Source organism: Myotis daubentonii, chromosome 16 (genome assembly GCF_963259705.1).
Source record: "Myotis daubentonii chromosome 16, mMyoDau2.1, whole genome shotgun sequence".
Classification (NCBI taxonomy): domain Eukaryota; kingdom Metazoa; phylum Chordata; class Mammalia; order Chiroptera; family Vespertilionidae; genus Myotis; species Myotis daubentonii.
In genome coordinates this window covers 14,802,354-15,059,508 of record NC_081855.1, presented here as the reverse complement: position 1 = coordinate 15,059,508, position 257,155 = coordinate 14,802,354, and the positions used below count along the sequence as shown (strand labels likewise).

General features: G+C 44.4%; 6 protein-coding genes and 2 long non-coding RNA genes across 12 annotated transcripts; 3 read left to right on the top strand and 5 right to left on the bottom strand.

Annotated features, from left to right (window-relative positions):
• Positions 1 to 23,617: 23,617 nt before the first annotated feature.
• On the bottom strand, positions 23,618 to 48,326 carry LOC132218013 (myosin-1). The gene is made up of 40 exons (XM_059668624.1): positions 48,219 to 48,326; positions 47,929 to 47,959; positions 46,123 to 46,366; positions 45,885 to 46,028; positions 45,621 to 45,777; positions 44,518 to 44,545; positions 43,650 to 43,761; positions 43,467 to 43,559; positions 43,272 to 43,335; positions 42,509 to 42,607; positions 42,313 to 42,416; positions 42,025 to 42,163; positions 41,701 to 41,819; positions 41,469 to 41,618; positions 40,645 to 40,815; positions 39,366 to 39,678; positions 39,195 to 39,271; positions 37,863 to 37,950; positions 37,666 to 37,783; positions 36,718 to 36,841; positions 36,495 to 36,631; positions 36,143 to 36,398; positions 35,226 to 35,468; positions 34,959 to 35,135; positions 33,742 to 33,887; positions 33,571 to 33,661; positions 33,098 to 33,487; positions 32,310 to 32,436; positions 30,638 to 30,756; positions 30,318 to 30,514; positions 28,955 to 29,138; positions 28,506 to 28,671; positions 28,294 to 28,418; positions 27,633 to 27,941; positions 27,342 to 27,545; positions 26,880 to 27,005; positions 26,620 to 26,790; positions 26,246 to 26,350; positions 26,025 to 26,120; positions 23,618 to 23,879 (listed from the first exon to the last, which is right to left on the bottom strand). Exons 3-40 carry the CDS (start codon positions 46,324 to 46,326, stop codon positions 23,727 to 23,729), a joined length of 5,826 nt encoding a protein of 1,941 aa, XP_059524607.1. The 5' UTR covers positions 46,327 to 46,366; positions 47,929 to 47,959; positions 48,219 to 48,326; the 3' UTR covers positions 23,618 to 23,726.
• Positions 48,327 to 50,753: 2,427 nt separating this feature from the next.
• On the bottom strand, positions 50,754 to 77,048 carry LOC132218012 (myosin-2). Its single transcript, XM_059668623.1, has 40 exons — positions 76,971 to 77,048; positions 76,710 to 76,752; positions 74,576 to 74,802; positions 74,346 to 74,489; positions 72,893 to 73,049; positions 71,772 to 71,799; positions 71,575 to 71,689; positions 71,388 to 71,480; positions 71,192 to 71,255; positions 70,459 to 70,557; positions 70,263 to 70,366; positions 69,972 to 70,110; positions 69,651 to 69,769; positions 69,417 to 69,566; positions 67,981 to 68,151; positions 67,547 to 67,856; positions 66,851 to 66,924; positions 65,911 to 65,998; positions 65,706 to 65,823; positions 64,470 to 64,593; positions 64,247 to 64,383; positions 62,644 to 62,899; positions 60,472 to 60,714; positions 60,187 to 60,363; positions 59,956 to 60,101; positions 59,782 to 59,872; positions 59,309 to 59,698; positions 58,328 to 58,454; positions 57,557 to 57,675; positions 57,223 to 57,419; positions 56,102 to 56,285; positions 55,859 to 56,024; positions 55,632 to 55,756; positions 55,159 to 55,467; positions 54,868 to 55,071; positions 54,212 to 54,337; positions 53,959 to 54,129; positions 53,775 to 53,879; positions 53,561 to 53,656; positions 50,754 to 51,036 (listed from the first exon to the last, which is right to left on the bottom strand). Exons 3-40 carry the CDS (start codon positions 74,780 to 74,782, stop codon positions 50,884 to 50,886), a joined length of 5,826 nt encoding a protein of 1,941 aa, XP_059524606.1. The 5' UTR covers positions 74,783 to 74,802; positions 76,710 to 76,752; positions 76,971 to 77,048; the 3' UTR covers positions 50,754 to 50,883.
• Positions 77,049 to 117,566: 40,518 nt separating this feature from the next.
• Positions 117,567 to 135,075, top strand: LOC132219395 (uncharacterized). Its single transcript, XR_009449414.1, has 3 exons — positions 117,567 to 117,755; positions 125,263 to 125,366; positions 133,775 to 135,075. It is a non-coding gene; the product is annotated as an uncharacterized LOC132219395 (long non-coding RNA).
• A 14,286-nt stretch (positions 135,076 to 149,361) lies between these two features.
• On the bottom strand, positions 149,362 to 171,542 carry LOC132218004 (myosin-3). 2 transcript variants are annotated; one of them, XM_059668609.1, is made up of 40 exons: positions 171,045 to 171,542; positions 170,296 to 170,507; positions 168,589 to 168,732; positions 167,977 to 168,133; positions 167,234 to 167,261; positions 166,759 to 166,867; positions 166,065 to 166,157; positions 165,269 to 165,332; positions 165,093 to 165,191; positions 164,125 to 164,228; positions 163,905 to 164,043; positions 163,367 to 163,485; positions 163,136 to 163,285; positions 162,238 to 162,408; positions 161,838 to 162,144; positions 161,651 to 161,721; positions 160,960 to 161,047; positions 160,762 to 160,879; positions 160,012 to 160,135; positions 159,788 to 159,924; positions 159,440 to 159,695; positions 159,007 to 159,249; positions 158,745 to 158,921; positions 158,477 to 158,622; positions 158,280 to 158,370; positions 157,495 to 157,884; positions 157,275 to 157,401; positions 156,103 to 156,221; positions 155,746 to 155,942; positions 154,961 to 155,144; positions 154,148 to 154,313; positions 153,524 to 153,648; positions 152,280 to 152,588; positions 151,980 to 152,183; positions 151,778 to 151,903; positions 150,732 to 150,902; positions 150,548 to 150,652; positions 150,305 to 150,400; positions 150,060 to 150,197; positions 149,362 to 149,503 (listed from the first exon to the last, which is right to left on the bottom strand). In XM_059668609.1, the coding sequence occupies exons 2-40, from the start codon at positions 170,497 to 170,499 to the stop codon at positions 149,477 to 149,479; spliced, it is 5,823 nt and encodes a 1,940-aa protein (XP_059524592.1). In that variant the 5' UTR covers positions 170,500 to 170,507; positions 171,045 to 171,542; the 3' UTR covers positions 149,362 to 149,476. The 2 variants fall into 2 exon arrangements, with proteins under 2 accessions (XP_059524592.1, XP_059524591.1); XM_059668608.1 differs by having other exon boundaries at positions 170,296 to 171,542.
• Positions 171,543 to 187,873: 16,331 nt separating this feature from the next.
• On the top strand, positions 187,874 to 188,122 carry LOC132218008 (uncharacterized). Its single transcript, XR_009449076.1, has 2 exons — positions 187,874 to 188,007; positions 188,042 to 188,122. It is a non-coding gene; the product is annotated as an uncharacterized LOC132218008 (long non-coding RNA).
• Positions 188,123 to 188,656: 534 nt separating this feature from the next.
• On the bottom strand, positions 188,657 to 204,838 carry LOC132218006 (protein SCO1 homolog, mitochondrial). The gene is made up of 6 exons (XM_059668612.1): positions 204,554 to 204,838; positions 203,546 to 203,636; positions 200,886 to 201,083; positions 196,776 to 196,868; positions 194,409 to 194,524; positions 188,657 to 189,535 (listed from the first exon to the last, which is right to left on the bottom strand). The coding sequence occupies exons 1-6, from the start codon at positions 204,836 to 204,838 to the stop codon at positions 189,401 to 189,403; spliced, it is 918 nt and encodes a 305-aa protein (XP_059524595.1). The 3' UTR covers positions 188,657 to 189,400.
• A 31-nt stretch (positions 204,839 to 204,869) lies between these two features.
• ADPRM (ADP-ribose/CDP-alcohol diphosphatase, manganese dependent) lies at positions 204,870 to 222,260 on the top strand. Its single transcript, XM_059668611.1, has 4 exons — positions 204,870 to 205,006; positions 212,254 to 212,871; positions 213,713 to 213,829; positions 216,867 to 222,260. Exons 2-4 carry the CDS (start codon positions 212,271 to 212,273, stop codon positions 217,181 to 217,183), a joined length of 1,035 nt encoding a protein of 344 aa, XP_059524594.1. The 5' UTR covers positions 204,870 to 205,006; positions 212,254 to 212,270; the 3' UTR covers positions 217,184 to 222,260.
• Positions 219,669 to 237,577, bottom strand: TMEM220 (transmembrane protein 220). 4 transcript variants are annotated; one of them, XM_059668613.1, is made up of 6 exons: positions 237,431 to 237,577; positions 236,741 to 236,770; positions 233,878 to 233,938; positions 232,022 to 232,145; positions 230,719 to 230,778; positions 219,669 to 220,834 (listed from the first exon to the last, which is right to left on the bottom strand). In XM_059668613.1, the coding sequence occupies exons 1-6, from the start codon at positions 237,536 to 237,538 to the stop codon at positions 220,699 to 220,701; spliced, it is 519 nt and encodes a 172-aa protein (XP_059524596.1). In that variant the 5' UTR covers positions 237,539 to 237,577; the 3' UTR covers positions 219,669 to 220,698. The 4 variants fall into 4 exon arrangements, with proteins under 4 accessions (XP_059524596.1, XP_059524598.1, XP_059524597.1 ...); XM_059668615.1 differs by lacking the exon at positions 230,719 to 230,778; XM_059668614.1 differs by lacking the exon at positions 236,741 to 236,770.
• Positions 237,578 to 257,155: the final 19,578 nt, after the last annotated feature.

Below are 257,155 nucleotides of genomic sequence, written 5' to 3'. Positions count from 1 at the left end.
AGAATGTGCCTGACATGAGGAGTTTAGGACTAATTGATTTGTTAGCACTTAGAGCCATTGAGAAGCTGCGATGAATTTTAGATCCAAGACTTTAATTGGAAGCAATGAGTGATAGATATTAAGGCACAATTCCTCGCCTAGGTCCGGATTTTGGAAACACAGGCGATAGATTTTTTTTAAAGTCTGAAGTCTAAACATGAAAGAGAAAGTGAATTCTTAGATTAGGGTGGTAATGGAACAGTGGGGGAGCAGTAAAGGATTTAGAATAGATATAAACACTTCTGTTCCTTTTCTGGAGTTCTTGCCATGGATATCTCCAACTCATATGTTTGCACTGAGGGGATAGCAGAGTGCCGTGTGATGTTCCATGCATGTTTCCACTGCGTAATGGAAGGAGACACAAATGTGCATTCCTAGTTCACGGGAAAATCCTCATGGCTAGCGGTAGCTTTAATGAGGTGGGTACTACATATTTTTATTTAAGGTGGGAGGGAAGACCTGTTATCCACAATACTCTGTGCAATGAGGTGGGTGGGTTATCACATATGAGTAAGATACTTGTGAATTGGATTTTGGTGGTTTTGCCACGTATACAGCTGTTGCTGAATATGACAGGAAATCTATCTACTCTCAGTGTGTCCCTAAGATCTGGTGTGATACAGCTGTCTTTGGCTAGCTTAAATTACTGATTAATGTGATCACAGTTTTTATACATCCTATTAACTAAAATTTTTCTTTAACACATAACAGCTTGAACCTTTTCTACCTTTTATTTCTTTTGACACATACTGTGGAATAGTTGGTCAGACTCTTTTTTTAAATCTCCATGGAAATTATTTACAGAAGTCTAGTGACTTACCCAAAATGTTAGGGTCTAATCCAGAAAGAAGAAACATCTTCTGGTTTTTATTTAACTTAAGATTTTGATGACTCACTTACTTTTACTTCTTTTGCAAGTTAATATCTAAATTATAGACATAAGTGTTATCAAACATGTACTACTTTTGGAACTGAAAGATAAAATAAACTGTGGATGAGATCAAGACACTTAGGCTGAATTACTCAGCTCTGGCTAATGGGGACTCTGCCCAATCGCAGATAGACTGATCATTCAGATCTTGAACTCTCTAAAACAAGACAGTGATACTGTAGTAGAGATTGGCATGGACCACCAGGAGTCGCTCAGGGAACCCTGCAGAGCTTGGATGAGGGGGAAGACTTTTTCTCACACTTGCTTTTCTGATGACTGCCTACATTGGAAATACAGGAAACTACACTAAGTCTTCTTGTATGTGTGTGGTTCTTTGTGAGTAGGTATGGGTAGGAAGGAGAGTGATTTTGGATGCCATATTTAAGCAGTCTGGATAAAAGCTTCTCTCTAGCATTTCTCCCTCATTATCCTCAAGATTTGGAAATATTATAGTCTTCTGTAATCTTTATCAATTAAATACATAAATCTGGTGAAAACCTAATATTCACCTTATAGAGTTATATGAATTAAATTAGATTACATAAGTAATTTATAGTATATAATACTTATATAAGTAATATATGTATTATAGATTCTTTTACTATATTGTAAATGGAAACTATACCCAATTTATATGTAATCTCATTTAATTTATACACACACACAGATACATGTTAAAAAGTCTTAGCATAGTGTTCACCATGGGCTGCTGAAGCAGACATTTCTTATTAGAGGTAAAGGTCACAATGGCATGCTGATAATTCTCCCAAATATGCCCAGGGAGTCAAAGTGGTAGTAAAGGGCTGAGGATGGATGGTGTTTGGGAAATGTCAGTGAACAAGATTATTTTTGTTGTTGTGATGTTTTTCTTATATAAGTTGTGTTTTAAAAAATACAGTTGGGAACTAGGTTGGAGAAATGCTTATGTCCTAATTTCTGTGGTGTCCAGCATGACAATATGACTTCAGTAGTTTTACTGAGGTGATATTGTCGTGCTGGACACCTTGTTTGTCTTCTTTTAAATTTCTCTGGGACTCCAATGAGTCATCACTACTGAAAAGCAGCTGTATTTTTATTTTTAAGTCAAGTGCTTGCTACACTTTAGAATTCTCATTCTAACATGTGGGTGCAGTCATTCACTCATTTGCTTATTCAATATATATTTGTTCAATGTCCACTACATGTCAGCCCTGCCCTAGCATAGGATGTTGCTATAAAAATTGGCAAATCCCGTGTCCTCAAGGCAATTTCAGTGAATGGAGGCAGACATACACAAACAAATAAGTCAACAAACAATTTAGCAGTAAGTGCTAAAGAGAAAAATAAAGCAGAGTAAAGGGGAAAGGGAGTAATGTACCAAGCAAGCTTCTACAATATGGTGACATTTGGGTAGAAGTTTGAGGGAAGTGAAAAAACAAGCAGTATGGATATCTAGAAAAAGAGTATTTCAGGCAAAGGGATCAGAAAGTGCAAGTCCCTGAGGTGGGAGTACACCTGTTTAAGGAACAGCAAGGAAAATGGGAGCAAAATGGGCAAGGGGGAGAGAGCCGGAAATGAGGTAGGGAGAGTTAGGTAATGTAAGATCTTATGGAGACTTTGGCTTTTATAATCTGACGGAGATAAACCAGGGAAGAAATTTAGGAAGTGGAGCAATGTAGTCTGACTGAAGGTTTATAAGAACCACTCAGATTCCTGTGCTGAATGTAGATTTTAGACAGCAAGGGGGAGGAGGGAGTAAGCAATTGCCATAATGTAGATGGAATATAATGGTGGTTTGGAACATGTTCCAGTTCCAGTAGCTACATAAAAAATTACCCCACACATAAGGCTTAAAACAATCTTTTTATTATGCTCATGAGTTCTCTGGGTAAGGAAGTTGGAATGTGGAAGGAACGCTGCAGTCTCTGTTCTATAGTATGTGGAGACTCTGAGAATCCCAAGTCTGGGGGAGATTCAACAGGTAGGGGCAAATATTATGTCTCATAATAAAGGTGAGAGAAAGGATTGTTAAGAAGGGTGGCTAAATATGAAGTGGTATTTTGAAGTAGACATGGGGCTAGGGGGAGCTTTGTTAAAAGATGGGAGAGACCAAGCATATTTGTGCTGAGGACAAGAATCCTATAGAGTTAGTCAAAATGATGCAAGAGAGGGAAGGGATAATTGTGGGACACAGGCAAAAGAGGCTGGAGTCCAGAGGCCAGGTGGAAAGGTTGGACTCTGGTGGAAGCAGGGGCACCTAATGTATTAGGCAAGAAGATAGAGAGTAAGGGCAGGATGCAGGTTAGTTGGTAGATTTGATGGTGGAAAGATGAAGGAGTTTCTATTTGCTTGCTTTTATTTTTTTAACTAGAGGCCTGGTGCACGCAATTTGTGCAGGGGGTGGGGGATGGTGTCCCTCAGCCTGGCCTGCATCCTCTCCAATCTGGAACGCCTTGAGGGATGGCCAACTGAAATACCCACTTCTGCACATGGGCCACGAAGTTTCAATCGCACCGTACATGTGCGCCCGCACGTGGTATTTTGTGGAAGAGTCACACTCAAGGGGCCAAAGAGCCACATGTGGCTAGTGAGCCGCAGTTTTCTGATCATGGGTATAGATGAAATATGAGGCAAGATCTTTGGCTGAGAGAAGGGCAGTGAAAGAGATGTAGTGGGTATACAGATGTGAAGTTTATTTTTTTATATATTTTTATTTATTTATTTTTATTGCTTAAAGTATTACAAAGGGTATTACATATGTGTCCATTTTTTCCCCCCGCCCTAGACAGTCCCCTAGCCTCCCCTATCCCCCGGTGTCTTATGTCCATTGGTTATGCTTATATGCATGCATACAAGTCCTTTGGTTGATCTCTTACCCCCCTACCTCCTGCACCCCAACCCTCCCCGGCCTTCCCGCTGCAGTTTGACAATCGGTTTGAGGCAGCTCTGCCTCTGTATCTATTATTGTTCAAAAGTTTATAATGGTCTCTATTATCCATGAATGAGTGAGATCATGTGGTATTTTTCCTTCATTGACTGGCTTATTTCACTTAGCATAATGCTCTCCAGTTCCATCCATGCTGTTGCAAATGGTAAGAGTTCCTTCCTTTTTAGAGCAGCATAGTATTCCATTGTGTAGATGTATCAAAGTTTTCTAATCCATTCATCTACTGATGGGCACTTAGGCTGTTTCCAGATCTTAGCTATGGTGAATTGTGCTGCTATGAACATAGGGGTGCATATATCCTTTCTGATTGGTGTTTCTGGTTTCTTGGGATATATTCCTAGAAATGGGATCACAGGGTCAAATGGGAGTTCCGTTTTCAGTTTTTTGAGGAAACTCCATACTGTCTTCCATAGTGGCTGCACCAGTCTGCATTCCCACCAGCAGTGCACAAGTGTTCCTTTTTCTCCACATCCTCTCCAGCACTTGTCGTTTGTTGATTTGTTGATGATAGCCAGTCTGACAGGTGTGAGATGGTACCTCATTGTTGTTTTGATTTGCATCTCTCGGATGATTAGTGACTTTGAGCATGTTTTCATATGTCTCTTGGCTTTCTGAATGTCCTCTTTTGAAAGGTGTCTATTTAGGTCCTTTGCCCATTTTTTGATTGGATTGTTTATCTTCCTTTTGTTAAGTTGTATGAGTTCCCTATAAATTTTGGAGATTAGGCCCTTATCAGATATGTCATTGGCAAATGTGTTTTCCCACACAGTGGGTTTTCTCGTTGTTTTGTTGATGGTTTCTTTTGCTGTGCAGAAGCTTTTTATTTTGATGTAGTCCCATTTGTTCATTTTCTCTTTCATTTCAAGTGCCCTAGGAGTTGTATCAGTGAAGAAATTGCTTCGGCATATGTCTGAGATTTTGTTGCCTTTGGATTCTTCTAGAATTTTTATGGTTTCCTGTCATACATTTAAGTCCTTTATCCATTTTGAGTTTATTTTTGTGTATGGTGTAAGTTGGTGGTCTAGTTTCATTTTCTTGCATATATCTGTCCAATTTTCCCAACACCATTTGTTGAAGAGACTATCTTGGCTCCATTGTATGTTCTTGCCTCCTTTGTCAAATATTAATTGAGCATATTGGTTCGGGCCGATTTCTGGGCTCTCTATTCTATTCCATTGATCTATATGCCTATTCTTGTGCCAGTACCAGGCAGTTTTGAGAAGAGTGGCTTTGTAATACATCTTGATATCTGGTATTGAGATCCCACCTACTTTGTTCTTTTTCAGGATTGCTGCAGCTATTCGGGGTCTTTTTTTATTCCAGATGAATTGTTGGAGAGTTCGTTCTAGATCTCTGAAGTATGCTGTTGGTATTTTGATGGGAAGTGCGTTGAATTTATAGATTGCTTTGGGTAGTATGGACATTTTAATGATGTTGATTCTACCAATCCATGAACACGGTATGTTCTTCCATCTGTTTATGTCTTCCTCTATATCTTTTTTCAACGTCCTGTAGTTTTCTGAGTAGAGGTCTTTTACCTCTTTAGTTAAGTTTATTCCTAGGTAGCTTAATTTTTTTGGTGCGATGGTAAACGGGATTGTTTTTATAATCTTTCTTTCTGAAAGTTCACTATTGGTGTATAGAAATGCCTCAGATTTCTTGGGGTTAATTTTGTATCCTGCTACATTGCCAAATTCATGTATTAAGTCTAGTAGCTTTTTGATGGAGTCTCTAGGGTTTTATATGTATAATATTATGTCGTCTGCAAATAAGGACAGTTTTACTTCCTCTTTTCCAATTTGGATGCCTTTTCTTTCTTCTTCTTGCCTAATTGCAATGGCTAACACTTCCAGTACTATGTTGAACAGGAGTGGTGAGAGGGGGCATCCCTGTCTTGTTCCTGTTCTTAGGGGAAATGGTGTTAGTTTTTGTCCGTTGAGTATGATGCTGGCTGTGGGCCTGTCATATATGGCTTTTATTATGTTGAGGTATGATCCTTCTACTCCCACCTTACTGAGAGTTTTTATCAAAAATGGGTGTTGAATTTTGTCAAATGCTTTCTCTGCATCAATTGATATGACCATGTGGTTTTTTTTCTTTCAATTTGTTTATGTGATGTATCACGTTTATTGATTTGTGGGTATTGTACCATCCTTGCATCCCTGGGATGAATCCTACTTGGTCATGGTGTATGATCTTTCTGATGTACTGCTGGATCCGATTTGCTAAGATTTTGTTGAGGATTTTGGCATCTATGTTCATGAGGGATATTGGCCTGTAATTCTCTTTCATTGTGTTGTCTTTACCTGGTTTTGGTATTAGGGTGATTCTGGCTTCATAGAATGAGCTTGGAAGTGTTCCTTCCTCTTGAATTTTTTGTAGTAGTCTGAGGAGGATAGGTTTTAGTTCTTCCTTGAATGCATGGTAAAACTCCCCTGTGAAGCCGTCTGGTCCTGGGCTTTTGTTTGATGGAAGCTTTTTGATGACTGCTTCAATTTCTTCCATAGTTATTGGCCTGTTGAGATTTTTAGATTCTTCCTGATTGAGTTTTGGAATGTTGTATTTTTCTAGGAATTTGTCCATTTCCTCCAGGTTGTCTAGTTTGTTGGAGTAGAGCTGGCCATAGTATTTTTTAACAATCATTTGTATTTCTGTGGGGTCTGTTGTTATTTCGCCTCTATCGTTTCTGATTTTGTTTATTTGGGTCCTCTCTCTTTGCTTCTTGGTGAGTCTGGCTAGAGGTTTGTCAATCTTCTTTATTCTTTCGAAGAACCAGCTCTTGGTTTCATTGATTTTCTGTATTGTTTTTTTGGTCTCTATGTCATTTATTTCTGCTCTAATCTTTATTATCTCCTTCCTTCTGCTCACTCTGGGGTTTTCTTGTTGCTCTCTTTCTAAATCTTTGAGTTGTAGAGTTAGGTGATTTACTACCATTTTTTCTTGTTTTCTGAGATAGGCCTGTAGCGCTATAAACTTCCCTCTCAGGACTGCTTTCATTGTGTCCCATAGGTTTTGGATTGTTGTGTTTTCATTGTCATTAGTTTCCAGGATGTTTTTAATTTCTTCTTTGATCTCATTGGTAACCCAGTCAATATTTAATAGCATGCTATTCAGCTTCCAGGTGTTTGAGTATTTGGGGTTGTTTTTATTGTAGTTTATTTCTAGTATTATGCCATCGTGGTCTGCGAAGATGCTTTTTATGATTTCAATCTTCTTGAATTTGGGGATACTTTGCTTGTGACCCAATATGTGGTCTATTTTTGAAGATGTCCCATGAGCACCTGAGAAGAACGTATAATCCCTGGCTTTGGGGTGAAGTGTTCTGAAGATATCTATTAAGTCCATCTGATCTAGTGAGTCATTTAGGATTGCTGTATCTTTGCTGATTGTTTATCTAGAGGACTTATCCAGTGCTGTCAATGGTGTATTAAAGTCCCCTACTATGATTGTATTGTTGTCGATCTCTCCTTTGATATCTTCCAGGAGTTTTTTTATGAATTTGGGTGCTCCAACATTGGGTGCATATATGTTTACCAGGGTTATAACTTCTTGTTGTATTGATCCCTTTAGTATTATGAAGTGGCCTTCCTTATCTCTTGTTAAGGCCTTCACTTTGAGGTCTATTTTGTCCGATATAAGTATTGCTACCCCAGCTTTCTTTTCCTTTCCATTTGCCTGAAAGATATTTTTCCATCCTTTCACTTTCAGTCTGTGTGAGTCCCTTCTAATGAGGTGGGTTTCTTGTAGACAGCAGATGTATGGGTCATGTTTTTTTATCCATTCAGCCACTCGATGTCTTTTGGTTGGAGCATTTAGTCCATTTACGTTTAAAGTTATTATTGAAAGGTACTTGTTTGTAGCCATTTTTTTTTTTATGTGTGTGTGGCTGTTTTCTTTCTGAGCTTTTTATTTCTTCTTTTTATACCAGTCCCTTTAGCATTCCTTGCATTGCTGGCTTGGTGGTGATAAACTCCCTTAGCCTTTTTTTGTCTGTGAAGCTTCTTATTTCCCCTTCAAGTTTGAATGATAGCCTTGCTGGATAGAGTATTCTTGGATTCAGTCCTTTGCTTTGCATCACTTTGTAAATTTCTGTCCATTCTTTTCTGGCCTGATGTGTTTCTGTTGAGAAATCATTTGATAATCTAATGGGAGATCCCTTGTATGTGACTTTCCGTCTCTCTCTTGCGGCCTGTAAGATTTTCTCTTTGTCTTGAACATTTGCCATGGTAATTATGATGTGTCTTGGTGTGGGTCTTTTTGGGTTCACCTTGTATGGGACTCTCTGGGCTTGTGTGACTTTTTTCTTCCCCACCTCAGGGAAGTTTTCTGATATTATTTCTTCGAATAGGTTTTCTAGTCCTTGTTCATCTTTCTGTTTTTCTGGTACCCCTATTATTCGTATGTTGTTTCGTTTCATGTTGTCCCAAAGCTCCCTTAGGCTCTCCTCCTGTCTTTTAATTTTTTTCTCCAATTGCAGTACATTTTGGGTGTGTTTTGCTTCCTTGTCTTCTAATTCACTAATTCAGTCCTCCGCTTCTCCTAGCCTACTGTTGATACTTTCAATGGTGTTTTTTATTGCAGCTATATCACTCTTCATTTCTTCTTGGGTCTTACTTAAGTTGTTGATTTTTTCATCTGTTTCTTCTTGCTTCTTGCAGAGGTTGTCGATTTTTCCCTCCATCCGGTTTATGCACTCTAGGACCCTTATTCTGAATTCTTTTTCTGTCATGTTGCATGCCTCTGTATTACTTAGCTGCTTTTCTGGAGAGTCCTCCTTCTCTTTCCTTTGGGGGTTTCTTTGTCTACCCATGTTTGATCTCACTGACATATCTAGACGTTGAGTCATTCAGTGGCTGCTCCCTGGGTGGCAGTGACTCCTTGGTCTTTGGTTGCTCTTCGGGCGGTTGCGGTAGCAGCTGCTCTTCAGTTGGCAGCAGCTCCCTTGGTGGGTGCTGTTCACACCTGTGGTGGCTCTTCTAGCTGGTCGGGGGCGGTTTCACGTACAGCTGCTGTTCCTTAGCAGAGGGTGTGGTGCTCAGTAGGCTGCTATTGCTCGGATTTGCTGCGTTGATTTAAGGGCACAAAAATACAACACAACAAGGCACCACGTACCAGGCACTGAACACAAATATATTCACAATATTAATAACCCCAAATAAAGGTGACCACCCGAATAAAGAGAATTAGGGGATAAGGAAGAAGGAAGAGATAAAGATAAAAGAGAAAAAAGAAAATAAAAGTAGGGATCAAAACAGGGAGTGCGAAAATGAAATTGGGAAAAAGAAGGGGGAAAAATAAAAGCGAGAAAAGAAAAGAAAAAAAAGAGCGAAAAAAGAGAATGAAGTGGAAGAGGGGAAGAGACTTTTTATATGGGGAGAATACTCCTATAGAACCGCCACGAATCCCAGCAAATTCCAGCAACAGCTCCCTGTAGATGGATGCAAACTAGAAACAACCAATAATATAATGATGAAAATAGAATGGAGAACACTAATCCCAAAATAAAATAAAGAGAAAATAAAATGGCAATTTAAAAGATGGTAAAATGGTAGCAGTAATAATGCTGGTTAAAAATAAGAAGGTAGTAATTAAAAGGGTAAAATCAGGAAAAAGAAGAAAAAAAAGAAGAAAAAACAAAGGAGAAAAAAAAAAGAAAAAAGAAAAAAATTGGTTTCTTAGTTAAAAGGTGAAAAAAGAAAAAAAAATTGCAGTAGTGAAGGTCCTTCGGTTCTTCTATTCTTCAGTCTGGCTCGCCTTTAGTTCTGCCAGGTATTCAGGAGAATGTTGAGTTTCCCTGTGATGCACTGTTCCTCTGTGTTGTAAACCACAGTCCTTATTTCAAAGCAGGCCTTATTTGTTTCTCAGACTGCCTTATTTTGTGTTTAGCAAAGAGTCAGTTTGTGGCTCAGCCTCTGGGTGGCAGTGTTCTGGGGTTGGCTTCTGAGGCTATATGGCATTGAAAATCCTTCTATAGGCCAGACCCTGTTAACTCCCAGGGACTGATCAGATTATTTTAATCCTTGATCTTGTTCAGGGTGGAATCTGGGTGTGGCTGTCCTCCTTGCCTGGGGGCTGGGGGGAGGAGTCTCACTCTCCAGAGAGAATGGCTGCCCCAGTCCTGGGCTAAGGGGTGTCTCAGCACTCAACACTCAATTCGCTGCCACCTCTCCTGGCCCCCCTTCTCTCCTCAGTCTCTCCCCAGATTCCACTCCTCCGCACCCTCTCCCTCTCTTCAGCACAGGTGAGTGTCTGTATCTGAAATGTCCCATGAACAGGATTCGGTGAGAACAAACAAACAAACGCCGGCCGCGGAAACGGGGAAGGCTTAGGTTCTGTAAGCTCCTCTCTTACTGGCACTGCATGGTCAGGTCAGCTCTTCAGGCTGCCCCCTTTAGGCTCAGTCCTCCGTGGTCACAGAACCCAGTTCTCAAATCCCCTGGCAGCGCCAGGAATCCCGCAGATCTCCTTTCCCTCGTCAGGGGCTGTGCCTGTCCCAGGGGATGCGGCTGTCTGCCATGCGGTCTCCCTCCAACCCTCTGGGCTCAGAGGTCTGGCAAACTTTCCTGCCCAAATTTTTGGGTTTTTTTACCTTTCCAGGGGAGTTCTGCCCTTCCCGGCTGCAAACCGTCTCACCAGCTGAGCAATTTCACCAATTCGGGGTGGGTGTTACTAGTTTCAGCTGCTCACTCCATTTGCTCCGGGGCACAACCTGGGACGCATCTGCCTATATTGCCGCCATCTTCCGAATCCGATAAAGCTTTAGACCCGGGCTTCTGTAGTTGATCCTGGGCTTTTGCGTGTGGTGGAATCCCCCTCACCTTTTTTCGGTGAGTTTTCCACACCTTTTCGGTGAAAACTTCCTTTTCTCGCTCCAGCGAGACCTGCACTTCCAGATTACCCGTCGGGCGCCAGATGTCGAGTATGACTCCCTCCACGTTCTGTGTGGAGTAGGGTTCGGTATCTGAAAGAGGAGCCGCACAACAAATGAGAGAAAAAGACACGAGATAATTTTGCAATATTGGGGGACCAGGCGGGCAAGTCCCAAAGGACTTCCACTGAAGTATATTTTTAAGGCTTGCCCAGAAATACTGTTATGATGGAGTTAAATGAGATCAGTTCAGGAGATTTGTATGTTTTTCTCCAGCAACTTTAGTTGCTTGGAGGTGACCATAGAAAAGATGAAGAGTGAAATATAGGGCAAGAGGGGCAAAAGAGTTAAGTGAGTGATTATAATACTAGACCATGAAAGTTAAGCTTGGAAAAGGAAGAAAATGAGAATATAAGGGGACATAGAACAATAAAAAAGTGGTATGGGTCAATGGATAGGCAGTTGTGATGATGTCAAAGAATTGCAGGGATGGACTATCTGGAGTAGGTGAGCTGAAAAGAGGAGATATTGGATAGAGATCGAATGAAATAAATCCCTCTTGGTTGTGGTGTGTAATGCTTTTTATATACTGTTGGATACAGTTTTCTAATATTTTGTTGGGGATTTTTGCACCTATGTTCATGATATATATTGGTTTGTAGTTTTTCTGTCTTGTAATGTCTTTATCTTGTTTGTTATTGGACTCACAGAATGAGTTAGAAAATCTGTTTTTATTTTCTTAAAGACATTGTGGCAAATTGGTATTATTTCTCTTAAATGATTGGTAGAATTCACTAATAAAAGCATTTGGGCCTGGTATTTTCTTGGGAAAGCTTATTAATTACTGATTAATTTCTTTAATAGATATATGCCTATTCAGATTATCTATTCCTCCTTATATGCTTTGGTAATTTGTGCAGAGGCTGAATGGGATGCTTGAAATTGGGATTTTTGTGAAGGTACAGCTATTGATAATGATAAAGTCAGTGATGACTATATGACTTATCACTCTAAAATTTGAACTTGCTTTGAGTAACAGGAGAGGTAAGACATGTATTAATTGAAGAGGAGAGATAAGGTAACATGAGTAGGAGACATAAGATAAGATGGAATAACTGAACAGAAGAGATAAGACAGATGCAGTAATTGGAGAGGAGAGATAAGAAAGGATACAATAGAGAGGCCCAGAAGCTGCTGAGAGAGGTGCCGGGTGGGCACTGTGGCAGGTGCTCTAACAGTGCCTTTTTTGTTTGCTTGTTTGTTTTGTTAATCTTCACCCAAGAATATTTTTTCATTGATTTTTTTAGAGAGTTTGGAAGTGGGGTGGGGGGGCGGGGGAAGGGGGTAGAACCAGAGCGAGAAACCTCGATGTGAGACACATCCATTTTTGCCTCCCCCATGCACCCTAACCAGGGCTGGGGATCGAGGCAGTAACCAAACATCCATTCAGATCAAGAAGTTGAACTCTTTCAGCACCCAGGAAGCCCTTTGTTTCTCTTGCAGTCAATGTCTCCCTGCCCCCTAGCTCCTCTGGGGAGTGGGAATAAAATATTAGCCGATCAATATTTTATCCAGGAGAAGGAACTGCTGCCCCATGAGCAGCCGCTGCCTGCAACCACTTGAGGAGCAGCTGCACAACCCACCACCATGTCCACTGTTGCAGCCTCAGGCCCTGTGCAACGCGGCACATAGATCTTTTCGTGAGAGCGAAAATGGGGAGACAATAGAAAACCCCCCAAAGGAAAGAAAAGAAATCGCCAGAAAGGAACTAAGTGAAATGGAGGCATGCAATATGTCAGAAAAGGAACTCAGAATAAGGGTGATACAGTTCATGAACCAGATAGATGAGAAAATCAACAACCTGTAGGAATCAGAAGGAAATAGTGATATAGCTACAATAAAAAACAATATGGAAGCTTTCAACAGTAGACTAGAAGAAGTGGAGGACTGAATTAACGAATTAGAAGACAGGGAAGCAAAACACACACAACCTGAACTGCAATTGGAGAAAAAAATCAGAAGACAGGAAGAGAGCCTGACGGAGCTTTGGTACAACATGAAATGAAGCAACATATATATAATAAGGGTGCCAGAATAACAAGAAGAGGAGCAAGGGTTTGAAAACCTATTTGAAGAAATAATGTCAGAAAACTTCCCCGATTTGGGGAAGAAAAAGTCACACAAGCACAGAGTCCCAAACAAGATGAACCCCAAAAGACCAATACCAAGACACATCATAATTACAATGGAAAACGTTAACGATGAAGAGAGAATCTTAAAGGCTGCAAGAGAGATACAGTTACCTTCAAGGGAGCTCCCATTAGATTATCAAATGATTTCTCAATAGTAACACACCAGGCCAGAAGGGAATGGAATGAAATATACAAAGTGATGCAAAGCAAGGGGCTGAATCCAAGAATACTCTATCCAGCAAGGTTATCATTCAAAATTGAAGGGGAAATCAGGAGCTTCACAGACAAAAAAGGCTAAGGGAGTTTATCACTACCAAGCCAGCAATGCAAGAAATGTTAAAGGGACTGTTGTAAAAAGAAAAAAGGGGGGTGGGGGGAGAAGGAACACAGGCACAAAAAATAAAAATGGCTATAAACAAGTACCTATAAATAATAACTTTAAGTGTAAATGGCCTAAATTCTCCAATCAAAAGACATCGAGTGGCTGAATGGATAACAAAACATGACCCATATATATGCTGTCTATAAGAGACCCACCTCAGAACAAGAGATTCACACAGACTGGAAGTGAAGGGATAGAAAAATATTTTTTAGGCAAATGGAAATGAAGAAAAAAAGCTGGAGTAGCAATACTTATATCTGACAAAATAGACCTCAGAGTGAAGGCCATAACAAAAGATAAGGAACGCCACTTCATAATAGTAAAGGGATCGATACAATATGAGGATATAACTCTGGTAAACATATATACACCCAATGCAGGAGCACCAAAATCCATACAAAAAACTTCTGGAAGATATCAAGGGAGAGTTCAACTGCAATATGATTATAGTAGGGGACTTTAATACCCCACTGACATCACTGAATAAATCCTATAGACCAGTGGTTCTCAACCTGTGGGTTGTGACCCCTTTGGCGGTCAAACGACCCTTTCACAGGGGTCGCCTAAGACCATCCTGCATATCAGATATTTACATTACAATTCTTAACAGTAGCAACATTACAGTTATGAAGTAGCAACGAAAATAATTTTCTGGTTGGGTCACAACATGAGGAACTGTATTTAAAGGACCAGAAGGTTGAGAACCACCACTCTAGACACACAAAAAAATCAGCAAATAGCAATTCTAAATGACTCACTAGATCAGATCGTCTTAATTGACATCTTCAAAACATTTTACCCCAAAGCTACAGAATATACATTCTTCTCAAGTGCACATGGGACATTTTCAAAGGTAGACCACATATTGGGTCACAGGCAAAGTCTCTCCAAATTCAAGGAGATTGAAATCATATCAAGCATCTTCACAGACCACAATGGCATAATATTAGGAATCAACTACAATAAAAACAATAAAAAAAGTTCAAACACTTGGAGGCTAAATAGCATGCTATTAAACAATGATTGGGTTACCAAGAGATTAAAGAAGAAATTAAAAACATCCTGGAAATGAATGATAATGAAAACACAACAATCTAAAACCTGTGGGACACAGTGAAAGCAGTTCTGAGAGGGAAGTTCATAGCATCACAGGCCTACCTCAAAAAACTAAAACAGAAAAACTGGTAATTATCTAACTCTACAACTTAAAGAATTAGAAAGAGAGCAACAAGAAAAGCCCAGCATGAGCAGAAGGAAGGAGATAATAAAGATCAGAGCAGAAATAAATGACACAGACAAAAAAAAATACAAAAGATCAATGAAACCATGAGCTGGTTTTTTGAAAGGATAAACAATATTGATGAACCTCTAGCCAGGCTCACCAAAAAGCAAAGAGAGAGGACCCAAATAAACAAAATCAGAAATGAAAGAGGTGAAATAACAACCGATCCCACAGAAATACAAAGGATTGTAAAATAATACTACTAACAACTCTATTCCAACAAACTAGACAACATAGAGGAAATGGACATATTCCATGGAAAATACAACTTTCCAAAACTCAATCAAGAAGAATCAAAAAATCTCAACAGGCTGATAACTAAGGAGGAAATTGAAGCAGTCATCAAAAAGCTTCCAGCAAATAAAAGCCCAGGGCCAGATGGCTTCACAGGAGAGTTTACCAAACATTCAAAGAAGAACTAAAACCTATTCTTCTCAGACAATTCCAAAAAATTCAAGAGGAAGACACACTTCCAAGCTCTTTCTATGAATCCAGCATTACCCTAATACCAAAACCAGATAAAGACACCACAAAGAAAGAGAATTACAGGCCAATATCCCTGATGAACATAGATGGTAAACTCCTCAACAAAATTCTAGCAAATTGGATCTAGCATTACATTAGAAAGATTATACACCATGACCAAGTGGGATTTATTCCAGGGATGCAAGGCTGGTATAATATCTGCAAATCAATAAATGTGATACCTCACATAAACAAATTGAGAGACAAAAATCCATAATCATATCAATTGATGCAGGAAAGGTATTTAACAAAATCCAACACCCTTTCTTGATAAAAACTCTCAGCAAAGTGGGAATAGAGGGATCGTACATAAACATAATAAAAGCCTATCTGACAAACCTACAGCCAACATACTCAATGGGCAAAAACTAAAACCATTTCCCCTAAGAACAGGAATAAGACAGGGATGCCCACTTTCACCACTCCTGTTTGGCATAGTACTGGAAGTGCTAGCCAAAGCAATCAGACAAGAAGAAGAAATAAAAGGCATCCAAATTGGAACAGAAGAAGTAAAATTGTCATTATTTGCAGATGACATGATATTGTACATAAAAAACCCTAAAGACTCCATCAAAAAAATACTATAACTAATAAATGAATTTGGCAATGTAGCAGGATACAAAATTAACACCCAGAAATCTATGGTTCTTTTACACACCAACTAGAGGCCCAATGCACAAAATTTGAGCAAGGGTAGGTCTTCGCAGCCCCAGCTGCTGGGGCCCTCATAGCCCTGGCTGCCTTGCAACCCCAGCTGCCTCATGGCCCCACCCCTTGCCAGTACCCTCCTTGGCCTGGTGCTGCTTGTGTCCACCGTCACACCCCCCTGGTTCCATGGAGCCCCCCAATTGTTTGCCCCACAGAGGATAGCCTGGGCCTCCCTCTTTGGGGTGATCACGGAGCTCCCCCTCCTCCCACCGACCACCCCCCACCCCCCGGCCGGTGGCCTGGGCCTCCCTCTGCAGGGCGATTGATCACGGAGCCCCCCACCTCCATCGATCACCCCGCAGAGGATGGCCTGGGCCTCCCAATTTAGGGCATTCGTGGAGCCCCCCGATTGATCACCCTGCTGGCCAATGTCCTGGGCCTCCCTCTGCAGGGTGATTGTGGGGCAATGGTGCACCCCCCCAAAGTCACATCACACCCGCCTTGGCTGGCCTGGCACCAGTGCATGTCATAGCGTGATCGTCCAGAAGGTCGTCCAGACAGTCGTTCTGCTGTTCGGTCGTTTGGTCAATTTGCATATTATGCTTTTTTTATTATAGACTAGAGGCCCGGTGCACAAATTTTTGTGCACTCAGGGGGAGGGGGGTGCCTCAGCCCGGCCTGTGCCCTCTCGCAGTCTGGGACCCCTCGGGGGTGACCACTTGCTGGCTTAGGCCTGCTCCCCGGGGGATTGGGCTTAAGATGGCAATCAGACATCCCTCTGGCAGCCCGGCAGCCCTTGGGGGATGTCCACTTGCCAGCGGGGATCAGACCTAAGCTGCAGTCAGACATCCTTAGCGCTGCTGAGAAGGCATGAGAGGCTCCCACCACCACCGCTGTACTGGCAGCCATCAGCCTGGCTTGTGGCTGAGCAGAGCTCCCCCCGTGAGAGTGCGCTGACCACCAGAGGGCAGCTCCTGCATTGAGCGTCTGCCCCCTGGTGGTCAGTGTGTGTAATAGTGACCAGTCATTCCCAGTCTTTCTGCTGTTAGGGTCAGTTTGCATATTACCCTTTTACTATATAGGATAGAGTCCTGGTGCATGGGTAGGGACTGGCTGGTTTGCCCTGAAGGGTGATCCGGATCAGGGTGGGGGTCCCGCTTGGGTGCCTGGCCAGCCTGAATGATGGGCTGATGGCTGTTTGCAGCTGTTCACACCCCCTTCATTGTGGGGGTCCCCACTGGGGTGCCTGGCCAGCCTGGGTGAGGGGCTGAGGGCCATTTTCAGGCTGGCGGGCGGCTGAAGCTCCCAGCCTCTTTTTTTTCTTTTTTTTTTTATTCTGGGATTTATTTACCTTCTATAGCTGTCACTGGAGCTGAGAGCCGGCTCCAGCTCTGAGGCTGTGGCTGGCTGAAAGCAGGTATCTGGGTTTGTTTAGCTTCTGTAATTGAAACTCTGTTGCCATCACTGGCGCTCTAAGCTCTGAGCCCGCGGATGGCTGAAAGCAGGTTTCTGGGTTTGTTTAGCTTCTATAATTGCAACATTGTTGCATCCAGAACTCAGAGCTGAGCTGCGGCAGGCGGGGAACCTTGGCTTCCTCCATCACTGGAGCAAGCAAGCCTCATGTTCGCTTCAGTTGCCTGGCTGCCAGCTGCCATCTTGGTTGGCAGTTAATTTGCATATCTCGCTGATTGGCCAATGGGAAGGGTAGCGAAGTTCTGGTTAATTACCATGTTTCTCTATTATTAGGATAATGAACTCACAGAAAGAGAAACTAAAAAAAAAATTCCAGTTAACATTGTAACAAGAAAATTAAGATACACAGGAATAAATTTAACCAAGGAGGTAAATGATCTGTACTCAAAAAATTACAGGACGCTGAAAAAAGAGATAGAGGAAGACATAAACAAATGGAAGAATACACTGTGTTCATGGATTGGAAGAATCAACATCATTAAAACATCCATACTACCCAAAGCAATCTATAGATTCAATGCAATCCCCATTAAAATACCAATGGCATACTTCAAAGACCTAGGACAAACTCTCCAAAAATTCATCTGGAATAAAAATGACCCCGAATAGCTGCAGCAAGCTTGAGAAAGAAAAACAAAGTTGGAGGGATTACAATACCAGATATTAAGCTATATTACAAAGCCACTGCTCTCAAAACTGCCTAGTATTGGCACAAGAACAGACATATAGACCAATGGAACAGAACAGAGAACCCAGTTATCGACCCAAGCCATTATGCTCACTTAATATTTGACAAAGGAGGCAAAAGCATACTATGAAGTCAAGATAGTCTCTTCAATAAATGGTGCTGGGAAAATTGGACAGATACATGCAAAAAATTAAACTAGACCACCAACTTACACCATACACAAAATTAACTCAAAATGGATAAAGGACTTAAACGTAAGATAGGAAACCATAAAAGTTCTAGAAGAAGCCATAGGCAGCAAAATAGCAGACATTTGTCGTAGCAATATCTTTACTGACAGAGCTCCTAGGGCAATAGAAACTAAGGAGAAAATAAACAAATGGGACTACATCAAAATAAAAAGCTTCTGCACAGCAAAAGAAGCCATTTACAAAACAATGAGAGAGCCACTGCATGGGAGAACATATATTTGCCAATATTATCTTGGATAAGGGTTTAATCTCCAAAATTTATAGAAAACTAATACAACTTAATAAAAAGAAGATATACAATCCAATAAAAAAAAACGGGCAAAGGACCTAAATAGACACTTTTTGAAAGAGGACATACAGAATGCCATGAGACATATGAAAACATGCTCAAAGTCACTAATCATCTGAGAGATGCAAATCAAAATGACCATGATGATAGTCAGAATGGCTATCATCAACAAATCAACAAACAAGTGCTGGAGAGGATGCGGAGAAAAAGGAACCCTCTTTCACTGCTGGTGGGGATGCAGACTGGTGCATCCACTGTGGAAAACGGTATGGCATTTCCTCAAAAAATTAAAAATGGAACTTTCATTTGACCCAATAATCCCACTTCTGGAATATATTCCAAGAAAACAGAAACACCAATCAGAAAGTATATATGCACCCCTATGTTCATAGCAGCACAATTTACCATAGCTAAGATTTTGAAACAGCCTAAGGGCCCATCAGTAGATGAGTGGGTTAGAAAACTGTGGTATATCTACACAATGGAATACTATACTGCTGTAAAAAAGAAGGAATTTTTACCATTTGCAACAGCATAGATAGAACTGGAGAGCATTATGCTAAGTAAAATAAGTCAGTCAGAGAAAGATAAATACCACATGATCTCACTCGTTTGTGGAATATAATGAACAACATAAACTGATGAACAAAAATAGAACCAGAGTCATCGAACAGACTGTCCAACCTATGAGGGAAGGCGGGGGGTGGAGGGGTAAGAGATCAACTAAAGGACTTGTATGCATGCATATAACCAATGGACACTGATGGGGGGGGGCGGTGAGGACATGTGCTGGGGGGTGGGGGCGGCAGGGGAATGGTCAATGGGGGAAAAAGGAGACTTACGTAATACATTAAACAATAAAGAATTTAAATGTAAAACAAGAAAAGAAAAGATGCAATAAATAAGAGGGAGGAGAGAGAGAACAAGATGTAATAACTGAACAGGAGCGATAAGACAGGATGGAATAACAGAAGGAGGAATAAGAAAGGATGTGAGTTCAATCCCTGGATAGGGTGGTTGGGGTGCATATAGGTGGAACTGATCAATGTTTCTTTTTCTCTCTCCCCCTCTCCCTTCCTCTCTCTAAAATCAATAAAAACACAGCCTTGGATAAGGATTTTAAAAAATTAAAAAGAAGAGAGAATGACCAGATGTATAATATGCAATTGGAAGGTTGATTTAATTAAGGATTGAGAAGTATTCATTTGATTTAGCAGCGAAGAAGTCATAGGATCATGTGAAATCCATATAGATAGAGTGGAGGGAGCAGAAGCCAGATTGGAGTCAGTAGAAGAGGAGGGAGGTGAGGAAATGGAGACAGAGTGTATCCACAATTCTTGAGAAATTTTGTAAAGGAAAGTAGGGAAATGAGATAATAACTAGAGAAGATAGGATTAAAGGAGAGCTTACGAAAGGGTCCAGTAGAGTGGGAGAGATTGGAATAAAAATGAAAGAAAAGGATGGTCCATTCTATAAATATTCTAAGACTGAGAAAAGCAGTGAAATTCAGAGCCAGGCATGGGAGCTGGCCCTAAATTGGAGGAGAGACCTCCACTGTGAAAGGAAGAAGATGGCTTGGCAGTAGAAACGTAAGACCATTTTCATCCAATGGCATCTACTTTTTCTTTTAAGCAGGATGTGAGATTATTTTCTAGAATCAAAGGGACAAATGAAAATTTGAAGAGGGTGGGCAAGATTTCAAATAGAGAGAAATACAGTGATTGAGCAGGCTGACAATGTTAACTCCAGCACTGAAGGCCCAGTGGGCTAGTGGTTGGGAATATATAGTGGTACCATTTTCTCTGAAGTTTGGAATAGTAAATTATCAGATTCATTTAGGTGTAGTGTTTTTACACTCAAGTATAATAGAGGGGTAGGAAATGGCAAGGAATTTTACAGTGTTATCAAGAAAGTAGACAAAAATATAGATGATGAATGTTTCCTTAGTTGGGAGAGAAATAAAAGTAAAATAGCGGCTGATGAAAATGAAAAAAAGTAAAAGGCAAGGGTAATGGAAGTGTCGATGGTGTTGAAGACCTGTTATATTGGGAATAGTCCAACAAGCAAGCTAGAAAATCAGGAAGAAGATGTTTGGTTTGGTGACTTCGAAGCTTGGATATTTTCGGGAGTAAGGTTGTGGAAGAGGAAGGTGGAAGAGAAGGCAGTGGAGGGAGGGAGTCAGTGTTTTGTATGAATGATTCATGTGGACATTGAATTCTCCCAGGAATGTGATAAGACTATGAAGAGAGAAGATGTGCCAAAATCTTTGATGAATGAAAAGTGTTATAGTAATTTTTATGGTACTTAATGTTGGGACCTTAGAATGTAAGACTTAAAGCATGTAACCCTGTGTGGACTGTTATAGTAATTATTATAGTGCCTAATGTTAGATATAGGAATACTGTGTGAGACCCAAGAATGCACCCTTGTAACCCCACTAGTACTGGTAAACAACCTATCTGATGGGAATGCCCAAAGCCTGTACACACTCATAGATTAGCAGACCCAGGGTGGATCCACATATGGCAGCCGCTAATGATACACACACCAATGAAGACCACGTCTACAGAGGGGTATATAATCAGATAGTCTGATCGACCCAGCAGTTCATAGCTCTCCTGTCGCCAGAGCATGAGGACCTGTGTGTGCTCATGTCTCGGTTCCCAGCACAAAACTCTGCCCAATTAACTGTTGATCAATGAAGGAGCCAGCAGCCAACGGCGCCGTCTACCCCTTTGTATGTGTCAGCGAGCATCGCCGGGTGGATCCTTCCCAGCATCTGAGACCCGTCAAGAACTGGTAAATAAACCCCCTGTGTGCTTGCATCTAACCATTTTGTCTGTGTGTAATTTCTCCGGCTCGACTCAAATCTTGGTGCTGTCTCTGTGAAAGTGTCTGACCAGAAGGTATTGGCGCAAGCCTCAAGCGGATGGTCCAGGCCACCTGTGCATGTCCCACTATATGGGAACCCCCCGCACCTCGACATAGGTGATGGACCTTAAATATATAAGAAATAGAAGCTTATTTGGGACAAAAAGTCAGTAGATGATAGCGATAGGGATGTGGAATAGCCAAATAGCATGAATCTCAAAGAAGGAAGAGCTTCTAAAACAGTTTAAGCAGCAGTAGAGACCGAGGGTGAGGGGTGATTTTGTGTCTAGCTCAGGGCTAAGGAGTTCTTAAAGCAGCGGTTCTCAACCTGTGGGTCGTGACCCCTTTGGGGGTCGAACAACCCTTTCACAGGGGTTGCCTAAGACCATCAGAAAACACATATATCACTACATATTTTTGTGATTAGTCACTATCCTTTAATTACGTTCAATTTGTAACAATGAAATCGGGGGTTACCACAGCATGAGGAACTGTATTAAAGGGTCTTGGCATTAGGAAGGTTGAGAACCACTCTCTTAAAACATGAGAGGATAATGGTTATCTCTTAAGAGAGCTTCCAGGGAAGCTTTGTTTTCAGGGAGGAGCAGATTTCAATGTAAGCCAAGCAATGAGGGCAATGTTCCAAGGAACGTAAGAAATCCCATGTTTTTCCAGGATGGTCAGTATTAGGTGAGGGTACAACTAAGATTGGCTACTGCTATCAGATTCTACCTTCTTTTCCTGCCTCTTGCTGAACATTTGCCTATTTATTCATTTCCTCATTAAATGAATAACCAAATGAAATGACAGTGTGGAATTGGACTAATAGGTTGTAACTTTTAGCAGATAATTGGATAATATATTAAGGCCAGTTGTTTTATAAATTACTTTAAAGTTAGCTCAAGATGTAGTGTTAAAGCAATCAATCCAATGATCACTACAAAATAAGGGAAGCCGGAGGGAAACTTCCCCAGGATCTGAAGTCCAGAAGTGTTCAGCTGAATAATTTAACCTATTAGATAACAAGATTTGATTCATTTCTCTTAAATAGGTTGTATAGTGTTCTTGTAAGGGCTCTGTTAAGTTTTAATGGACAGGATTCTTGCTTGCTTCCTGTCTGCCAAAAAAATGAGATAAATAGAAGGCCCATGCTACCCTCAGCACGTGTAAATCTGTAGTAGTAATGTCACAGATTATACCTTTTAATTATACATATAATGAAGGTTATACATTATAATCATGAATTGTCATAACACCATAGAAAGGTACAATGTAGCGACCTAAAGACAAAATAATGAGAGTAGGAAACTGACTTTTAAAAAATATTAATTGGCCTTCTTTTGCTATCAGAAGTTCTATGAGGAAGCCTTGTAGAAGATGCAGCAGTTTTCAAAGAAAAGAACAAATACTTAAAATATGTTTATTCTTAATTCCTGTTTACCTTCTAATGTAATACCAAGAGAGGAGGCTCAGTATAATGAACAACTAAACATCTGCAGGTCACAAAAAGGAAAAATCTCATATTTAAGAAGGACCAGTGCCCTGGCTGGTGTTGCTCAGTGGTTGGAGTATTGGCCCATGCACTGAAGGGTCTTGGGTTCAATTTCTGGTCAAGCACACATACCTGGGTTGTGGGTTTGCCCCCTGCCCCCAATTGGGGCTTATGCAGGAGGCAGCCAGTCGATGTGTCTTTCTCACATTGATGTTTCTCTCTCTCTCCTTCCCGCTCTTCCACTATCTCTAAAAAGCAATGGAAAAAATATCCTCATGTGAGGATTAAATAAATAAATAAATAAATAAATAAATAAATTGGACCATAAAATCTAGAACATATTTCCCCCTTAAGGGATTCTAATGCCAACTTAATAGTTCATATCATTATAGGGGAGAGTTTGTATTTTAAAGTGTCTTATTTAAATTTTTTATTTTCTCTTTTATTTTGTGTTGGTACCGTATTTTTACTCAGCTTTGGGATCAAGCCTGTTTACTTCATTAAGAGAAATCTTCCAAGTGAGGTTTAACAGGTACTCTATGTTCTGTATGCCTAAGGTCTGCCTCTAGGGTTCTCCTGCTCCCCACAGGGGCATGTACAGGTTAGAGCACTTACTAATCAGGATTGACCTGGCTGCTATACTCTTATTTTTGGTGACTAAATCCTTCTCCATTAGATGCAAGCAAAATGTTTGTTTCTTTATTTGTTGCCTAAAATGGTAAATTTGATACTGTGGTGGGGCGGGGGGAAGAAACACAAATTCTTTGCAAATAAATTTTTTATTTGCAAAAACTGTAAGTACAAAACAGAGTGACAAAGATTTTCACATTCTGTGCATTTCTTTGGTCACTTTTCAATATTTGGGTGAGTTACTCTTCACTTATGATTTTTGTGTGAACCTCGCGGCTCTTCACCCGCAGCTTGTTGACCTGGGACTCGGCGATGTCAGCCCGCTCCTCGGCCTCTTCCAGCTCGTGCTGGAGCTTGCGGAACTTGGAGAGGTTGACGTTGGATTGTTCCTCCTGAGAATGAATGGAAATGCATTCAGGAGTGAATAGAGTTCAGAATTTCTAGTTTCTTAAGTGAGTGGGTCTTGAATTTTCTTTTTACTTCAAAATGATTCACTCTAGCAAACCTTTTTAAAAACCTAGAGAAATGATCTGGAACATTTTTTTTTTTTTGTATTAACGTCTCTCATGTATCTTGAACTCATGGATAACAAGGAGGGACAGGTGACATTTGTCTCCAAGGTGCTCTAAAAGTTCTCCTTTTAGAACTTCTCACATCTTAGAGCAGCGGTTCTCAACCTGTGGGTCGCGACCCCTTTGGAGGTCAAACGACCCTTTCACAGGGGTCGCCTAAATACATCCTGCATATCAGATATTTACATTATTATTCATAATAGTAGCAAAATTACAGTTATGAAGTAGCAACGAAAATAATTTTATGGTTGGGGGTCACCACAACATGAGGAACTGTATTAAAGGGTCGCGGCATTAAGAAGGTTGAGAACCACTGTCTTAGAGCTACTCCTAAAGTGCCAACTTTCCAGCCTCCTCTCTTCACAATCCTGAGAATGGAACCAGACCTTTAAAAATGTAGACATGGCCCTGGCTGGTTTGGGTCAGTGGACAGAGTGTTGGCCCGAGGACTGAAGGGTCCCAGGTTTGATTCCAGTCAAGGGCAACTACTTCAGTTGTAGGCGTGATCCCTTGCCCTGGTGGGGGCACATGTGGGAGGCAACCAACCGATGTGTCTCTCTCACATCAGTGTTTCTCTCTCTGTGTCTCTCTCCCTCCCTTCCACTTTCTCTAAAAATCAATGGGAAAATATCCTCAGGTGAGGATTAACAACAAAAATGCAGACGTGCAATCTATATTATACCAAACCAATAGCCTTGAGTATAAATTATTGCAATTTAAGGCAGTTTTGGAATTAAACAAGAAGTTGATTATTTCCTAAAATAGAGTGGTCTCTGATTATGTTTAAATATATAGCAATGAATTTGAGAAGCCCAGTCCTGGTTTAGTCTCTAGTAATCATACTTTTTTAAAAGGCTCATTTAGAACCATCCAAAATATGTCATTCAAATTTAGAACATTAATAAAACTTAAATAACTAAATAATAGAGTTTGAAAAAAACCCCTCAGGTCTTCCTCTTATAGATAAAGAAAGTTGGAGCTATTGAAATGTTAACTAAGTCCTCTCTGTCTCTCTCTGACCTTAGAGGTTTAGAGGTCAGGGGGAAAATAAAAATTATAAATGAGCACAAGAACTAATTTATGATATGTAATTCTGTATAGCCATACTTTATACTTAGGAAATTGATGTTACTTGATCATTATTTCCCATGAATCACAGGCTGGGGGAATGCGATAAGGTGGAATGCTAAGAATTCATGGTGTATATAATGATATTTCAAACAATGTTTCCAATATAGAATTCCTGTTTTCTTCTTGCCCTGCAAATCTGTTCTTCCCTTGGCTTTATATTTTAATAATACACCACCCACCTAGTTAATCAAACCATAACTTGACAAATTATCTTTGATTTCCTTTTCTCACCTCCCAAGTGCTACCTATTAGCATATCTTGTAGTTTCTACCTCCAAAATAGCTCCACTTCTGTCTGTATGCACCACTACTATCCTAATCAAAGCCATGGGACCACCTGAAAAGCCTCCTAGAATGTTTTTCTGTACCTACCTATGTTACCCAAAAATCATCCTCCATCTAGTAGCCAAAATACTCTTTAAAAAAATATAAACCAGGGCATGACTGACCTAATGCAAAATCATCCTGTGGCTTCCAGTGTCCCATTATTTAAAAAAAGCCAGACTTCTTATTATGACCTAGAAGACCATGTGATGCTCCTCCTGCCAGCTCTTCAGCTCTATCTCTCCTGCAACCTCCCTCATTATTCTACTTCTTGAACCAGACTCTTTTCCATACAAAAGCTTTGCATTTGCTCTTCTCCATCCCTAGAACGAAAATTTTCCCTGGCTTATCACGTGGTTGGTTTCTTCTCATTCTTTAGACCTTGATTGAACCATTTCCCTTTAATCTTTCCTCATTTTACCCTTTTTTCTTTCATCCCTTTAACCAAATTAGCTTGGACGTATCTGAGAACTGGAGGCTGCCTAATTACCATGAGAGATTCTGAACTCACCGCTTCCTCAGCTTGTCTCTTGTAAGCTTTCACCTTTGCTTGCAGTTTATCCACCAGATCCTGGAGCCTTAGTACATTCTTGCGGTCTTCCTCAGTCTGAAATTATTATATTTGAAAGAGTGAGTTTCTTGAAAGTACAAATACCATCATATTTTGTTGTATATTTGGTTTTAAATCCTCTGTAGACAGGGGTGAAAACCTAGGCAGGCCGTTTTCCTTACTTGGTAAGTGAGTTCCTTTACTCTTCTTTCATGTTTACGTAGACTCTTGACAGTTTCAACATTGCGCTTCTGTTCACCTTCAACTTCTGCTTCAAGTTCACGTACCTGCAAGAAAATGGGAATTTTAAAGACATTTATTACGATGCATTCATTTAATGGATTTCTACTCTTCAGATGGCCTGTAGTACTTCTTTTACTCTGCTTTAATTGTAGTTACTGATACCCTAGTCTAATCTCCCCCTTATGAGCTCTTGGCAGCAAGGAATATCTCTCATTCATCTCTGTATGCCACACATCATCCAGTAGTGTTAGGTATTGAAAAATCATGCATTAGATAGGAATGAGATGCGAAATATGCTGATCAGAAGACCCACCCTGGCCTCCAGTTTCTGGATCTGCTTCTTCCCGCCCTTCAGGGCCAGCTGCTCAGCCTCATCCAGACGGTGCTGCAGGTCCTTCACCGTCTGCTCCATGTTCTTCTTCATCCGCTCCAGGTGGGCACTGGTGTCCTGCTCCTTCTTCAGCTCCTCGGCCATCATGGCTGCCTAATTAGCAGTAAATGAAAACCGTTCAGAAAGCTGAGATAGCACATTAAGATTCAGATTTGACCACCACTGCGTTGCCCTCTGCTCACATCAGTGATGGCCTTCTTGGCCTTCTCTTCTGCGTTGCGAGCTTCCTGGACAATGTCCTCCATCTCTCCCTGGATTTGGGAAATGTCTGTTTCCAGCTTCTTCTTGGTGTTGATCAGGCTGGTGTTCTGGTTAAAACATCACATTTAAAAATATTAAACACCTGAGAGAAAAATTAGGATGCCCGCTGTTCTAATGAAATCACAAACTAGTTAATTAACTAATTGGTGTCCCTCCTTCTTACATAAAGTATCTCAGGTGACAATGTATATTTAAAAGACAGTCAAGACTTGATGTCAAAATTAAGATAAGCAAAATATTGTTAATCCAAAAATATTAAATGTTTTGAATTTTATCCTCCATGAAACATTATGAATAAATTTTTAAATAATACTAAAATGTGAGCAAGAATTTGATTTTCCTTCTTCTGTATTTTTCACTCTTCTCCTATTCTATGTATTCACCTGGGTGTGCAGGAGCTGGACACGCTCACTGGCATCCAGCAGCTCCTGTTCTGCGATTTTCCTGCTCCTCTCCGTCTGCTCCAGAGTGGCCCTCAGCTCCTCAATCTCGGCCTGAAGCAGGTTGGCTCTGCGCTCAACCATGGCCAGCTGCTCCTTCAGGTCCTCCTGGCCCCGGAGAGCGTCATCCAGGTGTAGCTGGGTGTCCTGTGGGATGAAGGATCATTGAGACATCTTGTTCTCAGGGCTTCAGCCACCCCACCTGCTCTGGGGCCATCTCTTGACCCCTTTTACCTTGAGAATGCCTTGTGTGTTCCTGTAGTTCTTCAGGGCCTCAGCAGCCATGCGGTTGGCATGGTTCAGCTGGATTTCCATTTCATTAAGGTCTCCCTCCATCTTCTTCTTGATCCTGATGGCATCGTTCCTGCTCCTGATCTCAGCATCCAGTGAGCTCTGCATGGACTCCACCACTCTAATGTGGTTTCTCTTCATCTGGTCAATCTCCTCATCCTTTTCAGCAATTTTCCTGTCAATTTCAGACTTGACTTGGTTCAACTCCAGCTGGATGCGCAGGATCTTTCCCTCTTCATGTTCAAGAGATGCCTGAATGACAGCAAGGGTGATATTAGTGGGGAATGGAAGTATATAGTATTCTAGAAATAAGAATGAGTTCCTACTTTTTTGCCACCATAACATAACTTTATTCTATTATAGAAATTTCTACAACGTTCTATTGTTGGTTTTATATATGTCTATCTCCCCAGCTAGATAGTGCCCTTGAGGGCAAGGCCCTTAACTTCATCTTTGTTTTCTCAATGTCTAGCACAGTTCCTGACATACAATTATGTTACTTGTATACATGGTCAATTCTCCATCCCCATACTCATATGCAGAGAAATTAGGGTCGGTTGCACACAAGAATTGGTGAATCAAGAGTGTACAATAATATGTCTACCTCTGCCTCCTCTAAAGCAGCCTGAAGTTCAGACTTTTCTTGCTCAATTTGCTTCTTTAATTTTTCCAGTTCATGGATACGTTTCCCTCCTTCTGCAATCTGCTCAGTGAGATCAGAAATCTCCTCTGTTGGTGAACAAAAATAGAGAAAATTGTTCATTGAGGGAAAGCATTATTTAACTATTTGTTAAAGAAAAGGTGAAATGTGCTCACGTTGCAAATTCTTATTTTCCCTCTTTAAGGTTTCAAGATGGTCTAAGGATTCCTCATAAGCATTCTTAATCTTGAATAGCTCTGTGCTGAGGGAGCGGGACTCCTTCTGGGAAGCTTCAAGTTCAGCATGAGTTTCTTCATACTTCTGTTTCCATTCAGCCAGGATCTGAGGGGCAAGGAATGGTCAAGAAATTTAGTGGAGAAAGTTTAATGTAATGAAACCATTTGTTCTAGCATCTCTGAGAGTTGAGATGATCTGGGACTGAAAAATTTTGATGAATGAGAACAGTGGAACCCACAAGAACATATTCCCCCACCCCCCCAACCTACCCATGAAGCAGGAGCTACTGAGAATAGTCCTCGGATGGTTTGAATAAGGCACACTGACGGTAGCAGGCTAGCTTGAATTATATGTTGGATGCTGAGGCAGAAGCTTCTGCAGTAATTACCTTGTCAAAGTTCCTCTGCTTCTTGTCCAGGGCTGCGCAGGCAGCATTAGATCTCTCCACATCAAGCATGAGGTCCTCCACTTCATTCTGGAGCCGCTGCTTGGTCTTCTCAAGGGAGGCACACTTGGCGTTCACGGCTTCTACGTGTTCCTCAGCGTCCTGCAGACGCTGGGCCAGCTTCTTCCTGAAAAGTGAAATAGGGACAATAGAAGTGAATGGTCATCAGCAGAACTCGGTGTTCAAAGTGGGTACAAGAGAGTGATTTCCACAGTCAGACTCTTACTACCATGCTTTTCAAACTTGTTTTGGAGGTCCAGTTCTGTATTAACTCCTTCCCGCTCTCTTACCAACCAAATGCTGAAAATAACCCAAATTTCAATATCTTTGTACTTCATACTAGTAGTCTGACTTTAAGGCAATCCATGATCAGCCCAATGCAACATTTTACCCTTCAAGGTAGCTGATTCATTGCTCCTTTATAGAATCTTAATATCTACCTTGAATTACTGTTATTTATATCTCTTCTCCACTGAATTTTGATCTTTGGAGGGTAAAATCTATATTTTGCTAATCTTTGTGCTAGTATTCTTGTAGGCTGTCATATATTTTAAGTACTGAGATGTTATATTAATTGAATTTAAATAAAATATACTTGATTTTTGTCTAATTGTATCCCCTATTTTCTTAGTTTTTCATAAATCCTTTAATAAAAAGCTTTCCCAAATCAATATAAATTTTGCTTTGAGAGCTCAACTCAGAATCTCTTCCATAGCATCTAACAAAGCATTGTAATTCCAACGATACGGATGTACATTAGCCATAGATTAAATGAATAGATCTCTTCTTAAACTTTCTGTTGAATAAGTAAGTCTATTCTGTCCAGATTCTCCCTCACTTATAGTTCAGTGTTGGACTTTATATTGCATTGTATATTTATGAAACAGTTTTCTTTCTTATTAAAAAATTTTACCTACTTTTTATTTTATTGTCTTTAACAATATACTTATGCCCCCACTTTTTCAATATAGCCATATTTTCACATCTCAAAGGGTGGAGCTATGCTTTAAAGCCTAATTATTTTTCTTTCACAGGCCTATCATCTTGGAGCAATATTTTTGTTAGTTGCTCAGAAAGAGGAGAGGCATAAGAGAGTATAATTAATTGTTATTCTATCTACAACTGTCCCCCCTTTTAAAAACAACCATTCAGTTCCCTCTTCCCTTATGTCCTTTCTAAAAAAAAAAACTACTTTCCCTTCATTTTTTCTTTGTTTTGAGAGCAATGGATATTTGCTCACTTACTAGAGGTAGCAGATGCACTCTGTTAAGAGAGATGCTTCATTTTAACTAAGTCTAGAACATACTTGGCCTCCTCCAGCTCCTCTGTGCGCTGAATGGCATCCGTCTCGTATTTGGTCCTCCACTGGGCAACCTCACTATTGGCCTTGGACATTGCCCTCTGCAGCTCAGCCTTGGCTTCCTGCTCCTCCTCATACTGTTCCCGCAGCAGGTCACAGTCGTGGCGGGAGGACTGCAGGGCGTGGGCCAGAGCACTCTTGGCCTGAAAACATAGAGATTGGCAATTTAATTATATATGTTTAAAGTTATATTTAGTACCTACGTTCCTATAGGTCACCAGAAGAAAACAATGATAATAACCAGAACAATAAAAAGTAAGGCTTACCTTTATCTCCTCTTCAAGTTGCCTTTTTAGCTCCTCAACCTGTTGTGTGAATGCTTGTTTGCCCCTTGAGAGCTGAGAAAGCATTGAGTCTTTTTCATCCAGCTGGCGTGAAAATTCACCTATAAAGACCAAGATCCAGAAAATTCAACTGTACTGTGGAAATTAAAGCTCTACATTAAAACTGGAGCAGGGCAAGGGAGCTGAGTCAAAACATAATGGAAAGCATGCATTACAACAAACCACCAACATCCACTTCAACCCTGACAAGAAAGTTTATGTAAAAATGAGAAGTATGGAAAACCTTGAGGCAGATTACATGCTTATGAACAACACAAAGATTTTCTTGATCTTTTGATCACCATAGAAATTGTTAAGAAACATGTGAAAAGTAAATCAAACCAACAGAACATTCCAGTGCCTTTTGTGAAAGGCAATAGTGTTGTACTAGTTTATCTTCCATTGAATCAAAAAATTATTCTGTAGAAATAGGAGGCTTTGAGTAGTTCCCTTTGTAAGTAGAAGTGATGTTCAAAAGGAAATTATGGAATTATTTTTATATTAAGAAATGGTCAAGTATCCTTCCACTCCCAGAAGGAGTTGATGTATGGGATAACTAATTATATCATAAACAAACTGGCATTTATTTCCAATTCTTTAAGCACCATAATTCAGAAAATACATTATATTAAATATAGAGAAAAATTTTTTAAGACCACTATTGAACTGGTTACCTGGAAGCCTTATCTCTGACATTTAATAAGAATCACAACTTGCATATTTTACATACCACTAAATTACTAGCAGTAAACATGTATTGAGGAAGAGAAACTACAAGGAGCATTTATATTCTTTTAGAATACAGTTATTCTTTTTCATAAGTGTACTTATCATCTGTATAACAATAATAAAAACCCCACTTTGAGCTTTATTCTTGAAAGAACAACATTTGAATGAATATGAAAGTGAAGTGGTTCCAAACACTTGGATCTGCATATTGCTTTAATAGTCCAGATGACCTATAAAACAATTTCCTTCATGTTACCCAGGGGATGGAGAACTGTAGTAGAAAGGTAGATAAGTTGATTGGAGGAATGAATGCAGAAATTCCCCAGTTTGGATAATCAAAGTGCTCTGAACCTCACTGAATGTTCCTAGGCTGGGTTATAGTCCTGAATATTTCCCTACTTCCCCAGGGTTAGCTACTAGCAATTGGAAAGACCAGGAAAAAGACTGCAGTAAGCTTCTTGGACAGGTCATTTCATCACTACCGTAACTTATCATCTTTAAAATTGGGATAACATTCTACGGTAATGAGGATAGTAAAGTAATAACTTGTTGGAGCATCTTGAAAAGTGAAAATAAATATTGTGAGGATACAGTTTTTATTTAATAATTTTCATTAGAGTCAAGCCTGCTTTAAAATGTTAAAAAAACAAAAAGCCTGAATCTCTTTATTATTTAAAAACAAAAAGAAAGAAAGCTGTTCATGCCTGTGGTCGATAATGTGCTCATATGAGTGAGCACCTCTCAGGAAGAGAATATGCGATCTCAAGTAAGTCAGTGCAGAGTTGTTGTTTGTGTTTTTTGTTGTTGTTTTGTTTTGTTTTGTTTTTTAACAAATTGAGCATCTGAGGTAAATTTGTCATTGAAGACCAACTAGTAAGTGGCCCACCTGATTCCGTCTGCAGGCGCGCTCTCTGAGCCGTCAGGTCGTTGATCAGCCGCTGCTGCTCTTCTTCCTTTGTCTTCAGTTCACTCAGTTGATCCTCTAGAGTGCGGCACATCTTTTCAAGGTTTCCCTGTGTTCAAAAAGTGGCAGAAGACATCGCAAGCAAGTATTTGGACCTTAGAAATTGTTATTAATCCCAAGCATTCCATAGGAGCTTCAGTACTCATCTATTTTGAGAATCAACTACTTTTACAAACAAAAAAAAACTTAGGCCTTAGACTCTGATGGAAAGAATAACAAGATACTACTTGGGAATTTGTCTTTACTCAACTGGCTTACTTGTAAGAGAGTAATTATATTTGATTCAGCTCATGAGTTCTTTTTGAGAAGCAAATTATGTATTTGTGCTTAAAAGAAAATCAAAAAGCCTAATCAAGGTGAGATGTTTTAAAAATCTCAAAATGTATAGTTGAATTGTACTTTTTATTTGAAAGAGCTTAAGTTTTCACTATGCACATTCTTTGGATATGTCTCAGCTCCCATAAAGAGTGAGCACTTTGCCCTGTCACACCTGAGTTGCCCCTCCCTCTGACCAGTCTCTTGCCAGTGAAAGGCTCATTCACGTTTCTTGCAGAAATCTCTTACAGATATTATTTCTGCTTTGCCTGTTAGCTCATTTTGTTCAGTAGACCCATGTATGAATGAAATCATATATTTGTCTTTCTCTGATTGGCTTATTTCACTTAGTATAATGCTCTCCAGGTCCATCCATGCTTAAATCATGACTGTACCTTGGCTTTGGAGACACTCTCCATGTTACTAGAGAGGTCATCGATCTCCATCTTCATCTCACTCTTCTCCTTCTCCAGCTTCTGCTTGACCCTCTGCAGGTTGTCTATCTGCTCCCCAAGTTCAGCCACACTGTCCGCGTGCTTCTTCCTCAGGGTGGCCGCCGTGGCTTCATGCTGCAGGGTGGCCTCCTCCAGGTCCCTGCGCATTTTCTGGAACTCAGCCTCCCGCTTCTTGTTCATCTCAATCTGGGCTGAAGTTGCCCCACCAGCTTCCTCCAGCCGCTCGCTGATCTCCTCCAGTTCCCGGGAGAGGTCAGAGCGCTGCTTCTCTGCTTTGGCCCGAGAGGCCCGCTCTGCCTCGATTTCCTCCTCCAGCTCCTCAATGCGGGCCTGGGAGTGATGAAAAACACAAACTTAGCTTGTGTCAGTCATTTTATCAGGTTGAATTTCACTGGTGGAAACCAGGTACTTACCTGTAACTCCTTGATCTTCTTCTGTAGCTGCATCCCAAGGGCCTGTTCATCTTCAATCTTGCTTTGTAGATTGCTCATTTCAAACTCTTTTCTATTAGAAAAGCACTTGTTGTTAGTCACATAAATATTAATATTAATTTCCCCCATTAAACTTTTGTCTTTGCTGCTTACTTTTTAAACTTTTCATCAAGTTGCTGTTTGTCATTTTCAACATCCATTATGGATTCTTGGGCCAATTTTAGGTCTCCCTCCAGTTTCCTCTTTGATCTTTCTAGATCCATCCGGATTTTCTTTTCTTGTTCCAAAGATCCTTCAAGCTAAAAGTTAATAATCCATGAATACAGTTCCTGGCATGTTACCACCTTTTGTCCCAAGTTGAACTTATAACATTTAACTCATATAAACAGCAAATTATTTTGATTTTTCTTTGAATTAGACAAATTTATCCCATCTATTACTTTTTATTGCTATTTATCTAGTCCAAGGATTCATCATTTACAAAGTGAAATGTACCTCATTACAACATTGTTACAGTAAACTACGAGGGAGACCTCTTGTCATCTCTGTCTCCCCACTGGAATTCGTTGTGTTTGATGCTTTACCACATGGGATAAACACCATAGCAATATTTCCAAACCATGACCTTTGTCAAGTCCTCTCCTACTCAGACATTTACAGCGGATTCTCCATTCAATATCAGAACATGTTTGAAGCCAAATTTATCTCCCATGTTCTCCTTTGTCACTGTGAGAGAAAATCTTATGGATCATTATTGCTTCTTTGCTCTTGCTACACTTCTCATTTAGAGAACATTCTCTCTTCCATATCTACTCATAGCCTCTCTTCTTTCAAGCTCAGATAAAGACCCATTTTTTTATACAGTTTTTTCTTCCTTCTTTCCCTCTAATTTATTTTACCCATATTATCTGTTACAACTAACTTTCTTTCTTTCTTTTTTTTTTTTTTTTACTAACATGTCCATATTAGTTCTTATAGCAGGAGTAGAGGCCCGGTGCCCGAATTCATGCATGGGTGGGGTCCCTCAGCCTGGCCGGCAATCAAGGCCAGTGGGGGTGAGGGACTGCAGTAGGTTAGCTGCCTGTGGGAGGTTGGCTGTGGGAGCACACTGACCACCTGGAGGTAGCTCCTGCATTGAGCGTCTTTCCCCTGGTGGTCAGTGCATGTCATAGCGACTGGTCGACCAGTCATTCTGGTTGTTTTAGTCACTTGGTCGTAATGGTCACTTAGGCTTTTATATATATAGATAATGTCCTATACTGTGTATTCATTGAACACTCCTGTAAGTACTCATTACACTGTAAGAATCCAAACTCATGCCCACTTAGTTACAAAATTAAAAAAATAATTTTACATGATGTTAAGCTTACATCATCCACTTGTTGTTCAAGCTTGGTTTTAGCTTTGGTCAGGGTGTTGACTTTGTCCTCTTCTGCCTGCAGGTCATCCAGCGTCTGCTGGTGGGCCTCTTGGAGGGCCTTCTTCTCCTTGGTCAGCTTAGCTATGGTTTCATCCAGGCCTGCCATCTCTTCTGTGAGGTTTTTCACCTAGAAGGTCAAGGAAGAGATTGTTTCTACTATAAAGCAGCTAATTGGATGGTAGAACCTCTATAGAGTATAGCAGAATATGTCTCTTACCTTGTTCTCTGTGGCATGTTTCTCCTTTTCAACCTTGGCCAGTGTCAGCTCAAGGTCATCAATGTCTTTCTTCAGTTCAGAACATTCGTCCTCCAGTTTCCTCTTCTTGGCCGTCAGCTCAGCATTGATCTCTTCCTCATCCTCGGCTCTCTCAGTCACCTCTTTGATTTTGGCTTCAAGTTGGATTTTTGTTTTGATCAGCTGGTCACACCTTTCCTCTGCATCAGCCAAGCTATCTGCTTCCTAAGAAGGAACAATAGACACTTTCCTATTTTAGTTCTCTGCATATTTTTGGATTATATTAATATTTTGAAAGCAAACCATTAAATTGTGTTTTAAAACATTAGGTTAATTTTTATTAGCTTCCCATCATTTAGGAAACATTTATTGGGCACTTACCACACTGATGATAAAATAAAGGAATTTAAGTCATGGTTCCTTGTGAAATTATGACACAGTTTTATTTCCAGTGATGGTGTTCAGGGCACACCACCTCAAAATATGTCCCTTTGGCATACTGAAAATCTTAAGCTGAAGGAATTTGAGAAGGAAGGTCGTTTGACCTCATCCCCTCATCCTTCTTTCCATAAATTTCCCATTTGAGGAGGAAAGGAGACATTTTTATCACCAGAGATGGGGAGTTGGGAGCCAACAAGGCTGTATACATAAGCCTTATTAAACTGACCCTTAACTTGCTAGTTACTTCTTCACCATTAACTACCCTTAGCACAAACCCATGTATCTTGTTGATTCTTTTAGTAATATTGTATATGAAAATTTATAGAACATTCTAAGCATTTGTGAATTAGAAGAGATTGATAGTAAGTCTCTTGGTAAGGTGGAATCTAGAATTTTCCCTAGCAATTGCTTAAAGAAAATTTTAGCATCAGATTACAAAAATGGGTTCTGACACTCACAGATTGAACCTGGAGTTGTAGTTCATTTTTCTCTTGCATCAGAGCAACCATTTTTTCTTCCAGCTCTTTTCTCTTGGCCTCAGCCTTTGCAAGGTTTTCTTTGGTTTTCTCAAACTCTTCCTTCATGTTGGCCATTTCCTTCTCTGTCTCCGCACTCTTGAGGAGGGGCTTGATCTTGAAATACAGCTTCATCCAGGGCCAGTGCTTCACATTCATGAAGGCGCGGACATTGTACTGGATGCAGTAGATGGACTCTCTGTGATAGGAGCAGAAATTTTCAGTCAGGTTATAACAGGAATCAGAATTACAAGGCCTATGCTGATGGAGTTTAGTAAATTACCCCTATTAATACCTTCTTTCCACCATCTTCTGGTACTCCACTCTTGCCAAGAACCCTCTGCACCTGGCCTGGGTTCGGGTAATCAGCTGGGCCAGCTTTTCATCTCGCATCTCCTCTAGGAGCCCCAGAAGACCAGCTTTGAAAAAGACCTGTGCATGAGCAGAGTTGTAGATCAGAAACTACATCAACTTCAAAGCGACAGGAATAACGTCAGGTAGACTGCAGAGACTATTACCTTGGTGTGACCAAATTTATACTGAGTGTGGTCAATGTCAATGGACCCAAGGAGCTTCTCAGAAGCCTTCTTGCTGTCAATGAATTGTCCTTCAGGGATAGCACTTGCATTTAATACCTTGTATCTGTTTAATAAATAATTGATATAGCTGTTGTCATGAATAAGAAGTCTTCCTGCCTTATTATAGAAACATAGCTGTTGAGTAGTATAACAAACATAAACAAGAAATCATATCTCCTTTATTCTCCATATATTCAAAGGGTGTCAAACTTTTGGTATTTCAATACAGAGTCAGTTAAATTTGTTTCATATATCTGTATATTAACATATCTTTATTGTTGAAATTATTACAGATATCCTCTTTTTCCCCATTGACCCCCTCCACCCTACTCCTTCCCACTTCCCAGGCCTTCACAGAACTATTGTCTGTGTCCACTATTGTCTATGCATATAAGTTCTTTGGTTAATCTCTTCCCACCCCCACCTCCTTCCCTCTGAGGTTGGTCAGTGTGTTGCATGCTTCCATGTTTCTGGATCTATTTTGTTTGTCAGTTTCTTTTGTTTATTAGGTTCCACATATAAGTGAGATCATGTGATACTTGTCTTTCTCTGACTGGCTTATTTCGCTTAGCATAATACTCTACAGGTCTTTCCATGCTGTCTCAAAGGGTAATAGATCCTCTTTTTATAGCTGCATAGTATTCCATTATGTAAATGTACACATCTTTTTTATCCATTCACCTACCGACGGGCACTTGGTATGTTTCAGATCTTAGCTATTGTAAATAATGCTTCTATGAACATAGGGGTGCATATATTTTTTCTGATTGGTGTTTTGGGATTCTTAGGAAATATTCCTAGAATCAGGATCACTAATGAGCCTTTCACTGAAAAATTAACGTATATAAGAGAAATCTCTTAAAATAATTCATGGTGAGAAAGTCTGACCTCTGTTTGAAGTCTGCATAAACGATTCTGCTTGGGAATCCCTTCCTACAGATGCGGATGCCTTCCAGCACACCATTACACCTCAGCTGGTGCAGGACAAGTTCATGCTCCATGGCCCCTAAATGAAAGATACACATGCCTCATTTCATGGCCTCTCACAAACACACCAGCTTGTCTGGATATCAGAGCTGTCTTACCGGGAGTTTTGGTTTCATTGGGGATGATGCACCGTACAAAGTGGGGGTGTGTGCTCCTCAGGTTGCTCATCAGCTTATTCAAATTCTCCTGTGAAACCATATGAATATTTGGTTTAAAAAGTACACTATTTTCAGACATTCATATATACAGACATAATCATGCTCCATGGCATTCATTTAATACTTCTTAAATTTTTAATTATTTTTACATTTTATTTTTCAATTATAGTTTATACTCAATATTATTTTGTCTTCTTTTTAGGTGTACAGCATAATGGTTAGACAAGCATATACTTTACAAAGTGTTCCCCCTGATATTTCCAGTACCCATACAGGTTAGAATTTGCAGAGTTAACTCTGAAATTTCCACATTCCTAAAACGGTCTTTTATTGCCTATTTTTGTGCATTATATATAGAGATTTTGTCTCCTAAATGTTGAAGTGGTTGTTCACTGATGTTGAGTGTGATAGAATACGTTGTCAATTTAGTATGACATTCTAAACATATGGAAATACTTCCAGCCACTCTTTTTGCCTAGATATGTGATCTGGTTTTACAAATAAGTCAGTATCTTTCTCCAAATCTCCATTTCTTTCTTTACCTGACTTGCAGTTGTATCTCCTTCCCTATCACATGCTTATTCCTTATCATAGTTAGAGAGCTGTGTCCTCCTTCTGGTTCCACGGTGAGTAGCTTTCTAATGCCTTGTTCTGGGAACTGGCAGAAAACTGACAGCCATGTTACCAAGCGTGAGATGTTTTCCAAGGAAATCCTGGTTTTTTGGGAATAACTAGAGCTTCAGTTTTTGCCAGCTGGATTATCAAAAGAAAAGTAAATTTTCCTTAAAGGGCTATTTTTTAAATCATATCTGGGGGGGTTTTTGTGTGTGTGTGTTTTTTAGATCAGCTTCCAATTCCTACCACTATTCTATCCTCAGATTTTGAAATCTCTTAATTTCAGTCTATGCCAATATTCGCCTAAGCACCTGCATCATTTGGAGGCTCCCAAAGGCTCAAGAAAATGGCATGTTTTGCTTAATCCTACCCCATTAGAAACTTATGAGTGTCAAGTGACCTCATTTCCTGGCCCCAAATTGAATTTTACCATCTGATACTTATTTCTGCAATTCACGCTCATCCCTCCTGAGGCCTGTCTCTCCTGTGTTATACTGAGTATCTCTTCCAAAGTGCCATAAGACTCAGTTCTACCTGCTGACCTCTCTCCTTGAGTCATACCCAGTATTATAATCCTTGCAACATTAATGCCCCTTTCCCACACAGTAAAATTAAGTTTAATTTCCTGAATCTAATTAGAGAAAATGAAGTTTGTACCCTGAAGAGAGCAGACACGGTCTGAAAGGAAGAACCCTTCTTCTTGGCAGCTTTCTTTCCAGCAGCAGCATTAGCCTCTAAGGGGAACCAAGAAAGCACAACAGTCATAGTACAGGCTTCCTCACATGAGGTTTCAGACATTCAGTAAAAAAGAATTCTATCAAAAATTACCTGCTTCAGCGGCTGCTGCTGCCCCAGAGAAGAGGTAGGCTAGAACCTTCAGGGAACACTTCTGGTACAGCCCGAGCACAGTCTCATTCAGGGGGTCCTTGTTCTTGTCAAGCCACCCGGCAATGTTGTAGTCCACGGTGCCCGCGTAGTGCACCAGCGAGAAGTGGGCCTCAACCTTGCCTTTGACAACCTTGGGCTTCTGGAAGTTGTTGGACTTTCCAAGATGCTGCTCATACAGCTTGTTCTTGAAGGAGGTGTCTGTGGCCTTGGGGAACATGCACTCCTCTTCCAGGATGGAGAAGATGCCCATGGGCTAGAAGGAGCATAACAGGCTGTACCTCAGTATTCAATACCAGTCTATTCCAATGACTCCATGGTCTGCAGGAGCCAAAGCCACTTTGGTGCTGCCGCTCTGTTACTAGAACACTGGACTGTAAGTGCTGTGAGAGCAAGGCTCTTGGTCTGTTCGGTGCAATGACAGAGCAGCACCAGACATATGGTAGGTGCTTAATTAATATTTGTTGAACAACAGTACATGGAATGAAATTATATGTTAATCTAACAGCAGTGTGGTGGTTGCCAGAGGGAAGAGGGTTGAGGGAGAAGGGGGTCTTAATATAAGGTGACAGGAGAAAAATGGACTTTGGGTGGTGGGCACAAAGTGCAGTATACAGATCTTGTAACATAGAAACCCACACCTGAAATCGATGTTCATGTTGACCAATGTCATCCCAATAAATTTAATGAAAAAATTTTTTAAATTATGTGTATATAAATGTAGCTCACTTTTAGCAATAGGTTTACCAAAAATTTCATGTGCATAGACATCAAATAATATAAGTAACATTTTAAACAATCATATCTGCATTTCTCAGTAGCCACCCCCTTTCAACATTGGACCAGTGATCAAAACGTCATGGGGAAAAATTTTTAAGTTAATGTTGTTTTCACAGTGACATTGCACCCCACTGCTCCATGGTCCCTCCTCCATGGGTCTTTGGACAAACCAGAAAGGTATGAAATGCCACAGTCCCTGCTGGGCTCCCATGATATTCTTGGGGATAACTGAGCCCTGGGGTCTTAACCACCCAGGCACCTCTCTAGGTGCTTTCCAAACACTTAGCCTTTATGCACAAGGGGGTTCTACTGTCAGAGGGCTTACAGCCTGGGCCAGTGGGCTTAGGGGCAGCAACGTATGAGCAGGAAAGAGTTAGAGCGAAGAGGCGATGGCCCCACGTAAAGAGGAGCTATCCCTGGGGAGTAGCATTTATTTCCTTACCTTCTCGATGAGCTCGATGCAGGCAGCCAGGTCCATCCCGAAGTCAATGAACTCCCACTCGATGCCTTCCTTCTTGTACTCCTCCTGCTCCAGCACGAACATGTGGTGGTTGAAAAACTGTTGCAGTTTCTCGTTGGTGAAGTTGATGCACAGCTGCTCCAGGCTGTTGTACTAAATATAAGTATAAAATACAAATTACCGTTAATTTTATAATAAAAGCTTCTATTGGATAGGGGCTTTCTTAATCGGTAAGCCCAACTGCCCTCAGGATGGTATGGCTTCATCCCGCCTGTCTTTTTTGCTGCTGTGGGTGAGGAAGTATTAGCACCCTCGTTGGAAGTATCTCCTAAGTAGGAATAAACAGGGTCTGAATGATACTCCTTATGCAATAAAACAATTATTTGGTTTTCACAGTATATATTTTTACTTATAGGTTTCATAGGAATTTATCTCTCTGATTATGTCGTATAACTAGCTAAGGTTGATACATCTGAGTCACTATGGTCTGTGTGTTGTTATTAATAATAGAGTGATATGTGATTAATGGAGTGATATGTGATTTACCTATCGGTCCTAGTTGAATTTGTCCTGTGATTGGTCAGATACCATTCCCATCATCCAAGTTTACTTAGGTAGGAATTGACAGAGTTGGAGTTTGAGTCCAGACCTGTCTCATTCCAAGTTCGTGCCCTTTTATGGACTTTCAGTCTTCTTTCACATGCCTATTTAGTTTGTAGTACAGCTATTTCTCATAGAACTTTTTCAGTATTGATTGTAGCAGCATGATTTGTAAACTTCCCTGCTCAAAGTTTCTGACGACTCACATCAAAGATCTCAAAGCCAGCGATGTCCAAGACCCCAATGAAGAACTGCCTGGGCTGCTTGGTGTCCAGCTGCTGGTTGATGCGGGTGACCATCCACAGGAACATCTTCTCGTAGACGGCTTTGGCCAGAGCACCCACTGAATTGATCACCTTCAGAGTAATAACTTGATGTTATTAAAGACATGTTGGGAAGGCTTAGCATATGTATCATTCATTAAGGTCGTGGGCTTACCTGCTGTACAGTTTGGCCTTTGGTGACATACTCGTTGCCGACCTTGACCCTGGGGTAGCAGAGGGCTTTGAGCAGATCAGCAGAGTTCAGACCCTGGAGATAGGCCGCTTTGTCAGCAACTATAGAGACACAATTTAGGAACACAACATGACCTGATGTGCACCCCACTGTTCAGAGTAGAGAGTGCATCACTATAGAAAGTCTGTGCAGGAGTACATTTCTTTATGTCCACCAGAAGCTCAGTTGTAAAGGAGACATGAGTTAGGAACTGGCTTTTTTGCCTAGATTCTCCTGGTAAACCCAGATGTAGCTACATTTTTATACCTTCAGTGCCATCTGGCTCAGCTTGCTCCTCACGCTGCTTTTGCTTGAATTTCATGTTCCCATAGTGCATTACTGCCCCTGTGAGCTTATAAATGGCACCTCTTTCTTCAGAAGTGAAGCCCAGGATGTCAATGGCACTCTACCGGGAGAAATGAGAGGATAAGATTAGGGCAGAAGAGACTAACTTATTTAGGAGAATTTATACTATATTCTTACCACACCTACAGTAGGCTGCTATTGTCATTCCCATGCATAATGTAGTTTTAAAAACCTGCATGTGTAACTTACATCCGTGGCTATCAACTCTTCTTGGTCATCAATGCTGGGGACTGTGATCTCCCCTTGACTGACAAAGGCATAGTCATATGGGTTCGTGGTGATCAGGAGCATTTCTGGACACATAGAATTTAGGAGGTACATTGTACATTACAGGTTGTTAATAAAAAAGATTAACTTTCATCTGTGAATTTAAGATCTTTCTTACCAATCAGTTCTGGCTTCTTGTTAGACATGATCTGATAAAAAATATGGTAACTTCTTTCCGCCTTTAGCTGGAAAGTAACTCTGGACTTCTCCAGAAGATCTGCAGTGGAAAGTAGATATTAGATTGGAGGGAAATTGTAAAGTTCCTGGGGTGACTTGGCATTATGGTCATCAGTTCTATTTTATTGGCCCCTTGCGATTTCAGCTGAATGTTCCCATGAGGAGGTACCACATAGTACATCTCTACAATGGCAGTTGCTCTTAAATCTCTAGAAAGAAACTAAAGCTTGCTAGCCCAAGGCATATTCATTTCTCATACAGAAGATGCCTGATGCATGAAATATAATAGATTCTTTAACTCCTCCTCCCCAGGATCTCTTCTCACTTCATAATAGAGGGAATACTAAAAGTGAAATTTGTCAAGGCTCGGACTTGGAAGCAATCAGACATATTCCACTCAGAGGCAACTCATTTATCCCTAGTGTTAGTTTTGTTTTTTTTCTTAGAAAATTTTGAGGTCAATTCTGAGACTGGAATAATTCAGACAAGCCTAACAGCTCCTCGCAGTTATTACAGAATCATTAGCTCATGACTGACGTGAATAAAGTACACTGTGGACTCTGGTTAAGATTGACATTAACTGTGGGCATGTTTGGCAGCAGAATGGTATTAAACAAGCTCTAGGCTCAGCAGGAGCTGCAAGATGTTCCTCCAAACCATCATTTGTCATTCTTGGATTCTATTTAAGAGGTCCTGTTACTCACATGTTTCAATATCAGCAGAAGCCAGTTTCCCCGTGGTACCAAAGTGGATCCTGATGAATTTACCCTTGCAAGTAAAAAAGATATTATGTGCAAAGCTTGCAGCACACAAGAAAGATGAGATTGAAATGAAAACTCAGACATGCTTTCTCTGGCATTTAAAGGCTGAGAAGACCCCTCTGTGACCAAGATACTTACAAAGCGAGAGGAGTTGTCATTCCTCACGGTCTTGGCATTGCCAAAGGCCTCCAGCAGGGGGTTGGCACTGATGATTTGATCTTCCAGTGTCCCCTGCAAAAGCAAGAGCAGTGCTCACATCTGAGGCTCCCCACTTCCTGAGCGCCCCGACAGTCTTGATTCTGACTCCTGTATTGGACTCACCTTCATTTTGCCAGAACCTTCCTCCTTCTTCTTCTCCCCAGTAACTGCAATTGTTGCAAAGTACTGGATGACACGCTTGGTGTTCACAGTCTTCCCTGCACCAGATTCTCCGCTGTCAAATGGTGACCAAGCGAATATGAGAAGTTAAGCCATGAAACTACTTCCACCATAAGCATTTACTACCTAAGCATCTATTTTATGTCTTTATTAGAGTGTCCTAGATCTTTTTCTGTGCCTGCATAAAGCTCATATTACTTCTGTTGCTTATCGTTGACAAGATATAAATTCATTAATTCATTATTCATGTAACACATATTTCTTTAGTGCTTAAAATATGCCAGGCTCTCTTCTAGGTGCTGAGGCCTGGGCATGCGTGGTCCAAAAAGCAGCCACTCAACAACTAGGTAAGAAATTAAACTATTGGTTTAAAAAACTATGAAAAAATGCAAGTGTTCTTCAGTTTCCTTAGACCAAAGATATGGCTCAAGTTAGGTCTTGGAAGGAAAAGACATTCCTCAAGTAGGCCTTAAAAACCACTGGTAACATTCCCAAAATGCTTAACCTTCAGAAGGCTATACATTGCTCACTGAGCTATACCGGGTTTAGGCCATGTCCAAAGAATGGATTTTGTATCTCCTTCTCCCAGGTAAGTCCTATGGAACTTTCAAGACTGGACTAGAATGATGTAATTTGCGGCATTGTTATTTTACATTCTGATATATTCTAAAATCCTACAATAAAGTGAAAACAATATCTAGTTTTAGGCTGATTATGCTATTGCTTTAGTATGTGGGCTAAATTTCTTCTTTTGGTTTTTATTATCCCAGTGAGAATAAAATACTAATAAGACTCAGATAGGAATACATACGTGATTAGGATAGACTGATTCTCCCGATCTGGAAGAAAAACAGTGGACAATCAGCATATTTACCAGTTACCAAACAAAACTTGGTATAGGGAAACACTTAGGACATTGAGCACAAGTGTCATAGCCAATGAAGTTTTTCAATATATTATTGTAAAGTTATATATATTATTCTTAAGTTGAGGAAGAAAAAAAATATAAAGTGTTGTCATATCTTAAATTCCTTAAGCCCCCACAGGAAGCGTGTCCTTCTGGTTTACAATAAAGAATAGTACTTTGCAAAGGCAGATAGATACATTCCCTAGTTGTCATGTGTGGATTTCAGTGTCATGCTGAGTGCTGATAATGCATGCTACTGGAAAATGCACAATATGCGAAGGGTTTGGGCTGTAGTTTAATTGTTTAAAATAGTAATAAGCTAAGGTTGAGATTTACTTTCTAAATGGATACATTGCACACACACACACACACACACACACACACACACACACACGCGCGCGCCTTTGTGTCATGGCCACAGATTGCAACCCTAACTGCTCAGTCTTCCCAGAAGTATGGCATTGGGTCAAAGAAAGAGCAAGTGAAAGAGGGTGCTTCAATCAGAGTAAAACCTTTTTAAAGGGGAAAAATAACAATTGCTGTTTATATGCCTATAGCCCTTAAACACCCCTTCATTCAAAGAAAGGATATCATATCTGAAGTGAGCTCTGATGATTTAAAGAGATAAAAGTACTTAAGCATCAACAAGAAACTTAGGCACTAAAATGATTGAACACATTTTTTATTTCTATTCAGACAGTTATTACTTCATCTTACTCTTGCTACTGAAATATATAAAATAAATCACATCTTTTCAAGCAGGGAGACTAACTAAGCAGACTGATAGGGATGGGGCAGTTTCCTGCCCTGGTAGGATCATGGAAGTGGAATCAGGAGGACTGAGTTTTAGTCCCCACTTTTACAGTATGTACCTCATTGTGTTTCAGTCTCCTCTTCTGGACAACTAGTGGGTTTGATTAGATTATTTCTAAAGGTCTTTATAGTTTTAACCTTTTCTGACTGTAGGTGGTAAAATAATTCATAGGAGAACCAGCTGAGCTACTCACCAGTCAGCATGAACTGATAGGCATTGTCAGAGATGGAGAAGATGTGGGGCGGGGCCTCCTGGCGCTTTTTGCCTCGGTAGGCGGACACCACCTCTGCATTATACACCGGCAGCCACTTGTAGGGGTTGACAGTGACACAGAACAGGCCCGAGTAGGTCTGCACCAAAAGAAAAAATAATAATTATTTTATGGAGACCTTAATTACTATTTTAAAAAAATATATTAACTACCTGTATGAGCAGAAGGCCATGATAAGGCACTCACGTAGATCATCCAGGCTGCATAGCGCTCTTTGAGGTTGTACAGCACAGCGGGCTCATGCAAGTGGGTCATCATGGCCATGTCCTCGATCTTGTCGTATTTGGGAGGGTTCATGGGGTACACTTGGTCATCTTTCACAGTTACAGTCTGCGAAGTAAGAGAGGCCAGATCAAAAAATCACTGTCAGCTCACCTAAGACAAAATGCAGACCAGTCTAACCATCTCCAGGTGAGTTACTCACAGCTCCTTTTTCAGTCTTGACTGTCACCTTCCCTGATTCCCTGCTCTGCACAAATGCTTTCACAAAGGACTCTTTAGGGTCCACCACAAACACTGATGACTTGGCATCAAAGGGCTTGTTTTGGGCCTCAATTCGCTCCTTTTCAGACTTTCGGAGGAAAGGAGCAGCCTCCCCAAAAATAGCCATCTCCTGATCGGAACTCATGGCTGCGGGTTAGCGATGGCAGCGCCGTTGGAGACTTTGCCTGGCATACGAAGAAAAGATAGTAGAGAAATTCAGAAACTGAGCCATTAGATTCACATTTAAAAAATAAAACATCATCTGATTTTCTAACCACTTGGCTGTATGTCCGAAACTAATACAGAATAATATTCAAAGTAAACTAACTGGAAAAATGCTTTTTTTAATTTAAGAGAAGAAAAAACATTTTTTATTCACTGGCCAGCTGAGCATTGAGTATGACCACCTCCCTGGCTTGGCTAGAGGAGAAATGTCAGTGTCTGTGTTCCATGCCAGTGCTGACAGACACTTAATCATGCATTTGGAAAGAAACTATTGTAACCTGGCTCACTTACTCTTTGATATTGTAGTTGCTTTCTGAGTTCCATTACATATGTATATTGATTTTTATAAGCTGCCTATTATTTATTGGTTTATACAAAACACAAAGCAAGATGATGGCAGGGTGTTCTCCATCTCTTCCACGTACTGTTCTCATCTTCCAATTGGATGATAAGTACCTCGCAGGCAGGGAGCACCTTCCCCTCTGTGGCATCCTTCACACCTCTCAGAACAAAAGGTGGACGCAGCACATAGCTTAAAGCTGGCTTTGTGAGTAAAAAGAACTATAGAAATAGGTTGCAAAAGTTCTAGGAACTATTTTGCCTGTGGTGAAAATCTTTTCATTCTAGATTTAGATTTTCAGAGACTAATAGAGGAAAGCCAAAATGTGAGGGCTTTGTTTTGCATCATTTTGTTAAAATAGATTCTATTCATCAATTGCTCTTGTTCCTGTACCATAATTTTGACAAACTAAGCTCTTTCACCTGTCTTTAGTGTGTATCAAAGACTTAAGATAAAATGTTATTACTTGTATTTTCTTGCTTTGTTACTAATATTATAAAAATTTCACAAACATTTTCAAGATCAGCCTCTTGCCACTTTAACATTCATTAATCCTGTCCATAATGATAATAGGTAATCCATTTTATAATAACAATGATATCTTTCCAGGAAAACTTAAAGCACTTGAGCAGACTTTTCCACATTTCCCAGAGTCCAGTGATTATATTGACACAATTAAAATGCTTTGTCTTGCTGAAATTATTCATCATCATTTTCCATATTTTAAAAATTTTCCATTTTACAGATTATGAAACAACATGCAGATTTAAGCCACTTTCCAAGGCAAGGATTCAATCCATTTAGACAACATCTCTAGTTTTTTATATTAGTTAGTGCTGGGTAAAAGCTGTAATATAGGAAATTTACATTTTCTCTATAAATTAATAACACTGAAATGTATTGCATGTTAGAATTAAACTATTTAAAAGACAACCTGCAGTGTTGCAAATAGAAAAATTATGTATAAAATGCCTAAAGACCTGAGAAAGCATTTTTATATATGACAAAGGACATAAATGCATATGAAATCAGTTTCTAAGTCCCCTTCAGAATTTTTCAAGGGAAGTATGACCATCCATGGAATTGAAATGCTTTTATTTGATAACCCCTGACCACTCTCCAAGCCACTGCAGAAGGTTTCTTGCACCCTTGAGGAATGAGAAAAAAAAATCAGTCTCTTACCTTAGAGCTGCAATCTGGAAGTGGATCAGAACTGCAAGAAAAAAGACAAATTTATTCTGCATTACATTCTAACAATTCCCAATTATAGCATGCATAATTCTTAAGTCGGGACCAGAAAATGACTGGGGCCACTAAAACGTCTAATTAAAATTGCTCCGAAGTACGTTGGTGCCTCACTGGCAGGGCTGCCAGGGGCAGTGGGAGCCAGGATATGTGGCCTGGCATGTGTGAGGGCAGCCAGGCATCCCTTACCGTCCTTCGCACAGAGCCCTGTCCTCCCACACACTTACCTTGAAGCTTTATGAGGAAAGACGAGGCATACTCATTCCAAGGGCACTTTTATAGCTTTATGAGGAAAGACAAGTCATACTCATTCCAAGGATTCTGTTATAGGATCAAATATGGAAAACACGTAGCCTCCTCCTCTTTCTTAAAACATGTTTGGCAAAACATGTTTTTGGCAATGAAGGTCTCCAAACATAATTCCCTTCATATTAAAGATGTTTGGATATAATTAGAAATATTTCCTCTCTCATTGGGTTAAGTATATGAATCAATCTCCTATAAATAATTTGAGTTGTTGGCAACCTGAAAGTGAGGTGCTGTTTCAGAGGCGCTATGTTCTGCAATCCCTGGACTTTTTTGCCTGCTGCTCTTCTGTTTCACTGTGTCAACTGTGGAAAGTCTTGTCAACTGCCTGCACAATTGCAGATACTACACCAGGGAAAGATGATTCTGCTTTTTACCAGAGAATTGTGAAAAGATCCTTAGTTCCTCCCAAGAATGCATGATATTTTTTATTGGTTTTGCCTGGAAATTTAATTTTAAAATTTGCTTCATGAAGAGCAGCCAAAGATAGCTTCATTTGTTTTCCCGGGCCAGTCGTCTCGGATTCATTGTCACATTATACCACTCCCACTTTAAACTTGCTCCAAAACTGGATTATCTCTCTGAGCTGAGATGTCCTGCTTCTCTCGTTTTTGTTTGTTTATTTTGAATGCAAGTTGCTTGTGAAATCCTGTTTCCTCTATGAAACTCAACATAAGAAAAAAAGGGCTTCTCTCTGTCTATAAATCAGCAACTATGACTTCTCTTCCATCAACTACCCATGGTATATATTTCACATTTTGCTTACAAACAATATCTGAACATTGTTTTCTATTCTAATTTTTAATTTAAAAATATTTGTGTTGTTATCTCTGTGACCTGCATCTCTTTTTGTCAGCATTGTCTGTCTGGAACTGACATCAAATTTGCTTAACATTCCCTTTTTTGCTATCATTCCTGTAGTATTATTGTGCTTATATTTCTATCGATTTAGTGGACAGAGGTTGCCTTATGAAAGCAGATGCCTGGAGATACTGGTTGTAATGGTCACATGATAGTATTAGTGTAAGAGACCATCTAATCCATATCACTCATCTTACTAATTATGCAACTGAAATCCAAAGAATAGAAGAGAATTTTCACAAATCCCACAGTAATCTAGATGCTGGTCACCTGATGCAACACAGTGTGATTGCTGTAACACTCTTCTACCTGGGGTGGATTGAAGCCATCGGGGAAAGGGTCTTAAAGGAGACATTCTTCTGAGAGGGGCTTCCCTAACCAACTCTTAACCCACTTTGTTACCACAGGTACATCATTTTATTTTCTTACATGTCCGTTTTCTTTATAGGGCGTCTGGAAAATATGGGTAATGATTCTCAGGAAGATAAAACATTTTAGTAATGCTCTCAATAGGATTTGATGGGAATTTTAAGAGCCTTTTGACCTGCTCTGGATAGATTTTTCAAAAAGTAGAATGTAAGACACCACTTTTGGTCATTGTTGCCAATTATGATGCACATAAACAAGTGAAAGAAGGGCCATTGCAGTGAGAAGGACAATTACACACCCTAAGGCCAGTGCTATCTGTTAAACTGCTCACATCCAATTTGAGTTATTGTCTCACGGTGCCATTTACACCAGTGTACACTTCTTTTCTATTTAGATGGAAAGTTACCTGTTAACTTTTCATTTATGCTGCCAAGGAAGGTTATATGTTTGGCTGTGATCTTAACTGAATCCAGTTTAAAAATCAATCCTCCAGGAAAACTCGGAGAAATTAAGAGTGCCGCCATTATCTGTTTTTTGCACCAAACTCATACTCGTCATTATGTGTGTTGAATATATAAATAATCTATTTTGAGATTTATGTTGTATTTATTACATAGGAGGCCACAAAGTCTGGAAACAGAGGCCAATAAACAGCTTACTGATGTTAAATATTCTCTTTGTATCCAAATTGTATAATCAACCTGTAACTTTCATAGGGAGTCACATCAAACTCTTTCATGTCACACCCATTACCTAGTGCACACACTGTGAATAGACAATATATTGGTATTGATGATGAAAACCTTCACGTGCTAATAATACTTTGTATTTGTATTCTTGATAACAATTATTAAGCAAGGAGAGTTAATGATATATTTTAGCCTGAATCCCCTATGTGAGAATAGAGCTAGTGCCATTCTTTGCATAGACCTGGAAAATTAGGTTCATATTAGGGGAAGCAGGAGCTTTCTAAGACCCTACTATATTCCAGTATTAGGGAAAGGTTAGAAAGAAATACAAAAGAACTTCCGGATTTCTGTTCATCAGAACTGGCTTCCCTAATTAGTGACAACTTTATAGTTTTAAAGTATTACTATAGACCTAAAATAAAAGTAAATGCATAACTACTTCTTAGTGGTATGTTGAAGGGTATTGTTTGATGGCCTTGTGATTATTCAAGCTTTGACATCCATTTAGGAGAGAGAGAAAAGACCAGTCTAAGGACATTGTTTGCAAAGCACCCTATGCTTTTATTTCCATTGCATAGGGTGGAATAGACAGTAATTACAGATAGACATGACCAAAGATTTCACATTTTGTGCTTCTCTTTAGTCACTCCATAACATCAGGGCACATTCACTCTTCATTTATGATTTTTGTGTGAACCTCGCGGCTCTTCACCCGCAGCTTGTTGACCTGGGACTCAGCGATGTCAGCCCGCTCCTCAGCCTCCTCCAGCTCGTGCTGGAGCTTGCGGAATTTAGATAGATTTGTATTGGATTGTTCCTCCTGAGAATAAAAATGGAATTGTAAGGAACCCATACTGTGCATCTTTCTAGACTGTATAAGCCTAAGGGGAGAACAGACTTGGCATCTACAAAGAAATTAAAATACTCAACAAGAGACATGATTGTCTTACCTTCTGGATTCTGCATATCATTGAAATTAACTTTATGACTTATTTGGGATTTGGTATCTCATAAATAATCACATCCATATTTTTGCAACCAAAACGTATTAAAAGATACATACCACAAGTAGAGCAAGAAAAAGTTTAAGAGCAGAGAAGGAGGCAAGAATATTGTCATGCTTGTTAATGCTTGCTATAAGATGACTGTTTGCACGAGTTAGATATTCTTTATCATATTAAGACTGAATTTATTTTTAAAAAAAGATTTTTTTTTAGAGAGAGAAACATCCATGTGAGAGCAGAACATCTAACAGCTGCCTCCTGCATGCCCCCTACTGGGGATTGAGCTCACAACCCACTGAGTGCCTTGACCAAGAATCAAACCGGCAACCTTTTGGTGCATGAAACAATGTCCAGCAAACTGAGTCACACTGACCAGAGAAGGATGAATTTCTCTCTCTACTTTTTATTAACTCTCACCCGAGGATATTTTTCCATTGATTTTTAGAGAGATTGGAAGGGAGGGGAAGAGACAGAGAGAAACATAAATGTGAGAGAGACACATTGGTTGCCTTCTGCACGTGCCCCAACCAGGACCAGGATTGAGCCTACAACCGAGGTACGTGCCCTTAATGGACACTCTATCCACTGAGCTAAACCAGCTAGGGCAAGGATGAATTTCTTAATAGTTTCTTTAACTTGAAAAAATGTTTAATTTCATGTTATATTATTTTGTCACATTTTAATACAATCATTCACTTTTTTTTCTCCTTTTCTGGATGTAATGATTCTATTGAGAGATTTCCCTAATATTAAATATTCCTTGCATTATAAGACTTGAACCTATTTAATCACTAATGGACAATATCCTGAATAAAGTAAGAGTTTTAGCCTTGCTGGCATGGCTCAGTGATTGAGTGTTGACCTATGAACCAGGAGGTCACCTTTGGTGCACATGCCTGGGTTGCGGGCTTGATCCCAGTGGGGGGCATGCAGGAGGCAGCCAATCAGTGATTCTCTCTCATCATTGATGTTTCTATCTCTTTCTCCATCTCCCCTCCTCTCTGAAATCAATAAAAATATATTTTCTAAAAGTAAGGGTTTCCGCAGCTTAGTAATTTATTTTTACTATACAGTGGGGCCTTGACTTATGAGTTTAATTCGTTCCGAGACTGAGCTCGTTAAGGAGCTTGTTAACTCAAATTACTCTATCAACTCAATGCAAAAAATCTGCCGAGAGACAGCTGGTATCTCAAAAAACTCGTTAGTCAGGACACTCGTAAATCAAGGCCCCACTGTAATTATATTCATTAGTAACACTGCCTTTAGTTTTCCCCCTCTTTCTCTCTTGGACAGTTTTTGGTATGAGGGTTATGCGAGCTTCTTAAAATAATTTGGGAATCTTTTCATATTTTCCCATGCCCTGCAATGGCTAACATAGCTTGGGGATTATCTGTTACTTGAAGTTTTGAAAGACTATCTGGAGTTGAGCTCATCTTCAGAAGTAATTCTGAAATAAATTACTTAGCCAACTTACTAATTTATGTTCTTCTATAAAAATCACCAATTTCTTCTGGATTTCAACTTTGTTGACAGGTTTATATTTTACATTTTAAAAATGTAAACCTACTTATATGGTTTGTCTATCTCATTTCTAATGTTGAGAGTTTGTATTTTTTTCTCTTTTTCCTCAATTAAACTAGATATAAGTGTATTTATTTTATTACTGTTATTTTATTAACTCCCTAGAGACTATCAGATAGTACTGAAATTATCAAATTAGAATATAACACACTCTTGTTCATCAATTTCTACCTTTATTTTTATTAGTACTTCTTACTTTTATTATTATTTATAATTTCTTTATTGGACTGCCAGTTTGTTCATTTATTTTTATTTTTATTCATAACAAAAGCATATGAAGCAATGATTTGTCCTCCAAGTACAGCTTTGACTATATTCTATAAGTTTGTGAAAATAGTATCTTCCTTGAAATATTATTTATAATGGACAACTATTCAGTAATTGTGTTTTTGATTTCTGATTTAGCCCAAAATATTTAGGAAAGGTAGCTTCTTAATGTTTAAGCATTTGGGAATTTTTGTTTATATCTCTCATCACTTTACAATTTTACATGCTGTGGCCAGAAAATGTGGCCTGTATTATTTCTGTTTTGAAATTTTTTGAGATTTCTTTGTGGATTGAAAATTGACTTTTTAAATCAAGCTATTAATGTTATCAATAATGAGCAATAAGTATAAAAGGGCACAAAAGTTTTTAAGAAGTACATAGTCTCTATAAAGCAAATAGCTTATTTACTACAAGGAGTAGTAAATCTAATTATTTATTAACTTTTCTTAACCAGGGGACTTGTCTCCTCCCTTCTAGCTTAAGGATACTTACAGCTTCCTCGGCTTGTCTCTTGTAAGATTTCACCTTTGCCTGAAGTTTATCTACCAAGTCCTGAAGCCTGAGAATATTTTTCCTATCTTCTTCCGTCTGAAAGAATAAAAAGCATAGAGTTTTACTTCTAAATAATATGGTTGTTACATCATTGCATGTGAGAACTTCACGTATATATGGAGGGGAGCTTAGCTGGTAAAAATCATTGCTGTACCTGGTAAGTGAGTTCCTTCACCCTCCTCTCATGTTTGCGCAGACCTTTGACAGCTTCAACATTACGCTTTTGCTCACTCTCAACCTCTCCTTCCAGCTCACGCACCTGTGAATAAATAGGCTCATAGGAACTGTGATCCAGTGAGGCACTGGGAGCAAATGGAAATAGATGTTGAGATACCCACTCTGGCCTCCAGCTTCTGGATCTGCTTCTTCCCGCCCTTCAGGGCCATCTGCTCAGCCTCATCCAGACGGTGCTGCAGGTCCTTCACCGTCTGCTCCAGGTTCTTCTTCATCCGCTCCAGGTGGGCGCTGGTGTCCTGCTCCTTCTTCAGCTCCTCGGCCATCATGGCCGCCTAATTAGCAATAAAACATAATCAGCTGAGGGAGCTGAGATAGCACATCAGTCTGACCACCACTGCGTTGCCCTCTGCTCACATCAGTGATGGCCTTCTTGGCCTTATCTTCTGCGTTGCGAGCTTCCTGGACAATGTCCTCCATCTCTGCTTGTATTTGGGTAATGTCTGTCTCAAGCTTCTTCTTGGTGTTGATCAGGCTGGTGTTCTGTTTAAAAATAAGTTATAAATTTTTTATCATGTTACCTAAGAACTTAGTGGTAGCTATTTTTTTTAATTCAGATAAAAATATGTAAGTCAAATGACCTTCAATATGATTTTGTTATGTGGTACAATTATATAAAATAGAAATGTTATAGAATATTCAGCATCTTCAAGTACATAGTTCATAATTAGGGCAAATATCTTTATAATTTTATAACTGCTATTTACCAATGAGACCATTCACAGGCATAAAATGATAACAGATATTCAAATATTCCATTTCTCCACAATAAAACCCTCAATACTGATAACTAGGGCCAATAAAGATGTTAACACAAAATAATATGAGTAGCCTTAGAATATTATAGGAAGAAAAAAATAACTTACGCAAAATAAAAGAGCAAAAGATTTCTCAATAATACAGTGACAATTTGGTAGAAACATAAAACCTGGCTGTCAGATATAAATTTAAGCTTATATTTTCTGGGATATATACACATTTATTAAAGGCGAGTTCTTTGTGCTGAATCTCACCTGGGTGTGCAGGAGCTGGACACGCTCACTGGCATCCAGCAGCTCCTGTTCTGCGACTTTCCTGCTCCTCTCCGTCTGCTCCAGAGTGGCCCTCAGCTCCTCAATCTCGGCCTGCAGCAGGTTGGCTCTGCGCTCAACCATGGCCAGCTGCTCCTTCAGGTCCTCCTGGCCCCGGAGGGCGTCATCCAGGTGTAGCTGGGTGTCCTGTGGGATGAAGGATCATTGAGACATCTTGTTCTCAGGGCTTCAGCCACCCCACCTGCTCTGGGGCCATCTCTTGACCCCTTTTACCTTGAGAATGCCTTGTGTGTTCCTGTAGTTCTTCAGGGCCTCAGCAGACATGCGGTTGGCATGGTTCAGCTGGATTTCCATTTCATTAAGGTCTCCCTCCATCTTCTTCTTGATCCTGATGGCATCATTCCTGCTCCTGATCTCAGCATCCAGCGAGCTCTGCATGGACTCCACCACTCTAATGTGGTTTCTCTTCATCTGGTCAATCTCCTCATCCTTTTCAGCAATTTTCCTGTCAATTTCAGACTTGACTTGGTTCAACTCCAGCTGGATGCGCAGGATCTTTCCCTCTTCGTGTTCAAGAGATGCCTGAATGACAGCAAGGGTGACATTAGCGGGGAATGGAAACATTTGGAAGTGTTTTGCACACCTTTTCTTTCACAAATTTTGTGCTTTTATCTTTCTATTCAATCTGTAGTGGATGGGCCTTATTCTTTTCTGAATTTATTTGTAATGCACACTTTGACCTGTACCTCTGCTTCCTCTAAAGCAGCCTGTAGTTCAGACTTTTCTTGTTCAATTTGCTTCTTTATTTTCTCCAGTTCATGGATACGTTTCCCTCCTTCTGCAATCTGCTCCGTGAGGTCAGAAATCTCCTCTGTTGTTTGGGTAAAAGACAGGTAGAGATTTGGTCAGACAGAGGACATAAGAGAAAGCTTCCTTTAAGGCATGACTATCACTGAGAGTGAAAGGAACTCACGCTGCAAGTTTTTGTTCTCCCGTTTCAACGTTTCTAGCTGGTCCAGGGATTCCTCATAGGCGTTCTTCATCTTGAACAGCTCAGTGCCAAGAGAGCGGGCCTCCTTCTGGGAGGCCTCGAGTTCAGCATGGGTTTCCTCATACTTCTGTTTCCATTCTGCCAGGATCTGAAAAACCGAGAGTGGTTACGCGCTGTAAAGGATGGAGGGAAATAGTGGAGAGCAAAGGCGGCTGCAGAAATTACCTTGTCAAAGTTCCTCTGCTTCTTGTCCAGGGCTGCGCAGGCGGCGTTAGTTCTCTCCACATCAAGCATGAGGTCCTCCACCTCATTCTGTAATCGCTGCTTGGTCTTCTCAAGGGAGGCACACTTGGCGTTCACAGCTTCTACGTGTTCCTCGGCGTCCTGCAGACGCTGGGCCAGCTTCTTCCTTGAGGATTACACATATTTGTAGAGAGAAGTGAACCAAAACAAGAATTGTGAACTATTACCACACTGAAAGGAATTGGGAACTTTATATTAAAAATCTTCATATTAAAAATATCCATTCATTCATTGGACAGATAGTGATGAGCTCCCTTTATGAGCCAGACACTGGGTACACAGCAGTGAACAGGATAGAAAAAGGTCCGTGTCTCATGAAGCTTCCAAACAAGTGAGAGAGAAGCAATAAGTAAGTGAGAAAATGCAGAGTAGCATTTGCTGATATAAGTGCAATGAAGGGGGGAAAAAGAGGAAGTGGTGAGCAACTATTCTAGGTAATCAGGGAAGGCTCCTTAGAGGAGGTAACATTTGAGTCAAAATCTAAAAGAAGCCAAAACCGGTTTGGCTCAGTGGATAGAGCGTCGGCCTGCAGACTGAAAGGTCCAGGTTCTATTCCGGTCAAGGGCATGTACCTGGGTTGCGGGCATATCCCCAATGGGGGATGTGCAGGAGGCAGCTGATCGATGTTTCTCTCTCATCGATGTTTCTGACTCTCTATCTCTCTCCCTTCCTCTCTGTAAAAAATCAATAAAATATATTTAAAAAAAAAATCTAAAAGAAGTCAGAGTGTGAGCTGGAGGGAGGTTGGGGTAGAGTATTCTAGACAGGGACCAGCAAGTGCAGTGCCCTGAAGCAGCAATGAGCTTGTGTGCTTGACCAGCAGCAATAAGTCCTAATTATCTGTCATTCTTTATTTCCTTAACCAGATTTTAGACGAAGAGGGCAGAGATCATGTTTGTTTTATTCATTCTTCACAGAATGCCTGGCAAATACCAGCTAATTAACGACCATTTGTGGGCTAACTCATGGATTCTTCAAAGATTGTAGCTTTCTGATTTAATATGCAAAGTATTTTGTACATTTTCTCATATCAGTGCACATACTTGGCCTCCTCCAGCTCCTCCGTGCGCTGGATGGCGTCCGTCTCGTACTTGGTCCTCCACTGGGCAACCTCAGTGTTGGCCTTGGACAGCGCCCTCTGTAGTTCAGCCTTGGATTCCTGCTCCTCCTCATACTGTTCCCGCAGCAGGTCACAGTCATGGCGGGCTGACTGCAGGGCATGGGCCAGGGCGTTCTTGGCCTGTGGAAATAGTTACATCTTCATTTTACTGGATATTTAAATGTTTATTAAGTTTCAGAATCTTTTAAAAGTTGATGTAATGGACTCCAATTAGAGTCAGATCATGGAGGGAAAAAAATGAGCCTTATAATAGTTACCTTTATCTCCTCTTCAAGTTGCCTCTTTAATTCCTCAATTTGTTGGGTATATGCTTGTTTGCCCCTTGATAACTGAGACACCATCGCTTCTTTTTCATCTAGCTGACGTGAAAATTCACCTGAGAGGCAAAAGAAGTAGCACCATTTTTTAAAGTGAAGAAACATTTTGCAAGTATATATTAGAAATAAATTTTAACTCCCCCCAACTGAGTGCTCAAATGATTGAGATCTTTATTGACATCTTCATGTGTAATGTTAATTTTCTGATGTTTATGGTGAAACATATTAATCTGAATGAATAAATACACCTTAAATATTTTTGTTTTCTCCATAATTTAGTCTTTCAGGGTTGTATGCTCCTGTGTAAAACCTGGTGATAACTTTCAGAGAAGGGCGCTAACGTACCAAATTGTACCTGGTCCCATTTTATAAGACTTGTTAGAGACTGGGTTATCCATTGCCCTACTCGATATAGATAAAAAGAAGCTTGGTCTAAAATAGAAGCTCTGGACCCACATTGGAGTGTTTCCTAACCCCACACCCTCTCAATGTGGCCAAATACTCAAGGCCTCTCTGGAGCAGCACTTAATGCAGTCCTTTGAAGGCTCTATCTCCAACGTTGTCCCCAAGCGACCTTGCAAGTTTGAGAGTCTGAGCTGTTCAGTGAATCACCCGCTCTCAGTTGCTTTTATTAGGTTTTCACATCAACAAATCATTGTTTTTAACCACAGCACCTCCACTGTTGGGCAGCATAGAAGAGGAGGGAGTTACCAGATTCAGTCTGCAAGCGGCCCCTCTGGGCGGTCAGGTCATTGATCAGCCGCTGATGCTCTTCTTCCTTTGATTTCAGCTCACTCACTTGGTCCTCTAGCGTGCGGCACATTTTCTCTAGGTTTCCCTGTGTGAGAAAAGCACAAAGGAAGAAATGAAGACATTTTAACATAATTTAGCTGCAGCTACAATTTCTTCTGAAAAATATTTATTTTTACATATGAAATAAGTCAAACTCTTACATGTAATATGATGTAGACAGTATATTTTATGCTGTCCTAAGTTGAAAATATACATTGGGATTTTTAAAAAGCTAATTGTGAAGCTCTGTTCAATATTATAAAAAAAATTCATGATTATGGTCTAAATGTAAGATTTTGTAAGAATTTTTGGTATATTTTCTAAAAGCATGTTCAATATTTCACTGCCTTTATGTTGCTTATTGGATAATTGAGAGTATTGGAGACCCGTGTTCTTCAATTGGAGACCTAGAGAACACAGATGGTCTATGTTCAAAGTTGATGCTTTTATTCATTATTGGTGTGATGGGGTCAATGTACTTAACTTCTTTGATTTCAGTTTCTTCAGATGTTCAGGAGAAATTATACAAACACTAATGTCTCTCTTACAAAAATCCTAGATTACTGCATAGAACAACTGTCATTATGTGTGTAAAGTAACCCTGTGCCTTTATGGCAGTGGTTCTCAACCTTCCTAACGCCGCGACCCTTAAATACAGTTCCTCATGTTGTGACCCCCAACCATAAAATTATTTTCGTTGCTACTTCATAACTGTAATTTTGCTACTGTTATGAATCGTAATGTAAATATCTGATATGCAGGATGTATTTAGGCGACCCCTGTGAAAGGGTCATTCGATCCCCAAAGGGGTCACGACCCACAGGTTGAGAACCGCTGCTTTATGATGTGTACATAGAGGATTATTGTTGTTAACAACCAATTTTTCAGACTCTGTAGTACCTTGGCTTTAGAGACTATTTCTACGTTACTAGCGAGGTCATCGATCTCCATCTTCATCTCACTCTTCTCCTTCTCCAGCTTCTGCTTGACCCTCTGCAGGTTGTCTATCTGCTCCCCAAGCTCAGCCACACTGTCCGCGTGCTTCTTCCTCAGAGCAGCCGCCGTGGCTTCGTGCTGCAGGGTGGCCTCCTCCAGGTCCCTGCGCATTTTCTGGAACTCAGCCTCCCGCTTCTTGTTCATCTCAATCTGGGCTGAAGTTGCCCCACCAGCTTCCTCCAGCCGCTCGCTGATCTCCTCCAGTTCCCGGGAGAGGTCAGAGCGCTGCTTCTCTGCTTTGGCCCTAGAGGCCCGCTCTGCCTCGATTTCCTCCTCCAGCTCCTCAATGCGGGCCTGGGAGTGATGAAAAACACAAACTTAGCTTGTGTCAGTCATTTTATCAGGTTGAATTTCACTGGTGGAAACCAGGTACTTACCTGTAACTCCTTGATCTTCTTCTGCAGCTGCATCCCAAGGGCCTGTTCATCTTCAATCTTGCTTTGCAGATTGCTCATTTCAAACTCTTTCCTTTTTGAAAAGTAGCAAAAGATAACAATTGAGTCCATATCCACTACTGGAAGCAAGTTCATAAGTAATTCTTTTATACTTACTTTTTTAACTTTTCATCAAGTTGTTGTTTTTCATTTTCAATGTCCATTATGGACTCTTGGGCCAACTTGAGGTCACCTTCAAGTTTCCTCTTAGCCCTTTCTAGGTCCATGCGAAGTTTCTTTTCTTGCTCTAAGGACCCTTCAAGCTAAACATAAATAATGTTGAGTCAAAAGGTTTGCTTAGCCTTTCTTTAAAAAAATAAATTACTTTCTTGGTAATCCTAGACTTACATCATCCACTTGCTGCTCTAGCTTGATTTTAGATTTGGTCAGGGTGTTGACTTTGTCCTCTTCTGCCTGCAGGTCATCCAGCGTCTGCTGGTGGGCCTCTTGGAGGGCCTTCTTCTCCTTGGTCAGCTTAGCTATGGTTTCGTCCAGGCCTGCCATCTCTTCTGTGAGGTTTTTCACCTTAGGAAGTAAAAATACTTTGCATTACATGCTATATTTTGGTGAATTCAGTTTTGTGCTTGTATTCCTTAATAATAAAAACAAGCTTTTCTTGTGTATATTTCATACCTTGTTCTCTGTGGCATGCTTCTCCTTTTCAACCTTGGCCAGTGTCAGCTCAAGGTCATCAATGTCTTTCTTCAGTTCAGAACATTCGTCCTCCAGTTTCCTCTTCTTGGCCGTCAGCTCAGCATTGATCTCTTCCTCATCCTCAGCTCTCTCGGTCACCTCTTTGATTTTGGCTTCAAGCTGGATTTTGGTTTTGATCAGCTGGTCACATCTTTCCTCTGCATCAGCCAAGCTTTCAGCTTCCTTGATTTGGGAACAAAATCAAAATTGGGAAGAATAAATGAAATATTTCCAATGAAACAGTGTAAATTCCTGCTATACTTTGACTTTAAACTTTTGTGAACCATCTGCTGCGTGCAATGCAGGATATTCTACATTGTGGAAAAAGCAAAATGTATCAGTTATTGTCTTGTGCCTTTAGTAGAGGATACACTTGTTCCTTGGTATCCGTGAGGGATTGGTTACAGGACCCCTTCATGGGTACCAAAATCCACAGTTGCTCAAGTCATTTATATAAAATGGCATAGTATTTGCATATAACCTACAAATATCCTCCCATAGACTTCAGATCATCTCCAGATTACTTATAAAACAAATATAAGGTAAATGCTATATAAGTAGTTGATATACTATATTATTTAGGCAATAATGACAAAAAAAAGTCTCTACATGTCAGTAGAAACACAATTATCACAGGCCTGTCTATATAGTACATGTCAGCAATAATATAACATTTTTCCTAATATTTTCAACTTACAGTTGGTTAAATTTGTAGATGAGGAGCCCATGAATGTGAAGGACCAACTGTATTCTACAGTAGGTTAGAAAGCCTATCCCCTAAAAGCTACCATTAATTCAGAAAGCGATTAGTGACATAAGAGTTCAGAGAAGTTATATCAGAGATGGTTCTGTAAATGAAATGGAATTTAAGTTGGGCCTTGACAGATGAGTAGGATTTGGTTTTTAGAAATCAATTTATTGAGGGAAGGAGCAGGAAGAGAGAAGGCATTCCATCAGGAGACATTCGGGATGCAGCTGCTACTAGACTATTTCTCTTTGTGATACTGTAGGATGATCCTGATCATGCTCTAAATTCAAGTTGAGGCATAAAGTAATCAAGAAATTTCTGGCAATCTGCTATGTTAAGAAGGTTGGGGGTATACAGGAAATGTGAGAGGAATTGATAACCACATTTATCAGTGAGCCTCCATATCAGCCTTTGAGTACATAAAACAATAAAATGTGCTCCTTAGAGCCAGGTGGTGGATATAGTGGTGTAGGACAGATTCTAACTAATTCTTAAAGGACGAGAGAAAAATTCAGGAAAGTTTTGAAGAGTGTGGGGGAAGAAAAACACCTCTTTTTCCTTCTGTAATCTAGAAGAAGGATTTGTTACACCCCAAAACTTGACTAAAGAGAACAATCTTAACAGGAAAAATATATGATTTTGTGATGAGTAAATTATGCCAGACCGATTCAATTCAAACCAAGTGAAAGGCAGTCTTAAAAATCACACATTAGGGTTGATGGAAGCATTTCTAAAAGGATTGGTTCAGGAGTGAGCAGCGAGCAGGCTGGATGGAGGAAAAGTGAGTTGGTGGCAGGCAGAGCAACTCGGTGCTGCTGCTGAAATCTGGGTATGACATGGTGGGCACTGACTGTGGAGGTGGACTGGAGAAAGAAAGTCTGAGTTTTGGAGATCAATAACAAGCAATAATTTAATAAAATTCGATGTAGAATATTGCAGTTGTCAGCTATATGTATTGTGATTCATGATCCATGGACATCTAGAAGTTGAAGAAACTTTCAGAGAAAAAATCACTCTCTTCATGCTATCCTGCCCTTAATATTCTATTTGGGATAGTTTTATATGAAAATCACTTTCAAGAACTGTCTTCAAAGGAAAATAAGTCATAAATTCTATAATTTTATGAAACTGCAAAATGGAAGACAACATTCTACCTCTGTTCTACCTCATTGCCCCGGTGCTGGTGTGGGGGTGTTTATTGGGCAATAAAGGAATATTTGGACTTTAGTAGTACAATCAGAATGCTTTCACTTTTTCCCTACAATGTGCCTCTCACGCTGACTACCCAACTTAATGTTGCTCGTGAGCATATTTGTAGCATTTGTGTCCTGATTAGCAGTACCCAGGATAATACCACTACTTACAGACTGAACTTGGAGCTGCAAGTCATTTTTTTCTTGCAGGAGTGACACCATCTTTTCTTCAAGTTCCTTCCTTTTTGCCTCTGACTTGGCCAGCTCTTCCTTGGTCTTCTCGAACTCTTCCTTCATGGTGGCCATCTCCTTCTCGGTCTCCGCACTCTTGAGGAGGGGCTTGATCTTGAAGAAGAGCTTCATCCAGGGCCAGTGCTTGACGTTCATGAAGGAGCGGACGTTGTACTGGATGCAGAAAAGGGCTTCTCTGAAATGACACAGAAATATCAGTGTAGACTGATGCAAATTGGATATTGTATAGATGATAAAATTAGATGAAATCTTGGCAGTGAGAGTTCAGGGTGCTGCCCCAATGTTTTCTCAACTATTTTCAAAAGCACAAATGAAAAACATTGATTTTTTGGTGTTGATCCAGGACTTGCTAATCACTTATTCTCTAATTCAGTGCTTCTCGAACTTGGCTGTACACAAAAATCATCTAAAGGGCTTGTTAAAACATTGGTTCCTGGACTCTATGCCCAGAAATTCAGATTCAGAAGATCTGAAGTGAAACCTAAACATTTGCATTTTTATCAAGTTTGCAAGAGACACTGATGATACCAGTCCAAGGATCACCCTTTGAGGAGTATGGCTCTGCCTCAGCGCTCTCAGAGTTTTCTATGAGAATACCAGTAGGAGCAGGGGAGGGCAACTAGCCTCTCAGGGATATGAGACATGGGATAAACAGACTTATTAAAAACAGAATTTCTTTGAAATTCTCTGGTTTTATATTTTAATATTATGTGAATTTTGCATTCTATTCTATAATATCACATTCATTTTCATCTAAATTATTTTTAAATTAATTATCCTCATATTTAGGCAATTAACTGCCCAAATATATATCTAGAGGGTCATGATACTTATTATTTTTAATTAAATAGAATACAATAAACATATTAGCATAACTAGAGGTGATAGAAATAAAATTTGTTTTATGTAAATTCTTTATGTATTTACACATACATATATGTATGGGTGTATAGATGACAAATAGAAAATGCACTTCTCACTGTGGGTCCTATTCATATGCATCCTGCAGTTTGAGATATCTGGCTCTTTAGTCTTGAAACTGTCCCTGCATCATATTAGATCACTAGAAAGCTATGTACCTGGTGACATTGCCTTAGCTTACTGAAGGGAAAATTTTCACAGATAAATGCCCTTAATATTTTAAATCATGATAGTTTGATAATAGAAATAATCAGATGGTATGTCTATATCTATATCCATATCCATATCCATATCCATATCCATATCCATATCTAATCTATATCTATATCTATATCTATATCTATATCTATATCTATATCTATATCTATATCTATATCTATATCTATATCTATATCTAATCTATCCCCAAAACATTCAGCATGTATTCCATGTGATGATCTCTATCTAAGTCTTCTGGTACATGTATCTCTTCACTTCAGTGCAGGACTCAGATTCATTCCTTATTACTTTGGTCGCCTTATCATATCTGAGTCTTAACTGTAAGCCTCCTCAAATGTGTTTCTGAAGAAGGAAGACATGAATAAACAGTATGTTTACATACCTTCTCTCCACCATCTTCTGGTATTCCACTCTTGCCAAGAACCCTCTGCACCTGGCCTGGGTTCGGGTAATCAGCTGGGCCAGCTTGTCATCTCGCATCTCCTCTAGGAGCCCCAGAAGACCAGCTTTGAAAAAGACCTGTGCATGAGCAGAGTTGTAGATCAGAAACTACATCAACTTCAAAGCGACAGGAATAACGTCAGGTAGACTGCAGAGACTATTACCTTGGTGTGACCAAATCTATACTGAGTGTGGTCAATGTCGATGGATGCAAGGAGCTTCTCAGAAGCCTTCTTGCTGTCAATGAATTGTCCTTCAGGGATAGCACTTGCATTTAATACCTTGTATCTGTTAAAGTACATACAGCTTTTTAAAACTTGGTTTATTGATAACACTAGTAGTAACTAAGCATTAAATGATCCATTAAACAATCAAAGTTTCTGTTTTAAAATTTATTATGCTATTTCGTTCACAGGAAGGACATTGAATATATGGATAGTCAATCTAGCATTGACTATTCTTATTCCATTTTACCTTCCTGCATAGTTGCAACTTTCTGCCTCATCAGACCTTGTTCTCATGTGAAAGGGTTCTATAATCCTATTCCCATTAAGGTATAGCTGTCTCATAAAATATAGCATGTTATCCTTGCTAGATGCATTTGCTTTTTAAGATCCTGAGTCTAAAAAAGCAAGGTTTAATGATGAATCTGGTAGAAAGCTCTAGGTAAAGGGAACTGTTCTAATCACCTAAAATCCAACATAGGAGTGCTTTAGGACTTGGACACTGGAGCTCTCTGTCAGTTCCCCCAGACCCAGACTTAGGAGAGACCAACACCCTATAGCTGTTACTCAGCCTCTTGTCCACTTTGCCCTTTATTTGATTCTCAAGATGGACTTATCTAGGGAGGAGAAAAGGGAGCTGAGGAGCTGTTAGTGTGACATGATTCTGCAAAACTAGGAAATTAGTGTATGAGAGAAATAGGTGAAGATACAAAAGAAGTGACAGAAAATGACTTACTGATAGCTATATATGCGTGAGCAAGTTCCTAACTTAACCACTTAATAGCTATGTGACTTTGGGTAAGTAACTTAATGTCTTTTAGCCTCAGTTTATTTGTCTATAAAATGAGGCCCTGGCAGTACTTCCTCTGCTGAGTTTTTATAAGCACTAAATGAGATAATCCAAATATATTAAGCACTCAAAATTATGGTATTCATAATTATCAAAGTTAATGTATACATCCATGAGCTAACCCAGAAGCGTGGTAAATTCTACGAAAAGCTTGCAGAGTACTTAAATATGTAGTCTGTGTTTATTTTAAAGGTGTTTTGAGGCATATGTTTTTTTACTTTTTGTAGAAAATTAATATAACAAAGGCATATTTTCACTAAACTCTTTTGCCTGCATTAAATATATTTATGCTAAACTTTGAGATGCATCATTTAGGAGAGTCTGACCTCTGTTTGAAGTCTGCGTAAATGATTCTGCTTGGGAATCCCTTCCTGCAGATGCGGATGCCTTCCAGCACACCATTACACCTCAGCTGGTGCAGGACAAGTTCATGCTCCATGGCCCCTGAAAATAGATATTTATTCATTGAAGAGTTTGCTTAAAAGGAGGTATGGCCATCATGCCTTGTGCCTTCGTTCTAGAACTTCTCACCAGGAGTTTTTGTCTCATTGGGGATGATACACCGCACAAAATGGGGGTGGGTACTCCTGAGGTTCGTCATCAGCTTGTTCAAATTCTCCTGTAAAGTCAGGAAAAATCCTGTTATCTCAGACTTTAGACTATGCCTTTTGATGATGTCTATAAAATCAGTGTCGATGGTGGCGTTGAATGGCCTACATGGAGCATTTTCACTTAAGGTAACACCTTGATAGGCTTCTCCTGAGATGCAGTTTCTGCCTCAGTACTTCCTTCTCCACTTGAGTGGCCAAGAGTTACACACATAAAGAATCTAACACATGATGCTTTTTATTGTGGGCAAGTACTGTCTGTCTTTCTACCCCCTGGTCACCCACATACATTCACAAGGCCATTGCCTTCCCATACTAGATGGTCACACTTTCTTCTCCTATACCCCATGGTTTTCCAAATAAGAAAATACAAGCCTGCACCACATTTGGACTTTTTTCTTATAAAAATGGTTCCCCATTTCCAATTATATCAATGTTTAGGGCATAAATTTTTTTTATAAAGGGAACAATTCTACCAGTTATATTTGAGAATTGACCAGATTAAGAACAAGGATACCGTATTACATTGCTTATAGGCTAGCTGTTAGATTTTCATTAGTCTTACTGATTATTTTGTCTCTCTAAGTACATGCCATTGCTTATTTTTGTGACTCAACTAAATTATGAATTAAAGAGTATTAAGTTTTATAAAATTTCCTATAAAATATTGTTTATTATTTGACTTAACATGAAAGATGAGCTAAAAATTTCTGAATAATTTAAAGCTCTTCTCTCCAAAGCTAGATTAACACATGTCACTAGTTAATATCAGCCCTTTTCTAAACACTTGTGAAAAGAAGACCCTTTGATTTGAACAGATTCCTAAAGTGGCTGGGGAATGTCAAGAACAGTTTCTCCCTTACTCTGAAAAGGGCAGACACCGTCTGGAAAGAAGAGCCCTTCTTCTTACCACCTTTCTTGCCACCACCAGCTGCCTCTGGAGAAAGAAAAGAAAAGATGTCATTCAAATACAGTTTTGAATCAACAGGGTTATTTCTTGCCTATTTGCTGATTTTTGTGCTGAAGTGAACATTTCTTGACACCACTAGGCTCTCTGTTGGGCTTGAATGAATTGTTATGCCAACCATGTTTGCATCCACTTTTCTGTAATTTTATTTCATCACTAGGAAATGAAGGGAAGGGCATTGGTCTCACTGGATAGAGGACTCCTCAATATTAGGACACTTAGGGACACTATAACTTTAAAAATCATCAATAGAAGCTAGAATTGAAAGGCAGAAGTTTGCCATTATATTGCCTTAAATATCCCCAGATACTCAATATCCAGCAGATGTGGAGGGAGAAGCAGGAGAGAATCATGGAAGCCAACGTTTTGCTATGGTTGAGATCCTGGCAGTTCCTCTCTGGCCCTTCGCGATAGGCCTCTGTCAGTGCTGGAGGGAGCCACAGGCTGTATTACAATACAGCCTCCTTACTCAAAACTTAGAGACACAATGGGTTTGGCCAGCAATTCTGTGAGGGCTCTGAGATCACCAGCCTCAATCTAGCACCGCATTTTGTAACACCCAGAGAACGTGTTAGATTTTTTTGAGCAGTACCTGCTTCAGCAGTTTGAGCCCCAGAGAAGAGGAAAGCTAAAGTTTTCAGTGAAGACTTCTGGTACAGCCCGACCACGGTCTCATTCAGGGGGTCCTTGTTCTTGTCAAGCCAACCAGTAATGTTGTAGTCCACGGTGCCCGCGTAGTGCACCAGCGAGAAGTGGGCCTCAACCTTGCCTTTGACAACCTTGGGCTTCTGGAAGTTGTTGGACTTTCCAAGATGCTGCTCATACAGCTTGTTCTTGAAGGAGGTGTCTGTGGCCTTGGGGAACATGCACTCCTCTTCCAGGATGGAGAAGATGCCCATAGGCTAGAAGCAGACCACACACAGTTATAATTCTATTTAAACAATTTTCTCTGTGCATAGAATTCAAATAAGATGCAATGAATAATTTAATTGCCAGAAAATATGGTTTCTGAAATGTAAAAAAGACCTTCTCAATGAGCTCAATGCAGGCAGCCAGGTCCATCCCGAAGTCAATGAACTCCCACTCGATGCCTTCCTTCTTGTACTCTTCCTGCTCCAGCACGAACATGTGGTGGTTGAAAAACTGTTGCAGTTTCTCGTTGGTGAAGTTGATGCACAGCTGCTCCAGGCTGTTGAACTAAATAAATAGATGTGTTTACTCTCCCTCTTTCGACATATAGGGCTTTTTAATTTAAAAATATGTGTCAAATAGCCTTTTAAAATCATTGGGGGCCTGAGCAGTCGAATGTCTTCTACCATTTATGCACAATCCTAAATCATTGTTCATACACTTTCCTGCACTGGCATAAGTCTACTCAGGTATTTTTCTGACTTCCTACTTCATCATTCATGTGTGTTCCCATTAACTTTTACATTTTCTGTTGACTCATTTAAAAGATAATGTGTGAGCCATTGGCAGCTGGCAGAGAGGATTTCTGCTGTCTACACATCCTGGTCAGCATTACACTGAGCAGTGATTGCCACCCACACTCTTCTTTAATCTGAAGTGAAATAAAAATCAAGATACCAAATATTATGGACAATGTGTTACCTCACACTTGTATTTTATTAAATGCCAAAACATTAATATTAACTTGATATAAATAGTGGAATGAATGTGGAAACCTTTTCCTAGATCTTCCATATTATCTGCAATGCCCAAGTTTTACTTTAAGAATTTGAAAGAAAAATATGGACTTCTTCAAAACTATAAACCGAAAAGATTTATTTCATATTCACATATGAATCTTTATCCCATGATAGTACATTCATGAGAATTAAAAGTTAATTGCAAGGAGTTTGGGTTTTTAAGATATATATTTTTATTGATTTCAGAGAGGAAAGGAGAGGGAGAGAAAGATAGAAACATCAATGATGAGAGAGAATCATTGATTGGCTGCCTCCTGCCTGTGCCCTTGACCGGAATCAAACCCTGGATCCTTCAGTCCACAGGCCTATGCTCAATCCACTGAGCCAAACTGGCAAGGGCTGCATTGAGTTTATTGATGCTTACTCTAAATTGCTAACCTTTTCTCAGCCCTCATTATCTGCCTAAGTTTTTCTGAATTATTTTTCCACCATATATTCAGGGCATATTAGGTGATGCATAGGTTAAGCTCATTTTGCCTTGTCAGATTTTTAGAGTGCCCCCTGACACTATACCATACTGGTGTCTGACTCCCTTTGGGCCATGGAGCAAGTTAAAGAGCTTTCATAAGGGCATTATTTCTCATAAAGTAAAATCGCCACTACAGTAAATGATGAAGAGCTGCCCAATCACACTCTTTTGAGTCTTAGCATAATTTTTGACAACTTAAGGTTATTATATTCACAGATTTCTTCCTGTTGATATTTCTGTTGCCTTAATATGAAATCCCAATAACCAACCAGCTCTCAACTCACATCAAAGATCTCAAAGCCAGCGATGTCCAAGACCCCAATGAAGTACTGCCTGGGCTGCTTGGTGTCCAGCTGCTGGTTGATGCGGGTGACCATCCACAGGAACATCTTCTCGTAGACGGCTTTGGCCAGAGCACCCACTGCATTGGTCACCTTGGAAGACACAGATATATTGAGTTTATCAGAGGATTATAAAATTCTTGCATCCCTGACAGTGCATTTGAATTGTGCACCTACCTGCTCTACAGTCTGGCCTTTGGTGACGTACTCGTTGCCGACTTTGACCCTAGGGTAGCAAAGGGCTTTGAGCAGGTCAGCAGAGTTCAGACCCTGGAGATAGGCTGCCTTGTCAGCAACTGTAGAGACACAATTCAGGTACCCAACATGACCTACTGTGCACCGTACTGTTCATGGAGTGTGAATCACTATAGAAAGTCTGTGCAGGAGTACATTTCTTTATGTCCACCAGAAGCTCAGTTGTAAAGGAGACATGAGTTTGGAATTGGCTTTTTTTGCCTAAATTCTCCTGTTAAACCCAGATGGAACTACATTTTGTACCTTCAGTGCCATCTGGCTCAGCTTGCTCCTCACGCTGCTTTTGCTTGAATTTCATGTTCCCATAATGCATTACTCCCCCAGTGAGCTTATAGATGGAAACTCTTTCATCAGCAGAGAAGCCCAGGATGTCAATGGCACTCTACCGGGAGAAATGAGAGGATAAGATTAGGGCAGAAGAGACTAAGTTATTTAGGAGAATTTATACTATATTCTTACCACACACCTACAGTAGGCTGCTATTGTCATTCCCATGCATAATGTATTTTTATAAAAACTGCATATGTAACTTACATCCGTGGCCATCAACTCTTCTTGGTCATCAATGCTGGGGACTGTGATCTCCCCTTGACTGACAAAGGCATAGTCATATGGGTTTGTGGTGATCAGGAGCATTTCTGGGCACATAGAATTCAGGAGGTACATTGTACATTACAGGTTGTTAATAAAAAAGATTAACTTTCATCTGTGAATTTAAGATCTTTCTTACCAATCAGTTCTGGCTTCTTGTTAGACATGATCTGATAAAAAATATGGTAACTTCTTTCCGCCTTTAGCTGGAAAGTAACTCTGGACTTCTCCAGAAGATCTGCAGTGGAAAGTAGATATTAGATTGGAGGGAAATTGTAAAGTTCCTGGGGTGACTTGGCATTATGTTCATCAGTTCTATTTTATTGGCCCCTTGCGATTTCAGCTGAATGTTCCCATGAGGTACCACATAGTACATCTCTACAATGGCAGTTGCTCTTAAATCTCTAGAAAGAAACTAAAGCTTGCTGGCCCAAGGCATATTCATTTCTCATACAGAAGATGCCTGATGCATGAAATATAATAGATTCTTTAGCTCCTCCTCCCCAGGATCTCTTCTCACTTCATAATAGAGGGAATACTAAAAAGTGAAATTTATCAAGGCTCAGACTTGGAAGTAATTGCACACACTCAACCCATAGTGTTAATTTCTTTTTCTTAGAAAATTTTGAGGTCAATTCTGAGGCTGAAATAATTTAGACAAGCCTAACAGCTCCTGGCAGTTCCTAAAGAATAAGTAGCTCACGACTGATGTGGATACAGCACACTGTGGACTTTGGGTAAGGATGGCATTAACTGTGGGCCTTTTTGGCAGAAGAAATGGTGTTAAACAGGCTCCAGGTTCGTCAGAAGCTGCATGATATTCCCCCCAAGCCATCATTCTTGGATTCTATTTAGGAGGTCCTGTTACTCACATGTTTCAATATCAGCAGAAGCCAGTTTCCCTGTGGTACTAAAGTGGATCCTGATGAATTTACCCTTGAAAGTAAAAAAGATGTTTATGTGAAAAGCTTGAAGCACACAAGAAAGATGAGATTGAAATGAAAACTCAGACATGCTTTCTCTGGCATTTAAAGGCTGAGAAGACCCCTCTGTGACCAAGACACTTACAAAGCGAGAGGAGTTGTCATTCCTCACGGTCTTGGCATTGCCAAAGGCCTCCAGCAGGGGGTTGGCACTGATGATTTGATCTTCCAGTGTCCCCTGCAAAGGCAAGCGCAGTGCTCACTCACATCTGAGGCTCCCCACTTCCTGAGCGCCCCGACAGTCTTGATTCTGACTCTGGTATTGGACTCACCTGCATTTTGCCAGAAGTAGCTTCCTCCTTCTTCTTCTCCCCAGTAACTGCAATTGTTGCGAAGTACTGGATGACACGCTTGGTGTTCACAGTCTTCCCCGCACCAGATTCTCCACTGTCAAATAGTAACTGAGTCAAAAGAGGACCCAAAGCTGGCAGCTATTGCAGCCAAGAAAAGAAAGCATAAACCTACTTACGTGATCAGGATTGACTGATTCTCTCGGTCTACAAAAGAGAAATTATAGTCATTTAATACGCTTCTCTCACATATTTGTAACTGGCAAGTAAAGTAAAATGGAATGACCTTGGTGTTATTTTCAGCTATCCCTAGGGCTTGATGGGCTTAAGGTCTATTCCCTTTCTCAGTCTCTTCTTTTCTGCTCTGTAGGGCGCCCCTCACTTCCCACCCAATTTGATGTTCATGTAACCATTTAAACAGAGCACTGCTGGGAAGCACCAGCTTTTTAAATACTCTACCACTAAATAAACATCAAAAGTGGCTTGGGTCTTCAGTTGGATTTAGATGACAAGTTATTGACTTATTTACTGTAGGTAGAAGAAGTAATGAAAAATAGGTGTTAAAGATACTTTAGCTTGTGAAAAGGAATAACTATAGTAAACACGGTAACTTTGAAAGTAATCATGGCTTTGGCCATTTTTTTAGGAAAAGGTAAAAGTTAGTTTTCATGTTTTACTCTACCTAAGGAGGAATTCTCTAAGCCCTTTCCCCAAGGTGTATAGTACTAAGGAGTGGTCTAGCTGAGACAATATTCTGGGAAGAAGATATAACTGTTTTTATACCAGAAACACCTTAAAATCTGGAATGTGTTTGCGTTGATTCTAGGAGAAGGGCATTAGCATTTATGCCATCCTTAATGTAAAGAGTCTGTTCATTAGTCCTAATTGTAGGTATGAGGATAAGACCAGAGAGGCAAATTTTACTCTTCTGTTTTTTAACTCTTGGTAATAGAAACACAGTGTTTTGTATGTATGTATGTGTGTGTGTGTGTGTGATTACATATATGTAGATATGTTCATATTTTTGCTCAAGCTCATTTAGTGTCTGAGTCATTCAAAAGTTAATTATCTAACAATTGCCAACATCTTTTGATTTTCAAAAGTTTAACAGATCATTAGCAATTATGAAATAGTAGGGATTGCAAGTCATCTTTTACGCTCTCTCCTTCCTGGACCGTCTCTCTCACAAACACATCAACCTCAACTGAAGGGGACCGTCTCAAAGAGTGTTGAGATGTTAGAGCTTCTTCCTCCTATGGTTCTGCTCTAAAAAGATGCACATGTATAGCATTCAGCTCACCAGTCAGCATGAACTGATAGGCGTTGTCAGAGATGGAGAAGATGTGGGGCGGGGCCTCCTGGCGCTTTTTGCCTCGGTAGGCAGCCACCACCTCGGGGTTATACACCGGCAGCCACTTGTAGGGGTTGACGGTGACGCAGAAGAGGCCCGAGTAGGTCTGTGCAAGGGAATAAGAAAGAATAACTACCCAAAGGCTTTTTCCACTATTTGTACAATTCACTTATTAAATGAATTTTAACTAAAAGGAGCACTTAAGTAAAATGCTGATGCCGTTCTTCTTCAAGAGGTCAGCGCGAAAACTAGTTAGAAGGTTCAACAATAGGATAGCAGACTTTTTGAGGGAAGGGACCACAATTTAAATTTATTCCCGTTGGAATTTATCAGTGATTTTCACATAGCAGAAGCTCCAAGAATATTTTTTATGTGTAATATGAGACATTTTTACTGTACTTTAGGAAAGAAGGATATATCTCTTTTATAATGTTAAGATAGTTCAAATTCATAAAAACATAAATTTGGACACAACCTAAGTACCTAACAATACAGGAATGGTTAGGTGACATAGGCTAAATCTTCTTAAGACAATATATTACAGGCATTTAAAAAGGTAAATAATTAAACCAAACACAAAATGATGTAAATGCATCATGATTACGATAGGATGATTTTCAAATCTTTGACAACTGATCAGGACAGGCAGCACCCTCCCCCCCCCCCCCCCCCCCAGTAAGAATGGATGCTGACTGACCACCAGGTTTGTTTGCATAGTGTGTCCAGCTGAACATCAGCACTGACTAACCTATACCAAATACAGTGTAGCATAACTTCAGCTGGAAATCTGTGCTGAGTGTGTATTATATGTCAGATGTCTGTGAGGCACCAGGAATGAAGCCTAAATAAGATGATGTTCCTTGAAGAACTCTCAGATGGTCAAAAAACATGGTCAGTGTTATTGCAGGGACAGAAACAATAGGACAGAAAATGCAGCTCTGCCTGGGAAGTTGGAAAGTTTTCATTAAGACATTCCACATAGAAGGGTTGAAAAGGCACAGACACATCGCTGTTATTTAGGAGGAGTGAAATTTGGTCTTTAAAGGCATATGTTTAAGTGCTACGACGTAAGTTGATCTTTTCTCTCTGGATGATTTTGCTGCTGGAATAAAGGAGGGTTGAAATGGAGACATGGGGTTGAGATATGAGCAGATGCTCCAAGATTTGTTTAAAGGATCTGCTGCAAACTCAGTGTGTGGACAATGGCCATGCCCAGCTTGGGATGAGAAGATAGGATAAAGTGCCAGCTGTTGGCTTGTGTCTCCCAATAACAATAGCGAACCTTTTAACTAGTTCCACTACTAGTGAAAGCACAATGTGTCACTATCTGTGACCCATTCATACTACAGTGAGAGCAATGGCCTGGGGTCCAGGTGATGACCACTCAGGAGGGGGCACTCACGTAGATCATCCAGGCTGCATAGCGCTCTTTGAGGTTGTACAGCACAGCGGGCTCATGCAAGTGGGTCATCATGGCCATGTCCTCGATCTTGTCGTATTTGGGAGGGTTCATGGGGAAGACTTGGTCATCTTTCACTGTCAGAGTCTGGTGAACAGAAAAGATAACTTTATGTCAACTGAGTGACCAAACAAAAAAATCAATTAAATGTCAGCTCCTGAGACTCAACTCACCGCTCCCGCTTCAGTCTTCACGGTCACTTTCCCGCTCTCTCTGCTCTGGATAGTCCCTTTGACAAAGGACTCCTTGGGCTCCACCACAAAGACAGATGTCTTGGCATCAAAGGGCCTATTCTGGGCCTCAATGCGCTCCTTTTCAGACTTTCGGAGGTAAGGAGCAGCCTCCCCAAAAGCAGCCATCTCCTGGTCGGCGGAACTCATGGCTGCGGGACTCTGGGGCCCTAAAGAGGAGAGGAAACGTCACCCTAGAGATAGATGCTGGCCTGTCATACAGATCAAGAAATCTCTACATTGGTGATATCTCAAGGGCCCCATGAGAAACCCCACCAAGCGTGTCCACTGGACACTGTGCTCTAGTTACTGAAACATAATCACAAAGACTCAAGTGCATCTGGGGTCCCTGTGCACCCAACGCCGAACATGGGGCTTTACATCCATTATCTCCTTTTATTCTTCGAGACTGGCACTCTAATCGGGGAGCTGGTGGTAGGCTCAGCAGCTGCCGAGGAGCTCGTGGCCTTGGCTAGGCACTTGACCTTTCTGAGCCTTGGTGTCTCCATCTGTAGAATAGGGACTATGATATCTTGCCTTTTAAAAACTATATATATATATATTTTTTTCACCTTGACCAGTTTGGCTCAGTGGATAGGGCGTTGGCCTACGGACTCAAGGGTCCCAGGTTCGATTCCGGTCAGGGGCATGTACCTTGGCTGCGGGCACGTCCCCAGTGGGGGGTGTGCCCACAACCAAGGTACATGCCCGTGACCGGAATCGAACCCAGGACCCTTCAGTGCACAGGCCAGTGCTCTATCCACAGAGCCAAACTGGTTATTAGGGCATATCTTGCCTTTCTTAATTCACAGGCCTGAGATGTAGTGAAGACAGTTTTTAAAAAGTTAGAATGCTGACTGAGGAAGCAGTTTGAAACAGTTCAGGCTACCGTGTAGATATAAAGTGGCATCTGGCCAGGTGATGGAGAACTTGATTTCCTCCTTTGAGCACTTCCATCCAGAAGTGCTCACCTTCAGTGGATTTGGGGGGTTGTAATCTTGTTTACCTTTTTCTTTTGTTTTAATTGGGTGTTCAGTAGAATTTCTCTAGCATAATTCTGTGTATTTAATATCCACTTACTCATTTAACCGAGGTAAACTAATTGAGGCTAAAAGCCATAGCAAACGTTATCCTCATTCTTCTCCCTTGAAGGGCTCCCTTTGCTTTCTCAAATTCCCTCCTGAATAGTGCAGGCTCGGCTGCCCCATTCTGTGTTATCTGCAGGTTGCCGGTGGTATCGGTAGAATAAAAGATTTGGCAAAGGATGCTCCTGAGGTCATTACATGATCACATTACTTGAAGCTCCTTTTAACCAGCTCTCTCTCTAGAGCTGCAGTCTGCAGCAGCAGGGCAGGTTAATGCCTCTACTGTATAAGCAACAATTTCATGGTGCTTCCATTTCATACAACACTCAGCACTGGGTAAGGCAGCGATTTCAGCCTTTTTCATCTCATGGCACACGTAAAACTAATTACTAGAATTCTGAGGCACACCAAAAATTATATTTTTTGAAGATCTGACAACTATTGTTGGTTGGCTGTTGTCATTTCCTTGACAATCTAAGAGAAACAAGGTCAGTGCCCCTGACTACATAGTCAGGTATTGCATATTTTAAAATGTTTTGCAGCACACCAGTTGAGAGTCGCTGGAGTAAGGTTAACATTTAAAAAAGATTTTAGAGAAGTTTAAAGGAAGCATTTTCTTAGGTACTTCCTTTCTTATTTGTTAGATATCATGTTTACTAAAGGAATCCTAATAGCAGGATACATCTTTATCAAATTTGAGATTTTTAGCAAGGGAATCTCAGTGCAGACTTTTTTCCAAACAGAAATATGGAGAAACAAAATAATATTCTAATGCCAGCTATCCTCTTGCTAATGTGTCACCCACCAACACCTGAGTGCTTAATGCGGATGTGTGCACAGTGCTGAAAGGCTAGTCCTTCCTGCCCCTCTCCTTTCCTGGAGAGCTGTGAGGTGTTTATTGAAGCACCACTTTCCAAAGGTTGCTAAGAGACATCGATCCATCCCTCAGGCCCTTGCCTTCTCCTCGAAGGACTGCTTCATCTAAATCTTACCTTGTTAGCCAGAGAGAAGATGTAACCTGGAAGCGAGACCGTTCTGTAAAAGGAAAGGGGAAAGCACTTGATTAGTTAACCAAAACCAAAACCAAACAAAATCTCATTCGTGGCCTTAGTTGCTACTGAACACAGAAGGCAACGGGAGACTGGCTGGGAATATGCAGGGGCAGAAGGAGCAGTACCAGAACTGGCAGCTGCAAGCAACACGGGCAGAGTGGCCAGTGTCCTTCTTGAAAGTCCTGTCCTGGTCCCACTTACCTTGGAGCTTTTTAAAGCAGGCGGAGTCAGCCTCCTTCCAAGAACTCTTTTATATGCATAGCTATGAAAACAATGCAGCTGCCTGTTCTTAAGTCAAAAGAAGTCGTTTGGCAAAAACATCTTGGCAATCTCGCATCCCCGCATAATTCTCATTCATATTAAGAATGGCTGGATATAATTAGAAATATTTTTCTTATTGAGTATGTGAATAAATCTCCTATGGATAATTTGAGAAGATGATTTGGATGGGAGGTTCAGGCTGGTGGATGAAGACAGTGACTGGGCAGCCAGGATACCTGGCTTCTCTCACAAATTCTTTCTGGCCCTGTTGGGCATGCCATCTGGGTTCACCTTCACAGCCAACATATTAAATGAGAGACATAAAATACAAATACTTACTTTAGTTTTGTGAGGGTTAATTTTTACCTGTTGATTTGTCCTTCCCAGCCTTTGCCAAACTAAGCTATGAGCCTTCAACTGTGGGAAGAGAAAGTCCTCTCTTTGTTCCAATATTGTTGTGGTTTGGGGGTATATCTTTACTTTCTCACTGTTTTGCTTTCTCCCAGCTGGTTTTCTATACAGTGCAGTTTCCTACCCACCTATTTGTTTGACTTGCCTACAATAAGAAAGGCTTACTAATTTCTACTAGGAAAAAGTATGTTTAGGGAGTACTGCCCAACATTTTTCATTAGATATAGTAGAGTGGTATGCTAGAGTAACATGGATATGATTTGGCTATATCTATAAAGGGCTTGGTGAGAACTTTTCTTTATGCAATATAAATATAATAAATATAGTCAACATGAAGGAAAATATTAAATACTGAATGTGTCTAAAATTTCAAATAACATAATTTTTAAACTTTTAAGGAGAAATTTCAGCTAGCTTGAAAGGACAAAACTTATTTATACCTGGTTTTGTTCATGAAATAATGGCACACATTTTCTGATCAAAAATTTAAAAGATGATCACATACGGTATTTGCATTCTTGGTAATTACCATTGTGGGAAAATTTTGCACAAGAAAGCAATAAAAATATAAAACCATGTTCTTCACAACTATTGAATTTATATTTTTTAAATGTACCTGCCCTTTTTTCCTTCTTTAGCAAATATAATGTCAAAATTTCTAGGATAATGAGAGTAAATTTTAAATCTACTTGAACCCTTTTTTATATCAACTATTTCAAAAGATGGTGAAGCTCGAATCTGTGTTAGAGTCACCCCACTGCTGGGTCGGTCCCCACTAGAAGGGGACATCGGCCACAAATACACAGAGGTGCGTGATCCGTTCAAAGTCCAAGATCCGGACCTCCCACCCTGAGCTGTCTCCACCAGGACAAACGACTTGGCCCTCTAGGTTCCCCACGCTGGCTGGTGGCACTCTGGCGGCGTGCCCTGTTTCAGGCATCCTGAAATACCAATCCTCCCAGCAACCCAGGGGTCTCTTGCCTACAGCTGCCAGCATCACACACCCAGCTGGCTGCTGAAGTAATTGCTCTTCTTGGCTCCACTTAACACATGGTCAATGCCACTGTTTTTGCTTGTCTCCTTTAGGGAACTAGGGTACACTGTCAAACTCTAACTCGGCCCAGGCCACCCTCTAGGAACCCCTGTTGAGCTTCTCACAGCTGGAGACCATCTCCAGAGGCTCTGGCATCCCCTACCCACCCAGCAACCCAAAGATAGAATGCATAAACATTTCATGGCACATCTGTAACCTTCTTGATGCCAAGACACACTGGCTAGGCAGCTCTGCTTTAAGGAGAGCTGTGGTTCTATTTCCCTATGCTGTTTCACTAAAAATGCTGCCATTTTAGTGCACAAACTAAACTCCTGTTCCCTTCCTTTTGCCCATGGGCACTTCCTTTATACTTTTAAAAAATATTTATTGTTTATATTCTTTATAAAATGCCCTTTAATTTTAAGTCGTGTCATGGTTATATATTCTTCTTTCTCAGTTGTTAAATTCCTTCAATGGATACCAAGGCAGAAGCTGTCTAATATATTATTTTTTAATGTGAAGAAGAAAATGCAAAGCCGCCTTCCTAGTGTTTGAGAACTGCACCATCTTGATTGTTCCCTATGCTTTTTGGCTCATGACTCGTGATTGGCAAATGTTAGGGGAGAATTTGCTGATGTTATGGAAATGTTCAGGATAATTTACTTTTTCACTCTGCAAACAAGGTGAAGATATACATACACTCAGTTCTAGCATTTTTCTTGATTTCATCAATATTTTGACCCCTGCGCTAATGAGTCAGGGGCTTTCTTCTTTCCATTGCTTGCCCCTTGGGATATCTGTCACATTTAGTTTTGGTAACAACTCAGGAACAGAGGGAATTCAAGAATAAATACTGATATGCATAAGACATGTAAATGGTACAAGACTTGTCTGTACAGTACAAGGAGGTTCAGAGGGAATATTAACCACTGACCCTGTCTTCAGGAGGCTATAATGTAACTTAAACACCAAGAGAGCACTAATGAAGTAGCTCAGGTCACCTTCAAAACAATGTCACATCAGATTTAAAAACATACAGCATACAAGTTCTTACAGGAAAGGAGACATTTTTTATGCACACATTAGGTCCTCATCAATACCTAGAATGATGTGACATACAGGCAGTGTCCCCCAAATCCTAGTTTGCAAATTCCAGATGCTCCAGGTTTCTTTATCCTATCTTTATTCTTGTCCCTGACCATTGAACTTGGATCCTGGATTTGACTTTTGACTGCACATCCTCTGAGCGTCCTTGGAAATTTACTAAACCTTCCCAAGACTCTGTTTCCTGATCTATAAAATGGATAATGAGTGCTATCTCATAAAGGGTTAAATAATAGGAATAAATAACAGAATGCTTAGAAGCTGAGAACATCCATGACTAATCCAATAGATATTAACATTGTGGTACTGGCCCTGTCCTTATTCAGTTCTTATTCTGAATTCTCTGCTGCAGTGAAGTTCTTTCCTTCCTGATTCCTGTAACATGGCACACTTGTTTCATTGCTCATCCCAGTTACCCAAGAAACGTTTATAGAGAATCACTGTATGCCAGAATCTCAGGTAAGTTTCCCACTTAAGTAAGCTGCCACCTTGGACTCCCTCCTCCCTCCTGTACCATTTACATGTCTCATGCATATTAAGCTCCAGATCAGGTCTCACCCAGGCATTTGTCTCAGTTACTCTACCTGATAGTGGAAGGGTAGTCAGGCTTGGAAAGAGAAAAACTGGTGTGAGCTGTTACATTAAGAGAGGCATGAAGAAATGAGAGCCCGGTCTAGGGAGTTGGTGGTGGAAATGAAAAAGAAAGGGTGCCCAATAAATTGGTCAACCGGCCCCCTGAGAGGGGAAGCGAACGTTCGGTAACAGGGCTGAAGGGAGACTGATGTTTCACACTGTTCTCTTCTGTACCTTTTGAATGTTGTTCCTGGTGCATGTAGTACTGCTTTAAAAATAAAAAGTGATGTGTCCAATGAGGATCCTCTAAAAATGAAAGAAAAAAACAGATGGAATGGAAAGAGGGCCAACCACAGAACTAAAGAGAAGGTTAAGCCCTCAAGGAGCAGGGATGTGAGTTTCCAGGGGCCACTTCTCTGTTCCATGGCCTAGGAGCCAGGTCCATCAACCTGCATGTGGAAAGTTGTGGCTGCTGATGTTGTTTTCTTGGAATTATTGGTCTTATGGCCCAAGCTTGGTACCTTTGCACCAGCAGCCCCCACGTAGAAGTCCCACCAGTAGAAATCTACACTTCCAAATGTCCAGTCATAGGATTTCCTGAGCATTTGCTTTACAAAGAAAGAAGAGAATGGCTAGCAAGGGCCCTATGGCAGTGCTCGAAATTTAGTCATTGAGAGAGAGATGAGGAGGATTTTTCAAAAGCCATTTATAATTTGGCTTTGTCATATATTGCATGGCTCATTTTTAGTAGTTGCAGATTGAGCTTTCAAAGAATCCATTGATTAGCCCCAATTTGAGATAGATGTGGGTGGGGAAAGGTTGTACCTGTGAGCACTCGGACAGAATGATAAGTACGTTGCTGGAACCGTACTGCACTAAAGTATATAAGAATCTGAAGGCTTGTCACATGTAAAGCATCTATGAAGCACTTAGGAGAGAGGAAGATGGACCATACTCTGTGCCTAACATCCAAAGGTTCTGCCAGCACAGAGCACATACTCTGTATGTAGATAAGGGAGTTTGGTCACCCTTCCAGGAGACGTTTTGGAGAAGCAAAACTACCTTAACACTAAACCATTTGTCTTTTTAGCTATGAAAGCAATGTAAATCTATAGATATCCTAGAAATTTGGAATAAGAACAATAAAAGAATGGAAACGATTTCTTAATGGTGGATGTAGAGAAGCATGCATTTACTTCTGCACATCTCAACATTCAATTACCAACTTGTATCAGGTTAATTTGATTATGCAATTAAGTATACTCAGTATGTACAGTAAGTGACATTAAGTGAAATGATGTATAACAAAACTAGTTATACCACAAGCTAATTGACATAAATAAGAATTAAGTTCCTATAGCATCCTTTCAATATTATAACAAAACAATGTTGAACGAAGCGATGATATTCAAGGATCTGCTATATATGGTCTCTGTTATCCTCCTGCTTATTAAATAGTAGGCATCAATATATATCAGTTGGATGATTAAAGAATAAATTAACATTATTTTTATAATTTCACTATTTGCATAGCATTTTATAGCCTATGAATAGTATATGGGCATTATCTCAAATTTTTTTTCAAAACTCTGGTGTATGAATAGGGCAGATAAACTCTCCTCATCTCATATGTGAAGAAACCACGATTCATAGGGGAGTGAAGTAACTTGCTGATTCAGAGTGGAACACACATGAAGATTTCCTGCTCCACTCTCCATCACTTTAATGACTAATATGTGTAACTCTGACTGTGTTCATTATAGAATTGCTCTAACTCCTTTAGGTTGACTATTAGCATGTAAATTAGTAAACTGCTAACCTTAACCAAACATCTTCAACTATTGTGGGGAAGGCAAAATAATAAACCAATATAAATATACCAAACATTATTCTAGAATGCAGAACATTTTAAGTGAAGAGCCCCAGAGCAAATGGATGGAATAGCTGTCCCTTTTAACCTTCTACTACACTGTTCCCTCAATTGCCTCAAAATTAGCACACTGACTGTAACGTCACATGCAACTTTCTTTAATGAAGAGATGGCGTAGGGTTGAGGGATCAGGGATGGTTTCCTGGAAACAACATCTAAGATGGTCCATGAAGAAATAGGTAGGATCTGACAGGTGGAGATCCAGGAAGAAAGAAGTTCTAGGTGCAAGAATGGAAGCAGAAAGAACAAAAGTGGGAAGAGGAAAAGTCTGAAGTCTGTTGAGGAAGAGGGAGCTTTTCTAGTCTGCCTGGAGTCTACCATAAGTGTAAGGGAGAAGTCTAGGGGGACAGATTGAGACCAGATATGTCAGAAGCTTTTTCTATGACTAATTCATTAAGAATGAAATGTCCTGTCCCTACACTGCAAATGAGGCCCACTGGAGCACTCCTGCCTTTGTCCCCAGACTGTTGGCTTCCCAGTTTCCTTGTTTTTCATTCAGTTCAGCACTCTGGTTTTCCATCTCCCACATCCACTCACCATATTCTCCACTGTTGGACTCCTCCCACCGTCGACCTCTTCCTCCCTTGACTACATTTGATCACACTGTCGGGTAACCTAACCCTTCGCCATCTTCCTTGACCATGATCCTTTCTCCTATTGATGCTTTCTGAAGGTGGACACAGCCATGACTTCCCCAGCTCCTACACCATCCTCCCAAGCCCACTCATGGCATGTGACAGCAAAGGTCCTGGAATGCTAGACACAAGAGCTTGACTTGAATAAAATGAATATTTAGTCTTTTAAATATGGAGCTATTAACCAAAACAACACTGCCATGAATTTAGAATGCTATACTACTGAGTATTAAAATAATCTTACACATGTTGTAAAATAAAATCTACCCAACATTTGTCTGAGAAATTTTTATTTTACTTGACTGGGATGAGATTGGTAGAGTCAATTTTTAGGAAGAGAAATATTCAGTTAACACAATTCTGTTTTCTTTATCCTAACTGCAAGAATAAAAAATCAGTCAAATTAATTTTAATTCTGTCCTACCAAGGTCATCCTCTTCCCACCCCACCTCCCCCAAAAAAATCCCAAAAATGAAAAGGAAAACAGGAGTTGTGATTTGGAGGTGGGAATGGTATTCTTATGGTTGAAAAGGGAATATTTTTGCTATTTCTGTGAGCTGGACATTTCAAGGAGGGCCAAATGTGAATAGCTTCCTCAAACAAATGGTCCAGTGGACAGCGTTAATGAAAACAAGGCAGCACTCCAAGGCTGAGGAGTATTTTTAGAATTCAAGGAAGGAGGTGTTTTTTTTATTCGAAGGAGAGGATGGTAATGTCATCCAAAGTCCTAGTCCTATGCAGAAGCTCGGACCTGACATGACCTGAGAATCATACCTCAAAAAGAATGCAGCCAAAGGTTATGGAGACCCAGTTGTTCTGCTCATCTATCTGAAAAACCTGACAGAAGTTTGAGTGGATTTCTCATTCTTTGTTCCTTTTATACACTGTCAGTGAACACAGGTATATGTTCTGTTGTGTTGCCCTGTGGGAGGCTCAAGCCTGTATCCTCCTTTGAGCAATAAAAACAAAAATTTCCATTGAAATCCCCATGATATATCATATCTTCATGGGAATATGTTAGCTGGCCAATCTTGAAGAGCTCTCAAAGTTATGTGAAGAAATGATGGATTGAAGATTAGATGCTTGTGTGTGTACATACATGTGGGTGTGTAGGTGTGCCCAGCACACATGTATATGCTTAGGAAAAAGTGCTCCATGCAGGTAGGAGAAAGGCAGGAATGACAGACACCCATTTTTCTTGAGTGCTTTTCTTTTAAACTCTTCATAGGGTAGCTGAATATTTTTGTTTAAATATATTTTATTGATTTTTTACAGAGAGGAAGGGAGAGAGATAGAGAGTTAGAAACATCGATGAGAGAGAAACATCGATCAGCTGCCTCCTGCACATCTCCTACTGGGGATGTGCCCGCAACCCAGGTACATGCCCTTGACCGGAATCAAACCTGGGACCTTTCAGTCCGCAGGCTGACGCTCTATCCACTGAGCCAAACTGGTTTCGGCAGGGTAGCTGAATATTGAGATCAATCCTCTCCCCTAAGGTCTTACTAGAAAAAATAATTCTAAATTGGCATTCAGGAAAATCAGTAATTTAGGTGAAATAAGGAAATTGAACCTCTAGAAACTATCTTCAATTGAGTTTTGTGATGTTGTTTGAGCTATTCAGGACTGCGAGAAAAGGGTTTCAAACAAAAGAATCTTCTTTGAAAGCCTGCTTTTAACAGTTTCTGGTATTTGCCTCCTGGGAGAGTTCTTTCAAAGGTACTATAGACAAGCTTTGCTCAAAATATGTCCTTGGGACCATTAGTTCAGCACAACTGATGGCAAAGAATTTTTGGTCACATAAGCTTAGGACACATGGTATGCCATGTTCTCCTGAAGAGTGGCCGTGCACTTTGACATGATGGTATTAGCATGTCTGACTTTATTGTTCTAAGTTTTTCACATACTGCACTTACTTAGTCATGGGACTTTTTTTCTTTCCCATTTTGTACTTGCACCATAAAAACAAATGCAGGAAAGCATTAACACAATGTGCTTTTCTGTATGTTTCATTAAGTATATCATTGGTAATCAAAGTGAAATCTGTGTGGACAGGTTGTGTTGGTGTCACCAGGGAGTTTATTAAAAATGCAGATTTGGGGGTCCCACTGACATTTACTGAATTAGAATCTCTGCATGTGTGGCCCAGGAATCTGTGTTTTCATAAGCTTGCCATGTGATTTTTGATCACACTAGAAAGAAGCCTTGAAGTAGCTGTTTAGTCAGAACTGAGGCCAACAATTACAGTACTTAGATAACCAATCCACCAAATTTTATAAATTCGCTCTTTGGTTTTTAAGGTCCCACCCAACCAATCCAAACTTAATTTTCTTTTATACCCAGCCCTATATACTGCTTGCTGTTATCTTTACATAATCCACTTCACAGCCACTGTGCCTTGCTAGTTCTTATACCCTTATCAGAATAATGTTTTTAATTACATACAATGAAACATGTAAGACTTCAAAAGAAAGTGAAATACAGTTATTAAAGTATTTTTTAAATTGTGTTAATAAGAGAAGTAAATATATTTGCATTTCATATAAGACCTTAAGATCTGATATGAAAATACCCAGAATTTTCTTTGGTGAAAAAGTCACAGTTACTACTACAGTACTGGTGTTTGTCACCCATATCATATTTAACCCCTAGAGTGCCAGGGAGCATGATCGCGCTCCTCTTGTCTTTCGCCAAAAGTGCCAGGAGCGCTTTATTTTAACATTATATGTTTTGTTCAAATTTTTTTCTACTAGTATTTTATAATACAATCAGAAAACAATATATGTCAAAGATAAAAACAAATGTAGTAAAGGTTTCCTTAAGTTTTTGAATATGTAACTTCATTTACTTGCGATTCATAATTTTTTTCCTAAACTGCTGTAAAATCAGCAAAAATGCCTTGGCAATTTTAGCATAGTTTCTAGGATATTGGTTGGCACCCAAAGGGTTAAGGAAATGGACTTTAGGTTAATCTTTGAATAATGGAAATGAGATTTTCCCAATTTCCTACTACCTATCTAAATACTGTTCATTTTTCAGGACCCAGAAGATTTCTCCACTTATTACAGCCTCCACCAAGACCCCACATTTCTGGAACCTTTATGTTGATATAATAATAACACCCAACAAAGCATTTCAATTGTGGGTTTCTTGGATACAGAGACTAGAATTATACTTATTTTGAAATTCCCTGATCAATGCAATCAATACAGTGATGGTCAGATTGTACTCGAGTGACTCTCAACCCTGAACAGACATCAGAATGACCAGGGTTCTATGCCCTATGCCAGCAGTTGTCAAAATGTGGTCCCCAGAACATCATCATCATCATAGCCTGGGAACTTGCAGCAAACTACCCCAAACCTACTGAATCAGAAACTCTGGGGGTGGAGGGGACAGCAGTCTCTGATTTTGATATGCACTCAAGTTTGAGAATCACTGACCTATGGATTCTGATTCGGAAGGTATGGTGTGGAATTCAGAAAACTATATGGAAAAAGTACCATTGTTCAGTAAACTCCATGAAGCCAAGGGTCATAGTCCAGTTTTGCTCATCATTGTAGCTCAAGTGCCTGTCACAGTCTGAACTCAAAAATATTTGTCGCCCTAACCGGTTTGGCTCAGTGGATAGAGCGTCGGCCTGCAGACTCAAGGGTCCCGGTTCGATTCCGGCCAAGGGCATGTACCTTGCTTGCAGACACATACCCAGTAGGGAGTGTGCAGGAGGCAGCTGATCAATGTTTCTCTCTCATCATTGTTTCTAACTCTCTATCCCTCTCCCTTCCTCTCTGTAAAAAATCAATAAAATATATTTTAAAATATATATATATATTTGTCAAATAAAAGAAGGAAATGAGATTTTCGAGGCCCACTCTTTTCAGCAGCTATATGTATCAGCCTCTGGTGACTTGCACAGGAACTAGGTATAATGAGCCCTTTGCAATATGGATATTCCCTTTGAAGGTGCCCCTTATTGCAGGGCATCAGTTATTTAGCAAACGATGCACTGTGGCTCAGCTGTGGGATAATTTTTAAAAACAAGCCCAAAGGTCAGACTTTTAAAACCTAAACATCTTCACCAAATTAAATTGTGCATTTTTTTAAATCAGGGGAACTTGAGCTCTCCGGGGTCTCTGATCTTCCTGACTACAGTAAGATGTGGGCTCTTGCACCCTATTGAATGAAGAAGGAAATCCTGTATTTCACTTTTAAATACAGGGAGAATAAACTCAGCTACAAAGGACTATGATTCCCTGAAGGTCATGATTTACATTCAAATAAAAGGTTTTCAAGAGAGCCTACTTTCCTCTCTAAATAGTGTGTTACTGATTCAGTGGTCCTACTATGTGCTAACAGTTGTGTAAGACCAATCGGGGCATATTGAAAATACGTATTTCTACTTTTTGAGAGCTCACAACCCCAGAGAGAAGGTGGAGCAGGCAGACAAAAACAGGCAGACCCCGTTTAATTGCGCTCCACTTTATTGTGCTCCACAGACATTGTATCTTTTACAAATGGAAGGTTTGTGACAGCCCTTCATGGGGCAAGTCTGTGGGAGCCATTTTCCAACGGGCCCAGATGATAGTTAGCAATAAACTATCTTTAATTAAGGTATGCACACTTATGAGACAAAATGCTATTGATTGCACACTTAATAGACAGTGTGAACCTAACTTTTATATGTACCAGAAAACCAAAAACTCTGTGTGGCTTGCTTTATTGCTATATTCCCTTCATTGGGTTGGTCTGGAACGGAACCCACATCCTGAGATATGCCTATAACTAGACTCCCTGCTTATCCTCCTCAGTGTCCGACAGAGCCCTTATCTGATGTCTTTCGTTTTTCTTTTCCTATTCACCTGTGAGTTTATTGTCTTTTCTCATCAGTAGAACATAAGCTCCAAGAATCTCATTCACCACCATATCTGACCAGCATCTAGGGTATTTCCTGGAGCCTAGTAGATACAAGAAATATTTCTTGAAAAATGCTGATGAAGAAAACACAAAGCTAAACCTGTGAGTTATCACCTTTCAAATGTTGGCACAGTTAGGTCTTTATTTTCATGTTCTCGGACGAAGGTTTGTGCTCTGGATTTGCATAGCTCTGCAAGGGTCCAGTCTTCATGCTTTAATTTGCTGCTGTGTGCCCTTGACCCTGGTGCTTAACTTTCTCTCTCCTCTTTTTTGTGACTAAGAATATTTCTTTCTTTCTTTAACTTTTATTTTTCATTACAGCTTACATTCAATAGTATCCTGTTTTAGTATCAGGTGTACAGTATAATGGGTTAGACAATCATATACTTTACAAAGTGTCCCCCGGACATTTCCAGTATTCACCTGGCACCATACATAGTTATGACAATATTGTTGACTATATATGCTGTTCTTTACACCCCTGTGACTATTTTGTAACAACCATTTTGTGCTTCTTAATCCCTTCACCGTTTATACCCAGCTCCCCCCGCTTCACCCCCACCCCTTCTGTCAACCAGCAGTCTGTTCTCTGTATTTATGAGTCTGTTTCTGTTTTGTTTGTTCACTTATTTGTTCTTTGGATTCCACATATAAGTGAGAGTTTCTTGTACTATTGTGAGGATGAAAGGACACAATACAGATAAGGCCTTGGCACTGTGCACCGTGTTAGCTGCATGGAAACAGAACCTTGTAAGCCTTGTCTTCTTCCACAAAACTTTTTTAAAAGAACAGAACCTGCCCTAGCCGGTTTGGCTCACTGGATAGAGCGCTGGCCTATGGCAGAGGTCCTCAAACATTTATCCGGCCCGCCGGGTGTTTTTGCCGCCGCTGCCTGTCCTGCTTAGCAGCCAACTCGCCCCGGGGCCCGCAGTGCGCATGTGTGGAATGTCTGAGGGACAGTGAACTGGCCCCTGTTTAAAAAGTTTAAGGACCCCTGGCCTATGGAACAAAGGGTCCCAGGTTCAATTCTGGCCAAGGGCACATGGCTGGTGCCAATCAATGATTCTCATCATTGATGTTTCCATCTCTCTATCTCTCTCCCTTTCTCTCTGAAATCAATAAAATATAATAAATAAATAAATAAATAAATAAATAAATAAATAAATAAATAAATAAAACAGAATCTTTTAAGCCTTTTCCCTAGATAGAAATTTAACTGAAGACACAAACTACAGGCCCCGGTGGCTGTTTTAAAAGAAACCTTGAAGGGAGCTGTTGACTCAGACCCTGGGAGGAGATGGCCCTCAGCTCCCATCACATCCTTTGGGAGAAAAAGATTAGCACATATTTACATAAGATTTAAGATAAATCAATAAGTTACTCCACACTATTCCATGTAAAGTTTAATTTCTCTCTGAGTCTCTTTATTAAGATGAACAAATAGATTTTCTGTAATATTAAAAATGGGTCTTTTGAGTTCCAAGGACTATTGACTTACAATCATGAAGCTACAAATGTTTTTATAAAAAAAATTATATGTTACATTAAATGTTTTTCTTTTCATGTTTTAAGAAAGCTGTGTTGTCTCATTTAAAGTGGTAAATTATGTCATAAGAGGATAATTTTACTGAACAACCTTATGATAATTATGTCACCATGCCTTCCAAATTTAGCTACAATTTATTCAAGCAATATCAAAGGACTTTAAGCTTAGGAGCGCAGCTAAAGAAAGTCCCTCCTTGTAGCAGTGTGTCTTACAAGTAAATTAATGTGACTGAGAATAACTTTAAAACACAAGGCTGGACTTGATTTACCTTAAGAATATCATTGTTTATGCTGTTGAAGTAATTTTGAATTTTGTTCTTATTATTGAGGCATTAATAATTCGAACAAAAGTTCTCTGTGTATATAAATATACATTTTATGCTTACATAATCACTAAATAATTATTTTTATTTTTTGTTGTTGAATTTATTGGGGTGACGTTGGCTAATAAAATTATATAGGCTTCAGGTGAACAATTCTACAACACATCATCTGCATATTGTATTGTGTGTTCACCACCCAAAGTCAAGCCTCCTTCCATTCCATCACCATTTTGACCCCTTTACCCTCTCCTACCTCCCCGCACCCTTTCCTCTGGTAATCACCATATGGCTGCCTGTGTCTCTGAGGTTTTTTAAGTAAGTGTTTTTAGAGCCATGTTTTTCAAACTGCTTCTTTCCATTGCTGAGATGGGATGGACCTTCCTATGGGTTTTTCTAAAGAAGCTGCAAGTTCGCTGCTGGTGTGTTGGACGCGTCCCTCTGGTGGTGCAGGTGCTCAGCTCTGCCTGGGCACCTGCGGAGCAGTCATGGGACCTGGTGAGGGAATTGCCAGACATGCAGCTCTCCAAGCTTCTAGTTCCCTGTCTTCAAAGTCAGGATGACACCTGTCCTGCTTTAAGGATAATGCCCATTTTCAGCCTATATGGGCCCCAAAATTATGTAGCTGGTCCTGTTTGTTGGATATGAGATTTGCAAATACTTTTCTCAGTCCGTAGTTTGTCTTTTCATCTCTTACTGGTGCAGAAGTTTTACATATTGATAAAGTCCAGTTCATCTACTTCTCCTTTGCTGGGTTGTCCAGAACTCTTGGATCACAAAGATTTTCTCTTCTGCTATCTATTAAATGTATGATCGTTCTGTTTTATGTTATCCACTTTCAGTAAATTTTTTACAGTCAGTGAGATTTAATTGGCAATATATTTAATTTGTAGATTAATTTAGGAAGAACTGATATCTTTACAATGTAGCATCTTTGCACCCAGGGCCATAACAATGTTTTCTGGGTGTTTTGTGGTGTATGTGTTTTTTCCCCCATTTATTTAAGTCTTCTTTTGCATCCTATAAAGTTCTATAGTTTTATTCATACATATCTTGCTCACTTTTAGTAGTTTATTCCTTGATAGTTTGCATATTTTGTTGCTAGTTGAATACAATTTTTCATTATACTTACTAATTTATTATAGTTGATAAATATAGCTGAAAAGAAAGCTGCTGTTTTCTGTGTTGACCTAGTGTCACAACTCCTTACTAAAGGGCCTTCCTAGTGTTTGCTTTGGGCAGCCTCTGAGAGAAAAGTCTTCCCCTCATTTCCTTCCCACCAGGAAAACCATGTGTGAAGCAGGAATGGGACTGGGGTGGGGTGTCGGTCCTGCAAATTCTGCTGAAATGGCAGACACTGGCCAGTGCTGAGGGCAGGGACTGGCCTGGTTGCTGCAAGGTTCTTAGTCACATTGTTCAGCTGTGGGTTTTAAGGACTTACTTTATCAGATAAACAATAAACATATTTTATCAGATTATATTTTTTGAACTCAAGTGACAGAAGGCAGAAGAGAGGTGGAGGGCAAGTCTGCACGAGGAAACTGAGAGCAGAGGGTACTGTGGAGAAGCTGTTAGAACAGTGGTTCTCAACCTTCTTAATGCCGCGACCCTTTAATACAGTTCCTCATGTTGTGGTGACCCCCAATTTCATTGTTACAAATTGAACATAATTAAAGCTTAGTGGTTAATCACAAAAACAATATGTAATTATATATGTGTTTTCCAATGGTCTTAGGCGACCCCTGTGAAAGGGTCGTTCGACCCCCAAAGCGGTAACGACCCACAGGTTGAGAACCGCTGCTGTAGAAGAAGGGGAAACGGTTGTTGGCATTTATTTGCCTCAGAAGTCTTCTGTAGTTCAGAGACAATCCCTGAAACTTTCTTATTAACTTCCTGTAGGGAAGGTATTTTATCTGATCCTTTCCTAAGAAGCCTCTAATTTCTAATCAAGATAAGCTCCCAGTCATTTAATTTAACTTTAGAGCTGGCTTTTTCTAATTGAGCTGACACACATTGTGAAATTGAAGTCAAACTAACATTGACTGAATGACTGAAATGACCAGGTATTGGGCTCTTCATGTCCAGTGTTCCCCATAATTCGCACCAGGAGAATGATTTTCTTGACTTTTGCCCTGTGATCGTGGAGCCCAGTGAGCTTCAGGAATTTGCTTGGTGCTGCCCAACTTGTAAGGGTAGAGCCAGGATTCAAAAAGGTCTGTGTGAGCCCGTCTCCTTAAAAGAAGCACCCTCCTGTTGGGTGGCCTCTATTTCCCCTTTTATCTTGAATGATGTATATCGTGTTTTCAATGCTCGGACCTCTGGGGTCTTTTTCTGTCTCTGAATTAGGGCTAGCACTCACAGAATCCTATTATGGGCAATGGTTCAGGGTAGGCAGTCAAGGAGAGACACAAAGAGGATCCCGAAGCTAGTTTAAAGGACGGTGTGTATGCAGAGAGCACCGATGCCAGAAGGTCGAAGTGGAAGAGCAAGTCAGGCAAGGCAGAAAGTGGGAGCCAGGAGGCTCCATAGCTGGAGGGCGAGGTGGGGCAGGGCTGTAAAGTCAGCGAGGACTGGCATGTTCAGGGATCAAAGGACCGACCGTGGAATTATGAGGAGCCTCCTAAAGCACACTGTTCTTGCTATAACAGAACCATCTGCAAGCATCCCAAACGTGACTAGTCCCAGATCTAGACTCAAGTTCTGCCTCGGGTCAAGCACCTGCCATACCCAACAGGGCCCATCCACAGGGATGATTTTTTAGATCTCCAGCCGTGGCTCTCCCCACCACCAACGCCCCCCCCCCACACACACACACCCTCTTAGCTGTGCTAGAAATGCAAATCAAACTAGTGCAAACAAACAAAAATGTATTGGTTTGGATTATTAAGAACCTTAAGGGAGTGAGTCTGGCTCTGACAAGGCTCAGATTTGGAATTCAAGTTTTGTCTCCAGAAATATCTCTTTCCTCCACTCCACAGCTGAGCTTTTCTCTGTGGTGTCTTCACGCCTCGGCAGGGGCCCCTCTGTGGGGAGAAAGGCAGCCAGTGGCAGCTCAAAGTTTTCACTGTCCTTGGGGTTAGAGAGCTCAGAGGAAAAAGGAAGGCTTGTCCAGGAGTCCAGTTCCAATTCCAATGGCCTGCTCAAGTCACATTTTCATGCTTCAGTAGGGTTGCCAGACAAAATATAGAACTCCCACTTAACTCCAAATTTCAGAAAAACAAAGAATTTTTTAAGTATAATTATGTCCCATGTAATCTTTGTGACATGCTTATACTAAACAAGCTTTTATTTATCGGAAATTCAAACTTAAGTGAGCATTCAATTCTATATGTTTATTGGTTGAACTTGGCAGCCCTGTCCCTACCCCAGTCATTTGTGTCCAAGGAGCTGGTGGATTCCTGAATCCTGCGAGTTGAGTTAGTCACTGGGTCATAGGGACCAGGAGCAGGGGAGGGCCAGTTGCCTAAACAGATTCTGGGCAGGCAGACAACTGTGTCCCAACCCTCTCTTCCTCCTGCAGTCCCAGTTGTGTGTAGACTTTGCCAGAACACCCGTCTCACGTTAAAACTGGGGTCATCATCTTCATCGTCTTCATCTTTACTCTCAGGGTTTTTGTTTTAACTGCCAATTACTAATAATTGTCACCATTTCTCTGGTTCTTAGTTACAGAATTTTAAGGTGTTCCTCATTTCTTGATTCACCTTTGCTACCTAAATCCATTGTTTGAAAGCCCAGCAGCTACTTCTGCGCCTCTCACCAAATAAAGCCCTACTCGGCAATGTCGGACTCCGTTCCAGTCCAGCGCTGGCTCCGAGGTGGTGGGAGCAGTGCCCTCCGCAGTCCGTAGGAGCCTGGGCATTCAGATGCAGCACATCTGGTGGTGTGAGAGGTCACTCAAGTTTCTATAATAATTCTGAAAGGTATTAACTTGTGAAAAATATACTGTATCATGGGAACAAAACCTGGGTCTTAGTCAGGGGAGGGAGACTGAATTCTATAAGTTTTCCTATTCATCAAAATTATTGTTTACAAGCAGTTTTATATCACTTTGTCATAGTCTCACCTGTGCACCTCAACCATATGTATGCATAGCTGGTAACTTTCAGAAGACAATATTTTATATCTGGCTATGTCAGTGAATACCATTGGTGACTCTTCCTTCAATGTTGTCAGAATCCTGGGGAAACTGGGTTTACTCACTTGGGAAAGTCTGTGTGACATTTGCTGATGGACCAGGCCATTTTATGGAAAAGTCCCTTTCCTCTGAGGCTCTTGGATTTGAATAAGCCCCATGTCTTCTTCAGCAGGAATCACTTATGAGATGAGTTGAGCTTTAAAGGAAATTTCACAGCCATTTTCCTCCTGCCTGTGTTTGGCTTCCAAAACCAATGAAATCAAGAGCCAGGGTTGCACTGACTCACCCTTTGAATTCTTAGGTTTCTGGTTAGAGACAGCATAGGAATCTGAAGCTTCATGTTAGTCTATGGACATGTGCTCTGACAAAAACAAACAACAAAATGTAGGTGTCAGAGATGGGAAACAAAACAGAGCAACATCAAGAAGAATGGCCTTCTGAGTTTTGGTCTCAGAGAACCAGTCCCTGGTCTGTGTTCCAGAGATGACAGAAAATGACATACTTCAAATCCAAGGTAATCCTTTTCTTTCGTTAAATTGTTATGACTGAATGGTCCTTGTATATGTCAAGAAAATGATCCTTCTCTCCCTAATCTTATATTGAAAGCAGTGGAACGATTGGTTCTTCTTACTGGGAAATTTGACAATATAGACTCTTAAGTGTGTGGAACCCAAATACAGAGCTTCTTATAAGGATCAGACATTTAAAGGGAGTGTAATTCATCAAGGATTCCCCTTTGGAAAATAATGTTTAAAAACTCAAATTAGGTAACTACACTGGTCATGGTTGAAATGTTAGATTAGAACCAAGAAAGATTTTTCAAGAGTAGAACCATTGAGCGGGCCTACGGACAGATTAATGCATGAGAACTGAGTGGCCATGACAATGGCAAAAATAATTTAGAAGTCACAATCCAAATCAGTGAAAGGTAACAGGCAGAAGGAACAGGGGTTTGGGCCCCTTTTACAAATATTCACTGAGGAATTTTCCTTTAATACGGGATTCTCATGGAGGGAGAGTGAGCTAGGGTGAGCTAAAGCTTGCATGAGTAAACGGGGAACCAGGTGAATTCATTATGACTTTAGGTGCCCAGGGGAGCTCATGACCTTGGCTTAGTTAATAGTAGAAGCCACTGAAGGTCTTGAAGGAAAAAAGCAGGCAAGGAAGACAGTGTGATGGAGAGGCAAATCGGGAAGTCGAGGGCAGACTGGGACAAAGAGCAGAAGTTGGATTTAGAGGCTAATGGCATTTCCGACTGAGTGTGTGGGCTGAGATGAGACAGATCTGAACCAATGAAAAGAGCAGAGAGCTCACAAAGAGGAATTCTAAACAGGCTAGATGGTGTCTTTGCCGCTGTCTGGTCCACCCTGCTGCGCACTACAGTCTATTTCAGTCTAACAATCATGTTTGAAAGGCTTCTTTATGCTGCTATATCCAGGAGTTCACTGAGCCCTCTTATCCTTTGAGGAAAACAGCATTCTCTAAACTACAGGAGTTATTTTATTGCCTCTCTCAGCAATATTTTGATGTCCTCTCCAGAATGCTCCTATAGCATTGTGAGTCTCTCTGCTAGCTTTGCCCCAGGTTGTCATCCCCACCTAAAACTTGGCAATGTAAACCCCTTAAAAGGCCAACAACCCTTCTCTTCGGCGTAGATGAGGTAAAAACAGATCCTCCTTCACTCAGCCTTTTGCCATCCTTCTCCTCTAATCTCAACACCCACACAATGACTATGATCTATGAAGCTTCTTTATTGAAGAGTTAGAAGAGAATTATAAAGTAAGGGGGTAAAAGCCAGTAAGAGCTATAACCTTCATTGAGTGCTTACTCTATCCTCACCACAGTACTGAGCGCTCTACATGCATGATTTTCTTTTTAGTCTTTACAAAACATTCAAACCTATCCAAAGGGGTAGGTGAAATCAATTTTACAAAAGGGGAAATCAAGACCCAGACAGATTTAGCAATTTTCCCAAAGTCAGGCTTCCACTGAGTGGTACAGTTAAAAGTCATGCCCAGGGAGTGTGGCCTCAGAGCCTAGCCCCGAGCACTGCGCTAGGCTATAGGAACACCAGACGCAGACCTTCCCAGGGAGGCCTGCCACTTCTCCCCACGCCCTCGGGTGCTTCCTGCCCGGTTCTTGGGCCTTTTCCTCCCAGCTCCTTCACCTTCAGCTCTCCCCACACAAAGCTTCACTCCTTTTCCTTGGGAAGCTTCACCACATCCCCCCTCAGAGCCCCCACTCCATAGATCTCTGTCTGTTCCCCATACACTGTCCTAAAGTGAGTTCCATGAGCTTGAATAACACCCAGATCCCCAGGCAAATAGGAAGTGACGTTCATCAATGCTCAGGCTTTGGGAAGGGGGAGTCCAGCTCCACAGATAAAGATGGACATACACCTCCACCTCCCAAGCAAATGTCCCTTTCAATGTGGGCATACCAGTTTCTTTACCAAATGGTTGATTAAAGGTAGGCATATCTCTCAAAATGTACGTTCTTTTTTTTTTTTAATAAAAAGAATAGGCTTTATTTTTAGAGTAGTTTTATGTTTACAGAAAAATCTAACCAAACTTTAGAGTCCTCTTAGGACCTCTCCCCCGCCCCCACCCCACAGTTGCCCCTATTTGCATTAGCGTGGCGCACTGGTTAGAATTTAGGAACCAATATTAATGCATAATATTGATACCAACTGAAGTCCATAGTTTACATCAGGGCTCACTTTCTGTGCTGACAGTTCTGTGGGCTTTGACAAATGTGTAATGTCAGACATGCACTATGACAGGCTCCTACAGACAGTACTTTCTCTTTCAGGGACAGTGCAGATTAATACCACACTGACGAAGGGATTTTCTGTGACCACCAAGATATCTGTCCCTGCACTGAAATCAGTGGGTCCCCACGGTTATGCTGAGGACTTTTGAGTGTCTTCCCTCTTTTTTTTTTTTTTTAATCCTCACTCAAGGATATTTTTCCATTGATCTTTTAGAGATAGTGGATGAGAAAGGGAAAGACAAAGAGAAACATTGATATGAGAGAAATATTGGTTGTCTCCTTCACGCACCCTGACCAGGGCCCAGGCGTGGGAGGAGACTGCAACCAAGGTACATGCTCTTGGCTGGAATCTAACCTGGGACCCTTTGTTTCGTAGGCGGACGCTCTATCCATTGAGCCAAACTAGCTAGGGCTGCCCTTCCTCTTTAGAGGAGATTTCTCTTGGCATCCGTAATGAGTTACTGAACATCACATCATACTCCCAGCAGGGTTATATGTGTTATGCACCATGTGAAACTTTCCTAAAATCATAAAAATACTGTGTTCCTAACACATCTGGCCCCAGAGGTTTTGGATTGGACCTGTGGGCCTGTATTACACAATATCCCCAGCAGGGCCATAGCGCCTCAGAATTAAACACCTTAAAAATGGTCTCTGCACACAAATATTCATAGCAGTTTAAGATGAGGATTTTTGTTTTTGCCATAGTGCAAATCTATCTATTTGTCGATTCATCTGCATAAAAATCTCTGTCTTTTCAAACCTTTTTAGATTTCAGAATTGCAGATAAACCATGGTAGGTAGACCTAGACAATACACAATAAAGTGGAATAAATGCTATTATAAAAAGGACTGTGTCACCCAGCCAGCGTGGCTCAGTGATTGAGTGTGGACCCATGAACCAGGAGGTTACAGTTCAATTCTGGGTCAGGGCACATGCCTGGGTTGCAGGCTCAATCCCTAGTGGGAGGCGTGCAGGAGGCAGCCAATCATCATTGATGTTCTCTCTCACCTTCTCCCTTCATCTCTCTGAAATCAATAAAAACATATTTACAAGGACTGTGAACACACTTAGGGGTACTTGGCTCATGGCTATATCCCTTAGCTTGAAGCTGATTTCAGGGAGGAAGTGATAAGGGAATGGAGCTAGTGGGTATAAGTACTTATATAAAAAATGTTCTTGAAGTGTTTCAGTTACTATGTTTTCATTAAGAAGAGCAGAAATTCCAACTCAAAGAAGATGAAACAATGAACGCATCAGCTAATATATTTGGAAAAGCCACGGAGGCCTGGTCTAAGGCAAGGCTTGGTCCGGAAGCCCAGTGCTGCTTGAATCAAGGACTCCGCTTCCTTCTCTCTATCTGCTCTCCCTATGAGTTGTTTGCTCAAAGTCTGGATCTCTCCATGGTCTAACAAGGCTGTCAGAGCCCACACACAGGTCTACATGCTTCCCTACACAAGGCGAGAAGTAAGAGAGCATTTCTCTCTTGGACAAGCGTGGCACATGCTCATCTCTGTGGCCAGGGGACAGGAATGCAGTGATCTGCTCAGCCTAGGTCAGGTGTCTTTAAACTAGCTGTGCATAGCCTCCAGGGTGAAGGAAGCCATCCAAAAGCTCCACAGCTTGCATAGTTCTAAGGCAGTCTGTTTTCATATGTTCACTTCCTCTTGCCTAAACTGAAAAGAGCTGAGAACCTGTCTGCTGGTGAGGCGTCGGACCAGTCCTTTTGTGCCCCTTTCACCAGGAAAGAGGCATATCTCACCCATCACCTGTTACTGTGCTGCATTGCCTGGGGCATACAACTCGGGGGCACTCAGAAAGGCCAGTTTGAAACATTACCGTGGTGCAAGCTCCTTTAATCAAGGCTTTATGACTTTCCTGTCTTACACGTCTGTTAGGAGTGAAGCATGACTGCCCTAGCCAGTTTGGCTCAGTGGATAGAGCATTGGCCCAAGGACTGAAGTGTCCTGGGCTCAGTTCTGGTCAAGGGCACCTACCTCGGGAAGGTGTGGGGAGCAACCAATTGAAGTGTCTCTCTCACATCAATGTTTCTCTCTCTCCCTCTCCCTACCTTCCACTCTCTCTAAAAATCAATGGAAAAAATATCCTCGGGTGAGGATTACTAACAGCAAAAAGAGCGAAGCAGGACTTAGAAAGCAAGCATTTGAGCACCTTGGTGTGCTCTGCACTCAGATGTCACATGGTGTGGAGAGGTGAACATTTCCTCTTATAGCCCCCATGTCGTCTTGCCCCAAACTCTGCTTAAAAACACAGTATTCTGGAGGGAGAAGTTCATGAAAACAAAGAAAAGGCAGGCATGAGAAAGACAAAGAGGTGGTGACTGGTTTCCTGTTGCCTCCGTATCAGTCTAGAATTCAGAGGTGGCAGGATTGTGTTACATGAGTAACACCCGTGTTTCAACTGAAAAGCGAAAAGAGGCTTTTCTGACAGAAAGTAAGTCTATTTGTCTGCAGGTTTGCCAGTGAGGTCTGGATTCACCAACATGATGTTGTGACATCCTCTATAAATTCAGTGAGTGAAATCTGCTATTCTAAGGTTTCTATGAAATACATTTAAAGCATGTGATAAACATTTTATTTTAAGCAGGCAGAAGCTCTAGTAGGGTGGGGGAGGGATTTAGGGGGCTGAAGGGATTAAGCAAAAAAAAGAGAGAGAATTCATGGATATAGATAATAGTGTGGTGATTTCAGGGTGGGGAGGGAGTGGGTGGAGGTGGAAGAGGGCATAGAGGGTATAAATGGTGATGGGGAAAAATAAAATAAAAAATAAAGTATTTTAGTGAGGAAAAAATATATGTAATGATATGTTGGAATTAGCAACATTTCTATTTTCCACACCATTTCTGGGTATATCAAATTAAATAAAGTATCTCTTAGAGAAACAATAACAAGTGTAATTAATAGGCATTCCCTATGTAGGTAAGCCTTTTTGATATAATTTCCCCAAACTGAGAAAGTGAATGACTAACTGGGAAACAAGTCCATTAGCAAGACATGCAATTTTCAAATCTTTGTTTACTATGAATTAAAAGAAAAAAACCTAACTGATTTACCAACTGATCATCAAAACAGTTTTTATAGACTACTGTGCAAATTTAAGTACACAACTTTTGTGCATAATAATAAAATATTAATTTCTGTGATAAAATTCCCTCTTTCTTCTATGAATGGAGTCTCGGCACTTACATTTATAAAAAGAATAAAATAGCAATAGAATTAATCCTGGAAGCTATTTCTCAAAATTAGCAGTATTTACCCATAGATTTATGAACTAATTAAAATATAAAAGCAGCCCCATCTATTTCATTAAAAATGTCTTTCCAGTATAATTTTACTATTTGTTTGATCATTATTTATCAAAATCCATCATATATTTCAATGTTTTAAATCAAATTTTTACTTCCAATAATTTTAATAATAACTCAATGCAGGAAAAATTAACATTTAGAACCTTATGGTCACAAGAAATAAGAAATTAATCTCAAATAATGGACATATTTTATTGCACAGAGGAATAATAGCTTGCTTACTAAAAACAAAAAGGAAATTAAATAGAAATGCAATTTTTAAGTAATAAAAAAGAATAATGGAACACTTGGCCTGTTATAGATGAGCTCGTTCATGTATTTTTTTCCTATTTTATATCTTTTTTTCTTTTTTTTTTTAATCCTCACCCAAGGATGTTTATTAATTTAAGAGAGAGAGAGAGAGAGAGAGAGAGACATCAATGTGAGAAAGAAACATCAATGGATTGCCTCCCATACACACCCTACCAGTAAATCAAACCCACAACCTACGTATGTGCCCTGACCAGGAATTGAACCTGCAACCCTTTGGTGTATGGGATGATACTCCAATCCACTGAATCACCCAGTCATGGCCATTTTTGATTTTTCAATTGTAGTTGATATATAATATCATATTAGCTTAAGGTGTAAAACCCAGTGAGTAGACATTATATAACCTACTAACTAAGGGATAATCCTGATAAATCTCATACCCATTTGACACCATACATAGTTGTTTGAAAATTATGGAATATATTCCCTATGCTGTGCTTTATATCACCATGACTACACTGTAAGTATCAATTTGTACTTCTTAATCCCTTCATCCTTTTCACCTCCCTAACTCTACTTCTATATGGCAACCATCAAAACATTATCTATGAGTCTGTTTCTGTTCTGCTTGCTTATTTATTTTTTAGATACAATTGTTGATAGATATGTATTTATTGCCATTTTATTATTCATATTTTGGATTCTTCTTCTCCTTCTCCTTCTCCTTCTCCTTCTCCTTCTCCTTCTCCTTCTTCTCCTTCTCCTTCTCCTTCTCCTTCTCCTTCTCCTTCTCCTTCTCCTTCTCCTTCTCCTTCTCCTTCTTCTTCTTCAGAAAGACCCTTTAACATTTCATGTAATACTAGTTTAGCGGTGATGAACTCCTTTAGATTTTTCTTGTCTGGGAAGCTCTTTATATGTCCTTTGATTCTAAATGATAGCTTTGCTGGATAGAGTAATTTTGGTTGTAGGAACTTTCTTTTCATCACTTTGAATATTTCATGCCAATCCCTCGGGACTGAAAAGTTTTTGTTGAGAAATCAGCTGAAGTCTTATGGGAGCTTCCTTGTAAGTAACTTACTGCCTTTCTCTTGCTGCTTTCAAGATTCCATCTTTGTTTTTAACCTTTTTCATTTTAATAATGATGTGTCCTGGTGTGGGCTTCTTTAAGTTCATCTTGTTTGGGACTCTCTGTGCTTCCTGAACTTGTATGTGTATTTCCTTCACCAGGTTAGGGAAGTTTTCTGTCACTTTTTCATGTAGGTTTTCAATTCCTTGCTCTCTCTTCTCCTTCTGCCCCCCGCTCCCCCCCCCCCCCCACACACACACACACCATGATGCAAATATCAGTACACTTGAAGTTGTCCCAGAAGCTCTTTACACTATTCTTTTTTTAAAAAAATTTTTGGCTGTTTTGATTGGGTATTTGTTGCTTCCTTATGTTCTAAATTGCTGTTTTGATTCTCAGCTATGTCTCCCAGGCTTGGTAGAGTGGCCTAATTAGTAGGTATCCTGTACGGTCCAGTGACACAGCCTCCCCATTCACCTGATCTGGGCATTCCAGGTGTACCCATGTGGTCTGTGTATACCCTCTTGTTGTAGTTGAGTCTTAATTGCTGTTGGCTCATCAGTAGAAGGGATTTATCTTCAGCTGGATTGACTGCAACCACTAATGAGGATCAGCTGTGTAGAGACCCATCCCCACAAAGCAGGACTTACTTCAGTGGGGCTCTGGTGTCTGCTGAGTCTGCCCCTAAGTGTATCACTTGTGGAGGTGTTTGGATGGTGCTTAAATGAAGTCTGAAGTTTTCCACTGCGTGTGCTGGCTCTTGGGCCTCCCAGGAGGTGCAGGCCAAGGTCAGCCACGACCTGTGTTCTACCTTGCTTAAGCTACAAAGCAATCTACTTGGCTGCTACTTGTGCTGGGCTTGGAGGTGCCCAGGAGAAACAAAGCTGTGAACCAAGGCTGGCTGCCACTAGTGCCAGGCCTGGGGCCATTTAGCAAGAGGTACAGGGCACACCAAGGCCAGATGCTACTTACTTGAGAGATTTTAGGAAAGTCTGAAGCATGAGCTAGGACATGCCATTCATTGGAAAAGCCAATAGAGACAGCTTGTGTGAGCCCACAAATTGGGTGGGGCAGAGTCTCAGGAAATCACCAGAGTGGGTGGAACAGTAATAGGCAGGTCAATGGAGACTCAGGTATGGTGCCCGCATGCCAGCTCTGTGAGTGTGTGTGTGGGGGGTGGGGGGGAGGCTCCAAAAAGGATCAATGGCCTTTGCCAGCACTTCTATCTGGAAGAAAGGTGCCCCTCCAGCTCTTGCCCTGATGCCAGACACTTCAGTTCTTTCCTATATGTCCCTGGTGCCTTTTGAGCTGCTGCCCCAGTGCTGGAGCTTAGAAAGAGTGAGTCTAAGTCTATGCATGGGCCCTTTAAAAGGAACTGCCTGGGACTGGAGCAGCCTCCGTTTCCCTTAGCCTCACTCCCTGCTGGTTCTCACAGGCAAGTTATGGGGACTTCTCTTCTTGGCACTAGAACCCTGGGGTAGGGGTTCTGGTGTGGGACTGGGACCCCTGGCTCCTGAGGCAGTGGCGGGGGGCGGGGGGAGGCGGAGAGAATCTCTGCAGTTGAGATATCCCTCCCAATTTTTATCTGCCACATGTGGGTGTGGGTGTGGGGCTGGCCCATTTTGGGTCTCAACCCCTCCTATCAGTCTTAATGTGGCTGACTGCTTCTTTATATCCTTAGTTGTAGGGCTTCCATTCAGCTAGATTTCAGGTGGTTCTGAATGATGATTCTTTAGTTTAGTTACATTTTCATGTGGTTGTGAGAGAATGCGAGTACCGTGTTTACCTATTCTGCCATCTTGACTGGAAGCCTCGCTCATATACTTTTAGATGTTTGGAACCAATCACCATGGTGTTTAGATTCTATTGTATACATGTAAAAGAGTGAGTTAACAGTTTTATTTTAAAACTAGAGGCCCAGTGCACGAATTTGTGCATATATATATATGCATACGATTGAGTCTATATATATATATATAGTCTATATATATATATAGTTTATATATATATATATATATGTATATATATATATATATAGTCTATATATATATAGAGATGTCAAAAGTTACATACACAAAATTACTTCTTTTGCAACCATCTGAAACTGATAATAAAAGATTTTGGGTATCAGCATAAAAATGTGCAAGGGGACACATAGTTTTTCAAAATTCTTTTAGGTGTGTATGAACAATAACAAAAAATTAAACAATTGAATCAGTGGCTTAGGCCACATGCCCCATCCATCTCTGGAGGGAGCAGGAGGAGAATCACCTTCCCTGGAACTATCTAGATACCCACCCAGAAATCAGAGAATATGGGGAGGGGCAAAGGGATTAGCTGATGTAGAGGCAAGCAATTAGCAAGTTCAAGGGGAGAAACCATTCAAAGGTCAGTGTAAGTGAAATAATGCATCTTTCTCTGTCTGACCTAAGTGAAATAAGTGATTTCACTTATATGAGGAAATTTTTAAAATCAAAACAAATGAACAAACAAACAAGCAAAAAACGGACTCATTGAAACAAAGAACAAACTGATAGTTTCCAGAGGGTAGTGGTTTGGGATGTGGGTGAAAAGGTGAAGGAGAATATAGTCAATAATAGTGTGAAACTTTGTACCATGACTGATGGTTACTAGACTTAGTGTGGTAATCACATCATAAGGTATATAAATGTGGAATCGTTATGTTACACACCTGACACTAATACTTTAATAAAACAAAAGCAAAGTTCAATAGAGTAAAAATAAGATTTCCCCCTTCTTCTTCACGGGGTACATGTGTGCTTATTTGGAAGCAGAAGAGAGGAACCAGTGGTGAAATGGGGTCTAGAGGCCCAGTGGCGTTCCCCAGGGAGGAAGGGAAGAGAAGGGGTTTCCACAGAGAGACAATGGGTGTGTAGCTTTGTAAACAGTTGCTGAGGCAACTGGCTCTGACTTCCCTGGACTTGAACTGCCTGGTAGATGGACAGGCACAGCTGGTCACTGCCGAGCGGAGTCTCTTGGAGATCGCTGTGGCCACAGAGTAGTTTTCTGCAAGGCCTGGCCACAGCCCTGCCCCCACACTCCCTGAGAGCAAATCTCATCTAATTATTATCAAGAGGATATTTCTCAAAGGGTACAGATTTCCATTTATAAGATGAACAAATTCTGGGGACCTAATGCACAGCATGGTGATTATAGTTAATAATATTGTATTATATGCTTGGGAGTTGCTAAGAAAGTAGATCTTATATGTTCTCACCACAAAAGAGAAATGATAATTATGTGACATGATGGAGGTGTTAGGTAATTCCTGGTGGGAATCATTTTGCAATATACACATGTATCAAATCAACACCTGAAACTTACACAGTTCAGATACCAATTGTATTTCAATAATGCTGGGGGTGGGGAGGATATCATGTTGACTGTTCTCAGACGTGCCCCCATAAATAAAAATGCACTTCCAGGGCATACGATTGAGTCTCTAAATTTTACCCTCTCTTGGTTTCAAGCAGCAAGCGTTACTGTGGAAAATCACATCTGTGATGTCCAGGTGTCCTATATCTTTATATGAAGGTAGCATGTTTCTTTTTAAAACTATTTATTGAAGTATAGACTATAATAATAAAAGCATAATATGCTAATTAGACCGGAAGTCCTTCCGGATGTCCTTCTAGATGATCTTCCGGACGAAGCCGGGGCTACAGCTGCAGGATCCAGGCAGCCGCCGCAGCTGCGAAGGCCTACTCTTGCACAAATTTCGTGCATTGGGCCTTTAGTATAAATATAAAGAAGTAAACATGTCATAAGATTACAGCCTGAAACATCTTTACAAACTGAACGTACCAGGTGGTCAGCACCCAGGTCACAAACAGAACATTACCACATCACCAGTGCCCAGCAGCCCCTTCTTCATGTTAATCTGATAAGGTTTAAACCTAATTCAGTTTAGGCCAGAGGCTATCCCTTCCCCACACAAAAAATGTAGTCTGCCTTTGAAGTAATACGATGGCAGTTTCAGAGTAAACTGTCAACTTGGTTATGTGAGTATTTCACTATTGGAAAATTGCTTTCAGAAACATTTTGTTCCTAAGAACCACATCTTTAAGCAAAAATCTGAATTGCTCAGAGCAATAATTTTTATTTTTTGGTCCATCAGCAGAATCTGTCAAGTGAAATGATGTATTGGTGAGTAGAGCATGTGGATCTTTATTAAGCATCAATGGATGAGCAAAAAAGCACAATATTAGCAAAAAAGTGGCGACTGCACTTTAGTAATGATTCAGGATACTCCTGCACGTACATGCTCTGTGAACCATCTGACTCTGTCAATAGCTCCTGTGGTGTTTTACTTGGTAAAGGTGATACGTGCTGGCCAAAAGGACTGGTTTTCTTTTTACCTCATTTTATACTAGTAATAATGTCGATAGTATTTAGTTTTGTGTTCCATTTTTTTATTTGTACATCTCTGTGGGTCTGATATCTATCCGTTACCCTTATTCAATCCAGTGCACACAGTATGTGCATGTAGCTGAAAGATGGGGCGTGAGAGGATGGACGAGGTCCCTGGTTTTAAAGCATCAGTGGGTAGGTACAGTTTTACAGGGTGTCTCTCTGGGGCCTGGCGGAGGAAGCAGTTGAGGGTTGGAGTGGGAAAGAGCAGGACTGGAAGGGAAAAGACAGGGATCTGAAAGGTCAAGGGGCTGCTTCTGCTGCAGTTGCTTATCAAACCAGGGGACCAGATGGCCAAGCTGAAGTGTCGGGGATGGACACTCCCCCAGAGCCCCTAGCCCCCCGGCCCCACAGGCCTCTGCTGTGACTGAGGACTGCAGAGTGGCTGTCGTTGGCCCTCTGGCTCCCAGGGCTTCGGGCTTCCCTGTCCCCATTCCTGCAGCCGGGCCTGCTCCTGGGTCAGGCACGTGTTTGTATGTGTGCATTTATTCACAAGTGCACGTCCTCGTCCTCCCACACACTGAAAAATAGAAAAGATTGACCTTCCTTTGACTGAATACAGACAGGAGCCAAAGAAGACTGGAGAATGTTAACTTCTTAAAAACACTGTGAGAACATTTAACATGACGTCCTCCAAACCCAGTTTTAAATGTATAATAAGTATTGTCAACTGTAGGCTCAGTGTTGTACACGGGTCTCTAGAACTCATTCCTCTTCCCAACTAAAGCTTTATGCTTGTTACATAGCAACTCGCCACTTCCCCTCCCCCAGCCCTGGCAACCTCCATGCTACTCTCTGCTTCCCTGAGTTTGACTCAAGAGTCCTGGAGTAAGCAGAGCCGTGCAGGGCTTGTCCTCTGTGTCTGGCTTATGCCACTGAACATGGTGTCCTCTAGGCCCAGCCATGTTGTGGCATGTGACAGGCTGAGAGATAGTCCATTGTATGTCTACACCACATTACCTTTATCCACTCACTCATCCGTGGACATGTATGCTGTTTCCATGCCTGGACGATGTGAACACTGTGCAGGGAACCTGGGAGTGCAGATACCTCTTCGAGATCCTGGTTTCTATTCTCTTGGATGGATGGAACCAGAGGAGGGACTGCAGGATCATACGCTCATTCTATTTTTAATTTTTTGAGGAAACTCCATACTCTTTTCCAGTTACACCATTTGTGAATATGTGATATGTTTACTTAAGTTACTTAAGTAACTATCTCATTGCAAAACAGTGACCATGGATACAATTTCTATTTCTCAAGACATACCTATGCCAGGACTTGTGAAGTCCTAATATTTTAACTTTTCACAAGAAAGGAACTTGAATATTGGGAAGATTTTTGCTCTTTGATTGCCCCCAAAATGATTTAAGAAACCAAAGATAGTTTAACTCTACCTTTCTCCTCCTTCCCAATGTGTTTTAAACTCAACACTGCAGGTTCATTACTTTTTGCCTTCATTTATATTTCCTTTCAGGGTAATTGCAATGTAGTGGGTGGTCCTTGACCTCTGGGCTTTGTCAGAAGGGACTGGGAATGCACATTTCGGGGGGGGGTGGAGTCTGTGCCCACAGTGACTAAGGAGTTGTGTTAACTGTGAAATAGAACCAGAAGGCTTCAGAATTGCAGGTGACTGACATGCAGAGAGCAGGAAAGTTACAAATGTGTATCTGTTCATGGAAAAGTGTAGGGTGACTGGTCATCGGAGACTAAGCAAATACAGAGGGAGGAGTTAAGGCAGCAGACTGGAAAAGTTAGAGGGAGGAGGGAGGAAGCCAGTGGGAAGAGGGGACCAGAGTAGGTTTTAGGAGTGAGGATACTGGTGGTGAGAGTGTAGGGCTTGGAGAGCGCCAAGGGGCAGAGGAGGCGGACAGGAAGTAATAAGAGAGTGAAATAAGATGAGAGGTGGTCCCTGGGAGAGGAGAGGAGAGGAGAGGATACTGTGATAGGGGTGGGAGGGGAGCTGAGGTCAGGGGAGGCAGCGTAGTGGGAAAGGAGGGAGAGGCAGTGACATTCGTCTTTAGCAAACCCACCAGCATTCTACCTGCCTGTAGAAGTATGGCCTTGAAACAGCTCCCATGGAAAGCTAACATGTCTAGAAAAGTAATTGGATACAGAGCATCTGTCAGTTTACTGAGTCTTGGGAAAGGCAAGAGCTTGGTTTCCTAACTTGTGAATAGGCATTTAGTAAGAAAAATTAAGGGGCTCTCAGCCCCTTAAGTCTCAGTCAGAGGACTGGAGGCCTGGTCCTGCTCGAAAGCAAAGTAAGCCCTTTTTTTTTTTTTTAATCAGCTTAAAAGAATACTTTTATTTGTCAAGTGTTCCAAAAGTAGTATATAAGAGTAACTGTATTATACATTTTGCTAATAACTAGTGATAATTATATTAGAGAACCACCTTAATAGAATAACATGTTTTGTGCAGAGATTTCTTCTTCATTAATCAATTCATCAAAATGCAAGCGTCTTAGCCAAAGGCTGAAAATGTCCCAGCTGAAATGTTCCCGCTCTTATCTTCCCGAAAGAATGGGATAGGTTCTTGGGAAGGGGAAATGCCCCAGTTTAGGAGCTGAAAAGTATTTGCTAATGATGAAGGGAAATGGCTCATTCCCCGGGCCTCTGCAGTGCCCTGGTGCGTCCTGAACTCACAGGTGCTGGGAAGGTTGCTGCCCTTGGGAGTCTCAGGATCAACTTGGTGAAAGATGGTCTGTGTTGAAAGACATACCACCTTAATCTGGAACATGTAAATTTGAGCTGGGAACACATTTGTCATGTAGCGACCTTCAAGTAAACAGGGTGACTGCTCCCCCAGAAATAGGATTTACATTTGTCGAGGGGGTTGGATTAGATGACCTTTCTGGTCTTGTTCAGTCAGCCTCTGCGGCTCATTTGTCTGCCTTTTAAACATGCCTGTGTCAAGGGCTTCTCAGCTCATTTTGGTGGTAGTATGAACTGAGGCAATATCTTCAAGAGGGCAACTTGGGAGTGTCTATCAACACTTAAACATGCACCGTTTGGGGGGTCAATCAGGACTACTTCTATAAATCTCACTCACACTTCGTTGCATAGGTGCACCAACATGTACAAACAAAATATATTGTAGAGATGTTTGTAATAGCAAAGCAAAAAAAAAAAGTAGGGGGAAAACCTATAGATCCATCAGTGGGCGAATTAATGAATACATCATGAATACCATTCAATAAATTACTAATCACTATTAAAAAGTACAAGATAAATCTATGAGTGTTTCTATGTAGGTGTTCTTACCTGCATGAGGGCATACATTTTTGTCTTTTTTCCTCCCAGCACTTAAAACTACCTGGATCATGAGAGGCAGCAATAAAATTTTTAAGTGAGTAAAGAAACGATGAATGGGGTTTTTAAATGAGCCTACACTTGCCTGTTAAAAAGGCTTAGAGAGCACTTGGTGTTTCCCAAGGCTCCTCCTAATTGGATCCTTGGTCTCTTCCAGTTGCCATTGTAGGAGATATGAATATTTTACACCACCCAGTCCTTTGGAGTAGATGGTTTTGTTTAGTACTGATAAGGTTTAATCCCAAATCCGATGGCATCCGCGGGGGTGCAGAGGTGAGGCAGGGAAAGAACCACTGAAGAGCCACAGCAAACCCTGTGTCTGTTCAGAGAGTCCATGGACCTCGCTCAGGGCTCAGGCAGCTCAGCTGTGCCTGGGGACTGAATAGGACAGAATTTGCCAGCTGTCCCATTGAAAACATGTGACTTGACTCCTTGTTAGTTTTATCACAAATTCCACAGCTCAGCAAAGTTCACTCCTCAAGTGAATCCAAATATTGCAAAAGAATACGCTTGCAATAAGCTTGATGGAGTTTTACTTTTTCATATCAAGGAGTCTGAAGATACAGTCTTAGTGAAAAGAGAGTAATTTTTAAAATGTTCTTCTCCTGAATTAATAATGTAAGAGACTAAAAACCCTGACATTAATCTAATGGTTCCCTGGACTTTGGTAGGTTGGGAAGCATGATTCCATTCCCTTTGCTATTTTAGTTCTTCACCTCATGTTTATTTTTATTTTCCATTCTGTCTATTTCAATAAAATGCCTGGGCATATACTCTTAAAGGAATTTGAAACAACCTCGCACTCCCAGTCCTTTAGAGAAGAAATCATAAAGCCTAATAAATATGACCACACCTGTTGGTTAAAGATACACACTACAGAATATAAAACTGCCACTCGTCTCCATTGCATGTCCAGGAGAGCATTTGAGGATTTGTTTCAAAAGAGGTGCTGAAAATACGAAACTCAACATCATCATAAAACTTGCTGAGATGGTGGATGCTGGATTTACAAGTACACTCCCTCGTTACAGTGGAGATCTCAAGTCTTGGCAGCCATTAGAGCCACTCAAATTCATCTGACTTGCGTACAGTTCAATTTAGAAACGTAGAAGATATAGTTTCTGATTGACAGCTATAGGGCCTGTGGGAACATGGTATTGGTGCTGTACGGCCCTCGTATTTGGGAGTACAGGATGAGAGAGATTAGCCACTTTATGTACCATTAGCTAGATTTGCCTGCATCTCTGTAGCATCTTCATAGAACAAAGGACAGATGTAGAGAAAGGAACTGCAAATTTGGATTTCTTCATATAAATGGAACCAAAGTCAACAGTTATCAGTTTATTCTATGCTAACAGTCCCTGCTTTTATGACTTTCAATCAAACACATTTTATTATTTAAATAGATTTCATTTTGAAAACCTTTCAATTTTTAGAAAAACTGAGAAGATAGAGGCCCCATAGCCCTCTGGCTCAGTTTCCCCTCTTATTCACATCTCAGCATGATACATTTGTTACAGTTCATAAAGCAATGAGACATCCATCCTATTCCTAGGATGTCCACAGATGTCATATTGTAAGAAAAGTTTTAAAAAAAAATTATGGATGTAAGACTGACCTATGTAATCCCTGGCTGCTAAAGGCTGGAATTCCTTAAACTTCTACTGTGAAAGTTTTCATTCCAAGTCTCCATCAGATTATGGGTTGTATTCTACATTCATAAGCTAAGTTGCCTTATTGTTAACATATATACTTATGAGCTATTTAAAAGCCCCTTTACACATACATGTGCTATGAGATACATGTTTGGCTGATGCAATATCCTTGTTCTATAGGAAATTGCAACTGACTCTATTTACAGACTAAATAAGGTATTAACCTACAAACAGAACATCAATCTCTAACTTCCTGTCAATGACACTATTTGACTTTTAAATAATTATTGTTATAAAATAAGTCATATAAAAGATCATATACAAGATAGGTGTATGTTTTAAGTAACAATGAAATCACAGTTTTCCTCATCTTACAGCCATGGTCTTCCTGAACACACTGGGACCCAGAACAGTCCATGCCCCGCCCACAAAGGCTTCCTGACTCTCCAAGGAGACCAGGCGGTGGATGGGTACCTGGTCCTACTGATTCTTGATTCAGTGGGCTTTTCACTATTCAGCTATTAAATGCTATTATATCTTAAAAAGCATGTATTTGGCCCTAGCTGGTTTGGCTCAGTGAATAGAGCATTGGCCTGCAGACCGAAGGGTCCTGGGTTCAATTCCGGTCAAGGGCTCATGCCCAGGTTGTGGGATCTATCCCCAGTAGGAGGCATGCAGGAGGCAGCCAACCTATGATTCTCTCTCATCATGGATGTTTCTGTCTCTCTCTCTCTCCCTCTCTGAAATCAATAAAAAAAAATTTTTTTTAAAAAAGCACATATTTGACATTCATTTTGAATAATGACTAGCTTTCAAGTCAAAATGGATACCTGATGATTATTACCTGCATTCACTCTCTATTACTTTTCAACTGATGTTTTTAAAATTTATCTTTATTGTTGAAAGTATTAACAGATGTCCTCTTTTTCCCTGCAATTGACCCTCTCTACCCTGCTTCCTCCCCCTCCCCAGGCCTTCCCCACACTATTGTCTGGGCATGGGCAACGCAAATAAGTTCATTGGTTAATCTCTATCTAGAAACAGCCCATCAGTAGATGAATGGATTAAAAAACTGTGGTACGTTTACACCATGGAATACTATGCAGCTATAAAAAATTATATGTTACCCTTTGAGATAGCCTGGATGGACCTGGAGAGTTTTATCTAAGCAAAATAAGCCAGTCAGAGGAAGACAAATATTACATGATCTCACTCATATGTAGAATCTAATTAACAAAATAAACTGATGAACATCAACTGATATTTTTCTAGACCCTGAAAAGGGCAAAGGCCCAAAGATTTCAATCTCACTGCATAATGAAGGAAATGAGGAAATAGAAGTGATTTCTAAATCCTGAATATTATGACCCCATGGCTTTTAAATAAAGATATAGTCTAACAAAGTGCTACTTAGAATCCCCTACATCCTGGTGCCACTCGAAGTGATCCATGGGCCAGGAGCATCAGTGTCACCTGGGAGCTTGTAAGAAATTCATAATCTTTGGCTCTGCATGATCCCCCGACTCACATTTAGGGAACAGAAAATCATTTTTCCAAATGATAGTGTCTCATGAGGAAGTAAGAGCAGGGTTTTCTAGAATGGTTTTACCTCTTAACATACTGTTTCTTATATACACACAATTAATGTATCCCTTAAAGAGAGTAGTCAGTCTCCATATCTTTATCACCTTCCTACTTAGCGGCCTGAAGCTGCCCTAAGATAAATGCCTAAGAGTAGAAGTTAATCATCTCTCTCATCTCTGCAGGGCTGGAGCTGAGCGACCAGTAGCTGATGAAACTGCCATTCACATCCAATGAGCTCAAGTCAACTTCATTCAGTGTCACTGTTGAGTGACAATTTTGAGGACCTGGTGATAAAACAAGTAAATATATAGAGTCAGCAGTACGAGTCTTAGAAATGAAATGCTATCCAGTGTAACAGAAAATATGAATCTCTAAAATGAACTCCTGTGTCTGCATTTTTGATCGCCAATCACATATCAGAACCTGAGCTGTAAATCGTTGAGTTTGATGGACAACGGCCTGTCAGCAGGTCGACGTGAAGTAATCATCGAAGCACATTTCCATATATTTTAAATACACTTTGAACGAGATGCAACAGCAGCATAAACAAAGAAACTCTGATCTCCCTGTCCCAGGGTCTCTCCGCCTCTGCTCTGACGAAGTGATTCTTTGATGCGTGAGGACACATGTGTGTTGCAGCATGTCCAGCAGCATCCCCGGCCTTTCTCCACCAGACACCTGTGGCACCTCCCCTCCCAGAGGTGTAACCACCAAAAAGGTCCCAGATGTTGCCACCTGTGTCCTGGGCGGCAAATTGCGCCCAGGTGAGACGCACTGCATTGAGCCCAGGTAAACAGTCACCCGGAAGGCAAGTCTGCCCCTTGGCAGGTCTGCTGAGGTCATAGCTACAGCGTATCAGACAGTGAGGCTTTGGCACGGTGGCTGGGAATATCCAGGAAGTTGAATTTTGAGGATGCAGTTGCTCAGCTATGAGGCTTGGTGTCTGATGACATCAGCATTCCTGGATGTTCTGTTCTACCATTGACGGGTAGTTATGGTTTGTCTAACAGCTTCTTACAGATCTATGGGAGCCTTTACTGCCTTGGGAATTGGGAGGTCCTGGGAGACACGGTCCTGCACCAGGCCAGTCTACAGCAGGCAGGTAGAGTGGGAAGCTCATTTAGAATAAGAATTGATTTCAATTTTAATCCAACACCAGCCTCCTCCCGCTGTGAGGCAAGGCCCTCCCATCAAGGGCACAGGAGGAGGAGGCCAGTGTTGGATTAGAATTGGAATCAATCATTATTCTAAAATCCTCCCCACTCTAAGATTCTACTTCCCATCCAAATATCCTCTCTTCCGCACAGCTGTAGGGATGACTGATAATAGGAATAGATCCCCTCCCCCCGCCCCAAAGGGCCTCTGAGAACTTTGCCCTCTATCAAGGCTGCTGAGGCCCTTGGAGTTCACTCAAGCACCAATCACACAGTTTCTCTTGTTGTCTTCTCACCAGCTCAGAGTTTTCTGCATGAGAGAGAGAATGGCTGAGCTTAAGTTTTCTTCTTAGACATTAGTTGAATCACAAAAGTCATCTCTCTAGTCCTTTTGTGCCAGCAGAGGCCCCTGCAATTCTCCCAAGTTCACAGCCATGCCACGCCTTACTTCATTTTCCCACCCCCGGCTTCTCTGCTCCTTGCCTGCCATCTGCCCAAGACCCAACTTGGTTTTAATTTACCGACTGTTCTCCCTTCGACATCCCACCCCCACTCCTTCCCAAGCTATGCGTGTGGAAGGAGACCCCGTGACCACCACTGCCCCTCCTCTCATCCTCAAGTGTAGCTGAGTCTCCTGGTGATCCAGCTCTGATCATGACATCATTGTCCGCCTTCCCAGAACCCTCTGCCCAAGAATGGGGACTGCTCCTAACTGCTTCTCACTCTCACTGCTCTTACTATCGTCTCTCCTTAATATCATAGCTTTCATCATTTGCTTGAAAATAGAGTAAAATAGATTTGCATGATTTGATGATTCCATATTTGCTAATTTGCCTAACTGCTAAAATGTATTTGTGACCCCCAAGTCAATACTCATGAACTTTTGTGGTCATTCATGGACATGCTCAGGGTGGAGAAAAATTTGAGTCATCAAACTTGCATGTCCCCAGCAGAGGGAGGGCAAGGCGACACTCTGCCTTCTTGGTTCAGCTCATCCTGTAAACCAGTGTCTTACCCTGCTCTATTGGGACCACTTTCTTTTGTATTTTTGTTGGCGATTTTATTGTTTCAAATGGTCCCCAAGAGTAATGGTAACGTCCTGTGTAGTGTTCCAAAGTGCAAGAAGGCTGTGGTGTGCTTGCGGAGAAACCGTGTGTTAGATAAGCTTTGTTCAAGCCCAAGTTAAAGTCCTGTGGTTTATGAGTTCAATATGAATTAACCAACAGTACATATTAAATAAGGTGTCTCTAAACAGAATCACACATAAAACAAGGTTATGTACTGATCGGCTGATAAAACTGTGTGGCCAGAGGCTCTAAGGAGCCAAACCCTGTGTTTTCCCTGGGAGCACTCATTCAGTGTGCACGACTTCATGTCCACAGCAGCGCCCTTACTGTGCGTAACTGCCATTGATACTGAGAATCACCATATATACGCATGCGCTCTCTTGAAAAATATACAAAAACAAACAACAACAAAAAAAACGGCAACACTAACTATTCCAGAGAGCAGACTAGGCAGTTGAGGGATGGAGTGGGAGGAGACTTTTTACTGAAAGGCCTTTTGTGTTTGGTGCCATACAATCATACCCATCGAAAATTAAATTGAAATTTTTAAAAAGCAACTAATACAATGAAAAATACAGTTTCATCATGTTTCTCTTCAATTTCAGGGAAACAAAGCCACTCCTACTAAAAATCCAGATGACTCCCAGCTCCCTACCCGGCCCTTAAGGCTCTGCACACGCTATTCCCACGCTCTGCTCCCTTCCCACCCCACCACCCATGAACAGTTCAGGCTGTCCGTTCGGTCTACTCATTGCTCCTGCAAATTGCTCGCTCCATGTTTCTCATCAGAAACACTCCTCTCCCGTCTACCTAGCAATATTCTGCTCTTCCTTCAATGTCCTGACCACCTCCTCAAAAAAATCTTTTTCTCCTCCTTGTTGAATCTCCTGAGAGTTCACTGTCACCTGCTGTTTCCCTCCTTATTTTGTTGATGGCTTTTAAGTTTCAAGTCTCCCCAAATCCATTACAAGTTCTTGAGGATGGCATTGGGATGTTATCTTTGAACTCCTTCGGTGCCTTGCATTTAATAGACTTGTAGTAATATTGATTGCTTGCTTGATTGATTGATTGTCCTTTACCATTCAGTACCAAATATATTTTTATCGAAGTGTTTATTCCTAAGGAAATTCCTATTCAATTATGTAAACTTAAAGCAACCTGGGTGATTACATTTTGGGAATAGCATGAAGATTTTTTTAATATATTTTATTAATTTTTTACAGAGAAGAAGGAGAGGGATAGAGAGTTAGAAACATCGATGAGAGAGAAGCATCGATCAGCTGCCTCCTGCACACCCCCTACTCGTGATGTGCCCGCAACCAAGATACATGCCCTTGACTGGAATCGAACCTGGGACCCTTCAGTCCTCAGGCTGATGCTCTATCCACTGAGCCAAGCCAGTTAGGGCAAGATTTTGTTTAGAGGCCTGGGAAAGATTGCAATTGCTCTGCACAATGAGTAGAAGTAGGATTATTTCGTCTGTGAGGAGGGAATCTAGAAACCAGACTTTCATCTCAAACATCTAGCAGACCGGAAGGGCTCTGAGTGTAGTCTTGTTGAGTTCACACTGTGCTGGGCGCTGTCTGGGCCTAACACACCTCACTTTATTACATCAGCCTGTCCGGTGGCCATAATGACGCCCGTTTCACAGGACAAACAGAAACCTAGCTACTAATCCAAGCATCAGGTAGCTGGTCAGCTCCGGAACTGAGATCAGGACGCAGGTCTGAGTGTCCACTGCATCGGACTGCCCTCGAACAGAGCAAACAACAAACAGAGGAACAAACGTCGGAGAAAATATTCTTTTTGCGGTCATTTCACAGCCTTGTGCTCTGGGTAAGACACAAGGCAAAGTGTTTAGAGATGGCCCCAGGCAAAGCTTCTCCAACTGCGATGCAGCTCTAGGGGGGAAGTAGACCAAAGGACCTTGCCCTTCTTCAAAGCCCAAGTATCAGTGGCAACGGTTCTCAATCCCACTGGACACAGACTCCCTGGGGATCTTTATAAATACAGATGGGCCCGGCCCGTGTTGCTCAGTGGTTCGATTCCCAGTTGGGGCACTTGCCCGGGTTGCAGGCTCGATCCCCAGAACCAGTGATTCTCATCACTGATGTCTCGATCTCTCTCTTACTCTCTCTGAAATCAATAAAAAACATATTTGGAAAAATACAGATGGGGCGGGCATTCTGGCCTAATTCATCTGAATGGAACTCGGATACCAGAACTTTTTAAAGTTCTCCAGATGATTCTAATGTCCGTCAGGATTGGCCACTGAAGTAGAACGTTAGGGAGGTACAAGGACCAGGCGATTTCCCTGGTTTAGTGGTTTTAAATCTGGTCCCCAGAGCAGCAGCATGGGCATCACCTGGGAACAGGTTAGAAATGCACATTTGCTCCCTAGCTGATTTGGCTCAGTGGCTAGAGCATTGGCCTGGGGACTGAAGGGTCCCAGGTTGGATTCCGGTCAAGGGCACATGCCCGAGTTGTGGGCTCAGTCCCCAGTGGGGGGAGTGCAGGAGGCAGTCAATCAATGATTCTTTCTCATCATTGATGTTTCTCTCTCTCTCTCTCTCTCTCTCTCTCTCTCTCTCTCTCTCTCTCCCCCTCCCCTCTTCCTCTCTGCAATCAATAAAGACATATTTTTAAAAATGCACATTCGCTGCCGAAACCGGTTTCACTCGGTGGATAGAGTGTCGGCCTGCAGACTGAAGGGTCCCAGGTTCGATTCCGGTCAGGGGCATGTGCCTGGGTTGCGGGCATATCCCCAATGGGGGATGTGCAGGAGGCAGCTGATCGATGTTTCTCTCTCATTGATGTTTCTGGCTCTCTATCTCTCTCCCTTCCTCTCTGTAAAAAATCAATAAAATATATTTTTAAAAATAAATAAATAAAAATGCACATTCGCTTTCACCCACTGAATCAGAAATGGGGTGGGGCCCAGCAACCGTGCTGTAAACCCTGCAGATGATTCTGATGTGTGGTGCGGTGTGAGAATCACTGTTCTTCCAACAGGCGATTCACCAAAAAGGAAATACAAGTAGTCAATAAACATATGAAAAGATATTCAACCCCACAAGGAGGAAACCAGCAATGAAAATAACAGGCAGATAGACTTATGTCTCTTTCAGATTGATAGAAATTTAAAAGATTGATGATGCCCATGTGGCAGTAGGAGAGAAGAAACAGATACTCTCACATATGACTAGTGAAAATTTAAAATGTAAAATATGCCTAGCTCATGACCCAGACATTTCCCTCTCGGCCTCTCTCCTAGAGAAATAACTCGTGCCCGTGCATAAACCGACACACAAAGGTCCTTGTGCTGCTCTGAGTCCTGGGAAAGACTGGCGACGACCTGCGTTCCTCAGAAGAGGGATGCTAAGGACCCTGAGCGCAGCCTGAGGACGGGCACAGCGGCAGGTGAAACGGATTCGGGGACGTGGACACGTGGCGCTCGCTCTCCCTGGGGCACTGGGATGCGGAGGCAAGTAGCAGAAATATGTAAGTGGTGCCATTTGCATTAAGCAAAACACAGCCAAATGCTCTAAATTTTCTCTGTGAGTGCGTAATTATGAAGATGAATAAAAAATTGGAACAATTATTACCTCTGTCGGGGTTCTTTCAGGGGAACAGATCTAGAGTGGAAGTATGAAAGACACTTCAGACCTATCTATAATTTTAAATTTTCTTATAAGATTGATGTATTTCTTGAGCAATGAAAGACAGTTTTTGAGAGTGAAAACCATATCTAGGGAAATAATATACTAATTTGATAGTTCTTAGTCTTTTTTTTTTTTTTTGTCAGGACCCCTGAGAATCTGATGGAAGTTTTCCTCCCCCACAAAGTTCCATAAAGGCACGAAAATTTTTGTCCAATCTCTGGGAATTTCTATGTAACCCGAAGCCCTCCACAGACCCCTTAGGGCTCCGGGCCGGCCTGGTTTCTGAGGATCCCAAGTGGCCTTGCTTTCCCTCCCTGGGCTCCATGACCCCTTCACCGAGTGTGTCCCCGAGGAGTCATAATGTCTGAGAGCTATTTTTATGAGCGTCAGCAGCTCCTCTCGGCAGATTACATTTCCCCAGAAGGTAGATTTTCGCTGACACCTTAATACTTGGAGGGAGCGATGATCCTTGAGGAGTGAGTGAATGTGGCATGTGATCGCCGAGCTGCAAACAGAAGTGATCTGTGTCGCGGCGGCTTCGCCTGTCACCTGGCCTCGGACATCAGCTTCTCTTTCAGTTCTGCAGTGTCATCCCCCACCTGCTCACAGACCCTCCCCAGCATTTCCACTCGGCTGTTAAGAATAGATATTTTTTCTTTTATGTTTTTAAAGAAGAAAGGGATAAGAAAAGGGTATCTTTTCCCTCCCAAAATGCTAATCAGTGTTCCTTCTGATAATCCACAATGGTCCTCTAGAAGGAAGGTTTTATTTGTCCTTATTTAGTTTACCCTAAACGGTCTGAAATGGCAGTCAGTCTTCATGGAAGGGAAGCTCCATAGTAACCTACTTCTCATTAAGTCCCCGAGCTGCCCGTGGACTTCAGGTCCTTATGGACAGGTCTGATCTTCATGTGCTCTGCGTGCCTTTACCGTGAACCCTGCCGCTCAGGCTCCGGGAAGCACTTCCAACCAGCTCCCTGTGCCCTCCCAGCTCCCACGGTCCTCACACCTTGGTGGGGCGGGGAGAACCCTACCTGGGGAAGGTAGCTGTGAGTGGATTTTTTCATCCTTTCTCTAGCTCTCCACTGATTTAGTTACATTGTAAGTAGGAAACGAGATGTCTGAATACTGTATGGCATCTTCTACAAAATGTGGGTGGTTATCCTCTAAAACAACGACAACAAACAACTATGGGTGTTGTTCAGTGGGGATGCACCTGAATGTTCTCGATTCTTTCTCCTGATGAAGACTGTTTCCTGCAGCTGGATGTGAAGCCTCTCCGTGGGCAAGTCCAGCCTGTCCTTTAGATGGACTGTGTGCTTCCATGAACTTGGGGCCGCTACTCCAAAAGCCCCTTCCTGCTCTGAGTTTTGCTCATGCTCTTTTGACTCACCCTCATATGGCCCAGCCACATAGCTGGTCATTGCTCATCATGACCCAGATCCCAATCTCCATTTCTTTAGGTAGCGTTTGCTGATTAACCCAGCCGATCATACTCATTCCCCCTTGAGTTTATAGAAAACTTTCTCTCATCTACTCATAAGGTGCTTCTCTGTGGAATGTTGTATCATACTTGCCTTCAGCAAATGTATGTGAGCACTTACTATACTCCAGGTGCTCTTCAGGTTCTGGAGATACACACAAGATTATTCCCATGGAGCTTATACTCACACTAGAGGCCCAGTACACAAAATTTGTGCGGTGGGGCGGGGGGCGGGGGGTTGTCCCTCAGCCCAGCCTGCACCCTCTCCAATCTGGGACCCCTCAGGAGATGTCTGGCTGGAGATGTTTAGGTCTGTGGGATCGGGCCTAAACCGGCAGTCAGACATCCCTCTCACAATCCGGGACTGCGGCTCCCAACCGCTCGCCTGCCTGCCAGCTTGATCGCCCCCTAACCACTCACCTGCCAACCTGATCAATGCCTAACTCCCCCCGCCCCCACCGGCCCGGTTGCCCCCAACTGCCTTCCCCTGCTGGCCTGGTCACCCCTAACTGAATGAACAAGTACACAGATACATGCAATAATTTCAAAGAGTGAAAAAAATGAGGCAAGGTGATGTGGTAAAGTGACTGAGGAGGAGAGGACTAACATTAAGTAAGATGCTCAGGGAAGGTTTCTGTGAGGAGAAAGCATTAGAATTGAAGTCTGTATGATGGGAGGGACTAGCCAGGCACAAATAGAAAAGGAGCACTAGGCAGAAGGAACAGCAAATGCAAAGGCCCTGAAGCATGGCAAGTGGGTTATCTTAGGTTTCCTCTTAAAAAAGCATCCTTCAAAGATGACTATATTTCCCCACAGCATCTAGCACATTACAAGAGATTTATGCCTGTCTGCTTCCCATGACTAGTCCATTAACTGGCACATACTAGACACTAAAATTGATGACTGAATGGATGGATGCTCATTGAGTAACTGAATGACTTGTCTCTTGTCTGATAGCAATTTTGCAGGAGAGCCAGAATGGACAAAAGAACTCCTTCATTTCCTAAATGTTAGTCTGTGCCGATCCAGCACCCTTCCAATCTCTGTTACCCTCCATTCAGTGAAGTAAGAAAAGCACACTCATTCCTTTTTGAAGTAACATTATATACAAGAGTGAGACCTCATATATGAAATGTTTGAAACTTTTGGAAGCTACTCAATAAATTCAGGCAATTCCTAGTGCGTGGCTCTGCAGGGGCGAGCCAGAGTCACTGTACATTAAATTCCACACGAGCAGCCGTGGGAATGCAGTCTGGCCAGTCCCTGCCCTCACCACTGCAGGATTGCAGAGCTGGCACCTCTTTCAAGCTTTAGGAATGTGGATAAAGCATTCCGTGGAGTTAGCAGGATGCTGTTTTACCTTCCCTGCTGCTGGGTTTATTGTTGGAGGAATAATCCATGGCCCCTGCCTGGCCCTTCTCTTACATTCTCTCATGGAGTAGATGGTGCCACAATCATTCAAAGTAATCCTTGGTGGAGTGCTGTTTGTAGTGTATCAAGGAGACTGCCCATTCATAGAAGCAATAATGTGGCAAGATCACTATAGAATAGAGAGTACAATCAAAAGCTTTGTTAAAATAATGAGCCTCCATAAAACCTTCGTTTCAGACAACAATAGTTGAAACTACGGGCCTACTTCAGCTTTCGGTGGAACTCTAAGAAACATAAACTACTCTAAGCATTTAAAAAACATTTTTTATAAGAGTTTAGTTTATTTGAGCCAAACTGATGACATATGTTGGGGAGTAAGATCTCAAATGCTTTTACTCTAAACATTTTTGAAATTTATTATGAAAGTGTTCTATTTCTTTCAGATATCCCTATGGAGGATTAAAATAGTAGAGACAGTGGCCACTCTTTCAACTAGGAAACCGATGAAGCACCCTGATGACCTTTTCCCAGTGAAACCAAGACGTAATGGCTCACCCTAGCAAAGGGTCAGGTTTTTCTAAGCAACAAAAAGTGGGTGCTTTAGGAGTGACACTTCCTAGGAAGAGTGCTCAGCCTGTTTCCAAGCCCACTCTGCTGCTGCTCCCACTGCTGATGGCATCCAGGCTTGAGCTGGATGCACAGAGACCATCCCTACCCTAACGACCTGCCATGTGATTCAGGAGCCAAGCTAAACCCATAGCAATAGGTAACCTAAGCTGAGTATTTCTTAGCACACAACCTAGTTGTTCTCACCACTCAACTTGAAATATCAGGTCTAACCATGACCTAGTACAGTAGCCAGAGTTTAATACTGTGTGCATAGTAATAGTATAGAGGTGATCAGGGTGGGAAGAAGAGACAGAGGATGAAATGGCAGGGCCCAAACCTCCTGGCTTAGCCCCATTCACCAGCTCACAGTTACTCTCTGAGAGGGTAATGCCTGGGGTACAGTTTGAGCTTAGACACTGACACATATCAACGCTGGACCTAATCATTCAACACACCCTTTGCCCTTTGAATTTGGGGCCAGTTTGGCAGCTGAACTCCCTAAGTAATCCCTGCTGCACAAGTTCAAAACACTGTCCAGCCTCTGACATCAGAAGGCCTCTGCCCTCCCAGAACCCATAGTCCAGGTGGCTTCTAGGCCAGGCAACCTATGTGCCTTGGTGTCAGCACACTCGGTGGTCTCTCTGATCCATGTAGAACCCAGTTTGGAACAAACTGGAAAGACCCACTTAGCAGCACAAGGGCACATCATGAGTTAGTTTCTACTTATTTCCAAAAGAGGCAATGTCCCCTCTTTCTCAGGAGGTCCCAGGAAGGAATGTCTGACTCTTAGAAGTCAATAGATGTGGAAAGTCTCTTTGAATGCTTCTGAATAAAGTATCGTCCCTTAGACTTATCATCAAATAAGTCCCGTTTCCAGAATATTCTTTCCATTTGGAACTATTTTTCATAAGAACAAAATTCACAGCTATGAAGATACAAACTACAGGCAAGGGCTTGCTCACTGGTTCTAATTTAGCTTTTGCTTTTAATTCTTTTATTATTCAGGTAATGTGACTTTGAGTCAATAATTTTGAGCCTTAGGATCTGCAAATACAAATGCAAAACAATAATCTCTGAAGTTCTAGTTATACTTACCAATTAAACTCACTTTATGCATTCACTCATACAACAGATACTCTGAGCACCCAGTATGCATTGAGTACAATAGCACTTGTACTTACCATAGAGATGAGTAAGATACAGCAAGAGATGGACAACTGTTATCTCCCAGAGTCTAGCGAGAAGGGCAGACATGAACATAAATGGTAAAGAGCAATGTGCTAGGGCAGGGGTGGGCAAACTTTTTGACTCGAGGGCCACAATGGGTTCTTAAACTCGACCGGAGGGCTGGAACAAAAGCATGGATGGAGTGTTTGTGTGAACTAATATAAATTCAAAGTAAACATCATTACATAAAAGGGTACGGTCTTTTTTTTTTTTTTTTTTTTTTTTAGTTTTATTCATTTCAAATGGGCCGGATCCGCCTGCGGGCCATAGTTTGCCCACGGCTGTGCTAGGGGCTAGGTTTGACAGTCTAAAGCAATGTGGTGAAACACAGTGGGGAGAGGAATAGTAATTCTTGCAAGACTAGGAAAGACTGCTCTGAGGAGGGGACAACATTGGAAATTATTCTTGAAAGGGACCTTTGCCAGACAGAGAACAGAGAAAGCACATTCCCAGCATGTGGGACCACATGAACAGCATATACCAAGTGGAGATAGAGGAAAGCTTGGTGAGTCTGGAGAAAAGTACATTGTCCAGGGTGGCTGTTGTATGGGGCGTGGCAGGGAGAGTGAGTACAGAATAATAATCTGGTGGGCTACAAAGAGGTGAAGGACAAAGGGTCTGCAATTGTTCCAGTTCTGGACACTTTGAAACAGGCATACCACCCGCAAAACCCAGTGGGCCCTCCTCCTCATCCTTATGCCTGTTCTATTATTGAGACCCAGAGGTCAGGATTGAGGTGGTAAGAGTGTGAGGTTTTTTTCTTGGCTCCAGAACCTACTATAATTATGATTTTAGAAAACTATTAACTCTCCCTAAACCTCGGTTTCCTTATTTGTGAACTAGATAGGGGTAGCAACGTCTTAGCCAGGAAGATAGGAACAAATAAGAGAATATGTTACACACTCAACAAACGTTGACTGGCATACAGTGAGTAGTCAACAAATGTTGAGTTCATAATAATACGTGATTATTAATAAGATCTTATGAATAACTGAAGAATAATGTGACTGATAATAATCTTTTCTTTGTCAGGGTCAGGTAGGTCAATGGAGGTCAGGTGACCCCATCACTGGGTCTCTGAGAACAGCCTTGATGGGATTTACAGCTTTGACCCCATCACTCAGCCAGACTTGTAACGTCAGAAGGATGAGCCCAGCAGACTCATTCTGTCCTCAGATTTCTTTCCCCACGGGGATTAAGGAGGGGGAGTCCAAGCCTTGGATTATGAAGACATTCTTGCATCTCCCTGTGTAAAATGATAATGCCAACGGTTCCTGGCACCAAGCAAGGGAATGTGTCCCCTGCCCAAGGCTCCTTGTCCCCACATGATTACTTGGTGCCTGCTGCTATTAGACCTTGGGGACTGTCTTTAAAGTCCTTGCTTTTTTCTTCCTTTGTCTTTGTTTAATAGCTAAGTGTACAAATGGGTACAGGGAGTGTTTCTACCTCCTGGCAGTAATTGTTGTCTTTAAATTTTTTAATAGACTTTATTTAGAGAAGCTTTAGGTTCACAGGAAAATTAAACAGAAAGCACAGAGGGTTCTCATATACATACCACCCCCCACATACAAACACAGCCTCCCCACTATCAACATTCCCCACCAAAGTGGTACATTTGTTACATCAATGAACCTACACTGACCCATCATCATCACTCAAATTCTATAGTTTACATTAGTGTTCTCTCCTGGCGTTGTACCTTCTATGGGAGTTGTTGGCTTTTTACACCAGCAATTGTCCTGGGGAAGCCTATCCAAATAATGTGGGACAAGGCTGGTGATGCTAGCCTGTTTCCAAATAACCTGTTTTAGAGAAGGATAATTAAGATTGACTATAATTTGAGTGGGGGGGGTGGGAGAGAGAGGAAGAGAGAGAGAGATAAGAGAGAAGAAGAAAAAGAAGAAGGAGGAGGAGGAGGGGGAGGAGGAGGGGGAGGAGAAATAGGAGGGAGGGGAAGAAAGAAAGAAAGAAAGAAAGAAAGAAAGAAAGAAAGAAAGAAAGAAAGAAAGAAAGAAAGAAAGAAAGAAAGAAAGAAAGAAAGAAAGAAAGAAAGAAAGAAAGAAAAGGAAGGGAAAGGGGAAGGGAGGAAAGAAAGGAAAGGAAAGGAAAGGAGGAAGGAAGGAAGGAAGGAAGGAAGGAAGGAAGGAAGGAAGGAAGGAAGGAAGGAAGGAAGGAAAAGAAAGAAAGAAAGAAAGAAAGAAAGAAAGAAAGAAAGAAAGAAAGAAAGAAAGAAAGAAAGAAAGAAAGAAAGAAAGAAAGAAAGAAAAGAGAGAAAGGGCCATCAGCTCACCCAGCAGGCACGTCCCACCCCCAATTCCTTCACTAGTAGAGGTTAGTGATAATTCTTGCCAAAAATGGCCAGACTCTTCTCCTCTTTCCTAAATCTGCTACCATCCTACACCTTTTTCTGGGCCTTCCTCTTCCTGGAGAGATAGCTCTGACTTTGAATCTTTTTTTTGTTTTTTTACAGTTTTTCCCCCCACACATCCTCCAGGGATACACAATGGGGCCCCCAAACTATGAAAGGCAAAAGTTTTATTTTAAAATATAGGTCTCAGAAAGGGCCTGGGCAATTTTTTTAAGCACCTAAGACAGGATTTTAATTGCTCTTACAAAATTCTTGTAAGGAAATCTAAGTCAGCCTCCTGCTTTGACAGATGAGGCCTTGTGGGAGGTTGGCTGTCCCAGGAGCCCCGGAAAACACTGAGATGTCCTTCCAAACAGGGACACAAACAGCTGAAGAGCTCCAGTTACTTAAGAAGTGAGTGACATGGACACTTTGCCAGTTGGAGAAAGGAAAGGAGTGGGGCAAGGGAGGTGGTGGAGAGGACAGAGGAGGAAGGACAGTGACAAGAGGGTGGGGGAGTGAGGAAGGAGTGAAGCAGGACGCAATGGGCCACAGCTGTCAAGCAGCCTGGCAGGATGGAATGGGAGCATCCTGTCCCTGACCATGATCCCTGCTGCCCTTGGGGGACAAGGGGGACACCCTTCCTTGGACCTCAGAGTACGGTTGGTAATTTACCAACCCAAATTACACTCGCCTGAAGTGGAGCCATCTGTCTGACTCCGCCAAGATCAGTAGGGTGGTCCTCTCAGAGCAAGCTACCATTGTAAAGGAAGCCAGCCATCTGCATATGGCAAGTGGCATTTGTCCTAAAACTTTGATTCAGGATTAAATATATATGAAGTGCTCTCACACAGTGAATGAAAATGCACAGCCATTTAAATGTTTTTATTTCATCTTGCTTTTGCTCATTTGCATTCTCTGTATTTTTCTAAAATGATTATGGATTACTTTGATAATAGTAAAAATAACTTATTTTCAATTCTAAAAATTAAAGCGGTTTGAAAAAGTTCACAAAACTATTTTAAAGAAAAAGGGGTGGAGGGATACGTATCAAATTGTTAATCTTGGTTAATTTGTGGGATGGAGGTGTCATTGGAACAAGAGAGGGAGCTTATTAACTTTTTTAACTGTCTCTATATTGCTTGACTGGTTAAAATGACTGTATATTACTGCTGTCATTTTAAAAGTAAATTCGAGGAAAAAATAAATTAAGATAAAAATTTGCCGTGTGTTCTTAAATAGCAAAGTTGTTTCATTAAGTGAGACACTTTTAATTCACTATTATTTAACTTGTATAAAATTTTAATTGACCGTTATTTTCTTAATTTTTTAGCAATCCTTTCTGCCAGTTTTACATGTGCCAGTCACCTGTCAAAAGTTGAGTTTTGCATTTGTTCCTCAGTATGGACCATATAGGCCCTTATATATATATACTAGAGGCCTGGTGCACAAATTCATGCGCCAGGGGGGTCCCTCGGCCCTGGCCTGCGAGATCGGGCTGAAACTGGCTCTCAAACATCCCCCCAAGGGGTCCCAGATTGCGAGAGGGCACAGACCAGGCCAAGGAACCCCATCAGTGAACAATCAGGACCAGGGAGGGATGCGGGAGGTTGGCCAGCCAGGGAGGGACCATGAGAGGGCTCCAGGGCATGTCCGGCCCATTTCACTCAGTCCCGATCAGCCAGACCCCAGCAGCAAGCTAACCCAGCAGTCAGAGCGTCTGCCTCCTGGTGGTCAGTGCACGTCATAGTGAGAGATTGAGCAGCCTTAGCATATCAATAGCATATTACGCTTTGATTGGTTGAGTGGCTGACTGGACACTTAGCATATTAGGCTTTTATTATATAGGACTAGAGGCCCAGTGCACAAAAATTTGTGCACTTGTGGGGGAGGAGGGGTGCCTCAGCCTGGCCTGTGCCCTCTCGCAGTCTGGGACCCCTCAGGGGATGACCACCTGCTGGCTTAGGCCCGCTCCCTGAGGGATTGGGCCTAAGATGGCAGTCAGACATCCCTCTGGCAGCCCGGCAGCCCTTGGGGGATGTCCACTTGCCAGCGGGGAGCAGGCCTAAACTGCAGTCGGACATCCTTAGCTCTGCTGAGCAGGCAGGAGACGCTCCCACCACCACCGCTGTACTGGCAGCCATCAGCCTGGCTTGTGGCTGAGCAAAGCACCTCCCATGTGAGAGTGCTCTGACCACCAGAGGGCAGCTCCTGCATTGAGCGTCTGCCCCCTGGTGGTCAATGTGTGTCATAGTGACCAGTCATTCCCAGTCCTTCTGCTGTTAGGGTCAGTTTGCATGTTACCCTTTTACTATATAGGATAGAGTCCTGGTGCATGGGTGGGGGCTGGCTGGTTTGCCCTGAAGGGTGTCCCGGATCAGGGTGGGAGTCCCGCTTGGGTACCTGGCCAGCCTGGATGAGGGGATGATGGCTGTTTGCAGCTGGTCACACCCCCTTCAGGGTGGGGGTCCCCACTGGGGTGCCTGGCCAGTCTGGGTGAGGGGCTGAGGGTCGTTTTCAGGCTGGCGGGCAACTAAAGCTCCCAGCCTCTCCTTTTTTTCTGTTTTTGTTTTTTAGTTTTGTTTTTTATTCTGGGATTTATTTAACTTCTATGGCTGTCACTGGAGCTGAGAGCCGGCTCCAGCTCTGAGGCCCAGCTCCATCTCTGAGGCTGCAGCTGGCTGAAAGCAGGTATCTGGGTTTGGTTAGCTTTTATAATTGAAACATTGTTGCCATCACTGCCGCTCTAAGCTCTGAGGCCGAAGCTGGCTGAAAGCAGGTATCTGGAGCTTGTTTAGCTTCTATAATTGCAACATTGTTTCTTAGACTGTAGCTCAGAGGCCAGCAGCGGCAGGTGGGGAACATTGGCTTCCTCCATCACTGGAGCAAGCAAGCCTCCTGTTCGCTTCAGCTGCCTGGCTGCCGACCGCCATCTTGGTTGGCAGTTAATTTGCATATCACCCTGATTAGCCAATGGGAAGGGTAGTGAAGTTACAGTTAATTACCATGTTTGTCTATTATTAGATAGGATAATTTTTTATTTTTCAATTATAGTTAACATACAATATTATGGAGAAACTAAGATGGCGGCATAGGGAAACACCGAAATTGCTGCCTCCTACAACAACTTCAAAACACAATAAAAAGACAAAACGGACATCATCCAGAACTTACAGGAAGGCTGGCGGAGTGGAAATTCTACAACTAGAAGGAAAGAGAAAAGCACATTGAGGGTCAGGAGCTGCAGAAGTAAAGTGCAAAGGTACGGAGGCTCGAGAGTGCGCGGAAAGGGGCTGGTACCTGAGGATGCGGCTGTCTTTTTGAATCGGGAGGGAGTCACAAGCTCCCAACTGCTCTGAACTCTGGTTCCGGGAAGTCTCTGGGGACCCAGGACTCATACAGGGAGAAACTGGACTGTCTGGCAGCGGGCAGAACTCGGAACTCAAGGGCGGCTTTCCCTCAGAGGTGCTTGCAGCAATTAAATTATCAGGACACTGAGACGCGTGCGGCCCCTTAGGGCAGGGCTGAGAATCCACCATACTTTCTTGCTCCGCCCTTTGATTCCCTGAGACCCCGCCCCACCCAGGCTGCGGCAGAGGCTTTTGCATATGAATGCCCTGGCCCTTTGCAACCTGAAAATTACCTAACAAACTGCAGCTGGGCCACAGACCCAGAACTTCCAAGAGAAGGCCCAAGGCCCCACAGCAGCTTGCATTGCTTCACAGCTGGGCCTCATCAGGGCACCTCCAAACTCCAAAAATGGAAGGGGAATCTGCAGTTCTCTTCATAGCTCCTGCTGGGTAACCTCCAAGAGCCAGTGTACCCAGTGGTCAGAGGGGGACCATCCGGATTACAACTCCTCAGATCCATAAGGAACACACCCAGGGGGCAGATTCAGTGAGCACCAAAGCCCCACTGAAGCAAGTCTTTCCCCAGAAGGGTGTCTTCAGCACAGAAGTTCTCCCACTGCAGACACAGCTGATTCTCACTGCCAATTGGCCTGGAGGTCAATTCTTCCCAGTGATCCTACAACAATCAAGGCATAACTACAACAAGACTGTGCACAAAGCCCACAAGGGGGTGCACCAAGAGTGTCCACCTCAGGTAACGGGGGAGGCTGAGCCACTGGGCCCTACAGGACACCTAGCACACAAAACCACACTACCAACACAGGGAAGCATAAAAAATGCAGAGACAAAGAAACAGGTCACAAATGACAGAAATGGAGGAAAGCAAACGACTGGATATAGAGTTCAAAACCACGTTTATAAGGTTTTTCGAGAATTTTATGGAAACCGCCGATAAATTTAGTGAGACCCTCAAGAAATCTAGTGAGACCCTCGAGGATATGAAAAAGGACCAACTAGAAATTAAGCATACACTGACTGAAATAAAGAATAATATACAGAGATCCAACAGCAGACAAGAGGATCCCAAGAATCAAGTCAAAGATTTGAAATACAAAGAAACAAAAAATACCCAACCGAAAAAGAAAAAAGATTCCAAAAATATGAAGATAGTGTAAGGAGCCTCTGGGACAACTTCAAGCGTACCAACATCAGAATTATAGGGATACCAGAAGAAGAGAGAGGGCAAATTATTGAAAACCTATTTGAAAAAATAATGACAGAAAACTTCCCCTACCTGGTGAAAGAAATAGACTTACAAGTCCAGGAAGCGCAGAGAACCCCAAACAAAAGGAACCCAAAGAGGACCACACCAAGACACATCATAATTAAAATGCCAAGAGCAAAAGACAAAGAGAGAATCTTAAAAGCAGCAAGAGAAAGACAGTCAGTTACCTACAAGGGAGTACCCATACGACTGTCAGCTGATTTCTCAACAGAAACCATGCAGGCCAGAAGAGAGTGGCAAGAAATATTCAAAGCGATGAATAGCAAGAACCTGCAACCAAGATTACTTTATCCAGCAAAGCTATCATTCAGAATAGAAGGTCAGATAAAGAGCTTCACAGATAAGAAAAAGCTAAAGTAGTTCATTACCACCAAACCAGCATTATATGAAATGCTGAAAGGTATTCTTTAAGAAGAGGAAGAAGAAAAAGGAACTCTTACCATTTGCCACAGCATGGATGGAACTGGAGAGCGGATAAATACCACATGATCTCACTCATTTGTGGAATATAATGAACAACATAAACTGATGAACAAGGACTGATCCAGAGATGGAGAGGCATTGATTGGACTGTTGGGCCTTAGAGGGAAGGTAGGGGAGGGTGGGGGTAAGGGGGAAAGATCAACCAAAGGACTTATATGCAAGCATATAGGCCTAACCAATGGACACGGACAATGGGGGGGGTGAGGGCATGAGCGGGGGCGGGGGGGTGTAGGGGGTAACGTGGGGATAAGGACACATATGTAATATCTTAATAAAAAATATATTTAAAAATAAATAAATAAAATAAAAACATGCATTCAGATCGAAAAAAAAAACATACAATATTATATGAGCTTCAGGTGTAGAACTCAGTAACAAAAAATTATAGAAACTACCAAGTGATCATCCCAAGAAATCCAGCACCCATCTGACACCATACATAACTATTACAACACTAGAGGCTCAATGCATGAAAATCATGCAAGGGGCTCGGCCCTCACAGCCCCAGCTGCCTCAGCCCTCATAGCCCTTGCTTCATCTGGAAGATCATCTGGATGGTTGTTCTGCTGTTCAGTCTAATTAGCATATTAGCTCTTTATTATATAGGATTATTGACTATATTCCCTATGTTGTACCCTACATGCCTATGACTATTCTGTAACTACCAATTTGTATGTCTTAGTCCCTTCATCCCCTCAATCCTCCACCCCCTCCCATATGACAACCATCAAAATGTTCTTTGTATCAGTGAGTCTATTTCTATTTTGCTGTTTATTTATTTTGTGTTTTAGATTCAATTATTGATAGATATGTCTTTATTGACATTTTATTATTCATATTTTTATCTTTTTTTCTTCTTCTTAAATAAAACCCTTTAACATTTACTGTAATATTGGTTTGGTGGTGATGAATTCCTTTAACTTTTTCTTGTCTGGGAAGCTCTTTATCAGTCCTTTGATTCTAATTGATAGCTTTTCTGGATAGAGTAATTTTGGATGTAGGTCCTTGCTTTTCATTACTTTGAATATTTCATGCCAATCCTTTCTGGCCTGCAAAGTTTCTGTTGAGAAAGCAGCTTACAGTCTTTTTAAAAATATATATTTTATTGATTTTCTACAGAGAGGAAGGAAGAGGGATAGAGAGCTAGAAACATCGATGAGAGAGAAGCATCCACCAGCTGCCTCCTGCACATTTCCCAATGGGGACGTGCCCGCAACCAAGATACATGCCCTTGACCAGAATCGAACCTGGGACCCTTCAGTCTGCAGGCTGACGCTCTATCCACTGAGCTAAACTGGTTAGGGCCAGCTGACAGTCTTATGGGAACTCCCTTATAGGTAACTAACTGCTTTTCTTTTGTTGCTTTTAACATTCTCTCTTTTGCATTTTAATTTGATGTGTTTTGACGTGGGCCTCTTTGGGTTCGTCTTGTTTGGAACTCTCTGTGCTTCCTGAACATGTATGTGTATTTTCTTCACTAGGTTAAGAAAGTTTTCCATCATTATTGTTTTACATAGGTTCTCAATTCCTTGCCCTCTCTCTTCTCCTTCTGGTACCTCCATGATGCAAATGTTGGTATACTTGATGTTGTTCCAGAAGTTTCTTATACTATCCTCATTTTTTCTTTTTGTTGTTCTAATTGGGTGTTTTCTTTATCTTTCAAATCTATGATTTGATTTTCAGCTTCATCTACTCCACTGTTGATTCTCTGTAATGTATTCTTCATTTTAGTTAATGTAGTCTTCATTTCTGACTGGTTCTTTTTTATGTTTTCTATCTCTATGTTAAATTTCTCACTAAGTTCATCTACTCTTCCCCTAAGTTGAGCATCCTTATAACCAGTATTTTGAACTCTGCATCTAGGAGATTGCTTGTCTCCATTTTATTTAGTTCTTTTTCTGGAGTTTTGTTCTCGTCTTTCATTTAGGATATGTTTCTTTGTCTCCTCATTTTGGGTGTCTCCCTGTACTTGTTTCTATATATTAAGTAGAACTTCTACATCTCCAAGACTTGGCAGAGTGGCCTAATGTAGTAGGTGTTCTGGAATGTCCAGTGGCACAGCTTCACCATTTACCCAAGCTGGATACTCCAGGTGCACACCCCGCCCCCCTCCATCATGTGGGCCGTGTATAGCCTCCTGTTGTAGTTGAGACTTGATTGCTGTTGGCACATCAATGAGAGGGATTTACCCCCAAGCCATTTGGCTGGAAGGACTGGCTGCAACCACCGTGGAGGATTAGCCATGCAGGAGCCCAGTCCCTGGAGGAAGGCTCACTTCAGTGGAGCTCTGGTGCCCACTGAATCTGATCCTTGAGTGTGCCACTTGTGGAGCTGGTTGGGTGGTGTTTCAGCATGGTCTGAAACTGTCTACCTGGTGCACTGGTTCTGGGGTCTCCCAGGAGGTGCAGACCAAGGTCAGCTACTACCTGTGTTCTATCTGACATGAGATACAAAGTGATCTGCAGATGGCTGCAACTTGTGCTGGGCTTGGAGGTGCCTAGGAGAGGCTAAATTGTGAACCAAGGCTAGCTGCTGCTAGTGCCAGAATCATTTAGTGAGGATCATTTAGTGAGAGCTACATGGCACACCAAGGCCAGATGCTGCTTGTTTGAGAGATTTTAGGAAAGTCTGAAGCATGAGCCAAGACATGCCATTCATATTAAAAAGCTACTGGAGCCAAAACCAGTTTGGCTCAGTGGATAGAGCGTCGGCCTGCGGACTGAAAGGTCCCAGGTTCGATTCCGGTCAAGGGCATGTACCTGGGTTGCAGGCGCATCTCCAGTGGGGGATGTGCAGAAGGCAGCTGATCGATGTTTCTCTCTCATTGATGTTTCTGACTCTCTATCTCTCTCCCTTCCTCTCTGTAAAAAATCAATAAAATATAAAAAGCTACTGGAAACAGCTTACATGGCCCCATAAGTTGTGTGGGGCAGGGTCTCAGAGAATTACCAGATTGATGGAGGCTCAGATATTGTGCCTGCCTGAAGGTGCTGTGGGGGAAGGTTCAGAAAAGGAACAATGGCCTCTGCCAGCACTTTTGTAGGCTCATTGGCCTTTTCTGGGTTTTGCCAGTTACTACACAGTGTGTGGTATAGGGTAGGTGCTGAAGAACTGTTGAGTGAAAGAATGATACACTGAAGTTCATGGCATGGTTTCATCAGGATATCCAGGGTTAATTGGGTGGTCAGAAGTTAGTAACCAAACTCACAAAAGGCTGATTTTTTTAAAAGCTGAATTTTAGTTTATTCGTTTCTAAAAGGAGCTATGCTGGATCTGAGAAGTGGTGCAGTGTCTTCTTGGTGAATGGGATCAGCAGGATCCTTGGAGAGCACAGAACAAAAGCTGAGTGTTCTTATGTGCTATTTCTCTTAGGGTCTGCTGCTCCAATGGCCTCGTGTCCAACTCTTTGAGTCTATCTTTACCTCAAGGGCCAGGATCAATCATCTAGCGGCAGATTGGGAGATTCTCACTCTCCAACTTTCCCCTTCAAATGCTGTGCAGACCACCAGTGGGCCACTTACACTTGTTACCACAACACACCGTTCCCTAACTGTTGGGTTATTTTGCATTGAGTTAGGCTACTTGCTAATGACATACAGGGACAGGCACTTTAATTCCCTCAGCAAGGTCACTCCAAGTCACTGTGCAAAATGGGTGACTTCTGGAGCGCTGTCCTGTTACAGCTGATCCCGTCCTTCTTACAGGCTGGACTGACAGACATGGCATCTGCTGACCCTGTGCTTTGGGAGCCACTGTATTTTGAGGGCTTTTTGTCCACCATCTACAGTTACCAGGACTAAAAATACCTTGGAGGGTAAAGAATCTTGCACGGGGCTTTGCAGCCTGGACTGTATTTCTCACATTTTGGTATCATATGTCAAGGTAATAGCCTTGTTACTGTGTTAAGCTGCATATTATCTGCTCGGCCAATGTTTCATGTTATCGTTGATAAGAAGCCAATTTGGGGGCTGAAACTCATGATTACATCACCTTTTCCCTGCCAGTGTACCCAATAACCACGTTGCCTGGGATTCTCCTGATAACACTCAGCCTCAATATACAGAACTAGCCACCTCCCCTGTGCAGATGCCAGTGTTTCATTTTACTCCTGCAAATGGAGCTTCCATCCCTGTGTCTCAGCCACAGTCCTACATGTTACCTCCATCTCCCACCCCTGGTAGTATAATTAGTGAAGCCCAAGGCCAGAGAACAGAGATGGATCTGTGTTGCACAGATGCTGGTGTTTTTCTTTAAAAAGAATGGAATGTGCTGCTGCAGGTTCAAACTGAGCTGTGGGTATGTTTCTAAGTCTTTGTAGCCACTGATTTGATGAGCTATGTGAGCATCACTGAGAGTGACTCACGTGCCAATCAGTGGGCAGTTCCCTATTTTAGGCAGGAATGTATGACGCCCCACCATGGGCTGCCCCCTGTATTTTAGTGAGTGTGCTTAATAAGAGGAAGCTACTCTAATGTTAGAGTAACTCCAAGGACTTGCTCTCACATTAAGGAAGCTCTTCCTTAAGATTAATTTATGGTTTTTCTCCTACACTTTTAGTTTCATTCAGCAATTTTCAACCTTTTTCATCTCAGGGCGCACATAAACTACTAAAATTCTCCCCCTGAGTCCTTGGCTTATTATATTTTTTTGCAGATCTAACAAAAAAAAGGGGGGGTATAATTTTGATTCATTCACACCAGATGGCTATAGTTGTGTTGGCTGTTGTCATTTTTTTACTTGACAATCTAAGGGAAAAGAGGTCAGTATTTAGTTGGCCCCTAACTAAATAGTCAGTATTGCATTGTTTTCAAAATTGTTGCAGCATACCAGTTGAAAACTGCTGTTCTAATTGAACCAAGGGCAAGTGAGTGTGTGTGTGTGTGTGTGTGTGCACGCGCGCGCGCCTGTGTGTATACTTGCACACAAATAAAACATTTATGGAAGGTTATACAAGAAACTGGAAACTGATTTCTTTAGGGAAGGAAACTAATTAACTGGGGTAGAAGAGATATAATTCTTACAAAACCGTTTGTGCTACTTTAGATTGTGTCTTCATCCATTAAATAAGAGATTATGTCTGAATGATCACGTGGTCTGAGTCTGTAATTCTCATGAATTGAGAGCATATTTTGTACTTTCTTTCTCTAGTCTCTTTACCGAATCCCACTCTGTTGGTTATTTAGGGACACCTCATCTTTCCAGCACTGCCTGAGAATGAAATTTTCACACTCTGAATTGTCCAGGTAAATGAGTCTAACCCCTTTAAATTGTTGAAGTTTGGAATCATTTCTCATAGACTATTTATAAGTTGCATTACATACCTTCCTATCTTTTTTTACAGCTTTGTCGAGATATGTTTCACATAGCACTCAACCTATTAAAAGTTTAGTAGTATTAATATATTCACAGAGGTGTGTAAATATCACCACAATCTAATAAGAGACATTTCAACACCCCAAAAGAAACTCTCATTAAGCAGTCACTCTACGAATCTATTACTGTCTCTGTGGATTTGCCTATTCTGGACATTTCACACATTCAGAATTATATAATACTAGAGGCCTGGTGCACAAATTCTTGCACGGGTAGGGTCCCTCTGGGTAGCCTGCAGGGATCAGCCAAACTCAGCAGTCCGACGCTGCTTGCAGCTCCTACGTGTGGCTCCTGCTCATCCCAGCCCCATTGTGCCTACTGTAGGCTCATGCCCAATAAATTCCGATCAGGAGAGGCTCGTGCTGCCACAACAGTGCTCACCAACCATGAGCCCTGCGTCTAGTGCCCTCCCAAGGGGAGTGGCCTGCAGGATCGGGCTGAAACCAGCTCTCTGACATCCCCCGAGGGATCCCGGATTGAGAGAGGGCGCAGGCCAGGGTGAGGGACCCCACCGGTGTACAATTGGGCCAGGGAGGGACCGTGGGAGGGCTCCAAGGCATGTCTGGCTCATCTCGCTCAGTCCTGATCGGCAGGATGCCAGCAGCAAGCTAACCTACCAGTTGGAGCATCTGCCCTCTGGTGGTCAGTGCACGTCATAGCGACTGGTCGACCAGTTGACTCTCTGCCCCCTGGTGGTCAGTGCAAATCGTAGCAAGTGGTTGAGCAGCCTTAGCATATCATTAGCATATTATACTTTGATTGGTTGTTCGGTTGTTCTGCCGTTTGGTCTATTTGCACATTACCCTTTTATTATATAAGACTAGAGGCCCGGTGCACAAAAATTTCCTCAGCCCGACCTGTGCCCTCTCACAGTCTGGGACCCCTCGGGAGATAACCACCTGCTGGCTTAGGTCCCTTCCCTGGGTGGCAGATGGCAGGCCCAATCCCGTGGTGCCTGCCCCACCTTCCTGGGTCACAGATGGCAGGCCCAGATCCCACTCTGGGTCGCAGATGGCAGGCCCGGATGGTGGCAGAGCAGGCAGTGGATCGCGCTGTCCCGCCCCGCCGCCCCAGGTCACACACGGGAGGCCCAGATGGCAGCAGGCAGGTGGCGGCTCACACTGTACTGCCCCGCCTGCAGTATGCAAATTTAATGGCCATCTTTGTTGGGTTAATTTGCATACTCTTCTGATTGGCTGGTTGGTGTAGTGAAGGTACGGTCAATTAGCATATTTGTCTTTTATTAGTGTAGATGTGAGCTTTTGTTCCTATCTCCTTAAACAGTGTAAAGCGTATTTTTCCTTTCCTTGATCATTTGGGTTTATTACTGAGAGTGTATGCATGATGACCTCAAGAAACACTGAGGCAGGGCAGCTGCTTGGCCTCTCGATTCCGTGGCCCATCAGCTCTTCACCGCTCAGGCCACGAGGCAGCTTCCTGAACACCTCATCTTACAACCCTGGACTCGCCTTCGATCCATCATTCCTTTCCTGGTCCTCCCACCTTGCAAAGTTGGACCATTAGTACATCATCTAGGTCAGGCTTGCATTCTCATGTCTTCTCTTGACTAAGGCTCATAATGGAAGTCAACTCTGAATCTCTGGTGTGTTTCTCTCGTGCTCCTGAAATGATCAAAGGGACTGGAACCCTCCCATCTCTTGCTGCTGCCTTGAGCATCTCATGTGACCTGGTTGGCTGGATTGCAGCTGAGAGAGAAATCCCCCACAAGCATTTGATGCGCTCTCTGGTCTAAGCAGCATTAAAAACCCTCTGATTCCTGTATGCTTCCGCTCCCCTTTCTCAAAATATTCTGTTGCTCTCATGCAAGGATGTCACTGACTTCCCTTTCTCTAAAATTGCATTGTAAAAAAAAATTATTAAAAAAAATTTTTTCCTTCTTTCCCTTGAAGGGATGCATAATCAAAATATCCTCAAATGCCAACCTCCAGGCAGGGGGCACGGCAGCCCTTAAGTCAACAGGCCATGTGTCTGCCAAGTCCAAGAGCATTTTCTGTGTTTGGCAGGAAGAGGACACTTGATGTCGGAACTGTCCTGGAAGTAGAGTCTCCGCAAGTATTTTCTTTACCTTTTGGTGGGAATGAGGTGAGAGAGAGGCTGGCTGGGGGCCCTGCCTCGGGTCTGGCTCAGACCTTCCCAGGGCTGTTTGTGGTTGAGCCCGTTCCGTGGGGAGTGAGGTGTCACCATTCTGAAGTTGTCTGGAGGAGCATGGCAGAGTCTGACCGGAGTGTGTCATGGGGATTGAACATATTCAGGGCTCTCCCCCCACCCTCATGTCAGGATAAGCCCAGCAGTTTGGGGGACCTTGCTGAGAGCAGCTCTGACTTGTGAGACCCCAGAAACTCAGTCTGTGTCGGGAAACCCTTTGCTGGGCCTGGCTGGGCAGGGACAGGCTGCCAACAGAAGAGTGCCCAACACAGCAGACCCTCAGAAGTACCTGCTGCTGCGGGACCCGGGTCAGGTGCCGAGTCTGAGCAGTTGGTAGCGACTGTCTGGCATGAGATGCTGAGAAAGACACCTGGGCTCAGCCAGGTGGGAAATACTTAATTTAGGGTTGATCTGCCTTGGGGGCAGGTGAGCGAGAGAAGACCCAGATAAGCCCTGCGGTGGGAAGTGAGGACAGAAGCCCAGTGTGAGGACACTGAGGTGGCCCTAACCTGCAGATGGGCCCCAGAGATGCTGACCTGCTCCCTGGCACTCTGCTGAGCTCAGACCTGGGTGGACCAGCAGGCAGGATACCCCAGGCTCCACACAGGGTAACCAGAGTTGTGGCAGCCTCCACAGCAGCTGTGCTTGATGGCCCTGCGTTTGACAGATGCAGTCCCGCCATAGGTGACCCCGCACTGCCCTCTGGTGGTGAGCTCCATCAAATGCACATTGGCTTAGGATTCCTGCTGGAGACTCTAACTTACAACTTAGCACATGCCCTCAGCCTTGGGACTTTGGGACTGATTTTACTCATCTACATGAACCCAATAGGTCTGTGATGCGAGTATAATGATCAGGAAAAGTAATGTAATTTAGGCTTCTGTTTAGTTCCACCAATAGCCTGAGACAATTCAGTTAGCATTTAAGAACTAGCACTTAGCAAACACTTAAAATGTGACAGGCATTGTGATTGGCCCTTTATTTGTGTCATACTGTTAATCTCTGGAAAAGATGCTGTAATTTTTTACAGGTTATAGATGAAGAAACTGAGACTCAGAGAGGAAATCTCACTCTTGTTGCAAGAATATGACATTCAGTGCTGGATGCAACTAACCTGCTCGCAACGGTGCCCACCCACACCCCATACCCAGACAGTGGGACTGAGAGGGGAATGAAGGGGCAGGGACACTTCTAATGTATGTTTTACAGATATATATGTATGTGTGTGTGTGTGTATATATATATATATATATATATGTATATATATATATATATATATATTTAAATCTTTTTATTGATTTCAGAAAGAGAAAGGGAGAGGGCGAGAGCGATAGACTCATCAGTGATGAGAGAGAATAATCAATCGATTGCCCCCTGTATGCCCCCTACTGGGGATCAAGCCCACATCCGGGGCACATGCCCTGATAGGGGATCGAACTGTGATTTCCTGGTTCGTGGGTCGATGCTCAACCATTGAGCCACATTAGCTGGGCTACAAATATATTTTAAGAATGAATATTAATGGCTTATCTCTATATTTTAAAATCTAGACTAAATCCTGGGTGTCTCCCATGATGAAGGGATATCACCCGCGAACATGTCCCCAAGAGGACAGCCAGGAGACAGCAACTGGGCTCTTTCGCCGCAGAGACAGGAGTCAGAGGGCATGGCAGCTGTTTCATGCCACTGAGGGCCCAGGAGAGTGGGTTTATTCTCCGTGTGTCTCATGTGGAGCCCCAGGGCCCAGGGAGCGGAGTTCTCAAGGCAGATGTCAGGTGCAGGTCAAAGCATCTGGCTAGCCAGCCAGTGGGGGCGGTCCCACCCGTGAAAAAGGTGGCCTGTGGAGGCGGGCGTCTTGGGAAGGGCTTAGATTGGAGGTCATTGGGGAGTTTATTCAGGAAACATTTGTGGGCAGAAAGCCTTAAAGTCTCCCCTGTCCATGTGCAGCCCCCCTTCCCCACCCCCGCACCTGTCCCCCTCCATCCTGCCAGTGGACAGCAGTACTGGCTCCAGCCTGCAGGTGGCAGGTAGCAGCGCTGCTGGGTAGGAGCCCAAGCCCATTGGTGCCGGGGTTCCCATTCTTGGCTGCACAATTTTTCACCCGAGGGGGTTTACAAACTACTGATTCCTGGCAGGTGGGGCAGGTGGGGGGAAGGGGAAGACTGTATCGCCTGAGGTTCTGATCATTGGCCTTGGGCGAGGCTGGGCCTGGGACTGTCTGAGCGCTCCGGGGCTCTAAGGGAGTGGTTGAGAGCTTTGGCCCTGCCGTCCTATCGCTCCAGTGGGCGGCTTCTTGTCTTCCTCTCCTTTCACGGCACTCTGCAGGGGAGCCTGGGCCCAGGGAAACTCCGGGGCATCAGAGATGGCCCCACAGGCTGTAAAGAACACTAGCTCATGAAGGAAAGAAGAGAAAAGGGTTCCTCCCAAAGCAGGAGAGAAGCAGGAGCCCAAACAGTGCACCTGAGGGACCACGGGCACCCGTGCCCCCTGAAATGAATCCAGTGGAGCCACACTGAGGACAAGGGAGGCTTATGGAACACTCTAGAAGGCAGGGCTGGGGCAGGAAGCCCGGCTCCTCCAATGGCGGGGCTCCTGTTGTGGCCGGGCGGTGGCGGTTCTGGGACTGGGGAGTCTTTGGGGACCTGGGTTCACAGGGAGGTTGAGGGGCTCCGGAGGCTGAGCGTGTCCTGAGAGGAGATGGGTCCTGCAGTGACAGGGCCGCCTGGCCCCCGCCCGCCCCCGACCCCGGCGTCCCCGGCATGGGGGCTACCCCAGCCCAGCAGCAGGGTCTCTCAGACAGAGGGGGCCCCCTCGCAGAAGGAATAGCTTTCCCATTAGCTTCCGAGCACCTGGCACCATCCACCCTGCTCCGGCCAGGCAGGGGCTGGGGTGAGGCAAGTGATGCAAAATTTAAGGGGGAAAACTTGGTAATGAATAATATTACGATCTCAATACGGTATTTTTCATTCAAAATTAATGCAGATGACTTCACGGTGAGCAAAATATCAACATTTTATTTTTTAAATAATTTTATTGATTTTTTTTTTTTTTACAGAGAGGAAGGGAGAGGGATAGAGAGTCAGAAACATCGATGAGAGAGAAACATCAATCAGCTGCCTCCTGCACGTCCCCCACTGGGGATGTGCCGGCAACCAAGGTACACGCCCTTGACCAGAATCGAACCTGGGACCCCTCAGTCCCCAGGCTGACGCTCTATCCAGTGAGCCAAACCGGCTAGGGCAAAATATCAACATTTTAAACAAGATGGGATGGTGTTCGTGGGTTTTCCTTTTGCTTTGGCTCCGATGTGGCGCTGTCTGGGCTTCTCCGCAAGGAGCAGGCGAAGCCAGAGGGAGAGCGTCCCCACCTCCCTCCCCCTTCGCCGGAGCCTGGGGTCCCCTTGGCCCCCAGCGGGCATCACTGCTTTAGCTCTGGCTGAGGACTGCGTGGCCGGCAGAGCAGTGGTGCCACCCAGCGGCAGACTCGGGCGCCAGGGAGTGAAGGGGGATGCCAGGCAGAGCAAAGATGGACAAAGGTGCCCAGAGGCTGAGCGGGGTTGTCCACACTGGGAGATACTCCTGGGTGGTAGTTGATGGGGGGCAGCTAGGACTGGGGAACAGATGGGCCAGGAGGTGGGGAAGGGGCCTCTAACCGTTCCTGAGGGCTGGGTCCCCCAGGCAGGAAATTCCTTTAGTTTTAGCGCTGCCAGGAGCAGGTGGGATGACCTTGAAACCTCCGCCTGTGCTCTGCATCCTCATCTGGGAAATAAGAGGGTGGGTGCGGACCCCCTCTGTGGCCCCTGCCCTTGCCAGCATTAGTCGAGAGAGCAGCTCTGGAGACAGAAAACATGCTCCTGGCAGGGGCTCCAGGCGGCTCCTGCAAGGCCTGCCCCACGCGTGTGGTGACGGGGGTGACCGCACCAGCTTAGTGTGTGGCTTGTTCTTGAAACTTTTAGAACAAACAATCCGTGTCAAATAACTTAGCATATAAATAATATGCTGCTAATTAATTCATAGACTATTGGACCCTCGGGTGGGTGAATAGGGGTTTGTGAGTGTCCAAGGAGATTAACAAGGAAACACATCAAAGGCTTCAGTCAAAGAATTAAAGAAAGAAAAAAAAAGGCTCTTGGAACTAGAAAGATTCTGAGAAATTATCCAAGGCCGTGATTCTCAAAGTGGGTTCCCCGGCCAGCAGCAGCGGGACCTGGGAGCTTGTTGGGAATGTAAAGTCTTGGGCTTTACCCCAAACCTGAGAATCAGAAAGTGGGGGGCCCAGTGATAAGAGTGCTAAGGAACCTTCCCGAGGGTTCTGGGCCTGTTAAAAACCAACATCTCAGTCCCTAGTGTGCAGATGCTGGTTCAGCGCCTGACAGCGGTCAGGCCGGAGGGAACCACAGAGCCTGCGGTGCGTTCGGATTTCAGTAAGTGGAGGTGGCCCTGGTGGAGGTGGCAGGAGTAGGGGGGGGGGGGGGGAGGGGAGGCAGATAACAGCCAGGCTTGTCGGGTGTCACTCTGAGGCGTGAGTGCTCACCTGAGGTAGAGGCGCTGGCGGTGCCTGGACAAAACCCTGGTAGATCCCTGGGTGTTTTGAAGAGAACTGAGGACTAAGCTGTATCCACTAATTTGAACGGATTCGGCGGTGACGTTGGCTGCCTTGACCCTACACGCTCTTCTGGCCAAAGGGCTTGTGGACCATGTGGGTCCCCCTTCACATCACCAGCCTGCAAGTCCCAAGCGGCTCCAACGAGGCCCTGAGAGGGAGGAGGGGCCCTGTGGAACCGGCCTCTTCCTTGTGCCGTGGAGTAACGGCAATCCTTCAAACCACCTTTCATCTCAGGAGCTGGGGTGACTTAAAACGCGGGACCGCTATAAATCGTCCCGTACAGACACGGCTCACGCCATGAAAAAGGCCCGCCTCCATCTTCAACCCCAGGTTCCACATAACAAAACCAAAGCAAAAGGCTCTCAGGCTCCCAGGCACAGAACTTCAGGGGAGGAGGACGGGGAGCCCAGGAGTCAGCACTCACTCTCAGGCGGCAGAGTGGCTCTGGGGTCAGAGTCAGGATGGGAAACCGGCCTGGGGAGCTGTTTGGGGTTCAGAAGTGCGGGCTCCCTCATTAGTAAAAGGACTGATCCGGGTTTGGGGCAGCCTGGCCGGTACTGCCCTGACTCCTTCCCAGGGAGGAACGCGGAGGAAGGGGAGGAGCGCGGGGGAAGGGGAGGAGCGCCGGGGAAGGGGAGGAGCGCGGGGGAAGGGGAGGAGCGCGGGGGAAGGGGAGGAACGCGGCTGAGCCACGCCTGTAAGGCTCCCTCTGGCTGCAGCAGAACCTGCCGAGGTCCCAGCGGGAACGGCTCTTACACAGCCTTGTCCCAGGGAACCTCTCAAAAGGGGAGAGCAAGCCCGGCCTGCGTGGCTCAGTGAGCGTCAACCTATGAACCAGGAGGTCGAGGTTCGATTCCCAGTCAGGGCACATGCCCGGGTTGCAGGCTCGGTCCCCAGTAGGGGGCATACAGGAGGCAGCCGATCCATGATTCTCTCTCATCATTGATGTTTCTATCTCTCTCTCCCTCTCCCTTCCTCTCTGAAATCAATAAGAATATTTTTTTAAAGGTGAGCACGAGCCCCCTTGGCCATGGGAGACTAATTGTGGCCACACCAAATGTAATCAGTGTGTATGTATAGATCACTGATTACATGATTACACTACACATAAGACCCTGCTATGGTCTGGATTTGCTGTGGAACTGAAAGCAAGTCACTTCAAAAGTAAAAACTTGTGTCCTTTTCATCCACTTTCCAACAGGGATCATCACGTGTGAAGGCGGTGGCCTTCGCTGCCTCAGGGACCTGGGCCTGGTGGTAGATACTGTATGTGAGAGGAGGGCCTCCAGCGGTGTCTGGCCCCAGCACAGCCAGGCACGGACACTAAGGTGGGTTCTGAGAAACGGGCAGCTCTCTCTGCCTCCCCAACTATGCTCTGCTCCAGGAGAATGTGAGCTGTGAGCAGAACATGTCCCCTGCCTTCTGTAACCCAGAGAGGGGCTCCCATCCCACACCAGCAGCCTGGGGTGCAGAGGAGACGGGTCAGATGGCCACAGTGGAAGCAAAGAAGAAGGAAATGTTATGTTTCTGGCTGAGAACTATTCTGTGAAAGGCTGGTTTTTGCCCCCAGGAATGATGCCAGGATGCCCGCATTCCCAGCACCCACATGTTGTGCCTTGTTCTTCAGGTCTGCACACCTGCTGCCCACAGGTCAGAGACCCAGGCTGCCGGGAGCCGGTCCATGCTTGCTGTTTCAAGGGACCTGGCATATATGGCATACGGTTCTTAATATGTTTGCTCACCTTCTTGGTGCTGTGTTTTAACCAAGGTCACCTCTCCGAGAAAGGTTGAATCCCCAGGTAGGGATTTTCCCCTGAAGTTAGGGAGGGAATAAAACCCCTCAACTAAGTGCCAGGTGGGTAATTAATCACTTTAACTACAAACAATCATGCTTAAACTACATAATCTTTTCTCCCTGGAATGGAGATAAGAAATGCCCTAACCTTTGTAATAGAGATTGATAGGATTGAATCAACTGGTATAAATACAGTTGTAACAAGACAGAAACACACAGAATTCAGAACACAGAACTGAGAACACAGGGCTTGGAAGACAGGACCAAGAGAGACAGAGCCTAGGCACAGAACCTACACAGAACGTTCTCTAGAGACAGAAGAACTTCGCTGGCGAGAGCATGCCGGAGGATCCTGGAGAGGGACTGGCCTCGGAGCCTAGAGACAGAGCCTAGCGGGAGAACATGGCAAGGGATCTTGGACTGAACCTGACTACAGAGATTGGCAGGAGAACCTGACTGAAACCTGGACACTGAACCTGGCTGGAGAACCAGCAGAACCTCTCTGGAGATCCTAACCAGAACTTGGCTTGAGATCCTGGCTAGGCTGCTGATCAACTGAACGCTGATCTCCGTGTCATTCCTTCTTCGCCGACTCCATCCACACCTTTGGGGAACCCCTGGACCTGCTGGGGTTGGACCCCGGCACCAGGCCCCAAATAGGAGCAGCTGCTGTGATGCTAATCTTGGGTGGGACTGAGGATGAGCCCTTTTTGGAAAGGTCTGTCCCTCCACCCACCCACCTGCCCTCCCCACTCCCAGCCTTGACACTTCAAACCAGGCGTTGTCTCCCTTTTCCGGGTCTAGCTTTCTTGGGGACTTCTGCTTCCTGTTCTCAGGCACGTAGTAGGCAGTCGGTAAATGATAGGTGAGCCAGTAAATGTGTAAACAAACCAGACCTGGAGTTCCAGGCAGCAAAGCCCGGGCCAGTGGGGGCTTTGGTGCTGGGCACAGAAGCTGGTAGGCTCCACAGGGCAGCACCTTGCCCCCTCGGGCCTCCTCTGATACCTGATGCCCTCCTCAGGCTTATCAGCCCGGGGATTGTGAACAGCTGTGCCCACACCCGTTGCTTCAGAAAGCCAAGAAAATCAAGTTCATGGCTGGGATTGCTCACAGATTTGTGAAGAACGGCTTCTGGCTTATTATGGTTTTTATCACTGACTAGAGACCCAGTGCATGAATTTGTGCATGGGTGGGGTTCCTTGGCCTGGCCAGCAATCAGGGCAATGAGGGCTGTCTTGCCCGGTCCTGATGGGGGCAATCTGGGCTGGCTGGCCAGTGGGGAAGGACCACAGAAGGTTGGCCAGCCATAGGAGGTTGGCTGTGGGAGCGCACTGACCAACAGGGGGCAGCTCCCACATTGAGTGTCTGCCCCCTGGTGGTCAGTGCACATCATAGCAACTAGTCATTCCACTGGTTGATTTGCATATTAGCCTTTTATTATATAGGCTGTGCAGAGCAGAAAATCAGCATAGAAAGCATGTGTTTTACTCCAGGGCACCTGATTCCCCCACCACTTCACTTTTTCTCCTAGGAATCCAGTTCAAGCACTCATTGAGCACCTGCTGTGTACACACCACTGTGCTCATTGCTAGAGGAATCGGCTTTCTTTTGGTCTCGGGCTATAAAAGCATGTCACCCATCCCATTCCTCAGTTTCCCACGACTCTGTTTTTCATCATTATGATTTACATTTCCTTCACTGTCCTTGAGCTTCACATTTGGTCTCATTTAGTTGTATTGCTGGGTCACTGGGTCGCCTTGTGCTGGTGACAGCAGTCCATGTTCTTTACCGAAGCTGCCCCTTCTCTCAGCAAGCTGGTGTCAGGGTACTTGACCAAGGTGGCCTGGGGTGCCTATTACCTGCTCCCCACATCTCTGCGAGGCTCCTGAAGGAGGGAGAACATGGAGAAGGCGCCCCCCCCACCCCATGCCCAGGTGCCGGGCTCCTTGCTCACTGCCATGGAAGGGCTGAAACATCTTAGCTAAAAATACCCAGCGCCATCTGGGCCCTGCTCCTGGGGGCTGCTGCCGGGCCCTGAGCGCCTCCGGAATGTCTCAGCATCGCGGGGGTAACCGGATCGCCGGCGGGGCTCCAGCAAGCAGCCTCAGGGCCTCTCAGCCTCGCTGTTTTTAGCGGTGGGATTACTGGCCGGGTGGAAATAGACTCTGTGTTCTGGGCGGCTTCCTCAGCCCACATTCCAAGGCCCTTCGCTCTATTAAAGCTCTCAGCTGTCACCGTGACCCAGGCGTGGAGAAAGGCGGGGCTGCCCCCCCAGCTGGTGGTGGCCTGTGCCCCTCTAAGGGCATGTTCCTCTTATAGACCTGCGTCCCTCAATGTCCTTAAGAAGGGGCCACCTGCCAATCGTCAGTCAAGATCCATCTGTTCCCAATAAGGAAGGAGCCTACCCTCCTAGCTGGCCACCCTTTTATAGTTGACAGGTGGCGGTTAATCCTGTGCTTGAGCATGTATTTCTTGTGTAATTAATAAATTATTAAAGTAATACAAATGGAAATCTATAGCTAAGAGATTTGGGTCACAGTACAGAATTCAGAAAGTCAGAGATTTCTGGATAATATAAGGATTACAGTGGGGAAAATAAAATAATAATAATAATAAAGGGGAAATGTGAGTCCTTTTAGAAAAAGTAATTTAAAATGGCCCTTTACTTAACTTCCACCCAAAGAAGTTAGCTGGGAGAGTGGGGACCTTTCGCCCTTTGGGGCCTCCTATGCATGGGCTCGTGGGCAAAAGAACCAGTAGAAGCACCAATGAGTGAAGATCACCAGGCTCCTGTGAGAGATCCAATGGCCTGAGGGGCACTCTCAGAAGACAGGCAGGCTGAGCCCTGGGCAAGAGAAGGGTTAGAGTGGAATGCCTGGAGGAAGGTAACACAGTCAACAATCAAAAGACAAAAACCCTGTGCTTTGTGCCTTATCAGTGGTAACACACCTTGGCCCCTTGCTCCATTCCTCAGGGCATTTCTCACATGTCCCACAGCCGTGGTGGGCAGCACCTGGTAGTGGGAAGGAGTTGTGGGGTCTAGAGGGAGTCCCAGCTCTACCACTTTGGCCTTGAGCAAGTTACACTGTCCTCTGGTTTCTTCTCGGCTGGAAAGCAGAGTGATAGACCCATGGTGTCATCGCTGAGCTGTTACACCAGTGACGTGAGGCAGGACATGCCGAGAGCCGGGCTAAGAGTTCAGTAAATAGTGGCTGAGCTCATCCTCTCCATCCCTGACAAGGCTCTCTCTGCTGCAGGGCGGCCCAGCGGGTCCTTCTTTGGAATGAGATTCGTCCCTTGACTTTTCTCTCCGCTGAAACAGGGCTGTGTTTTCTACAGTCCCGGCATCCTTTGCTTTATGGAACAAATGAACTCTGGCAGAGATCGTCATAATACTAACTCTTAGAAAATGAATTTTTCCATTTATATCCTTCCCAAAATCAGACTCACAGAGATGGTCATGGGTAGCTTTCAGACCCCAACTCCTCGCCTTTGATGCTTGGCCCATGAGTGGGCAAGTCAGGTCTTACGCCTCAGAGGTTTTCAAGTTTGTGGCCCGGTTTTGTGTAACATGTACCAGGGGCCTCTCTTCTCAATTCTCTATGTCAGAAATTCTATAACACAAGTTCACTTCAAAGATGGCCCACCCTCCTCCCTCCTTTCTCTCTCTCACTTCCTTTCTTATCTGTATTTTAGTACATATTTTTAAAAGATAAGGACTATCTTAGAAAACATAATCACAATATCACATTACATCTTGGAAATAAATGATAATGCCATATCATCGTGAAATATTCAGTCAATTTCCAAATTCCACCAATTGAGGTACGTGTGTGTGTGTGTGTGTGTGTGTGTGTGTGTGTGTGTCCTAACAAGATCCATGCACTGCAATTGATAGATAGGTCCATTAAATCTATTTTAATCTATAATCTATAGTTCCTCCTTCTATTTCTTGTATATCTTTTCCTTGCAATTTATTTACTGAAAAAACTAGATGGTTTGTCATTGAGCTCCCCACATCCTGAGTTTATTGGTTGTGTCTTGGATCCCCTACATTTCCTATAAGTTGGTGATGACATCTAACTTGGGTCTGACCAAAGTTAGATTGTGGGGCAAGAATTCTCCTCAGGCCGTGGCATGCACTCCTATCATGAGGCATATAATGTCTGGTTGTCTATATTTTGGTGATACTAGTAGTCATCATTCACTTGGGATTTGTGAGTCACATAAAAATGACGATATCCTAGTTCTTCCATTCCTCCTTCACCAATTGGAAAGCTCTGTAAGGAGAAACCCCGCTTGCTTTCTCCATCCTGCCCTTTCCACAGAGGGCAGCGCCAGGAAGTCCTGGGAGGCCCTGAGGACTCCAGCCCATGGCACGGCCTCAGGCCTGGGCCAGACTCGCTCTCACTGCTGCGATTCCCTTTCAGGGACAGCACCCCCAGGAGGACACCCCAGCTTTAGTCACAGTGTTGCCCTGGAGTATTGAAAGCAAGCCAAGCACAAAGTGGTCTTTGAGACAGAATTATCTGAAGTCACTGATAGGCAGGTCTGACCTCATTATGGCCTCCTCTCTATAAATGACACATCCAGCAGGTGCTGAACTCGCTGCTGGGTGCCGAGGAGACCCCCTGGGCCTTTCATTCTCCTGGAGTCAGACTGGTCATCTCCAGTCTTCTAGAACCAGATAAAGAAGGGAACTTCACAACTATTTCCAGTAAGTTTAATTATGACAGTAAACAAATGATTCCAAGTTAGAAGACGCTGTTTCAAGTAGCAGGTCAGCCAGAGAGTTATTCTGACTTCCTACTTATTTTGTCTTTTAAGAAAAAGACAGGTTTACCCTGGGTAAGGGCTAAGATTTTCTGTTGTGCGGCTTTGAACTAGTGTAGACCCAGCCATGGACCTAGTGGCAGGTTCCTCGTGTGTGGTCTTCATTTGTGCATGTCTGAGAGTTAGCACAGTGCTTGTGTGGAGTCTGACCAACAGATTTCCCGGAGGTTCCCTGATAGAATTGGGCGGGGGGGGGGGGGGGGGGCCGGGGTGGAATCCCTTGCCTTTAACCCTATTCAACTTGGGCTTCCCGCACGCCATATTGAGAGATGCCTCTTGACAAACTCGTCCTCCTCTCCTCCTCCCACTGCCAAAGCTGGGGTTACCCTAGTAGCACTTTTTCTTTCCGAGCTAATCTCAAATTTGAACAAGAGCAATCTCTGCCTGTCTCCACAAACACGCACCAGTTGATCGAGCCATCTGCTTACTGAGATTTCAACATTAAGCACTAAAATCACCAAACAATGAACCACTTCCCCACCACTAAGAGAAAACAATGAAAGAGCCCCCGACTGAAAACAAAGCAAAGTTTATTGCAGGTGAAAAGCAGTCCCATGGAAATTAAGTAAAAAGGCCAGGTACCATGAAAATATACATTTTGCATATCTTCTGCCCTGTTCCAGAAGCGGGTCGCTCACTCCTCACTCTCATGGACCACCATCTGCAAAGACAGCGGGCAGCCTGAGTTAGGGCATGTGGCCCACACGTTGCCTCCTGCGCCCTCTCCTGGCCAGCGGCAGGCAGTTGCTTGCTTGTATATTTCAGTGGGACGTGGGGTGTTTGTTGCATCTCAGGAGAATGCACAATGGCACACATGGAGGAACTCACCCAGAGATGAGAAACTGGCCCTGAGAGAACTAGCCCCACACACCGGGCTTCCTCCTCCAGGTGTCCACATGGGACGCGACTGAGGACGGTGCCAGCAGAGGGCACTGAAAGGTCTCAGTGGGAACCTCTCCTTCCTTCCCAGAATGGCGTGTCTTTCAGTGCGACTCAGACCAGGGTTCTAGCGGGGCTGTTCTCAGCTCTGCGACCTTAGGCAAACCCCTTCCCTTCCTGAACCCAGGGTCCACAGCTCAACGCTGAGGGCTCCCTAAGGCCCCTTCCAGTTCAAAAATGTCTACATCACAGCGGATCCTTCCCAGGTCACCAGGGGCTGGGAGTCCAGCACGCATCTGCTGCCCTCCCTCCGTCTCGCGGCAGGGGGAGCCACCTACCCTGCCGGGGGTGAAGTCTCGGGTCTTAGCGCGAAGCTTATTGACTTGAGACTCTGCAATATCGGCCCGCTCTTCAGCCTCCTCGAGCTCATGCTGAGCTTTTCGGAATTTGGTGAGATGCGCGTTGGCTTGTTCATCCTGAAACCAAAGTGCCCCGGCAGGTAAGGTCAGCGTGCACCCCGCCCCCCCCCCCCCCCCAGCGCTCCCTGCTGTTCTGAGCCCCGCACGCCACGCGGCTGACTTACAGCCTCCTCCGCCTGCCTCTTGTAGGTCTTGACTTTCACTTGCAGCTTGTCCACCAGATCCTGCAGTCGCAGCACATTCTTCCTGTCCTCTTCACTCTAGAAACGGGAACAGGGGATGGAGAGCGGCGTGAGGTCCGGCCAGGTTCCTGGGGCTGAAGCGTGCCCTCCTGTATCTCCAAGACAGAACCGAGGTGTCGGTTGCACTTTACGGAGCAGAAAGGCCCCGGTGTCCTTCCCACTCACCTGGTAAGTTAGCTCCTTGACCCGCCGCTCATATTTCCGCAGGCCCTTCACGGACTCGGTGTTCTTCTTCTGCTCCCCTTCAAGCTCCAGCTCCAGCTCTCGGATCTGGGGACACGGTTGGGGGGTTAGTCTGGGGCTGGAGCCCCAACGGGCGGAGCTGGGAAGCTGTTTGCGCGGCGAGTACCCGCGTCTCCAGCTTCTGGATCTGCTTCTTCCCGCCCTTCAGGGCCAGCTGCTCAGCCTCATCCAGACGGTGCTGCAGGTCCTTCACCGTCTGCTCCAGGTTCTTCTTCATCCGCTCCAGGTGGGCGCTGGTGTCCTGCTCCTTCTTCAGCTCCTCGGCCATCATGGCCGCCTGCAAAGCCAATCACAGCCACTAAGATGCAGGCAGGGGTCAGGCGCCGAGAAGCTGCCCGAACCTGGGTGGCCAGAGGACCAGAGCCACGCTAACGGAAAGGGCCGTGGGTAAGGTGATGAGCCGCCCTTCATAGGGAATATGAAATGGGCTACACCAGGCACAGAGGAACCTCGGGGACTGGCTGGGAAATGCTGTCTTCGTTTCTTACACTGGCCTCCTGGGAACTTTGCCCACCCAAGGAAAGTCTTTTGTTATCTCGTGATCACCAATATATTTTCTCAAAGGGATCTGAAACGTGGAGAAGGTTGCTTTGCTCCCTGGCATCACAGGTATGGGGGTAGGGAGCTTAAGGGAAGGCCGCTAGGGAATCAGGGTGTGCCTGAACCCACAGGAGAGCAAAATAGTTGCAAGGTAATGTCCTCCTCGGGCAGCAGGTGGCGCTGTGGGCGCTGTGACCTCAGAGTTTAAAACATCTGAGCCCAGAAAGCGGTGCTGCTGGGAGCCACGCCGGCCTCATATGAAGTGAAATGTGGTGGATACTGACAGCTGTCGGTCTCACTTTTATATGTGGAATAAGTCATATGTGGAGGGAGAGAAGAGCATGGCCCCCTTGGGCATAAGAGACAGAATGTAATCCTTCCCGGTCTTTTTGTTTTTTTCTGTGCTCCGTATTTCTCATATCCACCTTTTAAATGTGCAGGAGAGGACAGCTGAGTTTGAGGGAGGTGGGCAGTGGTTTCAGAGCAGAATGCACCCCACGTGTGTCCTGGGGGAGCCCCACCTGTCTCAGGGGAACTGTCTCGGGGTTGGGAGAGGGCAGGGGCTTTGATGACACGGTCAGGGCTGCCACAGGGGCGCAGGGGAAAGCTCACATCTGTGATGGCCTTCTTTGCTTTCTCTTCCGCATTCCTTGCGTCCCTGCTGGCATCTTCAACCTCGCTCTGGAGCTGCATGAGGTCTGTCTCCAGCTTCTTTTTGGTGTGGATAAGGCTGGTGTTCTGGGGTGAGAGGAGCAAGGTTACCCAGGTGTCCCGGGCTGAGTCGCCCCCTGCCTCCCCGCCTCCCTGCGCGCACCTGGGCATGCAGCAGCTGCACCCTCTCGTTGGAGTCCAGGAGCTCTTGTTCGGCCAGCTTCCGCGCCCTCTCCGTCTGCTCCAGCGACGCCCGCAGCTCCTCCACCTCGGCCTGCAGCAGGTTGGCTCTGCGCTCCACGATCGCCAGCTGCTCCTTCAGGTCCTCCTGGCCCCGGAGGGCGTCATCCAGGTGCAGCTGGGTGTCCTGGCCAGAGAAAAGGGAAGGTCTCGTGGAAGGTCAGCGTTAGGGCCTCTGAGTGTTTGAGGCAGTAGAGGTTTCCCACCCGGAGCGCTCTCGAACCTTCAGCTGTCCCTGGACACCCCGGAGGTGCTTGAGGGTCTCGGCAGCCTGGCGGTTGGCGTGGCTCAGCTGGATCTCAATTTCGTTCAGGTCCCCCTCCATCTTCTTCTTGATCCGAATGGCCTCGTTCCTGCTGCGCACTTCGGCGTCCAGCGCGCTCTGCATCGTCTCCACCGCTCTCTGGGAGTTTCTCTTCAGCTGCTCAATCTCTTCATCTTTCTCGGCGATCTTTCTGTCAATTTCCGATTTCACCTGGGTCAATTCCAGCTGGACTCGGAGGATCTTGGCCTCTTCGTGCTCAAGGGCAGCCTTTAAAGAACAAAACACGGGAATAGTGCCGGGGATGGTGCCACGCCTGCCACACTGCCCTTCTGGGTGATAAAGCTTCAATGGAATGTTCATAACCCTAACTCTGCAATTCAAAATCCCTCATTTATCTTCAGTGCAGAAATGAAATGTTTCCTTACTATTTGTTTAGGTTATATCATCAGGAAATGATAACATTGAATGATATTTCTTTTTTTAATATATTTTTATTGATTTCAGAGAGGAAGGGAGAGAAACATCAATGATGATAATCATTGATTGGCTGCCTCCTGCACGCCCCCTACTGGGGATCAAGCACACAACCCGGCATATGCCCTTGACCTGAATCGAACCTGGGGCCTTTCAGTCCACAGGGCGATGCTCTAGCCATTGAGCCAAACCGGCTAGGGCAATGATCATATTTCTTAGGAGCGTAAAACACCTTGTGTATATTTTTTAAAATATATTTTTATTGATTTCAGAGAGGAAGGGAAAGGAAGAGAGAGAGAAAAACACCAATGATGAGAGAGACTAATTGATTTGCTGCCTCCTGCACGCCCCCCACTGGGGATCGAGCCTACAACCCAGGCATGTGTCCTGACCTGGACTCGAACCTGGGACCCCTTGGTCCATGGGACAGTGCTCAATCCACTGGGCTACCACAGCCGGGAAACCTTGTGCATATTTTAAACTCATCTAAGATTTTGTAAAATCTCATTTCAGACCTATTTTAAGTGTAATGATTTTCCCAATACATTTAAAACAATTCACAGCATTATCCCATTCAACCTCGCAGTTATGCTGTTTGATAGGACAGGTGCAGATTTCAGACTGTGGGTTCTACAGAGGCAAAAACAAAGATGGTGGGACCAGCTAGCCTGCCAGGGTGGCACCCACCATGGCCTCATGGCGCCTGCACCACCCCAGCGTCCGCTCACCTCCGCTTCCTCCAGAGCCAGCTGGATGTCTGCCTTCTCCAGCTCGATCTGCTTTCTCGATTTCTCCAGTTCATGGATGGTTTTGCCATTCTCAGCAATTTGTTCTGTGAGGTCCGCTATCTCCTCTGCAAAGAAGTGAGTTGTGATGCATTTGAACCCCTCTGCACGGGTTCCCGGGCAGGTGGCATCAACTAAATCCTTTTCACTAGTTTATTACAATTCTAAGGACGCTGTTTCCTACAGATAAGATGCTCTAGAGCAGCAGTTCTCAACCTGTGGGTCGCTACCCCTTTGGGGGTTGAACGACCCTTTCACAGGGGTCGCTTAAGACCATCGGAAAACACATATATAATTACGTATTGTTTTTGTGATTAATCACTATTCTTTAATTATGTTCAATTTGTAACAGTGAAATTAGGGGTCACCACAACATGAGGAGCTGTATTAAAGGGTCACAGCATTAGGAAGGTTGAGAACCACTGTTCTAGAGAGAAAGACCCCAAAATAGCCCCTCCCAAGAACGCTCTTCCAGCCTGCGGCACAGAAACGGGAGCCGGCGTCACCCTCTCCCGCACACACTCGGCAGCTGGGAGAGGGAGGTTTCAGGAGGTTTAAACTGCTTACGCTCCAAGTTCTTGTTTTCTCGTTTCACAGTTTCAAGCTGATCTAAGGCTTCTTCGTAGGCGTTTTTCAGTTTGAAGAGTTCGGTGCTCAGGGTGCGGGATTCCTTCAGGGCCGCCTCCAGCTCCGCCTGGCTCTCCTGGGACTTCGTTTTCCATTCAGCCAGCACCTGGGACAGGCAAGGAGGTGGCCCGCTGACTAGCTCCGCCCCCAGCTTCTAACTACATGCCACCCTGAGGGAAAGCTCAGAGTTGGGGTGTCTCTTGCCCAGCTCCTTGATCTTCACTGGTGGACTAGCTAAGATTTTTGTTCTGTGGATTTATTCAAGATCCATAACTGATCAGTAATGATTGTCTCCAAAAAGCAAATGGATCCTCTGAGAAGGAATTAGCTGAGCATAATTACCCTTTTCCTAACATGGAAATGGGCCTGCACTTTTCAAGATTTCATTAAAACTTTGGTTCAACTCAACCTTTCTGCCATCTCACCAGGGGGCTCCCAGACAGCTTCTCCTAGTGCCCAGGTTCTGTTCCTGCACGTCAGCTACCCAGATAGGCCAGCGGGGGGTGGGAGTGGAGGGCGGATGTTTGTAGAAACGAGTTTGCCTCCACTGCCAATGTTTAAAAGGAACTCCAGCCTCATCCCACTCCCATTTCATTTTACAGAGGAGGAAACCAGAGCTCAGTGAAGTTCGGGGACTGGCCCAACCTCACAGGGCCGTGTGCAGCAGGGCAGGAGGGGACCCAGTCTCCTCCTCACACAACCACAGGTGTTCCCCGCATCATAGTGTTCGGCAGCACAGGGCTGACCCCGCACCTTGTCAAAGTTCCTCTGCTTCTTGTCCAGAGCTGCGGCCATGGAGTTGGCTCTTTCCACGTCCACCATCAGATCCTCGACCTCCCCTTGCAGCCTCTGCTTGGTCTTCTCCAAGGAAGCACACTTCGCATTCACTGCCTCAACCTGTTCCTCGGAATCTTGAAGGCGCTGAGCGAGCTTTTTCCTTGGAGGATGGGAAAGAGAAGCAGATGCCATTTCAGTTTCCAGCCTCTTGGACATCACTGTTCATCATGTTGGAATCTCTAACCTTGTGATTCAAACGTGCATTTGCTCTCCTAAGCTCAGGAGAGCCTCCTGGCTGCTGGAAATCAGTGACCCACAGCCTGCCTTGCCTCTAGCCAAGATCCAAGTGGCCTGTCTTAGGAAATGCGCAAAGGCGGGTCCCTCCAATGGCACAGCACCGCACGCAAAGGCGTGAGATGGGGGGACATCTAGTCACAAAACAAGTTCATTCCCTAGCAGTTCTGAAGTCAGTGCCCTCTATCACACGATCATTTAAGGCAGTGGTTCTCAACCTTCCTAATGCCGCGACCCTTTAATACAGTTCCTCATGTTGTGGTGACCCCCAATGTCATTGTTACAAATTGAACATAATTAAAGCATAGTGATTAATCACAAAACAATATGTAATTATATATGTGTTTTCCGATGGTCTTAGGCAACCCCTGTAAAAGGGTCGTTCGACCCCCAAAGGGGTCGCGGCCCACAGGTTGAGAACCGCTCATTTAAGGGTTCAAGCTCTAAAGGTAAATAGAGTTGCGCACTTGGCCTCCTCCAGCTCCTCCGTGCGCTGGATGGCGTCCGTCTCGTACTTGGTCCTCCACTGGGCAACCTCGCTGTTGGCCTTGGACAGCGCCCTCTGCAGCTCGGCCTTGGCTTCCTGCTCCTCCTCATACTGTTCCCGCAGCAGGTCGCAGTCGTGGCGGGAGGACTGCAGGGCGTGGGCCAGGGCGTTCTTGGCCTGAAAATGGTTAAGAAAGAGAGGAGCCCCTGAGGGATTGATATTTTAATGCCGTGTGCATGTCACAATCCAAGTCTGTTCCTCCTCTCGGCACCTACTGAACAAAGTTGCCCGGTGGTACTTGAAAACTAGCTCAGAGAAGCACTCGCTCAGATAGTACCTTGTTCTCTTCCTCCAGCTGCCTCTTGAGCTCCTCTGTTTGCTGGGTGAAAGCTTGCTTGCTCCTAGAGAGCTGGGATACTATACTTTCCTTTTCTTCCAGTTGGCGACTCAGCTCCCCTGTGTCCAGAAAGAAAGGTTTCATGAGTGCACCCATTAATTCATTCACTTAGCAAGTTCCTATAGTGTGTAAGGCGCTGTAAGAAGATCTGGGGAGAGAGTAAGTGATAAGGTGTGGTCCTTTCTTGGAGGTGAAGGGGTGAGTTCGTGAGAAGGAAAATGAAAGCCCGACCTGGTAAGTATTGTTGTAAATGACTAGAAATGTGAAGTGACTCTGTCAACATAACTCATGGGGACGAGTGTAAATTTAGACATGACCAGGAACACGGAAACACTCCCTCCAGACCTCCCAGTGGCTGGTGTTTCCAGCTGTTTGTTGATTTGTCATTAAGGGAAATAGTGCTTTTCCAAGGACTCGCTATCTCTAACGATTGGAAGGTAGTCTCCTGGATGAATATGCTAAGTTCAGGTTTGCATGTATAGGGAGGTAAGAGAAGAAAGGAGGGGGTGAGAGGCTTTAGGACTCTAGAACCCGAAGGTTATTTTGCAATGGCAACTAAGCTTCCTGTCTTCACTGCCTTGTTGTGGCTGCTGGTGAGGGATTGGTCCACCTGTGATGGTGGGCTGCAGGACCAGGGCTGGGGAAGCCACATTCCCAGGGAAAGCCCCCAATAATGTCCCCTAATATTCAGTGCACACCAAGAGCCCGTGCAAAGTGGCCGTGTTCCTTTCTTTATTGTCTTGATCGCAGACAATCTGAAAACACGTGCAGCAAGAAGTAGGAAGGCCCTGGTTTCTAGCCCGAGTTCTGCCTCTCAGCCTCTTTCAGCTCAGGTTCTATTCCTTCTGAAAGAGTTTCAACCACATGACAGTTTGAGTCCCTTCTCTTTCTGGCCTACCTCTCTCTCTTGTTTTTACTGAACTCTCACTCTGTGTTCTCCTCCTTCAGAATATTTTGAACAGCTCTCTTTCTGGGTTATTCTAATAGTTTCTTTCCTGAAAAAGTACTTTTGTAGAAATTCTCCCCCAAACAAAGTCGACTCTTTTGTTTTGCCCAGCTGCCCCTGTTAGGGCTCCCTGAGGGGGTGCCCCTCCCCGTCTCCCATCACTCACCAGCCTCTGTCTGAAGACGAGACTTCTGTGCCGTCAGCTCACTCATGCTCCTCTGAGCCTCCTCGTTCTTACCCCTGGCCTCACTTAGCTGATCCTCCAGCGTTCGGCATATTTTTTCCAGATTTGCCTAAAGGATTGAGAAAGAGGAGAAAACTAAATCAGTCTTGAGATCTGAATGACCCAAGAGGTCTCTTGCATCCAAAGCACTGTGCCCAGGTACCTTGGATTTCGACACACTCTCCACGTTGCTGGCGAGGTCGTCGATCTCCAATTTGAACTCGCTCTTCTCCTTCTCCAGCTTCTGCTTGACCCTCTGTAGGTTGTCTATCTGCTCGGCGAGCTCGGCCACACTGTCCGCGTGCTTCTTCCTCAGAGCGGCCGCCGTGGCTTCGTGCTGCAGGGTGGCCTCCTCCAGGTCCCTGCGCAGCTTCAGGAACTCGGCCTCCCGCTTCTTGTTCAGCTCGATCTGGGTGGAGGTGACGCCTCCCGCCTCCTCCAGCCGCTCACTCAGCTCCTCCAGTTCCCGGGCGTAGTCGCAGCGCTGCTTCTCTGCCTTTGCACGAGTCGCCCTCTCTGCCTCAATCTCTTCTTCCAGCTCCTCGATGCGAGCCTGTGAGCCAGTCAGCCCCTGAGCCACTCACTGGGCATGCCAAGAGCAGGCTAGTTCCCATCCCCATTAACAAACCAATTCTGGAACCGCTACCAGAGAGAAAGGAAGATTGCTAATGTTCTTTAATGTGACCTTTTCCTGCTGGTGCTTACCCCGCAGTGGTCAACCCAGGATATTGTCCATCCAATGAACTGTTGACTCAAATACTTCAATTATGGATTTTACTTAAGATTATATAAAACATTATTCACACGCTCTGGCACCTAGCAGAAAGGAAACCGCTGAGGCAGGCAGGCCCATGGCGTGACCACTGGCTCAAAATGGCTCGTAGCGCAGAACACCCAGTGCTCTGTGAGTGGCCCGCGTGTAAAAGAGAGATCCCAAACACCTCCTACCTGGAGCTCTTTGATTTTCTTCTGAAACTGGAGGCCCAGGGTCTGCTCATCTTCCACTTTGCTCTGCAGTTGACTATATTCAAAATCCTTCCTGTGGAGGGAAATGGAGAATGTATGAGGACAAAATACCGGTTAACTTGCAGAATGTACATCACTCAGTAAGTTGCCAAACTGAAACCAGTGGTTTGAGCGCATACTTCTTGAGCCTTTCATCCAGCTGTTGCTTGTCATTCTCCAGATCCGATATGGACTCGTGGGCAAGCTTCAAGTCTCCCTCCAGCTTCCTTTTGTTCCGTTCCAGGTCTACCCGGAGCTTCTTTTCTTGCTCTAGGGAGTTTTCCAGCTGCAAAAGGCATCATTTCCTTTTTGAGAACAAATGCTTTCACGCCAGAGGGCTGGGGAGGGGGGAGGGCAGCTCTTTCAACCCTGAAGTTCTAGGCCTGCCAACTAGCAGCGTTTGCTCACATCATCGACTTGCTGTTCCAGTTTGCCCTTGGTTTTACTCAGAGAATTGACTTTGTCCTCTTCAGCTTGGAGGTCATCCAGGGCCTGCTGGTGGGCCTCCTGGAGGGCCTTCTTCTCCCTGGTTAACTTTGCGATGGTTTCATCCAACCCAGCCAGCTCCTCAGTCAGGTTTTTAACCTAAGAAGAAGCCACAAGCAACTGTAAGAAGAGCTACAGCTTGGTTTGCAATGACAACATCATACGGGAAAGACCCACAGAGTACCTTGTTCTCTGTGGCATGCTTCTCCTTTTCAACCTTGGCCAGTGTCAGCTCAAGGTCATCGATGTCTTTCTTCAGTTCTGAACATTCGTCCTCCAGTTTCCTCTTCTTGGCCGTCAGCTCAGCATTGATCTCTTCCTCATCCTCGGCTCTCTCGGTCACCTCCTTGATTTTAGCCTCCAGCTGGAATTTGGCTTTGATCAGTTGATCACACCTTTCCTCGGCATCCAGCAAGTTTTCACTTTCCTTTAAGAAAAGAATCATGATGTGCTTTAATGAGATAAGGCATGTGACATTCCAGTATTTTGTTATATGTGAAGCTCTTTATGAAGCACCTGAACCGCAAAGCAAAACTTCCACCAAAATTCTAGTTTTCTTAAATAATCGATTCTAGAAGAAAAGTGAAAAAAAAAAAAAAAGATTTCTGAACACATACAGCCTGTACTTGGAGCAGCAGGTCATTCTTCTCTTGGACGAGAGTCACCAGCTTCTCCTCCAGCTCCTTCCTCTTCGCCTCCGACCTGGCCAGCTCCTCCTTGGTCTTCTGGAACTCCTCCTTCATGGTGGCCATCTCCTTCTCGGTCTCTGCACTCTTGAGGAGGGGCTTGATCTTGAAGAAGAGCTTCATCCAGGGCCAGTGCTTGACGTTCATGAAGGCGCGGACGTTGTACTGGATGCAGAAGATGGACTCCCTAAAAACAAAATATTGGTTATTTCTCAGAGAGACACCCCCCCAAAAAAACATCCTCAGAAGACCTCATGTCTGAATACAGACCCCACTCACCTTCTCTGCACCATCTTCTGGAATTCCACGCGCATGAGAAACCCTCTGCACACAGCCTGTGTCCGAGTGATCAGTTTGGCCAGGCGGTCATCGCGCATTTCTTCCAGGGTTCCCAGCAAGCCGGCTTTGAAGAACACCTTAGAGGGGAGAAGGACGGCGTGGGTCCGTGTCTGCGGAGGTCGACAAGGGACTCACGGCCAGCAGCTATCAGGACGGAGGCTCACCTTGGTGTGTCCGAATTTGTACTGAGTGTGGTCAATGTCGATGGAGGCCAGCAGCTTCTCACAAGCTTTCTTGCTGTCGATGAACTGTCCCTCTGGGATCGCACTGGCATTCAGCACGCGGTATCTGCCATTGTAGACACAGAAGCAATCAGAGACTATTAGCAAAATCATTAACCTTGGAAACCATCCAGTTCAGTCTCTCTTCCTGTGAAGAAAGCCAAGGTCCAGAAAGAGAAAGAAAGCCGCCGTAATCACATGCTGGGTCACGGCCTAGAGCAGTGATGGCGAACCTTTTGAGCTGGGCGTGTCAGCATTTTGAAAAACCCTCACTTAACTTGGGTGCCGTGTCACATATAGAAATGTTTTGATATTTGCAACCGTAGTAAAACAAAGGCTTATATTTTTGATATTTATGTCAATATTTAAATGCCATTTAACAAAGAAAAATCAACCAAAAAAATGAGTTCGCGTGTCACCTCGGACACGCGTGTCATAGGTTCGCCATCACTGGCCTAGAGGCCGGGCCTCCCGGTCCCCAGTCCAGGTGCTTTCTGCCATGTGCTCATCAGATAAGCTCCTGAGAAAACGTGGAGGAAGGGTGTACACTGTGGCCACGTGGAAGGTTATTCATTTTACACGGCAGGTCCCTAACTGTTCTGTTGAAGTGTTTTTTTCCATCAGTATTTCTCTCTCTCAATTTCCAGTATGTGCACATCTTATCAAGAATCGTGCAGAATATTTATGACACACCTTTGTTTAAAATCCCCGTAGAGAATGCGGTTGGGGAAGCCCTTCCGGCAGATGCGGATGCCCTCCAGAACCCCGTTACAGCGCAGCTGGTGCAGGACCAGGCTGTGCTCCATGGCCCCTGAGGAAGGAAGCAAGGACGTCAGCTCCGCACAGCATTTCCAGAGACCGGCCGTGCCCAGAGAGCCACCGCTGTCTCACCTGGGGTTTTGGTTTCGTTGGGAATTATACAGCGCACAAAGTGAGGGTGCGTAGTTCTTAAATTGGACATTAGCTTGTTCAGGTTTTCCTGAAAGAGAAAGATTAAATTTGACAGCTTACTGTAGGCTTTTACAAACACAGAGAAATATTGTAATGAAAAGTAAGATGCATATTTTAAACTTATCATGGATTCTAAAGAATGATGGAGCTATTTAACTCTTGCTTTTAATAGTCCTATGGTTAGAGGAGTGGGCAAAACACACACACACACACACACACACACACACACAAAACCCACAACCTTATATAATAATAGTCTTTTGTTTCACAGCGGACCAGAGACTAAGGAAGTAGAAAATGCCCTCTGAAATCAATGCAAGAGACGTACGCAGCCCCCTGGGTGAGTGAGGTGCTCCTGCCCGTGTTCTTCAGGCAAGTGAGAAAGTTTATGTGGAGGACCCGCTCCCAGGCCGGCCAGCCCAGCTAGTTACACAACCAAAGGATCCCTAAGTCCCAGTCCTCCCTCTGTCAGACCGCCCTTACACATCACCACACCAGCACCTCACCAAGTGACAGCGACCAGATTAAGACCACACTGCTGTTCTCGAATAAACCGGTTTAGAATCTCTGCATTGCTCATGTTGCAATGACTCAAACCAGCTACAAGCAAATCAACGCGTGTTTTCCTTACCCTGAAAAGGGCAGAGACAGTTTGGAAGGAAGAGCCCTTCTTCTTGGCAACTTTCTTCTTTCCGCTGTCAACTGGAAGAAATGACGTTGGCGCGCGCTTGTTAGCAGGCCACTAGGGATTTGGGGGTCCTGTGGGCTGAACTGGAAGGAGGAGGCATGACTACAGGGCGCACTGGGGAGTCGGTTACCGTCCGTGGTAGCAAAGGTGGCATAGAGGTGAGCCAGGAGCCTGTTGGAGGACTTCTGGTACAGCCCGACCACGGTCTCGTTCAGGGGGTCCTTGTTCTTCTCCAGCCAGCCCGAGACGCTGTAGTCCACGGTGCCCGCGTAGTGCACCAGCGAGAAGTGGGCCTCGGCCTTGCCTTTGACGACCTTGGGCTTCTGGAAGTTGCTGGACTTGCCCAGGTGCTGGTCATGCAGCTTGTTCTTGAAGGAGGTGTCTGTGGCCTTGGGGAACATGCACTCCTCCTCCAGGATGGAGAAGATGCCCATGGGCTAGATTAGGGCGAAATGCACGTGGGTAAACAAGAGCTGCGGTGGTGAACAGCGGAGGGTGCGAGGAGAGGCCGGAGTGGACAGACAGGATACCTTCTCGATGAGCTCGATGCAGGCAGCCAGGTCCATCCCGAAGTCGATGAACGTCCACTCGATGCCTTCCTTCTTGTACTCCTCCTGCTCCAGCACGAACATGTGGTGGTTGAAAAACTGTTGCAGTTTCTCGTTGGTGAAGTTGATGCACAGCTGCTCCAGGCTGTTGTACTAACACCAAAATGCAATGTTCGTGTGAAAAGTTAGACCTCTTTCTAAGGCAAAGACCCATCCACCTCCCCCCTCGTTGCGCGGCTCCAGCCAGCTCATTTCGCTTTCAGAGATGGTCACAGTCTCCATGGCCGAGCTCAGGCCATGCCTCCTCTTTGGAGTCTCCTCTGCACCTCCGTCTAGCAGGTGTGTCTCCCTCTCCTGAGCTCCCAGGGCCGGGGCCTCGCCTGTGCACCCACCACAGTCTTACTTTGGAGTTACTCTCCAGTGCGCCTGATACACTTCTCATCTTCCTCTACAGATTGCAAGCTCATCTTTTATTTACCTGCATGTCTTCTATCTGGTAGACACCAATATACACTTGATGAATGGCTCTATGCTCGGAGGATATTTATGTAAAATATTGCATGATTGGCTTATTATCAAATTATTTGCTTGGCTCTCCCTAAGTCAGTAATTGCATTTGAGATATTTTTTTTATTCATTGGGCTATGCCTTTAAAATTGTACTTGACACAAATATTCCCCTCTCTTAAAGTAATACAACCCCCTCTTAAAATCATACAAACCCTCCTCACATTCTCTTCTGCTTGATTCACACTCCGTCAGTTTTCCTACAAGATGTGATGCTGTGACATGGCGGCCCCCTCAACACCGCCCCTACGGAATCATGAGAGCCAATCCCCTCACACGGGCCACATGAAAGCATGAGCACGAGCCACACAAACCTCGAAGATCTCGAAGCCAGCGATGTCCAAAACCCCAATGAAGTGCTGTCTCGGCAGCTTCGTGTCCAGCTGCTGGTTGATGCGAGTGACCATCCACAGAAACAGCTTTTCGTAAACTGACTTGGAAAGGGCGTTCACAGCGTGGTGGACCTGTGGGCAAGACCAGCATGAGCCTGCCGGCAGCGGCCGTCCTGGACCCGCATCCCTTCCCCACCCCGAAGGGCCGCCTACCTGGTCCACCGTTTGGCCTTTGGTCACGTACTCATTCCCGACTTTCACCCGGGGGAAGCACAGGGCTTTCAGGAGGTCTGAGGAGTTCAGGCCCATCAGGTAGGCTGTCTTGTCAGCCACTGCCAAGAGAAGAAAGACGGTTCAAAGGGAAGCCCTGAAGTTGGCAACGAAGAAGAGACGCTTTGAAAGTCATCGAGATGCTGCAGAGGTGGCTCCGTTTGTCTCGGGGGGTTTTACTTTTCGAACCTCTAAACGGCTACAAGCGGCCACTGGAAGCTAAGTCCCCCCGAGAACATGGCAGGTTGTCTGAAAGCTCCCGATCACTGCTCATCGCAGCTGAAACTGGGCCATTCTAGCCGTTCGGCAAACACGGGTGCTACCAGTGCCTACAGGCATCTGAGCCCTGGAGAGGTTCAAACAGCCTCAGTCGAACACCCACCGACCTTGGCTTATACCAAGCATGTCACACTCGCGGCATGCGGCCCGCCAGCTGGAGTTTGACATGCTTGGCTCGCACCCTGTCTCGGTGACTTTGTACCTTCGGTGCCGTCGGGCTCTGCCTGCTCCTCCCGCTGCTTCTGCTTGAACTTCATGTTCCCGTAGTGCATCACGGCGCCCGTGAGCTTGTAGATCCCGGACTTCTCCTCTGCAGTGAAGCCCAGGATGTCGATGGCACTCTGGCATGGAAAGAAGGGCCCGTCAGCCGGCTGAGCCCAGGGGCCAGGACGAGCACCCGCACCTCCCTCCATTCTACTTACATCCGTGGCCAGCAGCTCCTCCGCATCGTCAATGCTGGCCACCAGGATCTCGCCCTGGCTGATGAACGGGTAGTCGTAAGGGTTGGTCGTAATCAGCAGCAGCTCTGAAATGAGTAGTTAGAGGTCGCATAGATTCGAAGAGAACATCCACCAGTGGGTTTGAGCTCCTACATTCAGGTTTGAAACTTACTGCTGGAGCCCAAATTGGATTTAGAGTTAGAGTTAGAGATCTCTAAACAGCCTCTCGGTGCTCAGGCTCTGCCTGGATATAAAGTGTGCGGGGAAGACAGTGCAGCCGGCCGTGCAGTGTAGAGGAAGAACCCAGGCAGAGTGCAGTATTTAGAAGTCCAATGCGCTATCCATTGTGCCACAGAGCCAAGCCAGAGTGCAGTATTGAAAGTCTTGCTCTGCATGCAAATGGCGCTTAGTGAAGTAGGTTCAGAGCAGGTCAAAGGGAAGCTGGCAGAGTCTGGGGGAGGGGAGCACAGGTTGAAAAGCTGCGGCCTGTTCCCAGGCTGGGACCAGAAGGCTGAGCAAAGACAGTCAAAGGGCGTGGAAGAGCGTGTGCACAGGCCCCTTTAGGTGCAGAACAAAGGGCAGGGACGCCCCACAGGCTGGATTGCTCATTGATTTTTGCACTGGCCTCACAGCATTTGGTGAAAGATGGGTTTCTGTGCTCGAACACAAGGGGGCGCTACATGTCAATTAAATGTTTAGCTGCTCAAAAGGCTTTTATAAACCAGCGCTGAGTTCAGTAGTGGTTTCATCTGTTGCTGCCCATCGGATTTGTTTTGTTTTGTTTTATTTTTTTTCAAATTGGCACGTCACTGTCAATATACCTACATCTCACTTTGAAAACAAACTTTGCTGTCTGCGGAGTCCCCTATGTATTTAGGTGCGGCTCTACCTGGACCAGTGATGTCAGAGCCGAAGTGCCTGAAAGACCACCCCGCTGGGGACTTGCTCACCTATGAGCTCTGGCTTCTTGTTGGAAAGAATCTGGTAGAAGATGTGGTAGCTTCTCTCAGCCTTCAGCTGGAAAGTCACTCTTGATTTCTCCAGCAGATCTGTGAACACAACACAGCACTGTTTTCCAAGCTGCCCCCCACCTCCCTGAGACGTCCGGTCCCGAGCATCTACTTACAAGTTTCAATATCTGCAGAGGCCAGCTTCCCCGTGGTGCCGAAATGGATTCGGATGAACTTGCCCTGTGGGGACAGGGAGCCCAGCGTTTACCATGGCTCCAAGCGTCCCAGCAGCCTCCTGGGCCAGGCGATAGGAGCCTTATTCCCTGTGGCTGGAAATTACTTATGTCCTCCTCTTCCTCTCTCCTCCTCTTTCCAGATAATTCCTTTATTCCTTCCTCCCCATTCCTCTATTCCACGCTCCCTCCAAACCACCCCACACGTGTAGCCAACAAGGTAGGAGACTGGTCTTTTTCTAGATGCAAATCAAACCATGTCACTTCCCTGCCTGTAGAATCCTTCCAGAGCTTCCTGTGTGAAACCCAAACTCCTCCTCAGGGTCTACAGGTGCCTACGTGACAGGTCTCTCTGCCTCTCCCCTCACCTCATGGGCGCCCCCTGCCCAGCTCTCTGCAGCTGCTCCCCCACCAGCAGGCCCCCTCCTATGTCAGAGTCTTGTGTTGTCCTTTGTTCCTCCTCACCCTGCGGAGCTCAGGGTTCACGTCCCCCCCTGCCCCCCCCCCACCTGGAGGCCTCCCCTGCCGACACTGCCTGAAGGAGACCCTGCCCCATTACCCTATCACAGGCCCTGCTTGCTGAACTTTATACGAATGCATCATTATCGGAAATCATCTTGCTGATTTGTTTTGTTCTTTCACTGTCTCTTCCCTCCAACTGTAACCTCTGTGAGGACGGGGACCTTGCTTGTCTCATAAGCCACAGAGAAAACCGCAGCGTATCCGGACTCGGACTCACAAAGCGGGAGGAGTTGTCGTTCCTCACGGTCTTGGCGTTCCCGAAAGCCTCCAGCAGCGGGTTGGCGCTGATGATTTGGTCTTCCAGAGTCCCCTGGGCACGGGTCAGGGGAGGAAGGAGCCGCAGAACGGCGGTAAGCAATGCTCCCCCCCACCCCCCATCGCTCCTGCCTGTCTGTGTGCCTGGCAGTCAGGGCACAGCCAGTCCCACCCTCCCCCTTGCCAATCGGAGGCCGAAGCAAATCAACAGCACGTCTCACTCAGCACACCTTTGCCACGCTGCTCTATGTAGCTACAGTGAGGGACTTGACCTGAAGTTCTTTTAATACTGCATTCTCTGACTCTCCAGTCAGTTAGGTTGTCTGATTCACTTCTAACCGTTGCAATGTTTTCACTTAGAAAGCGAGTACACGCTGCAGTTCTCTTGAGAGGGGGGATGGATTCTGCCATAAAAGAAGGAGCTCCCGCAATGCTCCCAGAGGACATTTCTCAGAGCCGCCCTTTCCAGAACAGTGACAGGGTCTGGTCCTGTGCCATCAGCCCTGCACGGGCCACCTAAGTTGCTGCTGTCCTTCAGGGTTAACTCCTGGCCTGCTGGCCTTTCCTGGGGAAGGGGCTTGCCTCCAGTGCCCTCACCAGGAAGTTAAGACAACGGGTAGCCATGGAAACGCAGCAAGCCTCCCTCCTCTCCTCACCTTCATTTTGGAGTCCTTCTTCTTGGCCAGGTCCCCCGTCGCTGCAATTGTTGCAAAGTACTGGATGACCCTCTTGGTGTTCACAGTCTTCCCTGCCCCGGATTCTCCGCTGTTGGGGGAGAGAGGGAGAGAGAGAGAGAGAGAGAGAGAGAGAGAGAGAGACCAGTCTGTTAGCGTAAACGGTCTCTCCAAGATGCCGCACGGAGGCCTGGACATACTCTGAGCCACGTCAGACACACGTGTACCACACAGAGAGGCAGAGGCCCAGGGAAGCTCACGGCTGAGCTGACCAGGGATGGGCAATCCAGTGCTCTGAGGCCTCCCACGTAGCTTCCCGCCCACCCCAAGTCGATCTTTCACTTGCACTTTGTTCTAAATACTTTCCAGTGGACAGAACAGAGCACGTGGCGCCGTTGCCTTCTGCACCGGGGACAGCAGCCACGGCTTTGACACTGCCCTGCGCCCGGACACTTACGTGATCAGGATGGACTGGTTTTCACGATCTGCCAAAAGCAAAAATAAAACGGAGCTGACGGCAATATAAAAAGAGCTTCCCCCTTTGCCCCACCTCTCAAACAGTCACAGTTCAATGCACAATTCCTCTGCCCTCTCGCAGTTAGTTTAGTCCAGTGGTCGGCAAACTGCGGCTCGAGAGCCACATGCGGCTCTTTGGCTCCTTGAGTGTAGCTCTTCCACACAATACCACGCGCGCGGGCACGCACGTACAGTGCGATTGAAACTTTGTGGCCCATGCGCAGAAGTCAGTATTTTGTGGAAGAGCCACAGTCAAGGAGCCAAAGAGCCGCATGTGGCTCGCGAGCCACAGTTTGCCGACCACTGGTTTAGTCCAATGTGGGAGCTGGAGAATGAGGCTCAGAGGGGTTAAGCCCCTGCTTAAAACCAGCCAGTGGCTTGTCACGGGGCAGTGGCTTCTGACTGTATTGGGTTGAACCGTATGAGATTGTCAATAATGTTTTGGCCCATAGAAATCTTAGTTTCATAGGGTTTATCCAGTACTTGCATTAAATGCACACTTCTCACCAGGGCCTGCAGGGGCTCGGAGAACTGGCCCCTTTCTGCTCTTTAAGCATCTTTACCCGCCTCTCCTTTGTGCTGGAGGTCACAGGCCGAATAGGGCAGGCTCAGGACCACGTGGTGCTCCTCGGGAGCCCTGTCCAGCGCCTGCTCACCACTCCAGGCTTCCTCCCAGAAACCTACCAGTCAGCATGAACTGATAGGCGTTGTCAGAGATGGAGAAGATGTGGGGCGGGGCCTCCTGGCGCTTTTTGCCTCGGTAGCCATCCACCACCTCGGGGTTATACACCGGCAGCCACTTGTAGGGGTTGACGGTGACGCAGAAGAGGCCCGAGTAGGTCTGTGGGAGGGTTAAAAGTATATATGCATGTGTATGTATATAAAACCTCTGCCTTGGTTATTTTTTCACTTTTTTTTTTTTTTTTTTACAATAAATTAGTAAAGGAGGAAACATGTAATTTCTGTTTGTAGGTGAGGCCACTGAGACTCAAGCAGGGGCGTGGCTGGACCGCCCACAGCTGGTGAGTGACAGCTGGGACCCAAAGCCTGTGGTTCCTGCTCCCCGCTGGCTCCTCCTGCTCCGCCCTCCTTCCTCCAGCCCCTCTCCTTCCTGCCCCGTTCATCCTCGCTTTCTCATCTTCCAGCTTCTCTTCCCCCTTTCCTCTTCCCGGTTCCATTTCCCGTCTTTTGTTCAACAGCTTAGTCAAACACGAATCTCTCCAGGTCCCATCACCGCACAGGCCCCCCCCCCGCCCCCCCCCCCCCGCCCGCAGCCCCAGGGCGCCCCGCACGGACGTAGATCATCCAGGAGGTGTAGCGGTCCTTGAGGTTGTACAGCACGGCCGGCTCGTTCAGGTGCGTCAGCATGGCCATGTCCTCGATCCGGTCGAACTTGGGCGGGTTCATGGCGTACACGTCCTCCGGCTTGACCACCAGGGTCTGGAAGGGAAGCGGCGCGGTGCTCACCACGGGTCTCGGCGCGGGTGCCCCCTGCGGACATGTCTCCCGCGAAGAGGCTGGTGAGCCGCGGTCCGGAGCGAGCACCAGGGAAAACGCCCGCTGGCAGCGAGGGAGACACGGTCGGGGGCAGGTGGCGACGGTGCTGCCAGCGGGAGCCTTGGTTCTGCCACGCAGGGCTGGGGTGGGGCCTCTGGGCAGGTGCAGGCACAGCGGGAGCAGCGAGGAACTCCCCTCAGGACCCCAGCAGGACCCGCACTGCTCCGCAGTGGGGGGCTCATCCCTGTTTACTCAGAATGGCGTGTGTACAGGGACGGAGGAGGAACACGGAGGTGGCATTGGGGCAGCAGGCTGGCCCCCAGCATCACCGTACCCAGGGCTCTCTGAGAGCAGCTGTCCAGCCCCTGAGCGGGGTCTAAGCTGGCCCCTTCGCCACCCCCGCCCCCCGCCCCGCTTCACCCCCTCCCGCCTCGCCTCTCACGCCAGGTTAGGGGACCATGAGGCAGAGTTTGGTTCCAGCCCCCAGCTCGTGCCTGCGGTTCCCGGGGAGGAGAAGGCTGGCCCGTGCCCGCAGGCTTCCTGGGCACAGAGCCGCTCCTGCCCCTGCCCTGCCCACCTCCTCTCTCTGAGACCTTTGAACATGATTCGTAGTCTGGTCCTCTCTGGACAAGGCAGTGGACACCTGCCTTTCCTGCAGAGCTTCCCTCGGCCCCAGTGCAGCCAGCCCTCTGGGGATGGTCGGCTTGTCTTAGATGGTCATCCTTCACGCTGGCCCCGTCTTCCCTGCCGTCTTCCCTGCCGTTCTGCGAGCCCAGGCTCAGCTCCATTATCAGCAACACAGAGAGCCCCGCGGGAGGGCAGACCTGCAGCCCTGAGGGGCACTTTCCATGCCTTTCTAGTCAGTCACGCCTGACTTGGGTGTGGACTCCTAGGACAGCTAGGTGCTAGTTCTTCCCCTTTTCTCTCTCGGATTTTATTTTTCCTGTCTTTACCTTTAACTTTCTTGGAACATTCCAGATTCTTCTAGATTCTGGTCTCGATTCCAGAAATTAGTGACATCCAGCATTCCTTTTAACGCTCCCACATGGCCTAGGCCTGCGGGCTGCCTGCTCATGAGACATGGGGAGGCTGCGGTTTCACACTGAGCTGTGGTCGGCTGGGGCCCCTCACCCACTTTCCTTACTTGCTCGGGGAGACAGCTGTTGCTAGAAGAATCAGAGGCAAACCTAAGCTACCAAAGGAGGGTGTTCTAAACGGGCCTGCCTACTCCTGGACTCCCAGGCCCACGCCCTCGAGATGCACAGAGCCGGGCCCTCTGACTCAGAGCCGCGTGGGCGCTAACTGCTCTCATCAGCCGCGTCAGGTCTCCCACCTGCACCGGCATGTGCTGTGCTCTCTCCAAGGAAGCTCACAGTGAGGCTGTGAGAGGCGCGCTGGCGCCAGGGCCACCCGGGGCAGGGCAGGGCCGGGCGGGGCGATGCATGGACCAGGCCTGGAGGAGCAGGTGGAGAGCCAGTGGGCCATGCGGGCCTGGACGGGGCTTACCCGGTTGTCTTCGGTTTCCACCGTGACCTTCCCATCCTGGGTACTCTTAATTTTCCCCTTGGCGTACTCTTCCTTCGAGTCGACCACAAAGCAGTAGGTTTTGGCGTCAAAGGGCTGGTTCTGCGCCTCGATCCTCTCCTTTTCCGACTTGCGGAGGAAGGGAGCGGCCATGCCGAACACTTCCATTTCAGTGTCGCTGCTCATGGCGCCAGCTGCAAGGCAAGCCACCCGTGAGCCGCTGCCTCCCGGCAGGCCCCAGGCCTGCCCGCCTCTGCCCTACGATGGCTCCGGACAGGCTGTGCTCCGTCCCAGGAGCCCCACCTACAGACCTAAGTGCTGGGAAAGTCAGCGGAGCACATGTAACCCTGTCTCCTCGTCATCTGAGGCTCGGCTGGCTGAGGGACCTAGAGGTGAGCCCATCCCTCGGGACCTCACTTCCTTTAAAACCCAGGTGTTGCCCAGGGAAGCTTTAGAATAAACACCATAAAAAACAAAGGCCGTTCTTCGAAGGGATCCTGCTCAGTCGCAAATAGCTGAGGAACTTTGGGACCATTTTGAACGAAGGTGGCCACCTCCTCCCTCAAGGAAAGCGACGGGGCTTCCTCCAGTTGCTGAGAATAGCAGTCGCATCTGACCTCGCATCCTTCGGGAGGCCTCCTAAGTGCTGCCCCTCTGCTCCTCCCCAGCCTCCCTGTTCTGGTCTGAGCTCCCAGGTTCCCGCCAGCCAGGGACGTGGCCAGAATTCTCACCCGAGAGTCACAGACACAGGACAGACAATGAGGCCGCAGCAGCCCGGGAAATCAGACCTGCAAAGAACGCAAGAGGAAAGCTCAGGGCACCTGGCAGCGTCCGGTCCAGCTTCGATTCAGCTCTTGATAAATTAGGTAAATAAGGAGAAAGGACTAATAACTTACCCCAGAGACAAGCTGGAGGAGCAGATGGGACAGGACCCACAAGTAAGCCATTAAGGTAGTAAAAGCCCCCACTACCCCCAACCTGGCTCTTACCAGCCCACTCTGGGCCGTTGTTCAGTCTGCAATGCCTCCCATTAGAAGTGAACAATAAAAACAGCATCTCTGTCTAAAAGCTTGTGGTTCTAGGCCTGGGGCAGGGAGAAACCTCTAAGACCGGCTGACTGACACCCGGACAGTGTGGTTGGTCTTGGGAGGACAGGACATGTGACAGGCACACACATAGGTGGGGAAGGTGAGGGTACAGGAAGGCACCTCATCCATGGTCCCTGCACCACTCAGGCAAAGGGAGGCGGTGATCCCACTGGACAGGCCGAGGTCATGGAGAGTCCAGGGGTCCTGCCCATGATGGGGAGGGGAGGCGGGAGGAGGACCTGTCCTTCCCATCTAACTGTTCCTTAGCAAAGCCAGGCAAGGCCCGGCCCGGAGTGCTCGGCCACACCGAGGCGAGAGCCATGCCGGAGGGGCTGTGACTTACCTCCGCCCACGAGAGCAGCTACGAGGGGCTGCGCTGGCTGCGCTTTTATAGGCCCCACTAACCCCCCTGGCTCATTCCTTCTCTATATTTGGAAAGAGAATGACCACACCACCGGCTGAGAAGCAGCTCCTGCCTCACGTTTTTTTGGCGTTGCTGCCAGGGGAAAGGTATATATAGAAATGAGCAGGATTATAGCCATTCTTTCAACTATAGAAGGTTGGGAGTTTGAGATGCCTTTTGCTGAACTTGGGGCTGGCGACATGACGGACCAGCCTGGCTGGGGAGGCCCTGCCGGACCACCGCGCAGGCAGCTGCCAGGCTGTGACATCAGGGGGAGCCCTGCCGGGGACAGAGCAGTCAGACTGGCCGCAGAAACCTCACCTTACAGGAAAGTGAACGAAACTGAAAACGTTCCCATCCTCCTGGAGATTTGAGTAGACTTTTGTCACAACACAGGACTGTGTGATTATAAAACTTATGCGAGGGACAACGGCAACAATAGTAATTCTCCTTCCCTCCCTCCCCGCTCCGCCCTCTTCTCCTTTCCCTGTGCACCTTTCCGTTTCATTAGCAGCATATCAGCGTGATCTTTTCTCAAGCACCAGTAGGACCAGTAAATTAGTGCTGGGCGCTATCCCACCCGCTAGTATTCCCAGCAACAGCTGCGAAGGCCCTGTTGTTACTAAGACGTATGACCGATTAGGAAAAACCAGCTGCTGGCCTAGGCGGGGGGCCGGGGGACAGCGGTGGCCTGCAGAGAACGGGAGGGTGTGGGGGCGTCTAACAAGTGTGGTTGTTTCTAAATCAGGATTGGAAAAATAAAGCCTCAGAGAAGAGCAAGGGTGTAGTTGAAGCTTTTGCCCGTGCCATTCTACTTTTCGCTTGTTTTACCCCACGTTTTCTGATCAAATCTTTGGGAGCGGCCAGTGGGCAAGCGTTGGTTGTTAATTCGAAAGAGAGCTGTGTGTCAACGGTCCCCACTTAAGAATAAGGACTGCTTGCTCCCACCCTTACCAAGCCCAGGTATGGAGGTCACTCACAGAGGTGGGACATTAATGAGACACCTACTGTGTGCTGGCCCCTGTACAGAGCACTTCAAAAAGATACAAAAGAAAAGGAAGATGCAGCCTTTATGCTCAATAGTTTGTATTATAAATGATGAATCAATTGTTTTTCAGATTGAGGCGATAGAAGTTCAATGCAACACATTGAGTGCCTGTTGTAGGAAGGCCAGGCCCCCAGGGAAAGGCTGCTGACCCCTTCCTGCAGGACAGACAAATGTCACCTGGGGGGCAGGTGTTCTCAGGCCCCGTGGAGCCAGGGGACAGTGCAAAGGGCCCTGGCTACCTCTCAGGCGGTGAGGGATGCCGGGCAGACGGAGGGTGGGGCTGGGTGGGGCTGGCGCTGGCCGTGCCTTCTTAAACACAGGAGCGCTGCGGGGAGGGCCTTTGTGGGGGAAGAACATGGGACCGTTTGGATTCGTCCTTCTCGGTCACCAGCTCACCCAGGTCTCTGTGTGACCACACGCATACCCACGCTCAGGAACTGAAGGGCGTATTCCCCACGGGACTGCGTGAGCACCGTGAAGGAGCAGATGTCACATCACCGAGCCCAGTACGGGCTCTGAGATGCTGCCGGCCTTCCCCAGCCTCTCCAGCTACCCATCCTCCTTCTCTCCTCAAACTTCCTGTCGAATCAGAGGGTTCAGATGGAAGGTCGCAGAGGGCACTTGCTGCCCGACCTCCTTCTGCATGTGAGCAAGTGGAGGGCAGGACGCTGCCCGCGGCCATAAAACAGAGGATCTGGTGAGGCATGAAACGCAGCCCTCCGGAAGAAACCCTGAAGATGAAGTGACTACCGAAATGGCCACATGGAAAGCAGTTTAAACATATTTTTATTGATTTCAGAGAAGCAGGGAGAGGGAGGGAGGGAGAGAAACATCAGTGGTTATGGGCATTCAGCAGGATGTTAGCTTCTCAGTCACTGCCTGCCGCTGTGTCTGTCACGTGAAGGTTCCGTGTGTTAGGCACACGCAGTACCACTGCCTTTCTGATGAGCCTGAGTGGACTATGTTGAACATTTGTTTCATTGAGATGGGGGGGGGATGGACATATATAATATATTTTTCACAAAAGATTCCATCCAGAGAGAGAAAAATATCAAAGAAGAGAACCTCTTGTTGCTTCAAGGGCAGTCTTCAGGGGCTAACTGGGTCCTCTGATGGTGTGGGATTCCTCCCGGGATCACCAGGTCAGGTGGCTTATCCGTGTATTATTAGCCGGCTTTGGGGGACCAGGAGGAGCCCTTGTTGGTCCAGCCATCCCCCAGCCAGAGCTAATCCCCGCAGCCGGGCGGAGAGCTGCATTTATTTTTGGATGAGCTGGAAAGAACGCGTATTGTCTCAGGAATGCTCACTGGCTCCGGAGACAGTAAGTGGGGGGCCGCTGCGCCTCCTCCCCAAGCCCCGCTCTTCCTCCCAAACTGTCCTCCGCACCTGCCACCCCTGCTCCGCGTGGCCACGGGCTCGGGCTGTGCACCGTGTGCTCAGGCCACTGTCCCCGGAGCATGAAGTCAGCTTCCGTCGGGAGCAGGTGCCTCCCGGCCCCAGTGCCTTCCCGGCGTCCCACTGGGAGGGAATTGAGTGTCTGGGAAACGAGGAGCTACTCTGAGCCAAGACCGCTGCCAATGCCCAGAGCCCCCGGTAAAATGGAAGCAGAGGCCTCACCGCCCCTTGAATTCCATTCCACAAACGCCCCTTTTCCCCACTTTCTATTATGAAAAATTTCAATGTACAGGCAAGTGCAAAGCACCCACTCGGATGTGGACCCTCCTGCTAGCTGTCTGGGGGGGGGGGCGGGGTTCAGGGAGGGATGGTCAGGAACTAGGAAGTGAGCCACCTGTTTGTGAAGTCAATCAGAGCAAACTTACTGAAAACGTCCCACTTCAACCTGCAAGTGAGAGGGAGAGCTGGTGCTAAAAGGTGGCCAGTGCGGAGATAACTCCACAGTCAGGGAAACGCATGGCAAGGACTAAAGATGAGTGTGGGCAAGGCTTGAGCCACTCGGGCTGGCAAGGAGGAGGGAATCCCTGCCGCAGGTGGGCCCTGCTGCCGTCCCATCCCAGCCGGCAGGGGTTGGATGGCTCATGGGTCTGTGGCTGGGAGCACCGAGCAGCATGATGGGAGCAGGGAAGATTGCTTTGAGCAGGGCAGGAGAAGACGGTTATTTTATTCGGAGGGCAAGGAGGCGGTAAAGAGGCAGACCTGGCCCAGAGCTTTGCCAAGGGGTTGGAGGATAGGAATGAAATATAATGCATGAGTCCGGACAAGGCCATAGAGAAAGAAACAGGTAAACTAGCCCACTGGCTGCATGTGGGTGTGGAAGGTAAAGGTCAAAGATCACCAGGAGGTTGCCAAGGGGTGAAATGGAAAACATATAGCACCCTGATCGCAGAGCATCTGGAAGAAAGGTGGCCAGTGTGGGGGGAAAAGGTTGATTATGATTTGAGCCATAGCTTGTGTATCGAAGGATAACACTGAATTTTCATAATAAATTGTGGTTTTCAAGTTGGCTATACCTTAAAATCACCTGAGGAGCTGTTAAGAAAAAACCTTTGGCCCTAACCGGTTTGGCTCAGTGGGTAGAGCATTGGCCTATGGACTGAAGGGTCCCAGGTTTGATTCGGTGAAGAGCATGTACCTTGGTTGCAGGCACATCCCCAATAGGGAGTGTGCAGGAGGCAGCTGTATTGATGTTTCTGTCTCATCAATGTTTCTAACTCTCTATCCCTCTCCCTCTCCCTTCCACTCTGCTAAAAAAAAAAATAAATCAATAAAATATATTTTTTTAAAAAGAAAGAAAAAAACTTTGCATAACCAATTGGAAGACATGTCAGATGGAAGAAAAGACTCCACAGTCATAAATAAGATGAAAACACTGTAGAATAAACTTAACAAGATCTGTGCAAAACCTGAAAGTGGTTCCAGAAGACACAAAAAGAGATTTTCTTTGCTATTGATGATTTGCCATTATAAAGATGCCAGTTATGCCCAAATAATATATACATGTAATGCAATCCCTATAAAAATACCAAAAATCTTTTAGAGCTAGATAGTTGATTCTAAATTTCATGCATGAATAATAAAGAAAGCCCTGAAAAAAAAGAAAAGTCACGGGCATGCAGCCCACCAGATATTAAAACCTACACGATAACATCAATAGTGAAGACTGTGTGCTGGTGCCTGAAGAGACAGACTGACAAACACACATGCACACACGCACGCACGCACACACATGCACACAAACATGATCAAAGGCCCAGAAAATAGCCCAAATACACAGGGAACTTGATTTCTGATGAAGGGAGCATCTCAAGTCCCCGGAGCACAGACAGATTCTTCCATAGCGGTGGAGGGACAGCTGGATGGCCATTTGGACGGGGATAAATTTGGATCCATACCTCATACCACATACCAGATTAACAACATGTATCAGATCCAAGTGTAAAGAAATGCAGGCAGTACTAAAAGAAAGCTTGGGTGAATTCCTTTACAGTCTGGGAGTGGAGAAAGCCAACTGTGACTCAAAATGCAGAGCAGTCAAATAAAAACACAGACCAAGTCAACATCATGACAATTAAACCTAATGGCAACAAAAGTGAGCAGAGGATATATAAATAACAAACGGAGAAGGTATTTTCAGTTTAATTACAAAGGAATAATCTTCTAGTATAGAAATCTTAAAAATTAAGAAGAAAAACATAGAAACCTGAGCAAACAAAGCAGGCAGCTCACAAATAGAGATAGACAGGTGGCCTTTAAACATAGAAAAATGCTCACTGTTTTTAGAGAAATGCATATTAAACCACACGTTCTCACCATTTTGAATGGGGAAAAATCCGAATACTGAGTAACATGTTTGGTTGGGGGGCTGTGATTAAATTCATACTCCCATACCTTTCTGGTGGGTGAAAACTTGTGCATCTGTTATGGAGGAGAATTTAGAAAAAATTAACAAAAATAAAGAGAGCCCTGGCTGGTTTGGCTAGGTTGGTTGAGCAATGTTCCATGCACCGAAAGGTTGCTGGTTTGATTCCTAGTCAGGGCACATGCCCAGGTTGTGGGCTCCATACCCAGTAGGGGGTGTGCCAATTAATGTTTCTCTCCCTTCTCCATTCATCTCTCTCTAAAATCAATAAAAATATACTTAAAAGAGGAGAAACCAAGATGGCGGCATAGGTTAACGCCGGAGATTGCTGCCTCGAACAACCACTTCAGAGATATAACTAAAGGACAGAACAGACATCATCCAGAACCACAGGAAGCTGGCTGAGTGGAAATTCTACAACTAGGAGGAAAGAGAATATCATACCCAGACTCAGAGGAGGCGCAGTGCTGAAGTGAAATACTCAGGTGCGGAGTGCGCGCGCGGAGCAGGCTGGCGGCAGAGGGCGCGGTTGTTGTTTTCAATTGGGAGGGAGTTTCAGACTCTGAGCTCTAGATCCGGGCGAGTCTCTGGGGACCCAGACTCAAACGGGAGAAGCGGGACTGTCTGGCTTCGGTCAGAACTCGAAGGCAGCTTTCTCTCCGAGGTTTGCAGCAGTTGCTGGGACTCTGAGAGGCAGAGCCCCTAGGGACGGAACTGAGAGCAGCCATAACTGCTCGCTCCGGCCAGCCCTGTAGATCCCAGGGGACCCGCCCCGCCCAAGCCCTGCGCAGAACCATTTGCCGGATAGCCTCAGGCAAAGTCTAGATTACCACCACCCTAGAGATCCAGCACAGAAGCTCTCCCACTGCAGACACAGCTGACTCTCATAGCCAGTTAGCCTGGAGGTCAAATCACCCCTGGTATTACCGACAACAATCAAGGCTTAACTACAAGACTGTGCACAAAGACCACTAGGGGGTGCACCAAGAAAAGATAAAAAAATGCGGAGACAAAGAAACAGGACGCAAATGACAGAAATGGAAGATATAGAGCTCAAAACCACACTTTTAAGGTCTCTCAAGAACTGTCTAGAAGCTGCCGATAAACTTAGTAAGGCCTTCGAAAAGACTGGTGAGACCGCCGATAAATGTAGTGAGATCCTCAAGAAATCTAATGAGACCCTCGATGTTGTGATAAAGAACCAACTAGAAATTAAGCATACACTGACTGAAATAAAGAATATTATACAGACTCCCAACAGCAGACCAGAGGAGCGCAAGAATCAAGTCAAAGATTCAAAACGCGAAGAAGCAAAAAACACCCAACTGGAAAAGCAAAATGAAAAAAGAATCCGAAAATACCAAGATAGTGTAAGGAGCCTCTGGGACAGCTTCAAGCGTACCAACATCAGAATTATAGGGGTGCCAGAAGATGAGAGAGAGCAAGATATTGAAAACCTATTTGAAGAAATAATGACAGAAAACTTCCCCCACCTGGTGAAAGAAATAGACCTACAGGTCCAGGAAGTGCAGAGAACCCCAAACAAAAGGAATCCAAAGAGGACCACACCAAGACACATCATAATTAAAATGCCAAGAGCAAAAGACAAAGAGAGAATCTTAAAAGCAGCAAGAGAAAGAAACCGAGTTACCTACAAGGGAATACCCATACGACTGTCAGCTGATTTCTCAACAGAAACTTTGCAGGCCAGAAGGGAATGGCAAGAAATATTCAAAGTGATGAATACCAAGAACCTACAACCAAGATTACTTTATCCAGCAAAGCTATCATTCAGAACGGAAGGTCAGATAAAGAGCTTCACAGATAAGGAAAAGCTAAAGGAGTTCATCACCACCAAACCAGCATTATATGAAATGCTGAAAGGTATCCTTTAAGAAGAGGAAGAAGAAAAAAAAAGGTAAAGATACAAATTATGAACAACAAATATGCATCTATCAACAAGTGAATCTAAGAATCAAGTGAATAAATAATCTGGTGATCATAATAGAATCAGGGACATAGAAAGGGAATGGACTGACTATTCTTGGGGGGGAAAGGGGTGTGGGAGATGCGGAAAGAGACTGGACAAAAATTGTGCACCTATGGATGAGGACAGTGGGTGGGGAGTGAGGGCGGAGGGTGGGGCGGGAACTGGGAGGAGGGGAGTTATGGGGGGAAAAAAGAGGAACAAATGTAATAATCTGAACAATAAAGATTTAATTAAAAAAATACTTAAAAAAAAAAGCAAATAGCAATTTCCCTTTGACCCAGCAAAACCTCTTCCAGTAATCTGCCCTGAAGATCTATGTCCACGAGTACTAAAACATTGTAAGCACCAGGTTACTGTACTTACAATAAACAGTACAAAATCGCAAGGAGCCCAAGTATGTACTAATGGGAGACTTGCTGGCTAAGTCATGCGATAGCCACATGATGGAATATGTGGGTCTATGGCGATGCAACAATTAAAAAAAAGAATTAGAAAGGTCTTTATGAGCTGAGATGGAATAATTCCCAAGATGTATTGCAAGTGAAAAAAGAGAGGTGCAGAACAGTGTATATAGAATTCATATTTGCTCATTTTTGCAAAAAGAAACAAGGATAAACCAGAAACTAATAAAAATGGAAAAAGTGGTTACCTACAGGGGGTGAATGTGAACCATAAACTCTGCCTTCTTACATGATCTTGACTCTGAGCCATGTCAATGACATATATTCAAAGATAAATTTAAATTGAAAAAGAGGGGGAAAAGCAATTCCTAAAACTGAATACAAAGTGAACAAATAAACCTAAAGTACATCAAAATGATAGCATAGCCACACTTTAAAAAGACTCCTGTCAATTTGGAAAAGTACTGTGTACCTTCTTAGGGAAATGTATTAAAAGCATAAAAGAACTGCAAAGAAACTGGGAACGCCTCTCAAGTGTGTTTATTATTAGTTATAATACTGGATTATAATTTCAAATAATTTATATTTTTTGGAAAAGGCAAATAACTAAATAAATATGCCCTTCTTATGAGAAACAAATATTTTCACTCTAAAATATAAAATAAGACAAGAAGGTAAGAAAACCCCTGTAATGTTCATTTGAATTGTGCCTGTTAGTATGAATCAATCTGAGCATCTGAAAGAATAATGACTGTAGTTGAATATCAACATATTGAATAGAAAATAGTCCATGTGTCTTATGGGTGGGCCAGTGAAGAAGGAAAACTCTTTTCACAGAAGAATGCCACTAATAAAGGTGGACAAAATGAGAAAAATCATTTCATTAACCAATATTCCAATACAAATTTTTAGTAATCTTCACCAACATTATACCTTTGTTATATAATGAAGTTTCATTAACATGGATCTGTTTCCATACTTTTGTGACTTGATCTACTAAATGCTGTGTAAGCACCATCCTTTAAAAATATTCATATGGTTAGTAAGATATTTAATATTATTAAGGCAAGTCCTTTCTCCTTGCTCTTATTTCTACTAATTATTTTTCACATTTATTGTTTCAGGTTCATTTCAGAATCTTTTTTTTTTTTTTTGAGCTCCAAAAAATGCCATTGTAAGTTAAAAAAATATCTTAACAGGAATTTTATTTTCAGCCAATTCATTGCTTAGAGTCTGATCCAGACATTGGATCAGACATGGGATATTTGGGGAGAAGAGGAAAATTACATAAATCAAGATTTTCTTTCTTTCTTTATAAAAGCATTAAAAAGTCCTCCAAATTTTTAATTTTACTATTAAGTTAAAAAAATAGTTTACTTTTTCTTTTACTCAATTTCAGTCTGGGCCAAGAGATTCCCATGGAATTTTTTACATGCTCAAGTCTTGCATATTATACAGAAAACTCCTTCTTCTTTCTTTTTCTTTGGTGAAGGCCTGAGGGGAGGGGGAGGGAGGGAGTGGCAGGGGCAAAGTGGAGGGGTTATTGGAGAAAAAAGGAACACCTGTAACACTTTCAACAATAAAGATAAATTTTTAAAAAATTAATAAAGGAAGTAGCATAAAAATTACAGTTGACATACAATATCACATTAGTTTCAGGTGTATGACATAGTGATTGGACATTTATATAACTTACAAAGTGATCACCCCAATAAGTCTCGTATCCATCTGACACCTTACATACTTATTACAATACTACTGGCCCGGTGCACGGATTCGTGCACATCGAAAGGAAATTAATTAAAAGGTGGCTGGCAGGGCGGGACTGGGCAAGACAGGCTGGACAGGCCCTGGAGCCAACCTCCCACAGCCCCTCCCCAGCTGGCTGCACCTGGCAGAAACCGGCTCTTCGACATCCCCCGAGGGGTCCCGGATTGCAAGAGGGCAAAGTTGCTGTTGCACAGGGTGTGGAATGCAAATGCAAGTGTGCAGTAAACCAGATTCAGGCCGACAGTGCCCCCGCAACAACATAACCCATGGCCGAAGGTGGAATTGTGCGGCCCCTGCAAGGAATCAGGCTCCCTCCTCTCTGATCCGGCCTCACAGGCTGGCCAACAGCCATCCCCTCGCTGTTTGCTGGAGTTACATCAACTCAGTGCAGACACCTGGGTAGCCTGTGCTGAACAGACGCTCCCACAGGGAGTGAGTGAGAGATGTTTTTGAGGAGAATTTTGAAAACGGGGCCATCAAATAATTATCGGAAAATGGAATTGCTTACTTGGGAGACACAAATGATGTGTTTCATGGAAGCAAATGAACTAAAGGACTTTCTGGTCGGGGAAGATGAGTTCGTTTATTATTGTTTCCCTTGTCGCTTGCCTGTTGGGGAACAAGCAGAGGCTCTGAGGTGCAGAGGACACAGGTCCGTGTGCCGCGAGCGCTTCTCCAACCTGCACGGGCACAGGACTCAGGCCCGGGAGGTGTGGAGTGGAGCCCGTGACTCCCAGGTCCCTAAGCTCCCAGGGGACGTGGTGCTGTGGGTCCGGGGCCACACCTGGGAAATAAGGCTGGAGAGTGAGTTCTAGTCTCAGCTCTGCTACAAACCTGTGGGCAAGTCCTCACTCGGACTCTTCCTCTCCTGCACAGTGAAGGCATACGAGATGGTCTCCGCCAATTCTGATGCTGGGATGGCATCACGGAAACCTCGGTGCCCAGCAGGGCAGGCCTCTTGCGACTGGGAGGCTCTAACACGTGTCTGGAGAGTTTGCTCTGGCCACTTACCTTTGCGTCATCTTGAATGGAAAATGGGTAATGGGCCACTAACTGTGGCTCCGCCCACGAATACTTCAGAGGGCTCAAGTTTAAGGGCATTGTCCCTGGCTTACTCCCTAAAAAGGGACTCCACCAGGCACAGGAGCCACCCAGCAAATGGTCAAGCAGCCGCACAGCTCGATGGACAGTGCCCAGCTGCTGCTCTTCTGTAACAATAGTAAACTCCCTCCTTTGAGAGGAAGAGAGAGGAAGAAAGAGATAGAAACATCTGGGTCCGGGGCCCCAGAAGGCCTCTGAGCAAACCTCTCTCCAAGTGTGCAGCCTCAGCCCGTCCCCCAGCGTGGGGGTCACCAGAGCTACTCATTTCCTGAGCCTCTGAGTGCAGACGAGAAGGAAGGTACTGAACATGGTGGGCCTTCACCAGACCCACCGACTTCTCTGACTCCCATCACTGACTTCGTTAAAGCTTTCGGAGTTTCGCCTTCTGTGCAGTCAGTGTGGGCCTTCTCTCACCTGGGAACCTGGTGGGGACCGTTAGCTCCTGTCCCCCTGGCCAAGCTGGAGCGAGTTGCTGGGTGGTGGCCGAGCCTTCTCCTCACCACACAGTTTCCTTTCAGGCCTGCCTCTCATGGGAACGCTTCTTCCCTATTTTTGAGTCATAGATTCTATACAACAGAATGCATAAGTCTACTTTATACCTCAATTCATTTTTAGATACGTAATTCACCATCCGGATCAAACTAAGCCGTGCACATGCCCGGGGCTCCAAAGGCCTCCTCGAGCTTTTCAATTACTAGCCACCCAATGACTTTACACTCTTTTGACTATGATCATAGTTTAGTTTTCCCTGTTCTCCCAGCATCTCACTTAGTCCTCAGGTTATCCACTTACGAAAACAAAACACCGAACCAAGGTCTTTCTCATCTGGCCCAACCTGAATGCCACCAGCCGTGCGTGGGAGGGGTAGGGAGGCTGCCGGGTCGTCTCTCTCTAAACCCCTCTGTCCGCCATGAGCTGGGTGCAAACGTGAACAGAACACACCTCCACAGCGACAGTGCCGTGCCTCCTACAAAGCATAGGGCCCAAAATGAACTTGGGTTTTCACTGACTGCCTATTTGATATGAAGAAAAAAGATGGTGTGTAAGAATGGGATTGTAGTTACACTTTTAAAGCTAGAGTTGGTATCTTTTAGAGACACCTACACATGCAGGATCAGGGTGGGTGGGAGTGGGTGGAGGTATAGATGAAATGAGATCAGCCACATGTTGGTCATTATTAAAGCTCAGTGATGGGTAGCTCAAGTTCATTCAACTATTCTACTCTGAATAGATTTTTAAATTCCCACAATAAAAAAAAAAGAAAGAGAATTCAAGTTGTCTCTCAATTAACAATCCAGAGCTGTTCTCCTGAAATATTACACAGGGTGAGTGCTGTTAAGACCGCTAGGAGGGGTGGCGTCAGCACGGTCAGACATCTGTGAATTAAGACCATAACCCCTGGGCTCCCCAGGCGATGGGTCAGGTCAGGGCCTGCTCTCAGCCCTCCCGGGGCCTCCATGGCACTCAGAGTGCCTGCTGGGAAAGCAATGGGCCCTGCCCCTTTGCCCTCATTGCCCACTGTGACTCTCCAAGCTGTTCTCGAGCTTCCCACACATACTCCCAGGTTCCCCTGATACTCCCAGGGCTCACCCCCAGCTTTCAGATGGTCACCTCCTGAAGGAGTGACCAATCACACTGACACCCACCCTCCCATAACTGCCCCAACCCCCACCTTCTTCACAGCACTTATTACTCTCTGACCCCACTGAGGGCATTTATGTTTCTAGTCTGTCTACCCTACTCCACACAGCAGGGAGTTGGTTCAGTTCACTCCCGCATCCCCAGCACCCAGGGCAGTGCCTGTGCACAGTAGGTGCACAATAAATACTTGTTGAATGAACAGACAAGTAGGCTGATGAGTCAAGCTTTTCTCCAGGCTGGTTGTGCTGGGGCTGAGAAGGGGAAACTTGCTCACCATCTGTTCTGGAACCCACCCTGTGAGCCCGTGAGTACAGGCGAGGTGGATACGGATTAAATTAACCATGCCCAGAGCAGCAGACACTAGCCCTAGGGGAACCTGGGCCGCAAAGGACAGCAACAGGTCCCTCCATCAGAGTGGGAGTGACACCCCTGTGTGGAAGCAGCTATCCCCGATGGAAATGGCCATGGCCTGGTGGAGCAGCAGCCCCCCCAGCACTCTGCCCTGAGCATCTGTCAAGAACTCTGAAGGAAGCTCACTCTCTTCAGTGGACTCACTTGAAAATGAGCCGGCTTCCTGAGGCCTCTGGCCTAGCGGGCCCCTAGAAACACTCCCCTCAGGCTGCCTGCTCTTCCCAGGAAATCATGCCCTCATGTTCTGTCAAGATCAAAAGCCCAAGTTTCTGGTTTGAACCTTATGTCTTTTCAAGGAACTTTTCTCTACATAGGAGAAGGCAGGTTGGAATAGTTAAGGCAAGATGACCAAACAGTCCCAGGCTTAGATACATGTATGGGATGGGGCTGCAGAAAACGTGGAGGCGACCAGAGATCAGCATACAAGGCCGGCTGGAGGGGAACCGCGATGGAGGGACAGTGAAAAAAACACTTAGGCCCAAACCCACCTCCTGACACAGCCTTGGTCAAGCAAGCTCCAAACCACCACCCTCGTCAAATAGAACGGCGACCCTCCCTTACCGAGCATGTGCGTTGGAGCCTTCATGTCAAATAGACCCCTGGCAACAGTCTGTGAGTGTTCTAGGGTGCGGGGAAGACAAGTGAGTCTTCAGGAAGTTACTTAGCCAGGGATTCAGACCAGGCTGGTTCCGGTGCAGAGTTCCAGAGGGGCAAGCAGCGATGGTGATGGTGGGAGCAGACTGTGCGGGCGCCCTGCACACCACCAGTGCCTGCAGGGAGAGCCCCCATTCTGCCAACAGAGGATCCTGACTGTGTGGTTCCTAGCTCCTTATGGCCATTCTCAGAGAAGGAAGCTTATCCAACAACATACCCCAAACAACACCATTGTTCAATAACAGGTGTGTCTCCGTGGTGGAGATAGGGGACAACTGAAGTTTACTTCGCAAACAAATTTTTTCTCGAGTTAATCTACTACCAAACCTTGGTAAGGGAGAAGGGGAACTATTTCGGGTTACTTTCAATATCTACCACTCCGTAATATAAATATACAAAGACATAACAAAAATAAGCCACAAAAACTAGTAATATCTGCGCTAGTCACGGTGATAAAACTTTTAACCTAGTATTCATCATTTGAGCCAAAAACAGCCTAAGTAGATCTAATACTCTGGAGATACCCACCCACCACTGCATAGCAGTGGGCAGTGGTGGGCAAGAGATTTGAGCTTGATCCGCCATGTCTAATTTTTTTAAAGGAATACATTTGTGAATTTCTGGTACAATAAAATATTTTAAAATGTTGCAGATGGTAAGAAAATGCATCCAAATATTGTTTTCTGGTGGTGATTTTAAAATTTCTTCTGATTTTTCTGTATGTATAGTACAAATTTTCTCTACTGAGGATCTGTTATAATTATGAAAGAACCAATAAATTTTAAGATACATTTTTTAAAAATATATATTTTTATTGATTTTTTACAGAGAGGAAGGGAGAGGGATAGAGAATCAGAAACATCGATGAGAGAGAAACATCGATCAGCTGCCTCCTGCACACCCCCTACTGGGGATGTGCCTGCAATCAAGGTATATGCCCTTGACCGGAACCGAACCTGGGACCCTTCAGTCCACAGGTTGATGCTCTATCCAGAGCCAAACCAGTTAGGGAAAGATACATTTTTTAAATGAACAGAAAATAATTATCTCCTAAGTTCTAAGGTGTTATTAAACAACACATGGCTGAAAAGGTTAATTGCATCTCATTAATAAATGGGAATAACCTCCAATGTCATTAGTGATGTAATTCTTAACTGAGTAAAAAAAAAAGCTGAAAGGATAAAAAATGCTTAAGTGACTGCTCTTTTAACGGTAACACAATTTAAATAGTGCTGTATGCAAAAAAGAGTTACTTGGGGCCGAAACCGGTTTGGCTCAGTGGATAGAGCATCGGCCTGCGGACTGAAGGGTCCCAGGTTCGATTCCGGGCAAGGGCATGTACCTGGGTTGCGGGCACATCCCCAGTGGGGGGTGTGCAGGAGGCAGCTGGTCAATGTTTCTCTCTCATCGATGTTTCTAGCTCTCTATCTCTCTCCCTTCCTCTCTGTAAAAAATCAATAAAATATATTAAAAAAAAAAAAAAAAAAAAGAGTTACTTGGGGAATTATGGGTGATTTGAAACATTTTCTTTAACCTTGCATTTAAAACTGTATCTTATGCAGATGCTTGACAATTTCAAATCACTTTAATGAGTTCACGTTAGCCTCCAACTCACATGTGCGTTTTTACTGGAATCTCCGCTCTCATGCCCAAGGTATCAGCTGCCTCAGGGACAGCTGGGCATTAAGTGCTTCCGAGCTTACTGCAGACAGGATTCTTACGATTTTCAAATAAACAGCATTTCTTGTTAATTCCATTGGAGAGTCCAGTGAAAGAACACACTCTAACCCACCCAGGTAAAGACCTGCAAGTGATGCTTTGCTGAAAGGCAGCCTTGATTTCAATTTCCCAAGATTCACAATTGAAAGGATGCTCCATGGGGACACAACACCCTGGATTCATCTATACTAATAAAAGGGTAATATGCTAATTAGACCGGGAGACCTTCCGGGCATCCTTCTGGACAAAGCCATGGTGGCGGGGCCGAGGCAGAGGCAGTTAGGGGCTATCAGGCCAGGAGGGGAGGGCAGTTAGGGGTGATCAGGCTGGTGGGGGGGGGGCAGTTGGGGGTGAGCAGGCCGGCAGGCAGAGTGGTTAGGGGCGATCAGGCAGGCAGGCAGGTTAAGAGCCAGCAGTCTTGGATTGCGATAGGGATGTCTGACTGCTGGTTTAGGCCCGATCCCATAGGGATTGTAAACTGGCAGTTGGACATCCCCCCAACGGGTCCCAGATTGGAGAGGGTGCAGGCCAGGCTGAGGGTCCCCCCAGCCTACCCCCCGTGCACAAATTTCGTGCACCAGGCCACTAGTATCACCATAAACACCCCACAGCAGTGGAACAAGTAGGGACTTGACTAGAAATTGGGACCCAAATTATAATCGAGGTTCAGAAGTAAGGGCACCACCTTCACCTCTGAAATTGTCTCCTTATGTATCAAGATTTGGACGTCATCCCTGGGGCCCCTCTCCCTGCTTCTAACATCTCAATCCTAAGCCTTTAAACTTGACACTGGAATGAAGAGCAAATCAAAGGTTTCTTCAAAAGCTGCTGTTCCCTTTCTGGATCATTACACAAGGCCTAACCTGCAACAGCTGAGAATGAAGACAATTTTATCTACAGCAAGCACACTGCAAAGCGATCCACACAACTGTTTGGTGGCTTAAAACAGACCATCTTTTAAAGTGTCTGGCATTTTAGACACTTAGCATCTTGTTACATGAGACTAGCCTTTCAGTAAGTTCCTCACCTTCACAAGGTTTCTGGGAAAGTCATTCCAACCTTGTAGCTGTTTACTAAGGAACCCACCCCAAGAAGGGGCGGCTACTGTGCTCGTTCGCTAAGGCTGCTGAAATGAAGAACCAGAGACCAGGGGCTGCAACTAGACACGCACTTCCTGCCGGTTCCGGAGGCAGAAGGCTGAGATCAAGGTGTTGGCAGGGTAGGTATCCTCTGGAGGCCTGTCTTTACAGGGTGCTGGGTGCCCTGATCTTCTCTGATGGGACATCAGTCAGACTGGAGGAGGGCCACCCTGACAGTCTCATTTTAACTTCATCACCTTTAAAGACCTCCATCTCCAAATACAGTCACATCCTGAGTTCGGTGAGGATTTCCACGTATGGATTTTGGGGGACACAATTCAGCCCATAACCACTGTTCATGATTTTTCTTTTTCACATATTTTGACATGCCTTTAGAGTAGGTTTAATTAGGTATTAAGAAGACATATAAAACCCAAAAGATAGGCTTGTTTCATGTGCATGGAAAACGTAACTGATGTGCACAGAGAATCTGTGGCCTGACTAGGCACTATACGTGCTGTGGTAGGATCTGAAAAACTTTGAGAGGACTTTGCCCTATACAGCAGCTACAGGTGCAGAGGACTTTGCCCTATACAGCAGCTACAGGTGGAAAAAGTGAAATTCAAAAAAAGGCCAAAATTCATTCTATCATTCAACAGTCATTTCCTGGTTGTGTGTACTTTTTTTTTTTTAATCCTCACCAAGGATATTTTTCCATTGAAAGTTTTAGGAAGAGTTGAAGAGAGGGAAAAAGAGAGAAACACTTGATTGGTTGCCACCTGCACCAGCCCCTGACCAGGGTCCGGGCCAGGGAGAAGCCTGCAACCAAGATACATGCCCTTGACCGAAATCGGACCCTTTGGTCCACAGGCCGACGCTCTACTAGTAAATCCACTGAACCAAACCGGCAGGGGCCAGCTGTGTGTACTTCCATCGACACATAAAGTGGTGGTCAAGTCTTCACTCCGCCCCGTCCAAACCTTGTTCTCTCACCTTTTCTCAAGGCAGTTCCCAGGCCACAGCATTTGAAGCACGTCAGACGTCTGTTATGAACGCAGCCTCTACATCCCACCCGACTCAGTGAATCCACTCAGGGTCTGGGAACCTGCACTACAGCACCACCCACCCGCCCCCTCCAGTCTGTGGGAGTCTGTCCTGAGCTGTGTGCTGCCATCTACGCTCCTGCTCTTCACCCATGAGGAAGGTCACGCTTGTCCAAGCTGCAAAACTGAAAACACATTTATTTCACACAGAGCAATCAGTACAGGCAGAAAAGAACTCGGTTTCCATTTGCTGTGTCACTGAAAACCTAGCACATTATTTGGCTAAAATTCACATAAAAGTTCCCAAAAGAAACGAATCTAATGGTTTCCCCCAAACAGTAGATTCTCTCTTGATTAGTCAGACCAGCACCTGCTGAGAGGGAATGCACTGCAGACCTGACAGTGATATTTCTTAACAAGGACGACTCCACATAAGCTTTCAAGTGTAAAGAGCAACTTCGAACGGCAGCGAGCCTAATTAATTCATCAGCCACCAGACTCGAAGGGGAAGCGACAGCACTGCGGACATTACACTCTTCCTGGGAATCCAGCCCCACAACCTGCAGGAGCAGGGGTCCCAGACAAAGGAGAGGCAGCAACCCTGAGCGGGCCCTACCCCGGGCGGAAACGCACGGACTATGCCTCCTTCTCGGCGGTGTCCTTCTCCGAGGTCCACTCCACTGGCTTCATATTAACTTGGTCCTCAGTCTTGCGGTGCTATTTGGGAGACTTTTGGTTGTAACCGGTAAGTTGTAAGAATCCACGCTGGCTGATTCCAAGGGTGGCAGGCCCTGTCCAATACACAGGTGTCCTCAAGGCTTGAAGGCCATCCTGCAGGTTGCACATATATGTCAGCGGTCTCCTATGGGAGACGGAGCTCCTTCCTCTTCAGCAGAGAACAGTGCAGGGGCAGCGGCTCTGGCTAGCTCCTCCTCCTGTGCTCCCGCATGTGCGCAGCGATGGAACCAGCTATTTCTGCATTCCTCTTGTTCTGGCCAAAATAATCTAGAAATTCACCATCTGGTCCAATCAAGTACATTATTATGGTATGGTCCACCTGCAGAGAAAGGGGGGTGGGGATGACAAGATTACCAACATAAGCGGCTTATGTTACTGTTTAGGTGCTGCAGGGTAACAGAACTTCACATTGATGCTTAAATAACCCGTGGCACCTATTATCTACGGAATGGGCCGAAGCCTATTATAGTGACACATTATCTCAAATAGCTTGTGTTCTAGAACTCTACACTGACCATTGCTTAAAACATCAGCTATAATTTGGATTTCCTTTGGTGTAATCCTTAGCATATCCACACAATCTCTGCGAAAAGATTCCACTTCTAAGAAACAGCAGCTCTGGCCTGGCCTTTATAACACGGTCAATGCTTGTGGACGATGCTCGCTTGGGAAGAGCTGACATTTATGAGTAAAATATTTCATCAGACCCCTGGACTGTATTACAAAGACATAGCGCATGGAATTAAAAGTGTTGGGGAGAAATTATGTTCTTCAATGAGTTCTTGGGTGTATGCCTTTGCTTTAGGAAGAGCTGGCTGGCTGTCAATTCATCAGGACCTGAATTTCGCTTACCATGTTTCATGAGAAGAAACCAGAAAACCAACTACTAACTATAAAAGTTATAGACTTTAACACAGTATTTAGCCCTGATAGCAGTGATTCAAATGGAAACATGACAACAGGTGTCTTTCTCCCGCAGGAAATTCTTACACTACACAGGGCACTCCCATCCGAAGCAAAGCACCGGGAAAGTCCTGAGAAGCCACAACACCACACCTCGGAGGGATCACCTAAAATCCACCATCCCAGTGGTGGGCAAACTGCGGCTCGCGAGCCAAATACCGACTTCTGCGCATGGGCCACGAAGTTTCAACCACACTGTACGTGTGCGCCTGCACGTGTTATTTTGTGGAAGAGCCACACTCAAGGGGCCAAAGAGCTGCACGTGGCTCGCGAGCCGCAGTTTGCCGACCACTGCACTATCCTATCCAGGCAAAGTTCTTAAAGTATTCCTAGCTCTAACTTAAGTTTGGACTAGTCACCAGTCTTTCTTAGTTACATGATTCCACAAAACCCCATTTTAAATGAGCAGAAGACTTGGAATTTAGAGTCCTTGGAATTTACTGCAGGCTTGATTGTTATTTGGCAAGATTAAAAGACAGGGATGTGATCACACATACCAAACTGGAGACAGCCCTCAAATATATCCGAACATATGGTATATGCGTGAGGTAATTACTTTTTTATAAACACACATTCATAAAGACACAGCAAATGGAAAGAGCCACCTGCCCACTCAGATACGGAAAGAATGTACCCCGCAGGCTCAAGCAGCTGTGACTCCATGTCTTGCATCAGTTACTGCAGAAGCAGGGCAGGGGCTCTGTGCTTCTCCACACATTTGAAATATTGGTCAGAACTAGGTCTCCAGCTCATCTTCAAACCTTATCCTGAAGCTTACCCCCTCCTCCTCCCTATTTCTTCCTTTTCTCTATTCTCTATTTAAAAACAGAATGTCAGTGCAGTGAACTTAACTTTATGAGTATTCTTAATATAAATTACTTCCTAATAATAAAAATATTGTACTATCCATGTATGTCAAACTTGCCAGTGGTCAAGTCTCAATGCACATTTGGTTAAGGGCAGAGCAAACTGCCACCTGTTTTTAGTGTGGGATACTTTAAAGTTCTAGTAGTTCCCAGGAGAGAAAAATAAACCGAGCCACCTGGCCAGGGCACAAGCTCTTTCAAGTGTCACCTTAACCCAGGAGATAGGTATCAGACACCTCTCCAAACAATAAAATAGGCTGAGAGGGTAAATTATCAAATCGGTAAATGCCAGACCAAAGCTTAGAACCTACATCTGTCCAATTTCAAAGTCCACAATCGTTTTATATCCTGTTGCCACTATCTCTACTGGATATACACGCACACACCTTTTAATTTTTGAAAAGGTAACTATGCTCATAAAAAAGAACACACTTATTCAACGAAAGTCCTCCTCTTCCAGACCCTCCGAGTCCTCAGTTCTCCTTAGAGGGAAGCCCTGCTGCCAGGTCCTGTGTTCTCCTAGAGCAGGGGTGGGGAACGTCCAGCCCATGAAATCATGGGTCAGGCCCTGCCAAGGCATCAGGGGTGAGTTCATTAAGTGTCTGACCAAATCCAGCAGCTAATGTTTAAGTTGATAAATTTGTATGGCCCGGGAATGATGTTATAAATATCCACATGGACCTTGACAGAACAAAGGTTTCCCACTCCTGTCCTAGAGAAATTCTCTGTATCTATTATTGTGAGTTTCTATCTACTTATTTCGTTTACCCCCTGTCACCTATTTATTTTTACAAAGAAGTAACAATATACTTTTCTTCTCATTTAATGACGTACTGGATGTTGTTCTGTATCAGCACATATATCGTAAGCCTTTAAGAAATGGTTGTCTGGTTTTCAGTCTTTTTATAAGCAATGCTGCAGGTTATAGCTACAGGATAAGTTCCAAACAGTAGAACCTCTAACTGAAAGAACATCTGACAAACTGCCCTCTGAAGAGGGCGTTCCCGTCAACCACGCAGGAAGTGCCTCATCCCAACAGCTCCTGGGCTCTTTTCCCAAATTCGACTTTGACAACATGTTTCAAACTTTTGATCTTTGCTGGCCTAACAAGTGAAAATGGCATCACAAGTCCTATGTTTTTCACTGAATGACACTGAACATCTGTTTTTGGTTTGAAAGCCATTTATATTCTTTGTCAGAAGTAGTTTCCATGCATACAAAGTCCTGTCAGATTGCATGCACACCGTGCAGCGCTGTGCACATTTAGCCTTCAGTGGGCCCCTGAGCGGCTGGCACACCAGCACACATACGGCCATTCTGAGGGCCCGCTGGCGTTTGGAAGCCAGAGGCGTACCTTGTTGCTATTGTTTGGGATTAAGAAAACCTCATTCCATTACACCTCAACCTTTAAGATACTCCCTGCCTCCTTGCAGTTCCTAAAATTGTAACAGCAGTTTCGCACACGATCTTGTGGATGAAAATCTGTGACTTCCAGGGCAGAAGCTATACTAATGAACCAAGAAACTGGAGAGTGTCTCCCCCTATCGGTTGATTTGGCAAACGTAGAGCAATGGACTCCACATTAAGATAAAATATTAACATCCCATTCTGGATGATGTACACAGTACAAATCTCAGTGCCCAAACTCGAAACCAGTTAATTCAACTCTCTTTTACAGAAAGAGTAAATAAGCTGGAATTTCTTGCCATGGCTTCCTCTCGCCCTGTACTCTTCTCTCATTCTTCTCATGCTGCTGGTGCAACAAGGGGAAACCACAGTAGGGTTTCCTCTTTCCTTAAACTTAGGGCTTATGGAAATATGCTAATTTTTGTCTTTTTTTCTCATGAACCCAAGTTTCCCTAAATCTAGGAGGCATCAGAATTGGAAAATAAGATTATGGAAAATAAGATTAAAGCAAAGGGACCAGAAGCCAAATTGAGGCTGTAGGCTACAGTGTGCCCCAGGTTCAAAGGTGACAGAGAAACCATAGGGCCGCAGACAAAGCACCACAGTGAGATGTCCCCTCTGCACAATGCTCTTGGAAATGAGCCATGGCATAGCCAGCAGATCAATGATTCAAGGTCCTGGCCAGCTTTCTTTCTATAAAACAGCTTTGCTGGTAAAAAAGCTCTTCTGGTTAATCACTTTGTCCATCCAAATTAATACAGAAATCAGAGTATGACAACGGAAGAAAAAAAATGGAAATGATACTAAAATACAATGTCAACTTTTTTTAAAAAAAAATACATATTTCTATTGATTTCAGAGACGAACGGAGAGGGAGAGAGAGAAACATCAATGATGAGAATCATTGATTGGCTGCTTCCTGCATACCCCACAATGGGGATCGAGGCCGCAACCTGGGTATGTGCCCTGACTGGGAATCAAACACTGACCTCCTGGTTCGTAAGTCAGTGCTCAACCGCTGAGCCATGTCGGCCAGGCAATGTCAGTTCTTACTGTGATGGGAGAGAATGTCCTACTGAGAAAACCCGAATAGAGCAGCATGCATGCCCTTTGTTGGTGCTTCACTGTGAAACCACTGGTAAGAAACGGAACTCAGGAACTCGGGCATTAGCCTAGGGCTCCTGGGGCAGTGCTGATGAAAGTAGATAGCTCTTGAATGTATGAGCTACAGCAGAAACCTTAATGGAATCATTAAAAAGCACATAATTAAACATCTAATGATGCAAGTCATATAGAGATATGAAAATACACCTGCCCTAGATAGTTTGGCTCAGTGGAGAGAGGGTCGGCCTGCAAACAGAAGGAGGCTGGGTCCAATTCCAGTCAAGGGCACATATCTTGGTTGCAGGCTCCTCCCCGGCCTGGGCCCTGGTCAGGGCTCGTGCAGGAGGCAACCAATCAATGTGTTTCTCTCACATTGATATTTCTCTCTCTTTCCCTCTCTCTTCCACTGTTCCTAAAAATCAATGGAAAAATATCCTGGGGTGAGGATAAACAACACAAAAAGTGTCCTTGAGTGGGGATTAACAAAGAAAAAAAAAATAAAGAAAATACACCTTATAGAAAGTCTACCTATCTGTGCCTTTCCTATTTTCTCTTGCTTTTCTAGATTCTTATTCATTCAACCCCAAAATACAGTTCCTTATGGCCAGACACTGCTTCTCAAAAGAAGCATATTTCTTTGACCTCTTCACAGGGGACACAGAAACAATACAATGCTTTTAACAAGTAAAATAGCTTTGCTCCAAAATGCTGGCTTCTCTTTATCCCTAATTCCTAAGGAATTTGCAAAAATCTCAGGTTTTCTTTCCTCTCTGATGCCAGTTGTCACTTAAAGCTATATGAACATCTGAGCCCCGAGTTGGCCTGTGGGTAGAAACCTGAGCAAGTACTTACTATGTAGTCCTCATCTTCGTCCCTGGGGCCAGGGCTGTAATACACTCGGTAAGCTCTGGCTACTTGATCAATCTCCTCTTTTGTGCCAGTCAAGCCAACCAGTTTGGGAGAAAATTCTAAATAAAAAATGAGAAAGACAGCAAAAAATGAGAAGCGCACAAAACAACCTACCCCTACATGAAAAAGCAGTACTAGTTATAAAGAAGCCCTATTGCTACTTTCTTCCTGTGAGTCCCTAAACATTTCCTCATGTTTCAAAAGAAAAAAATTTCACATAGAGAACAAAAAAATTTTTTCCTGTTGTATACAAGTCACTTTGGAATTAAACTAGAAATCAGTAACAGAAGATAGCTGGAAAATCCCAAAGTATGTGAAGATAAACACACTTCTAAATAACATGGGTCAAAAAGGAAATTTCAAGAGAGTAAAAAATATTTTGAAAAATGAAAATGGAAAATGCAACTTACCCAAATTTGTGGGATGAAGAAAAAGCAGTGCTTAAGAGAGAAATTTATAGTACTGAATGCATACATTAGAAAAGAAGAAAGATCTAAAGTTGGTAAGTTTCCTCCTTAGGAAACTAGAAAAAAAAAGAGCAAATTAAACCCCATGTAAGCAGAAAAGAAAAATGAGAGCTGAAATCAATGGACTTGAAAACAGAATATTAATATAGAAGATCAATGAAATTGAAAGTTGGTTCTTAATAATCTATCAGTCATATCCTTTCATGACTACCTAGTAAAGAGGGAATATATTCTAATTATTTGTCACATTTCTTATTTAGTTGTTTTTAAATAATGAGATATGCTGAAGTTCAAAGATATTGTCATGAATTAAGCACTATAGTCTTTATCTTTATATCATATCATGAGATAAAAATTTGTCTCATTATTAGTTCACACCAGGTCAAAATACCTGTATCTCATTTTCCAGCAAATAATCTCATACTATGGATCTGCTGTTAAGTTTTTGGAATTTATGTAAGTAAGCTGGTGAAAGTCACTTAAAACACCTGGATTCATCAGACTATTAAAGTGATGGTCCAACATTTGACCACAGTACCTTCTTCTGAAAGCCTATTTTCATTCCTTGGACTAGTTCATTCTAAACTGAAAAATTGTTCAGGTACTGAAAAAGCAAGATGGCTTGTCTTTCTTTTCTGCTCAATGAGTAAATGAAGAGAAAGGTAAAAGAAGCCTGAATTAGTTGCACATCCAGACCTTTTTAAATTGTTGAAATTTCAATAATTTTCTAGATACTAATTGAAATATTTTAAAATCCCCACAAATGCAATTACTAATTGATGAAGAGTATCACCACAAGGTTTTGGTAGTCTAGTTAGGTGCAGCAACTCGGGTATCTATTCATTTGGGGTATTTATAGTTTGGTTGCTACTAGTATACCTGCTTTTTCTGGCTTTAGAAAATACCCTATTGCCCAAGTTTCTGACAAACTTTCAAACTATGAACATTAATTCTACTTTTACACACTAAAAACATAAACCTTTGTAACCCTGGATTATGCAAAGATTTCTTACATATAAAGCCAAAACCATTATCTATACAAGACATGTGCATTAGACTGTGTCATAATAAAAACAAATATAAAACTATTCACTAGTTGTTCTGTCCAGTAATTTAAATCAATTTCACCATAACTACAACTTAAATTCCTGATTTTTAAGCACCCACCTTCTGCACACTAGTATAAGAACAAAATCTGCTTGATCAGATCTTTATTCTCAACACAGCTGAAAAAACTCAAATCTAGAGAAATTAAGCAACTCACCTAAGCTCATAAAACCTAAGTATTCACCTTTAATTCTACCATAATTTAGTCTTTAAAAGTACCTTCTAATAGGTTTTGACCTGCATGTTGAGATGTTTGAATTGAAATCCTTCCACTAGCAGTTATGTTTCTGTCATAATCAATGTTTTGGGTTTATAAACTATGTCCTGAGTTCAAAATGTGTTTATATAAGATTTATTTTTAATCTCTCAATGCACATACTCCCAGAACGTATGCACATTAATTTTACAAAGGAGAGGATGAGATGCACAGGCAGAATTAGAAACAAGGCCCCTTACTCTCAATTCAAGGCTCTATGACTTTGCTGATACATGAAGGCTGAGTTCAGTTCTCCCGCCCTGAAAAAATAAAAAGACCCTGCCCCAGCAATTAAGAAGCCTGTGTCTTATTTACTTACTAGCCACAGTCATAACTCTGAGCCTCATCTTTTTATTTGACTGTAAAATTGGAGATAACATTTGTCCTCCCTATTTCACAGGACATTTTAAGGTACAAATGAGTTGATATTTCAAAAACTGTAGAGCTAAACAGATATTAAGTATTAGTAATGGAACACACCTTTCACATAATTTGCAATGGCTTCTTTTGTGTCCCTCTCTGGGTCAATAGTGATGAAAAGTGGAGTTAAATTTGGCAGAGTTGGAATATCATCTGAAAGAAAGTTCCTGTTAGTCAGTATTCACACTGTAAGGGAAACGACAAAGAAAACCAGCAATTACAGTAGAGTGTAGTAGCTACAGCAAGGCTTGGGGAAACAAAGGCACATCTGACACGGGTGTTACATGACCGGGAAGGGGATGGGATGGCCTGAGGAGAAACAGACAGGTAATTGTCTGTGGTGGAATCAGACAACCCACCAAATACCTGCACCAGGGTATCCTGTCCCCTAATCCAACCCATATTACAGGTTAGTCCCCCCACCATGCCCCAAAGGCAGGGCAAACTATCCATAAGAACCGAACAGCCTGGGACAATTCATTTTAACACATTTCGTACCGCTCAGTTTTCTCGTGTTTCGCGCGCCATCTGTTAAGGACCGCTCACGGGTGTTCTCGTTTTTCACGCCCATGGAAAAAGGAGCGAATCTAGATACTTACGTAAATTTTGTTTGGTCCCTCTTCATAGAGGAAAATGTTTTACACAGTACCATACGTTAAAAAAAGAACTAGGAACTTTTATTGTTTAATTGTTTTTGTAAATAAAAATGTTATAAATATTGAAAAACAACACCTAAAGTGCATTATGATGATTTAAATAACGTGCAGTTTGCCCAAAAACGTGCAGTCCCTGGCGTATGCCTCAGAGATTTCTATGCGGTACACAACGTGTTAAGAAGGATGCAGCCTCAGGGGAGTTTTACCAAACATTCAAGGAAGAACTAAAACCTATCCTCCTCAGACTACTACAAAAAATTCAAGAGGAAGGAACACTTCCAAGCTCATTCTATGAAGCCAGCATCACCCTAATACCAAAACCAGGTAAAGACAACACAATGAAAGAGAATTACAGGCCAATATCCCTCATGAACATAGATGCCAAAATCCTCAACAAAATCTTAGCAAATCGGATCCAGCAGTACATCAGAAAGATCATACACCATGACCAAGTAGGATTTATCCCAGGGATGCAAGGATGGTACAATATCCGCAAATCAATAAACGTGATACATCACATAAACAAATTGAAAGAAAAAAACCACATGGTCATATCAATTGATGCAGAAAAAGCATTTGACAAAATTCAACACCCATTTTTGATAAAAACTCTCAGCAAGGTGGGAGTAGAAGGATCATACCTCAACATAATAAAAGCCATATATGACAGGCCCACAGCCAACATCATACTCAATGGACAAAAACTAACACCATTTCCCCTAAGAACAGGAACAAGACAGGGATGCCCCCTCTCACCACTCCTGTTCAACATAGTACTGGAAGTGTTAGCCATTGCAATTCAGCAAGAAGAAGAAATAAAAGGCATCCAAATTGGAAAAGAGGAAGTAAAACTGTCCTTATTTGCAGACGACATGATATTATACATACAAAACCCTAGAGATTCCATCAAAAAGCTACTAGACTTAATACATGAATTTGGCAATGTAGCAGGATACAAAATTAACCCCAAGAAATCTGAGGCATTTCTATACACCAATAGTGAACTTTCAGAAAGAGAGATTATAAAAACAATCCCGTTTACCATTGCACCAAAAAAATTAAGCTACCTAGGAATAAACTTAACTAAAGAGGTAAAAGACCTCTACTCAGAAAACTACAGGACGTTGAAAAAAGATATAGAGGAAGACATAAACAGATGGAAGAACATACCGTGTTCGTGGATTGGTAGAATCAACATCATTAAAATGTCCATACTACCCAAAGCAATCTATAAATTCAACGCACTTCCCATTAAAATACCAACAGCATACTTCAGAGATCTAGAACGAACTCTCCAAAAATTCATCTGGAATAAAAAAAGACCCCGAATAGCTGCAGCAATCCTGAAAAAGAACAAAGTAGGTGGGATCTCAATACCAGATATCAAGTTGTATTACAAAGCCACTGTTCTCAAAACTGCCTGGTACTGGCACAAGAATAGGCATATAGATCAATGGAATAGAATAGAGACCCCAGAAATCGGCCCGAACCAATATGCTCAATTAATATTTGACAAAGGAGGCAAGAACATACAATGGAGCCAAGATAATCTCTTCAATAAATGGTGCTGGGAAAATTGGACAGATATATGCAAGAAAATGAAACTAGACCACCAACTTACACCATACACAAAAATAAACTCAAAATGGATAAAGGACTTAAATGTACGACGGGAAACCATAAAAATTCTAGAAGAATCCAAAGGCAACAAAATCTCAGACATATGCCGAAGCAATTTCTTCACTGATACAGCTCCTAGGGCACTTGAAACTAAAGAAAAAATGAACAAATGGGAATACATCAAAATAAAAAGCTTCTGCACAGCAAAAGAAACCATCAACAAAACAACGAGAAAACCCACTGTGTGGGAAAACATATTTGCCAATGACATATCTGATAAGGGCCTAATCTCCAAAATTTATAGGGAACTCATACAACTTAACAAAAGAAAGATAAACAATCCAATCAAAAAATGGGCAAAGGACCTAAATAGACACCTTTCAAAAGAGGACATCCAGAAAGCCAAGAGACATATGAAAACATGCTCAAAGTCACTAATCATCCGAGAGATGCAAATCAAAACAGCAATGAGGTACCATCTCACACCTGTCAGACTGGCTATCATCAACAAATCAACAAACGACAAGTGCTGGAGAGGATGTGGAGAAAAAGGAACACTTGTGCACTGCTGGTGGGAATGCAGACTGGTGCAGCCACTATGGAAGACAGTATGGAGTTTCCTTAAAAAACTGAAAATGGAACTCCCATTTGACCCTGTGATCCCACTTCTAGGAATATATCCCAAGAAACCAGAAACACCAATCAGAAAGGATATATCCACCCCTATGTTCATAGCAGCACAATTCACCATAGCTAAGATCTGGAAACAGCCTAAGTGCCCATCAGTAGATGAATGGATTAGAAAACTGTGGTACATCTACACGATGGAATACTATGCTGCTGTAAAAAGGAAGGAACTCTTACCATTTGCAACGGCATGGATGGAACTGGAGAGCATTATGCTAAGTGAAATAAGCCAGTCAATAAAGGAAAAATACCACATGATCTCACTCATTCATGGACAATAGAGACCATTATAAACTTTTGAACAATAATAGATACAGAGGCAGAGCTGCCTCAAACAGATTGTCAAACTGCAGCGGGAAGGCCGGGGAGGGTTGGGGGGAAGGAGGTAGGGGGGTAAGAGATCAACTAAAGGACTTGTATGCATGCATATAAGCATAACCAATGGACATAAGACACTGGGGGATAGGGGAGGCTAGGGGACTGTCTAGGGCGGGGGGATAAAATGGATACATATGTAATACCCTTTGTAATACTTTAAGCAATAAAAAAAAAAAAAAAGAAGGATGCAGCCTGCCTTCTTATTGGTACTAATAAATGCCCCTGACTGCATGTCATAGACCTCCCACAGATTTCAGTCTAACCAATAGTCATCTGGGAAAGGCAACAGTGGAGTCAATGATGGAAGCCACAATAAAGGGATACAAAGCAGAGTTAAGAGAGACCCAGGCCACACTGACATTTTTTTTAAATCCTCACCTGAGGATATTTTTCCATTGATTTTTAGAGAGAGTGGAAGGGAAGGGGAGAGACAGAGGAACATCCATGTCGATTGGTTACCTCCCACAACGTGCCTGCACCAGGACTGGGGATTGAGCCTGCAACTGAGGTACGTGCCCTTGACTGGGAACTGAACCCAGGATGCTTCAGTCGGTGGGCTGACGCTCTATCCACTGAGCCAAACCAGGTAGGGTCACATTGACATTTTTAAGCAAACTAATATTTAGCATCATAACAAGCTTCTTTTGGTGGAGAATTTATAGGTCATGGGAATCCAAGCAACAGACAAGCCTAACACTAAGATTTTATGTTCACTCAAACCAAATAATTACAAACCTCCATCTAACAGTAATACTAGAATGTGAAAAGCGTAGTAGCATTAAGGACATTAAGTAAACATACTTTTCATAGTAAGCGATGGCTTCCTTACCTATTTCATCCACGACTTGAATCATTTTTTCTAGTTCTTCTGGACAAACATCAGGGCAATGAGTGAAACCAAAATAAATCAATACCCACTGACCCAGGTAGTCCTTATTAGTTTTGGGCTCTCCGGTATGAGTTACGAGGGAAAATGGTCCCCCAAGTAGAGGCTTTCCAATGCTTCGCTGCCGTTCCTTCTCCAGCTCTTAAACAGACACAAACACACACACACAAATCGTCAATATAACCGTAGTTACTCAATTCCTGATATATGATTCACACTATACTAATGGCTGTGTGGGCACAAAATGTACAAGAAATAGTGTCAGTTTTCAAGAACCTTAAAAAAACCTCTTAAGGAAAATAAGCATAAAATAAAACAAAATCAAATTAAATCTAATATGTACTAAAGACGATAAGAAACGAAAGTGGTAAAAATATTTCTTCTGGAACAATTCAATCCTAAGCCAACAGGTGTGCCATAATGCGGGTGAGAGAGGGGGCATAGCTATACAGAATGCCTGAGCCCAAGAGGGCAAAGTGGTGGCCTGGCATTGGAAGTCTGAGCCTGAGTGTGCTGAGGGCAGCTGTGTGCTGAGGGAAGGGGACAGCGGGATGGGAGCTTACTTACTTACCGGGGGTCGATCAAATCAGTAAATATATTAGAGATAAGAGAGTTACAAATGGACAAGGAGTTAGAACAATAGAGAGAAAGAAAACTAGAATGAAACTTGCAGTACTGGAAAGAAACTGGAGGTACAAAATGAACTTATGGTTTCTATATATACAGAAATATATATATATATATATATATATATATATATATATATATATATATACTGTATATCTCTTTCCTAGCTCTGTCTACTGAGAGGACCTGGGAGAAGACACACTGCACTCATATACCAATAACAACAAACTCGTATCCTGACTTCTAAATATCCTCCTCCACAAAAAGGAAACAGGGTTTTTAGAGAGATAGCTGGTATCAGGTCCTGAAAGTCAAGTAAAAACTGAAAAACTTACAGATTGAAGGAGACTAAAAAAGCAACTAGGCATGAGGTGTGGTTCTAAACCAGACAACTTTTGCCATAAAGGGCATCAGGCTGCACCACTTTAAAGAGGTCTGAACACTCAACAGTAAAGCATATCAGTGTCGATTTTCTGATCTTGAACACCGTATTGTGATTATATTGGAGAATGTCCTTATTTGTAGAAATATACAATAAAGTATTTGGAGATGCTGAGGCATCATGCCAAGCAAATATTTTCAAATGATTTAGGAACACTTTTAATATTGTATGTGTCATAATACATTTTTAATAAAAATGTTAATTGCAGGTGACATTCCAAACTAAAGTCAAACAAAGCTTGCATTTTCCTTAAATGTCTTTACCAACACTTTCCTAGCTTTTCAGTTTTATTTCACTGTGAAACTAAAGGAACTTAACTGCTTATTAGAATATGAAAATTATATCAATAAAGTACTACCAGTTACACAAAAGAAAGGTCTAAATATCTGCATGAATCGTATATTGCTCAGGTTCTAAAGCCTATGAATTCTCACTCCCAGATTTAAACACCATCCTGTGTATAATGGCATCAAGAGACAGTAAAAAATCAAAACAGATTTAAGTGACACTGTAAAGATTTACTGAAAACTCTAAAACAAATCTTAAGAAGTCCTAGAATATTCGCTAAAATATAAACTTGTTGTAAACGATTTCTAAACACTTCAAGTGCCTGTCCAGAGCGGTTCCTAGCTTCCCTCCACAGGTTCTCCCTCCCCCTGTCTTCCATGGTCAGTCTCTGGCCTTTTTCCATCTGCTGATACCCAGCGGTTCATGGTAGGGGTTGAGCCTTCCTTTGGCCCTCAGAGCACCCTGAACTTCCCTCTGGCCTGACAGAACCTCATCTAGTAAAATCTTTACTTCACAGGTATCGCAAAGGCTGGAATGCACCTTAGTCATCTTTGTAGCCTCTGGACTTCGCACTAACCCACATTCAAATCTGTCCAAAAAGAAGTCATTTCATATTGTTGGACAGTGCTATGCTGGATTGGATCCTGGAACAGGTAAAAGGCAACGGAAAAACAAGTGAAATCCAAGTAAAGTGAGTGAGTGGGTTAGTGAGGACTAGTGTGTGTACCAATTCTAATTTCTTAGTTTTCATGACACGTCAACAGTAGGGGAAGCTAGGTAATGGGTACATGAGAACTCTCTATGCCAGAGGTTCTCAACCTTCCTAATGCCGCGACCCTTTAATACAGTTCCTCATGTTGTGGTGACCCCCAACCATAAAATTATTTTCGTTGCTACTTCATAACTGTAATTTTGCAACTGTTATGAATCGTAATGTAAATATCTGATATGCAGGATGTATTTTCATGGTTACAAATTGAACATAATTAAAGCATAGTGATTAATCACAAAAACAATATGTAATTATATATGTGTTTTCCGATGGTCTTAGGTGACCCTTGTGAAAGGGTCGTTGGACCCCCGAAGGGGTTGCGACCCACAGGTTGAGAACCGCTGCTCTATGCCATGTTTACACCTCTTCTGTAAACCTAAAATTATTTCAAAATTAAAAGTCTAAAAACAAAGAGATGCTAGCCCAGAGGCAGGGAAGACGTTATGCAGAGCTGACCAAATGACTTGTACTCACTGTCCGTCTTCTCTTTCTTGAAGAGCTTCATTCCAGCCAATAAAGCTCCTCCAATGGCAAACGTGACAGCTAGCGACTTCCAGGAAACGGGCTACTGGGGCAGAGATTTCAAAACCAAAACCACTAGTAAGACGCAGACATTTAACCACACTGAACATATTACCGTAGTTTTTAAATATCAAAACGGGGGCCCTGATATCGCTCAGTGTGCGGAACGTTTCATGCCATTTGGGATGAGGACATACTGAAAGTGTCTGCGGATGCAGCTGTATCTGGGCGCCTAAACGCAACCACCAAGGCAGGTTTCCAAGGGCAAGTCCGCTCAGCCCATTTCTTTTCATTTGGGGGGGGGGGGGGGAAGACTAGCAGTGTGCCTCTGATCCCCACCGCTGACTTGAAAACCAGTTCATTACCTGCCGGTGCTGCTATTGTGAATATCAATAAACCAAGTACAGTTCGGGAGGTGAACCTGGCTTGCAAAGTGGAAGAGGCTGCCAGTGGAGTTCCTGCAAACGCATGGCATCCTCATTTCCTGGTTCTCTGCGAGTCCCCAGATGCGCGGGCTGCGCAGGCCTAACTCACTGACATCCCCCAGATCCCACAAACACTGCCCTCACCCACCACCTAGGCTAGGTCCTAGAGGAAGTGGCTTGGAAGTTCTCTTTGGGTCAGAAGAACCTGCAAGAACCCTCCTCGCCCCCCGTCTCAAAAAAAAAAAAGGGGGGGACCTATCCAGCAGGCAACAACGATCCCTATTTTGCTCAATTTCAAGGTGCACACCGACCCTCCGAAGGGGGACCCGAGTGTCGAGATTCTCAAAACGCCCTGACCCCTCAACCATGGAAAGTCTCGGGTGGAGGACGCTAAGGAAGCCTAACATGTTGACCCAGGTGAGCGGCTGGGCCGCAGACGGTTTCAGGCGCGGCCGGGTGCTTTCCGAGGTGACGACCAGGTGGGAGGGCCCGACGGCCGCGACCAGGGCAGGAGGTGCTCGGCGTGTGCACTCACCCCGGGCTTCGAGGGGCGCGAGGGGTCTCGGCGGCCCTTCGGCTCGGGCCCTGGCGCCCCCGGCGGCGGCGGCATCGCGGAGCTGAGGCGCCGGCATCCCGGGCAGCCGCGGGGGAGCCCCCAGGCCCGCCATCCCGTCTCCGGCTGCGCGCAGCGTGGCCTCAGGAAGACGCCCACGGTCCCAGGTGCCGGGCCCCACACCCCGAAACCTCGAGGCGAGAGGAGCCGAAGCTGACCACCCGGAAGCCGCAGGAGCCGGCCCGATCCCTGTAACAACCCCGCCATGAGCCGAGGAGGTCGCGCCTCCTTCGACCCGCCCCTCGACTTCCGGTTCCACTTTGACTGCCTCCGGAAGTCGGAGGAGCGGCTCTTCCCGCCCCGCTCGGCTCGGTGGTGACGCGGTGAGTCACTGAGCGGAGAGTCCGGCCGCCCTTCGCTGGGAGCTGGCGCGCGGTAGGTGGCTCCTCGCGGTCGGAGGCGGGTCGCCCCGGGCTGGGCAGCGGGACCCTCCGGAGCGGCCGCCTAGGGGTCCCGGCTTCGCGGCGGGGCCTGGGCCGGGCCGGCCTGAGCGCTGGGGGCCCCTCGCGCCCCGGGCAGCCCCCCACCCCGGTCTCGGGGACAGGAAAACGGGGTCCGCAGCCCCGCGAGCCCCCGCAGCCCTCACCCCACCTTGTGGCCCGCCCCCTGCCCTGTGTGGAGGCCGCCAGTTAGCTGCTGACTCCTCTGCACCTCCGCGCCGCCCCCTGGCGCTGGAAGTCACTGTTGCCCGTAAGGATGATGGATGTCTGTGGTCGGAGTGGCGAGGGCGAGTCAGGGAGGACTGATGCCCGGCGCTCCCGGCTCTCATGGAGCCGATCGGCGCAGGGCGAGGGAGCTGTGCTGCGTCACACCCGGTCCCTTAACTTTCTCCCTCGGCCCCAGTTTCTTCAAAAGCCCTCGGCGACCCCCCTGCCCCTTCCGTTCCGCGGCGGAAGGTTTGGGCGCGTGTCTCGTCTGGGGCGGAGGGGCCGCGGCCCCATAGTCGTTCCTTCCGAAAGCTGGACTCGCATTCGTTTCGTCTGCCTTTGTCCCCGCGTCTGTGATCGGAGCCCCTCCCCTCCCGGCTTCCCTGGTGGATTCGCAAAACGCAGAAAAAGGGAGAAGTCGCCCTCTCATCTTCCTCCTCCGCGCAGACCCCACTCCTGCTTGGCTTTCCCGGTGCCCGGCGCGCGGGGCGCTGAGCAGGGGTTTCCCGGGCCACGTGTGCTCCGTTGGTTGTAGTCTGGCATCACCCACTTTATTCCAGAGTTGAACGGGAATTTTCTTGAATTTCTGCTCAAAGTCAGTGTGTTTGCTCAGCACTTCAAATCCTTTTTAACCAAATCAAATTTTCTGTCTTGGAGTTGCCTGTGGGTAGTAATATTTCTTTACCCTCATATGTCTGTGTATTGGTTTGCCCAAGGAGAAATTTTCCCTCAAATTGACAGAAAGCCACAAAAGCACTTTGCTTATTCAGGCAATGAACGTATGAAGTTGCTGTCCATCCTTTTCAGTTGGAGGCTCATTGATGACACACGCATCATGTACGTTGAAATGGAGTGCGGTGGTGTTGCCAGCTGCTCACTTAAGTTGTGTTTACCAGGGTGATTCTTTTCATCGCTTTGCCTTTGTTTACCAGAGCATTTTTATACAGCCTCTTATTAAATTTATAATGTTAAGTAAAATATTAGTTTCTGAAACAGTTCTTGACTCAGAGTAGGTGCTGTGTCGCTGTCCTTCGGAAGAATTGCTAGTAACACCTCTCTCTGCGCCTGATTCATGGACCTATGGAACTTTAGTGTTAAAAGCTACCTAAAGCATTATCTAGTGTAAACCTATCACTTATCATCAAACCACCAAGATCCCCAAACGAGGTGGGGTTTTTTTTACTTATTTTCTTTCCATTTCAATACTTTTCTTGGAAGAGCGGACACAACGAATCATCTGACGATGCTGACCAAATGTTGTCCTTGCCGTAGACTGTTTTGACTAGGACCGCTAGGCCTAACTTTCGGAAAACCTTCCCGGCACTGGAACTTTATTCTCATCTCCGGTTCACACATCTACCCCGGGTGTCTAGCCACAAACATTTCTGCCTCAGTTTTGCCATGACTGCAATATTTAGCACAGTTACATTTCAAGGTCCCCCCCCCCCCCCTTTCCACAGCCGCCTACCCCATGGACTGTGCAATCACAACTTGGCTCACCCACACTCAGTCACACTCTTCTGGCTCAGGCTTTCAGCTTCTCCCTGTTGGAGCAGTTCCTCTTATCACAGGCTCTCACTAGTTTCTGGATTTGTCACCCCTCCCCTTTATCTTTGACAGTAGGATAAAGGAAATATTCTTTTCAATGTCAGGCTGTTTTTCTCCACCAGATGGTTAAGGAACTTCAGCCTTCTGCCAGACCTGATTATTACAGAAGTTTTATTAGTATCCTCTCGGAGCAAGTTTTCAGCAATTAAGCATCTCTATGTATTTCTTTCTGTTCCTAAAAATCATTGATGCCTGCTGTGATTTTCACAAAATGCTGGCTGCTTATCCTGCACCGTGACTTCTTGAGAAAAACTTGCAAAGTTTTCTGCATTTTCAGTTCTGTAAAAAGTTTCCGGTATTTTGAGGTTGACTAGGCAGACATCCTTTCAAATATGTAATTAAAAAATAATATTCTAGCCCTAGCCGTTTGGCTCGGTGGATAGAGCATCGACCTGCTGACTGAAAGGTCCCAGGTTCGATTCCGGTCAAGGACATGTACCTTGGTTGCGGGCACATCCCCAGTAGGGGGTGTGCAGGAGGCATCTGATCCATGTTTCTCTCTCATTGATGTTTCCAACTCTCTATCTCTCTCCCTTCTTCTCTGTAAAAAAATCAATAAAATATATATTTTTAAAAAAATAATAATAGTCTTAATAGTGCTTTATGATTTACAAAGTAAACTACTGTGTATTATAACTCAGTTGAATCTCACATCAACTGATGAGGGTTATTTTGCTGGGAAGTTTTCTCCTAAATGTCCCAGTGGGGAGCGTGTGGGAGGCAGCCAGTCAGTGCTTGTCTCTCATCATTAACGCTTCTGTCTCTTCCTCTCCTCTCCTTTCTGAAATCAATAAAGAACAAGAACAAAAAACTTTGAAAACTTAGCATATGGTGCAGGCAAAACTTGCAGAACAAAAACTTGGTATTTTCCTTTCTTTTCAAAAGCAAATTATTTCCTTGGTTATTCTAATTCTTCCAGACTTTATTTTCTCTAAACCAGTGATTCTCAACCTTCCTAATGCCGCGACCCTTTAATACAGTTCCTCATGTTGTGGTGACCCCCAACCATAAAATTATTTTTGTTGCTACTTCATAACTGTAATTTTGCTACTGTTATGAATCGTAATGTAAATACCTGATATGCAGGATGTATTTTCATTGTTACAAATTAAACATAATTAAAGCATAGTGATTAATCACAAAAACAATATGTAATTATATATTCAATATGTGTTTTCCAGTGGTCTTAGGCGACCCCTGTGAAAGGGTCGTTCGACCCCCAAAGGGGTTGCGACCCACAGGATGAGAACCGCTGCTCTAAACTTTTGAATGCTATTTAAAACTTTGTATTGTAGACATTTAAAAACACATAGAGCGAATAAACCTCATGTACCCATTGCTAGCTTCTACAATTATCATCCTCTCCTCACCCATGTTTTTTGTGTTTGGTGAAGCAGGGGGATATTTTGAAAAAGTCCCTGGAATTAATTAATTGATGAATCTTATTAATTCTAAATCTCGCCCCTGGAGGTGTCTGAGTTTTGTCCTCTGTCTAGGGGACTGCTCTTTCTAAGCTCCCTGAGTCATGATCTAAGACTTTGAACTAATCAGGAGAGTCTGCTTCCTGCCCATGGGTTCTTTTTTCCCTACCTTACTCACTTGTGATCCTAATTGTCATTCCTTGAAAGTGCTTGTGTCCTTTCCTCTTGCCTCATATCTTTCCCTTAAGAGATCACTGTATGGAAATTTAAGTTTCTGTCTTTTTAAGTAATTTCTTTATGTAATAAAATTGCATGTATCCTATCCATAACCTTGTTATTTTTTATTCTTGCTTGAGGATATATTTATTGATATTATTTATTATTATTATTTTTAATCCTCACCCTGGGATATTTTTTCCATTAATTTCTAGAGAAAGTGGGAGGGAGGTGGGAGGTAGGAGGGGAAGAGAGAGACAAAGATAGAGCCAGACAGACATTTTTGTGAGAGAGATACATCAATTGTTGCCTCCCGCACCTGCCCCCACCAGGACTGGGGAACCTGCACCAAGGTACTTGCACTTGACTGGGAATCGAACCCTCGACCCTTTGGTCCACGGGCCAGTGCTCCAACCACTGGCCAAAACCGGCCAGGGCATATTTCTTGGTTTTAGAGAGAGAGGGGGAAACATCTATGCAGTATGTGCCCTGATCTGGGATCGAGCCTACAACCTTTTTGGTGCCCAACCAGCTGAGCAATTCTGCCAGGGCCATAACCTTATTCTTATTTTTATTATTATTTTTTAATTTGAGGGAATTTTCTTTATATGTCAACAAATGATCATTTTTTCTTCAGTATTACATGTGCATTTGCAAAGAAGGTGTATTCTTTCATATGTAATACACGATAATGAGATCCACCTTTTGGTTGTATTATTTAGGTCTTCAATAGCCTTATAAAATTTTTGTCTACTTGATCTATCTTCAACTAAGAGAGGTTTTAAGTCTTATTAATGTTTCCAAGTCTTATTGACCCTCCTAAGACGTTTTTTAAAAATCAAAGTTGTCATAATATCCATGTATCCAATAGTACATCTTCATTGAGCTTGCAGCTTGTAGCCTTATTTGTGTCTCCCTCTTTAATCATTTCTGGCCTGAGTTCTACCTAATGCAACATCAAAGGAGTAACCTGTTTTCTTATATTTGATTTTTCTGGGATTATCTTTGCCTAACCTCTTATTCTTCACCTTTCTGAGTCTTTCAATTTTGTACTGATAACATAACCTTATTTTTTTAAAATATATTTTTATTGATTTCAGAGAGGAAGGGGGGGGAGAGAAACATCAATGATGAGAGCGAATCATTGATGGGCTGTCTCCTGCACGCCCCCTACTGGGGATCAAGCCCGAAACCCAGGCATGTGCCCTTGACTGGCATTGAACCCAGTCTGCAGGCTAACGCTCTATCCACTGAGCCAAACCAGCTAGGGCCATGACCTTATTTTTAAAAGCTATATGCATTCAGTATTTTGATCTCTTTTCTACTCCAGAACACATTGCTCTTTGGAAGTGTATGGTCCTTGCTGGTTCTTTCCATGTTGCTTCACTTTAAAAAGTTGGCGAATCTTACTTTATCCCTAACCTGAACTGTGTCCCAGGAAGATGTGTCTGATTAGAATCACATGATAGAAAAGTAAAGCCAATTCACTTTGACTTTAAGCTCAAAGGAGAATTTCTTGGCTGATATAACTCAATGGCCAATATTAGTTCTGGCAGGAACAGGTGGATCCAGGTATTCAACTAATATTCCCAGGACTCTACCTACTTCTTTCTGTCAGTCAGATTTCTTAGTTAATTTTCCCCCAGAAGTTCCAGTCTTAGTTATCAAACTTAGTAGAAGTAGTTCTAATAATTTTGCTCGTAGTTCCAACAAAAGTCCCAGGGCTGACCCTTGGCCCAGCTTAGGTTATATGCCTACCCCTGACAAGTAGGGAATGGCTTTTATAGGCCAACCCTGGGTCATGTGTCTGCCTCTCCAACCACATGAAGTAAGATTGAGGAATTAGGTAGATACCTAAAGAGATATTGCGGTGCTGTTACAAGAACAGGAAATGGATGCTAGGCAGGCAGAAATAACAGCTATCTACTGGAGAGAAGATAAAATTAACAGGGGCTAAATGTCCTCTAAGAGTTACACAAGTACTTATTATTGCCTTAAAGGCTCTAAGTTTAAAGTTAAAAATAAGCGCATTTGACAAGGGACAAAAGCACTCCCAGAAAGTTTTCTCTTAAGCTTTGGTAATAATGTTCCACTGATACTTTTGCTAAATTATCTTTTAATTTGATTCTTCTATTAATCTGTACTTGGAATCGTAAATATTTGAAATCTATTAGAAGTAGAGCTTTTCAACTGACTTAGGTGAGTTTTGTATTTATTATAATTGTATCTGAGTTCTTTGCCTTCCAAATCAGATTATCTCATCTACCCAACCTCACACTTATAGACTGACTTGCTATCTGATGGGGTTTTCAAATGGGGACTGCAGGAAAAATGAGCAAATGAAAAAACCCAGTGTAAGAACACAGGCCATGTTTTAGGGTCTCCATCTCTTTTTCTGGTGCTGTTTTACCTGTTTTTGGAATAATTATACCCAACCAGATTAGGGAAGAAAGGAAAGTAGCTGAAGCTCATAATTGGGTGCGTCAGATAGTTGTAGAATGAAAAGAAGCCCCTAATTCTCAAATTAGTCAAATTGAAGTCTGGCCTTACTGCCAGTTGTGAGGTTGTCACCTCCACCTCTGATAAGAACACTGACAATTAGAATTTCACAAATCCGTTTTGTTGTAAGGAAGGGGAGTTCATATTCAGCTTTTTAAAACGCGGTTTGAAATTAATATCCAACTATTGAAGAACCAAGACCCCCTACTCTCATAAGTGAAAATAGTCCCGCTGGCATGGCTCAGTGGTTGAGTGTCAACCTATGAACCAGGAGATCATGGTTTGATTCCCGGTCAGGGCACATGCCCGGGTTGCTGGCTCAATCCCTAGTGTGGAGCATGCAGGAGACAGCCAATCAATGACTTTCTTATCATTGCTGTTTCTCTCTGTCACCCTTCCTCTCTGAAATCAATAAAAATATATTTAAAAAAATTTTTTAAGTGAAAATAGTCATATCAATGTCATACATAGTTTTTGTGCCAGATTTTTTTGTTTAAAATTATTATTCTCATATCTTTACCCTTTTATCCCAGATGAAAAATATGAGAAACTTACCCACCAACAAAGACACAAAATAACCCACAGCAGGAATTTAATAAAGTACAATGAATGAATATAATGTATGACTTGCAAAAAATCCTGAAATTTTTATAGAATTATTAGAAGAAGGTGCCTGTTTAAAATTAGTGTATATTTTGTAAAAATTACAGATTATTCCAGATTTGATTTTGACTTGGCTAGAATTAGAATGCCTATTCATTAATAGAATAATACTCTTGTAAATTAATACCCTTCTAAAGAATACGGGTTATTCTCTATTTTACAGATAAGAAAACTGAAACATTTCAAGGTCTTGGTAATTTGGACCTAAGACTCTAAAGCCCAGGCACTTTCCTCTATAGAGTCTATACCAGCCGTGGGCAAACTACGGCCCGCGGGCCGGATCCGGCCCGTTTGAAATGAATAAAACTAAAAAAAAAAAAGACCGTACCCTTTTATGTAATGATGTTTACTTTGAATTTATATTAGTTCACACAAACACTCCATCCATGCTTTTGTTCCAGCCCTCCGGTCCAGTTTAAGAACCCATTGTGGCCCTCGAGTCAAAAAGTTTGCCCACCCCTGGTCTATACCAAGCTACCTAGTGAGTCAACTATTAAGTTTAATATCCACTTTACCATTTAGAAGATTAAGATGTTTATAACTGAGTTATCTTTTATACTTTATTTAGAAATCTGTTCAGAGGTTATGGATGACAAGCCCAGTCCTGGAGCTGTAAGTGAGAGTTCAGAACATCTCTTCTCCTTTGGAGTTATAGCAGATATTCAATATGCTAACTTAGAAGATGGCTATAATTACCAAGGAACCAGAAGAAGATACTACAGACACAGTCTTCTTCACTTGCAGGGTGCTATTGAACACTGGAATAGAGAAAGCAGTCCACCCTGTTGTGTCCTTCAGCTTGGAGATATCATTGATGGCTACAATGCGCAGTATAAAGCATCAGAAAAGTCACTAGAACTCGTTATGAACGTGTTCAAAAGGCTTAAAGTCCCAGTTCATCACACGTGGGGAAATCATGAATTCTATAACTTCAGCAGAGACTATTTAACAAACTCTAAACTGAACACAAAGTTTCTAGAAGACCAGATTGAACACCATCCGGAAACTGTGCCTACGGGGAGTTTTTACGCTTACCATTTTGTTCCATTCCCTAAATTCCGGTTCATTTTACTCGATTCTTATGACTTGAGTGTCTTGGGCGTGGACCAGTCCTCTCCAAAATACCAGCAGTGTCTGAAGATGCTGAAGGAGCACAATCCAAATATGGAATTGAATAGTCCTCAAGGTGAATTATTCCTTTGAGCTGAGAGTCTAATACATTGTCTTTAAATTCTTCAGCTACCTTTTATTCGGCAGGAAGATGGATGACTAAGGTAAAAGTATATTGTCACTGTTGTTCAGGGTCAGGATTTCTCACAAGCCTCATGGCACATGGATTGGTTGCTGTGTTGGTTGAAGATTTATTTAAATATCTGAATGATTGTTCTGGGCTGAGCACTTTTTCTAGAGCTTAGCTATTTAGGACTGTAAGCAGTATTGACAATATCACTTTTTTAATGGGTAGAGTGGAAGGAACAAGAAAAGTAGGACAAATAATAAATGAAATCGTAACAAATTATTTCCACAGTGATATATCCTACCAAGAAAATGAAGTATGACTGAGAGGACTGATTTAGTTTAGGTGGTCAGAGATAGCCTTTCCCAGGAGAAAACATTTAAGCTGAAATCTAAATGACAGGAGGGAGTCAACCTTGGGCAGAGTATTTATGACAGAGGGATAAACAAATGCAGAGGCACTAAGCATAGTTAAGGCTGGCATTCTTGAACACAGGGAAGGGCCAGTGTGCAGGATGATTTTGCAGGAGCCCTGTGGACAGTTAAGAGTCTAATTTATTTTCAGTGTAACAGGAAGCTAGTGAAATAAGCAGAGTGTCAAGACTAGAAGCAAGACACTGGTATAGTGTGATTTATTTGTATATTCTAAATTCTTGTGGTTTCCTGTTTTAAGTCGATTGCTGCCAAATGTTCCTAAAGAGAAGTATAAGTTACCCATATTAGCTAAGTTAAAATGCCCTAATGATGAGAAAATTGTATTTGGTGGCTCTAACTTACAGAATTTATTTTAGGACTTTCTGAGCCTCAGTTTGTCCAGTTTAATGGAGGATTCAGCCAAGAACAACTGAACTGGTTGAATGAAGTCCTTACATTCTCTGACACAAACCAAGAAAAGGTGGTGATCGTGAGTAAGTATTTAAATGATTTGTGTATACTAGCATTTTAGAGAATGGGAAATTAGATTTTAAAGCATACTAATAACATGTGATATCCTCTTTCAGTAAAATGAATGCTTAGTTTAAATTTAAAAACAATCTAAGTATGAGATTAACATTTAAGGTCGAGTCAGGGAAGAATTGAATTGTAAAGTAACAAAAACATCTTGCCAAATACTAGAGCCTGTGAATTGGCTTTTTAGGTTTCATAGTAGAATTTCTCCAAATGGGATCAATTTACATAGTAATATTTAAATGAAAAATTCAGTCTAGGTCCCCTACCACACCTCTGGCCCTGCTGCCTGGATGAAAGCAAAGCCGATGTAACAGGGATAAGTGTTAGAGATACAACTGACAGTGAGCACTTATGTGATTATTGTTTTCATTTAGAATCGTTTTTGACAGACATGCTGCCATCAGAGATTTAGGAATCTGGAGGTGCTTACAGTACATGCATTGGCTGTGTGCACGTGTATGTATATACAAAGAACTGACTTGGGATTTGCATTGTGGCTGGTATACTTGGTTGGGGGGCTGAGATTATATCCCTTGTTTTAGGGATCAAATTGATGTGGCGTAATGGATAAGAACATGGACTAAGGGTCACAAGGACAGAATGCCATTCTGGCGCTTACATCTGTGAGCTTTGATTGGGCATATGTCGAACCTACAAACACTGCAGTTTTTTCAATATTGCATCAAATGAAATTGTGAGGAAAATGATAGGCTGCTCAGGTAATTGATATAAAATGAGGTTTCTGTCAATATAGTTTTTACTTATTACCTTTCATTGATGTAGTAAAAACATGTAGATGGAGTTAAGGGTGTTTCTGCTACCATCAAATATCATTCAAGGCTTGGAAAATGTAAGGGACCCTCGGGTTATTGGCATGATGTGACACTATTTTGGCTTTACAATGAGTGGCCTCAAAAACGGAGACTTCTTGACTTGTCTCTTCTTCGCTGTTAAGTTGTACTTGTGACTTTAGAGGCATGGGGAACCTCTGTTCTGCCCAGGGCCATGCGGATATTTATAACATCATTCCCGGGCCATACACAATTATCAACTTAACCATTAGCTGCTGTATTTGGTCAGACATTTAATTAACTCACCCCTAACGCCGTGGCAGGGCCAACCAAGTGATTTTGTGGGCTGGACGTTCCCCACCCCTGCTTTAGAGAATACTGGCGCTAAAAGGGACCTAGAGAACATGCAGTCAGACCTTTTAATTTTAAAGATAAAGAAACTGAACCAAAAGAGATTAAACAACATAGCTAAAATCCCTCAGCTCCTGACAGAATTGAGGCTAGAGAGTCCATGTTTTGTATCCCAGCCCCTTTCCCACACTATCCTGTCTTCTCATTGTATTTATGTCAGCGCACGTATCTACATTACCAGTCTCTAAAATTTCTCCTGTTTTCCTGTAAGCTTAGAAACTGGATGAACAAACCTTTAACTCAGTGCCTTGGGTTTTCTTTAGCAAAGTTTAAAATGACTAATCGAAATTTTCTTTTTGTTTGCTTTTACACTTCCCTTTTGGCTACTCACATGTCATTTTGCCTAATTCTAGAGTTCTGGCCATGAAGTTGGAAGACAGAATTGCTGGTAGCTGGAATATGGAACACTGCAGCAGGAGGGGGCTTTGGGTGGAGAGCTCAGGAGTTCAAGGTTGAAAAGATTAACTTTCAGGTGCCTGTTACACATGAGCAGAGATATTGAGTATAAGGAATCTGACATTCAGAATAGAGGTTTGAGCTAGGTGTATAAATGCGGAAGTTGAAAGAATACGGATGATATTTAAAACTATGGACATTGCTAAGAGATCACCAAGTCTTTAGGTGTAGACAGAAGTGAAGCCCACAAACCAAGCATTCAGGCACTCCTAATAAGACCCTGGGGAAATGAGGAGCCGGCAAAGGAGAGTGAGAATCAGTAGCCTTGAGGTTGGAGGGAAACTGGGAGGATTGGTACTGTCCTGGGAGCCAGGTGTTTCCAGAAAAAGGGAGCAACTAATTGTGTCCAGCGCTACAGGGATTTGATAGGTGCTTCCAGTGTGGCATCTAGATCTGGAAAGTCACATGGCCTCTTTGGACCCTTAGCCCTTGTCACATTTTTTTTTTTTTTTTATTGCTTAAAGTATTACAAAGGGTATTACATATGTGTCCTTTTTTTCCCCCGCCCTTGACAGTCCTCCCCTATCCTTGTCACATCTTAAAGAGGAGCTGAGTGTATGTGTGCGGACAGGTGTGCACTATTAGCCCCTCTTTTTATACAAAACTAGTAGATATTAAGCAGAATAAAAATAAACAGTAACAGAATTAGTGGGAAGAAGCAAAGACCAATGGGCTATTTATTGTATCTGTCCTTCAGAGTGAAATGTGGCCTGATGTAGGATGTGGCCTCATTTACGTCTTGGCATCTACTTCCACATATCTCCTGTGGGACCTAGTATGAATATTCCCCACTTTCACCTAGTTTTCTCATCTCTAAAATGGCTATGACTACCTTGTTCTCCTGGAGGTGTTTAAAGGGGCATAAATCAGTTCTTTATAAAACATTGAGTGTTTAGAAAAAATGACATATTATTCACTGGTCCATCCCTAAGCTATCTTTTATGTAAGAGTACCTCTGTGTGTGTATGTAACATGTCTATACTTTCAGAAGTCGGAGGCTGGACTCCAGCACAGCGCTGGCCTGATTCTACTGCCTTTGCAGACTGCCCAGTGCAGGATGCCTCTGTCTCCCTTGACGTGTGTACATCCTGGGACTCGCAGGGCTTCTGTCTCTGCTGTGGCCTCTGCTCTTGCATGTGAACTATCTCACCCTCCTTTATGCTCCAGACTCCTGGCTATAGATTACTTCATTCTTCATGTATGTGAATTCTCGCTGGTCTCAGCCCATAATGAAGGAGCAATGCACATTGTTTTCCTGAGTACTCGTTTTTAGCCATTTATTTTGGTGAAAGTGGTATATCCTAATTGGCTCACAACTCTTCTCTTTAACTAACAGGCCATCTTCCCATTTACCCAGAGGCCTCTGACTCTGTGTGCCTGGCCTGGAATTACAGAGACGCCCTCGCAGTCATTTGGTCTCATGAGTGTGTGGTGTGTTTCTTCGCCGGTCACACCCACGATGGTGGCTACTCTGAGGATCCTTTTGGTGTGCACCACATCAACGTGGAAGGAGTCATTGAAACAGCTCCGGACAGCCAGGCTTTTGGCACGATTTATGTCTATCCCGACAAAATGATGTTGAAAGGGAGCGGCCGAGTTACAGACAGAATTATGAATTACAGGAAGGAAAAACCTTTTCCACTTTTGGTCTGATTTATTTTATCCATATTGAAAGAGGAGACTTAGCTTCATGTTTGCGCTCCGTTACCCCACCCCTAACTCCTCTGTCTCATTGTTTAGTATTCTGTTGGTGTAACAGAATGTATTTATGGCTTCAGTGTGTTTTGCTCATAAGACATTCTGAAGTCATTTTGGAATGTATATCCAGTGCTAAAAATTGGAAAGAAATGAATCAAAGTGCCATGAATGAACCAGGGAGGAGACCGGGCAGGGTGGGGGTGGGGTATAGTCCTCAAAACAGACTTTATTTTAGCCTTACCTGAGACTTTTAAAAAATTTTTTACGAGGAGAATATGCTCATTTACTAGCTATGTAACTTAAAATTCATAATAAAAAAGCAGCTCAGGTAAAGCTTTTCCTTTTAACCATCCTGTGCAAATGAGCTTTGGACATTTTTTTGCTCAGAATAGCCATCATATTATATTTTTATAAGCTTGTGTTCCTATTTTGTAGACCAAAACTGTCATGTTACTCCACAGGTGAATGAATGAATGGTGCTCCCATTCCCATAAGTGATGTGTGCCTCTCGTGTGAGACTATAAGAAGAGCCTTCAGAGAAGTTATGTGGCCATTGCAGCTGTGTGCCTGTTTCTGGGGTCTGTTTGGGCCACCAGCTAGAGCTGCCTGAGGATAGACAGCAGCTAAATGAATTCACCCTTAACTCCCTTCGTAGATAAATGGGACGTGTTCAATTCAGTTGTCATGCTAAGGCTTATTTGCAGAAACACTATATGGCAAATGGGGACTGTTTGGGGTGTAGAGAAGGTTTGATTAAGGGCTTAAAAACAGTAAGGGATCGACCAATGCTGATCAACGTGAGCGTGCCTGCCCCACCCCTTACCTAGGCAGTGCAGGTCTATTTGTTATCTATGGCTGTGGTGACAAATTACCACAAACTTGGTGGTTTAAGTAACATATTTGCTCTCTTAACAGTTCTGGAGTCAAAAGTCAGAAGTTATTTTCACTGGGCTGGGATCAAGCTGCTGTTAGGGCCATGCTCCATTTTGCTATATAAGGTAACATTCCTAGGTCCTGGAGATTAGGGCCTGGTTATCTTCGAGGGGCATTATCCAGCCTACCTCCGAGGTGACTGATGTACTCCCTGCAGTAACCAGCTGTATAATGGTGAGGAAACAGACCCCTACATACAAGTGTGTGAAGAATATGGAGCAGGAATTTCATGTTGCTTGAAGGGATTAGGGATGACTTGAAGAAGAAGAAAGGTTTAAATGGGTGTGGAAGTGCATTTCAAGTAAACAGAATAGCATAAGCAGAGGCATTGAAGGATATGCTGAGTTTAGGAGATGCAAGTAATGATACGACAATTCACCGAAAGGTGCTGAGTAATAAAACAGGAAAAGGTTAGGCTATGGCTGTGTGCAGAAGAGCCTTGAATGACCAGCCCAGAGTTCAAACTTATCTTGTCACACAGTGTGAGAACCCCAGATTCCTGAGCTGGGCCATATATGATTAGATTCGTGTTTCAGCCCAGGCAGTAGATGATGAGAGGCTGGTGTACAAAAGTCTCAGTGGGAAGAGAGAAGATTGGGGTGAGAAGACATGTTTTGATTGTAGAAATATTAAACTTACTAGTAATGCTTCAATTGAAAAGTAGAGTTTAAAAGTAATTTCAGTAATGCTCTTTTCTAAAGGCAGTACTCTACCAAAAGTTAGTTCCTTATATATACTTACGGAGATTTAAAAGGAGCTATAAACTCACATATTCAGTGTGATGTGGGAGCTGCAGATAAAATGAACGTGTATCTTGGACATTTTTTTTTTTCAAATTGGAACATTATTGTCTTTTAAGCACAGAATCAAGCATGACTTGGAGGATGGGTAGGTTCTATATAGAATTTGCAAGTAAGTCCATTTCCTCATGTATGACCTTAATAATTATACAAAAAGGTATAAAAGCCGTAACTGCTATACAGACTAAATGCACATTGGAACACTGAAATCCTTAAAGTAAATTTCACTTTAATCGCTTTAATGTCAACTAGATTTTTTCCCCTTTTACCTTATCTAAATCTTGATCAAGAATTTCTGACTATCCAGAGGCCATTGTGTAAAATAAAACACATGTATACCTCCTTAAACAAACATTTATAGAACACTTAAATTGTATTTAAGGTTATAAGAATAGAGACAAACTACCAGGCTCATTTTCACTCTCCTGAGTTATGATTGGTGCTAATACTTTTTGATTGAAATATTTCCTACATCTCATGAAATGGTGTCTTGAGTAGCCCATGTGAAAAAGTTGCCATATAAACAGCATTGACCAGCAGAAATATAATGCGAGCCTCATGAATAAAGTATTTTAGCAGTCACATTTAAAACAGTAAATAGAGGCTGGGGGAAGGTCAAGGGGAAAAATAAAAAGACAAATGTACTACTCTTTGTAATATTTTAAGCAATAAAAAGAAGTTAAAACAGTAAATAGAAACAGATAAAATCAACTTCCAATATGTTTTATTTACCCCAATATATCTAAAATATTTCAAAATGTAATCAATATAAAAATTTTACATTTATTATACTATGTCTTTAAAATCTAGTGTATATTTTATAATTCAACCCATGCATTGGACACTGACTTCATTAGAAATACTTGATCTAGTTTTAGATATAAAATTTGCAGTAGGTTCACATACTTCAAGCATGCTTAAAACAAGTGTTCCAAACATTGTAAGCTTTCTAATAGCTGAATTGGTAAGTTTTTAAATTAAAATGGAAAAGAAAATGTCCTCCGTCTAGACACATTTCAAGTGTTCAGTGCACACGTGACTGGTGGCTGCGGTATTGGAGAGGACAGCTCTAACATGGTCTCACCCCAGGGTTACTTTTGAAATTTCATTTTTTTCAAATGTGTATAGACTTCAGTCTTATTTTTTATTTACAGTGTAATTGATATTGTTTCCTTTTTGGTTCCAAATTCCTTGATCTAATTTTCCTTTCTTTCCAAGACATGCTTGCTTATTTGTTTCATCCGGGGTCCTCATTTAGTTCATGGCACTGTACAGTTAAATGTAATGAGATTAGGTCAGGGAGACAGTCCCCTCTTGAACCTCTATTTCTGTCATATTAACCAAGCCCCGCTTCCCTGTATTTTAATCATGCGTAGTAGCCCTTTGTAAGCAATTTATATTTTCAGAGTGCTCTCATAATATCTAGTTTTATCCTTCCAACTTTGTAAGTAGATCTAGTTTTAATCCTGGTTTATAGATAAAGAAATAACCACCAGGTGTTTTTTTATATTTCCCAAGTCACATAGATAGTGAGGAAGCTGAGTTAGAATTCATATTAACTTTTTTTCAATTGCCTTTTGTACTACACTGTGACACAATAGGATGTCAGACCCCGTCTCTTACTAGTCCCATCCAACCCTGAAGTCAGCCTTAAAAAATTCCTGGGATTAAAAAAATAAAATCCATGTTTATAAAAATTGAGTATTCTCATTTTGAGAACAGGATTCTTCATTTCATTTAAATGACTGTCTTGCAGTGAGTTGGCCAGGAGGAACGCATCTCCTTGTTAATATATATGTAGAGCCATGCAGTAAATGGGAAAAGAGCAATTACAGTGGCAACAACCAACTGAATTCTCCCACCAACTGGATTCCTATAAAGACACAAAAATTATCATAAATAAAAATCCAACAAAATTATAGATTACATTGGAAACAAGTATAAAGATAGAATTTGGTAAAACATTTTTTGTGTGGTCCTTTTTTTAAAATACTGAACTATAACTTACTGATCTTATGAATTTATATATTATTAATGTAAATCCTGGTTGTTTACATGTGTTGCAAATAGCTTTTCCCACTCAGTGATGTCTTAGATAATTATTGGAGGAACTGAAGTGATTGTTAAAATTTATCTTTTCTTAATGATTTTTGTGTCCTGTTTAAGAAAACTTCCCAGAGGTCTAGAAAATATTAAGTTATCTTTTCTAAGTTTTATTTTCACATTAGCTCTATAATCCACCTGGAATTGATTTTTGTGAAAGTTGTAAGGTGAGGGTTGTTTCACTTTTTTCCCTTATGCTATTCAATTGCTCCAACGCTGTTCATTGAAGACTGCCTTTCTTTGCTACCCTGCAGCACCACTGTGTCATAAGTCAAGGGTCTGTGTATGGATGGATCTCTTTGTAGATTCTATTTTGTTTCATTAATTTATCCTTTTGCCAGTAATAGATTTTAGCCTATACTGCCACTGGATAATTATTTAGGTCTTCCTTATTTTAATATTTAGGTCTTTAATTTCTCCTATAATATTTTATAGTTTTGTGTAGAGATATTTTGCATCTCTATTAGATTTAGTTCTAGGAAGTTAATTTTTTATGTTATTATAAATGTTAACTTTGTGTTGCTATTTTGTTACTTGCTGACAAAAGTACAGTTGATTTTAGTATATTGACCTAGTATCAAGCAATCATGTTAAGGTCACTTATACAAATAACTTTTAGATTCTCTTTTATTTTCTATGTATGCAATCATGTAACCATAAATAATGAGCATTTAATTTTTCCTTCTCAATCTTTGAGCCTCCTTCTTCTTGCCTTATTATACTGGTTAGGACAACAGCTAGAACAGTGCTCAGTAGAAGCATCAATAGTGACTAACCTCAGCTCATTCCTGATCTCAGAGGGAAAGTTTCACCTGCTCACTGTTATGTATCGTGCTTTGGCACAGATACCCTTTATCATGTTACTTCCCTTGGATGCCTATTTCCCAAGAGCCCTTACTATGATTGGGTATTAAATTTTATCAAATGCTCTGTTTGTATAGATTGAGAAGGTTGTTTTCTTTTATTCTGTGAATGCAGAAAGCATTTGTAGCTTTTTAAATATTAAAACCATCTGTATTCCTAGAATAAACACAATTTGGTGGTTGAGTTATATATTGCAAGATTTAATTTGTTAATGTTTTGTTTAACATTTTACCATCTGTGGTCGTGAGATTGCCATGTAACTTCCTTTTGTTTTTGTATTATCAATTTCAGTATCATGAATATTCTACCCTAATAAAACAAATTGAAAAGTGTTTCTTTTTTTACTGTTCTCTAGAAGACTTTGTTTAAGTCTGACGTTATTTCTTCCTTAAATGTTAGGTAGAATTCTCCAGTTAGGCCATTTGGTCTAGAGTTGTCTTTCAGGAAAAATTTTAATTATGGACTCAATTTATTTAATCTGTATGGGACTGTTCTGAGTACTTCTTGTGTCACTTTTGATAAATTGTATTTTTAATGAATTTGTCCATTTTTGCCTACATTTTCAAACTTATTGGCAAAACATTGTTCATACTACCCACTTATGCGTTTTGCAATATCTGTTATACTGTATAGTAACGTTCTGTTTTTCATTCCTGCTATTGGCTATTTGTGCCTGTTCTTATTTGCTCTCACTGTTAATTATTTTGCCAGGGCTTACTAATGTTATAAATCATTTCAGAGAATGAATATGGACCTACTTAATCTTTTCTTTTATGCTTCATTGGTTTCTGCTTTTATGTTTATTTTCTTCTTGTTTCTTTAGGTTTAATTGATGTTCTTTTTATAACTTCTTGAATTGGGGAATTCCTAAGTTTTTGGAAGCTTAGCTCATTGTATCCTTTCTTTTCTGTTCTTTAAATACATGTGTTTAGGCTATAATTTTCTCTCAAAGCATGATTTTTAGCTGCATTCCACAAATTTTAATAAATAATACTCCATTGTGTTCAAAGCATCTACTAAAGTCCATGTAATTTCTTTTACCCAAATATTATTTGGAAGTGTATTTCCTAATTTCCAAATATACGATAATTATCTAATTATTTGTTAATGATTTCTAGCTTGGTGAAAGAACATTCTCTTATATTTTTTGGGTCTTCTTTCATGGCTCAACATCCAATCTTTTTGTAAATATTCGATGTGTATTTGAGAAGAATGTGAATTCTGCCATTCTTGATGCTAATGTTCTGTGTACATCCATTAGGTGAGGTTTCTTTTTTTTTTTTTTTTTTTTTTTTTGCAGGAAAAAACATTTATTATTGAAATTTACACAAACATGGCCTCATTCCCTAACACAAAACATACAACCCAGACCAGCACACACAGGCTTTAGAGAAAGCTGTCAAGTACTTTGATGGGCAGGGAGGAATGAACACAGCTTGGTGGGCTTTAGCTTTCATTTGCAGGGATCAGGGGAAGACTCTGGGAAGTTGCAGGGGTAAGAATGCAATAAGCCAGTGCATCCCTGTACACGGACTCACAGCACTGCACCTGATGCATAACCAACTGCAGGAGCCAGGAGGGCAGAGCTTGGGCAGCTGGTGCAAGCAGGCCAGAGGTGCTGGGGAAGGTCCGCTTCAAACAGCCCCGTGCCCTGCAGGGCATGAGGGAAGGCTGGGCCAGGCTTGCAAACCCTAGCTCTGTGAAGGCGTGGTCTCTTTCCTTGTCTGAACTTTCCAGGAAGGCGAAGTGCTTTGCACCAGCAGATTCTCTGAGTGGCCAGGCTGGTGGCTGAGGGACTGCCTGTGTATTCAAACCGCAACCATCCTCTGTGTCACTGTTCTGCAGCCCCGCCACCCTCCTCGCACACGCACTAGGTGAGGTTTCTTATTGTGTAGCTCAAATTGTCTGTATCATTATCGATATTTGTTTTCTTGTACTATTAGTGACTGAAAGTCTCCCAAGATGATTGTCAATTTTTCAATGTTTCTCTTTATTCTGTCAATTTTTGTTTTATCTATTTTGAGGCAATGTTATTAGTTTTATACAAATATAGAATTCTTATTATCTGTCTGATATAATGGTTTATTATACTTCCTGATTTAATGAATTTTTAGTCATTAAAAAGTGTCTATCTTTGGCATCTTAAATCCAAATAATATGTGGTGTTGAGATCACCAGATAGCCAAAAGGAAAAAAAGATAATGTTGGATCAGTTCTTTATACAATCACACTAGGATAAATTCTAAATACATGTCCCAAAAACATGTACACACACTTTAACAGCTGATAGCTCAATTGATGTTTCTTTCTTTTCAGCCAGACTAAGCTTTGAACAAAGGAAATTCATCCTAAAATGCTACTGGAAGTTTGAAAATGCAGTTGAAGTACAAACACTGCCTTTATAATTATTCAAACACCCTGTACCCACCCCCCACCCCCAAAAGATGTATGCACACTTGACAGCTGATAACTCACTTAATTTTCACTCCTTTTCAGGTTTAACTGATTTGAAATACTGGATAAAGCCAGACTAAGCTTTGATCAAAATTTATTCACCAGACTTTTTTATTGAGATACATAAAGGATAAAGTTTATGGTATAAAAACCAGCAACAGTTGATGAATTGAGGGAGCACAACTACTGAGCAAAATGATTCTTGATGTTTGCTATTCCTTTGCTTTGCATTATCAGCAGTGCCTGGACCAGAGTGGTCATCAGTTTGAAAATAGGCATTGACAAAAACAATTACTAATTCTATAGAGCAGTGGTTCTCAACCTTCCTAATGCTGCGACCCTTTAATACAGTTCCTCATGTTGTGGTGATGCCCAATTTCATTGTTACAAATTGAACATAATTAAAGCATAGTGATTAATCACAAAAACAGTATGTAATTATATATGTGTTTTCCGATGGTCTTAGGCGACCTCTGTGAAAGGGTCGTTTGACCCCCAAAGGGGTTGTGACCCACAGGTTGAGAACCACTGCTATAGAGTCTTTTAAATTTAGAAAATGAACTGTATATTAATAAACAGCGACTTTATAATCATTCAGAGTGTGTATACACTTTTTGGGACACTTTAGATCAAAGATTTAAATGTAAAAATGAAACTATAAATGCATTAGAAGAAAACTCACTATAGAAGAAAGATTTCCTATGACTCCAAATCCAAAAGCAATAAGGGGAACGATTGATATATTTGGTTACTTTAAAAGCAAAGCATTTTCATGGCAAAGTAAAAGAATGAAACTGCAAAATAAAAACTTCCAGCTTATATCACAAAATGTTAATAGCCATACTATATAAAGAGCTTCTAAAAATAGAGAATAACTTTAGAGATTAAACCTATATTTTTCAGAGATGATCCAGTATTTCATATGAAAAATGCAAATGGCTCTTAAATGCAAATATGCTCACCTTTGCTCATAATGCAAATTAAATCTACCCATTTCTCACTTTAACTGGTTTGGCTCAGTGGATAGAGCATCCGCAAGTGGACTGAAGGGTCCTGGGTTTGATTCCGGTCAAGGGCACATGCTTGGGTGGCAGGTTTAATCTCCAGTAGGGGGTGTGCAGGAGGCAGCCTATCAGTGTTTCTCATCATTGATGTTTCTATCCCTTCCTCTCCGAAATCAATAAAAATATATTTAAAAAATAAATAAAACTACCTATTTCTAAACTATACTAATAAAAGAGAAAAATGGTAATTGGCGTACGAGCTACCCTTTTCATTGGCTAATCAGGGCTATATGCAAATTAACTGCCAACTAAGATTGACAGTTAACTGCCAACAAGATGGTGGTTAATTTGCATATGTAGGCACAATGCAGGGAGGTGAAAGGGAAAGCAGGAAGAAGCCCCCTGCCACTGACAGTGATTGGAAACCCAGGGGGGAGCTAAGAGCTGGGGGGCAGGGCAAAGGCGGCCCTGGGGCCGCCTTTGCCCTGCCCCCCAGCCATGATCAGAGAATCAGGCACCTTTTCCGCCCTGGCCAGTGATAGCAGGAAGTAGGGGTGGAGCCAGTGATGGGAGCTGGGCACGGTCGAAGCTGGCAGTCCCAGGAGCTAGGGGTCCCTTGCCTGGGCCTAAAGCGAAGCCCACAATCGCAGGGCCGCTGCAGCTGTGGGTCCCCGCTGCCCAGGCCGGACGCCTAGGCCAGAGGCTTCCTGCAGGGGCAGGGGCGGAGCCTGCGCGATTGCGGCACCCCCCCGCTGCCACTGCAGGTCCCCGCTGCCCAGGCCGGAAGCCTAGGCCAGAGGCGTCAGGCCTGGGCAAGGGGCCGATCCTGCGATTGGAGGGTGATGGGGGTCAACGCCTGAGGGCTTCCCAGTATATGAGAGGGGGCAGGCTGGGCTGAGGGACACTCCGCCCCCCCCCACACCCAGTGCACGAATTTCGTGCACCAGGCCCCTAGTCCTATATAATTAAAGAGAAACATGCAAATTAACTGTCCCTCTGCTATGCTCAAGCCACGCCCACAAGCCGGTCAGGAGCAAGTATGCAAATTAACCCAACTAAGATGGCAGTGGCCACAGAGCTGGAGCGAGCAGGAGGCTTGGGTTGCTCCCGGCGATGGAGGAAGCCAAGCTTCACGCCTGCCCTGGCTGGCCCTAAGGTCTGCTCAAGGCTACAAAGTTTCAATTATAGAAAAATAAATCCCAGGGGGGAGGAAAAAAAAAAGGCTGGGAGCTTGGGTCGCTGGGGGGCATGGCCACCCTGAAAACGGCCACCAGCTCCTCACCCAGGCTGGCCACACCCCTATGGGGTGAGGGTTCCCACTGGGGGGCTTGACCAGCCTGCAAACAGCCATCAGCCCCTCACCCAGGCTGGCCAGGCACCCCAGTGGGACCCCCACCCTGATCCAGGACACCCTTCAGGGCAAACCAGCCGGCTCCCACCCATGCAGCAGGCCTCTATCCTATATAATAAAAGGGTAATATGCAAATTGACCCTAACAGCAGAACGACTGGGAATGACTGGTCACTATGACACACTGACCACCAGGGGCAGACGATCAATGCAGGAGCTGCCCCCTGGTGGTCATTGCGCTCTCACAGGGGGAGCTCAGCTCAGCCACAAGCCAGGCTGACGGCTGCCAGCACAGTGGTGGTGGTGGGAGCCTCTCCCGCCGCCTCAGCAGCGCTAAGGATATCTGACTGCAGATTAAGCCTGCTCCCCCGGGGAGCAGGCCTAAGCCAGCAGGTGGACATCCCCCGAGAAGTCCCAGACTAAGAGAGGGCACAGGCTGGACTGTGGGCAATTTTTGTGCACCGGGCATCTAGTAATTAAAAGTTCAAAATTTTGACAATATACTCTTAGAATTCTATTTAACAGCAAAATATTGGATACTCTGGACCTATCAGCAGATAAGGAAAGTCTGTATATACTACTGAGTGATCTTTAGCATATAGTGATGGAAAAATCAGAGAGGACATTGTATAATTCTCTAAGACAAGTAGGAATACAAATAAATGCACATATTTGCTCCATTAAGAAACCATGGAAGGATAAACCATAAAACTGAAAAAAGTTTTACCTGTAGACAAAAGGAGGGTATAGGGTTAGGGGACTAAGAAGCTAGAGGTCTTTGAATATACTTTGTTTTGTAGATTTGACTCTGGGACCATGTAGATACTTTATATTATAAACAAAATATATTTTTAATAAAGTTATCCCTAGAAATGAAAGTGAAATTAACAGTATTCCCTTGTTAGGGTTAGTACATAGAGTAACTATCTCAAGCAATTTGAATATACATCCCTTAGAGGGCTGTTTCAAAACAAAACAAAAATACTCCAAAAAAATCGTTAGTAGTCATATTGTTATTCTGAGGTTGTGTTTGTATTGTGGGTTAAGTCAAATGAGTTATGTTGAGGATATTGAGATGAGATTTTTTTTTAGAACAGTCTCTATGCGATCTCCTCTTTCGGTCCTCAGGTGTCAGGGTTCTCTCCTGAGTTTTCCATTGATTATTCAGGAAGCTTTTCTGTATTTTAGTTGAGATAAGATTTTTGACATGATTAAAAGGAAATATAGATTAAGATTGCTGATAAAGTTAAATGAAAATCTGTGTTCTTGAATTGAATTGCTGGGATTAGTAGGAACACATAAGATATTTTTAAGTATATATGTAAAACTAGAGGCCTGGTGTACAAAATTTGTGCACAGGGGGTGTGTGTGTAGTGGGGTGGGGGGTGGAAGGGAGTGTCCCTGAGCCCTGCCTGCGCCCTCTCACAATCCGGGACCCCTCAGGTAGGGTCCCTAGGCCTGGCCAGCAATCAGGGCCTATCGGGGCTTTCCTTCCCCCGGCTGCCGGCAGCTGGACCTGCCCCCATTGCTGCAACTGCTTGCCATCTGTGTGGTGCTGCCCTCCCCCCCCCCCCCCACCACCATTGGACGCTTTCCTCTGTGGGCAACAGGCGTGGGGTTCGATTGCTTGGCTGGCCTGGGCCTCCCTCTGTGGGCGGGGTCCCCAGATTGATGACTGCGCAGAGGGAGTCCTCGCCCACCCGCTGTAGCACCACTGGCCCAGGGCCAGGTAGCCTGGGCCAGGTGGCCTGGGCCTCTGCTCCACGATCAATTGCCCAGCAGAGGGAGGTTCCCCCGACCTGGTCAGGGCTCCAAGATTGATCAACGCGCAGAGGGTAGCCTGTGCCTCCCTCTTTGGGGTGATCATGGAGCTCCCCCTCCTCCCCCCCGCCATCGATTGCCCTGCCGGTGGCCTGCGCCTCACTCTGCGGGGCGATCGTGGGACTATGGCAGGGCCCCCTCACCAATCGCATTGCACCTGCCTTGGCAGGCCTGGCACCAGTGCGTGTCATAGCGTGGTTGTCCAGAAGGTTGTCTGGACTGTCGTTCTGCTATTCAGTTGTTCGGTTGATTTGCATATTATGCTTTTATTATTATAGATTATCTTTATATGTATAATATATATACATTACACATAGATGAGAATTTCCTAGCTCTGTCCACTAAAAAGAACAATCGACCAATCCAGTAGCAACAAGCACTGCTTATGCCTGGATTGTGACCTCTAAATACCATTACCTACCAAAAATAACCAGGGCTTTTTTGGAAAATGGTTGATTCCAGGTCTGGGGCTTAAAATGTACAACATTATCTTGGAACGTTTTGTCATACCAAAAAGCAAAAATTACTATGATTATGTCAAAAAGAACTCAGGATCCAAACCTGAATAAGTGCAACTGGTTGAAGATGGACAGCTAACGCATCAATAACTTGATAACTTCCATGGACTGGAAAAACATAAACTATGTCGAAACCCATGACTTCCTAATAACACTCCTAACAGAACATTGGTCACTATTGGAAGAAGCTCAGGCATGAAAGACTCATTATTTTGATAACTGGTAAATTAAGAGCTCCTTTCTTCCCTTTTCCTCTTATGAGCTATATCTCAAAGAATTGACAAGTGGAAGTTTCTCTTTATAGAAGTTTTCCAACTAATAATCAAGGAATGGTATAATTAGAATAGCAGTATTTGCAACTCGAATTAATGGGCTTAGGCAATAATCACAAAGACTATTCACATTACAAAGAAACAGCTAGGCATTATGTATATTATGATGGAAGTACATAATACCACCCATGAAGTAGTTTTGCTTAGTAGTAATAGTAATAATACCAGAATCTGGCCAGGCCTCTAGATCTAATCACCAATTTATTGGAAATACAGAGCACGGAGGAGCAGGCATTTACAGGACAGTTGGGGAAATATAAACATTGAATGGAAAACTCAGTTTTGAAGAATTATTTTTTTAATTTTTGTGTGTGATGATGGTAGAGTGGTTATTTTTTTTAAGTGCTTTTAAGGATACATACTGAAATATTTACAGATAAAACAATATGTCTCAGATTTATTTCAAGGTAAGTGTGGAGAGGACAGTGATATAGATTAATAAGACTGGACATATATTGAAAATCGTTTAAGCTAGTTGATAGGTACATCTAATTCACTATGCTTATTAATCTCTCTGATTTTATATATGTTTGAGTATTTTAAAATAAAAATATTTTTAATCAGCAAAAAGTCCTTTTTCTGTAATGCTGCCCTTAAAGTCTACTTTTAAAATTGATGTACTAACTTTCATTTGATTGGTATTTGGATAGTGTATTTTTTCCATCTTTTGACTTTCAATCTTTCTGTATCTATATACTTAAGGGGTGAATTTTATAAGCAGTGTTCAGTGGGTTTTTAATCTTTTTATCCACTTTGAAAATCTTGAACTCTTAATTGAAATATTTGGAACATTTACATTTAACGTGACTTCTCATATACTTGGGTTTCTCTAAACATCTGCTTCCTATTTTCCCATCTGTTCTATCCTTTTCCCTTCTCTTTTCCTGCCCTCTATAATCATTCTTTTCTTCTAGTAGTTACCCTAAGGTTTACCACATGAATTCTTGACTTATCAAAGTCCAATATAAATTGGTACTACTTCCTAGATAATTGAAGGATCTTAGAACACAGTACCTTCATTTATCCCCTTCTAACATATGCTATGCTTGTCATGCATTTTTATTCTTTATATGTTTAAGCCCACAAAATATCATTATTATTGTTTTATAAAGTTAAAATTCATTTATATATACTCACACTTTTTTAAAAAAAATTTGCTCTTCATTCTTTCCTAAATCTCTAAGCTTCCTTCTGAGATCATTTGCTGGCAACTCCATATGATTACACTGGGCCACGTAGGAAACTGGTACTCATGATTAATGATCATGAAACTTTGACTCAACCTTGAACATATCTGATTTGAAAACTTACTTTGATGAACTGTGGCATAGACTCATCCATGCTGTGATAATCACCAGACCAGACAGCTCCCTATAAAATAGCATACATTTCATCTGTGACATGGCTGCAAGTGAGATGCATATCACCCCATTATCTCCATGACACATGATTTCTGGTTGTTGAATGGCTTCCCCCAAGATATATAGCATCTATAGCATATTTTTCAAGTCTGGTATGATTTAAAAATTACTTTTTTCTCTGTTAAATCCCTATGTAAAAATAAATTCCATTTTATAAAGCAGATAGGAACTCCATGACTGTTCCCCAACTTAGAAGTGAACAACAACAACAACATTAAAACAATAAAACAGAAACACAGCTAAATCACTTCATGTCACTGGGTGGAATACTACAACCAAGAAAATTTCAACTTGATCAGGTATTCTTTTTACATTGTCTTCGAGTGCTTGGTGTTAGGTGGAGCACAGATGGTTTGAGCACATGTTGCAGAGATCAGGCCACATCTTCATGAAGATAAATGATTTGTAGTGAGCCAGACTAATGCTAGAAATCTATGTTAAAAGCACTTATTTTTTTCATAGAGTAGAACATAATTGCGTTTGGCCATAGTACCACTGGAAGCCCCACTTTGAGTTCACCATACCTTGTAGGCATCAAGTGGGTGGAGGTGATTCAACGCATTTGGTTTACTTTACCATTGACCCAACCTGATTCAACTTTCCAAGGACTAGGACCTACAACTGGTAGCAGTACCTCGCCAGTGATACTCAAAGGTCTTTAAATCTTCGTATTGCAGATGTTAGCAATGGGATAAAAAGTAAAGGAATCTGGCTATTAGGCCAGGATGTCTAGGGTGGGAGGCAGCAAAGGGAGAGCTGATAAGAATGAATGTCCGTGACAAAGGGGGACAACCTGAGATATGCCAGGGCCAAGCTGAACCAGGCTGACCTCTGAGGTGGCTGATCACACCTGTAGATAAGATTCTGGCTTGGCCCCTGAACTGAATCAGTGCTGATGGAGTTTTCACCTGATGAGACTGGACTGTTATCTTTGCTCATTGTAAGGGGCCAAGGTCCACTGCCTGATGGTAATGTAATATGCAGTGCTGCCTGGGGAAGTGATCACGGGGTGGGCTAGATGGTGCTGGGTGTGAGTGCTGGTTCCATCATTTCTTCAGTTTCTTCAGCTTGTAATGGCGATGACCCCGTCCCTGCTTTTCATGATGTAGGTGGAGACATGCACAGATAAGGTGTTGAGAAGGATCAGGTTTCCTCCTTCCCACCTCTCCCAGAGAGCAAAGGTCAGTGCTCACCTGCCTTCTTCCTGGTGTAAGACGTTCCACTGTGCCTGAAGCATGAGGTGGTATGCCAAGCTGGCAGCCCACACCACGCAAAAGATCACGTGTACTGCGGAGACGCTTTTCCAAATGACGTTACCTGAAAGCAAATCACAGAATCACCTTCCAGAGAAAAATGGTCTGTGTGTGCTTCACTGTTGTCTGCTTTCAGACGAAGCACTCGGGATAGGCTGGGTTTGGTTTGGTTTGGTTTTGAGGGTCATCATGGAAGTTAAAGCCGTAATTATAAACTTAGGTGGGCATTTATTATTTCTGTTGTCCAGCACTCCTTTTCCTGTGATGACTGCCCTTCTTTTCCTTGAAAATCCACCCTTCCCACACACCCGGCCACATGGACCTAAGCTAGGTCAATCCATGTGTTTCATTCATTATTGATAGAAGTTTAGCTCAGAATCAACAGATGACAAATCAGGGTCAACAACTCAATTCTTGAGACTCCTGTGACGACATCAGGGAGGTTGGTTCTATCTTCTGTGGGACTTAGGGTAGTGAAGACATGAACTTGGCGCTGCCGGCTACCACGTGGAGCTCAAGACTGAAGTCAGTGCAATCGATGGAACTGAGAGTAGAGAAGTTTAAATTCTGAGCCCAGTGCCTGAAGCCAGCACCCTTTGCCTTGTCAGTAAAGTATCCCAGTACATCTACTTTTTAGCTTGGAGCCCATCTGAGTTTAGTTGTTTTCCTTGCTTGCAATGACTGGAGCCCTAACACACTTTAAAGATATAGACAGAGCCCTAGGGGCCTATACAAGGAGCCCATGTAGCTGGGGACAGGAGTTTTCCCCCCCCAGGTGGGACTCAGTCTTTATTCTGAGGCCCTGACAACTTCCAAGCCCTACTAGTAGAAGCTGTTTTAAAGAAAGTAAAGAATAACTTGCAGGATAATATTCCCCATTAATAAGAAAATGATAGTAAATAATGTATTTTTTCTAAGGCACCGCTTTATAGTATAAAATTGTCCAACCTAAGGTTTGTTGAGAGTTTTTAGGGCCATAAAAGGCAAAGCAGCCCTAGCCAGTTTGGCTCAGTGGATAGAGCGTTGGCCTGTGCACTGAAAGGTCCCAGGTTCAATTCTGGTCAAGGGCACATGCCCAGGTTTCGGGCTCGATCCCCAGTGGGGGGCGTGCAGGAGGCAGCTGATCAATGATTCTCATCATTGATGTTTCTATCTCTCCTCCCTTCCTCTCTGGAATCAATAAAAATACATATATTTTTTAACAAAGGCAAAGCAGCTACGTTTTGCCCATAATTGAGGAAGGTACCCTTTGGGCCAGTGGTTCTCAACCTTCCTGATGCCGCGACCCTTTAATACAGTTCCTCATGTTGTGGTGACCCCCAACCATAAAATTATTTTCATTGCTACTTCATAACTGTAATGTTGCTACTGTTATGAGTCGTAATGTAAATATCTGATACGCAGGATGTATTTTCATTGTTACAAATTGAACATAATTAAAGCATAGTGATTAATCACAAAAACAATATGTACTTATATATGTGTTTTCCGATGGTCTTAGGCGACCCCTGTGAAAGGGTTGTTCGACCCCCAAAGGGGTTGCGACCCACAGGTTGAGAACCGCTACTTTGGGCACTACAAACCAGCTATTTTGAGTGAATTTTTTACATGTATACCCACTTGGGATATATATGTGTGTGTGTGTATATATATATATATATATATATATATATATATATATTCTCCAAGAAGCAGGTTACAGAATAAATATATGGTAAACCTCTGGGGGTTTTTTTCATTCATTCATTAACAAGCATTTTTTTTAAGTATCTCTATTCAGTATCTAAGGTTCATACCTGTGACAAGAGGGTTAAGTCCAACAAGCAAGGTCAGCACTGCAGGAATCATATACACAACCTGTTAGCACAAAGAGAGGAAGTCACGTGGGTTAAGAAGTATGTCCAACATAGATGTTCAGAAGTACTGAAGTTAAGAAAGACATCAGTGACCATCACAATCCACGATTTAATGTAGGTTTCAGCAGTAACCTCTGTTTTTATGGCACTTACCATGTCAGATTGTAATGTTATCTGCCTTCCTCCTAGATCATAGGCAATTCCAAGAAAGGTTTATTCATTTTTGAGCTCTAGCATTGAGCAGAGTCTGGGTCTCAAGACACACTGACCTCCTAATCTCTCCCAAGCAACATCCATGCCCAAATGGCCCTTCCCCACTTGCATTAAAGAAAATGCTCTTTGACAAGTAGGGAAGGAGGAGCCATAATCAGCTAGGTGGCCCTGCTGGGTCTGGCACCATGAACCATCCAGCCCAACATTCCATCTCTGCAAGTGAGTCCACAGAAAGTTTCCTAACGGCCGATCAGATGTGCCCAACAAGACCAGGCTCTTCATCTTAGAAACTGATGATAAGTTGGTTTGCAGTTTGGAAGACTGGCCCTGAAGGGGGCCTATTTGCAAGCCTCATTCATAGCAAGCAGACTAGCCAGACCTGCTACTGCATGATGAGGGAAGAGGGCAAGTAAGGAGATGGTGGGTCTATAAGAAACATGGTCTTTCCCAGGACAAGTAAGGAGATGGTGGGTGTATAAGAAACGTGGTCTTTCCCAGGACAAGTAAGGAGATGGTGGGTGTATAAGAAATGTGGTCTTTCCCAGGACAAGTAAGGAGATGGTGGGTGTATAAGAAACGTGGTCTTTCCCAGGACAAGTAAGGAGATGATGGGTGTATAAGAAATGTGGTCTTTCCCAGGACAAGTAAGGAGATGGTGGGTGTATAAAAACATGGGTTTTCCCAGAAACGTAGTTGCTTCACTACATTAATTGCGATCCTTACGTCAGAACGTTTAGTTTATTTAGAAGTGGTCAGAGCTGTACGTTTTTAAGTGATTTGCTGACACTGAAAACATGTCTGTCTTGACCCTGGAGAGAGAGTGTCTAGATCAGCGGTTCTCAACCTGTGGGTCGCGACCCCTTTGACCATCGGAAAACACATACATATTGTTTTTGTGATTAATCACTATGCTTTAATTATGTCCAATCTGTAACAATGAAATTGGGGGTCACCACAACATGAGGAACTGTATTAAAGGGTCGTGGCATTAGGAAGGTTGAGAACCACTGGTCTAGATTATACTGATTCTGTTTGTCTTTCCTACTCCCTCCCTAATGATTACTGGTGTATTAGACAATGTGGAATCAGGTCACCTCTCACAGGTGGGCAGCCATGCTCCTGAGGGCTAGACCAGTGCTTCCCATACTTTAATGTGCATGTGAATTACTGGAAATCTTACTAAAATGTAGGTCTGATTGTAAGTTCTGGGGTAGGACCCAAGATTCTGCTTCTCTAATAAGCTCCCAGGGGAGGTGCTGCTGTTCCGAAGACCACACTTAGAGCAGTGAGGGGTTGGTGTCCCCACTCTGAAAAACCCCATGGCTTAGACACTGAGAGGGAGAGAAATTTCACACACACAGGCTGTACAGTATTTCTTTGTGCTTTCTATAAGAAATGTTTGGCAGAGATTTTTAAAATGTGCAAATATATCATGTTTTTGTGACTAACAGAGTAAAGTAAGATCTTATTTCAGTATATTGTAAACATGTGAACAAAATAACCCTTAAAATTAAGTAATGGTTTCCCATGGCTATTGTGCCATGTCAATCCTTATTTAAATTATTTTCTCTATCTTGAATGAGATAATTTTTGGAGGGCAGAGAGACTAAAAATAATTGTTTTTAGTAACAAGTAAAAACAATGCACAGTATACATAATAACTCAGTAGAACCCATCTTAACAGTCTTTTTCTGTTGGTGGATGTTTTAAACTAAGGCATCATAATATTATTTTACAATATCTAGTTTAATTCAGCCTATCGTCATTGAGTCCCTTGGCAGTCATTCCTGATACTGCCTCCCTTGTCCCCTGGCCACTGGAAGAACGGAAAAGCCTGCTTGTTTTCCCAGCCCCTTTTGGCAGCAAGGGGTAGTCACATTCCAGCATTGAAATGGAAAGTCTAGGGGCCAAGCTGATGCTTAAAGTACTTAACAACCAACAGGCCTAGATGCTGACTAATCAGAATGGATCCCAGCCCATAAGCCATATTTGTGTGTACAAACTAAATAGCCTTGGGAAACATTTCTTCCCGGATCAAAGGGCAGAAAGCACAGGACAAACACTCCTTTTTGCTCTTGCCTTGCTGCTTCCTACATGGGATGCTCTTGTCTGGGGATGAGATGTGGGAGCCGCAGCAGCCATTCTGTAAACATGAGAGGCTGTAGCACACATTGAGGAGCAGACAAAAGAGAAAGCCCAGGCCCCTGATGAGGCCGCTGACCATTAAGTAGCTGCCTCTGCACTTCTTTTCCGTGAGAAATTCTGTATTTTTATAACCTGATGCTAGTCAGGTTTTCTATTATTTCCACCTGCGTGCTTCTTGATACACGTATGCTTCCTGAGTAAGATGAAGTGGGGACCATTTCATTCAAAGGGAACACTGCTGGAAGACCCCGATGTCTGTGGGAAATTCTGAGTTCCCACACCCCGTACCTTATCACTCGGACCCATTTCCCCCTGATATTGTAGAGAAAAGAGCCTACGAAGGATTTGATTTCTAGTCTGTGAGGGGGTGGTGGCAAACGGACAATACTGTGTGTTCGCCGCAGTCCACAGCGCTTTCAGATGCGGGGCAGCAGCTCATACTCACCACCCAGAGTTCTGCGTCTGGATCATTCACCTGGAATCCAAAACATCAGACACACTGTCAGGTTCCAGCCTCAGTCATTTGTTACCTGGCAGACGGCAACAGGCGCCCAGTGGGCACCGAGGACACTAAACGGGAGGAAGACTGGGCCGAGCAGATCAGATGGGCGCAGGGGCTCCTGGCTGAGCACAGCAGGTGGCCTGCACCTCCAGCCCACACATTTTTGTGAAGAACCGCAAAGGGACTCTGACACGGAGAGCCCCTAGGAGTATTGTTCCGGGCCCGCCCGTCCCAAGGAACCAGGAGAGCATGAGGAGGGACCCGTGGGGACACGAAGGCCTCATCAGGCTCTAAGGGTTTGTTCCCGGGTCCTGAATTGGTTCGGTCTCATCCACTGGCCGGATACTGAGAAAGGCGCCGGGCCGCTTCTGCTCAGGTCCCTTCAAAGTGACACTGATCCAGCTCCTTCCGGCATGTGAGCAAGGGAGGGGTGGGCTGCGGTCATAGGAACACACACACCGTGTCTTAGGTGGGGGAGGCCAGGGGGTTCCCGAAGCACAGCACCCAATGCCCGTCCTCCACCTAAGCTCAGGCCGGCCCAGCACGGAGCCTGGAGCCCGCGCCCTGTGGGACCCGCAGGCCCCTCTCCCACCGCCTTCCGCCCGCCGCCCGCCTCCGGGGCCGGGGGCTGACCTGCACCAAGGCCGCCAGCGCGAAGAAGGCGGCCATCAGCGCATTGCAGGCCCTCCACAGGGCGGGCGCCCACCCGACCGCGGGCGCCATGGGCTGGGACAGAGCCATCCGCGGGCCGCTGAGTCCAACCCGGCCGCGGGGGCGGGGGCGGGGTGATGGGCGGGGCCTCGGGGCCGGGGGCGGGGCTGGGTGATGGGCGGGGCCGCGGGCGCCAGGGGCGGGGCTGGGTGATGGGCGGGGCCGCGTGAGTCCGACCCGCCGCGGGCGCCAGGGGCTGGGCCGAAGCGATGGGCGGGACCGGAGCGATGGGCGGGGCCGCGGGAGACGGACACGCCCCGCCCGGCCAGGTCCAGTGACGGGCAGGGCAGCAGGTGAGTGCACCGGTGGGGAAGCCTCGCTGCTTCATTTGTACTCGGTTCTCCCGATCGCTCCTCCCCAAAACGCGGCCTGGGGAGCTGTCGGTGTCCCCATTTCTGATGGGAAAGTGAGCCCCAGAGGGACTGGACAACTTGCTGGGCCGCGCAGCGCATTCGTGGTGGAAGGAAGTCGCATCTGACCCCGGATGGGTCAACTCCAGCGCTTGTTCTCACTCAAGCTACCTTTCATATATATATATTAAAAAAGACAGTTTGTGTTTTCTGGTTCCAATTTATGCATTTCTTTCCAAAGCTCAGGAACTTTCAAAGCCCTGCAAGCATTATGGTAATTTTTGGGTGACGACAGCTACATTAGCATCTCAGACAGTTCGCAGCTTTTCTGCCGGCAGGCTCGTTTATCTTCACGGTTTTTATTATAAAAGGTATTTACATGTTATACATATTTACAGTTCTTTCCCATCACCAAAACCAACAACATTTTTACATGCGTTGCTCATGATTTCTTATGAACTAAAAACACTGAAATATTCACTGTTCCCCCCTCACTTGTTTTAGTCTTTTTCTGTTTTGTAATCTACCCTCTGATTAGTTCTTCCCCGGCTCATTTGCATATGCATAAGCCTCATGATTTTTGCTGTCCTAGAGTCTTTATCACTCCACTTGAGCAGGTGCGCCTGCCCTCTTCCTTCAACTAAGCTAACACTCTAGGAATTTGTTCTTGGTCTCATTCCTTTCAAGGAATGCTTATTTCAGGAACACCGTGTGCTGGGTGAGGGCAGGGACCATGAACATGGGCTTGCTCTGTGCTCTCCGGGCAGGGAGCTGCCACTCTGGCAGGCGGGCACTTGTCTACGCAATGGCCACATGGGGACAGAAGGGCTGGGCAGAGGTTGGGCGGCCACAGCAGGGGCTGCCGCTGCGTGGAGTTGGAAAAGGCTCCTTACGGAGTTCCACCGTTAAGTCCATCCTGGGACGGGGACAGCTCAGAGCACCCTCACTGTCCTGTTCCTAATCTGAAAAAAAACAGGAGAGGGTGGAGTGTGAGGGGCTGAGGTTTGTCCGTCTGTCAACTGACATGTTGAAGTCCTAACCTCAACTACCTCAGAATGTAACTATTTGGTGACAGGGTCTTAAAGGAGGTAATTAGGTTAGAACGAGGTCACTAGGGTGGGCCTCAATCCAATGTGACTGGTTGTGGGAAGCCGCCTATTGTCTTCACTAGCAGAGAGGTGTGGACAAGGAACCCGGAAGGCTGGTGACCCTTGAAGCCCTGGCAAAGGTCAGGGCTGTGCACCCACTGTTAGTCCAGACAATGGTAGCTGAAGCAACTTCCCCATTTATTATTATGTAAAATAAATCCTTGCTAAAGGGCAAGTCTGCCTGTTACTGGAAATTGCCTGCCTAAGGGCTATGGGTGTATCCCAGACCAATAAAAGGTTGGCAAGGCCTGAGCACCAGTGGAAGTCCTTCCCCTTGAGTTGGACTTACCCGCCTGGCCCCCCAGTATTTCCAAATTATCTCTTGTCTCTTCTCTTTCATTTGTGTGCGGCTCCTCTCCAGATCCTGAACCCTGGATCACACGGGATGTGGGGGAACAAACTTTACACAACTGGTGTCCTCGTAAGAATAGGAGATGTGGACCCAGACGTGCCCAGAGGAAAGACCATGTGAGCACACAGCAAGAAGACATCCGTCCACAAGCCAGGGAGAGAGGCCTCAGAAGAAACTAACCCCGCGGACACTTTGATCTTGGACTTCCAGCCTTCAGAACTATAGTCAGAAAAGAGATGTCTATTAAGTGCCCCCACCCCCACCCTCTGTAGTTCTTGGTATGACAGCCCGAGCAAAATAATACAGGGAGTGCTTATATTTGCTCTGCCAACCAACGAGTGGTGTGGGTGGCAAGGAAAGAGCGGTGTGAAAATGCTTTATAAATTACCGTGTGCCATATGACCACTGTGGGCGGAGTGTCACCATTTTCCTGTTCTTTGGGACCTTTGGGGTCACTGTGTGGACATTTGTTGTATTTGCCTGTGCGGAGTTCACCCCCCTTCTTCTAGGGTCAGCCTCCCAATTACTGTGAAGGGGACCCCATTTCCACTCTCAGAGCACTGGGAGGGCTGACCATGCTCCCTCCTTTGCAGAGATAGGCAAGGGACCCTGGCCTGCCAGGGGCACAGCCCATCCTCCTGACCTGGTCTGGGAAGGTATGTGTCAGATTCAGTCCTAGGACCTGTGTTAGATGAGGGTTGTCAGATAAAATACAGGATGCTTAGTTCCATTTGCATTCCAGATTAGCTAGGGATAGTTTCTTAACATAAAGGTGTCCCACATGATTGCTGAATCTGGCAGTTGGACTAGCTGGACTATTAAAGAGAAGCTTGCTTTTTGGTGAGCGTGGTGAGCTGGTAGCATGTAAGAACTCATGGACAGGAAGCAGAACTCAGAGATAAAGGAGGTTGGTGACATCACTAAAGGAGGCTCTGGATCCAGCCACACCTAAAGCTGGGAACTGCCTCTCCACCTTTCACTTTTGTGAGCCAGCAAAGTCTTTTCCTTATACATTAGCCTGTGTGAGTTGGATTTTTGTCACTTGAGACCCAGAATGATGCCTGGTATAATCATGATTCAATAGTTAAGCCAATGGCCGAAACTGGTTTGGCTCAGTGGATAGAGCGTCAGCCTGCGGACTGAAGGGTCCCAGGTTCGATTCCGGTCAAGGGCATGTACCTGGGTTGCGGGCACATCCCCAGTGGGAGATGTGCAGGAGGCAGCTGATCGATGTTTCTCTCTCATCGATGTTTCTAACTCTCTCTCTCCCTTCCTCTCTGTAAAAAATCAATAAAATATATTTAAAAAAAAATAGTTGAGCCAATGCTTGAGATCCCGCACCCCTCCCCCATGCCTGCTGTAGGCTTGTCCAGATTGTGCAAAGACAGGGAAGAGAAGTCTCTGAAACATAATGAGGAATAAGTTTAGATGAACCCAGTATCCCAGGGAGCTCTGCCTGAGGAGACATTGCATTATGGACGTTCACCGCAATGGTACGGTGCTGTCGAGATGCTGAGGTGTGGGGGGAGTAGGGGCCTGCCAACGCTGCCTTCCCTCAGCACAGAGGGCAGCACAGGCCTTTATCCTGCTGGGCTACCCGCCGGCGCCCAGGTCGGTGACAGCGTTGTGAAAGCAGTCAGAGCCACTGGTGCCAGGCGACGGGGACGCGCTTCTCTACCAGCATCCAGCAGTGCCTGGGCAGCGTGTGGGCATCTGTCCTCCAAGAATCAGGAGGTAACGGTGCTTGCTTGTTCTCTGAGAGAGGGATTGCCAGTCCAATGCTAGGAAACGGAGCAGAGACCGGCATGCTCACAGAAAGACACGGATGGCCTCCCAGGGCCACCAGCTAGATAGAGCGCTGACGAATGCATGAACATATCTGAAAGAAGAGCATCAGCAGAGGGGGACTGATGGGCTATGAAAGCCCAGACAGAGTCATGTCCATCCGGGAGGCAGGGCAGGCCCAGGCCGTCCCAGCACTGGCTGGAGAGGGGCTCCACTCCGTGGACATGGCCCTCCATCCGTCAAGGCCATCTTCACGGGCTCACGTGACTGAGCGCTGCTACGCTCAGTCCCTCTCCTTGCTGTGATCCTAGAGCTCCAATTCCAGAGGCTGGCTTCACACCAGCTTGCCTGCAGAGGGCAGAATGCCAACGCTGACCTGCTGGCACAATAGTCTGGCCCAGGAGCCAGGTGTATTTCTAAGAACACGCTAGTAGAACGCTGTCCTCTCTTACAGACATGTTTACCTTGTAGCACTCTCCATTATCCACACATTTCCAAGTATGCCAGGCATGGTCAGCTACTCAGGGGGGCGGGAAGAACGTGTAAAGTCAGGGGCAGGGTCACCATTGGTGAGTGGACCCACTCCCGTAGGGTGTCCCGAGTGTGGGTGTTGGTGACGCCCACTGGGTGACGTGTTTGGGGACAGGGTGACAGGGAGCAAGAATGCTGCCCTGTGCCAGATGCTGTCCCATCCACCTTTCCCTGTCCATCCAATGGGATCAGCAAAGGCTCCCCCATGTCTCCAGCCTGCTGACTCTGTGTCAGGGAGGCTCTGGGGGAGGGGGCGGGGAATGGGACAGCAGAGGGATTCCGCTCTGGGCTCCACAGGCTGCTCCTGAAGTCTCTCAACTCAGACATCACCTCACTCACCACAGCGAGGATTGATGTGCATCTGCAAAACCCATCTGGTCTCCATGAAGGACTTGGGTCTCTACCGGTAGCAAAACATAGACCCCATTATAACAGCCTTAAAGCTTCCTCAGGGATTGACAGGGAAAGCTACCTGGCTCAAACTATGTTCCTCGATACCCGTGATGCCCCCAGAAGTAAAATCCGTGCGTGCAGCACCCTCCGCATATATTTCTGTCCATCACCATTGCTCCTCATCAGTGAGAAACACTCCCTGGGCCGTGTATTTCACCCGCTCCCTAAACATGGCCGCAGGCCTTCCTGTGTGCCAGGCACGGTGTTGCTGACTGAGGACGTGACTGTGGACGGAAGAGGCCACCCTTGTCCTGCGGAGGAGCTTACACTGTGGTGGCCCAGCGGTCTGTGCTGTGGGGGGAGAGCACGGCTGTGGGGGGGTGTGCAATGCGGGGAACCGGACCTCTTCCCTGGGTGTTGAGAAACTCCCTGGAGAGGCGGCTTTCAGGTACTGTATGTCCTGAAAGATAACGGGGCGGGTGTGGGTGCAGGAGGTGTGCACCGGGATCACAGCAGGGAGGGGAGCCCTGGACCTGGCTCCCCAGGGCCGCCTGTGGGTGGAGAAGGAAGAGGCTGGGAAGGGGCAGGGAAGGTGGTTGGTCTTAGCCCGAGGGCGGTGAAGAGACTGGGCGCTCTGCCCCGTTTGGCTGACCCCTTAGCGATTTTAAAGACCAGGAGGCTGTCACACCTGTGTCCTTGACCTTTGGGAGCCCGATAAGTTGAAGCCGAATTTGGAGGTAGGAGAAGTTACATGAATGACTTTGACGCCGTTTTCTCTCTAATCCTGACGCTGTGACCAGGCTGTTAGGATTGTCCTTGTCCAGGAGATGGCAGGCTCCTGCTGCGGACGGAGTCGGCGCTGGGCGGCTCTGGGTGGAGGGGGAGGGAATAGTGGCTGCCGTGGCTCCTGCTGGGAGGTTGGGATGCAGGCTCTCTGGGTGGGGACCAGGTTGGTGCCAGCCTGAGGTGAAGAGGTGCAAACAGAACTTTGTACCAGGGGACATTTGTGTGAAGCGGGGGAGTCACGGGGAAAGGGCTGAGCTCTGCTGTGGTCCTGGCAGAGCTTCAAACTGGCGCCCAAGATCACAGGAAGCTGGAGTAATCTTCTAAAGTGGGAGCACTCCAGAAGGAAAGAGCAGCGGTAATGGCTATCAATTACGCAGTGTTTACAGCGAGCCTGCGCCGCCCTTTCATCTCGCCTCTCTCATCTTGCCTCTGAAAGTCACACAAAGCCTGCGTTTCCAAATCCAACTTACACTCTGCCTCTTGCCCCCACGCCAAGACCTGCCCCCACCCCACATCTCCCCCGCTCTGTGCATGGCACCATCACCCACAGTCACTCCTGGATTAGCTGCTAGGGCTGCCTTAGAAATTAGCACAAAACTGGAGACTTAAAACAATGGAAATTCATTGTCTCACAGCTCTGGAGACCAGGTGTCCACATCCAAGGTCTTTGCAGGGATGCACTCGTGCTGTAGGCTCTGGGGAGAGTCCTTTCTTGCCTCTTCCGGCTTCTGGTGGCTTCTTGTGGCCACATCCCTCCAGTCTGACTGTCCCTTCACGTGGCCTTCTCTGGGTCTGTGTGTTCTCCCCTCGGTCTCTTATAAGAACGGTCTTATCTGGAGATCCTGAAGCATGGTAGCAACCATGTTTGGGTAAATGTTTAATTTTTTTAAAAAAACATTTTATTGATTTTTTACAGAGAGGGAGGGAGAGGGATAGAGAGTTAGAAACATCGATCAGCTGCCTCCTGCACACTCCCTACTGGGGATGTGCCCGCAACCAAGGTACATGCCCTTGACCGGAATCGAACCTGGGACCCTTCAGTCCGCAGGCTGACGCTCTATCCACTGAGCCGAACCGGTTAGGACAATGTTTAATATTTTAACCCTGCTGACTTGGCTTCTGTACTTATTTGTTTGCTAAAATAATAGAAAAGGCATTTTGATTTTCTGAATTATATAAATCATCCCATTCGATTGAATACCCTATCGATTGTAATGTGAATGCCCCATTGGTTGTGGTCATACTGGTTTTAGAAAGCACATTCTTCTGTACCTGGGAACCAGGACAGCACAATTATCCTAAATTGCCTCAGTGGCTACAGATAATGCGTTCCGGTTGACCCAGTGGTCCCAAGACCAGGACAGCACAATTGCTCTAAATTGCCCCAGTGGCTCCAGATAATGTGTTTCTGTTGATTCCGTGATCCGGAGACCCAAAACTATAATTTAACTAACATGCGCAATTCGCTTCTGTAACTGCTTTGTGCAAACCAGGTTCCTCATTCCAAACCCAAAGATGTAATGAATACCTTTGTGATTTTTGCCTTTATAAATCCGGTGCTGGGGCTGGGTAATTATGGCGAGATTTGGAGAGCAAAATGCCCCTCGAAGTCCCGGATTTGCAATAAATCTGACTCCTTAATTCGACTCCTTGAGGCGTCCTTGTGTGATTTGTGGGGTACATTACAACAATCCTTAACTTAATTCTCTCTGCAAAGACCCTGTTTCTCAATGGGGCCATGTCCACAGCTTTCAGAGATTAGGATCTGAGCATGTCTTTTCAGGGGCCACTATTCAACTCTACACGGCGAGGAAACCTAGTTGTCCTTCCCCCTCCTCCAGTCTCACATTGAAACTCTGACTCCCAAAGTGACTGCATGGGGAGGGAGGGCCTTTCGGGAGATAATTAAAGTTGAATGAGGTCATAGGGGTGGGGCCCTAATGTGATAGGACTGTTGTTCTTCTAAAAAGTGGAAGGGATGCCAGCTCTCTCTCCTCGCACACACAGGTCCCGGCCCTGTGAGGACACGACAAAGAAAGTTACCAACTGCAAGCCAGGGAGAGCGATCTCAGCAGAGACCCTGGTCTTGGACTTTCCGTCTCCAGAACTTTGAGACAATACAGTTGTGCTGTTTCAGCCTCCCAGCCTGTGGTATTTGGCTGTGGCAGCCCGAACAAACCAGTACACACTCTGAGCTTTTTGCCAACCCAGTCTCCACATTGTGGCCAGTGAGACACAAAGCGCAAACCTCTGCTTAGAAGCAACTCTCCCCCTTCCCTTCTTCAGATCGATCCAGGCCCTGCCCTGAGCACCAGGGATGTACCAGTGAACAAAACACACCCCTCCCCCAAGTCTTCTGTGAAGCTTACGGTCCAGCCTGGCCTAGCTGCCTAGGGCGCTGAGGTTAAAGCCCTGCATTTTGAACAAGGTGTGCACAGCCCAGCAGGGTCAGCCTCCACTTAGTCCCTGGTCACCTTCCTTCTCCACCACTTGACTACACAACGCCTGCTCCCTTCAGGGACACAGCCTCCCCAGTTCTCCTGGTGCAGCCCTCCTGCCCTCCGGAGAGCTCCCTGCGGCTCCTTCTGCTGCGGGCTCCCCCTTTGCCGGCTTACCTCGCTCATCTTTCCCCCCTCAGCCTCCTTGAGCAACCCTGGTACGTGCTCTCAGCAGCTGCCACACCTCCCTTGCAGCAGTGACAACAATGGCAATTAAATCATTAATTTGTGCAGTGAGTTGTTTGGGTCCTTGTAGCCCACCAGCCTGAAAGCCCCCTGAGGTCTGTGCCCGTTTGTTTCCTGCTGTTTTCTCAGCTTAGGGAACAGAGCGAGCGCTTGTTAAGGATTGCTTCCTGAATGAGCCAAGGCGTGAGCAAACAATTCTAATCCTCAGACGCAATTCCCATCCTGTAGATCAGCGGTTCTCAACCCTGGCTGTGCATTAGAATCACCTGGGAATCTTTTTAAAAATCCTGATTTCTGGGCCTCATCCTCCGGAAATTCTGTTTCTTTGTTACTAATGTTGTGGCCCCGCCCCATAACAAAGAAACAGAAGTTCCGGAGGATGAGGCCCAGACATCAGGATTTTAAAAAGATTCCCAGGTGATTCTAATGTGCAGCCAAGGTTGAGAACCACGGCTTTAGATGTGTATATTCCCAATGTTCAGGTGCGGAAAGCAAGGCACAGTGTGGCTAGGTACCCGGTCAGAGGCCACCCAAAGTCACAGGGGGGACTGAAATTGAAATCCAGAGTTTTCTGATTTCAAAGGCGAGGCTCCTAATAGCCATGACTCAGATCCAGTTCGTGTGAGATGGGAGAATTCTTATCAGAAAGGCAGAAGGGAATAACTATAACTTAATTAAAGAGTAATTTTCTTTACAAGACTAATGATTGCAGTCAACAGGAGAATGGATAAACAATCAGTGATATATTCTCATAATGGAATAGGACCAGCAAAAAGGGGACATGAACTCCCAAGAACATGTTATCGCATTGATATATTGCGAAAACATTATGCTGAACCAAAGAAGCCAGGCTCAGACAAGCACACGCTGTGGGGTTTGATTGATGTGAAACTCTAGAACAGGCAAAAGCATCTCTGGTGAACAGCATCACGTCAGCAGTGGCCTCGGGTCGGGTGGGAGCTGACTGGGAAGGGGCACGAGGCGACTTGCTGGGGCGATGACAATGCTCTCTTCTGGCGGAGGTTTCAGTTACCCTGTGTGTTTGTATTTGTCTGAGCTCAGCATATGTATGCATGAGATTTGTTAATTTCTCTGTTTGCAAATTTTATCTCAAAAAAGAAACTCTTAAGCACATATTGAACTCCAGTTAATGATAAACACACCCAAGTGCTGGAGGTGAAGTGCACTAACATCTGCATCTACTGCAAAGTGCGCCAGAAATAAGAGGGATTGTTGACGGACAGAGGGATGAATCGATGGCGAGACATGTGATGAAGCAAGTGGAACACAATACTAAATGTGGATTTCACTGCATAAGACTTTCAACTTTGCTCAGCTTGAAATTTTCATAAGAAAGTGTTGAAAAAAAAGCATTATAAGCTGAAAATGTATTTAAAAATAGCTAATATTTATTGTAATCAAGAAAGCAATCTAAAGAGGAAGCAATAAAAAAATCACTCGTTGTTGTGCATGGGTTTCAAGGGGATGATAGGCAAGGAGAACAGGCATAGGGGCTGGGAGAGGCGGGATCAGGTAGGACTCCATCTTGGCAGGCCCTGCAAGAAGAGGCAGCTGGTGTGGCTCTCTTCAGGCTAGAAGGAGCTCCAGGATTCGGGACCAAGCAGCAGACAGCAGCCACCTCCTCCGTGAGGCATGGAGGGTGGCAGGGTTAGCCCTTGGAACTTGCTCACCCACGGTCTAGTGAGAAACAATGACATTTTTCTTTAGAGCAGTGATGGTGAACCTATGACACGCGTGTCAGAGGTGACACGCGAACTCATTTTTTGGGTTGATTTTTCTTTGTTAAATGGCATTTAAATATATAAAATAAATATCAAAAATATAAATCTTTGTTTTACTATGGTTGCAAATATCAAAAAATTTCTATATGTGACACGGCACCAGAGTTAAGTTAGGGTTTTTCAAAATGCTGACACGCCGAGCTCAAAGGTTCGCCATCACTGCTTTAGAGCTAAGCAGAGAAAAGCCTAGAAAGTTTTAGGAGTAAGACAATGAAGATGAAATGCCAGGCTTATGTTTTGAATTTGATCAAGTTACTTCCTGGGACTGCATGCTGACCCCACCCACTTGGCAGGAAATTCAAGGCTGCCTTCCCTCCAGGGGCCACTGAGTGTGGGCCTGCGTGGCCCAGGCATGAGGACTGAGGGACGAATGGCTGCACACATCCAAGTTCCTATCCTGTCCCCACCATTCGCTGGTCACGTGGCCTTGGGCACGTCACAGAACCTCTCCTGGTTGAACAGACCTCCTTCATAACTGCCTTGTCATCTCCAAGGTGGATCCTCAGCTTCCCTGTGTATTGACTAGTGGCTCCTTCCGTGGCCGGTCAGGCCTTCCTCCTTGAAATACTCGCTCCCTCAGCCACAGGACCTCAGTCCCTCACAGCTCACTCCAGCCACCCAGGCCACTCTTTCCCAGCCTCCTCAGCTGCTGCTCCGTTTCCCAGTCACATGCTGAACTGCCCCAGGCTCTCTTCAGCTCTCTCTGCTTCCCTACACCCAACCCCAACCCCCAGGCGGGATTTCACTATAAGCCCCACTAAGCCAAATTCTAAATGGCACCACCAATTCTCCCAGCTGCTCCAGCCCAGAGCCCTGGAATCATCCTTGACTTATCTTTCTCCTCCTACTTCTCTCAGCAACAATCCTGTTGCTCCCACGTTGGGAATAGATCCACAATGGGACCACCCCGTCCACCCTCGTGGTGAGCACTAATGTCTCTCACGTGGACTCTTGCATTTGCGGCCTAACTGGTATCTCAGCTTCCGCTCTTGTCTTCCCAAACTCTGTTTACCCTACAGTAGCTGGGAATGTTTAAAAAAAAGAAATCAAGACTCTCCAAATCTAGCCCTAACTGGTTTGGCTCAGTGGATAGAGCATCGGCCTGCGGACTGAAAGGTCCCAGGTTCGATTCCAGTCAAGGGCATGTACCTTGGTGGCGGGCACATCCCCAGTAGGGGGTGTGCAGGAAGCAGCTGATCGACGTTTCTCTCTCATCGATATTTCTAACTCTCTATCCCTCTCCCTTCCTCTCTGTAAAAAATCAATAAAATATATTTTAAAAAATAATTTAAAAAAAGACTCTCCGAATCTCAAAACTCTCCAACAATACCAGAGTCAGGTCCCATGTCTGTATCCTTCCCATGAGTCCCATGATCTCTCCGATCTCATGCCCCACCTCTCTCCCCTTTGCTCATTCCACACCATCCCTACCGACCTGCCAGCTGCTTCTCCAACCTCCTGGGTGTGCTCTCACCTCCCCCGAGATTTCCTCTGGCTGCACTGCTCTCTCCGTGGGTGGCTTGGTCTCTCACTTCCTGTAGCTTTCCCTCAAACTGCTCCCTATCCTAAAGACTGTACGACCCTCAGCAACTGCCCTTGTTCTCTTCCTATCCCTTTACCCTGCCTTATGCTTCTTCTAAGCACTTCTCATTGCTTGATTTTGGGTATTTATCTGCTCATTTTAAAATTACGTCTCTTCCTACTTGAATGAAAGCCTCATGAGAACACAGACCTTATGTATTTTACTCATCACTGTGTCCCCAACACCGAGAACAGAGCCTGGCACACAGGGGCTGCCATGAGAGAGGTGGAGGAGGAATGAACACGTGAGCTGACACCTAGCTCAGTGCTGGCCTAGCAGACGCACCCGCAGCGCGATGTTCAACCATCATGACGGTCCTTCATGGAGAAGAGGACGGAAGTGCTGGGGGAGGATCCGATTCCGGGCCGGAAGCTGGGACCTGAGTGGGGAAAACCTCTGTCCCTTGGGCAGTTTCATCCTGGCCCTAAGTCAGAAGTTGCTTTGCTGACCTGGAAGCTACCATGTGTCACATGATCCGGAAATGACTGCCCCCACTTCCTGGTAAACCCCTCTGCCCTCCTGCCTAAGCCCCTTCCCCACTTGGCTGCTGAATCCGGGTTTCCGCCTGGGGAGCGTTTCTTCGGAATGACCCGAATGTGAAATGGCCCAGTAATTGCGCCCGGAGCCCGGAGCTCTCGTGGCTGCAGGGCCGGCTATGACCAACATTTCAGAAGAGCCAGTGAAAAGGCAGTTATCGGGAGTCCGCCCGGCTGCTCTGAAATCAGCTCAGCTTGGCTCTCGGCCCTTCTTATCTCTGCAGGCAAGTACATCCAGCCCCGGTACCACCTGCAGGAAGTGAGCCTTTGATCTCTATGGGGAGACCTGCTTTATGGCTCTTTTAAAAATTGCATTACATTCTAAGTGTTTTTAAGACATCACGGCCTATTCATTTCTGATAAAAGAAGCAGATTCATTTATCAGAAAAGACATTTTGTTGTTGTTGTTAATCCTCACCCAAGGATATTTTTTCCATTGCTTTTTAGAGAGAGTGGAAGGCAGGGAGGTATGAGAAGAGTCGGGGGCCGGGGGGGGGGGGCAGCCTTGTGAGAGACACACATCGATTGGTTGCCTCCCGCAGCGCGAGCCCCGACCAGGGTGCGGGGATTGACCTTGCAACCCAGCTACGTGCCAGCTCTAACCATTGAACCACCGACCAGGGCCCGAAAAGAGATTTTAAGTTCTACAAGCATACAACAAACATTGAGCCCTACGTGGTGGATTATGTAGTAACTGTTTGATGAAGTCCAAATACCAAGATGAAGAGGGAAGAAGATTGAGAAACACACACAGGCACACAGAGGGAAGTGGGGAGGGGAGAGAGAGAGGAGAGAGAGGGAGAGAGAGAGAAAACCGTTCGTTCTTGGGGAAGAGCGATCCCACGGGGCCAAGCTGATGGCTGATGGGCATCACGGTTGCTTCTCACCTGGTTGGGGAGCTGGGGGCTGGGGACAGAGCCAAACTCTTCCTTCCTTCTCTTTCCCTCTCTTGGGCTTCCAGGTTATCTGGGCAGAAGGTAATTTGCCAGACAGATCTGGGCAGCAGCCTGGCCCCACTCCCAAGCTGTATCCTGGGACGGGCAGAGATGGGCAAACACTGGAGACTATCAAGCTTGCTCCCTGTGGGGAGTGGGGGGTGGTGATTCTCCAGGGATTACTGCCGAGGGGCCAGGGTTGGGGCACAGAAGGGATCAAGTGGCCGAGGTGGCTCAGAATCTCGGGGCCCAACCCCGTCTTCAATCAGAGCAGGTCCACTCAGTTTTGCTTCCCATCACACAGTATTTTATGGGGTTACTTGCCACCCAAAGAATCCCCACCGACATGACATCTCGCCAGCTAACATTTAGGGAGGGACGGCCACGCGCCAGCTTCTCCCTGGTGGAGCTGGGCGCTGCCCACCCGAGGCTTAAACTCAGCGTCACAGGTAGACAATTGCATAAACAATGCCGATAAAGTAAGATTATCCTATTGTTAAAAGTGGCGTGGGTGGTGGGATTGACCCTCCTTTTAAAAAAATATGTATTTTTATTGGTTTCAGAGAGGAAGGGAGAGGAGAGAGAGATAGAAACATCAATGATGAGAGAGAAGCATTGATCGGCTGCCTCCTGCATGCCCCACACTGGAGATGATCTGAGCCCACAACCTGGAATCGAACCATGACCTCCTGGTTCATAGGTCGACGCTCAACCACTGAGCCACGCCGGCCGGGCCTGACCCCCATTTTAAAAGCTGGTACTTACAGATCTCTGTGTATGTCTCGGCACCGGGGAAAGTATGTTAGGGATGATCTCTGGGTGCCATGGCAATGCAGTCTGTTTCCTTCCCATTTTGCTTTATTTTTGCAATGAACCTTAATTACTCTAATAATCAAGAGGGGAAATGCTATTAAAGTCAAAATGATGAACCTGAGTGCTGGGAGAGGTGCTGGAAGCTGTTAGGAGCGCTCCGCAGGGACCTGCCTTGGGCTGCTGCTGATTGCACAGGGAGCATTAGGGAGGCCCAGTGAGGCTCTGCTGTGCTCGGAGACCTCCCTGCCTCTGCCTGGATAGGCCCACCCTGTGCCAAGCTCGGGGAGTGTGAGCTGCTCGGAGGAGCCGGCCCACGCCCCCCCCCCCCCCCCCAGCTCATTCTTCTTTCTACTTTGCCCGTGGAGAGCTGGTTACTGGCAACACAAGGCCCTTTCCTCTCAGGCTCCAGGAGCTGAGCATTAAGAAAGCCTTGCAAATGCAGTAATTGCTCAGAATGAGCATTAATGTCCTATTAAAAAGAGGCAGCTGCTGTGGCTGTAACCTCTAATTCAGCAGTTTCCTGAGAGCCATGCTAATGTGATCTGAGCTAATTTCTTCCCTGCTGCCTGGGGCCCAGAGCAGAGCTATCCTGGCTCCTGCCCTCAGGTCCCTGCAGAGGCACAAGAATCCCGGCCTCCCTTTCCTGACGGGGTGCTCTGGAGGCCGAGGCTGCCGGCTGGCGTCCATCAATCAGCACTCGGCTGTCCACGTCCACTCTCGTGCTTGACATTGAACCAGGTCCCAAGAGGTGGGCTTGGGGAAGGGGATGGGCACTGACTACGTCTTGTTAAGTGCCTTTGAGGCATTTGACATTCGTCTAAAAGCCAGGACAGCCCTTGCCGGTTCGGCTCAGTGGATAGAGCATCAGCCTGCCGACTGAAGAATCCTGGGCCTGATTCTCTCCAGGGCACCTATCATGGTTGCAGGCTCCACCCCAGACCCTGGTCGGAGCGCATGTGGGAGGTAACCAATCGATGTGTCTCTCTCACATGGATGTTTCCCTCTCTCTATATCTCCCTCTCCCTTCCACTCTCTCTAAAAATCAATGGAAAAATATCCTCGGCTGAGGAATTTAGAAAATAGATAAAAAGCCAGGACAATTGTGCTAAGAAAGGACAGAATTGAAGGGGAGTACCCCGTCGATGCCCTCATTCATTCATTCATTCATTCATTCATTCTGGTGTTGCGGGGTACACCGCGAATGAGACGGCGCTGGGCCCGCTGTCATGGAGCTCATATAAACCAGGGAGGCAGACATTGAATAAGCTACTGCACCTGATTTATTTAACTGCCATGGTAATACCTGTGATGGATGAGAGAGTAAAAGGGGAGTGGTGGGTCTGACCCAGCCTGGGGCCCAGGAACCTTCCCGGGAAGGGAGGTGTGAGGGATGAGTGGGACCAACAGGTACCGAGGAGGGAGAGGTTTGCAGCGGAGGCAGAGTGGGTGCTGACTAAGCCACGCAGGAGGCTGGCCGCGGAGGAGGCGGGTGGCGCCCGGGACGCGTGCTGTCCCCTTGCCTGCGCAGTGTGGTGGGTGGCCCACGCCAGGATGGGACCAGGTGCGGGGTTCGAGTCCCACTCTGCCTCCCCGAGAACCCACTGTGAGCATCTGGGCCTCCACTCTCAGCGGAAAACCCTGCAGATTGTTCAGGTCCTTTCCAGGGCGGAAACCCTGTGGTCACATAAAGTCCAGGTCTGGGCCTCCAGGGGTGCGGCGGGGCCATCTCGAAGGGGCCGCCATGGTGGGCGGAGTTGGGAGGGTGGGAGAGAAGCGAGGCCGAGGCAGGCCACGGGGCTGAGGGTGGAAAGGGTGACCCACAGGTGGCCACGTGTTCCTTCGGGCCCGCAGCTGCGCAGCCCGGGCCTGCCCTGCATTGGGCTTCTCACCCACCTCACCCTGCAGTGCCCTGGGGTGGCACATGCACCTGAACTCTAATCAGGGAGGCTGCTGGGATGACTGAAAGAACTAAGAGTTACTAGGGTCCTGGGGGCGGGACAATGTATAAAGATGTCTGTTTGTGTTCCATCCGGTCCTCCCGCTGCTGGTGTTCACGAGGAGCGGGGGGATCCTCTTGTCTGAGTAGGAGCTCCTTTGCCTCGGGGGTTGCTACAGGGTTTGTGTTTCAAGGAAGAGAACACGCGGCCAGGCACCGTGGAGCGGACCCCAGGCTGCGTCTGATACTAGGGACTCCGGGCGAGGGTGACCGTTCCCAGGGGGTGACGGGCTCCCTCTGAGAGGCACTGCTTTGGGGCAGGTGTCCCAGCCGGGCCTGCTGACCTCTGGGCTGGGTGATTCTCTGTTGTGGGGCTTGGGGGGGGGGGGGGGAGGCGGTCCTGTGCATTGTGGGGTGTTGGGCAGCATCGCTGGCCTCCACCCACCAAGTGCTTCCAGCCATTGTGACAGCCAATGCCTCCAGGCATTCCACCTGCCCCTGGGCGGGGGGGGGGGGGGGCGCTCACCTGGTTGAGAACCGAGCTCTAGAACACTGTCCCGGGGGTGGGGGGTGGGGGTGCTCACCTGGTTGAGAACCCAGCTCTAGAACGCTGTCCCGGGGGTGGGGGGTGGGGGCGCTCACCTGGTTGAGAACTGAGCTCTAGAACGCTGTCCCGGGGGTGGGGTGGGGGGTGGGGACATTACTCTGTGGGGAGCTGGGCAGGTCCGCTGCTCCTACTTTTGAGCCCACCACCTGTTTCTGTAAATAAAGGCTGACTGGCCCTGGCTGGGGGTTCATTCGGCTGGAGCGTCATCCCTGCCGGGGTCCAAACCCCAGAGGGTCCAGGGGTCCCCAAAGGCGTGGACGGAGTCGGCGAAGAAGGAATGACACGGAGACAGTGTTCAGTTGATCAGCAGCCTAGCCAGGATCTCCAGCCAGGATCTCCAGCCAAGTTTTGGTCTGGATCTCCAGAGAGGTTCTGCTTCGGATCTCCAGCGAGGTTCTGTAGCCATGTTCCCTCGCTAGGTTCTCCAGCCAGGTTCTGTCCAGGCTCTCCAGTCAGGTTCAGTGTCCAGGTTCCAGTCAGGTTCTCCTGCCAATCTCTGTAGTCAGGTTCAGTCCAGGATCCCTTGCCATGTTCTCCCGCTAGGCTCTGTCTCTAGGCTCCGAGGCCAGTCCCGGTCCAGGATCCTCTGGCATGCTCTCGCCAGCGAAGTTCTTCTGTCTCTAGAGAACGTTCTGTGTAGGTTCTGTGCCTAGGCTCTGTCTCTCTTGGTCCTGTCTTCCAAGCCCTGTCTTCTTAGTTCTGTGTTCTGAGTTCTGTGTCTTTCTGTCTTGTTACAACTGTATTTATACCAGTTGATTCAATCCTATCAATCTCTATTACAAAGGTTAGGGCGTTTCTTATCTCCATTCCAGGGAGAAAAGATTATGTAGTTTAAGCATGATTGTTCGTAGTTAAAGGGATTAATTACCCGCCTGGCACTTAGTTGAGGGGTTTTATTCCCTCCCTAACTTCAGGGGAAAATCCCTACCTGGGGATTCAACCTTTCTCGGAGAGGTGACTTTGGTTAAAACACAGCGCCAAGAAGGTGAGCAAACATATTAAGAACCGTATGCCATATATGCCAGGTCCCTTGAAACAGCAAGGATGGACCGGCTCCCGGCAATCCCGATAGGCCAAGGGTGAGGTTTTTGTTGTTTATTGATTTCAGAGAAGAAGGGAGACAGAGAGAGAGATTGAAGCATCAGTGATGAGACTCATTGACCGGCTGCCTCCTGCACACCCCCACTGGGGATCAAGCCCCGCAACCCAGGCATGTGCCCTTGACTGGAATCGAACCCAGGCCCCTTCAGTCCCCAGGCCAATGCTCTATCCACTGAGCCAAACCAGCCTGGGCGCCAAGGGTGAGATTTTGATCACTGGTCAGGGCACATGCAGCAATCAACCAATGAGTGCATCAATAAGTGGAACAATAAATCGATCTCTCTCTCTCTCTTTTTCTCCCTTCTTCTTTCTCTAAAATCAATGAAAAATGTAAATAAAGGCGAACCGGCACACAGCTCCGCCCACTCACTGATGTGTTGGATATGCTGCTTTCTTGCTATGATGGCAGAGTTGTTTGTAAAATCTAAGATATTTACTATCTGCTCCTTTAGAAAACATTTGCCGAAGGGTCTGGTGGGCTGTGCTGAGGTGTAAGGGCCCAGTCCTGTCCCCTCCCCCACAGCCAATATTAAAGGGGAAGAGTGGGAGTGCGGGGGTGGGGTGGGGGGGCTTCTGGCAGAGGCTGCCGCGAGGGGGTCCCCAGGCTGCAGCTGGGCGGAGGAGGGCTCCTGCTCTGAGCTCCGCCCGGGTTTCCTCCGTGCCCCGGGCGGCAGGCTGCCGGCCAGGCTGGGGATTTTCCACAGGACCCGCTGTGCTCACCTGGCTCGTGACCAAGCTGTGCTCACCTCGCTCTGACCAACCCGGCCCTGGCTTATCTGCTGGGTAAACAAGGGCTCTGCACGCAGCCCGGGGGAAGGAGTCCAGCCGCAGGTGCTGGGGTGGGCAGGCCACAGGATGCCCGGCATACACAGCGTCTGGGTCTGCTCCTCAGGGGGGAACGGGGCCACGGGGGCCCTGGGAGGAGGGAGGACCGTTCATCCAGTCATTCACTCTCTCACTAGATGTCTCTGGCGTGCGCCCCCTGAGTGCAGGCACTGCCTGAAGGGCACAGTGAAGACACCATCCTCGCCCTTTAACTCTCCCAGGTTTGGGGGAGTAACCAAGGAGGGAATGGTTATTCGAGAAGCACAGGGGAGATGGGAACCCAAAGCAGGCCCCTCCGCGGGCCCTGGGGGCCAGGAGGGCTCTGAGGAAAGACACTCCATACCTGCTGAGAGCCATGCCTCTCCTCTGTTCCCTACCTCTGACAGGCCAGCTTTGAACCCCAGATCTGTTCCTAGGTGCGTGGCTATGAATCAGTTCAAATCCGTGCCCGATCTCCGCACCCCCTTGAGCCCAGCCCTCTGCCACCAGAGGGTCCCCCACTCTCCCCCCAGCCTCCTCCGTTTCTCAACCTCCGATGCAGGCTGCCTGCAGCCACCGCGTGGGCCAGCAGGGCTGCCGCTTCCGTGACTCTCTCCTGCAGTGCCCAGCCACCCTCACCTTTCTCCCGGCCCCTTTGGATGCCAATCAAGGCCACGGAGATGCTTTCTCGCCTGTGCAGGGCGGTGTGGGCAGCGCGGACTGGGACTGTCTGTGTCTGGCCGCTTTCAGGGCCGCGCAGCATCATCTCCGCGTCTTCACCGCCTGGTCCGGCACCGCGCTCACCTCGTTCAGCAAGAGTTCCAGAAGCGCAGGAACGGAGGGCCTCCTAGCACGAGGACGAGGACGCACAGGGCCTGCGGAGCTGGCGGTGGCCATGCCAGTTCTTCGCGCCTGTCGGGCGCCCGTTCACTGTGCGCTGGGAAGCGGAGCCTCGTCACTCCTGGCAGAAGTGGGGAGGCCAGCGGCGTGGGTGCTCTTCATCAGCCCGGGTTCTTTGGTGAGAAGCAACAGAAAGTGGCGTTGGCTCGTTTAGCCAAAAGGACACCTAGCGGCAGGGCATAGGGGAGGAGCAGATTTGGTGGGAAACGGAAGGACCGGTTCTCTGAAAGCTCCACCCTTGCAGGAGCGTGACCCTCCAGGACAGCCCGCGGGATGAGTGACCGGTGTCCCTCTGCGAGGCGCCAGTCCCGGGGACAGTGATGTCCTCTGGGTGCCCACCTTCAGGCTGTCTGCGGACCCAGGCCCCTGGGGGTTCCACAGGCTCACAGTGCCCAGCCCTTGACTCATTCATGTCACTCCCCGGGCTCCCCCAGCAGCCAAATCCGCATCTCCCTCCTGTGCCCAGTTCAGGCAGCGGCACCATCGTGCCCTGGTCACCTCGACAGGACCAGGCAACCCTTCCTCTCCAAGCCTCCAGCTGAACTTCCCGCCCCCTTCCCGGGAGCTCTGCGCGAGGCAGGCCCTTCCCACCTCCTCTGACC

Bases quoted from the DNA above. Each gene is read 5' to 3' on its own strand.
- LOC132218013 (XM_059668624.1), bottom strand. From the start codon at position 46,326: ATGAGTTCCGATCAGGAGATGGCTATTTTTGGGGAGGCTGCTCCTTTC. The intron at 42,608-43,271 runs GTGAGTAACAGG...TTTCCACTGCAG, and splicing joins TTCTGCTGATATTGAAACAT to ATCTTCTGGAGAAGTCCAGA. The intron at 26,351-26,619 runs GTGGGTCTTCTG...ATTTTCTTGCAG, and splicing joins TCCAGAAACTGGAGGCCAGG to GTACGTGAACTTGAAGCAGA.
- LOC132218012 (XM_059668623.1), bottom strand. From the start codon at position 74,782: ATGAGTTCCGCCGACCAGGAGATGGCTGCTTTTGGGGAGGCTGCTCCT. The intron at 67,857-67,980 runs GTCTTTTTTACA...GTCTGCTTCTAG, and splicing joins GCATTGAGCTCATTGAGAAG to CCTATGGGCATCTTCTCCAT. The intron at 55,072-55,158 runs GTAAAAGGGGTC...TTCATCCCACAG, and splicing joins ACACACAAGGCATTCTCAAG to GACACCCAGCTACACCTGGA.
- LOC132218004 (XM_059668608.1), bottom strand. From the start codon at position 170,499: ATGAGCAGCGACACTGAAATGGAAGTGTTCGGCATGGCCGCTCCCTTC. The intron at 156,222-157,274 runs GTGAGTGATGGG...TTCTGGACACAG, and splicing joins TCGTCTTCAGACAGAGGCTG to GGGAGCTGAGTCGCCAACTG. The intron at 152,184-152,279 runs GTTCGAGAGCGC...TTCTCTGGCCAG, and splicing joins GTGTCCAGGGACAGCTGAAG to GACACCCAGCTGCACCTGGA.
- LOC132218006 (XM_059668612.1), bottom strand. From the start codon at position 204,838: ATGGCGGGGTTGTTACAGGGATCGGGCCGGCTCCTGCGGCTTCCGGGT. The intron at 196,869-200,885 runs GTAAGGAAGCCA...ACTTTCTTTCAG, and splicing joins TCAAGTCGTGGATGAAATAG to ATGATATTCCAACTCTGCCA. The intron at 189,536-194,408 runs GTAAGTACTTGC...CTTTCTCTGCAG, and splicing joins ACGAAGATGAGGACTACATA to GTGGACCATACCATAATAAT.
- ADPRM (XM_059668611.1), top strand. From the start codon at position 212,271: ATGGATGACAAGCCCAGTCCTGGAGCTGTAAGTGAGAGTTCAGAACAT. The intron at 212,872-213,712 runs GTGAATTATTCC...AATTTATTTTAG, and splicing joins GGAATTGAATAGTCCTCAAG to GACTTTCTGAGCCTCAGTTT. The intron at 213,830-216,866 runs GTAAGTATTTAA...TTTAACTAACAG, and splicing joins AGAAAAGGTGGTGATCGTGA to GCCATCTTCCCATTTACCCA.
- TMEM220 (XM_059668613.1), bottom strand. From the start codon at position 237,538: ATGGCTCTGTCCCAGCCCATGGCGCCCGCGGTCGGGTGGGCGCCCGCC. The intron at 236,771-237,430 runs GTCAGCCCCCGG...TTTGGATTCCAG, and splicing joins CGCTGGCGGCCTTGGTGCAG to GTGAATGATCCAGACGCAGA. The intron at 230,779-232,021 runs GTGAGCACTGAC...GCTATTTTATAG, and splicing joins TTACACCAGGAAGAAGGCAG to GGAGCTGTCTGGTCTGGTGA.